At 38.0% G+C, this 288,358-nt stretch overlaps 5 protein-coding genes across 7 annotated transcripts; 4 read left to right on the forward strand and 1 right to left on the reverse strand.

Moving 5' to 3' along the window:
* The first annotated feature begins 3,743 nt into the window (after window positions 1-3,743).
* On the forward strand, window positions 3,744-9,151 carry bmp10 (bone morphogenetic protein 10). The gene is made up of 2 exons (XM_084114860.1): window positions 3,744-4,519; window positions 5,214-9,151. The coding sequence occupies exons 1-2, from the start codon at window positions 4,120-4,122 to the stop codon at window positions 6,293-6,295; spliced, it is 1,482 nt and encodes a 493-aa protein (XP_083970986.1). The 5' UTR covers window positions 3,744-4,119; the 3' UTR covers window positions 6,296-9,151.
* Window positions 9,152-19,391: 10,240 nt separating this feature from the next.
* On the forward strand, window positions 19,392-31,955 carry LOC311083077 (uncharacterized protein). The gene is made up of 12 exons (XM_084114329.1): window positions 19,392-19,702; window positions 20,169-20,312; window positions 22,384-23,172; window positions 23,777-23,780; window positions 23,944-25,130; window positions 25,273-25,446; window positions 25,958-26,125; window positions 26,322-26,495; window positions 26,782-26,955; window positions 27,128-27,301; window positions 29,725-29,771; window positions 29,909-31,955. The coding sequence occupies exons 1-12, from the start codon at window positions 19,473-19,475 to the stop codon at window positions 30,418-30,420; spliced, it is 3,777 nt and encodes a 1,258-aa protein (XP_083970455.1). The 5' UTR covers window positions 19,392-19,472; the 3' UTR covers window positions 30,421-31,955.
* Window positions 31,956-32,164: 209 nt separating this feature from the next.
* LOC311083308 (uncharacterized protein) lies at window positions 32,165-53,109 on the forward strand. Of its 2 annotated transcripts, none has more exons than XM_084114749.1 (21): window positions 32,165-32,304; window positions 35,714-36,052; window positions 36,186-36,217; window positions 37,567-37,591; window positions 42,178-42,209; window positions 42,578-42,605; window positions 42,737-42,786; window positions 43,210-43,234; window positions 43,421-43,479; window positions 43,570-43,597; window positions 43,917-43,969; window positions 44,107-44,125; window positions 44,219-44,548; window positions 45,006-45,094; window positions 47,505-47,532; window positions 47,775-47,827; window positions 48,103-48,130; window positions 48,230-48,556; window positions 48,779-48,858; window positions 51,006-51,066; window positions 51,973-53,109. In XM_084114749.1, the coding sequence occupies exons 1-21, from the start codon at window positions 32,286-32,288 to the stop codon at window positions 52,128-52,130; spliced, it is 1,863 nt and encodes a 620-aa protein (XP_083970875.1). In that variant the 5' UTR covers window positions 32,165-32,285; the 3' UTR covers window positions 52,131-53,109. The 2 variants fall into 2 exon arrangements, with proteins under 2 accessions (XP_083970875.1, XP_083970874.1); XM_084114748.1 differs by lacking the exon at window positions 42,737-42,786 and adding an exon at window positions 42,852-42,931.
* sh2d1aa (SH2 domain containing 1A duplicate a) lies at window positions 52,039-61,078 on the forward strand. The gene is made up of 4 exons (XM_084114751.1): window positions 52,039-52,170; window positions 53,628-53,824; window positions 59,387-59,450; window positions 60,204-61,078. The coding sequence occupies exons 2-4, from the start codon at window positions 53,688-53,690 to the stop codon at window positions 60,324-60,326; spliced, it is 324 nt and encodes a 107-aa protein (XP_083970877.1). The 5' UTR covers window positions 52,039-52,170; window positions 53,628-53,687; the 3' UTR covers window positions 60,327-61,078.
* tenm1 (teneurin transmembrane protein 1) lies at window positions 60,188-215,689 on the reverse strand. Of its 2 annotated transcripts, XR_014606269.1 has the most exons (33): window positions 215,441-215,689; window positions 181,464-181,726; window positions 175,063-175,326; window positions 152,119-152,356; window positions 146,219-146,457; window positions 130,063-130,212; window positions 125,509-125,717; window positions 120,406-120,616; window positions 120,094-120,195; window positions 119,634-119,828; window positions 118,090-118,290; window positions 115,148-115,333; window positions 113,480-113,509; window positions 113,225-113,371; window positions 111,855-112,071; window positions 110,021-110,140; window positions 109,454-109,715; window positions 108,199-108,466; window positions 105,909-106,052; window positions 100,440-100,689; window positions 99,863-99,883; window positions 95,790-96,022; window positions 87,839-87,993; window positions 82,774-83,140; window positions 80,909-81,419; window positions 75,719-75,891; window positions 75,296-75,555; window positions 70,209-70,499; window positions 69,191-69,581; window positions 66,843-68,063; window positions 64,390-64,532; window positions 61,835-63,983; window positions 60,188-60,315 (listed from the first exon to the last, which is right to left on the reverse strand). XR_014606269.1 is itself a non-coding variant. In XM_084114746.1 (32 exons), exons 2-32 carry the CDS (start codon window positions 181,669-181,671, stop codon window positions 63,222-63,224), a joined length of 8,169 nt encoding a protein of 2,722 aa, XP_083970872.1. In that variant the 5' UTR covers window positions 181,672-181,726; window positions 215,441-215,689; the 3' UTR covers window positions 61,135-63,221. The 2 variants fall into 2 exon arrangements, 1 of the variants encoding a protein (XP_083970872.1); XM_084114746.1 differs by lacking the exon at window positions 60,188-60,315 and having other exon boundaries at window positions 61,135-63,983.
* Between the last annotated feature and the right edge of the window lie 72,669 nt (window positions 215,690-288,358).

Here is a 288,358-nt window from a genome sequence, read left to right on the forward strand (position 1 = left end):
GACCAGATAGCATTGTGTCTGTCAGCTGTCATAATTAAATGATAGGGAAGGAATTTCCTATTTCCAACTGGATTATACTGACAATGTGCTGTTCAAAATCAACAAAATGCTGATTATATGAATATATGTTGTTAAGAGTCATTCATGTGGTAGATTCCAGTTTGTTCTGTGAGGGTTTTCAATGTTTTTCTTGTAAACTTGGGCCTACTGTAAATTGATCTCATCATGGCAGAACAATAGTTCAAAAGATAAACAACACTGTGATCAAGTGTATCTCCTACACAAGAAAGATTATCTTAAGAGGAAGAGAGTGAGGGTGAGCATTACAGTGACAACTGGTTACTGGGTCAACATTTCATGCACATAAACCTAATTTAGGTACGCTAACTTTTTTTTGTTCAAAATTAGCGAGTACATCATGAATCCATCCATCACTACTACGGTTACGGTACGCCTATAATAAGTGTTTATATTCAGACTATTTTAGATGGAGTGAGACACAAACCTCAGCGGAGTAGCCCAGTACCTGCATGAATCAAAGAGAAGTTGCTCCGGCTACAATGTTCTTCCGCAAGACGCATGCAGTTTTTGTTTATTCACCACAAAAGCACAAAAAGTAACATAGGGCTGCATCCGAAATCGCATGTTCCATAATATATAGCCTAGGCCTAGTAGGTGAAAAACAGTGACGACAGGATTTTTTTTTTTATAGAGAAATTGCCAAATTTCAATATTAAACTTAAGTATTGGGTTTCAACTTTCTCAAATATCTAATGATAGAAATGTAAAAATAAATAAAAAACGTTAAAGCAGTTCAAATTGTGACTTAGGCTACATCTTACTAAGATACGATTAGCCTATATAGTTTACTCTTTTTTATATGCAGAAATGGACCATGGTGAACATATTTAGACAGTTTGTGAACACTGTTTTGTTTTCAGACAGTTATATAACTTTCAAAAAAGTTTAGTAGCTACAAACGTTACTGTCACTCATCAACAGCAGCTGTCAGCTAAATGTTTGCTCACTCTAGCTTGGGTATTTCTGTTGTGCATGAGTTTACACACAAGGAAGCTTAATTTCAACCTTGAATTAAATTGACAAGTAAACAAGAACAAATAAACAAATTACAAGCAGAAGCAAAAATAAATACAATAAAATAAAAAATACAAATGCAAGTTTTCATGTAGGTCTAACAATATTCAGGTACAGGGATACTATGGGATACTAGGGATATTATGAATGAAAAGGCGTCAAAATGGATAAAATAGCTCGCTTCACATTTGTTCTTCTTTTTTTTAACCGTTGGTTTTGTTTTAAAAGAAAAGATACAGAAAGAGAAACACATTGTGTCTGTCTGCCACAAAAGTACTAAAATCGTTCCAAAGACAGCGGGCTGTCCGCCGAAGACAATTTTTGCGGAGGCAGCCAGAAATCATCTCTCTGCTTGCAGTGCGTCAATTCCGCTTTTCGTCAAGGTAAGTGTAGGCTATAGCCTACACACACGCACGCACCACATTATACGTCATCAATAGCGGTTCACTTCCGCGATTTGGTACGATTGCGTTCATATCAGCAGCGAACAAGCGGGAAGGAAGTCGACCGGAAGTTGAAGTCGGCCGGGTGCCGCCATCTTGAGCGGAACTTCACTTGCGTTAGCAATCCCATTGACTTCCATTCATTTTGGCGTCACTTTGACAGCGAATAACTTTACATCTGAGGCGTTTGAAGACTCCATTTGTCCATTTTTTATTTCTAAAGAAACACGACAATGTATAAAATGCTCCATTACCTTGTAGCTTATGTAATGGCCCCGTAGAAGCAGTTTTTGTAAAAGTATGCTAACGATTGCGTCATAATCACGCGACTCTCTGTCGCACACTAGAGAGATTACCGTATGGACGGGAGGAGAAGCTCGCGGGCAATCGGGGAGACGTGGAGGCAAAATGACAATATAATTAATCAGAATACCTGGCAAAAGTTGCTCCTGCTCCACGCTCATGGACAGCTCCTAATCACACTCTCCGTCTCTGCAAGATTCGGAAGGGAATGATTCAGATTTCTCTTAGCACAGCTACTAGAAGACAGACGGGTTGCTCACGTGGTCCGTGTAACGCTTTGCTCGGTTTGAGTCTGCGCGTCAGGAAAGGAAGTGCTAAAAAATCGCTGAAAACGGGCTTCACTTGTCTCAACTGAGTTCCAATGGGGTCGCTGTGTCCATTTCTTTTACTGTCTATGGCAGCGAACCGTACTGGAGTTCACATGAACCGTACCCCAGACCACCTTTTTTAAACGGACTCGAGTACGGTTTGCGGGTGCGCACCCGAGTTCGAAAGACAGCATTCACATCATCCAAACGAACCGAACTCTGACGTCATTCGAACCCGGGTGCGCACCAAAAGTGCTAGTGTGAAAGCGCCCTAAGAGCTGATGTACGGATTAATATATTGATACACTCAACTGTTTACGCTGATACGTTCATGTCAAGACCTCACCGACTGTGTTTATGTAGGCTACTCGCCGGCAAGTTTGGCATTTTAACAATTTTCGTTTCTGACCGTGCAATAATCTGTGAAAAAGGACTCAGTTTTGGTAATTCATCCTCTCATCTCTTTCCTTCTGAAAAAGCATTGTTCCTAGAATCTAATTTTAATAAGCTAAAACAACTAATTATCAAGATATTTTTTATTTTAATTCAACCTCTCAATAACTCTTTGGGGGCCTTGGAGTAAAAAAAGGGCCAGTTTAGAGGGATTAAAGCTTGGATCAGATAGGCTGAAACTGATCTTTGCGAAGTAATGGAAGTAGTTATTCTGACTGAAGCATTTCTGATAATTACCTCGTCAATACAGTTTTGTCGGTTAGGGAAATGCCCCTGTATGAAATCCCTCTATTGGGTACTTGACATCCTGAGCCTCTGGAGACGTGTTCCAATGGCTACAGAGCTGTGCCAGCCCCAGAGTACAAGTGATAAGGGCTTCCCTCCACTTCCGAATGAGTGGTTTGTTTTTGCCCGTGAGCGCAGAAGCTCCTCACCAGGCACCCTGCTGCACACCCTACAGATGATAAGATGCTCCAGAAGTCAGTGGAAATACAAACAAAACATATTCACATGCACAGAATCCTGTTTTTAGTGTTAGAAAAAGAGTTATAGTCGTCTGTCCACAGTTTGAACACCTTTTTTAATTTCCCATAAGGAAATATTTAATTTTCAAGTACTGCAAACTCATTTCATCGTAATTGATGCTTGTCAAGTGCTTAAAAACCTCTCTGAGAGACCCACCGATTCTCTGATAACAGCACTGTAGTGGCAAAAATTGGTTGGTTTCAGTCTATCCTGCAACCTCTTACACCTCATTTCATTTCAATTTCCGTCACCACAGATATTTATCCTCTCTTGTTCAAAGATACGGAGGCAAGTCTTCAGACGTTTGTCAAAAAGAAATGGTCAATGAACATGGGTCCCAACACTCATAGGAAATCATAGGAAAAACAAATAAACACTAGGTCCAAAATCTGGCCTGGCTCATCCACCCAAACAAAGGAAGGGCCTTCTGCACGTATCAGAGGAATGTTTACAAAATCCTCATTAAGGAAACGAAAGCAGATAACGGTTCACACACACACACACACACACACACACACACACACACACTGGGACACTATGAACACTAGAAATGCAGAGCTTCCTAGTTTGTAGATAAGGGACAGAGAGAGAAAGTAGGCAGAGCAAGAGTCAGAGAGAGAGAGAGAGAGAGAAAGAGAGGAAAAAACATTTGAAAAGAGATGCCACAGGGGGACATCTATTTCACGTAGTGAAACCACCCTCAAGCCCAAACTTTTCAGACATCAAAAGGTGAGAAGAAGAATAAATGCTCAGAGTTCAGGAATAGAGGCACTTTAATGCAGTGAACAGTGTGCAGCTACGTATAAAAACCAAAACTGCACAGGACGGCTCTACTTTCCTACATTCTGCAGTGCAGCGACAATTGACCTTCTATCCAGAAGGAAGAGTTGAGCACTTCAAATTAAGGGTATTTGTCTCTGGATCTGTAGATCCAGATTTCACTCCTGTGAAACTCTGCACATTGCTGATACACACACCATTTGCCTCACATCATGGCTGGCAGCAGGAATTACTTCTGGATTATGTGTTCATCCACCAAATCTGTTTCATTGGCCTTTTTCCTGATTTTCTGGGGGCCTTTCAGTGCACAAAGTAACCCTATTGGCTCTCCGGAGAGGCTTCGGATCGCTCCAGGGTTGGATGACGGACATGGAGGGGTCCTGGATCCTTCACTCCTGGAGCAAGACAGTGAGGTGGACATGCAGAGCTTGATGGAAACCCTGAAGGGACAGTTTCTACGTACCTTTAACCTGACACGTCCTGGTTCCCATGCGCAGCCAGGGGCCACTCGCGTACAGCCTCCTGAGTACATGCTGGAGCTCTACAACCGCTTTGCCAATGACCGAACAGCAATGCCTTCTGCAAACATAGTACGCAGTTTTAAAAATGAAGGTAAATGTGTATTTACTTTTCCATTGAGGGCTGTTAAACTGTTTTTATTTTGTATTTTTTTGTTTGTTTTTTTGTAAAAGCTGGTGATAGCTGTAAAAAAAAAATTCTACTGTGGGTACAACTATACAATAATGATACCTAAATATTTTCATAATATTATATTATAACAAAAGTATTTGGATAAAGCCATACAATTCTGGTAATGGGAAATTTTTCTGTAAGTTTTTTTTTTTTAAACTTTTTTTTTGGTTTGTTTGTGCACTTTTTAAAATAAATGCACATTGATTCAAATTGAACACTTGCGATGCTAATTATGAAGAAATATTAGAGAAATATTGTGTTTTTGATGTGCACCATTTTATTTGAAAGTTTATTAACCTACATGTTGTTTATAAATGCATGCAAAAAGTGTAAGTTTGACCTCAATTTCACCTAGTAACTTTCATATTAGCTAGACGGCCTTTCCCAAATACAGACATACAATATATATATATATATATATATATATATATATATATATATATATATATATATAAGTAGCAATATATATATATATATATATATATATATATATATAGCTACAATAAGTAGCAATAAGTATATATATATATATATTTATATATATATATATATATTAATCCATTATTGAAAACATGAGAATTTGAATCCCTAATTTTAGTGTTGTTCTTTTCAGACTCCTCCCCTTACAGCATGGGACCTGGTGGAGTGAGACTACACCCACTTCTCTTCAACGTGTCAATTCCACATCATGAGAGAGTCACTACAGCTGAGCTCCGACTGTACACTCTGGTCCAAACGGACCGCAATAAATACGCTGGTGTTGACAGAAAAGTGACCATATATGAGGTCAAACAGCATGAAACGAACAGCAGTCAGCAAATAAGAGGCGACAATATTGAGGAAGGAAATCAAACCAGGCAAGAGGGAGAAACGGAACTAGTGGAGTTGGCATCTCGGCAGGTTTATGGTACAGATAACGGGTGGGAATCCTTTGACATGACCGCTGCGGTGCACCTTTGGCGGAAATCAGACTATGGCACCACCCACAGGCTGGAGGTTCATATAGCCAGTTTGAACTCTCAGAGTGTGGTGGCATCTGAAGGTGGGAATGAAGGCAATGCCATAGGAGGGGACATGGACATTGACACAAGCCCTGAGGACAAACACAAACCCTTAATGATCGTGTTCTCTGATGACCAGAGTGGAGACCACCGTGGAGACAAACGAGAGCTGAATGAGCTGATCCAGCATGAGACGGCTGGGCCAGGCATTCAGGACAACTTTGAGCAGGAGTTGACAGGCCTTTGGGATGACCTAGGAATTATGGGACAAAAAAATGGGAATGAGGAAGAGGAGCAGAGCGAGGAAGCTCTACTACAGATGCGCTCCAACCTCATCTATGACACAGCGTCTAGAATTCGGCGCAATGCCAAAGGCAACCACTGTAAAAAGAGCTCCCTCTATGTAGACTTCAAAGACATTGGCTGGGACAGCTGGATCCTGGCACCCACCGGGTATGAAGCCTTCGAGTGTACAGGGATATGCACGTACCCTTTGACCAAACATGTGACACCTACAAAACATGCCATTGTACAAACTTTAGTCAGTCTGAAAAGTCCACAAAAAGTGTCCAGGGCTTGTTGCGTACCCACTGAACTAGAACCTATCTCCTTACTCTACCTAGATGATGCAGGAGTGGTAACATATCAGTATAAATTTGAAGGTATGGTGGTAGCAAAGTGTGGATGCAGATAGTATTTAATACACGGGGAAGTGGGGTGAAGCTGGGCCAAAAGCTTAGAGACTGGATTGAAAGGAGACTAAAAGACATTCACTGTCTACGACCTTAATGTCAAGTTTCTTCCAAACAGCAGTGGTTGAGCTCTTACTACCAACCTTAACAATGTTAGCAGGAGTCATGATATCAGTTGTGGAATCAGACAGTTCTGAAGCCATGTGACAAGGGGCCACAATGCAAGACTTAGTGGGAACGGTGACCATTTCATCCCCACTGAATAAGGATTGGGTGGAACATAAGACAATAATTGAACCACTGACACGCCTCAAGATGCTCTTATCAGTAAAGACTGAAGTTTAAGTCAGAGATTATATCAACTCCAACTCGTTACATACTTGCCCATATCATTTGCGTCAGCAGAGTCCTCGCTAAGTGGGTGTTTTGTAGAGATGGCAGTGAACTCAAGCACCACAGGGTCAGTCCAGTGACCCTACCAGAGACAAGAAGCCTGTGAAACGGTCTGTTTCCAGTTTCCACAAAGCTTAGTATCGTATCTGTCATGACAACGCCGAGTCAATACACAGTTTCCTGCCTAACAGAATGCATTTGATATGAACTGTCCAAGTTAAAGTGAAATTGTTATCAGAAGAGTCGTAGAGAAGGGGAAGGGGTAAAACAGATCAGAGCGGACCAGTCTGGACTTCCGAATGTGTCTGAGAACAACTCCAAATCTGGATATTCACAGTTAGCAGTCAGTATTGCAAAAACACAATCAGGACAATGGCTCTCATTCACTAAGCGTGCATAGACTGCGTACCCGCAAATTAATGAGTGAAATCTGCATACAATCTGCATAAACGCACAAATCATGATTTTCCAATAACTTTTGTACTAAAATATATTTTACATTTACAACTGAAACCACACATATATGCAAAAATCACATTCCGGGTGGAAGATGAAATTTTATACATTGATATTTCATATTAAATATATTTCATCATATACAGTGAAAGAGTAAGACAAGGTAGTTTCAAGGTAGCAATTTACGTTTATTTGTATAGCGCTTTTCACAATAGACTTTACAGAAAATGCTTGTTTTTTATGTTACAATTTATGATATTATGATGCTATCAGTTAGAGATGAGCGTTTCAAAGTAACGTCCATTAGAATACTTCAATTTCATTAATATTAGAATGGGGTTAAGAGCAAATTAAGAACAAATGTGCATACACACATGTGGTGAATTGGGCTGAACATTTTTTGTAAGAAGTTCTCCTGTGAGTATAAATTTGAAATAATCCACACAGTTATAAGTGAATGAGGCCCAATATTTTAGTTCAAAAACGAAACTATAAACCGAAGATCATAAAAGAGAGACATCGAAAAAGAACTATATGACCTTCTGAAATGTCTCAAACCATCTACAATTAAGCTGTTATGAAATTACATTTCCTCGGGCCACTTAATCCTGACTTTTTCCTTTCTTCGGTACCATATTTTCTACTGAAATCTTGTCTGCATTTGATCATGGAATTACCTCACAAATCAGCATGTCACTGCTGAAATATGAGAATGGGATGGTTGACAAAGGATGCATAGGTTGACAAAGGATGCAAAGGTCGTACAGCTTGGTCCGCCCGCTTTTTCGATTAGCGACAGACGGCATCATCACCTTCTCCTGCTCCAAATGCCGTGCAAGCTGCGCTCCCACCTCTAAGCATGGCTGTGATAAGAAGGTGTCAGGACTGAATTACTTGTGTGAGGACCAAAGACAATTCCAAGCTGCACGGAGGGTGGGAGACAGCTGTTAGGATTCCTGGGAATGAGAGGACAGTTGGCAGTTTTTATATCATATCAACTTTTTGACCCCAATCTACCCTAAAGTGAAGACATATCATTTACTCCCCATCACTCTTCTTAGTGTCATCCTTCTCCTCCTTTTGGACCCTTATCACCGTTAGGACAGGAGGATGAATGGAAACTGTCTTGTCGCAAGGTCATGCCACCCACAGATATCCTTCACAAGACATTTCAGTCTGATAATATTGGATTATTCCCATGCCTGACGCATACTTTGCATTTCTGACTGTATATTATTAACTTCATGTTCTTGAAATACAAGTTATGTTCTGCTGCTTCGATTTATTATAAAGCTTATTTATTGATTAATTTATTTGTTTTTATTATTATTTTGGTGACTTTGTATAGCAATACTGTACATGACTGCATACACTATACAGAGTACATGATATGATGTTGTGCAAAGAATATGGGTATACAAGCATATAAATTAATTTAAAATAAAATTATTAGTTGTAATAATTTATCCTTTTCTCATGTATGTGTTAAAATACTCAACGATGTTGTACATGCTTTAATCAATCACTTTTCAAGCACTGACGTCTTGTTAGGATTTGTATATATCTTTAAATAGTTTGTTGATCCTCTTGCCCCTTGCACCCAGATACTCCATAACTTCTTAACAAGATATATTTAGCCACAATCAGTCCAGAGCTCGCTGTTTAGACATTGGGTGTGGGAGCGATTCATAAATCTAACTTTCCATTGAAGACCAGCAGCTCAAAGGCCCATAGTTTACATGTGTCAAACAAATCCACGTCCATGGGAAGCTGACTGGAAACCAATGACCACACAGACTCATCTGCTCTGTGGCTTGAGACTGTGCAGATATATTTGTTTATTTTCTTTTTTGGGGGGTGGTTAGGGGTGGGGGGCTTAAGAAGTGTTTAACTTTGTTCACTATGTATTTAAGATGGTATTTAAATTTGGTAATTGCCAGTTGCCATTGTAAAACAATGTATTTTGCCATGTACAAACGCACAGAACGTGTAAATAAAATGATATTTTGAAGAAACTATTGACCCAAATATTTAGTATGTAAACATTTTCAGTGTTTTTTTGTTTTTAAATTTGTGGTAATTGGTAAAAAAGTATTTATTAACAAATTTTACTTTGACCAAACTTAATGTAGTCCTTGACCTTTGATGCTCAACAATCTGTTAATCTCCAATTGAAAACTTGATGGTCATTGTCTCTCATTTATCTTGCCACAAAAGCCATGACAGGAAAGTTAGACCAGGATGGGAAACAATGTAGACCCTCCAATGTGTTTATTGAGCTTGAATGATGACCGTTCAGGACCTTCTGACCAATTACTGAAGCATTTGTGTCTGGATATTGTCATCTAATTCCGGGTATTCATTTGTTGTGTTGACAGAGGAAGTTATTAGCATGTGCTTATGATAACATGCATGCCAATGTTAATAAAAACAACAAAAAATAAATTCTTCAGACATTCTAAGGGTATGAAAATCTTTTAAGGAATTGTATTGTTTCATGTGATTATAATGTCAGAATTCCGATGAAACAATATAAAGATGGCATAAAAACACATTACTAAACAGATTACTACCTATAAGATTTCCTACCTATAAGCTATGTTCTAGATCCAGTCATAGCTGATTGGCTGCATCAAAAGCAATGATTTAACTTCGATTGCAAATTGGGTAACACTTTATTTTAATGGTTCCTTTTGAACATTTAGTTGACTATGAGTAACTTTGCAACTACATGTCAACTAACTCTCATTAGAGTATTAGTAGACTTTCTGCTTAATATTTAGTAACTATTTATCATGATGGTTCTCCAACAGACATTCTATTTACTATAAGTATCTTTGCAACTACAAGTCAACTTATTCTAACCCTAACCCTACCAGTCTACTAATACTCTACTAATACTCTAATGATAGTTAATAGACATGTACTGTAGGTGCAACTTTACTTAGCAGAATGTGTTAAAGGGACCATCAAAATAAAGTGAAACCGCAAATTGTAAGCAGGCAATTTCACTCTCCACTTGGGTTAGAATCAGACCAAAACATTTGTACAGGTATCAAAATATAATCACATCATCTTTGATATTTAAAAAAAACATTTGCAAATGTTTATCATTTCATAAGAACAATAATAAAATCATACAGTATGTGAGGAAACATGTATATTTTACTACAGCCTTAACCCAAAGGTATAGTTCACCCCAAAAAAATTATTCTGTTATAATTTACTCACCGTCATGTCATTCCAAATCTGTATGACTTAATTTCTTCTGTGGAACACAAAATAAATTATTTTTGAAGAACACTGTTAACCAAACCCCGCGACCATACAGAGGATAAGATGTTTGAAAATGGATGGTAACCAAACAAATTTGGCTATCATGGTCTTCCATTGTATGGACACACACACAAAAAAAACCATTTCTAACATTTCTCAAAATATCTTCTTTAATTTTCCACAGAAGGAAGAAAGTCATGCAGTTTTGGAATGACAGAAATTTCATGGATGACAGAATAAAAATGTTTGGGTGAAAATCTCGATTAGTGTTGTAACCTTCGTTCCCTGATGGAGGCAACGAGACGTGGTGTCGAAGACTTGACACTAGGGGTTGCACCAATGAGAATTGGTGAGTGTAATTTGCATGCGCCACTCCCCCAGCAAGAGTGTGTCCCAGCCATCCAGCGTGTAATCCAGTGTTGTGGTAGGAGGGACACCAGGGAACAGCAGTAACCAAGACATTCTTTATCTGTCAGTCACTTTGACGTTGTGTCAAGGACTGACACTAGGAGTCCCTATGGAAAGCACCACACACTGCTGAAATGAATTACGAGGTTTTGGCGATGCAGATGTAGGCAAGACACTGTTTGCCGGGTAAGTGCACTCACATCATAACCTACAGTACCCAGCGCCCCACGTAAGCCACCTAGTCCTTCGTACCACTCGGGGACCGAAAGGACAGTACATACAATTGGAATAAGTCGCTTCAGCTGGACTTCCTTTTGACCTTTTCTGTTCTTTTTCTTCTTCTTTTTTTGGGGAAAAAAAAATCCACAACTGTGCAGACCGGAGCAGTGAAGAAGTGTTCTTTCTCCCTCTATTCTCGAGGCAGCACTTGCAAGTTCATCATTTAGGCCCTAAATAGGGTAGTGGGAACATTAGGCACATAGCCCAGCCAGGGTCTCAGGATTACGTGAGAGTATGCCGGACCGAACTCAAGGCATGTTTCGCTGACAGAGAACCCTCTTGATGGAAGTGAGCATGGACAGGAACGCCGTCTTCAATGAGAGGGCCCTAAGCTCGACTGACTCCAGGGCATATTTGTGCAGGCTCCAGGGCCAGCTGTGTGCCAGTGTGTCCGTACAGAGAGGGGCCTTAGTCAGGGAATACCACAGCGGGCATTGTGAGGATTCTTGGGAAATGAACAGGTCTATCTGTGCCTGTGCAGCTGTCCGGACCAACACATGCTTGCTCTGGATCAACGGCCGAAACCTCAACAGGGCCAACAACACTGCCAGCAACTCTAGGCAATTGGTATGCCAGCACAGTCGATGTCCTGTCCAGGAGCCTAAGACTGCATGCCCTTTGCATACAGCCAGCCTGAATTGGACGCATATGCTGTGACAACATCGTGCTTGGACGCTTGTTCTCGGGACTCAAGTCTGAAGCCAGTGCTGAAGCTGTCTCATATGCATCAACCTGAGCAGTGTTCCAGCTGCTGAGGATGCCCCAAGAGCCTCTGAAATTGTTTTAGTGTGACCACTGTTTTTCCCCTGAATGACTTCAGGTAATTCAGTATCAACTGGGCATGCTTATTTGTGAGACGTGCCGTCAGTGACTGAGTCTAACTCCCAAGAAAAGAGATGCTCTGCACTGGTGAGAGCTTGCTCTTTTCTCAGTTGATATGAAGCCCCAATCGGCTGAGGTGTCCGAGCACCAAGTCCCTGTGCACACACAATAGATCTTGAGAGCTAGCTAGAATCAGCCAGTCATTGATATGACTGAGAATGTAGATATCCACTTCCCTTAGTGGGGCAAGGGCAGCCTCTGCGACTTTTGTGAAGACGCGAGGAGATAGGGGCAGCCCAAAAGATAGGACCTTGTACTGATATGCCTGACACTCGAAGGCAAACTGAAGAAATGGTCTGTGTCAAGGCAAGATCGAGTCATGAAACTACAGATGTCAGAATGCGTTTTTGCGTCAACATCTTGAACGGGATCCTGTGCAGGGCCCGATTCGGAACTCGCAGATCTAGGATTAGTCGTAACCCACTGTCTTTCTTTGGTACGATGAAGCAAGAGCTGTAGAAACTCTGTAGGTGGCTCTGTCCAGACCACAATTTCTGCACACAGGACAGGGGCGAACTGAATTGTGTAGCCGAGTCTGACTGTCCTGATACGCCAGTGCGACGAGTTGGGAAGCACTAGCCAGGTTTCCAAACTCCACATGAGTGGCACCAGAGGAGCAATCATATTTAGCAAGACGTATATGACGCAGCAGAGAGTTGGCCGCCATGTTGGGAAGCTGTGCGTCCCGACCCCGTTGCTGTGGTAGGTGAAGAAGCTTTGCATCCTCTGAACACGCCATGCTGACCTGTGTGGGGGTTTGTGTGTGCTGTGGCCGGACATGAAGAGGCGAGGGGCTTGCGTCAATCATGTCCAGGCTGCAGACTGTGTGACCCAGGGAATGCAGATGAAGGCGGACACCCTGGGCGACAAGCAGACAACCTGCGTGACCTTGGCGGCCTGGTGGTATTGCGCTGAGACAAGATGTTTAATTTCCTTGGTCTGCTTCTTTACTGCTGAGAACTGTTGGACACAGTCCTCGACAGTGTTGCAGAAGAGGCCACCTTGTGAAGCACACTTCCCTTATCTCAGCAAGGATTAGACAGTGATGGTGTTCCTGGACCACTAACATGGACATCGCCTGGCTGAGAGCCTGCGCCGTGACTTTGGTCTCTCTGAGAGCCAAGTCAGTCGCAGAGCACAGTTCCTGCATCAATGGCAGCTCAGATTTACCCTCGTGCAGATCTCGGAGTGCCTGGATGGACCTGCAGGATAGCTGAAGAGCTTGTGAAGCGGTACTGAGCAGTAAAAGGTGCCCTCCACGACTTTGTGCGGTTGTAAGCCCGACTAAAGGTCCAATGGTGGTTTTCCAATAATATGGGTGAAGGTTTCTGCGTGTTACTGTTTTTCCTTTTACGCAACAAAACAAGATTAAATTAAATTCATTTTCTCCTATGTATTACCTCATTATTATATTGTCGCTCAGAGGTCCTCACGTTTTCTGTTTTTAATGCGGGTCTCACGATCACAATCTCGTCAGTTTTGATCATCAAACAGAGGTAATTGCTACAGTGAGGAAAATAAGTATTTGAACACCCTGCTATTTTGCAAGTTCTCCCACTTAGAAATCATGGAGGGGTCTGAAATTGTCATCGTAGGTGCATGTCCACTGTGAGAGACATAATCTAAAAAAAAAAAATCCAGAAATCACAATGTATGATTTTTTAACTATTTATTTGTATGATACAGCTGCAAATAAGTATTTGAACACCTGAGAAAATCAATGTTAATATTTGGTACAGTAGCCTTTGTTTGCAATTACAGAGGTCAAACGTTTCCTGTAGTTTTTCACCAGGTTTGCACACACTGCAGGAGGGATTTTGGCCCACTCCTCCACACAGATCTTCTCTAGATCAGTCAGGTTTCTGGGCTGTCGCTGAGAAACACGGAGTTTGAGCTCCCTCCAAAGATTCTCTATTGGGTTTAGGTCTGGAGACTGGCTAGGCCACGCCAGAACCTTGATATGCTTCTTACAGAGCCACTCCTTGGTTATCCTGGCTGTGTGCTTCGGGTCATTGTCATGTTGGAAGACCCAGCCTCGACCCATCTTCAATGCTCTAACTGAGGGAAGGAGGTTGTTCCCCAAAATCTTGCAATACATGGCCCCAGTCATCCTCTCCTTAATACAGTGCAGTCGCCCTGTCCCATGTGCAGAAAAACACCCCCAAAGCATGATGCTACCACCCCCATGCTTCACAGTATGGATGGTGTTCTTGGGATTGTACTCATTATTCTTCTTCCTCCAAACACGTTTAGTGGAATTATGACCAAAAAGTTCTATTTTGGTCTCATTTGACCACATGACTTTCTCCCATGACTCCTCTGGATCATCCAAATGGTCATTGGCAAACTTAAGATGGGCCTTGACATGTGCTGGTTTAAGCCGGGGAACCTTCCGTGCCATGCATGATTTCAAACCATGATGTCTTAGTGTATTACCAACAGTAACCTTGGAAACGGTGGTCCCAGCTCTTTTCAGGTCATTGACCAGCTCCTCCCGTGTAGTTCTGGGCTGATTTATCACCTTTCTTAGGATCATTGAGACCCCACGAGGTGAGATCTTGCATGGAGCCCCAGTCCGAGGGAGATTGACAGTCATGTTTAGCTTCTTCCATTTTCTAATGATTGCTCCAACAGTAGACCTTTTTTCACCAAGCTGCTTGGCAATTTCCCCGTAGCCCTTTCCAGCCTTGTGGAGGTGTACAATTTTGTCTCTAGTGTCTTTGGACAGCTCTTTGGTCTTGGCCATGTTAGTAGTTGGATTTTTACTGATTGTATGGGGTGGACAGGTGTCTTTATGCAGCTAACGACCTTAAACAGGTGCATCTAATTTAGGATAATAAATGGAGTGGAGGTGGACATTTTAAAGGCAGACTAACAGGTCTTTGAGGGTCAGAATTCTAGCTGATAGACAGGTGTTCAAATACTTATTTGCAGCTGTATCATACAAATAAATAGTTAAAAAATCATATATTGTGATTTCTGGATTTTTTTTTTTTAGATTATGTCTCTCACAGTGGACATGCACCTACGATGACAATTTCAGACCCCTCCATGATTTCCAAGTGGGAGAACTTGCAAAATAGCAGGGTGTTCAAATACTTATTTTCCTCACTGTAGCTGAGATTGGTCACATTCACATTTACACAATCAAAGATACTTTGGTATAGCCCCCATGGAATTGCATACACTTGAATTTAATTTAAACATTTATTTCAGTAGCGGTATGGCCACTATTACATATATAAGTTGACCAACATTACTTAATACACAACATTACTCTCATAATAGCTTTGGATTGGCCATGCAGTGGTTTCCCACGTACGTCTAAATTTAGATTGGTCAAGCAGCATTTGCTGTTCTAAACAGAAATTCACTTCTTGTCTTTGCAAACCAAGTACACTTGAATTGATGCCAAATATTAGTCATCACTAATCTGACGCAAAACTTGCGGGAGATACAAATCCGTTTAATCTACTTGGGAAAAAAATTGCAGTCAGAATAAAATCAAATGTAACAATTTATTATGTCAGGTAAATGTATCATGCCAATTTCATAATCAGTTCAAAGATAATAAATACAAAACATAAAATGCTCTGGAATAAAGAGAAAAGATGCAAACCTGACATTAGAAAATACATGATGCTGAGAGTCTCGGCCACTCTCAGCATCACGGGCCAATTTGAGCTACAAATCGCCACAAGCCTTCTTCAGCATCTCCCTAAATACTTAGACCAAGGCAGAAACCTATTTTCAAATGTAAACATGAGTTCACAGAGGGACTTTACATTAATCACCGTCCCAGACTTACTGGGGACAGAAGTTGATTTACATGGGGACACACCCACAGCAGTCAACAAGATATCTCTAAACTCTCCACACCTTATTACCTTTCTGGTTTACTTCTGTGGGAATGAGACCTTTGTACCAGTCGCACTGAGAAATTTCAAATGATACCAAACATGTATAATACTGAATGATAATTGTTCATATTAAACCTTATAGATTTTTGGGTGAATTCAGGTAGGGATGGGTGAAGGGAATGATGTGTAAATTGGGAGGTGATCAACTCAAGTGTGATCGTGTCTCGAATGGGGATGGTAATATAGCGGTAATATAGCAAGAGAGTTCAAATGTTAATTTCCTTTGTTTTCTCAGAGAGTAGCCCTCTCTTCCATTTCTTCCAGTTCCTCCAGTCTTACAAGGTATACTCAGACTGGTGGGAGTCTTCTGCATCAGAAGGCACTAGAGGCACACCTCCAGTGTTACTATCGACAGCTTATCCTCATCCGGAGCCCCTAACAAACCGCCTTACTTGTCCAAAAATTCCACCAGGTGCAACGTGCGTGATGAGGAACGGGAGGCCCGTGGGGATTGACTCGGCGGAAACACTCCCGTTGTTGCCCTCATATCACCCTCAGTGCAAACCGTCGAGGCCTTGTGCATTGTTTGGCTGTGCATGGCTGAGGTGACTCCTTCTTTAACCAGAAAAAAAAAAGAGTCGTGACCACAATGTTACCATGCTCATGCTCTTGCAGTGTGGATATGAGCAATCCACGAAAGCTTTTTCAGTGCGGGTACCACCCAAACACACAAGGCAGAGATTTTGGCCATCCGAGGATGATAGATATCGACTGCATTCTGAAACAAACAGGCAGAAAGGTTTCTCTGTCTGTGCTTTGCTTTTTTAGAGGGGAAACTGCTATTTTACACTGAAGCGCCCAGTGGAACTTTGCACTTATCTGTCTGTTGTGGGGGAGACTGCTGTGATGCACTGTATATCCAGCAACTAGCTTCTTCTCTTTCTTTTTGAGGTGAATGGCTGAAAAATTAACATAATACACTACTTGGCTCAGAGAACAAATCTGAATGAGTGGATGCATTCCATCTCCTTTTATACTCGTATGTCCGGGGGAATGGCACATGCAAATTCCACTCACCAATTCTTATTGACCTTTTTTGAACTATCAGAGGTGTTAGGGGCTCCCAAGTGTGACTCCAAGTGTCAGTTCTCAACACCACGTTAAAGTAACTTACAGATAGGCAACTATCCCTTTAACTGCTGCTAATATCACATTGATCAAATGAGCCAGTGGCAGCAAGCAACAAAGATTTGGAGCCACCTTGTGGTCATCAACCCACAATCTTAAAACAATTAACCCTTTCACGCATAGTGGTCGCTACAGTGGACAGCTATTAAAAAAGCATTTTCTTGAATTTGCACGGGTTTTTATGGCAAAGTTGCACATCAGCCTCTTCAGTGGATCCTGGTGCATCATCCTATAAATTGCAACCAAGTGGCAAGCCTTTGTGTTTCGATTTTTTCCCACCTCCAAACCAAGATGGCCAAGGGTCAGTCAGACATGCCAAGTTGCTCCGGAATATCCACCCATTCCTTCTATCCTAAGAGACTCTTGTAGGTAAAAAAAATATTGCAGCATCAAGCAATATCTAATGAGTCATATCACAGTAAATTTTTCCAAGTTTTGATTTTAGATTGAGTGAAAACTCTGATTAATCACATGTCCACTGTAGTGGACGTCATGCATCAATAGGTGGGTTTCAGTCACGTGGTTATGATGACGCGCGAAGGCGGGGCGATTTCAGATGGAGGGCAGGAAGTAAACACGGAGAATACATCTATGGAGAAAACCATTGCGGAGTGTCCGTATTTAGCCGATTTTTTGACCGTCCGTTTACACGTTTTTTCAACTCTGACCCATATCCGATTCATGTGTTTACACTTGCCATACTATCTGAAACATCGCGCATGCTTAAAGGGTTCAATTCTCTTGCACAGATTGACGAACGTGAAATATGCTTGATCCTAGCTCTGCGATGTATGCGAAGTTCGCCAAACATCACCATTATTATGAGGCGGAGGAGGACGAAAAGTGCCATCATTGCACATATGCTTAAGTTATTGTGTGTGAGAGAGATCTCGGGACTGGTGGGAGCATATTGTGTTTAAAATATTGGCTTTAACCGCGGAGACGTCGCCTAATGCCTCAGAAAATCCGATCAGCCTGTTTACATGACAGTCGCACTGGCACATATCCGATTTATTTCCACATATGAATGAGGCCTGAAACCGATCTCGAAATATCCGAATGCATGCATTTTTTTCCTGTTTACACTGTCATATAACACATCGGATCTGTGTCACATATGAGCAAAAAATTGGAATTGGGTCACGTTTCACTGACAGTAAATGAGTAAGTAAATGAGCATTTAACGACAACCTAATGCTATATAAACACAGACACAAAAAACATGTTGGCTAGCTAACATACCTCCGACGAAGTGATCGCTGCAGACACGGGCATTAACAGACTCTGCTCCTCCCGACCACAGACGTAACTTACGTTAAAAATCCACTTTTTACGCCGTTGTTCTGTGAGCTTTTTACATTTCTCACCTTTATGAGTGACAATCTTCAGTACTCTATAAAAACGCTTTCCCTTTTCTCGATTAGAACGATTGGAGCAGCCGTAAACTACACAAAACATTGGCATTTTTCAGACGGCAGATCCTCAGCTATTTCACTTCCTGCCCTCCATCTGAATTTCGCGCTCTCGCGATGCAGCAGCGTGACGTCACGTGAAGCCAACCTATTGCTATATTTCAGCTACAATTCATAATTATAATGTGAATATTGTTTTTGAAATTTAAAACTTAAAAACTTAATCTGCAGTGAATTTTTTTACTGTAAATAAATGTACTTGTATTATTAGAATGTAATTTTCATTGACATCGAAAAAAGTCATGTGATTACATAATGTATGACACTTGTAATGCATTACTTTACTTGTTAGATCAAAAAGTAATCTGATTTCGTAATGCATGTTATTGTAATGCGTTTCTTTACTCATAACATCAAAAAGTAATCTGATTATGTAATGTGCGTTATTGTAATGCATTTCTTTACTCATAACATCAAAAAGTAATATGATTATGTAATGCATGTTACTTGTAATGCGTGTCTTTACTCGTTACACCAAAAAGTAATCTGATGCACATTACTTGTAGTTAATTCCTTGTTAGATCAAAAAGTTCGTTTTCGTTTCGTTTTTTAAGTAGCCTATAATAAGTGTCGGATTACAAACACACATTGTTCGAAAGTTTAAAGGTAATTATTAACAGAGTTTGTCAATACTTTCACTTTAAGGTGAGAAGACTTTGATCCAAAAAAAATCATTTAAAATCAGTGGGATATCTATTACCATATTAAATCCACTATTTTCTGAAGGCTGATTTCGTAGGTCGTCTAATCTGCTGAAGCAGCGTGATAAAAACTGTATAAAGATATTTAAATATTCCTTCAGTGGTACAGTACCGTTAGTCAATATGATTAGTCAATATTATATAAGGAAAATGCGCAGTCAGGACTTTTATTTTGAACTGCTCTGAAGATATTTAGTGGTGTTCAATTGTGCTTTATGTTTACATACTTTGTGTTTTCACGGAGTTTGACATTCGTTGCTTATTATGGAGGAAGAAGAATCCATTCCGCCAAAGCCAAGTGTTTATCTGGAGAGAGAGGAAGGGAGTGCTACCTTTAAAATGGGTTTTTATGATGAGAGAAAAGAAGAGAGTGAAGTTCATCATCCGTTGCAAAGAGCAGCATCTCCAGTTCTAAACTATGTGTCTTTGAAGAGTGACAGATCCATGGCTGAGCCTCCTAAATTCAGTGATGAAGCAGAACACTTTCAACACAGGTAAGTCAGCTGAATATACACTTGTAAAAATAAAATTGTAATCGTGTGACCAAAAAGTTTTGAAAGATCATGGCCTGGTTTCACAGACAGGGCTTAACATGGTTCACCTTGAGCATGAAATATATACAGGCTTTTTAATTAATTTCCGCCTTTTCAGTCTTTCAGGGAAAAAGGAGGCCTGTGCTGTTCACCACCAGTTCCAGAAAGAAGCATCTCCACTAACTTACCAAGTTGTGTGTCTTTGAAGAGTGACAGATCCATGGCTGAGCCTCCTAAATTCAGTGATGAAGCAGAACACTTTCAACACAGGTAAGTCAGCTGAATATACACTTGTAAAAATAAAATTGTAATCGTGTGACCAAAAAGTTTTGAAAGATCATGGCCTGGTTTCACAGACAGGGCTTAACATGGTTCACCTTGAGCATGAAATATATACAGGCTTTTTAATTAATTTCCGCATTTTCAGTCTTTCAGGGAAAAAGGCCTGTGCTGTTCACCACCAGTTCCAGAAAGAAGCATCTCCACTACCAAGTTGTGTGTCTTTGAAGAGTGACAGATCCATGGCTGAGCCTCCTATATTCAGTGATAAAGTAGAACACTTCAAACACAGGTGTGTTTACACGTCCATTAACGCTCATTTAATTATCTTCAGGAATGGAATCATGTAACAAAGTGGAAATATTATTAAATATATATATATTACTGGAGATTTTAAGTCCCATTTGTTTTATTAATTTACATCCTTTATTTTATTTAAATACAAGTTTCTGAAACTAATTCTAATTTTAACATTTTGTATAATTCCAAATGTTTCTAGGTAAATGTGAATGTAAGATCTACAGTGGCTGCATTATGTATCTGTAGATGAGAGCATGCAGTTTATTTATAAGTTTATTTGTATATAAGTCCCTTTCAAGGAAAGTTTGTTCATAGGGAAATAGATTTTTAACAATAAATTATAAACCTATTATGCCTGCATTATATTCAACTTGGTTTTAAAATAATTGTTTAACATCAGAATCCATGGTAAAAAAATACATTACCCATAATGCTGTACAGAAGATTCCACCAATCAGAGAGTTGAAACAAGCAAAATGAACCAAAAGAGGCTTGTTTGAGATGAGCAAAATCTGCCCAGAACCGATTACCGGTGATCACCGTGAGATGCATGCCAGTTAGAAATGTGTCAGAGTGTGGTCCGACTTGCTCTGATATCTTTCTGCTCATATCAAAAAACTCTCGAGATGGTGAGGCGTCAGTGCCGGATTCTGCAGTCAGGCGCAATTGCTCTCCTCCAACTGCGCTGATCAAAAGCATGATGGGAAACCACATGCTGACAACACAGCTTAAAGGGGTGGTTGATTATGATTTCACTTTTCTAACTTTAGTTAGTATGTAATGTTGCTGTTTGAGCATAAACAACATCTGCAAAGTTACAATGCTCAAAGTTCAAAGCAAAGGAAGATATTTGTTTTTTAAGGACTACAACAAACGGCTGGTAGGGACTACACAACATTCCTCTCGGGTTAGTGACACCTAAAATTTACATAAACCCTGCTCCCGGGAACACGCAGTCCACGTTGAGAAGAGGAAGAGTTGTTGTAGTCGAGCACATTTGTGAGTCTGCTCAAGCTGTTGCTTCCGTCTTTTCACATGCAATACAGAACGTAACACAAATGCAATAGCATGTCACTCCATAGGCATCTTACAACAGTTCCCACACAAGCGATTTTATAGATTATCATGACAAAATATGCTAATCAAAGACTTGAAGATAGTTAACTCCACATCAGCAACATAAATTCATCAACTAACCATTCAGAAACATCTATTTACATTTACATCTATAACATTTATTTTCATATAAAAGTAACAGAACTTAAGATACATCACATTTATTAGCAACACAGCACTTGAGTGTGAATCACGCAACATCCACCATTGATTTCGGAGGTGTCTGATCCACTACGAGATGGGAAAACTATCCATCTTGGCTGCGCTTATTTCACTTCTCCCCTCACTGCAGCCACCTACTCTTGTCTAAATTTCAGGCAAGGTGAGGTGCATCTCAAATGAACCCTAATATCTCATTAGCTCCTTCCATGAATAACCCCAAATTACATAATCAAGTCAGTCTCCCTCCACTCTCAAAATATTTAAATATTTGAATATACAGTACATGCATATTTTTGCAATAAACTTAAAATATATTGTTTTTATGTATAATCAACATTTTTTAAATGAGTAATTTTATATTTCGCTATTGATTTTATTTGATAAAACTTAATGGGATTGTAGTTCTTTCTATCACTAAAGCTGTTAAGTACACAGACTTGTCCGATTTGTCTTTTTTGCTTCAAATCAAAGTTTGTAATGTTGTGCTTCACCTCATAGCTTATAACAGGGACTTATTCTGCCATTATTGTGGATTGCACTTTCTTCCTTTCATAAGTAATATTTAGTGCACCATCTTTGTATCTCTAAAGTCTCTGTTTATAATCCCTTTACATTTAATAGCTAAATTGGGAGTTATATTGAAGATAATGCTGTCTCAGAGTGTTCAATATATCCTATATTATTTACTCAATAGGAAGTCCTACAAATGACACCATGTCTTAATATTTTAATTGATTTCAGTCTACAAAAATGTTTTTGTATTTCTATTGTCTTTGTTTCTGCAGTGGGAAAAAGAAACAGATGGATCAAGATCAGTCTACGTACCTGTCTGGAGATGATGAAATTTTTCCCGATATACACCCACACATGAGAAGGTCCGGTCCTGCTGTAGAGCAGCTGAACTCTTACCAACCAGTAGATGGCATCCTGCAGCGTATCAAAAATAGTCACAAAACCAGCATGAAGAACAAGTATGAGAGTTTGTGTGAAGGAATCAATATACAAGAGAATAAAACCCTCCTGAACAAGATTTATACACAGCTTTATATAATAGAGGGAGAAAGTGAAGGAGTAAATGAAGAACATGAGGTTGTACAAATAGAGAAAGCCAAGACTGAACGCTTACAAGGTACTCCAATCAACTGCAATGACATTTTCCAGCCCATACCTGATCCAAGTTATGAGAGAAAAGACGAAAAAGAAAACATAAAGATCGTTCTTACCAAAGGCATTGCTGGAATTGGAAAAACGGTCTCTGTGCAAAAGTTCATTCTAGACTGGGCTGAGGGCAAAGCTAATCAGGATATTGATTTTCTCTTTGTTCTTCCATTTCGGGAACTCAACTTGGTTAAAGATGATCAGTACAGCCTTCACAGACTTCTGCTCGACTTCCACCCAGAACTTTCTGGGTTTGATACAAAGATATATGATTTGTGTAAAGTCTTATTCATCTTTGATGGTCTGGATGAAAGTAGAATTATGTTGACATTTTTACACTGTGAGAAAGTTTTTGATGCCTTTACAACATCATCAGTGGGCATGTTGATGTCAAATCTCATTAAAGGACAAATCAAGTGAAAAATGAACCTAGGGGTAATTAACACATGGTTACCGAGTCGATCGTTCCCTGGAATGTGTTTTCATGAAAATCGAATATAAAGTGTTTTATCTTTAAAAACAGATTAGCTCATAACAGCAGTATATGGGGCACAGAGTAAGTGAAATTAAATCGCTATTTAATACCACTAACAAGGCTCAGAATAGCCTCACACTAACACGGTAACATAATGAGGGTCCTTACATACAAACCGAAGCATTGAGAACTTTGTAAGTGTACAGACAGTTTAATAAGAAGATACTTTATAAAGACAGTACATTACGCGTTTACATGCAGGATCCATCTTGGAAAACAGTCTCGACTAATCGAGCGACGAACGCCATCGATAGGAGAGCTGGTCGATAGGAATTGCGTTTGTGAAATCTAACGTAGCACGGGGTTCGTGGCTCGATTAGTCAAGACTGTTTTCCAAGATGGATCCTGCATGTAAACGCGTAATGTACTGTCTTTATAAAGTATCTTCTTATTAAACTGTCTGTACACTTACAAAGTTCTCAATGCTTCGGTTTGTATGTAAGGACCCTCATTATGTTACCGTGTTAGTGTGAGGCTATTCTGAGCCTTGTTAGTGGTATTAAATAGCGATTTAATTTCACTTACTCTGTGCCCCATATACTGCTGTTATGAGCTAATCTGTTTTTAGAGATAAAACACTTTATATTCGATTTTCATGAAAACGCATTCCAGGGAACGATCGACTCGGTAACCATGTGTTAATTACCCCTAGGTTCATTTTTCACTTGATTTGTCCTTTAAAGGAGAGCTGCTGCCCTCTGCTCTCATCTGGATCACATCCAGACCTGCAGCAGGTAGTCAGATCCCCTCTCATTACATCAGCCGTGTGACAGGAGTACAGGGATTCAATGACCTTCAGAAGGAGGAATATTTCAGGAAGAGGATCAGAGATCAACATCAAGCCAGCAGAATCATCTCACACGTAAGAACAGCAGGAAGCCTTCACATCATGTGTCACATACCGGTCTTCTGCTGGATCTCGGCCACTGTGCTTCAGAACATCCTGAAACAAGATCACAGTACAGAAATCCCCAAAACACTAACTGAAATGTACATACATTTTCTGATCATTCAGACCGATATGAAGAGGCAGAAGTATGGTGAGAGAAATGGGAAAGATCCAAAGTTGCTACTGCAGTCAGAAAGAGATGTGATTTTGAAACTTGCTGAGCTGGCTTTCAAAGCTCTGATGAATGGTGATGTCCTGTTTTATGATGAGGACCTCAAAGAGTGTGGCATAGATGTCTACGAGGCCTTGGTGTATTCTGGGATTTGCACTGAGATCTTTAAGGAGGAATCTGTGATCCATTCAAGGAAGGTGTACTGCTTTATTCATCTGAGCTTTCAAGAGTTTTTTGCAACGTTGTTTTTGTTTTCCAACTATTTAAACAAGAACAGTGATGTTCTGAAAATGTTCCAGAAGAAGAAAGGGAGAGGAAAGTTTAAACCGCAGTCCAATGAAGTTTCACTTGATGTGTTTCTGAAGGGTGCAATTGATGAAGCACTGAAAAGGGACAACGGACATCTGGATCTTTTCCTTCGATTTCTTCATGGCATCTCATTGGAGTCAAATCAGAGACTTCTCCAAGGTCTGCTCACACACATTGAGGACAACCCTGAAAGCATGATGAAGAAAGTGATAAAAAACCTCAAACAAAGTCAAAAGCAGAATGTTAGACCAGAAAGATGGATTAATCTCTCACATTGCTTGATTGAAATGAAAGATACTTCTATTCTTGAATACATTCAGGCTTTCCTTAAAGCTGAAGGGAAAGGAAAAAGAAAAATATATCTGTCTTCTATCCACTGTTCAGCTTTGGCTAACATGCTTCTGATGGCAGAGGATGTGCTGGAAGAGCAAAACCTCAAGCAATACAACACAAAATCCATAGAGGTTAAAAATTATTCTTAAAATTGTATTATTTTATGTGGTGGTATGTTTATATAAAATGTAAAAATATTAGAGATCATTTCATTTCAATCGATCATTTTATTGTAATATTCAGCACAATAATATATTTGTAATATTTTTTCTTTATAGATTGAAATGCTGTAAACTCACCATACAGTCCTGTGAATCTGTGGCTTCAGCTCTGTTATCAGCAAATTCATGCCTGAGAGAGCTGAACCTCAGTAACAATGACCTGCAGAATTCGGGAGTGGAGCGGCTCGCTGCTGGATTGAAAAGTCCATACTGTAAACTGGAGTTATTGAGGTCAGCTTCATATCATTTTATACATTAGATTAGATACTGGGAAAGAATAGCACTGTTGTCTGTAAAGATAGAAAAGAATATAGTCAGAACACTAAAAAAAAAAAAAAATTTAGATTGCAGATTTTATGTCTAATCATCAAAAAAAAAAAAAAAAAAAGAGGTAATATTAAATGATAAACACCCAAAAAGACATTATTAGTAGTATTGAATAAAAGTTACACAAAGTGTTCCAAAGTATTCTTGTTTCTATATTATTTTTGAAGCAGTGTCAAAAAAAAATTTATGAACACACACAAACTTGGTAAGACTTTAAATAAATAAAAAATGTATGCCTTTAATTTGGAAATTGTATAAACATTAAATGGAAACATGAATAGACATTGGACTAAAGCAATAACTATGTAAAATATTATGCAAACACTATTTGAAGAACTGAATGTAAAACAAAACAAAAAACATAAGCACGTTTCCCAAGGCTGGTATTGGTGTAAAATATCCTTTTATTTTGTAGTTTGTCTGGCTCTAAACTCACCGACCAGTCCTGTAAAACTCTGGCCTCAGTGCTACAGTCAACTGACTCCTGCTTGAGAGAGTTGAACCTCAGTAATAACAACCTGCAGGATTCAGGGCTGGAGTTGCTCTCTGCTGGACTAAATAGCTGTAAACTGGAAAAACTAAGGTTTGTGAAGCAGTGTCTGAATGTGTACCTTTTAATCCTGACAGTATTAGACATGCATTAAAGCTTGATTTTGATCTTTGACCAGATATTTAAATATTTGGAATGGATTGTGTTGTTGTTAATATCATCAGGATGTTACATATTATTACCTTATGAAACATAATAGAATGTAATTAATTTGCTCTGTTTAGTTTAGATTGGACAGCTGTAGCCTCACTGGTCAGTCCTGTGAAGTGATTTCTGCAACTCTACAATCAGTAAACTGTCTTCTGAAGGAGCTGGACCTGAGTAACAATGACCTGCAGGATTTAGGAGTGGAGATTTTCTTAGCTGGGCTGAAAAGTTCACACTGTAAACTGGAGATACTGAGGTTTGTGTTTCAGATCAGTTTCATTGATATACTAGTAATATGACTGTCTATTAATATATTTTGAAATGTATGTTAATGCACAAGAGTATGTTCGCTTTGTACTTTCATGCTCAAAAATCAAAATATTTTGTTTAGCTGTCTGTGTTATATTTAAGAAAATTTCTGCAATATTGAGGTATACACATGAGTCAGTTCACCTGCTATGCATTTTAATCTTTTTTTCACCTGCTATGCATTTTAGTGTTTTATTATTATTATCATATTATTATTATTTTTGTTTGAACAGAATGTCCATTTGTAATCTCACTGATCGGTCCTGTGCAAATGTGGCCTTAGTTTTACAATCAGCGAACTGCCCCTTGAGAGAGCTGAACCTGAGCAAAAATTACATGCAGGACTCAGGAGTGGAGATGATCTCGGATGGACTGAAGAGTTCACACTGTAAACTGGAGATACTGAGGTGTTTCACAAGCTCACATTTCACTGTCAATGAAAGTTTACACTATATGATTTTAAACACACTATATAAAATATATTTTGAGAGAGAGAGAGAGAGAGAGAGAGAGAGAGAGAGAGATCGAGAGAGATCGAGATCTTATGTCTTCAACATCTTTAAATGTCTGCCTTTGTAGACTGTCCGGCTGCTTTATCACAGAGAAAGGCTGTTCTGTCCTGGCATCAGCTCTGACTTCAAACCCCTCACACCTGAGAGAGCTGGACCTCAGCTGCAATTATCCAGGAGAATTAGGTGGTCAGGTTCTCTTGGCTAGAGTGAATGATCCAACCTGCAAATTGGAGATACTCAAGAATGTTGTACAATAAGACTTTTTTTGTCATGCGTATTTAATTATATGCGTGTATTTAGTTATATGTGTATACTAAGTTTTTGTTTCAGATACTGAGACGCATCAAATCAGCATAGATTCTGACCATTTTGGCACCCTTGAGAACACAGTGAATCAAGTTTATTTTTCTTACCGCATTGGCAAATAGTTTTCTATTTTTACATAAATCTAACAAAATGCTGAAGATTTTACTTACAACTAGAAAAAAAAACATTTAGTAAGAAAAATAACTTCACATAATACATCTCAAATGAAGTCTATTTTTTAGTAAATTTAGATAAGTAAATTAGTTTATTTTAAGGATGTCTAGATGGTTTGTGGGAAATATATGGCTTTATTTAAGTGACATCACAGCCGTGAACAAGGATTTGCTACTTGTTATTGTTAACCAATTTACTAGACAGAAATTTGGAGACAGTACAAAAATAATTAATAAGGATTTAAAAACAAAACAAACAAACAAACAAACAAACAAACAACCAACCATAGAAAGCAAGCATGCACATCCAAAAATATCTTTTTTCATGGAATCTTCAAAATGATAGTGAAGTAACACCTATAGAAATGGCATGCAGTACAAATAAAAACAACACATAACAAATTTCTGTCATGACAACTTTCTGAGTGTTTTAATAGTTTTGAAACTATTAACTTTCTATTTGGCATAGTAATGGATATGACAATAGCTGCTTGTCCACCATCAGGCCAAAACTTTCTCCTTGCTAACCATTCCATTCCGTGCTGATCCGACCCATCCTGTACGGATATGGTTTAATTTTCCACTGTGGGGCTGATAACGGCTGCTCTTTGCAATGTTATACAAATGTGTCAATAGTTGCTTTGGTAATGCAAGAGTTTACAGACGATATGAGATGTAAATGGCGACATCACTACATGCGTTCTCCCAGCACGGTTGGCTAACCTTGCTGAGATTTCCGGGAACAGTTTGTAATCGTGCCATGCCGAACCAAGCTCAAGTGGAAACATAACTGGAACCTTTCCTTAACGTTCTTACAACCGTTTGGCCCGATGGTGAAAAATGTTGATGTGTTTGGCCTTGGCGGAATAGATCTGCTACTGCTGCTGTTGTTGCTGTTGGTTATTGCTGCTGCCAATACATACACAACTAGGGTGACCACCATCAAACAAACCAAATGTGGGACGATTACAAGTTTGTGTGGGACAAATATAATGTTATTATATAATGTTTATCTAACTTAATAAAAACATTTGTATTCTGCTTTTCAGCTGATAAAAATGCTTAGTTCTTTAGTCCCTTCCAGAAAACACCATTACATCACAATGTCTTTATTTTACATGTCATTTCAATTCAACATCACTGAGCCCAAAGGCTGCAGGCATTATGCAGATAACTATTTTTGAAACAGTTCTGACCAAGTCCAACTAAAATCCAATAAAATAAATAACGAACAAATAAAATATATATATATAATATACAACATGAAACCAAAAACTTTCATATTTTTTAGAAAGGATGTGAATTAAAACAACCACAGCAGGCAGCAAGTTGATCAATTCTGTTCAATTTAAATTTACCGAGTTATCCATTTATCCATCCAATTATCCATTCCAACACATGGAACGAATCACCGCTCCACATTTTGATTGACAGCCGTCACAACTTACTAGTGACCGTGTTTACTCCTTTCCTTTCAAGCACTGGATAGGATTTAAAAAACGGCTGTTGTATTTGTACTTCTGACAAAGCGCTGTTAAATATATATAAAAAAACTGAAACTGAAAAACTACGCCGCAAAAAGAATAAATAAAATACTTTCTTAAAAAGGCAAAAGAACGCATGCATGTTTTCTTAATATGATAACTGATGAAAATGCGGGACATTTTCTCAATATGCGACGTGCGGAGCAAGGGGTGAAAATGCTGTGCGGTACAACGGGTGGTCACCCTATACACCCGCTGCTGTGAGCAAGTAAGATATGCTGCTGCTGTACAATATAGCGTACATGAATTAGCAGATCTATACAGATAGAGCTGGGGTAGGTAGAGGTTTTCTGAAAGTGTGCTGCAAATGCTGACCAAGTATTTTGAATGTTGAGCAGTGAGCTCATTGGCTACTGATTTAACAGGATCCAATCAGCTGTGCCCTATAGAGAATGATGTGATTGCAAGCAGATTGAATTAAGGACCTATTAGCCTGTGCCGTCTAGAGTTTCATGACAGAACTTTGTATACATATATCTTTTGCTGACATAAAACATATGTACATCTGTAGTTAAGTAAATTTACTTCTTCCTGCAACAGATACGTTTAAAACTATAGGAAAAACACTAACAGATTTTAGATAATATCTTTACTGTGTTTGTGTTATAAATTGGCAGAAATTAACTTTTTTTTTTTCGCAGTCTGAACCATGAGGGCAAGTTTAGGATTACAGCTGGATTACGAAGATGTAGGTTTTCACACACACACACACACACACACACACACACACACACACACACACACACACACACACGTGAGACTTTTTTCTACATTTATTGTGTTGTCTATGATCATTCTCTGATCTCTATTCCTGTCTGAGTACAGATGCCTGTGAGCTCACACTGGACCCAAACACTACACACACACATCTGTGTCTGTCTGAGGGGAGCAGAACTGTGACACATGTAGAAGAGACACAGTCATATCCAGATCACCCTGAGAGATTCAAGTGCTATCCTCAGGTTCTGTGCAGAGAGAGTCTGTCTGGATGCTGTTACTGGGAGGTTGAGTGGAATGGGAAGAACGGAGTCTATGTTTCAGCGTCATATAAAGGTATCAGGAGGAAAGGAGAGAGTAATGACTGTGAGTTTGGATCCAATGAGAAGTCCTGGAGGCTCATCTGCTCTGATAACAGTTTCTCAGCCTGGCACAATAATGAGAGGACTAAAATGCATCTACCGTCATCCTCATCTCGCTCTAAAAGGGTAGGGGTGTATTTGGACTGGACAGCTGGCACTCTCTCCTTCTACAGCATCTCTGACACAAACAGAGTCATACACTTACACACATTCCACTCCACATTCCCAGAGCCTCTCTACGCAGGGTTTGGCCTTTAGGCGGCGCTCACATATCGCGCATAAAAACGCGTCGAAAACGCTAGGCGCGCTGCGTTCTCCTTTTTCCAAAGCGCTCGAGGGGGTTGCGCTTCGGAGGCGTCTGTCGTTGCTAAGCTTGGTTCTTGTCACGTGACCTGCGGTGCGCTTGCGGCATTCTGAAAAGTTGAGATGTTTTTATCTCGATGCGGCGCGGACGCGCTTGGAAAAAACGAGCGCGTCGCACCGCGACCGCGTCGCTTCCATTATGAGCGCGCATACCGCGCGGCTACATTTGAAATAACGAACTTGCGCGCGCAAAAGACGCGATATGTGAGCAGGCCCTTATTCTGGCTCCTCATTGTCTCTGTGTCAGATTGAGACGTCTCTTGTTGGATAGAACGCATTCCCACAGTTGTTTGAGTTCTATCCAACAAGAGACGTCTCAGGAGTAGTTATTTGATCTGCCTCAGATAGCAGGCCACCGACAGCCCACAGATTTACACAACCTTTAAAATCATGCAAATGGGGAATGCAATGATTTCTATCACACCGAAGTGATCAAATATGAAAGATTAAGTGGACATTTGAATGAAATGTTGTTGACCAATATTAAACAAGCATTTGATCATAACACCCTTTGCACATTCAGAGATTCTCTTCTGCAGACCTCAGTTGTAACCTTCTATTATTTGTCATTTTGTTACATCAATCATAACTTGAACTAGCTAGCTCTAAACATAAATGTTCTCATTTACGGTTTACATTTTTTTTGGGAAAAATATGAGCTGCTCAGCAAATAAGGCTGACAAACACAACACTATATTTGATAAACATATCCAAAAACTATGGTCATGAGCTGTGGGTCATGACCGAAAGGACAAGATCCCGGATACAGACGGCCGAAATGAGCTTTCTCCACAGGGTGGCTAGGCGATCCCTTAGAGTTAGGGTGAGAAGCTCGGTCACTCGGGAGGAGCTCAGAGTAGAGCCGCTGCTCCTCCACATCGAGAGGGGCCAGCTGAGGTGGCTCGGGCATCTGTTCCAGATGCCTCCTGGACGCCTTCCCGGGAAGGTGTTCCGGGCGCGTCCCACCGGGAGGAGACCCCGGGGAAGACCTTGGACACTCTGGAGAGACTATGTCTCCCGGCTGGCCTGGGAACGCCTCGGTGTCCCCCCGGAAGAGCTGGAGGAAGTGTCTAGGGAGAGGGAAGTCTGGGCATCTCTGCTGAAACTGCTGCCCCCGCGACCTGGCCCCGGATAAGCGGAAGAAGATGGATAGATGGATGGATATCCAAAAACTGTAATATTACAAAAAAGAGGGGGAAAAAACCCATGTCAATGGTCAAAAATTAGGTTCTTCATTAAGTTCAGTACTGTATACTATGAAAAACACAGCCCATATCTAAAGTAAATTAAAACTACACATGCCACTGTTTTGAGAACTAGTTTTACCTGTTTGAAAATGCTGCTTCATAGAGTGTTCTCACCCAGATCTCACAATGAAGAGAGCGAGAGAAAGATATTCAAAGCGTTTAGTGTTTTTGTGAACAAGGGGATTTTTCTTAACCAAAAATTATTTTAGAATCATTTATAATATATAGGGTAAATACAATAGCTATATATGTTTTTGAAGGTAATACATTGTAGTGTAATGCACTATATTGTAGTGGAGATCTTTAGCTGTTGTGAAGGTATTTGCATCTTATGTATTCACCATATTATCCTACACATATTTAAGCTCTCTATAGCTACAGGTATGTGAGAAAAGGGAAAGGTACAGTAGGTGAAATTCCGATCTTAATCATCCAAGAATGAAAGTAAAACAGACTTGTGTTGTTGTTTTCTCTCTTACTGGATGTGTTTTCTTCCTGTTTTAGAAAGGAAACATGGCAGCTAGAGGTGGCAGTAAGTTCTCTTCAAATTATTCTAAACTACTCTTGTTAACTGGTTTAACTATTAATCAACACATGGGGTGCTGGGGACTGGGGCTTTACAGTCATGGATTGTGATTGTTTTAAAAACGTTTTATGTTGTTATTGCAATGCATTAATTTAGGTCATTCCTACAGTTCAAACACACACATTAATATTATATTTATATGATATGATTTAGCCTTTATTGTGTAAGACTGTAAAGTTAGGAATTAGTAGAGTGGAAAAAGAATTCAGTGAGTATAATAGCTCTTTATGCGTTGCGAGTTTCTTACGGGTCTGACTACATGAATTTGACTTTATTTTAAATATGTGTTACTTGAGCGCTAACATTGTTATACATTTGATACGGGCACTACCTTTGATGGAGAAACTAACAGTCTAAAAACAAACAAAAGTAGTTCCCTATCAGTCAGTCACTCTCGACTTACGCCGGACCGACTAATAGGAATCTCGCTAGACAGGCCAATCTAGAGTGAAACTAAACGAGCCAATGCATATTGGTGTGCAATCATTTGCATCAGCTGCTCAGCCACGCAGCGCGGGTATATAATGAGCAGAAGGTGTGACTGCACTTCAGTCTTTTGCTTCGGAACCAAGCACTTCAATGCTCTATTCAAACTACAAAGAGATTGTGAAATCTACGAGCAAGTTTCTTTTTTGGACCTCTCCACTCTGGTGCGGGCATGACAACACAGCAGCACGACCAGCCTTTTCTCTCTCTTTTTCTCTCTTCCCTTCTCTGATGTTTTTACAGCTGGTAAGGTGCGCAGGTGAGAGCGCTCAAAAGCCGTTTTGACAGCTAGTAAGACCAGCGAGAGAGAGACAGCGCATTGAGAGGTGAGAGAGAGAGGTGCACATTCCTGTCTGTGTTCACGTGACTGTTCCCCTGCGTGTTTCAACACCAGTGAGAGCAGTCACTAAAAGAGCTTACACAGATAGAACGCGTCTTTACAAAGATGACATTCTATCTGTGTGTTTCTGGATGCGGTCATTACCTGGGATTGCGGGATACGATGAAGGTCACTGTGCGGTCAGTGGGTTGTGTGGTGGTCCAGGAATACCATCTCTGTCTGTGTCTGGCCGACATGAGGGAGACCGACAAGTTCCGGTTTCTCAACTCCCATGTCCCAGACCGTCCTCGTCAGCGACGCGGTCGAGAACTTCGCCCAGCAGTTCTCGGCTGTACAAAAGCTGTACTGCTCGTCGCCGGGGGCGGCCTTCTGCGTCTGCCCTTGCTCCCATGCCGCAGCAGCCTCAGTCTAAATGGCGCCATGGAACCTGTTCATCGAGTGGTGTTCTCGCCGAGAGGACCCACGAAGATGTTCGATAGGGTCCGTGCTTTCCTTCTTGCAGCAAGGGTTGGAGCGAAGGCTGTCTCCCTCCACCCTCAAAGTACATGCAGCCGCTATTTCAGCACATCACAAACACATATATGGCAAATCAGTAGGAAAGCACGACCTGGTCGTCAGGTTCCTTTGGGGGGCGAGACTGTTAAACCCTCCTCGACCCCTCTCCATACCATCCCAGCCTGGCTATGTGCCCAAGGTTCCTACCACTCCCTCCAGAGACCAGGTAGTGAACCTGCAAGCGCTGCCCCTGGAGGAGGCAGACCCAGCCCTGGCTTTGCTCTGTCCCGTTCCCACCCTGCATCTGTACGTGGACAGAGCTCAAAGTCTCAGGACCTCAAACCAGCTCTTTGTCTGTTACGGAGGCCAGCAGAAGGGAAAGGCTGTCTCCAAGCAGAGGATGGCCCACTGGATAGTGGATGCCATCGCCTTGGCGTTGCATCCTCCTTGGTGCTGGCACGTGGCACCTCGCTAACAGATATCTGTAGAGCTGCAGGCTGGGCTACACCTAACACGTTCGCTAGATTTTATAGCCTACGTGTAGAGCCGGTCTCCTCCTGTGTTCTGATCCTAAATGGGTAGAAGCACTGAGAGGCCAGGCTCTGTTAGCTTGCTGCACCATACTATGCTCGTTATTCTCCAGAGTGAAAAACCTGTGAGTCCTTCAACCCCCTCGGCCCGGACATGGTGGAGTGTCCGGTGCCAGGCCTTTATCCGTTGAATCCTTGAGAACCGGGTTTAGGCTGGGTTCCATATGTGTGACCCTACGGGGATCCCATATGTGTATCCTTCCACGGCTGCTCCTAATCGAAGCCCGTGTCTTTCCCTTGGGCTGAGTCACCCAATGTTCATATGCAGTACAACCTTCGGGCTAGTCCATATGTATTTTTTCCACATAACTTCTTCAAAGTATGTGGCTTCCACAGCGTTCCCCTTCCCATAGAGAGGGCACGCTTTCCCAGTGTTATAATAATTCATTACATTTATATAGCGCTTTTCTGGGTCCTCAAAGTGCTTCACATATGGAAGGGGGGAATCTCCTCAACCACCAGCAATGTGCAGCATCCACTTGGATGATGCGACGGCAGCCATATTGTGCCAGAACACCCACCACACACCAGCTTATTGGTGGAGAGGAGACAGAGTGATGAAGCCAATCAGTATATATGGGGATGATTAGGAGGCCATGATGGACAGAGGCCAATGGGCAAATTTGGCCAGGATGCCGGGGTTACACCCCTACTCTTTTTCGAAGGACATCCTGGGATTTTTAATGACCACAGAGAGTCAGGACCTCGGTTTAACATTTCATCCGAAGGACTGTGCTCTTTGACAGTATAGTGTCCTCGTCACTAAACTGGGGCGTTAGGACCCACACAGACCACAGGGTTATCCAATAATCTCACTGTATGGGTTATCACGGAACAACAGTGACAGATACACTGTGTAAGACCTCTCCTATCGTCCTTCGAGGCAAGAAGGGGTAGAGGCTTACACAGGGCGCTGGTTGGGGTGCCGCAGCTGTGGCGCTTTGATAGGGATTTATATTAGTTGGTCCGACGTACGCTGAGAGTGAACGACTGATAGGGAACGTCTTGGTTACATGTGGTAACCCTCGTTCCCTGAAGGAGGGGGAACAGAGACGTCCGTCCCGTCGCCACATCTGCTGTTGCCCGCCGGGGCGGCCAGCTTATCAGGCTTGGCTCCTCAGCAAAAAACTGAAGTGCAATAACACCTGCTGCTTATTATATACCCATGCTGTGTGTCTGAGCAGCTGATGCAAATTATTCCACGCTAATGTGCATTAGCTCATTTAGTTTCACTCGAAGTAGATTGGCCTTTCTAGCGAGATTCCTATTAGTCCGTCCGACGTACGTCTCCGTTCCCTCCTTCAGGGGACAAGGGTAACCTTATGTAACCAAGATGTTATACCTTAAAAGTACTAAAACACACTGAATTGTAGGAATGACCTGTTTGAACAAAATCACAGTACATGTGATATTTGAATCTCTCTCCATGTCTCTTCTCACACAGATGACTTTCAACTTGTTATCCCTGAAAGAGGTGAAAGAGTTAAGATTTGTTTGGGATCTACTCTCATTGTCTCATGTCACTTGTCTCCTGCAATCAGTGCTGTTGACATGGAGATTACTTGGTATGGTGGGACAGCATGTGTTTGCACCTATAAGACCAGAAAGATGACACAGGGTGCTGACTATGAGGACAGAGCCAGTCTGTTCATTCATGACCTGATAAAAGGGAATGTGTCCTTAAGAGTGAAAGATTTTAGAGAGTCTGATCTGGGAGTTTACATGTGCCAGGTCACCAGTGGAAATAAAACCCATCAGATAAAAGTAAATGTGGCAGAAGAAGGTAAGCACTTCATAAATCCACTCAAGATCAGGTATACTAGTAGTGTGCAATCACAAACATGCCTAGTAATTAATACGTTTCAATGAACAGCAATGCCTGTCCAATTAACACTTTTGTTTGTTGACATATGCAGTCTCTGCCAATTTGAAGGACGTCTTTACAGTGGTAAGACAGCACCGTTCTTATTGTAAATAACATATACAATAGTCAAGTCAGGTCACCTTTATTTATATCGGCCTAGCACTTTTTACAATACAGATTGTTTCAAAGCAGCTTTACAGTGATAACAGGAAAATAATGCAACAAAGTTGGTTTCGGCTGAACAGCAGATCTAGAAGAAAATAGTGTCATAGTCCAGCTTAAGTAAGTTCAGTGATGGTTCATTTCTGTTGTAAAAAGTTATTAATTTAGTTATTTATCTATATAGTTGCCCTGGAGAAAACAGATATGTCATCATCCAGCTCAGTTCAGTTCTCATATAATGGTGTCAATGCAGGCAGATCAGTAATATTGTTGAATATTAAGTGTCCCCAACTAAGCAAGCCAAAAGCCAAAGGCAACAGTGGCAAGGAACCAAAACTCAATCAGGTGACTGAAACCAGGCTCAGTCGGTGGGCCAGTTCTCCTCTGGCCAACAACATAGAGGCGATAAACAGTGATACCAAAAACAAGAATAATTAACATTTTCCAGTTCATATATTCAAGGGGGCAAATCTGCCTGGCCCATTCATTGTGTTAAATTCTTCAATAGTCATAAAATTGGATTGCATGTACATTGCATTTTATAAGAAATTTTGATTAATTACTTAAGAACAAAAAGCTAGATAAATAGCACATAGAACTAGAATCACTGGAAAAAGGAAATAAGGCTCAAACAAACTACAACTGCAATATTTGCCAAAGGAGACATAGACTTGTGTCGAAGCACACTAATTGGTAAACAAGACTCAGGTGGAGACAGTACATTTGCAAGTAGCCACAACAGGATACTAACAAAGTTAATTCAAATTTAGGGGCTGTTTACACAACACCGTTTTCAACTAAAACCGCAAAACCTTTTATGCGTTTTGACCGTTCGTTTACACGACAACAGCGTTTTGGGTGCCTGAGAACGCAAAGTTTTGAAAACGAGTTTCAAAGTGCAAGATTTTGAAAACGGTATCCGTGTAAACAACAAAAACGTGAATCTGTGAAAACAATGACGTCACGCACATGCGTAATGGGTGTTCAGTCTATATGTTTCATCGCCATCTAATGGCCTGGCAGCAGAATATTTCCTGTCAGTTTAAATATCAACCATTGTTGTGAAAATAGCCTTTTCTTTTTAAAATAAGTCTAGTAACATATACATTGTCTGTCAAATACATAAATGTCAGTGTGGCAAGGAATTTAGTAAGCTTTAACCACTTGTGTTGTGACTCATTGTAAGGAATCACCATGAATAAAACCTTGTTGTATAATGATATTATGTTTGTCCAGATAAGCTGAAATTATATAACCTTTTTCTCAATTAGGATTACAAAAGAGAATCAAGCAACGGTAAGTTCTTAAAACCTCAGAATCTTTGCCATCTTTAATGCATGGTGTTTCAGAAAGACAAAGAGTAGAACAACATCTATGTTGTGTTTTTAGTTCTGTCATGTTTGCCTGTTCATTTGACCCCGTTTCCCAGTGTGTCTAATTGTTATATTCCTATCACCCGTTGTTCTAATAATTAACTTGTTAGTCCCTGTATATTTAAGTTTGTGTTTTCCTCTGTTTCTTGTCTTGTCTCATCTATGGTTTCATATGGTTGTGTTTTCCTCAATTGGATTTATTATTAAAGACTGTTTCCTGATTTCTTCGTGCGCTACTTATTAAACACCCATTACACAAAGCAGAAGTGATGGGCACTTTTGAAAACGTTTTGTGAAGCTTCGAAACCTTTTCAGTTCGGAGCATGTATCAAACTGTCAAAGTCACATTGGTTTTAGTAAATGATTCTTAATTACATACATCATAACCGTTTCAAAATGTTTTGAAATTTCAATGCGATGATCTCTGTTAACCCATTAACCAGTGTCTGAACGGGTTTTACCTGATCTCGGATCAATTTTATAAATTTGTAAACATTAAACATTTAATGACATATGTATATAAAAAAGGAAGAGTTGTAGTTAAAAGTCTCTTGGTCTGTTTAACCAAGCTCTTCATAAAACCAACAAATCAAGCTGTAGTATTAGATGAATTGTTAACTGCATTTGATAGATAGGGGAGAGCGGGGCACAAAGTAATTCTTTTTGACTTTCTCAGTTTGTGTAAATCTACTTATGGTTCAGAGTATTTATTTTTTCCCACATTAATTCCCCACACGTCTAGTACAATTATGTGTTACATTGTAACATGTGAGGGGCACATTGTAACATAACATATGACAGCTTAAAATGTTATCTGATCTAATAAAAAAAAAATATACAAAACAAACTAAAATATTTTCTAAATAAAATACAATTAAAAAACTTTTTCATATAAAATAATGGCAATTTTTAATAATTAAATATAAACTCATTTTTGAGTTTTGACTACGAACACATGAAAACACAGCTATACAACATAGTTCAAAACAAATAAATAATTAGTAATTTCTGAACATTGACTCTCAGTCTTTATTCACCTTTTTCTCACGTTTTCTCAATAAAATTAATAAAACTATAGAATATAATAGCATATTTCTAATAGGGGCACATTGTAACGCAGTGTTACAACATGCCCCGCCTGCACAACTGGGATTTAAACCCTGCTAGTGTCTTCTGCTAGTTAGCGAAGCATTAAATAACTATCTCAACTGTTAAATAACATCTTGGAGATTAAAATAATATCAGATTTGTCTTATTTTAAATAAACACAAAAAATAGAGATGAAAAATTAACTTAAGTAAGAAATTTACTTTTGCTATGGTTTAATAAATGTCTATGGATATCTTCCAAAAAAATAAATAAAAAAAAATTGGCGCAATTTTTTCTCTATATAGTGTTGATATGGCAACTAGTAAATACACAAAGTTTCGTCATCCAAGCATGTGCGGAAGTATTTAAAACAAGCGTGTTACAACTAGCCCCGTGTTACGTTGTGCCCCGCGCTCCCCTACAATTGATTCAAAGTTTCGAAAAGAATATTTCTGCCATCACTGCAAGGCAGGCACAACAGAACTGAAAATAACACACGCATCCTTCCCTGAAGTAGGGTATGGAGATGCTATGTCGAAAGACTGACGTTGTGGGGGAATCACCAAGCCCAATCACTATTAGCGGTAACAAAATAAGTCAATGGACATTGACGAGCTAACTAAATCAGACGAGCGGTTGATTATCAGCATTCTGCCTATCTGCCTTCGACGTAACGTTGAACGTGACAGGCTGGTGGGGAATTCTGGGGTATAAATTCACAGAATAACAAGGAACAGGTGACCGTAATCAATCACTATGGAGACTAATAAACGTAACTATAGTAACAAAGTAAAACAGGAACTATACACAGGAAGTGAACACTGGGAACAATATATATAGAAAATATAGTCCTCGAACACAAGACAGGAAAATCTAAGCAAAATAGCAAAACAAATAAATATAAACTACTGTTCATAAGTTTGGGGTCAGTAAAATTTGTACTTTTATTCGGCAAGGACGCATTCAATTGATTAAGAGTGACAGTAAAGACATTTATAATGTTGCAAAAGATTTCTGTTTCAATTTTAAGATTTCTGTTCATTTGAAATTTATATCAAAGAATCTTAAAAAACTACTTCCACAAAAATATTAAGCAGTACAACTGTTTTCAACATTGAAAATAATAAGAAATGTTCCTTGAGCACCAAATGTTTCTTGAGCATATTAAAATGATTTGGTAACACTTTACAATACGGGTGCACTAATTAATTCATGCTTAACTAATGCACAGATAATCATGTGTTAATGTATGACTAATGAAGAACTAAACCATTAATTAATGATTACTGCATCAGTAACTAATACAAATTCTAAATGATTAATAGATTAAGTAATATATCAATTGTTATTAAAGGACAATTCCGGCGCAAAATGAACCTAGAGGTTAATAACACATGGGCACCGAGTCGACCGTTCTCTGGGATGTGTTTTCATGCTAATCGAATGTACCCAGTTTTAGCTCGAATCACTGATTAGCTTATAACGCTAGTATAGGGCATAGAGTAAGTAAAAAGAAATCGCTAGTTAATACCACCAACAAGGCTCAAAATAGCCCCACACTAACACGGCAGCATAATGAGGGTCCCTACATGCAAACCGAAGCATTGAGAACTTTGTAAGTGTACAGACAGTTTAATAAGAAGATACTTTATAAAGACAGTACACTTCGCGTATACAGGCAGGTGCAATCTTTGGAAAACAGTCTCGACCAGTCGAACCACGAAACAACGGACCATATGAGATTCCAAGTCACACAGTTCAGCTCACGTAGCACCGCGTTCGTGGTTCGACTGGTATGCATAGCATATGCCATTTTGGTGTTGACATCCACACTAAGCCATGGATTTCAATTTCCAACCATCTACAACCAAGATTTCACTGAGTCCGATGAACTACCGCATCCAGTACCTTGTTGTTCATGGCACAGTAATATGTCAGGTTAAAGCTACACTGTGTAGGATTCTCCCATCTAGCGGTGAAATTGTTTATGGCTACCAACTGAACATTACTTTCTAGCCCCTCCCATTCCGAAGGCGTTTTAACTCCTACGGTGGCCGTATTATTTCAAATCTGCCGGCAGTCGCGAGTAATCTCCCCCTCACATTCGTCACGGTGCCACTGAGTGTCAAAACGAGAAAGGCGAAGCTTGAATTTCCAGGTATGTCCCTCTTTGGCGAATGTATTTTCAAGATGGAGGCGCAACATGGCTTCCGCCATTCGAGCGACTCGCTCCTATGTATTCTAAATGGCAGATTCTACGCTTATGAGAATACTTGATTAGTTGGTGGAAGTAATTACACATTAATGAGCACATATCCTTTTGAAAGAACAAAGTGTTTTTTGCTAAGAATCAACTTAAAAAATTGAGGTCGTGGAACACTGAGAACATGCGGCCGAGCACTGCTATTTCATAACACTGTGTCTAGACTGGACAAAGACAATAGAACGTCCATTAAATTCAGTGATACTACACTGGATGTGGTGCGACGCTACACGACAAAACCCAAACAGTAAACTGATGCCACATTCTATTTCTGACGTACTCCGAGCTCTTGTGCTAGTTCTGTTACGAAGGACAAATGGACTTGCAATGGTCTGTCATGTCCAGTGTAGACAGCTAGTCTTGTCTAGTTTAAACACTGTGTAACAGCGGTCAGGAGTTCAGATTCTGGTGTGCTGATATTTATGTGCAGCCCAACTTACCCATCCTTCAAACACATTCTTTGACATTACATTCACTGCATGTGCAAACTGTCAAATCCCATAAATGGCATATTACTTAACAATTAGTTAATAGTCATGTGCCTCAACTAGTAAAGTCATAACATAATGATACATTTGCAAATCATTAGTTAATGATTAATTAAAGAAGACAACTGGAAGTTGAAGTACATTGCTTTGACCAATTGTGGTAATTAATTTACACTTTTAGTTAATAAAATATGTTATTAAGAAATTAATACATTATGACACATTTAATTAATACCAATTCATATATTACTTAATATATTAATCATATAGAATCTTTATTAGTTGCAGATGCAGTAATCATTAATTAATGGTTTAGTTCTTCATGAGTCATACATTAACACATGATTATCTGTGCATTAGTTAAACATGAATTAATGCATATTAGTGCACCTGTATTGTAAAGATACAATGAAAGATTACCAATGATGGCTGAGACTTGAGTAATGGCTTCTGAATATTCAGCTTTGTTATCGCAGGAATAAATTACATTTCAAAATAGATTAAATAGAAAACATTTATTTTAAATTGTAATAATATTTCACAATGTTATTGTTTTTACTCTATTTTTAATCAAATAAATACAGCTTTGGTGAGTATATAATAGACTTCTATTTCTCATAGCTCTTATTTGACAAGATGGTATTAATTTTCGTTTTCTTTTTTGTGTAGAGTATCATGGTGATTCAGATAATCAACTTGAGGTTTGTGTGCACATTTATATATGAACTAACACACACTGGTTTTAAATATCTTTATTTTACATAATTCATAAAATTCATTGCTAGATCGACACTCTTAATGTCAGTCAGCTTGCATCAACTTGCGGTATATTGTTTGTATATTGTTCTCTATTCTTGAATTTTAGATTACTTTGCCAAACAAAAATAACGTAACACAATTTACAGTATTACATTTCCCAGCTTTTTCTATAAAATGGTCTTTCACAACAGTTGACTTTAGTTTATCTTTGACCACTTTAGGATCACTATAAAGTGTTAAAGTGATCACACACTATAAAGTGTGTGGTGATGTTATGGCATAACATCCATTTTTTCCCCATCTCAATTAGGATTACAGTATGGGAGACGCAAGCTACGGTAAGTTGTTTTAGAACTGAATTACTATTGAGAAATATTTTACTTATTAACACCAGATTTTTTTTTTCCTTGTTTAAAGAGCAAAGTTATTTACAACAAACCATTTCACTGCTGTTTTGAACTTTTTGTAGAGTTATCAAACCAATTTGCATATCACGGTGATTCAGACAATCAGCTTGAGGTTTGTGTGCACATTAATATATGAACTAACACACACTGTGGTTTTAAATATCTTTCATTTATCAGTCCACTCTGGATTATCAATCTGCATTAAATTATCAATCCACTCTGCATATCGCAGAGCTTCAGGGAAGGATCAACATAAGGTGCGAACCCTGTGCAAACAACCTTGTTTGCAAATACTATTTTCACTAAATAGAGTGAAAATAGATAATGTTTCACCTTAGTACAAATAGCATGTTACTTCTGTTTAGATGCATAGCATCTACAGTATCACTAGATACAATATACTTGCACTTATTGTAAAGAAATTTGTGAGGATGTTATGTTTAGCCAAACAGGCCGAAGAAAAAAATATAACTTATTTATAAGAACTAAAAAAAAAATACTTGTAAAAATAGTTATTTATTTTGATTTCATGTAGGATTGCAAGGGAGAAACAGACAATGGTAAGTTCTGGAAATCATTGACTCTTTGCAATAATTAGTATTTGCATTGCATTTTTATTACTATATGTTGAAAAGCACTAATGTAACAGTTTGATACCTCACTGGAACAATGAAAACAGAATTTGTTGATCTTGCCTTTTAAGAGGTATTATTTGTTTATTATTTGTATTTCTCTCTTTATTATAGATTTTTCATCAAAGGACATCACATCTTATCTAAGCCATCCAGACAACAAGCAGTCTAGGGTATGTGCTCATTATTTTAATAACCTATTATTGTTTTTTTCATTCAACATGAGATAATACATTAAACTACATTGTTCTAATCTCAATTAGGATAACAGGATGGGAACCAAAAGCAAAAGTAAGCTGCCTTAAAATGATATACTTTTATTAGCATTTGAATGTGCATTGTTTATTAATAATTGTCAAACGAGTTTTGTGATTTGATGTTTCAAGTTAACTTTGAATGATACCAAATGATTCTATATACAGTAGATATTAAATATGTGAAATCACATTAAAAGCTACTCTCTATTACTCCATACATTACATTGCTCTATATATGCATTTGAAGATAGGGAGTTTTGAATTTATTTTCTCCTTTTACATGTATCTCTCATAATCTGTGTGATGTGTGAATCTTATTTGAGAAGAGCACTCAGTTTTTTCCTGTTTTATAGTACAATCAACCCAAGCTTCATATCACTATGAATCAAACAGGAGCCAACATGGGGTATGTGTACACATCCATGCATTATGTGGTTATTAAATTAAGCATAAATAATTTAAAGATTCCCCACTTTTAATATTTATTCCATTTAATATTAAACGTTGCTCTGTATTTGTTTTCATCTCGATTGGGATTCTAAGATGGAAGTCTTGTGCAACAGTAAGTTTAGGAATCATTCTTATTCCACCACAGAACATTACATTTTGAGTGTGTAAGCAAAAGTGAGTCCATCTTTCTCTCTTTTCTTCACAGAAAACTTTCAGCTTGTTGCTCCCAGTACAGCACACGATCCAGAGGTTTCTTTGGGGTCTGATTTCATTATTCCCTGTCACTTGTCTCCTGGAATCAGTGCTCTTGATATGGAGATTAGGTGGTCTAAGGATACAGCCAGTGTTTGCCTGTATAAGGACAGGCGGCTAACAGAAGGGGTTTTCTTCAAGGGCAGAGTGAGTCTGTTCATGACGCACAAGCTAAGAAAAGGAAATGTGTCATTACGTCTGAAAAACTTCATGATGTCAGATACTGGAAATTACCATTGTCAGGTCATCAGTAATGACAGAAGCGAGGAGATAACAGTAAGAGGTGAGCAGTCCTCAATGTCCTGTCAGAATCTGAACTTAAACAGAAATCTAGAGATCTACATACAATATGTGATCAGTAAACTGTTAGACTAGTGTGAACAAAATGTACTGTACTGCATATGGTCATGTTTCAGTCTTATCTGATCTACTTAAACAAGAATAAACCATTCATCAGAGGGAATGTATAAAAAACACTGACACTGATATGAAAACACAACATTTTAGATGATTAAATATGAATGTACAGTATAGACCCTTTTAAATACATTATGAAAATCTAGCTGATAGCTACAGCATAATGATTTCCAGCATGCTATAGGAAACTGAATGGGAAATGCAATCATGTAGTGTTGTGTTTGTGCCAGTTAGATGTCTATTTTTTTTCCAGATATCTAAGAACACAATTTCCATAAACATATTCACACTCAAGTAATGTTTTTATTTTAATTTTTTTTTAGTAAGGATTAATCCTGCTGTTAATCCATTAATCCAACCTGCGAGTCGGTCACCAATTCAAGATGGAAATGCTCAGTTATTGCTACATGAGGTCAGTAACTTTGTTTTAAAAAGGGAGGGGAGGGGGGGGGGTGATTGCTAATAGCTAATAGCCTACAATGCTAAATCAGATATGTAGGCCTACAATAACAATTAAAGGGGTCATGAACTGGATTGTTTTATTATTTTATAATGTTGTCTGGGGTGCCCTTATAATGTTAGTATGATTTTTACATCAAAAATTGTCATAATTTATAAATAAAAGCCATTTTTCCAAGCCTGATTTCAGCCTCAGATTTGAACGCTCTGTTTTAAGGGGCGTGTCTGCTGTGAGACTGCAGTGCAAACGCCCACTGCTGTGATTGGCTGACATGCTTGCATATGAAATAGCTAGTATTACATGAACTCTCTCGAAAACTTTTACTACGTTTTTACTATTACAGCTATCGAGATGAACAAATCGTGAAAAGTATGTTTAAAGCATTATATTTAAATCTATTCCATCACATGAAAGGTTGCAGCATGATGAGCACTGACTGAGCAGATGACAGACAGTCTGTTGATCGCGTGAATAAATATCTTATCATTGCAATGCAATTTTTGCACTCTCACAAATGCTTACACCAAATCACAATGCAAACACGATGTGAATACACAGTAAGAGCTTCGTTGTGTAGTGTAACAGTGTCATTATTTCATCACGAGTTTGGTAAGTGTCCAGATAAGCTCTCGCGGCTCGCGCTGTGCTGTTTGATTGACAGCTTGGGCGATTGGAAAGGGATCGTTCTTTGATCGCTTTCTGTATATAATTTAATAACAGTTTAAAAAAGATTATTTTCATAATACTACGAGAAATTATGTGAAGTTGATCGTTTAGTCACTGATGCATAAACAGTATTGAACGATTTTAAGAGAAAGATATCTGAACTTGAATAATTACACAGAAATCACTGATCGCAGATCAGGCATTAGAATACACATGGTTACTTGCATGTTGCTGGCAGATCCGTGTCGGGAAATTGTGATTGTCTGATTTAATAAAGTTTAACCATGCTGGAATCCGAAGGAAGCTTATGCAGACTGTCTTCTTCCACAACCAGGCACTGCACAATATTTAGTAAACAGCATGTTTATTGCTTGGAAGTAGCTCGATCCGGTTTAGCAATCATCATGTCGCATGTTATTTAGCATGTTTGGGCGAATCGGTGGGCGGGGCTAAACAGGCCGTGTTGAAGTAGGAGTTGATCTTCTTTTGTGGAGGCGGTGTTTTATCCTCTTTGACGTCATCAAGGGCGTAGATTTGGTTTGAACATTGGGGGGGTTGAAAATTTATTCTGCATATTTTTCATGTGATCATGGTATAAATATTGGGGGGGTTGTAATGCATAGATTTAAATATTGGGGGGGTTATCTCCCCCCTAACCCCCCCACAAACTACGCCCCTGGACGTCATAGTTCCCCACTTTGAAAAACGAGTCGTTTGCTGAGCCTGATGTCTATAAAAGCTTTTATTGGACTAACAATGTAGTTTTCAGTTCTGAAACTAACAGGATATTATTATAGTATGATGATCTCTTATATGTCAAAAGCTCAAGGAAAATTTCTCAGTTCATCACCCCTTTAAAAAAATAAAAAATAACACCACGACGTCCGTGTGAAGACTGTTCGCGAGGTGAGCCACAAAAAATAGCAGCGGCAACGAGCACTCAACTTCATTAAAAACACACACACACACACACACACACACACACACACACACACACACACACACACATTTCAGCACTATATCTGAAAATTAGCCCATGATTTACTCACCCTGAAGCCATCCTAGGTGTATATGACATTCTTCTTTCAGACGAATACAATCGGAGTTATATAAAAAAATGTCCTGGCTCTTCCAAGCTCTATAATGGGAGGCAATGTGTATATTTTTTTGGAAGTCTATCAAACCTTATCCATCCATGATAAAAGTGCTTGAAACGGCTCTGGGTGGTTAATAAAGACCTTCTGAAGTTAAGCTATGCATTCGTGTAAGAAAAATATCCATATATAAAACTTGATCGACTAAAATAACTAGCTTCCGGCAGACGGCCGTACACAAGTCGACTTATGCCAAAAGAGTAACCCTTAAAGGAAAGTCGATAAAGGTTCAAATATGGATATTTTTCTTACACGAACGCATCACTTCGCTTCAAAGGGCCTTTATTAACCCCCCAGAGCCATGTGGAGCACTTTTATGATGGATGGATAGGGTTTGATGGAAATATTCATTGACTCGCATTATAAAGCTTGGAAGAGCCAGGACATTTTTTAATATTACTCTGATTGTATTCGTCTGAAAGAAGAATGTCATATACACCTAGGATGGCTTCAGGGTGAGTAGGCTAAATCATGGACTAATTTAAATTTTTGGGTGAACTATCCTTTTAATTGTAAATACATTGTAACTGCATCTCATTTAGGATAAAACGACAAGAGAACCATCCAACAGTAAGTTGTCTTAAAATATCCTATCTATCTATCTATCTATCTATCTATCTATCTATCTATCTATCTATCTATCTATCTATCTATCTATCTATCTATCTATCTATCTATCTATTTGTCTATCTATCTGTCTATCTATCTGTCTGTCTGTCTGTCTCTTATCTGTCTGTCTGTCTATCTATCTATCTATCTATCTTAGTTGTGAAGAGCCTGTTTTTTTTAATTATTTTTTTTATTCATTATAGAATTATCAAGGCACACTTCACATCACAGTCGATCAGATAAGAAACAACATGGGGTATGTGTGCAGATTAAAACTGTCCATAAATATATTCACACTATTGTTTTACAGTCTACACCATACCATTCATTGATCAATAAATGAAGCATAAATTAATTAATTATGCATCAGAATTAATCCCACTTTGTTCTCATACTGCATTTTAAACTAGCCTCATCTTGTGACTCTCGTAAAGAATTACTGTAATATTAATGTTTGAATGTTATGTTGGATTAAAATCTTTAATAAATGTATATTTGTATATTATCTTTTTTAAATCTCATCCAAATTAGAATTACAGCATGGGTGTCTCAAGCAATGGTAAGTTTTCTTGAAGTCATTAACACATCATAATTTTTACTCATTCGAAGAATATTTATGGTTTGTTTGTGTCCATCTTTTTCACTCTTTTCCTCACAGATAATTTTCAACTTGTCATTCCACAAACAACTCAAGAATCAACAGTTTCTCTGGGGTCTGAATTCATTGTTCCTTGTTACTTGTCTCCTGAAATCTGTGCTACTGGCATGCAGATCAAATGGTTTAAGGAGACAGACTGTGTTTGTGTCTACAAGAACAGACACATGACTGAGAGGAGGGCTTACAAAGACAGAGTGAGTCTTATCACTCACGAACTGGAGATAGGAAATGTGTCCTTACATCTAAGTGACTTCAGTGTGTCAGATGTTGGAGATTATCATTGTCAGGTCGTCAGCAGAGACAGAGCAAAGGAGATTACAGTAGGAGGTGAGTATTTTGCAAGTCCATACTACATCAACCCAGTGCTCTAATTAACCATCTTTTGTCAGAATAAAGTAAAATGTAACCAGCATCAACGTAAGCTGTATTAATGCCACTTATGGAAGCCCAATCATAAATTAATTAGTTTGTAAGGAAATGTATTAGTTCGGTATCAAATAACACAAATATCTTACAAACCTATTCACACTTGAGTTATCGTGTTCTTAGTGAGGATGAAACCTGAAGTCCAACCTGTGAGCCAGTCACCAACTTCTCAAGATCGAAGTATTCAGCTAATGCTGTTTGAGGTAAGAAAACAGGTTCATTGATTTGAAACGACTGCATATTACCCCATGTCATTTGAGTTTAACCCTATAGGATCTGGGGTGTTTTTTGGGCTCATTTTCTTATTACACTATATTCAGCACAAAATTGGCTAGTATAATACTTGTGAGTTTAAGAAAGTTTCTCACTGGCATATTCCAAAAACAGTTGAATTGAATTTTATTACAAATAAATTTATTCAGTTTATTATTTTTGTTAATACTATAATGTCCAGTCAAGTCAACTTTATCCTCCTGTGACCCATGAATAGACTTTTGTCCTTTGTAGTGAACATTATATTTTAGTGAATTTCTCTGACACCATACATGTCACAGTTTTAAGTCTGGTAAAGTCCTGTAAAAAGCACATTCAGGGCTTTTCAGATACCAAATGTTTGGAGGTTTCACCATGAAAACAACTTTTCCTTGGTCTTTAAAAATGACTGACATTAATTTGACATTAGGAAATATGATCATATATTGTAATTATCATTTAAATCGGACTACTTTTCAATTTGTATTTCATAAACCAACATCTCAGGAAAACATTATGAGGTTTCAAATAAAAATATGACTTTCTGTTACAGAACAAGGCATTGATTTCATACATGTCCACTGTAGAGGACATCAGGACTTAAATCATGTTTATCAAGTATTTTGGGAGGCAGAAGTGAATAGGGAAAGAAATTATACAACAATATTCCTGTGAAATATTAGATATTATTATGAAAATGTTGCCAGTTATTACTCCCATTATTACACTTCTTTTTTCATTACATGTTGCCCCAAGAACACAATATGCAAATTAGATACAGTGTATAGATACATTGTATTGAATGGGAATATGAATTTATTGCCATTTTACCCACATATTGCATAAAGTAAAATGGTGTATCAATACATTCCATTATATCTTTCATAACATAGTTGAGCATCATTTTGGTTAAAAAAATCCTGAAACCCAAAAACTGATTGGTGAATAAAAAAAAATATTTAAAAAATCCCATTGTTTTTTCCTATACATGTAATTTCATTTATTTCAACTGAGTCCTGGTGTCCACTACAAATGACATACTGTAGCATAACATATGAATAAAATATTATTATTTATTTTTTTTTATTTTTTTACAATTTTACCATTTGCTTCTTATGTTCTAAACCATGTGATTACATGAATAAAATAATTAATTCAAAGAACTTTTTTTTCTGGGTCTCAGGATGTTATTGTCATTCTGCTGTATGTGGAGACATAGAAAGGAACAAAATGTTGTGCCTCACAGCACCACTGTGCTACATATAGGCTAGATATAAATGTACATATACCTAATCTACAGAAGTATCTAACTATACATATTTTAAGTACTTTACATAGACTATGGTTTACACATGTAACAACATGGTACAGAAATAAAAAACTGCAAAAATGAAAACAGTGCAAGGTGACATTAAGGGCACAAGGATGTAACAGACACCTTTATGTACACATAAATGTTTGTTTCCCAGGTGAACATGGGAGTGGGGATGTTAAAGAGTCCAGTGCACATACTGAGAGAGAGAGAGGAACATACACACAGTATTGCACATAAGAACCATAAAAAGTACTTGCAACAAAACAGTCCTTAGAGAAGAACAGGAGCAAGAGGTTAAGTGTACAATAGTGTGAGAATGGGGGTGTGTTGAAATGTTTCTGGTACAGGAGTGGAGGGCACACATAGCCTGGGGGAGAAGCTGTTGAGCAGTCTGGCAGAGCGGGCTCAGGTGCTGCGATACGGCCTTCTGGATGGCAGGAGCTGGAAGAGTCTGTGGGAAGGATGGGTGGGTCCTTCACGATGCTGCTGGCTTTGCTGGAGTGTCATGCAAAGAAAATATCCAAGATGGAGGGGAGAGGGAAACATGATTATTGCAGCTGTATTCACTTTTTGCTGTAGGGTCTTGCGTTCAGCAGCACTGCAGTTCCCATACCAGACAGTGATGCAGCTGGTCAGCTCACTCTCAGTGGGGTCGAGTGGAAGGAGACTTGATATTTTCAAAAGGGCGCAGGACGTGAAGTTAGTCGTTGATAGGCCCTCTTTGGAGAGTGATGTAAGTGTTGGTGGTCCGGGTTTGTATAACTAATGTCAGACATTTTGCAGATACACAAAATATGGACCGAAGAGGAGACGAACAAAATGGATGAATCTGCTCTAATGTCAGGTGAGAGTATAGTAAGAGGTCAGACTCAACAAACAGACTACTCTATCTAATACATGGACACTATTATAGTCTCTCATGTAGTCTATAATTGTATCCCTTAAAGGTGCTCTAAGCGATGTCACACGTTTTTTAGGCTGAAACATTTTTTGTCACATACAACAAACATCTCCTCACTATCCACTAGATGCCTGTCCCCTGAACACACTGTAAAAAAACGCGGTCTCTGTTGACAGCCCAGGCTCCACAAACGGCAACAAAAACAAACTGGCCCAGCCTGCACCACGAAACATAACAAACAGTGTTCCAGCCGACAAGAACGATTTGGGTGCGCGTGCACATGAAGGGGGGTGTGGGGAGTGGAGGAGAGAGAAGCATGAAGAGGGAGGTTAGCCAGAGGAGAGATGTCCCAGACAACGACAACGACTAACGTTAGAATTATATTCTCTTGAATTTTGATATGGCCGACACACGACCAACGAGACGACGTTCCGATGAACAAATAGCAAGAGGGGAAAAGGAGAAGGAACGCGCAAAGTCCCGAATTTACATTGGAAAAGCAGGGAAGGTAGGGATGAGGAGGAGGGAGTTTTGTTTGACAATACTCCGAACGTCAACAAGAAGTGACGTCACCCAACATCGCTTAGAGCACCTTTAAAACTCTAGTTTGTGACGTCAGAAACACCAAAGATTTCAAACTGTGTTTTGGTCAACTGTCTTTGGTTCACTGCAGGTTTAAGAAGAAAAAACTCAGCATTGGTGTTGACTTATGAATTTACACATGATTTGTCTTAAAACATATTAAAAACACCACATAGACATATAAACAACATTAAAAGCTTGATTTTCACCACAGGGGGACTTTAATACAATACTATTAACATGACATGATATTATTTCCATTTTCAGAGATGAAGGCGAACAATGTGCAGGAGCTTTACCAAATGTTGATTAGGGATTACACAGAAAGAGACAGAAAACTGGAAACAACTGAACAGGCCTTGAGAGAGACCAGAAGAAAGTTGGACAGAGTCTTAAGACTAAAACCCTCATCAGGTTTTGGATAAAGACAACCCAAATCCTTTTCAATAGCCCAAGAAATGCCAGGTTGATGTTTATCGATTTTTCTTAATTATATGAAACGTATTACAATATTTCAGATGTTTTTTTTTCTCTTCAGAAATGTGAAATTAAAATGAATAGCCAACTTAGCCTAATGCTTATGTATTCCATATAATAAAATGGTAACACTTTGCAATACGGTTCATTAGTTAATATTAATGTATTAACTAACATGAACTAACAATGAATAAAACATTTGTTACAGTATTTATTAATACTTGTTAATGTTAGTTAATAAAAATACAGCTGTTCATTGTTTGTTCATGTTAGTTCACAGTGCATGAACTAATGTTAACAAATACATTTGATTTTAATAATTTATTAGTAAATGTTGAAATTAATATTAACTAAGATTAATAAATGCTGTAGAAGTATTGTTCATTCTTAGTTCATGTTAAACTAAGGTAAACTAATGTTAAATAATGAACCTTATTGTAAAGTGTTACCAATAAAATAAAGCAGCACTTAATAAATGTTCATTCCTATTCATTAATGAACAATGTATAGTAGGATTTCCTTATATTAGCATTTTTTTATTTGCCAGCTGATTAGTGACATTCTTTTTGGCAAAATTAGCAGTAGGCTACTTGTCGAATGTCATATAACAATTAGCCTAATGTTCATGAGCAAAGTGTAATCAATTAATTGTATCTATATATAAATAATGCCAAAAGCAACCCTTCTCTTGCTTTTTTAAATGACATTTTTTTTGTATTTTGTTAAATGATTAAATGATCCATTACACCAACCTCTTTATTGTTGCAGCTGCTGCTTATAGTCCCTGTGTATTATGTATAGCCTACTATGTGTTATTAGATAGTTATTGTGTTCTTCACTTTAAAGACCTGAAAATGGGAGATTCAAGCTTTTTAACTCAAGAAAAAAAAAAAAAAAGTTTCAAATTGTCGTTACAACATTGCTACGGACCGGCAGTGCCCCCGCGTGGACACAGTAGTGTAATGCAGAAGAAGAAGAACACTTCATGAATCCCACACTTCATAGTTTAGTCACTCAGTAAACTTTCGGCCACATTATATCAAAAGATTACTCACGTGAAGAGTTTGAAATGCTCAGTTTCATGGGGTGATATTTTGGAACATAATTTTAAAATGTGAGAAAACCAAGTTATTAAAGTTGCTGCGAATGGTCGTGTTTTCTTGCAGCAGTAATAAGCATTTACATAACAGCACTAACGTGGTTAGGTTATAAAGCTCTTAATCCATGGAAAATAGGTGATTCGTCTATAGGCCTATGTATAAATTATCAGAAGTTAGAATAATAAAATTGCTCTTTCAGGAAATCTATTTCAAACCGATAGCAATTGCTGCATAAAGGTGAACAGTAAGTGTTTCTAAGAACAGTCCGAATGTGTCACATTGACATCTGCTGCAGCTGATCCTGTATCAGTTCCATTAACTCAAGCTTCTCTTGACTTCCTTTAGCGAGGTCAGCTCTTGTGGTGTCCAGTGTGCGTGTGTAATTGCTAAAGACAGTGAGATAGAATGGAGGATTTGGCAGAGTATCATGGAGCCATCAGTAAGAGCCAAGCAGAAGAGATCCTGAATGAAGCGGGCAGAGATGGCAGCTATCTGATCAGAGACAGCATGAGCTCCGCGGGGTCTTACTGCGTGTGTGTGCTGTGAGTAACATTACTGCGTGTGTGTGCTGTGAGTAACATTACTACGTGTGTGTGCTGTGAGTAACATTACTGCATCTATGTCTTGTGAGTAGCGTTATGTGCAGAAAGCCGTAACAGTGCCGTGGTTATCAACTATAGTGGTTTGGGACCAAAAATGTGTCACGGGTCTGTTCTAACTTTTGGTTTTGGGACAGCAGGGAAAATCAATGAGACAAACGAGAAACTGCATATTTCGCGTGACAACGCCTCCATTGCTGAGTTAGGGACAGCATACTAGCCTACTCTATTTCTGCCATAAAGATATGGTGAAAATTTAGACTAGACCTACGCAGTTCTGATTTTTGCCCCATTGGTGACAAGGATAGAGAAAATACACCTGCAGCAAAAATAAACATGGCTTGTCATTCAAAATGATCATTAACCATTTTTGTACCAATAAATAGTTGTGTTACTGTGTTGGTACGCCACTTCTGATGTAATGTTAGGTCTAAAACCACTTGAGAACTGTTGTGGCATCATCATATTTGTTGGCAACTTGCGAGTAACAAGATGTGTAAGTTAGTTCACATGCTGTGACTCTGGGCTTCTTCGTAAATGGATCACACTTAGCTTCCTCCCGGTCAAAAACGGACGAAAATTGTAAAATTTAAAGTTTTAAAACCTTAAAATGTAACTTTATTTTTTCCCAGGATAACCAATCAAATATATTTTTGTTCTATAATATTTTCTGATTATTATTTAGAATTTTTTGAGTTTTTTATGATACTTTGCATTAATTATATAATTTTTATGAGCTATTTTTTCCATTAGAATTAATATATATATATATATATTTATTTTATTTTTATTTTTTTCAATAAATGCAACATTTCACATCAAAATAGAGTGCAGGCCTAAAAAAAAAAAATTTTCAAGTGAGAAGAGCGCCATCTAGTGGCTTCAAAATATAAAAATATGTGTCATGTCCTATAACCGCCTATAGGCGGCCTATAGCTTTTTTATTTATTTATTTATTTTTATTCCCATTCGGAAAGAAAAAAATGAATTACTAAGCAACCACTGACTGGAACAACACAAATTATATATCATTTTAAAGCTTAGGATCTCAGCTTTTTAATGTAGTATACATTATAAACATTTATTAACTACTAACGAGTTCTGAGTAATCCCTCTAAAACCGAGTGTACCGCCAGCAGGCGCCACCTAGCTGCGAAAATATTCATTACCATATTATTCATTACCATATTTTTCAAAAATCTTGCCTTGATTAACACAAAGTTGATGTCATTTGAAAGCTTAGAGTCTGAACTTTACAGTGAATGTATCCACTTTGAAAAACTCTTAAGTATTGCTGAGTTATTTGCTGATAAATAGAATTTCTTTTTTTTCATAATCTATAAAATAATGTACTGCAATGTGTCAAAAACATCATACAGCTCATGAAACATTCACAGATCATTGAAAATGGCACTTCATTTTTTACAGAATATTATTACAATTAAAATGAGCCCAAAATTAACATAATCTATTGCTTTTATGACAAGATATTCTTCATGGAGAAAAAATTGCCCATGAGGGGGTGTCAAAGACTGTACAAAAAGGCTATCTCTTTTCCAAATGCTGTAACTTTTGATTCCTTTATCCAATTTTTTTTATTTTTTATCCAGATGCAGCTAACATGTAGGGGGACTTCACTAAAAAAGAATTTTCCTCCTACCTTATTTCCTTCCTGAGTTATTCCATGACAAATAAGAAAGATATGCAAAATCATAATAAAAATTATATATATATATATTTGTCTTTTATCAGCCGTTTCTCGTCAGGACAATGTCCAAATGTAATCTAATTTATATTTTCAAAAAATGTAAAAAGAGTTCTTTCAAATGATATCTACCTTTTGACTCTCCTTGCTACAGTTTTGGAGTTATGATTATATAGTTTTTATATAGTTTGGAGCATAATTTGTTGTGTGTGTGTGTGTGTGTGTGGTAGTTTGTACCACCAAAAGTTTCTCTGAGTTTTGGTATTTTTTCGTATTTCCCATTCATTTCCTATGTCGGTCAGGGAGGAAGCTAAGTGTGACTATTTTTTTTTACGAACCTTTAACATATCCGAATCATGTCCATGATTTTTTTGTGTGTTCACATAGGTAATACAACAAAAGTTACCAAGTGTCATCCCATTCCGATGAAGCAAAAAAAAAAAAAAATTTAAAAATGTAAAAGTTTTCGGTCATTTTTGACCGAAGAAGCCCACACTCGCATCATCATTAACTAAGGGATAATGTAGTCAGTCGTTATTATCGCAAATTATACTACAGGGCCGTTGAATGCTTGAATCTGATTGGTTTACGAACGTTCTAAGGTGTGCATTATTTTCAGGGAAACGTACGGCTAAAGTAGTTCCAGGCAGGTCTTGACCACATTACAGTTCCATATCACTTCGCGTAGTCAACTGTAATAACGGAAAATAGGATACAATTCATAACAAGAAAAAGCATTTAGCCCCATGTGCTTGATCTGCAATTTTCAATGTCTAGCTTCACAATCAATAGAAACATGCAGTTTAATTAATAAGTTAAGTATATAGTGTCCTATCTATAATCAATATAAAATTAAACTGAATATAGGCTAAATAAATGGATAGTCCTGCAGCACGGATTTTTATTGCAGATAATATAACAAATAAATAATTATTGATAGGCCTACTTGTTAAAAGGGCTTTGTGTTTCATTTATTTGGCTATAGTCTACTGTCATCTGTCAATAATGGGGAAAAAAAAAGAATGAACGAATTAATTAAAACGAATTGAATTAATAAATAAATAATAATATTGACGCACATGCTTTTCTGTGTCATTATTACAACGTCTCTCTCTAATAACTGCATTAATAACTGCATAATGAATGTAATTTGATACTTATGACTGATCATGCCCAAACGCGCGTCCAGCGCGTTCAGTCTGTGTTCAAAGTCGGTGTTTAAAATCTGCTGCAGTCGATGAAAACAGTTAGAGATTGTGTCAGCTAGTCGTGTGTCCCCAGCATTAGTCTGCTATCAGTGGCTCAAACCTCCGTTACTAACTCTAAAATTACGTTTTGTAATTAGCAACAGAGGCATGGGATTAGATGCGTAAGAAATTAGTCCTACATACAAGATCATTTTAATGACAAAAACTTTACAAGCGTCTTGAAATACATAATCTGAACAATGTTTCGAGGTGTGGTAACTGTAGTATGTAAGGAATAATTGACGACAGGCCGTTGAATTATTAGAAAAATAATGCACACCCGAGGTGGTAATGCGGTCATCGACAACTGCAACAAAACAACAGTAATATTAATACGGATCGAGGCACCTTGAGGTTATTTGTCACTACAATCGATTAGACTACTGAGACTCGAAATGGCGTAATTTGCGTTAATATGAGTGAAACAAGAGAGTGATTCGAGTTGTCATAAGTAATTGAGAGACAGACCGGTATCATTACCGTGACGAGCAGACGGGCGATGCAGGACTAGTTGTATAAGCATCCGAAATCGTATTTCGCATATTTCGTAATATATAGTATCCTAGGCGAAAAACAAGATGTATCAAAATAAGTATGTCCGGTCCGAATTCACAGTATTCACTCACAAAAGAGTTGGCAAAAAGTACCCGGATTACCTAACGTTACTTCTTCCGGCGCGATTTTGAAGTGTGTAATAATGGACACTTTCCCATACGGCCATGGCATGGGAGAGGATTTTTTTTATTTATTTTTTATTATGCCTTAAACAACATACAGAACAATACAACAGACAATACATGGGAGAGGATTTCTGAATAGCAGTGAAGACATAACTGACGCAGGTAGGTCACATGACAACATGGCGAATGTACGTCCAGGGCTGTGTCCAAAATCACATAATCTCCTGAGTAGGTAGGCTACTCATTATGAATAAGTAATTACTTCACAACCACTATAAAAAGTAGGATCTTATATTATATAGTATGAGTGTGTATGAATGTATCTGGACATACTACCCTAGTGAAAAATATACTAAAATGTAGGCTATTGAAAATACATTTATTTTATGATAAGTATACTACAAATAGGCTCATTTACATATTTATGTAATTTAATATAAATACCCTGCAATTGTACTTTTAGTATATTAAATTGGTATACTTTAAGTCTGCTAAATTGGAAAAACTAATTTTGTACTTAATGCACTTTAGTTATCCAGAAATAGTGCTGAGCCGGGTCCAACTAAAGATATACTTAAGTATATTTTATTGTACTAAAGTGGAACTACTGCAAGTATACTTTAGGTACACTTTCTATATCTTGCATTTAAAGACTGATATTATACAGAGATCATACTATCCTTACTAATAGTAATATTAAAACATTCTAGGCTTAATATTAAGAAATGTGCATTGTGCAAAAAAGAAGTAGCCTACTATGAATAAAGTTTAATTATAATATTCATATCAGTAAGTCTCGAGTGATACGTCAGTAAATATGTTAATGGATTTGTAGTATACTTAGTATGAAATAAATGTATTTTTAATTACATTTAGGTATAGATTTTTTTTCACTATAGGGACATTCATTCGTTGTCATTATCATCATGTACCAGGTATGTCATTCGCCATGACATACCAGCATCAGTTGTGTCCCTTCACTGCCATTCATAAATCCTCTCCTGTGGCCTCGTGGGATAGTAAAGTGTCCATCAAATGCACACTTCAGAATCTTGCCGGAAGTAGTAGGTCATCCGGGTACTTGCCCAATCTTTCATGACCACTGTGAATTCGGTCATACTTCTTTTGTCACATACTGTTTTTCACCTATATAGTAGGGAAGTATGTGATTTCGGATGCAGCCCAGAGAACATACTTTTTTTTTTTAATTCAAAATAAGTAGGCTAACTACTCAAGAGAGGATGCGATTTTGGACGCAGCCATTGCCTCTTAGACTAGTCTGACCAACTTTGCAATTAGGAAGGCTAATCAGTCTTACTTTTTGGATTCTAATGAAATCAATCCATCTTTAATATTTTTACTTAAAAAAATTATGATCAGTCTTGAAGGAAAAAATTATGTGCACTTGTAAGACTAGTCTTAGGGCAGTGGCTCAGTGGGTAGCACTGTCGCCTCACGGCAAGAGTCCGCGCCCTGGCTGAGCCAGGAGTGCTTTCTGTGTGGACTGTGGAGTTTGCATGTTTTCCCTGTGTCAGCGTGGGTTTCCTCCGGGTGCTCCGCTTTCCCCCACAGTTCAAACTCAAAGACATGCAGGTTAGGTGGATTGGATGCATGTAGGGGTGTGAGTGTGAATGTTTCAGGAAGGGCATCAGGTGTAAAAACCTGTGGCAAGTCAAATGTGTGTGAAGTGGACCCTGCAAATGAGCTGAATAAGGGAAGATGGATGGACTTGCAAGACTAGTCTTAGTAGTTTATGCAACCAGCTACAGACTTAAGCATTCTAGACAGGCGTGTAATGGCTACAATACTATTCTATACTATATCTATTATGCTGCAAATAATATCATAATAATAACTGTGTGTAAATCTCCAGGTGTGATGGATGGATTTACACCTACAGAGTTTTCAAACAAAAGGATGGCCTCTGGACAATAGAGGTACGAAGAGATTTAATAGAGCTTTGTATCTTTCCTCAAGTGAAACCTGGATATAGGCCTAGATCTAATTTTGTAAAAACAGATACTTCTGTCTTAACTTAAGTTGTGTGTGATGATGTGTGACCATTTCTGTAGCAAATTTAATGCCACTGTTAAAGTATTTTATAAACGAGAACTACACTATATACTGTTGACTGCAGAGTACACAGTGGAATTTTTTTTTTCTATTTGTGGTCAGTGTGTTGCATGTATTCATAGCTCACCACACAAATTAACAGCCAGAGAATTGCCGATGTGTATCTGTTGTTTCAGTATCACACACACAGCCCATTTCATATGCATTAAGGAAAGGCAAGATGTGCAAAAACCTCAAACACACTTTGAGATGCTGCTAAACATTTGCATTTTGGTTCACTGTGAAACCAAAAACAGTCCCTTATAACATTAAAACAGGCACTTTAAAATGAGCAACATATTAGGTGATGTTTTATCTCATATCTTTGTGCTTACTGTAACTGATCAGCATTAACCACCAGGCACACAAGCAAAATCCCACAAAGTTCTTTTAGTTTATTTATATTTTACACTTACTCAGAGAAATCTTTCTCTATGGATGGGTCATATGGTAGTACCACAAGTTTGTATATATTATTTCTTAGAATTACCATTTCTATTAAATTGTACAATAAAAAATTATGTATAAGGTATAGTACTTTCTATAATTTCTTTATTTTTATTTAATTATTTTTTCAGATGGCTCCTGGGATGAAGGAACGACTCTTTCGAAACGCCAGTAACCTCATAGCTGCGTTTAAGATCCCAGGCCAAGGCATCTCTGTTCCTCTTCTGTATCCGGTGAACAAACCTAAAAAATAACACACAAGTTGAAACAAACACCTCACTGTTTCTACCTGCTGTAAATGCATGCATGGGTATTTCTATGTCTGAGAAAATATCCTTGCATATAGAGGTGGGGGGCTCTTAAGCCAAGGGTAAATTGTAGAAAATTTGTAAAAATGCTGTAAATTGTAAAAAAAAATCAAAAATATTTAAGTGTATTAGATATATCAGGGGAGGAACCATTGAAATGCATTTAATGATTTCAATTTAAATACAATAATGGTTGTTACCTTTCAAGTCGATATCAATATCAAATATAAAAGTAATTGCATATACAATAATTGTAACAACAAATGCTCAGCTATAATATATATGAAATAACTGTCTAGTCCCTACTGTATGTTATATTGTACATCTCTGTACAATACTGTGTATTGTAAGTCTGCCAACTGTTTTCTTCAATGTTTTCAGAGGATTTTTTAAAATAAAGAACCACCTTAAATTAACTAGTTTCAACAATACTCACTTCAGACAGCATCAGCTAATACAGATAGCCATCTATAGATCACTACAGAGAAACCCATAAGCTAAATAGGCCTTGAACAAAGCCAGATGCTATTTTCAGTCTAGTAATGAGAGATTGTCATGTTTGATAACAAGTGTTTCTGGCTAACACTTCTTGCAACAATCTTTGAACTGATATAAAACTCAGTGTTTGAATGATCATTCCTCTTGAGAAACAAATGCAAGATATAAAGCTTACAAATGAAATAAATCACTCTGGAGTGAACAAGTGCTTCATCTGTTCTGTGCAAATACTCACACATACTCACAACACAGAAGAAAGGGTTAAATTTGCATTTTTATTTATAAAAAGGCCACTGCCCAAAGTACTTTGTTTTTAAATAGGCATGTTTAACAAACTGCATTAATCTGTGTACATAAAGGCCTATTTCAGCCAAATATACACCACAGGAACTTGTTTGGCCAAGGAGAGGACACTGAAGTTTTTTTTTGTACTTGACTTCTGAGAGAGGAAGATGATTTGATCATGAAAAAAATTACATATTCCTTTTTCACTTCAGCAATGATTGTGATAATGACAAAGATGCAAACTAAGATAAAAAGAAAAATATTTCTGCCACAATTTTTTTCCTCGTGCAAAGTAATCGTACTTCAATTGAAATGAACATCTGCAAAATATCGAAAACATAACGTGCCTTTAGAGCACCTCTCGCACAAATCTGTTAAATATTTGCACACTCTAAAAATTCAGTCTAATGCATTTATCTCCACCTTATATTCAGTGCAAATATATATCTCAGATTAAGATTACAAAGCTTGATGGTACAGCATATCCACAGAATTCACAAGAAAATACATTTACTCCTAATTCTTTTGAGTGTCATGTATAAATAGTCCAGTATCTATAAACAGTCTACAATAGTCCATTAATGATATACAAGTCCATATCAAGAGTCCTACACACAGAACGTCTACCCACAGTGCTGCAGACTTTAATAGTTTGGAAAAGACAAAAATACCGTTCTTTAGCAGGTGATTCTTTCATTTCCTTACACATCTTCCTCCTCAAGCCTCCTTCTAGTTTCGAGAGGGATCAGAAAAAAGGAAAATGACCAGTCAAAGTAATGGAAAAATCCAAAACGTTGGAGCTTTGACACTCATTTAGAAACCAAAATGACAGACACGTGAAGTGAGTTTCACATTTAGAGTGCAACAAAAGCAACAGAAAAACAGTGAAATCACGTGACAATAAATAAAAAAAGAGCAGCATATTAACTGTAAACTGGGACCACTGTGTGGCATAAATCCATAAATCCTGGGGTATGTTTACAAGAATTCACCTCACAGGCATTAGCATTCATGTTTTTGGCTCCTGCAAGCCAAATCCCAAATGTAAATAAATAAAAAACAAAAATAAAATAATAAAAAAATAAATAATTGCATATAACTAAGGCATGTGACAAATACTGAAGTTGATTATGTACAATATGTCTAAGCCCGTTTCATGTGATCGTTTCTAGCAGACCAGGAAGGCACAATTTCCACATACATATTTTTTTTTTTTTTTCTACTTTGGGGAAAAAAAAGAAAAGTAAACTGTACAGTTTTGGCAAAAAAAAGAAAAAAAGAACAAATTTGTCTTCCACAGCAGCGGTGTAATTCTCTCAGCTTCGTCAACACTGATTAAGCAGAAACAACACAAGATGGTGGTGAGCTCTTGCCAAGACTCCAAACACTGTGAATCTCTTGCTGCTAAGGGGTTAAGTTTTGTGACTTTTGAGTCAGATAATTCTCCAAGAATCCAGAATGCTGTTGTGAATTTGACAGTTCCAGATCTCTGTTTAAACGTCGGGTTTCTGGAAGGTCATTTTGAACTGCGAGGGCCCTGAAAGCCTTCTACGCAAATCCTGGAATGCAAATCGACTGAAAATTCGGAAACATTTAACAAAGCTCAATGAAATCACAAGGAAACCCCTCAGGTTTGCACGATTTAATGCCATAACCAGTTTGACTCGACAAGTCGAATGATTACTGTACACGCTCGAATGAGAGAATCAGCATGTGTAGAGATGAAGACTCCTTAATGTATGTCTAGAACAGTCACAGGTGAATCATTCTCTGTGCCTTCAGATTGGCAAGCAAGGCTTGTTCTTTAGTGAGAACGGTTAAGCCACTGTAAAACAGAAGGACAAGAAACAAACAAAACCAAAAAACAGGAATCTGAACTTGCCAAGAGTGCATCAACAAATGCAAAATCAATACCATCATTTGTCACATTTTAAAGGCAATAGAGTCTTTCTCACTTTGTTTGGTTGGGGGTTCTAAAAAAAAGTTGAAGAGATATGTGGTAGCTTGGAGTGTATAAAGGGGTGTGTAGGCGTGTAGAGGTGTGCTGAAGTGCCGCTGTTACCTGCGACCAGTTTCCACATGTCTGATCAGGTGAATGTTGAAGGGGCTGTCTGCGAGCTCAGGGTGTTGTTCAACAGGCAGAGCGTAGAACCCATCATACCCTGAGACACGGCCCTCTGCAATAAGCTCATCCTTTTCTTTATCAGTCCATGACAAACTTCCGCCCTCCCCCTCCAGGACCCTTTTCTGCTCCCGTAGCCATGCCCCTTGCACAGCTCGTATTCGTGCCGCCTCCAGCACACGTGTGCGTTCTTCCTCCGGCGATGCTCCGTAGCGAATGTTAAAGCTAAGCGCCCCCTGCTGGAGCACAATGTCAGCGAATCGCCGCATTTCCCCTCCAACCATAGCACTTATCTGGGAAACAGAGACGTTTACGCCGTTCTCCAACACTCTAACTCCGCCTCCGGCACCGCCCCCAGCCACTCCCAGATCTGCCTCAAGTGGGCCGGCCTTGGTGAAATAGTGTGTGTCACGCCCTTCCACTGTGAAATGGAGGCCACGCAGGTATAAAGCACCGTTCAGCACAGCCGCCACACGACGGCTGTCCTCGCTTGCCACGCCGATTATCTCAGTTGCCACCACTCCATCACGGACGGCAAATTTCACACCTTTGCCGAAAATTGAAGAAATGGCAGAGAAAATTGGCATGCGACCCTGCCGACCTCCAATTTTCCCATTGGCTGGCGTCATGGGGAGGCGATCCAATGAAATAAAGTTTTTCAAGTGCTTCTGAAGGTCACACTGGATGCCGAGTACAATCTGAGGTGAGATGTTATGAAATAGTTATCATAAGTCTTGTTTGATTGGTGCACAAAATTAACTCTTAAAGGAATAGTTTACCAAAAAATTAATCCACATGACCGGATTGAGTCGGTGAGTTGGATTGGACATTGCTGCCACTTTCATGAATGTGTCAAGGAGATATCTATCATATGACTTGCATAATGCTTTTAAGATTCTTTTATAGTGCTTTTTGGTCATATTGGAGTTTGGACCAACATTATTATCATTATTGTTCCAAAACTTGACAAATGATGATAACAAGAAAAAGTTAATAAAAAGAAAAGAAAATTAGTTTTTTTAGGTAAACCATTCATTTAAGACTAGACTAAATAGACTAATTATGTTGGCGATGAATGCTGTGCTATGGGAAACCTCAACTTACCTTGCTGGTGTCCCAGGTTTGTGTGCGGATCTGTGTGGCCATCATCTCATATGTTTGCTCTGTGTTCTCCACCTTTGGTTTGGGGAACCCTGGAACCACATTATGAAGCTGGAACCCAAAGAGCTGCAGCCAGCTACTAATATCTGTACAGAAACAGATGCAAAACACTGTAAAGCCGTTTAAGATTTTTGTTTAGCTTTTATAAAGAATGCCTTACAGTTTTACAACTTGCAACAGAAATTCTCATGTTTCTCAGAAATTCTCAGAAATTTAAGTGTAGACTACATAAGGAACTGTTCTGCTCATGTGAATGCAATATTACAGAAAATACTGAGCTACGTAAAAGACAAGTCAGCTACAAAAAATTGAATGCAGTGTGAATGCGTCCCTAGCCGTACCCACCATTGAGGCCCCCAAGGTCTGAACCTCTGTTTTTTTCACCTGAGGTATTATAATAAAAGTCACGAAATAATTGCTTAATAATAACTGTTCTTTGGTGCTGCACATATACTGTACAACGCTAAGATAACCGACTTTCTCATCTGAGCTGATCAGTGCTCTAACAGTGAAACTGAGACGTACAATCCAATAAAAAAGCGGGCATTACCATTACTTTTTTAAAAAGGCGAGCGTGAATTCCAGCAGAACACTTCACTTTTAATGGTCAAAAGTGAGATGTAAGATGTAAGTAGGTAGCTAAACTGTGAAGCGATAGAAATGTTAAACGACCGACAGCACTATCAAGGACTGTAAACAACTCAACCGGAGCAATTTTCAGCATATTAGGCATAAGATTAAGAATGAATGTACGTGCAAATTGTGAATTATTTTTTCTAGCATTTTAACTTTTCTTAAACTTCCAGTTTAGCCTTTCAGTAAATCCACTTATCCTCAAAACTACATAAAAATGTAGACAAGGTAAAATGTGTGGCTTTGACAAATGCGTAGGTTGTGGATAGGACAGTCATTTAGCCTATTGTAATGAAAAAATAATTAGCAATTTTATCTTTATTCATCACCTTCTTCCTTTAATTTTCTCTTTTTGGCAAGAAACCTGCAAGCATTTGCATCCTTTGTATTACTGTGCATTCACAACGCCACCGGCGATAGCGTCAAAGTGGCCGGAAGTCATTCATTTTCAATGTGAGCCAGTGGCGAGCTCCTGCGAGAAGCGGCGCGGCGCGTCTTGGGTGATGTGGGCGTCGAGGAGGGTTGAAGTCAGGTCAACTTTATGGTAATGAGCTATGACATGGTTAGGCGGCATCCAATCGTAATGCAGAAATCCTCCACTTGAGAGGATCCAGAGAACGCAGTCCTGTAAACTTTGGTTCCGACCACATTAGTTCCCAAGCAAAATGGAGGAGAGGTTGATCATGTGAATTTGATAAGAAGGTGCGCAACACTATTTACAGGCAACATTTTGCGTTAGAACACTTTTTTTTCAGCAGGAATGCAAATTAGACTAGCACTTATCCATGAACACAAAAGCCACACCACACAAATGGCTTTTGATTGGTTTATTTCGTTTATTGGATCAATTTCTTACTTTGACATTTAAAATATTCCATGAGGTTAACTTACACCCTACTTGTGGTCAGTCTGCACATATAACGATCATCATGCTTGTTTGCTTTGCGGCCCCTTTAAATAAAGTTTTAAAAAAGGCCAAGCATTCGATCTACGTCAGAGCGTCCACGAATCTTTCTACGGCGTTAGTGACAGGGCAGTCTGAGCAAATTTTGACGCTCTCACCGGCGGCGGTGTGAATGTACAGTATATATGCCCATTGCCCATGGCTGGTCAGTGCTCAAAATTTAAAGTGAGAGTTCTATTTCTAAAACCCTAGGTACAGCCAAGAGCATGACAAAAACATTTAGCATGAGTCAGAATTCCCCTGAATTCAGTGAGACATATGGGATTGATGTATTGAACACATTTACATACTGAACAAACCTTTTTGTTTTGCACATCCCTTTTGCAATCACTGAAACAGTAGAGCCTCTCTAAAATGGTGTTGACCCTGGGTTTATGAAGACCTTGTTCTAATGCCAAACTAGCCTCGAGCAAGACACTTGACCCTAGTTTGCTTGAGGGAGACTGTCCTAGTAATTAGTCTACAGCATGTTGCTTTAGCTATAACTAATGAATCTCAGCTCTGCCATGTGCTATTTATCAGCTGTTCATCTCCCCTTAGGGAAATGTCACTGGCATAAAAGCACAATCACAGCTCACAAAGCCAAACCAAAAGCATGACATTTATTTCACTTGACTGGCTATCGCCCCCTGCTTATAATTTCTACATAAAGTACAAGTGAATCTGATCATATTGGACTTTCCAAGTTGAAGTGCCTAGCCAGCTAGGGAAAAGATTCTCTGATAATTATATTTCTGTTTTATCTAACTTTAGCAAGTACAGTCAAAAAACTTAATTAGTCACAAAACGTTTTTCTTACCTGTTGTGAACTTGGTTACATCCTGTAAGTTTCCCAGAGGATAATTGTTCCTAAATGAATACAAATTAAATGGCTTGGGATTCACACTCAGCTCTGCCCACAATTCGTGATTGGGCGTCGTCCATCTTCCAGCTACCACGTCATAGTCGCGTCGACCGAGATGCACCAACCGTGTGAAAGAATCATAGAGACCACCCTGAAAGCCAAAGACGAGAGGAAAGGTGGGGTTGGAATCTCGGTAAACGTCTCCATACGGTGTGTACCGAATTTCCTTCACCACGTGGCCGCGGCTACTGAAAACTGCAAGAGGAGTTCCGGCATTGTCACATGCTATATAGAATTCTTCGCCGCTGCTCATCTCCATGGCGATGAGGTGTCCTTGAAGGTCATAATAGAGGGAAGTGATCTCAGCACTACTGTGGTTGTACAGGTGCGTCACCCGTGTCGGTTCCATCAGATCAGCGTAGAAGAACTGCAGCTGTGCTCCATCACTACTACGGCTGGCCACTCTCCTCCCAAGCCCATCGTAACGGTACCACATCCTCTGTCCGCTGTCCCGGTCGTAGGCGCCCAAAAGCAGTCCATTCGAACCGTAATCAAAGAGAAGATTGCCACGGAGACGCAAGAACCCGTCCTCATCGGTGCGGTACTGGATCTCTCCAAGGCGTGTGATGCGGTCACGGAGATCATAGCGTAGCGGTGTCAAACGTGCACTGTTACCGTGACTCAGTAAGTTGATGTTTCCGTTTAGGTCGTAGCTGTAACGCCACTGTGGGCGGTCATTTATGGCGACTGTCTGCAACTGCCCATCTGCGTCATACTCGTATGCATAGCGCGTGATGTTGCTGTCCACACCGATGCGAATATCACAATTTATGACACGTCCCATGCTGTCGTACTGCAGTGTCATCCAGTAGGCGATGGATTTCAGAATCTCATACTGAACCTCGATTACTTGCCCAGTTGGGTTGAAGATTTTAGTGTGCTTCATGGCATGTGTGGTGATGACCTGGTTCAGGTCGTAGTTGATAACGCTGAACTTCCCGAACTGCTCGATTCGTCCCGACACGTCCACGTAGCGGTAGAGGTCAATCGGAAGTGGTGTTTCGTTGATCATAGCTTGCATGCTGGTGACTCTGAAGTTGTTGTAGCTGTAGTCGAAGCGAGCATTAACCAATCCTTCTTCGCTGAAACGATATATTTGTCTACTCACCAGAGGACCTGAATCCAAGAAATAGAGAGAAAAAGAGAAAAGAAAAAAAATAAGATGAGAAGTTAGTAGAGAGCCACACAGAGGTTAGGTAAAACAAGAGTCAGCTTCGCCACAGTGTGAGATTGGATGAACTCCCCCACTGTCAGACGACTGATTGTGATTCAAAGCGCTTTTAGATCAGCCAAGCAGTAGGGGATTGAAAGCGAAGTGACAAAAGGAAGATTAAATGTCAGCCTGTATGTTTATTGGTGCAAGAGTACAACCTGTTTACCTGTCCAACTGCTCACACATCTTACTTGTCTCTCTGTCTCACGGGATTATCACCTCACCTGTTTATTTGTGCAAAGATGCCATGGTGATACCTGTCTCTTTGCTAATTTAAGTAAGCATTTCACCTGGTTACTGGCTACAGCAAAACTTGATAAATGTATGGAAAATCGTATTACATGGCTTTCTTTAAATTACAGCTGATTGGTATGGTATGACAGTACATAAAATGTGATGGCAGAAATGCCGCTTATACTACGGTAGATATATTTGCATAGCTAATAGAGTACAGTATGTGTCATTTTTAATATAATTAATTAGGAGTAATCAAAAAGGGCACCACATGGTTATTAAAAAAGAAACCACTTTATGGTGAATTTACAGCAATCATAATTAAAGCATGAATAAGAATTGGAATCGTAAAGAATTTAACTCTTTAATGTTTAGTTTAAGAAAGAAATATTTTGAAATGTAATTGTAATTCCATTAACCATATGATTAGATCATTTTAATCACAACTAAACAACCAGACAGTTTGATTCACTAAAATAGAATCAACACATAAGAATAATTTGTTTGGGAATCAAACTACACTGAGAGCACTGTGTTGTTGAGTCACTAAAAAGAATTGACTCAAAGGAGTCATTTGTTTGGGAATTGGGCTACACTCGTGTTTGTTTTTGATACACACACACACACAAAAAATAATAATATATATATATATATATATATATATATATATATATATATATATATATATATACCATAATGTAAAATTACTCGTACTGTGATATACGATTTTGGTCACACCAATCAGGCCTACTGTCAATGTGTCTGTCAGATAACAATGTTTTTGTGCTGCTCTTACCTGTCTGTCTGTAGCGGATGGTGCAAACGAATCCTTCATGCATCAGGTGGATGGTTTTAACAGCACCTGTTGCCTCGTCGTAGGTGAAGGTAATAAGTGTTGAATCATAGAGGATCTCAGCCAGCCGGGCCACTCGGCTGTATTTATAGATTACATGCCTGCCTGTGCCCAGGTACAGGCTCTGGAGCAGGCGCCCATCGTGGGCGTAGTCTTGCGTGAAGCAGGAGGTGGGTGAGTCGGGTGGGGTGTAGGTGTTTCGGTAGTAGCCCACAGATAGAGAGGTCTGCAGGCTGTGTCTCACCATGCTGGGGAGGGTGACTGACAGCAGACAGTCTGTCTGATCGTACTCAAATGTATAGCGCCGCTGACTGTGTAACAACAGCTGAACAGACTGAGAAGGAGTAGAACCAGAAAGAAATAGAGGACAGAGAGAGACTTAAACATGTGCAGTACCAGAATCTCATGAACATGTTGCATTTCACCCCCCAATAAAAAAAAGAAAATCAAATTTTATTTTGCTTAAAAAAATCCCAAATTCTTATATCCAGAAAGGATATAAGTTTTTTTCATTCCCATTAATCTCAATAGTTAGTATTTTTCTGTGCATTAAAAATTGTATAAATTGAAAAACAAATCTGAAAAAAAGAAAGAATTAAAAAAGAAACTTGTTAAATACTTTTTACAAATACATTTTACACATTTAAATAAATGTATATATTTTGTATTATTATAGTAAAGACAATGAGATATTTTGCATTATGGTAATGCTAATTGGGCTCTTGTCATAAATATAATGTTAGAATAATAAAAAAAAAAATGCAAAAGCTAATAAAACAGGCTTTTGTTTTTAAATAAAGTTATCAATAACAATTAATAATACTAATAAAAAAGTAGTAATTAAAAACAAAATAAAACAAGTTCTTTCTTCTCATTTTGGGGTCAAATACAACCTGGGCAGATTTTTTTTTTTAGATTCACACATGCATAGCCCCATCTCTGACACGCATACAGTACATACCTTTTCCAGAAAAGTGTAGCTCCAGATCTTCCCATTGGCCCAGGTCCGTGTGATGATGCGTCCGTTATCGTAGTCCCTACGCTCGGTCCAGTTGCCTCTCTGTATGCTGGTGACCAGACCTTCGCTCGAGTACGATACTCGCACTTGATTGTATTTACTGGGGGTCCAGAGCACAGGCCTGCCCTTGTCATCGTACTGAACACGCAGAGTGAACTTGCGATGGTCATCATAGATCTTCCCAACCCGACTCTCTTGACTATAGTCTATAGACAACACATTCCTGTTGTGAGCCTGAGCGAGAGAAGGGGGTGAGAAAGAAGGTAAAACTTATTATCTTATTACATCAGAGTACACAGAAAATTGGCAATAAAAGAAGAACATTTCTTTCTCAGGGGCACAGAGGGAGACAGGGTTGCAGTTATGGCCAACATTATTCAGCATATACATCAATGAATTGACAATTGAATTGAAGCTCCTGATTTCACTCTGTGGTTCCTAGATCAATTTCCAGCTCTTTGCAGATGATATGGTTTGGCCGTCTACCACTGTAAGGGGCTACCGCAGAGTCCGGACCTTCAAGAAGATTTTGCTCCCATAAAAAGATAATGTCCTGTAGAGATGCCTGTTAGAATTTGGCTAAATATATTAGAATCAGTAATTGAGCCGGCTGCCCTTTACAGCAGCGAGGTGTGGCGTCCACTAACAAATTAGAAATTAGGCAAATGGGGAAAACATCCAACTGAGACCTTGCATGCAATATTCAGTAAAAAATATCTTAAAAGTAAATGGGAACACCGCAAATAACGCATGCAGGGTGGAATTAGGCCAATAACATTAATTCAGTGATCCCTGTATCATTATAAAACCTTGCAATGAGAAGAGTTGAGTAAAGAAAACAGACCGCTCGCTGAGCTGGTCCTGAGTTTTACAATTAATTGTACTAACATACATGCCCCTTGTGACCAGAGTAATTCTGTGAGCATAATTAGAATGAACCAAATTACAAACACAAGCAAAATATGGTTATATCATATTTGGAAACCCAAAGTAAAATGCAATTCTGTTTGGACCTAATAATACTGCACAGTGGCATAGTACTGTGTAGTCAGATTTTCCAACTTGGAATCATCCACATTTGACTTTGAATGGAATGAAGCACTGTCCACAGTGTCAGATTGAAAAAAATCTCGGGTCAGGTTCAAGATGCGCTCTGCACTGGCAGCTCATTGTCACCGAATGAGTGACAGTGAGAAAGTGGCATTGTCTTCTTGTGCCTTTCTCAAAAATAAACCTACTTTTCAAATGTATTATTAATAGGGCCAGGCACGTGCACAGGTAGGGCTCAACCTGTGCAGAGCACATGCCCTTTTTTTTTGGTGGTTGTGTTTTTTTTCATCTTCAGTAAATCAATGCTATTGGTCACCCTTTACGTCTGTCTGTCTGTTTTACAAATATTTAGCAAATGAAAGTTCTTAAAAAGATCTTGTGTAAATCTTGTTCGATCCTCAAACTGTCAGTAACTCCTCCCCTCTAACTTTTGAATGAACTGAAGTTCCGCAGGAGCCACACAGCAGACAGCTGCTGAACGAAGTTTTGCAAGGGTAAACAAAGATCTTGTTTGAATAAGTACTAAACACTATGGGCCCTATCTTGCACCCCGCGCAATTGACTTTATACACCGACGCATGTATCATTTTCTGTTTTCTTTACTCAACATTCCATTCAGCGGACTTTTCCCTCCACAGACGCACGTCGGTAAATTGGGGAATGAACTTGCGCTCCCGGGGGCGCTTCAGAGGAGAAAGAGGAGGCGTGTTCCGGCGCAAACGTTCCCTGATGCTATTTTGCTGGTTTATAGAACAATTCTGCCACTGCCCAGGAATGCGCGTTGCGCATGTTATTCATATGCTATTTTAAGGGCGCATGCTTGGCCATAATGTAGCGTGTGCACAACGTGCATAAACTTTGATTCTCTCATCTACACAGAAGCAGCAGTTTTCATTTTTGCAAATCATACATTATTACAAGGAAAAATATTAACACATGAGGGAAATCATTGTTGTGTCCATGAAGATGTGAACAAATAGGCATAAATCTAGCTTACACATTTACCCAAATTATCATACGCCTGTTTAACCGAAGCTTATTTGGGTGGGTTTCTCCCATCCCCAATGTCACTTCTCTGTTTTTTACGGCCCTGACGAGAACGTCGGTCTCCTCGGCTGTGAACCGCTCCTGGTGTGCGCCTGGCAAATCCGCCGTTATAATAGCAATCTGCCATGGAACAAGCGCGCCTGCTCTTAAAGGGAATGTGAGATGACGCTCTGATTGGTTTATTTCACGTTACGCCCAAACCACACCTATGAATAATGAAGCTACTTCAGACCAACCCATTTTAGATTTGCGCTTGGTGCAAGAGTCATTTATCCCGCCAGTATAATAGCAACAGCGCCCAAGATCCGCCCACAAAGTTACTTGCGTTTTGCGTTTGATACTTGCGTTTCAGATCGTTAAAATAGGGCCCTATGTCTATAAAGGCTCTGTCTGACTGACATAATGTCTGACTGAGACATGTGGGACCTGAAAGAGAGGTCTAGCATTTCCCATCTAGTCATAGCCAACACAGCCTACACATATAAATAGCCTGTGCATAGTAGCATTTCATCTTTTATAAAATGAGATTTTGGCCAAATGTATTTTACAACAGGAAAAACTGAGCGCCCATATAGCTACAACAAACTAGTTTGTAACCTGTTGATGAAAATGTAATGTGATGCCGCTCGCGCCGTTTTAATGACAGACAAAATGCACATTTGCACACCTTCGCTGGTCAAAAACCCTGTAACTGCATTTGAGTTTGAATTTTGTAAAATGTTAACAATATATTGATAAGTAATACAACAACATATAATTTGTTTTACCATCCGAAAATCATTAGCACAGGTGCGCCCACTGCGCTGTTTCGTTCTGGAACTTACACAAAGCGACTGAGTGATCCTCGTCACCTAGGTAACATATATTTCTAAGAAATTTCTTCTTTGATTTATGATTGCTGATACACTTCATTTATTAAGATTTAATCATGTTAAGGTAATAATATTAAATTATGGTAAACTCAAAGCTGTTAATATGCACGTATTCGCTATCTAGCTAATTTTTGAATCTATAGTAGGGGAGAGCCGAGACAGTTGAAACACTTTTCAGATAGGCCTAAATGTTGTTTAAATGTTACCCAACCCAACTTAATATATTATTTACCATCTGAATCTAACCATGTCATGTCAACAAATGGAAAAGTCAACCAGCTATTTATTATGTTAATTATTGTGCCTTTCACCCCAACAGCAGGGGTGCCTTTTATCCTACTTACATATTCTTCCGTTATTGAAAAACTGTTGCTTTAAGTAGCTTGAACAAAACTGAAAATCATTAAGACCTTTGTCTCAAAATAATTTTAGCAATTCTCATTTGCTACTTAAATCTACAACATTTAAAAAATATAGGAACTTATACTTATAGTAAATCCTACTAAAAATGAGATTTACTGTATGACATTTTCTATTAACTTCTATTAATATTCATTTACAATTTTAATTTGTAGTGACTGTAAAGCACACTAAAACTGCAACCAAGAAGTGAAACTGAACAGTGAAAGACTGAATATTAGAGAGCATAAAATAGAGAAGAGAAAGATTTAAGGAGTTTATTTTAAGAGGAAGTTGGAACAGTGTGTGAAATGCAGGGTAAAAAAAAAAACTGTGCAGTGCCTGCTATATGGTATATAGAAAGTATATTAGAGAGAGCAGATGTGTAATGTAGTCTGTTTCTTCCATTTTTACCACACTAAAGTCCCCTTAAGGTCCCCTGCGGCCATCTTTGTAATGTCCTGGGCAGCTATTAGTAGTCAGGTAAGTACAGATTCTATGTAGATTACTGGAATGAGGAAAGACCGAAAGACAAAACTGTTTTCCAAGCTTACATTTCAATAACACATATCAAATCACTAACAAAATCAATACCAAGTGTTTTACTTCTGTCAGAGTTTCCTCCCACCTTTTAGGAAGACAATGAACATGTGAAATAAATAAATAAAGCTTTTAAAATCATGCAATTTAAGCTTAACGTACAATGCTGTTAATTAAAGCTAACTCTTATTAGAAATATGCATTGTGAGAGACAAGATTAGTACTTTTGATTTAGAACGACCCAGGTTCAATTCCAAAGCTGGAATAAATTAATTGAAATTAAATTAAAAAATGCAACTCTGTGGAAGTGGATGAACAACAGAAGCAGGATCTTTTTTGGTTCCATTTAGTAAGCAATTTCGCTGACTTGACCTCAATGATGAATGCTGCATTTGCGGTGACAGCTTCACTTGAAACTAATCATGCAATAAGTAGGCTCCTATTGTTAACATTAGCTAAAAATACCTGCTAGTAGTATGTTATAAACTCAACTGTTCAGCACAAACGTGAACACAAGATAATTATTGCATTTTATGTAAGTGTTTGAGCAATCATAAATGAACAAAGATTCGTAACTTTACTATCTCAGTCTGTAAACACCTCACAATAGACTTATTCAGAGCAGCACCATTACAGGTATGAAAGCGAGGCTGTGAGAGATAGACAATGGCATCTGCCGTAAAAAGTCTACTGTCTACTGAAATTCCTCAGAAAGATATTTTTGCAGTGTTTCTTCAGCAGAACAATCCAAAAACGCATTAAATAACAGTTCAACTCACTGAAGAGATGCTTGTCTAAACCTCACAGCCTCGCTTTCATTCCCCTTAAAAATCAAAGATGTCGCTGCACTGTAAAAAAAAAAAAAAGCCTTAAATTTGAAAGTACAATCAACTTGGATATTTAAGTAATTTCAACTTAAATTACATTAAACCGACTTAAAAAATGAGTTGAATCTTGTATAACTTAAAACAAAGTAAAAACATATATTGTCATAACTTATTGATCATCATTTTTTGCTGTGAATAAGGTCAATGTGTGGCACACATCTTGGAAAAACCCATTGTACCCCATGCACATAACATGCTATACCCTGGTCACCCTAGACAGAAAACACATTATTACCCTCAGTCTCCGTTCATATGCTGTGTAATTCCCTTTGGCCTGTTCACGTCTTTGTCTCCATTCTATCAGGCTGTGAGCTGGTTCCCCTGGCAACGTGATGTTGCACCTTCCGACTGTGGGATGGACGAGGCCTGCCGATGCCCCTGGCAACAACCCCGATGACACGGTTGGTTCAGTACTGAGAGTAACGTCCATCCCGCTGGCATATGTCACCCATAGAGAGCCGTCATCTCGAACACCGTACACACTAACAGAGTGAGCTGGACAGAGAGAAAGAGAATTACATTTATTACCCATAATTTCCATTTTGGGTGAACTATCCCTTTAAATGTGTGTTCAAATAATTTTTGGGGCCACTGTATTTGACAAAAAATTATTTGCAGATTCACACACACACACACACATACATATACACTCTCTCACCTTGTCGTAGTGTGTAGATGGTGTTATCCGCAGAGTGGTTTGTAATTATAATAAAGTTTTCTCTGTTCGAGGCAGTGGCTTCCACTCTGACAGCTTTCTCCATGTTTCCATGGAAACTGCTGACCTCTCCAGTCGGCAAGGTCATGTTGATGAGGTGTCCGTCAGAGTTATACCTGCTCATGAACACACTTTCTGTTAGTCTGAGTGTGTGTGTGTGTGTGTGTGTGTGTGAGAGAAAGACTGTATTAAAGTTTAAATTAGTTAGTGTAAATGCATGTGTATGTAAGAGAGTTTAAAGGGGTCATATCATGCATTTTTTCATTTTATTTTTCCCCAACGACATTTGAAACAGTTGTCAAGGCTTCGTGTGCCATAATTTAGTTGTTCATGACAATTTTCCATCCACTCTCTGACCTTTACAACAGCAGTAAACAGGCTGTTTTTTGCTGCCGTGCCTTTAAGACCTCTGTATAAACGCCCTCTTCGCATGCGAAATGAGAAAAGCTTTGCTTCACTTCCATACGGCTTGGGTTTGCTGCTGGGTCCAATATAGCCTAGTTCATGCTGCTGCATTCTTCAATAACGGCCTCTTTGCAAAGACTGAATTACATTGTGACAGGATCATAAAACAATCCACTGAAATGTGCTGATCTGTGAAGGTGGACCTTCAATGATCAGGGACCTTGTTAAAAATAAACTAGTGTGACATCCAGAAGGGTGTTTTCATTGTTAGTTAAACAAAACTTGGAATATCAGTATCTGTTTTTTAAAGGATAAAGTGTCACTTCAGCTTGTTCCTCGTTACCTTGCTGTGACAGTTGAAAAAATGGTCACACTTCAGATTAGGGTCCAATTCTCATTATTAACTATGACCTTTGCCTCAATAAACTCCTAATTACTGCTTATTGATAGTTAGTAATATATGGTCTTGCAGAATAATGAACAGCCAATATCCTAGTAATATGCATGCTAATAAGCAACTAGTTAGTAGTGACAATTGGACCCTAAAGTGTTACCACAAAAACAAAAAAACAAACATGTGCCACTGACATGTAAATGTGGCGGTCGTCTTAATTAATCTCATAATTCCAATAAATGGTTGTTTTGGCTGTGTAACCTGGCTTAACACTCTTCACAGTTAGTTCTGATATTAATGCACCAATGATCTGACATGTCTGCATAAATGGTACCTTTTAAAAATTTGTGTTTGTCCTTTTATTTTGCCTGGTTACTTCATTTTTAGAGTTAGTATTTTTAAAATCATTAAAGATAATGTAAAAAAACATTACATTTTTGATTATCTCACTGCTGTGACAATTCTTCAGCATCCCACCACCCCTGAACTCCACCTATGCTTCTATTCATTCATTACTAACCTCATTATTAAGTAGTCCAGGGGTTATTAAGAGCTTTAGTCGAGTCTCAAGCTGCAGTCCTGTCTTTGACAGCAAGCCAAATCTGTTTACCTTCATTATATGCAGGGATTAGGGAACTCATGAACACTGTGCCAAGCACAAAGGACACAGTTTTATTCAACCGTAGTTTCCCTTGAGGGACTTTTTTCAGTTTGTCTACGTTTTAAGAAAGTAAAAATTTAACTCATCTATATACACGGCAGCTTAAACAGCTAATTAAATAAACTAAATGTCTAAATGACAATTACCAAAAGGTTATAGGATAGAAAGCATCATTATCTCAGGATAAAAGTCAATGTGAAGTCCCTGAAAAGACAGAAAAACAAAGTGTGGGTGTAAGATACATTATAAAGATGAAAGTTAAAATCCGCTGATGCACCATAGAGGAACAGACGACTTGACATTTGAATCCGTGTGGCCGCTCATGGACGGTCGTGTGATATTATGAGAGGGTGAAGCACTTATGACATGTTTCATTTCTCTTTCTCCATTTCTAAATCCGTATTTAGAACTAAACAACTCGAGCTTATTCATCTTCTCTGTCCCTGTTTTATTTATGTCTAATCAATGTCAATGCCAAATTAAACCATATACTTGTGTCTTGCCACCCACACTTGTAAAAGAATAAAAGCTTTCATTTGAGCTTTCAAAGGCCTGCGGTTTAGATCAAGAGACATCAGCGGCTGTGTTCTCCTGTACTCAAAATGTTGTGTCTGCTTGAAATGCAGGTTTCTTCCTCATCTACTTCAACATCTTAGGGAGATTTCCTTTCCTTTCCTCGCTCACTGGGGGGTTATAAGCCACTATTTTTCCTTTCCTTTTATCTCCTTTATTTTTCTATTTTCTGTAAAGCTGCTCTGGAACATTGTGTATTGCAAAAAGCGCTATACAAATAAACCTGAATTGAAAAGGGACTAAATGGATTGACTGTGCAGGCATAAGCACCTAATCCACACGGTTTATGATACTGTATTCTCATTACAATTCTTCTGAAATCTTATTCTAAAACTTTTATTTCAACATTTTCAGATTTCTACATGTACAGGTCGTTGCTATGCGGTTGCTAAGGTGTTCTGAGCAGTAGGAGCCAACAGTAATAGTGATGCTCACCTTAGCAAGCACAACTAATACGGCTATGTGTCAAAACTTAATGAGCTGCCTACCTGACAGCATTTTTGGGCATCACAGTCACATTTGAACGTTAGAATCGATCATTTGAATGCCTTCGTCGTGCTTCACTGGTTGCCAGACACTCGCATCAAGACACAAATGCTTGCATATTGAGCAGCCTCTCACAAAATCACTTTCCCAAAATTTCACTAAATGATCGTCTCGACCCGAGCCTCTTGGCACCTTCAAAAAAAAAAATCTAAAGTGAGGGTCTCAAACTTGTAATGACTTGGGGACCACCAGCTAAGTGAAGGGCCAGTTGAAGTGTTTTTACAGCCAAGTATTTTGAGTTGACCGGCTCATCTGTCCCTCATACCTTGCATAACTCTGCACGTTTAGTTGACTAATGACGCCTGAGATTGTATTCCTGCAATTTTCTGTTTGCAGATCGGCCAGGTAGCCGGCAAATTAATAAACCAGAAACATCACAAGCTGGCTTTGATGTAACAATTGATTCAATACTGTTAATGCACTTATTCTTTCTAAAATTCTTTCTGTCTCCCTTACAGCTGTATTGTAACTTAAAAATTTCTGAGAAATTCTGGGACTCTAATGTGTACCGTTAGTAATGAATAACTTCTGTTGTATTCCTCATTCGTAACTAAGTCACTTTGAATAGAGGCAAAATGAAAAACTGCATAAGGTAAACTGCCTATTATTCCCCAAAATTACGTTTAGAAAGGCAGTTTACTAGGTTTTGAGCTTTTTCTGAGCACTTTCTAACGCAAGTCATTACTGCATGCAGATCAGATCTGAGAAATTCTCTGAACCAGAGGCGCTTGTTGACGAGTTTGGAACACCTACGTTGGCGCATATTCTGCTTTGAGGTATGTTTCTGAAATATTCAGTACTTACTACTTCTGGATGAAGGGAACTGATCAAAGTCAACACACCATCCTTCAGTGCTGTGTGCACAACAGAACGTAGCAATATAATTTAAATGAGCTTCCACAGTGTTGCAGAATAAGCTACAGGCATCTAGCCAGGATAAAAAGTTGCATATGAACCCATTTAAAATTGATAAACATATTAACTAAAATGGTAACACTCTAGAATAAAATTTAATTAATCAACATTAGTTTCACTTAGTTAACGGTATCACAAACTAACGACAGACAGTTCTTTTGACTCTATTAATTATTCTAGGTTAATGTTAATTTCTACGAATACTAATAATTTTCACTTTTTAATTATAATATTACATATTTCTTTATTTAATTTATTTATTTTGTGTATTTGTGTTTTGTTTCATTCCGCTTTTTTACAGACATTATACAAGAAAAATTATAATATAACTTGAAATGTATTTAAATAAATTAAAAACAACCAGAATTAATAAATGCTGCTAAAATTTGTTTATTGTTTGCTCACGATACCTATGCATTAACTAATGTTAACGAATAGCAATTGTAAAGTGTTACAACCCAAGAAATATTGCTTTCTGATATTATCATTTACAATTATTTCATAACAAAATTCAATTCATAAAACATAAGTTAATGCATTCATTTTAATGGGCAGTATTTTTTATATAATAATATTTAAATAAATTAACAATTATTAGGATTGATAAATGCTGTTAAAATGGTTACTGTTTATTGTTAGTTTATGATACCTAATGAATAAATGTTAATGTAAAGCAAGCATAAAGTGTTACCACTCACAAAAAAAGAAAAAAAGAGGCTGCTTTCTGTTTCTATTGTTTACAGATCGGCTTTTGGTTATTGTGCATAACAGGACATAAACTAAACTATGATTTTGGCACCTCTAGCCTGAACCATAAGGTGTCAGTTTAATGTTTGAATATGGTTTAGTAAGTGCCAGCAGGGGGCAGTGTCTCACAACAGACCGAACACAGGCATGTGATCCGCCTCAACACTACACCATGAGCTGCATGAGAACGTGTATGTGTGTGTATGTGTGTGTGTGTAAACACAGTGTGTGAAAGGTCACCGAGTTGATCAAACAAAAAGGAGAGAAAGAGAGAGAGGAAAAGAAGCCCCTGACATTTTCACACTAAATTAGAACTTGCAGCTCAGTCTCACAAATCCCTGAAAATGCCCATGCAAACAGTTTACACACATGCACACACACTCACAGGTACCCAGGCTCTTTCATAGTGAAATCAAAAGAGGATACAGAGTTCTTTTCTTTATTGGATAGATTAAGGCTGAGTGATTTTCATTGCAGCAGAAAAACACGCAGCTTGAGAAATCGAACTACTGCACTCTTTCAAACGATCTCGGGTAACACTGTCGATCAGACTCTATTAGATTATTTTCCTTCTGATAAATTCTAATAAAGCGTGATTAAATTAGGCGCAGGTAAAGATTAATCTATGCTGGAAGAATATTGTTTTATATACAGTAGAAACGTGCCACTATTCCTGCTGATAAAATGGCCTTAGACTATCAGAGTGTGCAAGTGAGGCTGTGTGGCATGACAGCAGCCGAAATAGACTCTAAGGGAAGCTACGACAGGATATGACACACGAAAACAAAGACAGATCGCGCTATCGTGCGCACCTATAAATCAAGCAATGCAGCGCACTCTCCTGATGAGAGAGAGATAGACAAAAGGAGGGTAAAAGAAGGGCATCACTTACTCGTAGACAGTAGTCCAGCCGTTCTCATTGCTGATGGTAGCGAGCAGCCCCGTGTTGCCGTAGTAACTGAGCTGTGCGAGGTCGTGCGCGAGAGCCGAGATGCGCTTCAGCATCCCGGCATTGCTGATGGTCAGCCAGTAAACCTGGCCGCCCGGGGCTACGAGCCACAGGGGCACGCCATTAGCATCCCGCCGCAACTGCGCTATCGTGCCCTCCCTGCTTGCTATGCTGCTCAGGTGGCCCTCGAGGGTATATGTGAAGTTGAGTAAGTAGTCCCCGGTTACCAGGCTGAGGGTGAACAGGTGAGTACCATTTGGACTGAACAGGTAGAGCTCTTGATCTGCCACCGAGGTGAGCTCGAACAGCCCCTCGGGAGTGAGCTGTGGATGGTTAGCGGCGAGCCGACGTATACGCACATTCCCGAGGTCAGCGATGTAGAGGGAGCCATTAGGAGAAACTGCCAGAGATGAGGGAGACTTCAGCTTGGCGTCGCGAGCGTAACCTCCATCACCTAGGGACAATTTCATGGAGAGAATGAGAAAGAGAAGGGAAAAAAAAGAGGAAGTCTAGTTCATTAGGCATTCAGTGTTGGGCTTAACGATTAAACCTCAGAGACCCACTGCAGTAAAAGTGCAACACTCTTCTACATCAGTTAAATAATAAAGTTTTTTTTGTACAAATTAAATCTGCATTCAACAGAGGCATCCAGGGCTATTAAATGTGTCACACCAACAAGTTTGGCAGGAAAATATTTACAAATTGAATCTCCCAGCATGCCAAAGTCAAACTACATAACTGCCCACTGTCACACTGCTGACGATTTAAAAAAAACATTGACCTGTATTATGTAATAATATGCAATATGCTGTGTTTTTACTTCAAAATTGAATGAATGAAAAAAAAAAGATAGAAATATTCTTCGGAAGCTTGGTGTCAGCAAGTTTTTTTTATGTTTTTTGACAGAAGCCTCTAATGCGCACCAATGCTGCATTTATTAGATCAAAAATACAGTTAAAACAGTAATATTGTGAAATAACTATTTTCTATTTTAATATATGTCATTTATTCCTGTGACGTCAAAACTGAATTTTCAGCTTCATTACTCCAGTCTTCAGTGTCACATGATCCTTCAGTAATCATAATATGCTGATTTGCTGCTCAAGAAACATTTCTTATTATGAGTATTGCACATCAGTGATGCTTCATTTTTTTGTGGAAACCATGATACATTGTTTTTCATGATTCTTTTATGAATAGAAAGTTAAAAATAACAATTTATTTCAAACATTATAAATGTCTTTGTTATCCTTTTTTGATCAATTTAATGCATCCTTGCTGAGTAAAAATATTAATTTCCCTAAAAAATATTTTGAACGGTAGTGTATATTGTCCCAAAGGGGAAATCTGTCTTGCAGTACATGTACACTAAACACTGTCATATAAATAGGGCTATAAATAATATATAACAATATTAAATAAATAAATCATGGATAAACTATTCTTGATGATTTTCAACATAGGCCAATAAAACATTAGCATGGGTAAGAGGGCCGCTCTCAGATGAACATACTCAAGTTTCAGGCATCTAGCTTACTGGAAAGGCTTTTATAGAAGTCAATGCAATTGCACTGTCTGCCTGTATGCATTTTGAAGTAATTCTTCCAGCATTATGACATTTTAAATTTTGCTATTTTTCAAGTCACATTGAAGACAAAATATGCATTAAAAACTTGTGATTTTTATAACCAGTGGCTTACAAAAAAAAAGGTTCAACATGGAAAAATAATACATCATCAGTATGAACAACCTCTCTGAGGGTTATAGTAAATCACTGTGTTTAGCACTGAAATGTATGTTTGTCTCACCTGAGAAACACTCGCAGTTGGGGTCAATCTTACAATCGCACTCACTGGTCGCACCCGCGATTACAACCATTTCTCCATTTGTAGACACTTCTTGTACCCGGCTATGCTTCCGGTCGTCGGTTTCGGCGATGTACAAAGCCCCTTGGTGGCTGACGGCAATAGCTTTTGCTCCCTCCAGCACAGACCGTACTGCTGTTTTCCCCAGAATCACCGGTTCAATACTGGCCATGGGGCAATGGATGGGTCGTCCGGCAACCACTCGCACCTGCTGGGACTCGCTCACCTGGAGCACAAGGTTATTATCAAGAACGTAGAGAGCGTTATCCAGCGGACTCACTGCCAGGTCTGTGGGCCACTCTAAACGCACCTGTGGATACACAAATGTATATTATTAACTGCTATGAAGCTGAAAAAGTGAACAGATTTCACAGCCACTCTCATCTGCTTATGGCCAATCAGATGTACTCTCAGCAGCTGACAGAAAAACAGACAATCTCATTTTGACTGTTATTATACTGATTTACATACAGTAATATCAGTGGACAGCACTGTTTTACATTATATACACAGGGAAGTCATGAATCATGGGAGAATGTAAAAAATACAGCGCGTGATGGGTCCCAAACAAGTTAAGATGAGGAATAGCTTGATATCACACTGTGACTTGTATTGTGTGGACATGGTTTGGATTTACATAAGAGAGCGAGCAGAAAACTATTCTCTGCAAACTGTCGCACGCCGGTCATCTGGAGGTGGAAACGCCAAAACTACTTTTCACCACTGGAGGTGGAAAAACCTCTTATACCAAAAAAAAAAGAAAAGAAAAAGAAGTCTGCTAAACTATGAGAGCCAAAAGATGTCCCTTGCACCCACTGATCCATTTAACAACGTTAAGTTTTGCTGCTTTCAGTCTTTTGTTTTGAACTCACGTGATACATAATGCAAAGTTGCTTTTGCACAGATGCCAGACATATTTATTAAAATATATATCCCTTTTATATATCCCTTTTTTATACTGAGCAAAAAAAATAATATTAAATAATAATAATTAAAAAAATTTATCTACTTGATATTTGCTCTTCTCCAATGTAGAAGTGAGTATAAAAACAAGATTTGTGCAAACTCATTATTTTTTTTGTTTTTATTTTTATGTCCACTACTTTGGGCATAACATATACGTTTAAACATATACAGTATGTGAATTAGCTTGGAAGATTTTGAAAAGAATACACATACTGTAATAATGAGCAATCCAATAAGAATGTAGAAAAAAGGTAAGATGATAAGATGAAGTCTTGTTTGATGCTTGCAATGGATGTATCTAAGTATGTGTGTATATGTCTGTGTGTTTGTGAGTACTTGCCGATTAATTTGAATATTATCAAACTGTGCATTGACGAATTAAGGCATCAGAGTGTGTGTTGCTGTGTATTCTCTCTCATATCACATTCACTGTTTCTGTCTCACTAAAACCAATGAAAAAAGGGACAGCTTATAGCCACTTTGAGGACAACTAAAATCATATTGTTAATAATAGTAAACATGAATGTTAATAAAACATTAAAATTAGAATTTCTGGCTCTGTATTTTAACTTTGAAATGCTTGTACAAATTTCCCAACATGGCACACAACTAAGTTGTGGGTTCCTGCTGATATATAACACCTGATGTCCATTGCGATGGACATTAAACTTTAAAAAATGCATGTGTTCTAAAACTCTGAAAGATCTTCTAATTAACTTTGAATATTATCACTTGATACTATTAATATTATAATAGGTGTAAGTTGATGAGGCTGGCATGAACATAAATTAGCATTTAAAGTTCCCCTGTAGTTAATAATTGAATCCTTTAAAACTCATCTTTGATCACATTTCCTGTGAAAAAAAATCATCATGCCTTAAAATAGATTGAATGTAACTCTACACCCTTGCTTCATTTAATATATACGTGGATCAATGAATATGCAAATTAGTCCCACCTCCACTTCACTCACACCAGCTCAGAGATCAACTCGGTCAACTTTAGTCAAGTTACTGTAGTAAATGCTGCCCAATGGTATCGCTCTTCACAATGTCAGACACATAAAGGTAATTAATATGATTACCCTTTTGCTTGACTACATCAAACAGCTAATAATGTGTTGCTAATGTTACACAAACCATGTTCCCATTCACCATCTCAGAGTCAGACAGCTGCCTTCTAAAAATCAACATCCTTAGAAAGGCTTTAAACAAATTAGATGTCAGTGAAGAAAGGCATATTGTTAATTATAACATTGTAATAAACATCATATACATAATTAAGCTGCTATACTGATACATATACCTGATTTCATCATATCAACAGAAAAATATACTGGGATAACCTGGCTTCTCTTGAGACTCCACTGCTTCAAAGAATAGTTAATGATATGCTAAAGCTGCCCTGCTCGACTGGTACAAGGTAGTTTGAGGCGTAATAAACACCAGAGATTTCAAACCTTGTTTTTGAGACGGTCTTTAAATCACTGCAGTTTTAGGGAGAAAATAATCAGCAATGGTGTTGACTTATGAATTTGCACATGGTTTGTCTTAAAGCATATTAAAAACACCACATAGAAATATAGACATATAGTCTTTTGTGATGCTTGAAGCTCAATCAGATTAAGTTAGGGGTCATATCTTCATTGTGACTGGTTGCTCAGGGATCAATCAGTAACCCCCTGTATAAATATACATATATATATATATAAAAATAACTATATTATGATATATACCATTACCGTGATAATATTTTAGTCATGCCACCCAGTCCTAATGTGCAGCTAGGTAAAGAAAAAAAAAAACACGTCCTGGTTGTGTGTGTGTCCGCGGCTGCCCGACAGTCGGACAGTATTGAGTGTGAAGTGTGTCATATCCCAGGCATGCTAGGAATTATGCAGATTTCAGTGCTTCTTTTACCCAGTGGCCTGCGGCACCTCATTTCCCCTTCTCTCTCTCTCTCTCTCTCCCTATCTCTCCTCACTGTCTGATTCTTATTCACACACAACACACCCCACCGGATGAACTGTGAAGAAGTGCAGCGTGTGTGTGTGTGTGTGTGTAGATGGGATCGAGAAAGAGAGAGAGAATGAAAGAGAAATCAAGGGACAGTCTGCCAAAAATTGATGCTATTCAGGAGCGGGAAGAATTGTGTCTGACTTTGAAGGGAGAGCGGGCCTGCAGATTTAATGAGGACACACTGAGTTAAACTGCAGGGGGAGAGAGAGACAGAACGAGAGTGTAAAATAGATTTTTAAGAGCACTTTAAGAGAAAGATGTGGAATTGCCTTATGTTTGAGAAAAGCTTTACGATTTTAGTGTTCGAAATGGATGGAGAAAGGCTGAAACCTCAAAGGAGGGAGAGAGAACGAGAGAGAGAGGAAGAGAGATAAAAGAAAAGTAAGGATGTTGCTGCAAGCTGTATAATGTAACTCTGTAGCACCAGAGAGACCTTCGGTATCAGCACTTTCTCACTCTAAAGGTGAACAGCGAAAAGTGTGTTTGAGTGAATCCTGTGGAGCTGAAGAAAAAGGTTGAAAGAAAGAGACAGAGAAGGAGAGAAAGAGAGGTTGGTCCGGACTCTCGCTGTGTGGGGTGTGTATGATGGGTTTCCTTCATCTTTCAGTTCTTCAGCGTCTGTGTGCTGTTATTCACTTCATTTATGTGAGCATGTGAGAAGACGGAGACAGATCATTTTTCTGATGTCTGCACACAAACAGAAAGTTAAAAGATTGTCTGCCTATAAGAAGTTAACCGCGGTAAAATAAACTGACAAGAGTTAGGTCATATCTAAGAAATATTTTGAGATATCTTGAAATATCTTATCAAAAAATGTACATTTATGAGTTTATAAAATGTATAGTGCTGGGTAAATGTACAGATTTTCCAACTAACCGTTAACTTAATTTGAACGATCCCAATATTGATTCTTAAATTCAACAAGTTCTACCTTTTTTCAGTGTATGTTTTAATTGTACAGCAGCGACCTAAAACATAGTTGTATTGCGTTCTGCTGAACTAATGCACTCAAATGCATAATTTAGGCCATTGTTACTTTTCAAAATGAGTATTTTTCTTGCAACGGTGTGTTTACGTACCACTTCTCAGCAGCAGTGTCGAATCTTTGCAGCACGGCAAAAGAAATCATGTCTTACCTGACTAATGAACATGAATGCACATGAATGCATTTTGAATGTGATGCAACAAAAACACTGTATAAATAACAGAAAGAAGCATCTTTCTACTGAGTTTTCCTTGTGTGTTTCATGCAAAGACAAGACAGTCAACACGATCACTGTAGCCCAATTCACAAACAAATGACGGTTCTTTTCAGTGAATCAACAATATTATAGTCTGTTTAACAAACGTCTCTAAAGAATGGGGACTTTTTTTGTCAATTAAAAACATACAGCACAACCAGCGTTACTCTGAAAATGAACAAATGACTCTTATGAGACGGTTCTTTTTAGTGAATCAAAACAAACAGCGTGACCAGCGTAGCCTGACTCTTTTGAGTTGGTTCTTTTACTCAGTTATGGTCGTAAAAAATTATCCGTTTTTAAAAGATGATGATACCTGTAATTTCACATGATGGTAAAATGGACATTGTAACTGAAAATATATATACCAAAACATATATGATTCTAGTCGACAGCTTGTGAATCAAAAACAAATCGGGGAATCTGCATTGATACTAGGCCCTAAAAATGTATAGTCAACATGAAAAAATGAACCCTATTTATTACCTTATTTATTTATTCGCCCTGGAGAAGCATGTATTTGAAATCTGCTATTTTGCTTCATACATTCACTATAAAATCACCTTGGGACCAGTTGATTAAAAGTAATTGCAAAAATATCAAAGAGAAATGAAGTTAGCTCTGAGAAAAGGTCAAGCATCACTTGTTTGCAGAAACCACTAGGCTTGATATTTTGTTTCTAATGCAGTGACATTCATACAAAATGTGTGATTTATTCTAAATACTTCTTTAGATCCACCGTATGTAAATTTGTAAGTGTGTAAGTGTGTGCGTTTTGTTTACCTGGCTGATGTCCATTCGAGAGTCGCAGCTGATTGGCTGGGAGGAGGTGAGTCCGTTTGACCCAATGACGGTTGTTATCACTCCTTTGTCATCAATCTTACGGATCGTTGATCCGTCAACAAAGTAAATGAACCCATGTTTGTCCACTGCGATACCTGCAGGACAACAGGATACACACACAGTCATTTCTCTCAGTCTCTTTCAGTTTTAATGTGCTTTATTGGCGTAACAAATAACATTACATTTGCATTGCCAATGCAGTTACAGCTTAACGGCAGATGATGAGGAATGGTGCACTGAAGAAAGACGAGCTTCTCTGTCTCAGGCAGTATATTCCTCTGTGTCTGATCATTCTGTTCACAGAATCTTAAAAATATGCAAATTATCTTATATATGCAGATTTATGCGAAATGACATCAGATATGCAAAAAATCTGGTATTTCTTTTCATTGTTCATCCAATTTCTCTTTTTCATTTGTCTTGTTCTATTCAAATGCTTGCAAATCACCTTGAGCTGTGCAAGGTAACTTGGTTTTACATTTAAATCGTGCTGTGCACAAACATGCATTGTTACAGTTTAATTAAAACTGATCTTCAGCACAAATACACCTCCAGGCCACTAACATCATGAAACAATCGCCACCTTCAGTCTGTCAAAGACTTTATTATTGTTTCTTTAGAGACGTCTGTTCCACGGATCTTTCATAGCATATGGTTTGTAAGGAGCAAACTATGCTCTGAATATATGTACTGAAAATAAAAGTGATTATTTTGCAATTGTAATCCAATTTTGTGTCTTAACATTTGGCAGCCTTATCAAATAATGAGTCAAGAAGAGAGCTATAGGGATTGAAAATCGACTTGACTATTACAAACCAATCAACATATTATCAAATTATATACTCTAAAATTTGGTGATTTGGTTTATTTCAAAATTGCACATGAGAAACAGGATTTTAAAAAATAAGGCAAGGACCAAAATAAATAATAGATGTACTGTATATCTGTCAAAAGGCAAAATTGTGAAGGGAATTATGAATGTGTATTTCAAATAAAAAAACAACAACATAGTGATAGACAAATATATAACTCAAAATTATTAATTTGTATATTAAATTTATGAAACAACTATTCATTTATAAAAGGTGTCATTTTCAGTTTTATACAGAGGTCTAAAGAAAATGTATCTTTTGTTTTTGTATCTTTTGTATAGATTACATTCTGTAAAGGAAGTGACCCTTTTTGAAAAAAGAGTCGGTAAAACTAAACTAAACTACATCTTTTTCAGTTAATATGTAAAAATATTATGTGTAATTATTATGGAATTGTGTAAGAGGATCGAAATAAAACATCTTGATCATGATGAAGAAACATGTTATAAGAATCACTGCTGATAATCTATCTAATTTACCACACTGAAACTGAAGGTCAAGTCTAGTGTATTGCACTGTGGGATACAGTATTCTGTGCAGTGTCCTCTGGTTGTATACTGCCCAGTTTGGTCACCATGAAGTAGTACAAGATGTAAGGTGGTACTGTTTGCTATTTGGAACACCTCCACACAAATAAGCACAGAGGTTATGAATTTTTTTTGCTGCATGTCGCTTACCGATATTTTTGTCCTCCAGGGGATTTCACTCTGAAGTGGGAAAAGGCTTATATAACCATCTCTCTAACACACATCAGAGTTTGTTATGGCAAATAGCACTGTGTGTATGTGTGTGTGTGTGCGCGTGTTTGCGGCTTTCCTTTCCCCTCTCTAATTTGCTCTCTTTATTCTCGGTCTCTCCCTCTAATGAGAATCACAGAGATAAGCAGACATATTGGTCTGTTCTCACCACGTTGATTTACTCTGGGAGAGATCAAGTCTCTCTCTCTCTCTCACACACTCACACACACGCACGCACGCACACACACACACACACACACACACACGCACACACACACATGCATGCAGTCATACATGCAGCCAATTAAGTGCTTTATTTGGATTCACAATTTAATCAGATAATACTAAGAGGATCCACATATTTTGGAGTAATTTTACAGCAATAAAATCTACCCACATGGTGAATTTCAACAGAGCTCCAGTAAAATGACAGCTCACACATATCAGTATGGATAGCGGTAACAGCGCCTTCTCCATATGAATAAACTGCCTATCATAGCTGACACAGAGCAGTACTTCACTAGTTGCATTGCCTGTTTCTTTCCTAGTTCACACTGTAAAAACTGAATATAAGCAGTTGCTCCCTTGAGGAGTTTATTTCTACATGCCATGAGCCTTAAACCTGACTTAAACTTAAACTAATGTAGTCGGGCTTACTCAATCATATTAAATAATATTTTGACTTATATTTCGGAGCAAATATAAGTAATTCCTTATCTGTACGTGATGTAAACCAATCTATTTTAATGCTATATAGGACAGACTATAGGACCGGCTAGTTGTCACAACACAAGTGCTAACTATTACATCAAAAGTAAAACAATTTTTTTTTCATAATTATGAATTTTTATCTCATATTTTTAACTTTCATTAACATGATTATGACATCTCAATTTGGACTATCATATATTTATCTTTTTATTTCATAATTATGCCTTAGTATATCATAATTTCACATTTTTATGTTATAATTAATATTTACCACATTTGTAAGAGTGTACTATAGTTGCCATGTGTTTGCTCTGTTGTATATTTAATTTATTAATTACTAATTATAGTTTTTGTTGGCCAAAATAATACTATGATATTTCTTTATGAATTATGTGCTGCATTATTGTTTTAAATGTTTAAATTTAGTTGATAAGCCATTAAAAAGTATGTAATGGCAGACTGCCACTATGAAAACTGATCTGTATCATTTTTCCTGGACAATAACAGTGGAAATGTTCAATTACTTTTTTTTTTTTTGGTGGCCAAGACTTTGATGTATGTCCCTATAGAGAAACTGACTTTCAAAATCAGTTCTGAGATATATTCACTTGAGTAAATACGCTTTATCCCCAGTTTCACCTTTTTTTGTTGACTATACTAAAATGGTGCACAGTTCTTTAGCCTAACTTTTTAATCTACTATTTGGTTATGATGAGCGGCTTTAAATGCTGAGTATCCGTTCAGACTCTCTCTCTTTTCTTGTGTGCAACAAACAATACAGATCATGTTGTGCTGTAAACCAGATGCAAATTCACACACACTCACATGCACTACCCTTGTTGCTGAAATTCCATCTGCCTCAATAAGCCTGTTTACAAATGCATCTTGTTATGGGTGCCAATTACGAGGAATATTACCCACTTAACGAGCATAACGAGCTTAATTATTTATTCTGCCTTCGGAGGGGTATACCTCCCTCTGCCCTTCAAAGGGTCCTGAAGACACACAGAGACCCACAGGTCCAGAAGCTCACTTTCTTACTCATCTTCTAAAACGCCAAATGCTGGTTAGATTGAAAATGATCAGAGGAGAAACTAATCGTCACACACACATACAGTATATTAAAATTCAAAAGCAGATCACAATAATTTAGACTTCAGGAGTGCTTCTCTCTAAACCTGCTGGACTCAGACTGAATGGAGCATATCTATCTGTTCGCTTCTCATCTTTCTTTCTCTCTATTTCTCTTAAACTTTCGGCTGGCATCAGACCAGACAGCGAGCGCCCTATCCCACAGGGAGCTATGAATTAATGTGCCCTTTTCTCCTTCTATCTCTTTCACTCTAAATCCAAGACTTTAGTGAATCAGAGTACTGCAAACGTACCACACACACACACACACACAAAGCTTGTAGAGCATATATACACAGAACACGTTGACACACAAACATATAATACAGACATTTAGGGGCTGTTTACACCTGGCCACTTCATGCATTTTTTCAGATCGGAAAGTTATCTAATTTAGCAAAACGATCCCATTTACACCTGGTCACATAAATGTTTTCGCAAAACGGATATAAATCCGATCTTCAATTCCTGCGTTAAATGCAGATTTCATGAAGTTCACGTCACCGAAAACAACAGATATGAGCTGGATTTTAATGATCATCAGCTAATTTCAAAATCAAAGAGCGCAATAAGAGAGAGCGGCAACAGCACTGGTAAGATCATTTCGTTTCTTTACATTTAATGAAGATGATTGCGTATTAAGCGTCTGCGACTTTGATTTGCGGTAGTTTGCACGTTGGCTTGATGAATAGATCGCTCAGCTGCTCATCTGCAGTGATGTGTGCTGCAGTAGCGCCATCATATCTGACTATAACATGACAAATAGCCTATAACATGTTTTCACACATTTATTTTTTAGCATTTTTGGGAGAAGTAAGATTTACATATGTGGTTTCAACAACCAGACGCATTTACACTTGCCACCTCCTGAAGTGGTTTGAGCGATCGTATTTAAAACCGTCTCAAATGCGTTTCGGAGGGCATTTACACCTGGTCTTTTCACGATCGGATAGCCATCCGATCACAGAAAACGCATGAAGTGGCCAGGTGTAAACAGCCCCTTCATATACAACAGAATCTCAGAGGAATTGCTCAGCGGTTGCTCTATTAGGAATCATACTTTAAGTAGTACAATGTCTTCTTATCTAATGTTTTTTACAATTGGATGGCTAATTAAGCCAAAAGGTACTGAAGATTACCTCTCTTACGAAAAGATTCGTAAAAAAACGTTGTTCTTAAAATATTTCGACTTTATTCTCGAAATATTTCGACTTTATTCTTGTAATTTCAGGGGGTTTTTTTTTTACGGATTTTCTTTTTTTTTTACGGATTTTCTTTTTTTCTTTTTTCTTGCAGTTCAGGGCTTCCGTAAAAAGGGTTAAAGGAAAATTAAAGGTGCTGTATGTAGTTTTCAGCGACCTCTAGCGGTGATGTTTCAGATTGCAACCAATAATTTTACAAGCGCGTGCTCTTGCGCGTGCTCGAATTTATGAGTGAGCACTGTGTGGGTACCTTCCAGACTGAGACGCAACACACCGGAGAAAGCATCACACAACATGCTGGAAACTAAGGTAAACTCCCACTGCAACGTTACAATAATAGGCTACTTTTATCAGCTTAACGTTGAACTAATGCTCCATGCTCGTACCATGATAAGTATGGAACCCTATCAACCGTGCCGAATTTTGCCACTGCAAGCACCACTTCACATTTTCTTCAGGAAATGTACATTCTAGGTTTGTAGATAAGGTTTCTCCATGATTCAAATGCCCTGCCGATGTTGAGTCGTGTTTTTTCACCCGAAGTTCATCCGATTCACGTCTGGCCTTACGAGCTTCAGCAGAAAAAACTTTTGTTTTTGTTTTTTATCAATATGTGGAGTTTGTGTTGGAGTCTGTGTTGTGCTGGGGAGCAGGTCGTTTCTTAGTGTTATCAGACATGTCATAAGTTGCATAAGTCATAAGTCCATGTCATAAATTGCAGTGTCGTCGCTGTTGAGTGCAAAGTCAGTAGGCTAGACGAGGCGAGAGGCTCGGGAGCGCGCGTGCAGGTCACGTCACTGGATTCCGCGGTAAATCCGACCCGGCACCTTCACATAAAAATAAGAATACTTGCTTTCCGAGGTAATAGCAAAACCCGCAAAGTGGATCATTTTAATGTGAGATTACAACCCCTTCACACACAGGCAATAAAAAAAGGATTAATTTTAGTAGAAAAGTTACATACAGCACCTTTAAATACATTATGTTAAATATTTCTATTTTGAAACAAAGCATATACACGTTAAAAAGTTATGAGTTTATTTTATGTTTCTGAAAGAAGTTACGCTCACTAAGTCTGCATTTATTTGATAAAAGTATAGTAAAAACAGAAATGTTGTGAAATATTACAAAATAAAAACACTTTTTCTATTTTAATATATTTTAAAATGGAAGTTATTCCCTTGATGGCAAAGCTGAATTTTCAGCATCATTACTCCAGTTTTGATCCTCCAGAAATAATTCAAAAATTCTGATTTGGTGCTCAAGAAACATTTCTTATGATTATCAATGTTGAAAACAGCTGTGCTGCTCTATTGGATTCACGTTCGATTCAAAATCCTTTGTCCGTTAATGTCCTTAAAGTGAGCTGTTAAAAAGTATGCCATACTGCTGTTATGAGCAATTCTTTTTACCTAAACACAGAAAAGCAGAGTAGAAAAATCTGAATATGACACCTTAGGGCAGTGGTTCTGAACCAGGGGGCCGGGGCACACTAGGTGGCGTCTTCCAAGGGGTCTCAAGATGGCTTAATATTATTTAAAATAAGACTAAATAAATGTATTTAAAATAACACATTGAAATAAACCTAAACAATTAAAAATCAAGATATTTCTCATTTTAATTCACACCCTCAACAAAAACTGGTTATATGAGGTAGCTTAATTTTTATTAGATTGATTTCTAGACTTGGAAAAGCCATATAAATGAATAAAATCTTATAAAACTCCTTGGACAGTTTTATAAAGATTTCAGTTTTATAATGCATTTACATGTTTCTAGTTATGCCAAGCTCTAAAATATTTGATCAGGTTGAAATTGCGAGTAAATCTTTATAAAAATATATTATCCTAAATCCTTATCCAGTAAATCACACAAAAAAAGGAAAAGTCTTCAGATATTGTTGTAAGCAATGGAGGGGGTTGGATTCAAAAAGGTTGAGAACCACTGCTTTAGTGTGATGCCCGAACCACAACTTGATCTTAGAGCAACAAATACAAAATCTGGGGTAAAATCTGTTTCGTTTTTTTTTGCAGTCTCAAAAATCATTATTTACAGATGCTGAAAATGTCAATCCTGCCAGTAAATTTTCCTGTAATTTTCCGTCAAATCTCTTAAAAATAAAATAATATTTTCAAAACAAACAGGGTATTTTATAAGCATAATTTTGATTTGATTTTAACTTGTTTACTGGCTCCCAGCATGAAGCTCTGGGCCTTTGGTTGTTGAAACTAGCCGAAGACTATCCGTTTTTACAGCACTAAAGAGATCATAGTCACGGAAGATGCTGCCATGGTGCAGAGATCAATACTGCATCACTCTGAGTTTCTATGTGTATAAAGAGATATTGATTATAAAAACATTCTGTATATTGAGATTAATTGAATCAACAGCAAGGCAAAGTCAAGCCACACACCACCATACAGAACTGTCAAGACTGGTATGTATAGTGACGCATATCAGCGATACGGGTCAGTTTAGCAGAATTAAACAGAGAAAAAAAATCGTGACACTGAATTGCTAACGCTTTGGTTGCAGTCTATTTGTGCGGACCCCCTCATGGCCTGAGAACATAGAAGGTCGGATTGCAGTTATTGAAGCTCTCAGCATTTTGGTCAGAGCCTGTTACAGATAATAGACTTCAGTAAAAAACACTTTAACAAAGGGGAAAATGGGTATTCTACCCCGAGACGCACAACGGAAGGCTTTTAAAGCGAGTGTAAAAAGGCTTAAATCAGTTTTAAATGTGATTTACAGTTTGATCTGAAACACAGTTCTTTTCAGAACAGTCCGAAATCAAAGTGAGCGCGCACACATACATAACATTCCTGCTCTGGGATTCTTTATGAATTCTATCCTCAGGGGCTTACAAGTAAGTGGAGGCTTTTAACTGCGACAGTTGAGTGAGCGAGTTACTGTGTGAGAGAGAGTGCACAATGAGGCTTGAAGGATAAGAGAACATACGTGCCCGTTAGCCACGCCCCTGTCTGTCCATCAGCCTGACTGACGGGTTTAAAGAGACAGTGGCAGTGATGGATAGGCGGGACTAATAGTCGCTCCACCTGATTTAACAAAGAAGGAAGGCATCTTTCATGTATCTTACTTTTTCAGTTTTCCCATTTCTCTCACTGAAATATGCCTATATTTTTCTCTCCCTTCTTTCAATTACCACTCTGCCTTGCTCACTCACTCTTTCTTTTTGAATTCAGAAGCGCAGCATGTGTGTGCGCTGGACTCTCACCCCTGGGGTTACTGAGCGCTGCTTCAGTGGCCTTGCCTCCATCGCCGCACTGGTTTGGGTGGAAGGGTGTGCACTGCTCCCCGCTGCCAGCCACCACCTCCACGTTCCTGCTGATATCTTTCGGTTCAGTCAGAGTCTTCAGGCGGTACAGCTTCCCGCTGCTTGTGTCCGACAGGTAGAGCGACTCGTGCACAGGGTCCATAGACAAGTAGTACTTATGAGCCGGACTGGAGCTGAAGGAAGAGAATTTAAACAAGGCTTTATGACAAAGCAGGGCTACACACATATTGGCAATGTACTTATGCTGAAACTATTTCAAAAGTCGAAATCCATACCGAAAAACAACCACATACAGAGTCATGCTCACACAAGGTTAAAGTAAAAAAACCCTCCAGGTCTCAGCGCCTTGCAGACATTTCAATCATACTGAACACAAGCCCTGATCAAAACTCTCAGCCCCTACAGTGCGTTGGACCCCTGCCAGCCTATAATCTTCCTTTCCTTTCCCTCCATCCGGTTCTGCCCTAAGAGCAAATCTACCTGCTGCCTCTTTATCATCTGTTCCTTGGGCAGAATGAAAGGGAGGAAATGAAAGAAAAAAAAAGAAGAAGATTTTCCTAAAGGAGCGAAACATTGTCCCCCACAAAAATTGATGAGGTCTTTTTTTCTTTTGATAACAGAAACATGTTATTTGGATTGTGCTCCCCATGACTTCCTCTGGCAAATCACCTGTGGCGTCTGAGTTGTGGTGAGTTTGGTACTTGTAGATTATGAGGCACTCTGCTGCTCTGACATTTAAGGGGAGTCGATTCACTCTTTTGGGTTTAAGGACAGCAGAGTGCTTAGAACTGTTTAGGGGCTATGAGGTCAGGGTAAAGGGGAATAGTTCCTGTTGCTAAGCCGCTAACAACTTAAAGGTCATGGGTTCAGTTTCTTGGGAATGCACATACCGATAAATTTTACACTTAAAGGGGTCCTATTATGCCCTTTTACAAAGTCTTGATTTAGATTTAGGGAGTACTAGAATATGCTTTCATGCCTGATTGTTCAAAATTCTTCCGAAATACGAAATGTGCCATATCTGTGCTCTACTCAGATGTAAATATTAAGGATGGCGTCAATTTCAAACCAATTCAAGCCTGATTCAAACTTAAGAATGTTAACAATCAAAGAGGATCATGCAGAATGGATTTCATGCATGGACAAGCATGGATTTCATAGGACGTTTCAGAGTGATGTTTTTTTATATATTTTTTTATTATTATACATTTTAGATACAATGTTATACACAATTTAATCATGATACTTGTCAGAAAACTATGGTAATACAAACAGTAATCGATTACAAAACCATGGTTAATTTTGCTAAGGGGCGGTGAACAGTCTTTCAAAAGCGAGAGGTTACAAAAACTACAGTAAACACAATATCAACACTAATGTTGGCTAGCAGGCAAGCAGAGGCAAAGCTTTGCCCTTTGTTTACATCGTAGCGACAACATAAAACTCATAATTGGACTTGTTATTAGAAAACGCAACTACAAATAATAATTAGACATACAAGTTGTGATCAACACAACAACAGTTTGTCCCTGACAAAGTAAGACCTGCTCCATTTCAGGAGAAGCTGCATTGTACTCTCTTAGGTTCTGAAAGCTGTACTACAAAAAATGTGCTGCACACAGATAAACGTTGGGGTTACAATGTTCAGGAACAGTGTTCAAAATTGATTTTAACCACTCTAAGTTCATCAGCCTTAGGAAGGTCAATGCAGCTCAACCAGGCCTTGTCCCCTTTTTTCAGTATTCCGTGGGCTGGGATTATTTAAATGAGTAACATTGTGACTTCACAAAGCCCGGAAAAAACATGCTGTAGTCCAAACGAGACGTTCAATGTAGTTCTTGGAAAGAGGATTCTGTTGAATAAAATATCTCCCTTTGGAGTGGACTTAGAGCTTTGTATCCTTGAGATCTTTTTTATGCTCAAACAGCAACATTACACACTAAGTAAAGTTGAAAAAGTGAAAAAGCATAATAAGACCCCTTTAAGACTGGAATACACGATATACACTTGCTGACTTTGTACATAGTTACAGAGGAAAAACTGGGCACCGTATACTAAACGACTGAGGATCACACACTACCAGACTTTCAAGTCATTAACAAACTCACACAGAAACACATACAGTACCTTGTTGCAAGGAGACACGTGACAAATGAAAACAATTTGTGTTCTAAAATCTTCTCAAAATATCAAACATGTTTGAGATCCTCCGACTGGATGGTAGTCTGTAATCATCATACACAACATGATTTTCTGTGAAATCTGTCGACTCAAATCTGCAGACTGGCTCTGACTTTTGGCAGCTTGTCCAGACTGTAAATCTGGGCAAAAGTCGTGTAGTGTATTCCAGCCTTTACTGTTGGTCACTTTCAAAAACATTTATGAATGTTAATAGTTACTTCACAAAGCCATTAACCAAATTTACATAAATACTGAAATGGTAAAAGACACTAATATGTCTTTCAAAGTTGCTTTTGTTAAAATAAAGGGTAAAAAAAATTCTGTAGCTAAAATGGCGTAGGTTAAATTCTCTGGGAATACACAGACTTCTAAAGTGAACACTTTTAATGCAGTGAGAGTAGCTTTTGATAATGATGATACAAATGTAAATAGTAATAAAATGTACATCAATATTGAAATGGTAAAAGAGATTCATATTTTTCTCCAAGCTGTTTTTGTTATGATAAAGGGCAAAAGCCACCCCCTCAAACTGTCTGTTTACTGACAGATTGATGAAATTGAAAATGGTAATACTATAAGGTTCTTTTGAGTCTTCGTGAGGTAGAATCAGACTCTGTTTTGATCAGAAGCGCTATCTCCAAAAGACGTCTGAAGGTAGGATTTCCCCCTTGCTGTGGGATGTAATACTGTGAGCAAACACACGCGCGCACGCAAAGATAAAGGATTACAGTTCGCTTGTCTGTGTTAGTCTGTGGGGCAGAGGTCTATCCCACACTCTAACTCCCTCTCTGTGGGGGGCGCCGTTTCTAAATTCACATGAAACGAGGAGGATCTAGACGATAAGCAGGAGACTGTGGTGTGATGCTGGCAGCGGTTTGCTGTGAAAAGCTGTTAGTGTTCAATCCATCGACCAGAAAAACGCCCCAGATGGATTCCTTACCACACACTGAAGATTACAAGCAACAGTAGCCACTGTGTGGCTTCATAACACACACGCCCACACAAAAACATGTCCGCAGTCACACAAATACACACACAAAAATATACTGAATACAATTACAAACATGCAAAAATGTAATAATAAAAGATGGCCTTCATTATAAGAAAATAAAAGATGATATGCTCCAAAGTAATTGAAAGGTAAACTTTAAATAAATAAAAATTAAAAAAGGGGAAAAGTGAAGAAAAGGGGAAAAAAGAAAAAAAGGGTGAAAAAAGAAAAAAGGGTGAAAAAAGGGAAAAACAAGGAAAAGGCTCTAGTCATTAAAGCTCAGGATTAATGTGATGTATTGACTGAAGTTTTCTGGGAGGGACGGTCAACTTCGGTCCTGGAGGGCCACTGCCCTGCAGAGTTTAGCTCCAACCCTTACAAAAACTCTTTTCTAGTAATCCTAAAATCATTTATTAGCTTGTTTAGGTGTGTATTATTAGGGTTAGATCACAATTCTTCAGGGCAGTGGCCATCAAGGACCTGAAGTTTTGGTGTTAATAGTATTTTTATAATTAGGAATATTTATGTTCAGAGCGGTGGGGTGCTATGACCTTGATGAGAAACAGCAATTTACTAAATATATTTACAACTTTATTTAACGACTTTTCATGGGACAAGACCCAATTCTGAGCATTTGATTCTGCTGACTTACTATATGGGCTGCTGCCTCTAAATCTGTTGTTCTGCATTTGAGACTTGAGTCACTTAACCTCTAGTTCCTCCAAGGTTGATGCATGGATGAATGGAGATTCAAAATAAAAATAATGAATTCAAGCACAAGTACAGTGTATTAATGACTGAAAGACTATATAGTGATAACTGTTCTGAAGAGAAAACATACCTGTGTCTAATGTCACGATTTCTGGACGCATAACATGGAAAGAAATGTCAATAATTAAAACTGAAGTCAACATTGAGAAAAGACATTCCTCAGATAATTTTTGTTTTTACAATTATGAAAACTTGTATAAGCTATAAAAAGCAGATACAATTTTTTACATAATCTAATCATTAAATAACTTTTATAAAACAGTTCAATTTAGATGTCACTATGCAAAGCTCATTTTGTAGGTTATTTGACAAAACATTTATTAGTGTTTTATTTGATGTAATTAAATATTTCAATAGCAGGAATCTTTTTATTAATAAACAAGAATAAAAATAACGGCTTAAATAAAACCTTACAAAATAAAAATCTAAAAAATAAATAAATACGAAATTAAATAAATAAAAAACAGAATCCCTATTAGTAAAATAATCAGTTATTAAACCCTTTACATTCATACATTACTAAATAAAACTATTAGTTTAAAACTATAGAGATTGCATACAACAGTTACTTATGCAAAAAAAAAGAAGAAGAAAAACATTTAAACACTTTTGAGAAATGATTAATTTGCTGATCTAAGATGGCAGACCTGAGCTCCAAGATGCTGATGGAGAATCCATTGGGCAGAATCCTGCGGATGTAGTTAAAATCACCTACATACACACTTCCATCCGAGCCGCAGGCCAGAGCGATGGGGGCAAACAGTTTCTGCTCCACAGCTGGGCCGTTGCAGTTTGGGCATGGGATGGCACGGACTGCCCCTGTCCCCATCACTGTGGAGATGACCAGAGGCTGCTGAGAAATAAAGACATTCTCTCCATTTCCTTTATGAAGGATACCTGAGAAAAGAAACAGAGATTATTAGATTGAAGGATGAAATGTATTGGTGATAAAAGACCCTGTAGAAACAAGCTAAAGAAAGGAATGATACAAACTGCCATCTAGGGAGCTCTCAGAAACTATGTGATGTGAATGAAGCCCACGGGAAGCAACAGTTCGACACATGCTAGTTCTCTAGCGAATGTGTATAGGTGTCGCCCAGCCCCCAACTCTATTCAACATCTGTTCAGCAAGGCACTGTATGCCAACGCCTAGGAGGAGCAGTACTCTCACTTAGGAGGAGCTCACCGCCCAGGTGGACACAAAGGCAACCACTTTGAAGTGGGCCAACCTCTGCTTGGAAACAGCCTTCCCTTCTGCTGTCCCATAACAGATAGAGCTGGTCTAAGGTCTAGGCTTTGCATTCTGATCACGTATAACCGCACTGAGGCGGATGGACAGAGAAAAGCCAGGGCTGGGTCTACCTCCTCCGGGGCAGCGCTTGCAGGCTCACCACCTGGTCCCATGGGAGAGGTAGGAACCTTGGGCACACATTCAGACCGGGGTCTCAACTTGTGAGAGTTAGCCGACCCGAATTCCAGGCACAACTTTTTGACCAAAAGCTAGCAAGTCCCTACCCTCTAGTGGAGACCATGCAGGAGAACTGTTTCTTAAAAAACTGAATTTTTTAACTCACTGCCTGCGATGGCGGCAGTCTCTGCAGTGCAGTAGCACCAGAGAAGAAGACCCAAGAGGGTAAGGAGGGAACACAAGGCGGATATATCTCCTTGCTCGCCTCAGGGACCTGACAATCAAATCGCACTCCGCTTGGATTTGAATCCACTGCCTCATGATGTGTGCCAATGTAGAAGCTACAACATTTTGAGGTGGAGGGGACAGCCCTCACTCCAACCACAAGCAGTTTTTAAAGGGAGCACTGAAGTGATCGAACACCTTCGGGATCTCCTCACGGAGAGAAGACTCGGTTCAACGAACAGGTTCGACTTAAATTAGAGGAGCAAGCGTCTTTCTAGAGGGTGCTCACAGAAGTGATGGTCTCTACTGCATAACAATTCTTGCGGTAGACCAGAACCTCCGCGTCCAGTTCTTACTAGAACCAGACCTGGAAGGTCTAGACGCGGGTGCCATCGTGCCCCATCCCTGAGAATGTGCTCAGAGGAAGGTGTCAGGAAGGTTGTCGAGAGGAGGTTGGTTGGCCAATGAGGGGCAACTGACAAAACCTGTTCCATCTCTTCCTGATTTTAGCACCATAGTGCAAGAAGGCTCACTGGGGAATGCATTTCTGCGGGCCCAGGGCCAGCTGTGGCCAGAGTCTTTGTCGAGGGATACTCAGACAAGAGAAGAAACAACTGGTGTAGGACGAGTCCGGAGGGGCAACAGACGTGGCTGTGCGGCCCCGAAGTGGTCCGAAACAGCTGGCCAGCTGGGGATGGAGTCTCCACTGTATCTGGACCGGAGGCTGTCGTGAGGCTTGTGAGCGGCACGATTGAGCAGGCCAGAAAAAATAGGTGGAATGAAGTGACCTTAGAAGCTTCTGACTCCAAGGAGGAGGTGGCGGGCGAGTTGCAACATGCAAGGGGAGCGCAGCTCGACGGTCGCAATGTTGTCAGAACAGTACAAGCTCGCTGAGCAGCGGTGTCTCGAAGCGAGGGACTGTAAGCAACTCGAGGCAATGAATGCCAATGCAGTCAGAGGGCGCCCAGAGCTCTGTTACTGCATGCCCTTTATACGTGGCCCCTCAGCCAACATTTGGAGGACACTTGTTCCAGGAGCCACTAGCCCGGGGAAACAAAGGTCTGCTTATGGGCTGAGGGTTTGGCGACAGGCCAGGGTGTTTGTTTTCTTACACGGAGCGTGTCGCTCTGCCACGGCCACCTCGGGACTCGGTCATCAAGCCAGTGCTAAAGCGGTCTCCATATGGAGGAAGCCGTGTGGCTGCGTCTGCCATATGCCCCAGGAGCCTCTGAAAGTTTCAGTGGAACCCTTTCTCACTTCTGAATAGCACTGAGCTGGCACACCTCACTTGAGAGATGCACTAGACCGAGACCACCTCCATACTAGAAAAGAGATACTCGGCATTAGGGCGAGATTACTCTTTCCCAGTTAACCTGAAGACCCAACTGGCTATGGAGCACTCGAAGGGTAGGACCATGTACTGATACTTCGTATCTTCGAACGCAAGAACACAGTAAACTTGTGGAGCGGAAGGATAGAGATCTGAAGTATACGTCTTTCAGGTCGAACGCTGCAGACCAAGCTTGGGGACGGGGCATTGAAAAATGTAGTTTTCACACGTCTAAGTTCGCAGATGCTGACGCTTCAATTCACCTCCATCCTCCCCACCACCACCAAGATGGGTCTTTCCCTCCATCCTCCCCAACACCACCAGGATGGTCTCTTCCCTCCATCCACCCCACAACCACCAGGATGGTCCCTTCCCATACCTCGCAGGGGGTCGGCTGCGCCCCTGCCTTCGTCTTCAGGCAGGATATGCAGATTCGGACCCTCGGATTGCAAGCTACGGACGGGGCCTACGTCAAAGAACTTGATTGCTTGTTGGGCTGTTAATAAATGTTTAATTGTCACAGTATTTATTCTCCCGAGTCTTTCTGGTAGAACTGCTGGGCAAAGCTCTCTACCGCGTCGCCGAACAATCCAATCTGCGATATGGGAGATTCCAGGAACCGAACCTTGTCTGCTTCTCTCATGTCCGCCAGGTTGAGCCAGAGATGGCGCTCCTGGACCACAAGTGTGGACATCGCCAGACCGACCGCGTGAGCTGCAACCTTCGTACCCCGGAGGGCAAGGTCGGTAGCAGTGTGGAGCTCACCCATGAGCTCACTGGCTGGACTACCCTTGTGCATGTTCATGAGCGCCTGGGCCTGATGGACCTGCAGAAGTGCCATGGCATGCAGAGAAGAAGCAGCTCGCCCACAGGATTTGAATGCCTTGCCCGTCAGAGCGGACGAGAACTTACAGGCCTTAGAGGGGAGACGAGGATTCCCCCTCCAAGAGGCAGCGGTCGCCATCACAGCTGCATCGCGACTGACCGCTCCACCGGAGGGATCACCTCATAACCCTTAGCCGCTCCTCCATCAAGGGTAGTGAGGGGGGAGGAGCTACTCAGGCGGTTTCTGGCAGAGAAAGGTGCCATCCATGCCTTCGTCAACTCCTCATGCACTTCAGGAAAGAATGGCACCGGAGCGGCGGGCTGAGAACCAGACTGGCCTGCTCCGATGAACCAATCATCCAAACGAGACGGCTTGGGACATGGTGGTTCGTTCCACACGAGCCCTACTGCCTCGGCGGCCTTTACTGGATCTCTGGATCCGGCTCGGGAAACGCTGGTCTCCCAGAGGGAGGCAGCACAGCCGAGTCGTCATCTCCAGAGCCCAGCTCCCCTTCCGATGCTGCGACAGACATCCTGTCCTCTGGAGGGGCACCGAAAGGTCTACTACAGAGGGACCAGCACGCTCATCGGAGGCCTCCACCGGCTGCGGCGTGATAGAGGAGGGAGGGATCCACGGTGCTTTGCCGGGCGGATTACCGTAATCCTCAGGTCACCCATTCCAGACGGCACTTGAGGCTTCCACTGGGAAGGTAACCCAAAAGCAACACTGGAGCGGGGTCTGGGGATGGGGACTGCACCTTCGCGAACGAAGGCGAGTCTCGACCTCAACGCCGAGATGGTCATATTCCCGCAATGGGAACATGAATCATCCACAAAAGCTGCCTCAGCGTGCTGTAAGCCCAGACACGTGATGCAGCTTTCATGACCGTCAGAGGGGGACAGAGCCTTACCACACCCAGAAACACACGGATGGAATGGCATCTTGAAAAAGACGCACTCACACCCGTGTTCCTCTTTTAGAAAATGGGACCCGTCACCAGTGCCGGAGCACACAGGGAATGACCGCGGCAACACAGTTTCAGTGAACTGAAACAGTGAAGCACTCACTTTTTCGCCCTCAACCAACCGACAACACAAACAAACAACAACTTTGTTGCTGTTAGAACAGCAGTTGAGAGCTCAAAGCTCGCGACCACCGCTGCACCGCGCTGTAGAAACCACCAGCACTGGGAGAGTCTTTTCCAGAAGAACACCGACACACTCGCTCGTTGAAACACTCAACACACTCTTCAGACATCATCGAACGGCTCCGGAGCAAAAAGCAACTAGTGCGTGCATCCACTTCCGTATTTATACCCGCTCCGCGGGGCGGAGTGTGTGATGCAAATCACGCACGCCAAATTTCATTTGCCTGTGCTCACATGCTCGAAGACGGTTGGCTCCCTAGCGTGATCCCATTTAGTCGACGTCGACTATGTCTGACGTTCTCGACTGAAAGGGAACTAAACATTTATTGGGGGAAAATTGCTTTTACACAAATTACGACTATTCCACAGTTGCATTGTCATTTCCACACATGACACGGCTAACAATCTTGCACATAACATTTTATCAAAAATTTGTGTATTTGGTTACAAATGAGACAACTGTGCAGGTGAAAAGCATAACTGAGATGAAATATTAGATGTGAACAATAAAATATTTTTATTGCGTATCATTTCGAATTAAGCTGTAATTTTGTTATACCAAAACTGAGGAAATATATGTATTTAGGATTTAATTATTTATTTATTTATTTATTTCAAGCAAATAGTGTGACAACAGAAAAAAATACATAATAATAATAAGAATAATAATAGTAAGAATAATAACTTAAACACTTATGCTTGAAATGGAGTGGGGAGAAGTAAAACTTATTGAACCCCACCCCAGTCTGTCAAAGAATACAAACAAAATAGCTGCTTCCTACTTCAACTATCTCAAAGAGAAAAGGAAAAATACAATTATTTATATATATAAAAAAAATAATAGTAATAATAATACCTCATTAAGAAACAGTATTACATACAAATCTAGCCAGAAAAGCCATTTTATTCTAAAAAGAATTAAAATTTCATTTTCTTCATTTCCACCACAAAATGAATGGTGATTTGAAATTTGTGACAGGTTTAGGGGCAAAAAACATAAATATGCTACAATTCTCCTGTGATACAATATATCCACTGTTACACATTTTAGCAGGCAAAGTAAATAAACTAATGATTTTGAAAAATTTGTTTAAATTTCTAAAAGTCTAAAGGTCCAAAAGCGTCCATAGTTGAAGAAAACACCCATGCGCATGAGTGTGTGCATGTGATAATCACTCACCACTCTCCAGGTTGAGGATGTGGTGATGGTTCAGTGTCCATCCGCCCAGGTTGGATGGCATCAACTCAAAGCCCTGCAGCTGAGCAACTCTCTTCTCCCAGAGCACAACGTCCAGACACGATTCATACTCGTACCCAACAGAGACTGTCATTAATTCACACACACACACACACACACACACACACACACACACACACACACACACACACACACACACACACACACGTAAGTGCCAGACAGTCCATTAAATATCACCAATCGATCACCATCATCAGAAGAAAAAAATTTACCTACTCACACACTTTCATTGGTAATTCTTCATTTTAAAGTGAAACTTCAGAATTTTAATGCATAAATTACCCAGTATAACCAATAATTAATACCATTTTACAAGATTAATTAGACTAATATGTGTTAATATATAAAATCGTGAAACTATTTATCATTTAGAGAGTATTAACGGAATAACATTTACATGTACCTTACTCTACATAAATGTCATATGTCTCTACATATATGTCATAACATCGAATTAAAATGTTTAAAGAGCTGAACCCATCCTCAGAGTTAAATAAGTGGAACATGTTATATTTGGTTCAGTTACAGTTGTGTTGCCATGGTGTTACATTGAACTTAATTAGACGGGCTCTTCAAAGTAGCAACGCTTGAGCTGTAGACAAAATAAACACAGTTGAGAGGATAAATAATAATTATTAACCAATAATTATATTTGCCTGTTTGCAGGGCAGAGATCCTGAGTCATGAGGATTTTTATATCTTTGTACCTTTTAATAATATGTTACTGGCAAAACGTTACAAGCACTACACGAATTCAAAGATATATTAATGTAGCGTCCTGTCATTTGTGTTTAAATAATCTCTATTGGTGATAGAAAAACCCCCCAGCCGTTTACACATTTGTTTATTATGACCATGAAATGTTTTCGCATAATTCTTTCTAATTACTACTTGAAAACAGAAGTTAATTTCCTCCATAATAGCCAGTAATTACTAATTTTTAGCCATTATTCAGTAGGTGCATTAGTGTGGCGTAAAACTGAACGCTCTTGTCAATGAGCAAAAGATGATGAATTCAGATCCTTTGCAGTGTCTGATTGCTGTCATTGTGATGCATCTCAAAATAATGGACAGGGAGAGAGCGAGAAAGAAGGGCTATGATCATACAACAGCAGGATACAGTCCTGCTAAATATGGTCCTGTTCATACACTATTTAGTTATGAAAGACAGTGACAACTGTATTCAAGTGTATCCTTACATTTTCAAGGGGCCACAACACAATTTTGAGAGCAAGTTCGATTGATACAGTAAGTGCTGTTTGAATGGATCCGCACTCAACAACTAGTTGTCTGTCACATCATTGATATAGCCAGGACATAAGTATGTGTGCTTTGTTGGTTATTTTCTTGCTGTCAATCACTAATATTAGCTATCTGTCAATCTCAGCTTATGAAAAATGGCAGGAAAAAGAGGTATTGTGAGATAAAATACAGTTGTCAGTCAGTTCTGTTTGGAGTCCTAGGTTCATTTGTTCATAAACAGTTCAATTATGAAAGAGACTAATCAGTTGCGCCTCTTGCATCTTATTAAGTACATACATTCAAGTTCCTTCATCTTTACACAACTCTATTTAGACATTTTATTTCATGTGTGATCATTTTATCTTACAATAGCATTCAAAAGTTTAGGGTCGGTAAGATTCTAATGTTTTTTTAAGACTTTTTAGCCATTATTCATCAACATCATTCATTCATCATTCATTGCTCATCAACAGTAATATTGTGAAATATAACTTTTCTATTTTAATATATTTTAAAATGTAATCCTGTGATTGCAAAGTTGCATTTTCAGCATCATTACATCATTACAGGCTGTAACATCATTACAGGCTTCAGTGTCACATGAAATAATTATAATATGCTGATTTGGTGCTCGAAAGACATTTCCTATTATTATCAATGTTGAAAACAGCTGTGCTGCTTAATATTTTGGAGTAAAACTATAAAAAAATATATATTCAGGATTCTTTGATAAATAGAAAGTTCAAAAGAACACCATTTATTTGAAATAGAAATTTGTCTTTACTGTCCATTTTGATCAAATGAATGCATCCTTGCTGAAAAAGTATTAATTTAAAAACTGACTTTTTGACCTGAACATATGAATGGTAGTGTAAAACGGAATGAAAGCTTATCTTTAAAGCAACAACAACAACAACAACAACAACAACAACAACAGAAAGTTAGCTCTCACAGACACAGAGACCCTCACCGTGTGCCTGCACCAGCCCCGTGACCTGCTGTCCATAGATGTCGGTTTTATTCCAAGAGAAAACATATATGAGGTTTGGAGTGGCAGGAAATGATTTCAGAAGCTGCCGACCCTGGACGGCCACAGACAGATGGACTTTGGCCAAGCCCGGCGGGAAGGTGGAGTGGGTCAGAACCACCCTCAGGAGAGACCGATAGCCTGGAGTTCTGGACGAGAGGTAGCTTAACTTCAGAATTGTAGCGGGGATAACCACTTCCTCTTGGACCGCCTACAAAGAGAGAGAGACAGAAGGAGACGTGCAGACGCAAAGAACAAGGATTTATTAGGCAGAGCGACAGTGAGAGAAATTAATTGTATTTCTATTTACTGTGTGCACTTTCCATACAGAACAAAAACCGTGCCAATGACCGTAATGCTGCCAAATAAATGTCCCATAAACACAGGTTGCAGTTCTTACAGCCTACAGACACACACAACTCTGTTCCAAAACTGAGTGAGCTGTCTCGCTGTCTACTGCCTACACAGGCTACTGCCCTCCAAAACAGCATCTTAACCAATATGAAATCTCATGAGGGACTGATTTGAAACACTCCACATAAGCAGAAGGGCTGAAAGAACATGACAAAAATCAATTGATTTCCCTTGATATTGCAATCACGATTATTAATAATAAGAGAATAAAAATACTTTTGTGTGGCCGACTGAATGTTATGTTGTTTCACATCAAAATTTAGCTGAGAAATGTGTTCCTGAATTACTTTTTTGCTGTTTTATTCATCAGTCAGCTTCAGAGAATGTGTTTACTTCCAATGTAGAGTAAATTATATACTCAAAGTGAGTAATGCATCAATATTAGAACGTTCTCATTACATTATAATCAACAAAGGTGTCAAGTTTACACAGTTTCACGCAACTGAGATTTGGACTCTTGCAAATGCTTACTTTATAATTTAAAAAAATGTCTACACTGCAGAAATCTCTTTTTCTACACTGTGTATATGCCTTGTTGATTATAATGGGAACATTCTTCTTTTTCTAGCACCACCAGGTTGCAGTGAATATCAGGTATTACACCCTCTATACTGCAAGCGAGCAGTTTCATGTGTCATATAAATAGCACCGAGGCATACAAGAGACCTGAGCGACATTCAAGTTGATTCCAGGATAGTCTGATGTTAACATTATTAATTTTTAACTAATAAAATGACATAATATAATGCACTCAGTGTTTTGTCAGAGCAAGCTTGTCTTATACCTGTAGCTCAGGTACGACTGTTCCTCTGTCCTCACAGTCGGCGGCGAATCGTGGGAGGGGGGCGGAGAGAACAACGGCGTGTGGACTGATCAGGTTTTTCAGGTCACAGACAGGTGGTTTGGATTCAGATCTTTCCATAAAAACTCGGTCCAGGACCATGAACTGGTTCCAAGGAAGCCAGACAGAACGAATCTGGGACAAAAATGGAGCTCGCTGGAACAATAGAGTAACAGAGATTCCGCCCACTGCCAGAAGATCAAAGCTAGCGGGAAAAACAAAAATACATAAAAAAAGGTTTATATATATTCCATACAGTAAATATGCTGTTAATGAAAATCTCTTATGCTCTTCATGCTGTATTTATGTGATTAAAAATACAGTAAAAAACGTAATATTGTGAAATATTACAATATAAAATAGCTGTTTGCTATTTTAATATATCTTTGAATGTAAAAGCTGATTTATTACCAATGTTGACAATATGGCTGTGCACTTGTTTCTGTAGCACATAAGGTTTATTATGTATTATATGTCTTTCTTTACAAAGAGTATAAGAGTGTGTTTTACCTGCCGTCCTGTCGGCTGAGTGTGTATCCATATTCAGGGTTATGCTGAAACGTGACATTCACGCCAACGAGAGGAGTTCCATCAGAGGCCAAAACCTGTCCTCGAATTACACACACTCGACTGCACAGAGAAAGAGAGCGAGAGAGAGAGAGAGAGAGAGAGAGAGAGAGAGAGAGAGAGAGAGAGAGAGAGAGAAGTCATTGCAAGAGAAACCAAAGGATCTGTCAGAAGAGATCGAAACTGAGAGAGGAGCACTCTCTTTTCAGTAATCAGAGAAAAATACAATAGATGCTTCAATCGATTCTAAACTTCCTCAAACTAGACGATGACACCAAAATCATTTTGGGAGATTATTTTTGGGGTGAGTCACACTGCTCATATGTGAAGAATGTAAGATTTTTTATGTTAAAATATATATTCTTAACCCAGTTTTTTGTTCATTGACTACTATTAGTAAGCCATTCATGGGGTTATCTCCCACAAAAGTGTAAACACTTTGTAATTTAAACTTTACAAAATAATTTAGACTGTTTTTAACAAGCCTCCAGCGATCTCCATTGCGATATTTTGCTCAAATCAAAGTGTAAAGTGTCTGTGCTCCTTCACATGGCTGTTTGTGCTGCTTGCTGCGACTAAGTCTGTGATCTAACCTTCTAAGTGATGAACTGTAATAAATCCAAACATGAATCTCGACTATATTGTTTTGCGATTGTGGTTTTTTTTTTTTTGTTTTTTTTTTTACTAGAAAAATATGAACATAATTTAGGACTACTAGAATTACTATTACCCTTAGCTTTTTAGAGAAGCTTTTGAGTTTTTATAAGTCTAATGTAGAGAGTGTATTAATTTATATATGAGATGACATTCTCTTGATTTGTGCTTAAACTGTAGGTGAAAGTGCAATAATTGTAATAAAATGAAGTTTCTCATATGACAACAATTATGCTCAGTAATCAGTATTACAATTTTGAGCAAAATAATTGCAATTATCAGTTCATAATTACTATGACTAAAATATGACTAAGTTTTTATTGTCTAAAACTAGACTAAAATTCCCAGACGTTTAGTCAACTAATACTTGACTAAACAAAAAACAGGACAGGTTGACTAAATATGATAAACTAAAAAGGACATTTAACACAGGACTAAGACAAACAAACAAAAAAATAGCAGACAAAATTAATACTAATGTGAAGACAGATTTTTAACTTTTAAAAAAATGCTGAACAATATATTTCTGTATGTGTGAAAGAGGATACAAATTTTATATGAAAAATACATCTCTCATTTAGCATTACCTTCAAGTTATGATCGTACTACCAAAATTACTTTGAAGAATGAACAGTCCATGACCTCTTTCTCCCAAGTGACTCCAGATACTCTGACCTTGTTTTTCCCCCGCTTTTCCAGCCAAAACATTGCCAACATTAGCACGCAACAGCATGCTTGGGTTTGTGCAGTCTCATTTCAATTTCGCATGTGAATGAGGATGTCACAGTGGATGCGGGCTGGTGGCTTAAACGGCCAGTCAATGCTGTCAGTCGTGACCAAAGTCTGAGCTAAGATGTTTATAGCACACTGAAAAAAAATGACAGTTGATGTCACACATCCTGCCTTTGCTTTTACCCAAAATCACAGTGGGATCGCACAACAATCATAAAAAAACGGATAGGAAAATGATGTCCATGTAAATACGGTCACAATCATACCATCAAATCTTTGAGTATCTGGGAGAGGTCATGATCAAGTTCTGTTTTACCTGTGATAAGATTATGTGTGCTTGTGTGTTGGCTAAGTGTATTTAAGCTAATATTTGGCAGTGTGTGTTTATCACCTGCTGTCAAATGGCAGGTCTCCTGGCAGTATGTGTGTGCTGTCCCGTCCAATGAGAAATCGCACACGGTCGTAAAACTGACGTGAAGGGCGTGTCTCGAAAGGGGCGTGGCTCTGCTGAATGATGTCACGTGGGTCAGGCGAGCCTTGGCACAGCGGGGCACTCACACACATCTGCTGACTACAACAGTCTGGGTCGACACAGTCCACGAGACCATCTGAAACACACATACACACTTTACATGCGGAGACATGTAGCCTTGATGCAGCTTGCCCTTGCTCTGCGTGTGTCTGCGTGCGCGTGATCTCATTTGTCAGCCCCATTAAAGGGGATCTGTGTTTTTAACCTCCCACAGGAGAAAGTCTCAGAGAGAATAACCCAGAAACCTCTCTCTCTCTCACAAACACACACACTGTATAGATACATTAAAGAGGACATATTATAGACTTCTGTTGTTTTTATATAAAGCTAATGGTTAACGACTACAGACTCAAACTAACGCGCTAAAAACTTGTTTGGTTATTATAAATAATTTTTTCCCATTGAGAATATCTCTACATTTTTTTGTCGTTTTTAAATGTTTTGTCAGATTTAGATTTCTACGGACAATTTAGTTTTTTACCCAAAAGCTAACTTAAAGGTGCTCTAAGCGATGTCACACGTTTTTTAGGCTGAAACATTTTTTGTCACATACAGCAAACATCTCCTGAATATCCATTAGAAGCCTGTCCCCTGAACACACTGTAAAAAAAAAAAGCGCGGTCTCTGTAGACAGCCCAGGCTCCACAAACGGCAACAAAAACAAACTGGGCCAACCTGCACCATGAAACATAACAAACAGTGTTCCAGCCAATAACCGTCAAGGATGAGACGGGGTCGGGTGGTTAGTGCGCGTGCACATGAAGGGGGGTGTGGGGAGTGGAGGAGAGAGAAGCATGAAGAGGGAGGTTAGCCAGAGGAGAGATGTCCTAGACAACGACAACGACTAACGTTAGAATTATATTCTCTTGAATTTTGATATGGCCGACATACGACCAAAGAGACAACGTTCCGATGAACAAATAGCAAAGAAGAGGGAAAAGCCTTCTAAAGGTGGCGAGAACTCCAGAGGAGGGAGGGGACAGGATGAGGAGGAGGGAGGGTCGAGCTAGCCTCCGTTTTGTTTGACAATACTCCGAACGTCAACAAGAAGTGGCGTCACCCAACATCGCTTAGAGCACCTTTAAACCCCTTTACACACAATCTAAAACATAAAAGAAACAGCATTTATCTGAAATAAAAATATTTTGTTTCCTTATATATGTGTAAATAGCATAATTTATCCTCTCTATATGTCATCCACAAAGCTCATGTCCTATAGGGGTCTTTACCGCTGTCATTATCTTTACTGTCATTGCACTCGGTTTCCATGACGACGTTACAGCCCGGGCCACTCCATCCCGACTGGCACACACAATGCCAACCGCTCTGCTCCAGTGTACAGCGTCCATTACCGTTACACAACCCAGGACATGCATCTAAGAGAGATAACAATGATATTCTTTCTTCAAAGATTGTTCATATAAAATACATCACAAAGTCATCTATTCATTTCTTCATTCATTCATCACACATATAATACTCACCTTTATCAAACAGATCCAGGTAATGTGCTGCTGAAAGAGTTACAAAATGAAAGACGGAGAGAACAAAGAGGAGAAATTACATTTGAGACATTCTTCAGAGAAGCTCTGTGTGTGCGTGTATGTGCATTTTTTTTTTTAAGTGTCCCTGTCGTTTGCTGCCTTAAGCGTATATTTGTCCCCTGAGTTTCACAGACTGTACTCATCATGAGCACCACAATTAAAGGAACTGTGGGTTGGAGGAAAAAAGAAGGAAAAAGAGGAAGAGAGAAACAGACAGGCAGAAAGAGAGAGACTGTTTAGTTTATACATCATCTACAAGGCAAAAACACGGCTCCATGTTGGTTCAGCGTCAGTTGATTTACATGTTTTATAAAAAATGCATGACGCTTCTCAAATAATCGGTTAAAATGGCAAATAATCATGAAGATATGATATTTACAAAATTTCTGGAGCATGATTCCAAAAGATTGCCAGTCAGAATGAAGATTGTTTTTATGCTAACGTGTTAATCAGATATGACACCCAGCTGTCAAAGGGTTGGCGAAATGTCAGGGAAATATCAAGACTGAAAAGAGAAGTTAAAAAAGGGTGTTAAGGCCCAAGAACGGCAAAAAAGGGAGCCCAAGAAAAAGCACTGTGAAACTATTTTACACACTAAAATTATTTTCACATAGTGCAAAGCAACTGATTTCACATACAACCTTACCATTTCTAATTCTTGTATAATGATTATACATGCAGTTTCTATGACCTCATTTTATTTGAGAGCCTACATGGGACATTTTATTATTTATAATGTATTATTATTTATATACTATTATTTTATAAAAAAAAATATAAATACATTATATATATATAAATGTATTTATTATGTATTGCAGGATTATTAAAGTGAATAGCAAAAAAATCAACAAACGTTAAACATATATATATATATATATATATATATATATATATATATATATATAACAAGGGATCAGAAAGAGGTTTGAAAGTTTTTTAAGAAATCTTATGCTCAACAAAGCTGCATTTATGACCAAAATACAGTTAAAATCTAATCGTAGCAGTTACTTTAACACAAACAAAATAACAAAAACGCAGGAGAACGGGATAAATGCAAGAGTTACACAACCAACATAACATAGACAAGAAAAGACAAAAAAGACAAATTCGCTTTCACAAATTTGCATATTTTTGTAGTTTACACAGAAACGATAAAGGTTTAGTTGAAAACAGTGTTATGTAAACAGCCCCTTCGTAAAGGGAAAAAACAAGGAACAGATGGGGTTAATCAATTAACAAATGAGTAACCATGGAAACAAATGAAAACATACCTCGAAACTTTAACAACAAATGAACAAAGGACAAAGGACACAAGAACTAACACAGGTAAAACAAAAACCACCTGTGACAAATTTTGTGAAATATTGTCAGAAATTTCAAATAACTGTTTTATATTATAATATATTTTAAAATGTACAGTATAGAAAGTTAAATATCTTTACTGTCACTTTTTATCAGTTTATTGCATCCTTGCTGTATATAAGTATTCATTTCTTATAAAAAAGAAAAAAAGGATCTTACTGATTCCAAACTTTTGAAGAGTATTATATATAATATTATCTAATAGTGTGATATAATATAATACAAACAGTCTTTTAGACATACCAATAGTGCAGTGCTCTCCCTCCCAACCAGGCTGACAGACACACTGTCCGTCCCTGCACTCTCCATGCTCTTCACAGGTTGGATGGCATGCCTGTTTGTCACAAGTGGTCCCTTCCCACCCCTCCTCACACTGGCAACGTCCAGCAACACACACACTATGGGTGCTGCAGGGAACAGGGCAAACCTCTGAAATGAGTCACAAAGCGACAGAGAGAAAATAAATTTGTTACCATTCATTATCATCGACTACATTTTTGTTCATGCTGCATCTTCTTCATCACAGGGGTCACCTATTGGATGCGTGAATTACCATGTTTACCAACTCTTGCAGCTTCACTTCAAAGCTGTTTCTCTTTTGTTTTGTGTCTTTTTGTCTTTCCTCCATTTCATTCTAAACATACAGTATATGGACATTCTTGAATTCAATCCTAATGATTTTCAGTGTTGTTGGAGGTTCATGCTGGTACACAGCTGACTGCTGCACTGTACCATGACTGGAAAGCTGAGAGCTCTCTTCCTGCTGTGCTTGTGTCTTGTGTGGTCATGTGTTGACACTCTGCACTTGACGTCCCAGTGTTTTGATCAGTGGCATGGCTGCTGCCGGTCGTCACGGTTTGTTTCATCGCTCCAGTAGGGACTGCTTGTTTGGACATTTTTTCCACTCATTCTGTTTGGACTGTCCGGTGCATTTCAAACAAGCTGAGCACGCCTTGAACACTGGCTGAAAGTACTATTTACAGTAAATGTATTATTCTTTATTATTGTTGTGTTATGTCAGCATGGCGGTGCTCATAAGGGGGTGACCCACTCCGTGTAGAGCAGGGATGGGGCAACTTCCCTGAGGAATTTTGATCCAACCCTAATCAAACATACCTGAAAAAGCTAATACATGTCTTCAGGGTTATTAGAAAGCTATAGGCAGGTGAGTTTTTATCAGGGTTGGAGCTAAACTGTGTAGAGTAAAACAGGCTCATCATCTGATGTGAGTTTAAACATTTTTTTTTAATCATATTTTGTACAACTTTTTTAATTAGTAAAAAAAAATATTCAGTGCACCTTCAGTTGTGAAGATCGAGCGTAAAGAGTGGAGAAATTCACACTTCTTCTACAGTCTGGTTTATCACACCAGCCTAAACTGTCCAAAAGTTACTGTGGTCCTGAATTCAAGACCACAGTTTTATGACAAAAACAATTTCCCTGAAACGGTAATATATCTCTGCTCTCTGGCCCTCAGACAGAATAGCTTTGTCTTGACGTGTACTTACAGGATTCGTGACGGGTCAAACGTAGATGACAGTTTTTCATATCTTAAAAGTCACTTAAAATCAGCTGCCAAATCCCTCCTCTGTAACTGCAGCACTGAGTGTTCAGTTTGGACAGCCTCTCCTCTGTCTTTCTCACTTATATCACCCTCTACCATTCAAAACAAATTATCCTTGCTGTTCTATAAAGCACATCGGACGAGAGTTCTTCCTCTCAATCACACGCGAGATATAAATGTCTGGCAATGACAGGAAGGGCATTAAACTGGAATGTTTATTAATACACACATTATCAATTTTACTGCTCTGCCGTGAAAACGGGCAGTTTCATGCTGTAATATTCATGCATTTTGATAAATATTTCATTTTGATAATATAATATTTAATAAATGCTTTCATTTTCTAGCCAGTGGCCAAAAGGCACTGAGTTACAAAATCCTGCCGATCTTCCAGAAAAGCAATCTCTCTGCAATAAAACAGTGTTCTTATTTAAATATCATGATTGTTAACCAGGAAATGATGAAACTGGTGGCATGTCCATGAATAGGGTACAAAATAGGACCTGAAATTCTTCCCTATTAACAAATAGTACAGTGAAAGGAGGCCTTTAACCTTCAAAACATATTGATAGACAGCCTCAGGAGAGGTCAGACTAAATATTACAAAATATTTTTTATTTTCTATACATTTTATGTGAGGTTTCCAATTTGTGCAACCTTGTAATGATCATTTATGGTGTTTAATACATCCAACTCAAATAAAAAAGTACAAATAAATAAATAAATAAAAATGGCAGAATGAGTAGCAGCTTATGTTATCACTCAGTTATAGCTAGATAGTTTATGGACTAAATGTTAGTTTGTAGTTATTAAAAAAGTTTTATGTACCATAAATGAAAGGAAAATGTTTATTTTAACATATTTTTTTAACACTGACTGAGAAAGTGAGGACATTATTTAGTTGTCCTCTTGTCCCACCTGTAGAAAGAGATACATTATGACAAATTATGTCACAATTCTGATGTTGTATGATTTCAGTTATAGGGTACTATTGCAAAAAAAAAAACCTTGGAGGTGAGATGGGCAAAATTCTTCACATTATATGCGTTTACAACTGGTTACTCTTCATGCTAGGTTCATTTTATATAAGATAATACTGTACTTCACCTGATATATCCAATAGTTCTCACAACCTAAAAATATGGAATTTGGGCCGCTAAAGCTTTTAAAATAGTAATGGGATACCAAAGTGTACCATATTCGTGGACAGTGCCTGGTATATATCATGCATTTAACTGCAATCCTCTCCCTCCATCTGTAAAACACAATGAAATTCTACAGTCCAGCAGGTTATTTTACGAGATGCAAAATCAATCAGACAATAAGAATGACTCTGTTTTCTCTCTATTAAAGAAAGTACATTCCCCTTTTACAATATATATCACATTACAATTAAGAGCCGATCCATACTCCTGCACATAGTGCCCTGCTTTACTCTGTTAGACAAGAGCAGAACTCGGAGTTCAATAGTAACCGAATCAAACCAAAATCAAAAACTTCTGAGTGAGAGACGCGTGACCAAATTATGAAAAAGCACTTTCAAGGCTGGAAATACAAATGATAAGATGGAGAAAGCCTTTGTACACATTTACTGTATATGAGTGCATTGATTGTAACTCACCCATGGTGCAGTCGTCGCCACTCCAGCCCGGCTCACACACACACACCCCTGTCTGGGCTTGGTACGTTCCATGACCTGAACATTGCTCTTTACAGGCAGGAAGTGCCGTCTCACAGCTCTCACCTCCCCAGCCTGCGGAACACACACACTCACCGCGCACACACACACCCCGACCTGAGCACAAGGGATCCACGCAATCGACTGTAGACACACAACCAAACACACAGAAATAGGAGATTTAGTACCCATGAACATTTAATTGCAGGTGCATGTAGGATATATGTGCGTATAAAGTTTTTCTTCACACAATTCGGGTAGAAATTGAGGTGCAAATTACCTCTGAGACATCTAATCCCATCCAGATAGGAAAGCATGTGATTGCAGTATATTACTGTTTTCGCAACACATCCCCTCATATATTTTGACCTGTGTCAAACACCATAATTACAGCTGAAATTCATGTGCTGTCTAGTGTATTTTCATTATAGATTTGGAAAATTAATTGTAGGTAAAACAAGATTTGAGTTTAGCATACCAGTTGTACTGGTAAGTGAGAGAGCTAAGCTGATAAATGTTGTAATTATGGCCAATAATAGTAAAAATTCCATCATTTTGTCCAAATAAATTAAAAATACAACACTAAAAATCAATCATTTTAAATGCTAGTGTATTTAGGGATCACAATATTATTATGTACAGTATGAAAAAAAAAATGTATTTTAAGATTAACATAAATTGTAATTATTAATGCTTTTTAACTGAGCGTAAGATAACGACCAAGATAATCTAAATGTAAAAATATTGTGTGTGTGTTTCTCATTTGTACTGTAAGTTGCGTCCGCAAAATGAATAAATGTAAATGTAGTAGAAAAGATTAAATCTTTTCCTTAATAATATACATTATAATTATATCATATAATCTCTATTCGGTCTGAATCAGAATATGAAATTATGGGCATCCTCTGTTAATAATTATAACTCAAACGTCGTTAAGAAAATGAATTATGTTTGAATAGTGTTTAAAACAGAGTCAGAGACAGCAAAACATAAAATCTCCACAGTTAGAGAGAGTGCATAACAAAAAAGAACAAGATACAAATACATGGAAATTCCAATTACAACAGCAACAATATGTTCACTTCCGTGTGTGTGTGTGTGTGTAGATGCGGAAGGTGTCTGATGGAAAAGCTAATTTGGTGGATGGATCTACATGGGATTAAATTGAGTCTCTCTCCTTAGCTCTCTCTGTCTCTCACTCTATCACTGAAATGGCAGCAATGAATTTTCAGCTTAATGGTTATGGGAGAAAGTGTGTTTAAAATCCAATTACAGGACATTCATCATAAACAAGCTGCGAAGACAGACTTGTAGCTCTATACGCACACATGCAATCACACTTGCACTGAGCATGATGGTCATGAAGCAGATGAGGCTTATTTGTGCTTCAAACTTAATCTTTCTATCTAAAAACGAATCTAGTCCATCAAAAGCTGAAAATGTTTTAATGAAAGATTTGAGTGTGTGTGTGTGTGTGTGAGCTGTACCTTGCTCACAGTTATCGCCCTTGAATGCAGGAGCACACACACAGATTCCGTTGACACATTCTCCATTGTTGGAACAGGTGGGATCGATACACTGGCCTTCCTCCACCTCACACTCCGCCCCCTTCCATCCAGTGTGACACACACACACACCTTTCTCGTAATCGCCATTACCACTACACAGCACTGGGCAAGAGTCTGAAATATACACAAAAGCATAAATAATTAAATGAATCAGATCTTTGTAACATTGTGTAACTGTCAGATTGTAATATTGTTTGAAAATAAAGCTTATTTAGTTTATAATTGCAATGATGTTTGATGGCATTCTTGTACAGATAAAATGTATATCATGTTAATTAAACAATGTATTTTTTTTGCATAATTATATCGTGTATCATTGGGTGATCATGATTATATTATGTATTATTGTGTGATGATGTGTTATTGTGTTGAGTTATACCTTTTGAACAATCTGGCCCCAGGAAGCCAGTAAAACAGTGACAGTGTCCGGCGACACACTCTCCGTTACCGTTACAGTTAGTGGAGCAACCGTCTATGGTTTCTGAACACACAAACACAATAAAAATTCACTATACAATTAAATTATTCTGAAGTTTTGTATCAATTTACCTATTTGTATCATAAGCACGCATTTTTACATCCAAAAATACAATCATGATGCAATAATTTAGCATATATTAAAAAGAAAATGATTAAAGAAAATAAGGAAATAGACAAAGACAATATTTGCATTTCCAGCGTGATCTCTCACCAATGGGTGTGCTGTACACTACCACCTGTTCCATCTTGCGACCATCATTATAGAAAGCCAGGTACCAGGTGCCTACATCAAGATATTCCACAAAACCTGTCTCCTGCAGGGCAGACATCAGCAGACTCCGTGGAGGAGCGTTCAGAGTTTTGACATTCCGGGAATCCTGCTTTATCAGCTGTCTCCCATCCAGCAACTTCACAAAGTCAAACTGGAGAAAAAGGACATTTAGTTAGTTATATGTGTATCTGATCTAAATTGTGCTAAAAGAACATAGCACAGATCTAAAGTTGAATTCATGGCCTTGGCACTGACCATCCATAACGTGGAGATATAACTTGGTGCTCTGAGTCTTAGCAGCCCCCTGTACTCTACCCTATGTCTTCTAGATGCTGACAGCCTTGGCGTACCCCCCGAAAAAAACAAGCTCCTATTTATAAGTCCAATACTTGCCAAAACATGCATCCCACAGAACTGTAAAAAATATATTAAGTATATCCACCCAACACTGGCAACAACTCATGCTACATTACATTCATCTAGAAAAACGGCAACACTTTACAATAAGGTTTCATTAGTCTGCATTTGTTAACTACTTCAGTAAACATGAAATAAGAATTAACAATACTTCTAAAGCATTTATTAATCTTAGTTACTGCTAATGTCAACATTTACTAATACGTTATTAAAATCAAAGGTTGTATTTGTTAACATTAGTTAATGCACTGTGAATTAACATGAACAGCTGGATTTGTATTAACTAATATTAACAAAGATTAATAACTACTGTAACAAATATATTGCTCATTGTTAGTTCATGTTAGTTAATGCATATACCTTATTGTAAAGTGTTACCAGAGAAACTGAGTGTGTCTGACAAACTCTCCGAATGCCTTGATGCCTGGGAATCTAGTTTCAGATGCATTAATATGAACCCATGATACCAAACATATTCATTATCTGCACCTGTAGGAAGTCTCCACTGGGTTAATGCATGGCATCATATATAACTTCCTGTTCATTTAATGAGAAAAAAAAAATACAAACAGATAATATGAACAAATAAAAAACAATATCAGTAGTGCAAAACAAAATAAAAATAAACTAAGGGAGTATCAATTAATAAATGTAAAGTAAAATACTGTACAATGTAAAATTAACTAAAACAACAGTGTGAACAAATAAAATTAAATACAGTGCAAAATAAAGTAAAAAGAAATGCCGTAACAGTGCAAAGCAAACTTATAAAGTAGCAATTAGCTTAATTAAATTTAAACAAAAGGAATGAATTAAACCATGTAAAATTAAGAATTAAGAAATAAAACGAAACATCAATAGGGCAAAAAAACAAATAGTATAGACAAATAAAATAAGATAAATAAATAAGCAAAATAAAATATAAATACAATAAACCAGGACAGCAACAGTCAATGAATGTAAGCAAAAAAGGATGGATGTAAAAATAAGGAAAAATTAGGTAAAACAACAGTGTGGAAAAGTTCTCTAAAAAATAAAACAAAAATATCTGTAGTGCAAAATAAAGCAGGTAAAGTAAACTGAAATATAGTAACAGTGCAATGTAAACTAAGAAAATAGCAATCAGCTTTATTAAAAAACAAAAGGAACATATGATATAAAAAAAGTAAATAAGTAATGTTAAGAAAGAAAATGAAACATCAGTAGTGCAATGTAATAGTGCAAAATGTAGTGCAACATTTTTATAAAATACAAATACAAAAAAAAAAACCTAAGAGAGTAACAAATAATAAAAAAGGATAGCAGTAAATAAGTAATATTCATTAGATAAGTAATTAAGAAAGTTAAAGGAACGGTTTCTGGAAAGAGCTGTTGAAAGTGGATCTGACCGAGCACCAAAACACATGTAGCCAATCAGCAGTAGGGGGCGTATACACTCATGATGGGGGAGGAGAGAGAGTGAGTAAGAGGGAGATTTGAAGAAAGACTGTAGAAAGAGAGATGACTGACACTGTGCCCGAAATTGAATACTTCCCTACTATATAGTATGCGAAAAACATTATGCCAACATTTTGCCAGCACGGGTCACATATGTTATTATTCACCTATCATTTCCCTCTGATTTTAAGGACAACTTATGAGTAGGTAGGGTTAGATTTAGGGGTAGGGATATGGTTAGGATTAAATTTTCGGACAGGAATGTTGTTCCAGGATCAACAAAATATGTTGACCAGGAACTTGTCTAACTCTGCAAAATCAGGACGTGTGGGCACACAGTGCCAGTAGCATTTCCAGGCATATTAATCATGATTATCTTCCACACTCCCATTTGCTCCCCATTGTATTTTTAGGGGCATAAACTAGGACTGATCTGTTCCCATGCTTCAACATCCATAAACATCAGAGAAACATGCCTGCATTTTGAGCAAACACGGCCAGACACGCCGACATGTACCCAGTCCAGATCAAGTCTGGAGTCGCTGCAAATACAGCTCACCATCTGTGCTCGTTTGACTCAGCCTGCGATCCGTGTATCTGTGTTCAGCGTCTGTCTCATCACCCTGCATTACAGTGTCACTTCCATCCTGTAAGTTGTATGAATCTATCTCCAAGGAAACTGGGAATGATACATGGCGCGTGTGTCTGTCTGTCTGTATTTGGGGGGGATTGCCAGTGTTTAGACAGAGCTGTTACAAACATCAGAAACATCAATGAGCGGCGTTCTCCGAGGCACTACAGAACCCTCTGGCTATAATGAGTCCCTCTCCTCCTCCGGAGTCACTCTGGAAGCAGTGGAGGCACTGAAGCCCTATCGACTGTAATGACTCTCACGCTGACAGGCAGGAGCCAGCAGGGCAGCAGTCGCACCAGAGCCCCACTGCTTTTAATGACAGCCAGAGAAACTGAGGAACGATCGTGGGAGCTGCAATGGAGTTGACAGTCTCAGTGCAGTAGCGATCTGTCAGGCCTCAGTGAACACACACATGCAGACTCGCACTCGCGCACACTGAAGTAGACTTGTGGAAGCTGCGGCAGTGTAAACATCTCTATTCTGACACACACACAAAAGAAGCCTTTTCATTAAGCAGGAACAATTAACCAGTCTTCTTGCTTTGCCTCCGCCTACATATGCAAGCCCGTATGCAAATGAGGTACAAATGAGAAGCCTTAAATTGAATTACACCGGGCTCTAATTTCTTGAGCAAAGTGAACAGTTAATCTCGGATGATATCCTGAATAATGAGATGTAATTAGCATGTTGGGGTCGTCTGAAGCACCTCGTTAGATACGCTCCTGATCCTCCTTGTTATCTGCCAGTCATAACAATATGCACTTAGACAACGTTTACCAACATGAGTTATCATGACAAAACCTGGGCACAGATACAAAAATTTGATAACACACACACACACACACACACACACACACACACACACACGCGCACACGTGCACACACACACACACACACACACACCGTCTTACACAAACACACACAAAACTCATAAATAATAAATATTTTATAATTATTTATAAAAACAATTGTCAATTTAAATGTTAATGTTAATTTAGGATGATTATACAGGTGATATAAAACTAATGCAATCAAAAGCAATTGCTGTGAAAAAGTATTTGCCCCTGTATGAATTTATGTGTTTGTGCACATTTTTTATATTATAGCACCAAAGAATAGATCAGAACACAGGTATCAAAACATGTTTTACAAAAGTTGAACAATTTTTACACTTGACACGGCTTATTGATCCGGAAATAAAACAATCAATATATTTAAAGACACTTTTCATAACTTCCACTTAAAGCTTTACTCATTTGCCACAATTTGTCTTTGAATCATTTTCATTTAGGTGTTTTTCTTTGCAAATATCAGCATGTGATTAAAGGAGAACTCCGGTCAATTTTAACATTGAGCTCATTTTTTGGTAAATTTGGAGTGCTGTCAGTACAGAGAACAACGACAAAAATCGGTGTTGCCTACACCGTGTTATCCTCTTTTTAAAATTTGCACCCTGTTGACTGCAATGGGGCCTCTTAACATCCTTGATGTGTCATTACAAGTGCACAGCCAATGTGAGTGATTCCTTCAGAGTGAACACGGTGAATCTGACTGCAGTAGATGTGAAAGATATGAATAAAAATTAAGTTAATTCGGCCAGCGCTCATACCTGTATTTACATCTTGTTTTCGGTCGAAGTCCACAGTAGTCGATTGTCGAGTTCTCCACTGTTGCTTAGTTACCTATGATCACGCACGTGAACTCGACAATCGTCTACTATGGACTTCGACCGAAAACAGGAAATAAATACAGGTATGTGCGCTGGCCGAATTAACTTCATTTTTATTCATATCTTTCACATCTACTGCAGTCAGATTCACCATGTTAACTCTGAAGGAATCACTCACATTGGCTGGGCACTTGTAATGACACATCAAGGATGTTAAGAGGCTAAAAGCAGGTTTAAAACTTGCCCCATTGAAGTCAACAGGGTGCAAATTTTAAAAAGAGGATAACACGGTGTAGGCAACACCGATTTTTGTCGTTGTTCTCTGTACTGACAGCACTCCAAATTTACAAAAAAATGAGCTCAATGTTAAAATTGACCGGAGTTCTCCTTTAATTCCGATTATAGTTTAATAGTTTCACATTTCTCAATACTTGGGTCACTTTTTCAAAACTCTTCACACTGTTCTCCTAACCAATAATTTCACATTTCACATGTGCTAATTTCACATTCAAAATGCACTAAAACTACCAAAACATCATTCATGTCTCAATTTTTTTTAACATTTTTTATATGGATTCAGAATATATTTAAATATTGAATTGAATGCATTCCACGATCCACAGTTTAGCCCACATAGACTGATGTTGTGAAGAGTTTTATATAATATTAAGTAATATTAAATAATATTAAGAAATGTGTTCTAGCGATTGTAAAAAAACAAAACAAAAAAAATGTTATTCACTGTACTGTAAATACTTTTACATTTTTAATACATTTACAGATATATTATACATATTTATACAATATAACATGAAATAATGTGCACAACTCACTTAATAAAAGAACTTGGGTTATATTTTCTATATTGGTGTTTGCATGTGATTACCTGTGTGTGAGTAGGTGGTATATTCCTCCTGCCGTAGATACCCAGCAGAGCATCTCGTGTGAGTGAGATGTTGAACTTGACATACTCAGGGTGGTGAACCATAATGTGAAACCTCCAGAAGAGTCCAGGAGGAATTGCTTGGACCAGCTGTGTCCCGACAGCCACCTCTCCCCTCTCTATCACCCTGCCTCGCTGAATCACCTCTTTATCTGTCAAGCCAAATGGAAAGTAACATACCTCCAATTTCCATGATTTATCCATAGACAAAAAAGTTGAATAAAATGATTGGACCAAGTGTTTGCCAAGTGTGCCTGCAACATAAGCTTTAAAGTATTAGTTCATGTCATTTATTCAAGTCGTTTCAAACCTGTATGACTTTCTTTCTTCCATGGAACACAAAAGGAGACATTTTCAATGATATTCTGGTCGCTCTTTTTAATGCAGTTACAATGATTGTGAATTGGAGCTTTCAGGATTCAAAAAGGACACAAAAGCACCATAAAATTCTCATCAAAGTATTCTATATGGCTCATGCAAAATAGTCTCCGTCTCATATTCCATATGATAGCTTTGTGTGAGAAATAGACTGAAATATTGTGCAGATGACTTTTATGGTGCTTTTTTTTGTAATTTTAAAGCTTGACAGGCCCAGTCCTCGATCACTTTCAGTATATGAAAATAAAAGAGTGGTCAGGATATTCTTCATACATTTACAGAAAGCCATATACTGTAGGTTTGGAACAATATGAAGGAGAATAAATAATGGCAGAAATATTTTGATTGAACTATTTAAAAAAAACAAAAAAACATTTCCTCTTAAATAAGGTAGATACCAAAAGCATACACTTAATTTAAGCTTAAGGATGATAGTTGTTAAAGATAAAAAAATAATGCAACTGAGCTCATGTTCTCTGATGGTCACATAAAGGCTGTAGATCTCCATAAAAAATGTGGAGAGAAAAAAAAGGCGCCCGAGGGCTTTTAAATGAATCCTGCCTCTGATGCTATCAACACATCTATCGCCACTATCTCCACATCTAAACGTCAAAAAGAATTATGTATTTTTCAGAGGTTTGGTTGATGTGAATCAAAAGTGATCATCTGCAGGACTCTTTGAAAAGCTCTGCCGTCTAGAGTCAAATTCAGGTGACGGCAAAGATGAAACGGCACCTGCTGTATCTAGACAGAGCTTTGGTAGTGGGACCGAAACCCTTATGGACTGTCGGGTGTGAGGTTATTTACATTACCTTTAATAGAACAAGCACACCTGTGCATTAATAAGTTCATACAGAGGGGGGTAGTGCAGCCTAGTGGTCAAAGATCTGGGTTAGAAAACCAAAAAAAAAATTGCAATTCTTGAACTATGATCAGTCTGTGCCCTTGTGCAAGACACTTAACACCTGAGGTAGGTTGCTACAGGGAGAACATCCTTGCATCATAACGTAAAGGCTATTGGAAGTTGCTGAAAAAAATATATAAAGGGCCCCTATCACAAAAATGGTATTCTCTCTCTCTTTCTCTCTCTCTCTCTCTCTCTCTCTCTTTCTCTCTCTCTCTCTCTCTATATATATATACTATTATCAGGGTTCCCACACCTTGGTTGACTTCAAATTCAAGGACCTTTCAAGGACTTTCCAGGTCCAATACCCTCAAATTCAAGGACTTAATGCGGGGACACATTTGTTGTGTCCAACAACAAACGATGAGGTACCATCGTAGTTTCATGCGCACGTGAACTTCATGGCAAGTACCTCATGCGGGAAACACTTAACATAACTCAGGGTTTTTCCTGGCTCAAAATGAGGCGGAGGTGGTAAAATCCTATTAATGTATTTTAATAATAAGATAAGAAAATTTTTTACATTTTAAAGATAAATTCATTAATGTGGTGCACTTTGAGTCACCCAAATCCACTGTTAAAAATAGATAATCCACCCGCAAACCGCCTATATTCTCTGATTTAGATATCTGCATCTGATCATCACATTACAATTATTCAGATTATCACTGTTAAGCATGATAGTATGGTAACATATCACACTGAAGTAGGCTGATTTAAAATGAACATTTATTTAAAATAAAAGTTCTTCTTTTGGCAAAATTACATAATTCCTTAATAGCCTAAACAGAGGCTTTACTCCCTTCAAACTTAAATTGTTTAATTTCATTGTTGTTTCAATCTTTCATTACATTACTGTTTGAATACACTACTTTTTTGTACCTTTTATAAAGGGCATTTTTCCCCTAATTTTATTAAGTGTATACTCCATCTTTCATTTCAAATTCTTAAATTTGATCAATATATTAAATTAAAATAATAAGACACTAGACTGTTACCAATTCAATTAAATAATTTACATTGAAAAATAATAACTGTATTAAATTAGATTCTTTTAAATATTTTTGAATATACAAATAAGGAATGTTGAAAAGAATGATACTTTGAAACTAAACCGCCAGTAGGAGGCGGCAGGCGACCGTCTTAATGAGCAAGTCATTGAGTTATTCATTCAAACGATTCGTTCAAACGGCTGATTTATTCAGAATGAGGCAGTTTATGAATGGGTAATTGAATCTTTGACTCAACCGATTCTTTCAAAACGCTGAATCATTCAGTAATGCAACAACTGTTGCATGCCATGCGCGATGGTTCTGTGGTGATCTTTGTTTGGAACTATTTTCGCTGCTGAAACAGAACAAAAACAGTCATTGCGTCTAAAATGTAAGTGACTTAATTTTAACTATTTGTTTATTGAACTGTTATGAAATCAGTCTCGGTTTCAATCTTGATGGCATTCAGGCAAACAGCACTCTGGTCGTGTGTAGCCTAGGCTATATATTGTTTCTTAAAGGGGCTATATGCTTTTTTCTGAAATTTAAACTCGCGACTGACACCTGTGGCCAAAAAACGGAACTGCTCTTCCTTTCTGCTCGCTCTCGTACGTGCACACTTCACAAGTCATCCGCTGCAAAGAAGTCAACATTATGTTTACAGAGGTAAGAACAGTCAAATACATATATTGTTTGAGAAACTAAGTTTGTTTGCTGACTAGCGGTGGTGGCAGAGTGATCTGAAACGTTTAACATGAACGCGCTTGACGTCACATCCGCAGACAGCGCGCGAAAAATCCGACCCGACAGAAAATAGGAAAAATAGGATACAGGCTTATAGGTGCACCCACTGTGAGCTGACAAGGTGTCAGTATGCTCATCAGGAGATGTTTGAGTCATACATGGTCAAATAAAAAGGCTATTGTTACGTTTATTTTGGGGAAACAGTTGCATATAGCCCCTTTAACTTCAATATGTTATAAATAACTGCGCGAGCCTCAACAGCGCTACATTGTTACCGTCAGTACATTAGGTAGGACTATATTATTATCAACCATAGGCTATCAATCACCACTTACTTTAAATGAAATAAAACAGAATCATCCTCACGTTTTCGGTGATTCCCTAGTTATTTTTTATTGTCGAGAGACGGAGGCGGCCGCCTCATAATTCTCTATGCAGGAAAAACCCTGGTAACGTAACGCGTAAATGCGCTTAACTAGTGCAAATCAAGCAAGCTAGTATGCAAAGGCCATGAAGTGTTGGCGAAATAACACATTAGGGGACTGGAGTGAATATGGAATTATTTCCAGAAAACTTCTTGCACAAAATAAATTCACGCACTTTCAAGCACCTGTCTCTATGTATGTTTATTTTCAAAAACTTTCCAGGGCCTTGAAAACATTTTTTCAGATTCACAAACTTTCAAGGATTTCAAGGACCCGTGGGAACCCTGTATTATACTATACCAAATGTATATATATATATATATATATATATATACACTTTCTATTTATCCTTAAAAAATAGTTACAGTTTCCACAAAAATCAGCACAATTGTTTAAAACATTGATAATAACAATAAATGTTTATTGAGTAACAAACCAGTGTTCAGAATGATTTCTGAAGGATCATGTGACACTGAAGACTGGAGTAATGATGCTGAAAAATTGAACAAATAAGTGCAGTATTGGTAAGCATAGACTAAAAAAATTATTATTATTAATCAACTAATTAAAAAATCTTACCGACCCCAAACATTTGAATGATAGACGTGTACATTCAGTATGTACTAAAAATAACCACTTCAGGATATTTCAGGACAATTATCTGTTTATGTAGTTACTTTTGGCACTTCTTAAACTTCTTAAATATGTGATGTACATCTTGGAGTTACAATGTAAGCATAGGCACATTTCCCATTTACCCTACCAATGGATCAGATAAAAATTCTATTTTATTCAATTAACATTGCAATACAAACTCTACTACTCAGGGGTTATCTGAGCTAAAATAATTTACTGTTGTTTACTGACATTAATTAAATGACAAATAAACTCTGAATGAACACACACACACACACAAACACACACCTCTATTATCTTTAGCTGTAGGCAAAGACTTGACATTTAGGCCCATTGTGTTAAATGACATAATATCATTAATATCAGACTTGTATAGAAATCATGTTAGAAGACTTAAGTAGCAGGCACACACACATACCTGGCTGTGTGGTGTTGAGTCCTGGCAGGTGGACAGGAGTGAAGGTGAAATCGGCTCCCGGCAGAGGCTGATCATCTTTACTCATACCGTTCTCATAGAGCTCTCCTTCCACTCGCTTCAGATGCCACGGCAACCCCAGCAAATGAACGACTGCAGACAGATAGAATGAAAAATACAACAATAGAACGATAGAGTTAAGTCAAGTCATCTTTTTTTATATGGCGCTTTTTACACTACATATTGTTTCAAAGCAACTTTACAGTAATAAACAGAAGAATAACGATTCAATGATGCAAACAGAATTCAATTATGATGTAAAGCAGCTCTAAATAGACAATAGTAAACAGTCTATTTATGATTATATAAATAAATAATTAAGATAGAACGATAGATAGATAGATACTGTAGATAGATAGATAGATAGATAGATACATACATACAGCAGGTAGACAGACAGACAAATCACAATGTAATATTGTCTAGAAGAATTTATTAAGATTTCGTATAAGTAAGATGAATGAAACGTTCACAGACAAATTTGCATGTTAATTGCACACTGAAAATGAGATCAGAATATTGTATTAAACCATTCTTCAATACATCCAATAACACTCGTCTCCAGCTATGTTTTTTGCGCACACATACGTTTAAGGTCTTCTCTTATCCCATCATCTCTTGAATGTGTGAGGAAGGCTGCAGAGGATTCTGGGAGTGGAATATAAATCGCTCAGGTGGCATTTTATGATCTCCCAGCAGTGAAAGGCCTTTGGCGCATGATAATGACCTCATCCTAATTACAGCCAATAAAAAGGACAAACTCTCATTCTGCTCACCTCAGGGCCCCCGATACCAGCTATCTCATCATGCAGTTTCCCTCTCTCTCTTTCTCCTGTGCGTGTGTGTGTGGGATTTCAGTCGATCAGGGAAATGAGGTGAGAAGATATACTGACGACGAGGTCTGGAACGGCGAGTGAAAATCAGGTTATTCACCCAGCTAGTTTCTCCCTCTCATTCCCTCCCGTTCCTCAGGCGCACAGGAGTCGCGTGTGGGTTTGCGCGCGTGTGCGCACATTGGGCTCTGCCGTGAGGAGGCGTCTTTACGAGCCATAAAGAGGGATTGGTGTCTCAGCAGGGAGCTGGATCTACATGATCCTCTCTTTTATCTCCCCCTATTCGCCCTCATCTCTCTCTCTCTCCCTCACACACACACACACAAAGTAGCTGCCATTGGCTAAATGACAGATCACCCCAAGCACTGCGGATCAGCTTTAACACAGAAATTAACAGGGTCTAGAGTTCAGTTCAAGAACGGACATAAGATACTTTTCTATTGTCCCATTCACACCTGAAATAAACGTGTTTTTGGTGATCGGATAGCACTTAATCAGACTGTGATTGATACCACTTTTAGAGGCTGTCAAGGACAAATTCTGACACAGCTAAACTAATACAGATGTTGCACAACAAATAATCATTATCTGTCACTTTGATGGCCTGGGATTTAAATTTTCTGTCTAGTGTTTCCCATCCATTGACATTGATAGAATAACTTCTCTAGTAAAAGCTCTTTTAGTCTTACCAAGAGCTGTATTAACTTTTTCCTTTTATACTTTTATTCCAAGACAACAGATATAGCACTCTTGTGACCTGCTCACCCAATTTAATAAACAATATTCCATGAATTATTTCTCTGAGCTACACCGAGAATCACTTGTTTCTCTCCCCAAACCCTCATATCTCTCTACTGGTTGCAGGGGCACTTAAACAAGTTTTTCGCCATCTTTATATTTTAATCATGAACAATAAAACATGGTAAAAAGTTTCCAATACAGTTAAAAAATAATAATAATTAAAAAAAAGTCTTGCATACAAGAAACATCAGCATCATACAAATTGATTTACCCAATTCGTTAAGTTTATATATCCGTTCAGTGTTGTGGAAATTACACCCCACCAAAAAAAGAAAACAAAAAAAGAAAATCACTGTTTAGATCATATTTTTCAACATGGAATAATATTTCTATTAATTTTCATAATTTAAGAATCTAAGTCTTGGACAAACGTAAAACAATAAAACATGGTAGAAGTTTCCAAGACATCTCATATGTGACATCCAAGACATAAATGATCTCCGTACCCAAAGTTAAAGAAAGTTTCATAAAAATGGATTAGTTACCCAATTTACCTGTCTGTTTAGAAAAAAATATGAACAGAGCTTTAGACAGGACAACAGAAAGAAGGTGGGTGAGATTGACAGAAGAGAAATTGATAGATGGGCAGATCGATGACATCACAAAGCTCTCTATAGGTGTGTGTGCGTAGGCGAGAGCTGTCCTGTGTGCATGTGTGTACAGGATCACAAAGCGCTGTAAAGGTGCGCATCTGGAAGGTCTCATAAATTCCACAGAGGCCACATTTCTCTCCCCTGCCGGACTCCGAGCCTTGAACAGCAAACATCGATCCCTTAAAACCTCTAACCTCTCCGCTAGTTCTCTCTTTACAACCGCTAATGAAGAGAAAAATCTCTCTCTCCCCTTCTTTCTCTCTGCCATTTTTCTCTCTGACCCTTCTCCCCCACTTTTCCGCTCTCTCTCTTTCGACAAGATGGACTACTGGGAAGGATTCAGCACTCTTGAAAGGGAGAGAGAAATAGAAAGTGAGAAGGACGCCATTCATCAAGGCTTTTGTTAAATCAACAGATTTTAACATGATTTGTAGAGCTAGAAACATACAACATTGAGTACGGGATCTGTCGCATACGTGTGCGTATGCACGAGAAAAAAGAGAGAGAGAGATAAAGAGAAAGACAAAGAGACGTGTTTCACAGGAGAGGACTGAGAGCTGCTCACTAAACAAAAGTCCCACATACATCAAAGCCGACTTTAACCTTGATGCTGAATAGCAGACTACCCTGAGACTGAGAAATGGTTAAGCTCTCTGAGTTTAATGTCACACTACAGTTTGTTAATATCCTCGGCTAGGAAGCTGGGCTAAAAGAAATGGATTCGTTTATTGTGTGTCCTGGCTATCGGTCAATGAGAACAATGAGCTTTTGTGGGCTGGCCATTGTGGAGGCGAGTCGATGTTGAAAAAGGCACAAGCTTCGCATCCGGGCAAAAACCCGATCCCCCTCAGGATGTCTAGAGAGAATGGTCTGGAAGATATTGAATTAAGGGATGTAACGGACAGGAGGCGGACGTTTTCACATCCAGCTGCTGTTTTGAAATGATGGAAATGTTGTTTAGATGAGGAATGCTGTAGACGGGCGGTACAGGTTAAATTAATAGAGCAGTTATGAGGCTGGGCGGACAGCTTCTGAGGGAGGGTCTTACAGCCAATGACAGGAGAGGAGAGTTTGTGTGAATTGATCATCGTTTGTTGAGATGTAAAAATGCTTCGCATGAATGTTCGCGAGGTCATATTTCCAGAGGACGCCACCGTCGTCTGACCTCGCCACTTTGCCCAACTGAGATAACTCCATGACTTTAAAATGAAGACAGAAGACAAATGTTTTAAGGAGAGATTAGGCCTTTCTCTTCAAGAGGAGTAGATAAACCCTCCCTTTTAGTGAGGAGAGAACAAAGACACCTCTTCCTTACAGAAAAAAACCCATCCTATCTTAGAGGACTGAGATGATTGGCAGCATAAATCTGTCATTTTCTTCTTGTTTATGGAAAACTTGCATGGAGGTGACTGAATGCAAAAAAAAAAAGAACAAAAAAAAAGGAGATTTTCATGGAAATGCTGTCAATCAAATTTTCACTGCTGTCAGACAATCAGATTTTAGCACTCTTCTGTGTCCTATGTAAGAAAACTTCACTAATCATTGAAACATATAAACATGCCAAAAAAATAATAATAATAATAATAATTTGTATATTAAAAAAAAGAACATTTCTTTTCAAATGAATCATAGTTATTTTAAAGAAATGTCTTGACTGAACTAACAGAATCATGTTGGCATGACTGCTATCTGCCATCATTGTAACATTTACAATTTATCAATTTAAGGAGTCCTAAGCAAATTGCTCCCTTTCTTGATGTGGTTTAAAATGATTCAATATTAAGAGCTTCATTGTTTTTTATAGGTAATATACCTGGAGAGCAAAGTACTTGTAATATTAAACTACAGACAACATCACATGAAGACTCATAAAATACCTAAAAAAGCCACACACAGATCTCAACACTTGAAACTCTGGAAAGATAACGCTCAATTAAATCCTCATTTTGAGTAGAGTAACTGAAACTCAAATCCGGAAGTCACAAAACAACAAGTTACCAAACATGATCCGAACACAATCAATAACAACGATGTAAATAAAGCTAGCAAACAAATGCAATTATATTAATTATGTATGCCCCAGTGCATGCTGGGAAGAGGGCAAATGGGCAAACCACAAAACCCTTTTCCCGTGTAAGCCCATTCTAGGATTTCAGTTTAGGAGGGGCTGAGCCCCCTACTTTATAATGAGCTGATCTGGCTCAGAACAAAACATCTCGTTTAACTGTGAGATGTCACGAGTCTGAACCTTTCTCACCTGACAACTTTTTAAAAATAAATAAATTAAAACTACATCTGAGTCAATTTATGTACAGTATATAAGCAACTGTGGCGCATCTTATTTTGTGGTTTCACAGTAGCGGAGAGCATTTGGATAGAGAAATGAAGAATGTCTGTGAGTATATGTGAGGCTGAACATCTTACTATGACACTTAGGATAGATAGGATAATACTGCAACTTTACATTTCAAATAAACTTCAACTTTTACTTTTTTTAATGACTGGTAAGGGGATGATTATAACAACTGACACTTGTTAACCGAACATTAACCATTAACCGACAAGATTATGGTAAATTTGAATGAAATGAAATTAGAAAAGACAACAACAACTGTATAAGAATGATGCGTCTGTTATAACAAGCACTCTTGACGCATTTGTCACCTTGCACAATCCTCATACGCGCGTGTTGGTGATGTTGCAAGTGTGGTAATGTGGTGATGTCGTTATGAATTTAGGCAAGGCAAATTAATTGTAGTTCCTAATATTAATTTAATAACAATACTAGCCTTATAATAATAATAATAATTTAATACATTAATGGGAAAACGAGCCAATTATCGTATTGATATCGTCAAAGGCAGCAGCCATCACCGATATCTCTGACTATCGTCGATACGCGATTACAGGTTTTGCCGATATATTAGTATCGATAGTTGATTGGTGGAACTAGTTTTTCCGGGTTGCGTCCGTTGCTGGAGTGGCTAGAAGGTGCGCTGTCATTGAACAGTACGAGAGCGCTGAGAAGAGACTGCTGGCATTATACAGAGCGAGAGCGGCCACTAGAGGCCAAATAACAAACTATCACTGGACGAGTTGCTTACGTTAACACATGAGGCTGCACACAGCACAGAGAGAACATGCTGAGCGCAGAGTGCTGACACTTCAGATACGCACATGTATATGAATACATAACATTAAAGTACATATTGCCATATCATTATAAAGTAATTAATTTGTTGACTAGATGCTGCATTAACAGAGAAAGAACAGCAGTATGTTTGCCGTCGAGACTGAAAGGACTAACATTAGTAGCGGCTACCTCAAGCGAACAATGTGACAAAAACACACGCAAACCTGACCCAAATGTTTTATGTCGCAACTGTTACCATCTATTTGCATTAGTTTATATCCAGTCACTTTTATGCATTCATTAGCCGGCGAAGTTGCATATTTAAAGCTACATGTAGTGACGTGATTGCTTTCTCAACATTGATATGTTCATGCAGCCAACAGAAACATAAACAAATCAGAAACGCATTCGATTTCAGTTCTTTTCTTTTTTTTATCAGTAAAAACATATATTGTATATTGCATAATGTATATAGTTCATGAAAGCTAGCTAATACATCCTTGTTAACAAATGGGACTTGCAAAGTGTTACCTATGAAATTTACATGTTTCTATGTTATAGCTAAAGAAACACATATTTGACCTGTAATATTTTAATGTTTAAATTATTTTCTGTAGAGTTTGTTCTGTAGAACTTCTCATTTTAATATATTCATGTTTATATATTTATTTCATTTAGCGCATTTCAGTTCAGCACTGTTTTACTTGGAGTGTTATGTTTGTTTTTAATCCAGTATCCATTTTAAAATATATTGGTTGAATAATCGGTTACCTAAATATCGGTAAAATCCACTATCGGTCGACCTCTATATTTATATATATGGAATAAATAAGCCTATACGCTAAATAAATTTCACTTAAACAATTAAAAGAATAACAAAACGATGCGCTCCACAAACAAGTTCACAGGAAGGAAAGTGCACCCTGTTTGTTTTCTTCTTCTTTTTTCAAAATCACAATGTTTTGTTTTTATTGTGAGTGTACCCAAATACAATACAAGGAACATTTTCAAGTAATCGCGCAGGCACCTCACGCATACACACAAATACAACTTTTTGTTTTTTATCTTAGCCGGAAACACAAACGTCTAAACCTAGGGTGGGTAAACCAAAGCACACGAGAGATCCTAAACTGTGTGATTCTTCAGCAGGATTGTTTGTGCACCCAAAACACTGTACATCACCCTGGTTCAAAGGAGCCAGCTAAATGACAAGTGACTGCTGCTGATAAAAGCTGACTGCAAACTGACGAATGCAAATTAAGTACAATTAACCTGAGAACGCAGAGACACATTTATGTCTACACACAATGTGCAGGAGCTGGCAGATAAAAGGAGAAAAATATATGAAATGGTGATGAGATGCTTGTCAAAAGGTGCAGCAAAAGATGATGTCATTTTTTTATGGTAAAACATTCTCACAATCTCATCTTGATGTACAGAATCAATAAATTACTAATAAAATATTTTTTTGCCATTTTGTTTAGTAATGCAGAATATACACACTTCAGCCTTAAGTAAAACTAAAAACTAAAATAAATAAAAAATTAGAAATGTATATATTTATATCTCCGAACTCCTTGCCAAAGCTCTGGACTGGACTCCTGTAATGCGCTTTTCAGCTCTGCAAATGAGCTAGAATGCGGCGGTGGTTTTTAACGAACCCAAGAGAGCGCATGTTACTGTATGTCTCTCTTTGTCTCACTCCACTAGCTGTCAGTTGCTGCCCGCATCAAGTTCAAGGCACTGATGCTTGTGTACAGAACACTCGGCGGATCTGCACCCTTACCTCCACTCACTACTCTAAATCAATGTAAGAAAACCTGAAGAAACCTGCAGTCAGAAACCTGCAGTCATGATACCAGCACAAAGAGGAGCAAAATAACTCTCTCAAACCTTCACATTCATTGTCCTTTGATGGTGGAATGATCTTCTCTATCTGACTGCATCAGAAAAGGTGAATCCCTCTCTACATTTGAAAAACAAGTAAAGACAACTCACAACTGGTAATGGAAAAATCTCTCCATTCTCTACCCTCTAACCTATATTTCTGTAATAGCTTGTACTTTGTACTATTCCGAGCAATTTTGGTACTTTTTATTGTGGCACTTTTCAATTACTGTACCACTAGAATGGTTTAAGAAGGTTTAAGTATTCCTCATTTGCGAATTGCTTTGGATAAAAGTGTCTGCTAAATGAATAAATGCAAATCTCAATTGTTTCTCCTAGACAGCAATTAGATTAAATGGAAAGCAAAATGAAAGAGAGAGACAGAGATCTTTCTTCTGAGAGAAAGTAAAAAAGTACCCTAGTAATCTCATACGTGTCTCTTCTAGAGATCTCCACAACATCTCGCTTGGGCTTCAGATTTGTCAAGATCTCAAAGTCTGCAATGAAAAGCATTTCTCATCTAATTCATCCAGACCAAATGTTCTGAGCTATGCAATTCAATATTTTTAGGTTTTGATGATAGATGATAGATGAAAAGCATAAAAAGGAAGCCGATAATTATTTTCATGTTACGTCTGATAACTTTATATGAAAGGCCAAGCGTAAAATTCTATAATAATTTAATTAAATAAATAAAAAACACTAAAAACAAAAATCAGTCATGTTCCAAGTGAATTTAGGCATCACAACATTATAATGTGCAGTTTGAAAAATGGATATTTAAAGATTTGGTAAAGGTTAAATTTAACAATGTTATTAAATTATTAGTGATTTTAAAGATGAACCTGAAGAAGTGAGCGTTGGATGGTCATCTAAATGAAAAAAATAGGGTAAATGGGCATACACAATTAAATATTAATTGTGCGTGCTTTTTGAACAATTAAATATTATGCATATCCTGTATAGTATGCATCCTAAGTAAATGGCAGAAAATATCTAACATTTAAGATGCAGAAACATTCCAAAGCAGAAAAAACACTGAAGCTGGGATAGAGCTTTATCTGATGAAACCCCTCTCATGAGGCAGACTAACATGTTAATAAAGTCATCCTATCACTCTGAATAGCTTCATCTATCAGCCTGTTTAATTGTCTCAAGTACAGGCTTTATAAATGGCAGTTTATTTCAATAGATATGTGATCATGGCATTTCACTCATAAAGGCAACCAAATATACAAAAGCAAGGGTATAGACCAGGGTTCACCAATCTCGGTCCTGGAGGGCCGCTGTCCTGCAGAGTTTAGCTCCAACCCCAATTAAACACACCTGAACCAGCTAATCAAGGTCTCACTAGGCATACTAAAAATTTTCAAACAGGTGTGTTGGAGCTGGTTGGAGCTAAACTCTGCAGGGACAGCGGCCCTCCAGGACCGAGATTGGTGAACCCTGGTATAGACCTTATGTAGCTCCACCGCTTTTCAGCACTGCACTCGTTGTGTTCTGTCTTCCGGTTTGTATTTCCATAGCATGAAGGTAAGATCTTATGGATTTATGAATGAGCCGCTCATTTTAAATTCTTCCCGATCTACTCACTTTTGTTATGACATCCGTTAACACATTACAATGCTCATGATAACTTTTCTTAACTCTAAAATAAGTCCACTTCACTGAGGCCATAAAAATATACAGAGCTACCACATAAACAGAAGTTCAAAGACAAAATTCTACAATTGGCTTTGCACGCGTTTATCTGGCGCATAAGGTTTATAGGTGTTCTCTGAACAACACGCCTTCCTATCCATCAGCCGAAACCCCCTATTGCTTAGCCTTAGGGTGTGTCTTTATCCTCTGGAAACAAACATGCAAACACACAGATACACAAAATTCAACTGTTTGATTTCTTCCCTTTTAAGGGAAATGGAAGAAAGCCACTCTGCTGAGTGGGGTCTTCTGGGATCTAGTGGGTTTTTTTAGTTGATCTAGTGTTTTGATCATAAAAAGACAAATTATGATTCATAAATGTGCATCCATTTTCAACTGCTGTTGAAGCAATGAAGTCCTTTTCACAACTTCAAATTAGTGAAAAAAAAAAAATTGTGAGTGTATGTGTGTGTAAAAACTATGGCTGTCACTTAATCTAATTATTTGTTTACATCTATATTTGCTGTGAAAATCTGCCACAGGAAGATGATTAAAAGACATTATTGTGAAAGATGAAAGCAATGAATTGCATTAAATCTTTCAATCAAGACTGACAACCCTAGTAAAAATGTGTATGTGTATATGCATATAGATCTCACATATGGCTGCTGTATTATGCATGTGTTAGGTAGAAAGAAACATCACGAACACCATGTGTGTATAAGTGAAAATGAATAATACAGCAGCGGATGCCAGATTCACCGGAGAGAAAACTACGCCCACGCTCATACACATATGTCTACTGCTTCCTGCTCCATGGCCTTTTGCACGTTTAATGTTGAATGGGTCTTCACCCAATCTCAGCTTGCCACACCCTCACAATGCCTCACCCATTTCAGCAGTCCTTATGTCCTACACCGCTCCATCTACTTCATTCCTGCATCACTCCATCATTTACCAGTGGATTCAGATTCAGTAAATCCACATTCAATAAAAAGATTTTCTGGAATGAATAAGGTTGTCCAGTTCATCTCTAAAGCCAATCATTTAGTCACATAAGCCTGGTGGTTTTCAAAGTTTTTGATGTCACGGATCCTGTATATTCTTCTAGCCAATCACAGCTCAACAGAGCCATTTACTAGAATCAGTAGAGAGAGCTCACTTTATTTTCTTCATTGTTTATTTGGTGAAGTAAGTTAAAGGAATCATATTTTGAGAGATCAAATTTTCCTTGATCTTTTGAAATAAGAGTTCAATGTACTATGATAAAATAATAAAGAAACTTTTAGAACACAAAAATCTTCCGACCCACCCAGTCCAAAAATATCATATATTGCAGTTCAGCTCATCCTGAAATGCTTGAATGTGATGGCAGAAACTCAAATTCATTAACATATAACTGCCCAACGTTAGTCAAAAATGCCCATTCAGTGTACAGTATACACCCTAAAAAATGCTGGGTTGTTTCAACCCATATTTGGGTCAAATATGGACAAACCCATATTTACAAAAATATAAGGTTGGGTTTGTCAATATTTGACCCAAACATGGGTTGAAACAACCCAGCATTTTTTTAGAGTGTATTAGGCCAAACAATCATTACAACAAGAAGATCTGATCATTTCAGTCTGTCCTGTCACAGTAAAATGTAGGCTTTGCTAAAAAAAAAAAAAATATATATATACAGTGAGGAAAATAAGTATTTGAACACCCTACTATTTTGCAAGTTCTCCCACTTAGAAATCATGGAGGGGTCTGAAATTGTCATCGTAGGTGCATGTCCACTGTGAGAGACATAATCTAAAAAAAAAATCCAGAAATCACAATGTATGATTTTTTAACTATTTATTTGTATGATACAGCTGCAAATAAGTATTTGAACACCTGAGATAATCAATGTTAATATTTGGTACAGTAGCCTTTGTTTGCAATTACAGAGGTCAAACGTTTCCTGTAGTTTTTCACCAGGTTTGCACACACTGCAGGAGGGATTTTGGCCCACTCCTCCACACAGATCTTCTCTAGATCAGTCAGGTTTCTGGGCTGTCGCTGAGAAACACGGAGTTTGAGCTCCCTCCAAAGATTCTCTATTGGGTTTAGGTCTGGAGACTGGCTAGGCCACGCCAGAACCTTGATATGATTCTTACAGAGCCACTCCTTGGTTATCCTGGCTGTGTGCTTCGGGTCATTGTCATGTTGGAAGACCCAGCCTCGACCCATCTTCAATGCTCTAACTGAGGGAAGGAGGTTGTTCCCCAAAATCTCGCAATACATGGCCCCGGTCATCCTCTCCTTAATACAGTGCAGTCGCCCTGTCCCATGTGCAGAAAAACACCCCCAAAGCATGATGCTACCACCCCCATGCTTCACAGTAGGGATGGTGTTCTTGGGACGGTACTCATCATTCTTCTTCCTCCAAACACGTTTAGTGGAATTATGACCAAAAAGTTCTATTTTGGTCTCATCTGACCACATGACTTTCTCCCATGACTCCTCTGGATCATCCAAATGGTCATTGGCAAACTTAAGACGGGCCTTGACATGTGCTGGTTTAAGCAGGGGAACCTTCCGTGCCATGCATGATTTCAAACCATGACGTCTTAGTGTATTACCAACAGTAACCTTGGAAACGGTGGTCCCAGCTCTTTTCAGGTCATTGACCAGCTCCTCCCGTGTAGTTCTGGGCTGATTTCTCACCTTTCTTAGGATCATTTAGACCCCACGAGGTGAGATCTTGCATGGAGCCCCAGTCCGAGGGAGATTGACAGTCATGTTTAGCTTCTTCCATTTTCTAATGATTGCTCCAACAGTGGACCTTTTTTCACCAAGCTGCTTGGCAATTTCCCCGTAGCCCTTTCCAGCCTTGTGGAGGTGTACAATTTTGTCTCTAGTGTCTTTGGACAGCTCTTTGGTCTTGGCCATGTTAGTAGTTGGATTCTTACTGATTGTATGGGGTGGACAGGTGTCTTTATGCAGCTAACGACCTCAAACAGGTGCATCTAATTTAGGATAATAAATGGAGTGGAGGTGGACATTTTAAAGGCAGACTAACAGGTCTTTGAGGGTCAGAATTCTAGCTGATAGACAGGTGTTCAAATACTTATTTGCAGCTGTATCATACAAATAAATAGTTAAAAAATCATATATTGTGATTTCTGGATTTTTTTTTTAGATTATGTCTCTCACAGTGACATGCACCTACGATGACAATTTCAGACCCCTCCATGATTTCCAAGTGGGAGAACTTGCAAAATAGCAGGGTGTTCAAATACTTATTTTCCTCACTGTATATATATATATATATATATATATATATATATATATATATATATATATATATATATATATATATATATATATATATATATATTGTACATTTTAACACATATAATGAAGTCAAATTTAAAAAAGTCTAATAGGTAATTTAGTTTCCTTTAACATTATCTTTGATTTCTGATATCTTCTGGCAGATTTTGAAGCCACTGTAGCTCCATAAATCAAGATAATTAAAACCTGGCTGATGTGCCTGGACATTTTAGCTTTTGTGCTGACATTTTTAGTTTGGATAGATGAAGGTTCATCTCACTGAAACCATCTTACTTAGTCCCCTGGATACTATCAGCTGCTATCTGGGTCATTGCACTCATACAAAAACACCTCCCATTTAACACAAACCTACAGAAACCTGCCTTTGACACACCCCCCCAAAAAAACTGGTATGTAATAAAATGTTTGCCACTCTACACTGTTATTATGGGGCAGCGTATCATAATGTAAAAAAATAAATAAATAAGTATAATAATGTCTAATGTCTAAAACCCTCTCACTCTAACACACACAGATTCACTCAGTGCCTTTGATACATTTTCATCAACAATTATTGATTGCCTCTCTCTCTCTGTCCCTGCAGGATCCTTGACTCAATTAGGACATAACAAACACACACACACACACACACACACACACACACACACACACACACACCCCACTTAATGTCTTCATCGTGTGTGCAAGTCTGGTAGCTAACGTGTGCTTGTTAAAGTAAAAATTGTGGTGAGGCCAGACGATACAGCCTCATTAAATTCATTCAATTCAATAAACACACAGACCAATTAAAACCCTTCTTTTAGGATAAACACTCTATTAAAACATCTGACCTTAATCTAAACTGTGAACCCAATACTGTCCCTTATTTTTTCCCTAATGATAATTATATACTCATACCTGAACAGAATTCAACAGAGAGCTCTTATGATTAACTTCATTACATTTCCTTTAAAGTCCATCATCCATAAAATTACACAAATCTCACCCTGTGTGTGTGTGTGTGTGTTTTTTTTATTTAAATTATATTATTTTATTATTATTTTTGGGCTAATGTGATCATGATTTCAGTTACCAGTACATTAGTCTCGGCTCCAATTAACAATTTCTACCATTTGTAAAGTAATATTCCAGATTAAATACAAGCACTACCATAGAGAACAGATTTTAAAAATGTATATTTTCTTTGAAAATAGTAATAATAATTATAACAACACTTTTTAAAACAAAATTGAAGAATGATATGGTAATCTTTTTTTTCCATTATTTTTTCCCCATTTCCATTTCACAGATTTTACAAAACAATCAGTGAAGAAAATGATTTGTGTGCCAACCGATAATCCACTGTTTTCCTGAAGAATTACATTGGCCTGATTCTAACATTAACCCAACCCTAACACTACCCTAAAAGACAATGAGATGTTTTAAATAGAATATTTACGATATGCCTATTGGCCAATTAAATTACACTTCAGCACCGGCACACAACAGTCACATTTCCAGTTACCATGTTTTATGGCTCCTTTTCTTCTCATCTGTGATGCTTTTACTCAACAGGACAAAAGTTTTTGTTCAGCGTGTGAAGATAATGCAGATTCATTTGTTCTTTATGTTCCTCTTTATCTTTATTCCTTTTATCCCTTTGCTTTCCTTCATTTGCACAGAAAATGAACTGAGAACACATTTAGATTGTTGGATAAGAATGAACGTTAAAAGACAAAGCAGACGGATTGCATCTGTTTAGACAGGGTGCCACTAATGATGGGGTGATAGACGACCATATGATCATTAACGGCACATCTCCAGAGCATGCACATGTGCGTGCGCACACACACACACACACGCACACACACACACACACACACACACACACACACACACATAAAACCATAAATAAAACAAACCAACCAACCAAAAAAAAAAAAAAAACAACGCAGAATTCTGCTGCATCTGTTGACCTGCAGAGCAAATTGTGTTCAGCATTCTTTAAAAATAAATTATATATATACACACACACACACACACACACACATTACCGATTACAGTAAGTGTTGATGAGTACGATTTTTTAATTAAATTGTTCAAAAGTGACAGTAAATGTAAATGCCCACTGAAAACTCAGCTTTGCCATCACAGGAATAAATTGAATTTTTAAATATATTAAAAATAGCAAACAGTTATTTTAAATTGTAATAATATTTGACAATATTATTATTTTTTTATTTTTTTACTGTATTTTTGATCAAATACATAGAGATTTTCATAAGAGAAAAATTCTTACCAACCCCTTAATGAATTCGCACAAATTATTATTCAGTTAACATTTACTTTATGAAAGCTTCACAGACCATATTACTACAACTGCCCGGTCCTGCAGATTTGCTTTATACAACATTAGGAAGATTAGACCCTTCCTATCAGAGCAGGCCACACAACTCCTTGTCCAAGGTCTTGTCCTCTCCAGACTGGATTATTGCACTGCTCTCTTAGCGGGCCTTCCGGCATGTACTATCAAGCCTTTCCAACTGATCCAGAATGCAGCAGCGAGGGTGGTCTTCAACGAGCCGAAGAAAGCCCACGTCACACCTCTCTTCATCAGTTTGCACTGGCTGCCAATAACCGCTCGCATCAAATTCAAGGCACTGATGTTTGCCTACAAGTCAACCACTGGCTCTGCACCAATATACCTAAACTCGCTAGTTCAGACTTAAGCGCCCTCCAGAAGCTCTGCAGAGTTCTGCAAGTGAACGGCTCCTCGTGGTGCCATCATCCCAAAGAGACACAACATCACTCTCACAGACCTTTACCTGGACTGATCCCTGCTGGTGGGATGACCTGCCTATCTCAACCCGAGCTGCTGAGTCTTTACACATCTTTTTCATCAGAACCTGACCAATTAATACTAGCACTTACCTTTTCTATTCTATTCTATTCTATTCTATTCTATTCTATTCTATTCTATTTGTTTGTTTTCTGATTTAAAAATATATATATATAAATAAAATCTTGCTATGTGTACTGTGCTAGACTAACTGACTTATTACAGCACTTGTATACTGTTGCCCTCTTGTTGGCCTGATTGCTTCTATTGTTCTCATCATTTGTAAGTCGCTTTGAATAAAAGTGTCTGCTAAATGATTAAATGTAAATGTAAATGAATGATCATAATAGTTTTAATTTCTGAAATTCTATTTGCTCCTGTAAGATCTCTGTTCTTGCATAAAGAAACGAGTTGTTCTGTGGAAAACCGTAATTCCAAATTGAATGTGTTCACAACAGATAAACACTGCACATAATTGTAGAAATGAACATCATGAATGTCAGATTCTCAAGAAATCATTATAACGTGTTTGGGAATTGCACAGGTCCTCATTTCTCTCCAAGGAAACACTCCAAGACACATGATTAGTGTTTAAGAGGCTGCCGTGTGAACTTCTGACCAGAAACTTTATTAACTGCAGCCTTTCAAGCGTTAATGGATGAAACCTTTTACCCTAATGTTTTTCTCTAAAACACACATCATTTTTTTAGTGAGATTTTCCATAGAAATGCCTGTGAAAGCAGAGAAAATTAAGTCAGTACACTGAGGTGCATAAGCACATCTCTCTCTTTCTCTCTCTCTCACACACACACACACGGTGACTTGGCTAAACAAAACTTTAACACCATTAACCTCTGAACGGCCTTGTGGGATATTTACTCTTTCATCTCTCGTTCTCCCTCATCCCTTGTTCATAAATATTCATCTCTCTAATAGAGTTTTTCACAGTGTGAGTTCTGCTAATTCCATATGACCCCAACCAGCATGACAGCAGCCATGGACGGAGAGAGAGAGAGAGAGAGGGAGAGAGAGACATACAGCAGAGGTGGAGAGATAAGACACTCACCGATGATGTACGTCAGCAGTAGAGCGAGAGTCAGCGTAATTGCGCTGGCGCTCAAAGCCGTACATTTCCAGTTACAGCAGCGATAGGGTTTACTGAATGAGAAGAGTGGTCTGGAGAGGGTGGTTCTGGGTAGAGGCCTCGGAGGCGGTGAATACACCGTGCTGGATGTCAGAGGGTAATTCTGATTGGCTGCGTTGAAAATGGCAGACGAACCCGAACCGTGCTTGAACAAGAAGTGCCTGTAAAGGAAAGGAATCACTGTGTTATGTTCGATTTGATTCGTCAATCAATTTGATCATGAAAATACATCCAAAAATAAATTACACCTGAAAGACAGAGTCAAAGAGAGAGGTGCAATCGGAGTGTGTGATTACTCTCACTTGCTTTGGTTACTAATTGGAGTCATTTTCTCTCACGTGCATTTAATTACAGATATTTAGCACCAGAGATTAATGAGCCTTAATTAACAGATAACATCCCTTAGATTAATTATGATATTAATTACACAGAGGAGTCCATTCTTACAGTAATTTAAAGGTGCCTACTTAAAAACAATTTACTCAGAGATACACAGTCCTTGTGTTGCCTTGCACTATGTTACAATGGTGGGCAGTTACCAAATAAATAAAAATTAGAATAATAAAAATAAGTACTAATTTTAGTACTGAGATTAAAGGTTTACATTTCTATGAATGTATAAGAGCAATATTTGTATATTTTAGGTGTACACTGAAATTTCTTTCGACTATTTTAATAATCTTTTAGCTTTTTTAAAAATTCACTAAAACTCACACACTTTTTTAAATTCACACTTTTGGTGTAAAAAACAAGGCATTTTAGAAAATGTAAGAAGTAATCTAGGCAGTCTTTTTTAATTAATATGTAGTCAAAAAATAGCACGCATAACAATTCTTTTAATTAGAAAAACAATGTAGCATAAAGTCATTTTAGATTAAGTATATCCAGTCACAATGCAGGACGTGTCAAGTCAACCCGACTTCTTAAAGCCCTATTGTAGTTATTCTTTCATTTTAAATCAAAGTTCCCTTCTTTTATCATGACATGCGGCTAGTTGTGCAACATAGGAGCAGATACATGGCTATTTAACCGTGTCATCATGATGACAGACAGATTGACAGATAGCCATGGGGAAATTGGTAACAGCTTTTAGGTTAAAAGCCCAAAGGCAACAGAAGAAAGATCTTCAAATTCCCAAGATACACATGGATTCTCAACAGCAATTGATCCCTTTGCAACATCAGCTAGTGATGGAACAGGGTAAACGTGTGCAACTCTTCCAAAGGCACAAAGGGTCAATCAATAAAAAGGACCAAAATCATTGAAAGGTAGATCAGTCTAAACACATTTACAAGTTAATATGCTGATGAGGCAAAAATGCATGATGACATCAATATGGATTGAAGATGATAGGGAAAAACTGAACACACACACACACACACACACACACACACACACAGTTTATATTATAGTAGAGACTTCCCATCTGTTGTTTAAATTAAGCTAATTACTACACCCAAAACAAAACCCTACCCCCTACACACAGCTTTTGGTAATTTTAGATTTTTATTGAAGCACTGTTTAGTCCATTTATGATGTTGCTTTCATTGTTGTGACTTCCCAAAGGTCCCCACAAAATAGGTCGTTTCAGATTTCACTATATTTCCAGGGACATATGGGCCCAAAAAATTTACACAAGGAGACTTGCAAAAGCACATAAAAATATTAAGGTTGACACATATAAACAATTTTAATCAAATTAATTGCATGATATGCAAATTACATTAATCACAATTAGTTTGATATATTATAATACAAAATATATTATTATGGTTGACAAGTAAATCACTGAATGGACATTGCAAAAAGCGACATTAGATATCAATATATTGTTTTCTCCCCATATCAAATTATTTAGAAAAATCCAGTTTGTCCATCTGTCCACTATATTTTGTAGCAAATCTTTTATACAAGTAATTGTAATTGTAACTGTTGCTCTGTCTCTTTTGATGTTCTGGCTCTCTTCTTCTCTGGGTCCCTTTCTTGGGGCTCTCTCTCTCTTTACCTCCTCCTTCCTCTTACTCTCTCTCTCTCTTTACCTCCTCCTTCCTCTTACTCTCTCTCTCTCTCTTTACCTCCTCCTTCCTCTTACTCTCTCTCTCTCTCTCTCTCTCTCTCTTTACCTCCTCCTTCCTCTTACTCTCTCTCTCTCTCTCTCTCAGGTAACATTTTTCATATATGCTGGGAACAATTAATAATATAAGTTATCATCAACTCATATATCTATTTTGTAACTATTTTAAGTGTAACCATAACCATATTTTGTCATTAAACCTTTTCAATTGCAAATAATGTGCTAACTAGTTTTGATTTGGTATTGACTTTGAAGTGCTACCTATTGCAATACAATATTGTCACTCTCTATAGCAATGCTCTCCCACATATTAAGCTATTGTAACTGCGCTTATTTCCGTCGTTGGTATAAGTGGCAGTGGGTGGAACAGACAAGAAATGTGCAGTTTTCTACCATCTTGCTAATAACGCTTCTTTAGTCATTTGGCAGTCTTGCAGCTTGAACCACTGCAGGAAATTCACCCTTACACAAGTCAAGTACTAAAGGCGAGTTGAGTCAATGAGAAAGCACCCAGCAGATACACACAAGCAAGTTTTGGTTATTTGTTTACAGTGTCTTACAGGGATGCCGAACAAAGCCCTGGAAGAAGCGTTTAAATGAGCATGCAATGGTAAAATGAGGCTTGAGACTGAGAGAAAAATTACAGTTTACCTCAGCCATTAAAAAAGGGAAAGTTAATTTCACACTTAGACACGCAGAACTAATCCTGTCTTTATTTATTGTAGAATAAATAAATAACAATTAACACTTAGAAAAACAAAGAAAAAGATTGACACAAAGGAAAAAGACAAAAAGAGAGAAAGAAAAGAGCAGGTGTGAACACATGAGATCACAGTTTTACAAATCAGAGCCTTCAATTCACATAGCAAGATGGGTATTGTTTTTAAACCAAACACTTTTGAAAAACTGTGAAATATGGCATGCATGCAGAAAACAATTTCAGATTGAAATAACACAGATATTTTATATAGAACACCTGAGTCACTAGGTGGCCAAATGCAAGAAAAGACATAAAACAAAATTTTAAGCCAGCAAGTGATCACCGTGCATTACCATTTTATGGAAAAGAGCAGCTTCAACTTGACTGATAAAATTGAGATATTTGAATAAATATTTTATATTATATATTAAAATATTTAATTATTCAATATTTAATTATATATTATATGAAACCTATTGAGATAGTAAATAAAAATAAATTTCAGTATATTTTTGTTGGGAAAATCTAAAATATGTCTGCACATCAAAAACCTAGTTGATATATATATATATATATATAGATAGAGAGAGAGAGAGAGAGAGAGAGAGAGAGAGAGAGAGAGAGAGAGAGAGAGAGAGAGAGAGAGAGAGAGAGAGAGAGAATTGGGCAACTATGTTTAGGGAAGTTACATTAAAAATCCACTTGGTAAAAAATATGATGGGAGACGTTTGCATGAGAATGGTGCTTCTTTGTATTAAAATCTCATATGATATCATTTACTGTATTCCATGCTGTATATACAGTACTGTACATATACAGTGAATGGCGACTGAATCAGCGAGTGTTCAGAATAATATGCTGATGGGAGAGATTCTCCTCTGTGCATTAATGTTGGTCTATTGATCCAGATTTAATTGAGAAAGTTCATTTGGGAGAGAGCAACATGTCAGCAGGTATAGACATCACCATGACGATGACACGTTCTCGATACAACGCCAATGTCATCGGCTGTTCGGCTCGGTTTGGCCAGAATCTTTCAAGCAACCCTTTAACCTGAGGACTTTTCTTGCAGCAGTTGGCAAGATTTTTCAAACCACTCTAGAAAATTGATAAATCTGCTTTTCTTTAACCCCCAAATCTCAAAGAAAACATCTGAATGGGTGGCATTCACTCTGTGCCATGTTACAAGCCAAAGTGTATGGCCATTTAAACTCCATAAGCAAGCGAGGTTACATTTCTTCACTTTTACTGTTGGCTTCTTTCAGACATTTCAATCTCCTGTAAAGAGAATAAAGTTATATTTAAAAAAACAGGACTGATGCTGCTGGAAAAATATGTAAATGGATAAATTACCCAGCATTCCTCTAACAGCCGCTAGCATAAACATTCCATTGCTGTCTGCTGCTTGTGGTGGGTTTAGAAAAGGTGCTGCAGTGCTTAGCATAGTTCAAAATACTTGAATTCTGTTATTAGCTATTGTTTGGAGATAGCTGGATTTGTATAATGGTGTCTTTATTTAATCACATGAACCCTACACGCTTGACCAATATGGCAAATCTTCATAAAACAATTAACATCTCTCCAGGCACATAACAGCTATCAGCAATTCAGTCAAAATAAGTTTGACCGCTACTGCCAAATTCACCTTGCTGGAAATCTAGAAAAGCCGGCATACATGCGCTCATATGTATTCACGCGCACGCAGCTTTCATTTTCATCAATATCTATGGGGTTTGTGTGCGTGTAAGACAATCAGTCCAGGAAGACAGCTTCATTTCCTCCCTCAAAGCAGACATATCTATCCTTCATCATTTATTTACTCTCCCATTTCTCTCTTTCAGAAGAGTAGGTCAACCCTCAATCTTCATCATCATCATCATCATCAACATCATCATCATATCTCTCTCCATCTGTCGTTCACAGACAAACACTCATGCATATTCTCTTTCGCTTGAAGACAAGATGATTTAGTCATTTCTATCTCTTTTCTACTACCCAGCTTTTACATTAAAAATTAAATTAAAGTTTAACTTGGTTTTTGTAATTGAACACATTTTGATTATAATGTGGGTGCCGATGAAGAACTAAAGAAAATGGCTTTATAAAACACTAAGGGCCCTATCTTACACCCGGTGCAATGCAGCGCCAAGTGCGATGCAAGTGTTTTTTGCTAGTTTCAGTCCGACGCAATTATCATTTTCACGTCCTGCGCCACGTTGTTTAAATAGAAAATGCATTTACGTGCTGATCTGATAACGAGGTGTGTTCGTGTGAGGTGTGAGACGTTGCTATTTTGAGGCAACAGAAATAGCCTGCACCACTGACCAACTGAAATCTGGTCTAAAGTCAATGGCACAATATATTATTTTTTTGTTATTTAAAGAGCGCGTTAGTAATGTGCGCCTATAGGCGTGTCCACAACGCGCGTACACTCTGCTTATTAAACACACAGGGTCACAGCAGCACACAAACATGCCAAATATTTAAAATAAAAGGATTACAATGTAAAAGATTATTATTGTGAACATAAAGATATGGTGGAATCTGGCTTGTCCCGTAGATGATCTGCTTGTGCACTTTTACCTCGTGCACGAGCAGTTCCATTTGCGCACTAAAATCTCATTTGTGCTCTGGAGACGGCTTCGGTCTTTCCACTATCAAATTCCATCATTGTAAATAGCGAATCTGTCATGGTGCGAGCGCAACTGGTTGGTTTAACGCACGTAAATCCCAAAACACACCCATTACTCATTAAGAGAATAGGGACAACCCTTTTAGACCATGCGCCTGCGCCTGGCGCGCCAACCATTTTTCCCGATTCGGACACGCCCTAAGTGAACTTGCGCCCTGCACTTTAGACCATGCGCTTAGATCATTAAAATAGGGGCCATCATGTCTGAATGAGAATGTAAGAATGCCGAAAGTTGCTGTTTAAGCGTAGGGTTAATGGACAGAAAACATCATTACCTCAGTATCAAACAATAGAATTCAATGGAAAGTCCCCAGACACAATAGAAAAACAAAAGTGTGTGTGTGTTCATATTTCACCTGGTCTCTAGTGGTATGTTGCTGTTCAGTGCCCAGGTATTGTGAGTCTGCCCGTTGTCATCCTGTCCAGCTTTATTCCCAGATTCCAGCGGTTGGCATCGGGCGGGAAGCGTGCTCCTCTGCACCACCTCTGGAAGGGGAGCCGGTGCTGGACGGGCACAGGTGCACGCGTGGGGCGGCGGAGGAGGAGGGGGCAGAGGTCGAAAGGTGAACTGAGCCACAGGGCTGGAAGGGAGATCTTGAAAGTGAAAGATAAGAAATAGAGAGAGAGAGAGAGAGAGAGAGAGAAAGCAAAAAAAAGAGAGAAGTAATTATAATATTTAATGATAGTCTTCCAAAGTGTCCATTTCCTGAGAGAGAAATGGATCCTTTTAAAAATCCCCCCACCCCCATTTCTTGTACAGCCTCTATTTGGTAACACTTCACTTGTAGCATGTACAGTGCTATGCATAAGTTTAGACACCCATGCTAAAGTTGACTAAAAAGAGGAATAAAAAATTATCTTTTGGAAATTGAACTTAATGCCTTAATTAAAAAAAATAGGAAAAATCCAACCTTTAAGGACACCAATTTTCTTTGTGAATGAATAATGTATCGTAAATAAATAAATGTTCTTCCTTAAAATACAGGGTGCATAAGTCTGGACACCCTTATGTTAAATTCCCATAGAGGCAGGCAGATTTTTATTTTTAAAGGCCAGTTACTTCATGGATCCAGGATACTATGCATCCTGATAAAGTTCCCTTGGCCTTTGGAATTAAAATAGCCCCACATCATCACATAGCCTTCACCATACCTAGAGATTGGCATGGAGTACTTTCCATAAGATCATCTCTCAATGCAAATCAAACCAGCTATTAGGCTAACTGAAATAAAACCATGCCAATCTCTAGGTATTTTAAGGAAGAACATTTATTTATTTACGATACATTATTCATTCACAAAGAAAATTGGTGTCCATAAAGGTTGGATTTTTCCTATTTTTTTTAATTAAGGCATTAAGTTCAATTTCCAAAGGATGATTTTTTATTCCTCTTTTTAGTCAACTTTAGCATGGGTGTCTAAACTTATGCATAGCACTGTATGTATAATGAATTAAAAGGCTATTCTTTATGCATTTTAACGTCCTAAAGTTTGTAATCATTTGTATGGCCTTGTGTATGATATATAAAAGCATAATGCATTAAAATACATCATCAGCATCCAATTTCCTGAGTTATACAGTATGCGTTATCATGTGCATTATACTGCTTTACTGATGCATCATAGTTATAACATAATCTGTTAAAATGATATTAAATTCATTGTTCAATTTATTCCATAAAATTGTCACACCCAGGAAGTTATATAATTTGGACCCTTTCTAAAACATAACAGGAAAAATAAATAAATAATCATTTCATTTTGTTAATTTTTACGCAAATATTAGCGCATTGAGCACATTAGCTGAGCTCAACCACTGAATCCTGTAACTAAATATGATTAAAATTACTCAAGCAAATACTTTTCTTTTATTCAAGGGAAATATAAGCTCATCAATAACTAAAAAACAATATTTAGTTCCCATCTAGCATTCAGTATGATTCTCTACTGAATCATAACTTAATTTAGCCTAAATCTGCAACTTTGTTACTTGAAACCCTATTACTCATCTTGGCCTTTTTTCTTTTCTTTTATTACAAACTTATATAAGTTTTATTATATTTATTTTAGGTTTATTTCTAGAAATAAAAAAAAAACTAAATCACATAAGTCAAGCTTTGGAAACAAAACTGCAAAAATAAATATTGTAAAACAAACAAAAAGTACATACTTTATCAGATACTTTGTAGCAACTCAAAAAATTTGCTATTGAATGTAGAACATGTTACAGGCAACTGTGGCAAGAGGTATTCGTTGAAAGTGTCAATACTACATTATAGCACTATAGACGTGGTTACAATTAAGACATAATAAAATATATAATAATTAATTATATAACTTACCTTTATAAAAAAAATATCTTTAGAATGCATTGTACACAAAGGCTTCAAGCGAAGTGTAACTAAACCTCTTTTCTCATTCAGGCTTCTTCAGTGGTCTCTTTATCTTTGTAAAACAACACATTCTACTTTAAGATACTTAGGCTTAAAGCTTCTACTTGAATTACAGCTAGCTGAAAGGTCTGTAAAAGCATCACAATAAGCATCCACAAGTGTCTGCATCAGTCTTCTCTGAGACAGTGCAAGATCACAGAAACTCTATGTGATGTTGCAGCACCTGCACACATGCTGTGTTTTTTCCATCAGTTTCTCTTTTCTCTCATTTAAAATAAAGCTTAGGGTCTTACACCTACTGCTAAACTCACCCTGCTGGAAAAAAGGATGATACACAAACGCACACACAAAAGCCTGATCCTTCCCTACTAATTCTATTAGGCTCTAATCGGGGTTATCTATCTGTTTTAGGTAGCTAGAGATTCTCTTTATTATTTTTGTCCTTCTATTTCTCTGTCCCTTCACTTCATGCCTTTCACCTAATCTCTTCTGAGAGCTAAAATTACTTCCTAATCTGAGAAGAATTCTTTCTATTTGGAGATTTGACAAAGACGCACACACAAAAGCACACACATTTGCACACAAAGCTCTAAATTTCAATCTCCATGAATGGACCCAGACACAAAGAGAGCAGCCGGACAAATTCAATTAGGAAACCTCACTCTTAAAGCTCTGGGATTTCATTACATAAGAGCTATTTTACTCTCTCCATCACCTCAGAAACTAGATAAAATCCACTCAAATTAACACTCTTTAAAATCTATTTAGCACTTTTTTAATGCAAAGCCACAATGGTAATAAAAGCCACAAGAAGCATATTGGTTGAAAATTAGGACAAACACACACACACACACACACCAAAAGTTTGCACTGGATTTAGGTTCACCCTGCAAACACCGCTCTCCTCTTGAAATCACTTCCCCATTATCTAATGCACTTAGAAATACATTGTATTTCACTTGGCTGTGGACTTGAGAGTGAACAGCATTGATTTAGATTGGATTTGCTGATTAAATTAGACTGTCTCTGATCTATGAGAATGTATGATGTTTTAGACAGTGTAAGGTTTGAATGGAAATCAACCTCTGAATATAATGTAATCAAACCACCATCCTTCATCGATCCAGCGGCTAATAAAACACAGAGACATTTACCTCTGATACACCAGCATCTATCTATCTATCTATCTATCTACAGTTGAGGTCAGAATCAATGACACCCCTGGTAAATATGATCAAAAATGGCTGTAAAAAATAAATCTGCATTGTTTATCCTTTTGATCTTTCATTCCCAAAATGTGCAAAAATCTTTTTTTTGGGGGGGGGGGGGGGGGGGGGGGGGGGGGTTCTCCAAAACACGTTGGCCACAATTATTGGCACCATTTTTTAGAAGTATACTCCCATTAATATTTACCCTTTTTTTAGCACACCAGGGTGACTAGAAACATGAAATTGTCTAGCTATGACTTCTTGTTTCACAGGGGTTTAAATATGAGTAAACACAAAGGCTAATTCCCTTAATTATCCATCATAATGAGTAAAAACAAAGAATATAGTTCTGATGTGCATCAAAAGATTTTTGAGCATCACAAAATAGAAAGTGGCTGTAAGAAAATAGCAAAATAATTGAAAATCCCCATTTTGACCATCAGGGCAATAATTAAGAAGTCCCAATCAACTAAAGATGTTATGAATCTGGAGAATCTTCAAGGATCACAGATGGAGAATTGCAGAAATTAGTTGAGTCTTGGGGTCAGAAGCCTACCAAAAATCAAATAAAAAAATCAAACAACCCCTACCTCCCCACATGTTGTTTGGGGGGGTTTCAAGAAAAATTCTCCTAGCTCATCCAAAAACAAACTCCAGCAATTTCAGTGGTCAGACACGACTGGAACTTCAAACAGCACAGGGTTCTGTGGTCAGATGAAACTAAAAAACAAGCTTTTTGGCAGCAAACATGCTAGATGGATTTAGTGCACACAAGGAAAAAAAGTACCCCATGTGTACAGTTTAATATACCATTGGATCTTTAATGTTATGGGCATATTTTTCTGCTGGAGGTCCTGAACATCTTGTTCAGATACATGGCATCATGGATTCTATCAAATATCAACAGATAAAAAATCAAAATTTGTGTCTTATAGTCTAAAATCTAAAATCTTATAGTGGGCCATGGTTGGATCTTCAATCAGGACAACGATCCAAAACAAACATCAAAATCAACACAAAAATGTGTTACGGAGCACAAAATGAAGCTTCTGCCATGACCGTCCCAGTTCCCTGACCTGATGAGTAGAGTGAACTGAAGAGAAGAAGCACCAACATAGAGCTGGGAATCTGAAGGATCTGGAGAGATTCTGTATGAAGGAATGGTCTCTGATCTCTTGTCAGGTGTTCTCCAAACTCATCAGGCATTATACACTGAACAAAATTATAAACGCAACACTTGTTTTTGCCCCCATTTTTCATGAGCTGAACACAAAGATCTAAAACTTTTTCTATGTACACAAAAGGCCTATTTCTCTCAAATATTGTTCACAAATCTGAGGCACACCTGTGCAATAATCATGCTGTCTAATTAGCATCTTGATATGCCACACCTGTGAAGTGGATGGATTATCTCGGCAAAGGAGAAGTGCTCACTAACACAGATTTAGACAAAAGTGTTGCGTTTATAATTTTGTTCAGTGTAGGAGAAGACTCAGAGCTGTTATCTTGGCAAAAGGAGATTGCAAAAAGTATTTAATAAAAGGGTGCCAATAATTGTGGCCAATGTGTTTTGGAGAAAAACATTCAATTCTTTTACTTCAGTGAAAGGTTTTTTTTTAATGAAAGATCAAAAGGATAAACAATGCAGATCTATTTTTTACAGCCATTTTTGATCATAATTACCAGAGGTGCCATTAATTCTGACCACAACTCTATCTATCTATCTATCTATCTATCTATCTATCTATCTATCTATCTAAAAAAAAAATGCTGCTCCTGTTAGAGAGTAGAGCTTTGAGAGATATAACCAATGGAATGATAAATTGGTTACTATACAAGACTGCATAGTACAAGAGTTTGTCTGTGTGGTCTGAAACAGATTTTGATAAGGCCTACAGTACTTTGTAGGAATATTAATGCACATACTGTGAACATTTGTAGTCCTGAGATTAAAACAGGAATAATATTTTACAAGTAGATCGAAACTAAATGGCATTATTTAGGACAAAATTTGAAAATCAACCCCTATGGCTAATTATTTATTGATTATGCATTTCACATTATCGTTGGTAAAGATTAAGTAAACTCCCTTCCTCCCAAATAATTAACTTAAACTGTTCATTTTTATGCATGAATGCATACAGCTGGCTCTGGTAACGTTGCATATACACAGTTGCTGTATGTTAGTCAATCCGACATGCTTCTTAAAGCATATCCAATTTCTTTGGAAAGTGTTTTTTAAAGGGTTAAATGTTTATCGTGATTTATAACCAACTGATATCAATAAAAAAAAAATGAAATGTATAAATAAGCAATAAGGTAACAATATATAATGCATCCACAATCCAAAAATTACACACGTCTTATACAATTAACTTTACAAGAATGAGAAATACTGAGACAAAATCAGTCTTGCAGAGGTGCAATGCTGATGTGAATGTGTGTGTGTGTGTGTGTGTGTGTGTGTGTGTGTGTGTGTGTGTGTGTGTGTGTGTGTCAGTGTTCTAGCTATTTCTTCAAATCAGTCTTTTGAGAAGCAGTGTCACGTACACAGCAACAGTAAAACTGCTGCACACACACACACACACACACACACACACACACACACAAACAGAGAATACACAGCATTCACATCCAACAAACACACATAACCACTAACACATGAGATCAAACACACACACGCTCATGAACGCGCACAGCAAAGGACCATTAACCTGGCTGGTCTCCATGGCAACAGAGCTTGGCCCTCATAATCCAGTGCAGAAACCTTTGACTGAAAGAGGCAAGCATGGAAACACACACACAAAATCTGTGTATGACACTGATTGCACTGAAGACGGCAGAATACATAGCTATCTAATTCATCCTCACTCTATAAGCGCTCTGTACCTTTCTCTTGAACTATCTAATCCTTTCCTTCTTGCTCTTATTATGCATTGCTCTCTCGGTACAGATACAAAAACCAAGAGAGGATCAACTTATCAAAAAATAATGCGTGGTAATGTGTGTGCACGCGCGAGAGATGGTGGAAACCTTATAGCCATAAACCCGTTATTAAATATCCCTCTTACTACTAAATTACTTTAAGAAAATCAATCTGTTTCACTTATGGAAATTTACAGTTCCATCTCACCCACAGCCGTCTCCTCGGATACATGACACCCCCCACCACCACCACCTTCACATCCTCAAATCTTCATCTGTCAGAGAAGACACCTTATTATGACACATGGTCAATAGACCTGAGGCAAATTCTGACAAACATTCCTCGTTTCACTTTACACGCCACAAGACGGATTGTACGCTTGAAATTATACCCCCATTTAAAACTCGAATCGATGGCTTGTTCCCAAGACTCAGCCGAATATTTTTAAGTAATATGTTACAAGACTTTCACATAAAAATTCTGAATATTTTGACTCCGCCACAATCACCTTCTGAAAGCAGAGCTTTAATTTTGTTTGTGTACTATAAAAATACAATGCAAATATCTCATCCTTGAAATGCAGTATGCATACAATGACTTTCGGTGGGGTTAATCTTTTTAAATAAATTCAAATATAACTTTCCAATATTGAGGTTTGTCTCACACAATTCAAATTGCATTTTGGGGAACTAGCACAGTAAGTCAAATGGCAACTATTTTAGTGATATACTCATATTAAAATCTGTAGTGAAGCAATAAATATTTGCAGCACTTGCCAATGTATTATCCAAGACTAATCATAATGGAAAATGTTCGAGCAGCCTATCGCTACTATTCTCAGTCTAATACTCAAAACTCTAATACTAAATTATAATTGTTCTGGTTACTGAAGCTTTTGAAAACATAATGTTTTGAAAATTGTAATGTAATAAGCTATACTAAAATTCTAGTAAAAAATAAATATATATATATATAAATTATTCATTTATTTTATTTTTTCAGTTTTAACAACTTTTGGGGGTTCAAGCCTTAAAAGAACAGTTCACCCCAAATTGAAAATTCTGTCATCATTTACTCAACCTCATGTCATCAAATAGAGAAGTGAAACCAGTACAGTTCTTTAAAAATTCTCTTTTTGTGTTTAACAGAACAAATAAATATGGATTTGGAATGACATGAGGGTAAGTAAGTGTTGACAAATTAAATTTTTGGGTGATTTATCCCTTTAATTAACCATTAGTGTTTGAAATTACCAAAAAAGAATTGTAAATTGAAAAAAAAGAAGACAAGAAGATAAATTATTTAGCATTCTGAGCACAAAGTTTCATGACGTGTAACATTCAGTTCACTCTTCCTCTCAGTAAGGCTCAACAGGGACACATTTCAAGGGCGCACCGCTGGCTTTAACTGAGCTTTCATCTTTGCTTACCCTTACCAGCTGGTCTTGTTCACACATCATAAAACACACACACACACATACAAACAAACACATGCCACACCCTCCAAATATAGCACTTTGTGGGGGATTTTTTTTTAAATTAAGTGCAAATTTACTCGCAATGACTTTTTTGTTTAATTATTTTCAGATTGATTGACACAGCCGATCTGCGTGCGCCACACAATTTTCACACTTGTGGCTCCAGCATATTAACAACTTGAAGAAAACTGCTAAACAAAGAAACATCTGCTGTGAATACCAGCGCAGAGCCTCCGCGATGGGTTTCGGTGCCACATCTGCTGCTGCTGCTGCTGTGACTCATGTGCTGATGCCTCCGCGATAGTCTTTGACTCTACCTTCGCTGCCGTGACTCATGCCGTGAAACCTTACGGATGTTCCCCCACTGCCGCCATGGTACCTCAGAGATAAGGTCTGCCTCAGTTTTATACGTGCTGATGTGTCACCTACCCACCTGCCTGTTGCATCATACTCTCTGCTCTTCATTTGGTGCTTAAGTTGCATCTGCTTTCATGCTCCTCTGCAGTCTAACAACCGGCCCCTGGAGCAGGAGGCCCCTGGAGGGCCCTTTGCTGTCCAAACTCTCCCACAATAAAACTTTACAACTGGACATCCCTACTATTTTATTTACATCAGCCCTCTTTTATTCCCTCACCTCGTATCTGTTTGCCCTTCCATTCTTTTCTCTATTTACTTTCTTTACTGCAGTTGTTTGTCCTTGCCTTATCCAAAAAGCACGTGCGCTCCAATTATAGACAGATCCCTCATTGAAAAACGATCCAAAGCGCAAGAGAGTAAATAAGCTAAATAAGTAAATAAGAACACATTGAAACAGGGACAATGTGTGTGTGTGTGTGTCTGTCTGTCTATAAATTTCTGGCTAGATTCATTGCTCTGTTTTATAGCCCTCTATTCATTGAGCTTATCGGATACGACACAGTCTATTTACAACAGACTTTATCACATGCGCGCACACATGCGCAAACGGCCGTACAGTAAATCTTCTGCCAGTTATTTGCTTCCCTGCCATATGTAGAACTTTAAACGTCTGCGGAAAAGAAATCTTGACAGTACAAGATCTTATACTCGCTGCCCCATGTCTTCCTTCTCCGTCCCTTCCTTTCTCATTAAATTCAGCATTCTCTAACAGCATTTCTCTCATCTTTGTATATGTGTGCGTGTGTGTGTATACGCCAGACCGGCCTTCAGTCCACAAGCTAATCCATTAAGGCATCAATCAAACACAAACACACATGCACACGTGGACAGACAAAAACACCCAGAGGGATGAAAAATGAGAGGTGAAAAATGTATGTGGGAACACGCAGATCAATTCGCAAGCTATTTACACATCTGCTTGAAAGCGAGTGTGTGTGTGTGTGTGTTTGCGCATTGTCCCGCAGTCATATTAAGTATTCCAAACAAACCATTTCAACCTCCTCCACTTCCACACATCCCCCCCCCCCCCCCCCCACTCCCGTGTTTCCCATAATGCTCCAGGGCAGGTGATGCCCCCCCCCCCCCCCCCCTTGCTGAAGGACAGAATGTTGAGTGTGTGTGTGAGAGAGAGGATGGATAAAGGGGAAGAATGGATGAGGTGATTAATTTCTCTTCTCTTTCTCGTCACACCCTTTGAGAGAGGCAAACAGATGCGAACGTACATCGTAAGGATACCTGCACTTGTTGTACGCGATTGCCCACCGATCCATAACATATGCGTGGTTACCTCGGTGACCTACATCTCGTTACCGAGGTAACATTTTTTCTGGGTTACTGTAGCTTATCCTAAATGTTGTGTATTTCATGGTGATTATAAAACAGCTGCTTGGTGGCAACTCGCAAACGTGACCTCAAGGAAATCTCAATGCGACTGATTCTCTATAAGTAGTGAGCACCGTTAGTGCCAGGAAATGAAGCCGACGGCGGTAACCGACTCTGAGCTGTCAGTTGTGCGACATACATATGCATCAGGTCTACTGCAGTGTCAAAAAACCTTATCACAATGACATCCAACAGGATGACCCAGAGGAGTATTGGAGAGAAATATGTGCGTATGTGTGTGTGGGGTAACGGCAGGTAAAGTGACACACTTTGATAACAGGACATTTAATGAGGTGATAGGAAAATGACATGTATTATAAAGACTCTGCTCTAACTGAGACAGGACGGGCGCTGACGTACACGCACCAACACACGCACACAAATGCGCATGGTTTTTCTGAACCTCAGGAGAGAACAAGACAATCAAGATTTGTCAAATAACCTTTTTACAAAAATTGACAGAAGATACAGTGTGCGATACGTGAAACAGTAGGTCTGGTTATTTTCTGTGATTTCCTTGTGACAATAATGACCTTTAATGGTTTAAAAGGAATGCATCATGTTAAATGGCAAAAAATGCACTTAAAAATAAATAAATAACATGAAATCACTTTGCAATCACTCAGGAAAACACATCTGCATCTTCGGTGACTAACTAAAATGGTTTTGATGGAAACCGGTGCCTGCAAAGATTACTTTCTTTTGGGCAAGTTATAAAAGCAAAAATTAAAGCGAATAATATTGCGTGGTTATGTCTTGCATATTTACAAAATTACGATGCAACTAAGTTCATAAGCTCTAAGGATGAGTCACTTGAGCTTGTTGAGCACCGGGAAAGGTTCTAATAGTGTGTTGTTTAACAGGAAAGTATGTAGGTAGTATTTTTAGCTAATCCATCCAACCACCATTCTTCAAATTGGCTCTTTAAAACCCAAGCTACACCGTTTCCTTTCACATTACCTTCAAAGTCCCTCTCTGACAAAACTGTCAAAACACACACACAACTGCACAACTGTTGTGAAATTATGACATTTAGTCCTTACTCGTTAACCAACAGACAAGAAAGACAGAGGTAAAGAAACACACACAGAGACATGTCTGAGAGTGTTAAACCTTATTAATAGCTGTGTAGTGTGAGCTAAATAATGCACTTGGCCTTTCACAGTCAGACTTAATTTATGATGTGAAGTGCAACCCCCTACCTGCCATATTCCAGTTTTTACACACATGCGTGCGCGCGCACACACGCACACTTTACATTTAAAATTTTACATGTAACATTTAAAAAATAATCCTAAATGATTGATAATAACTAACGATTTATTTTGGCACATACTAATAACCTACACAAATAAACTGTATGTAATGCAATTTTATTTACTACTAACTGAATGGTGATTTTGATATTATTATTATAACAATAAAACATAATTAAAGTAATACAAAATTAATCAAATGTATGATGTGAAGTGCAACTTACAAAAAAAAAACTGAATAAGTGAAATATGAAATTAAATGAAATATGAAAAGTTTCATAAAGTTTCACTTTGTTTTTTTAGGAAATAGTTTTTGCGGGCTTCACAGTCCATTTTGAGGATATACATTAACATGCAAAATAAAGGCAAACAGACACATATATACATAACGTATGTGCATAGACATATACATAAATACATACGTACGCACACACACACACACACACACACACACACACACACACACACATATATATACACATTGTTGTTTTTTACACACACACACACACACACACAGTATACACATACAAAAAGATTGTTCATATATATATATATATATATATATATATATATATATATATATTCCTATAAATAAATAAATAAATAAATACCACTCATATACATAAAAAAAACCTGACACACTGTGTGAGGTTGTTTCTCTCTGGCACAACGTGACAGCCAAATACTTGCCCCTGACATTCATTAATCAAACCATCAATCAATTAACACAATAGGATTAACAAGCCTTGGGAAGGGATTTACACATGAATATATAATGACTCTCTCTCCCTATTGCTGTATTTCTGTTGCATGCTGGGAGTGGGTGTGTTCAAGTCTGGCATGTGTGGGAGAGCTGTATGCTGGGCTTTCTGAGTCCCCTTTCATGCTACTGCACGATTTTTCTTATTTTTTCTGCCTTCTACTCATCGGATGCTAAATATTCATATGCTTTCATTTTTTTTTTTTTTTTTTTTCAGTTGAGTGGCACGCTGTGCCCTGTTATGTGCCTCAGAGGTTTTATGCGTGGCATCTGTCCCTGTGGGGGGGCACCTCTCCCTCCTAGTAACAAGTTCACGTTTGTGCTGCAGGCAAGTTCCACAGGAGGACGTGCCCTCAGCTGTCTGTTATCAGAACATGAATTTGGCATCAATTAAGAAAGAAAAAAAAATCTATTTTTTCTTTTATTAATCACTGGTTAGCCCACACAATGTGCCTATCACAATATCCAACACAGCAGCTTCTCATTGGGAAGCAAGCTGTAGTGAGAGCAGTATGATTTTGGAAAGAAAGAGCAGTCAAAATAATTCTAGGAGACTGTGAAAATGGAGCACCGTTGATGGTTTCTTTTTGGAGAAGGATTCTATATTTATCCGGACTGTTAATGTAACGCACTAATGCATGTGATTAATTAAATATGTTGAAAGCTCTTAATTCTTTTTAATGTCATTAAAGCATTTATTCAATTTGACATTATAACTTTTATTATATTCTACGTGATTTCTAAAAGCCTGATCAGAATCAATCCTGCAGGGCTGATTGGAACTGATGTGAGTGCGCACACAGACTAAAGTCCCTAGCGGAGCAATCGTTTACCAGTAAATGATGGAGACCATTTTTATGGTTAATTTATTTAGAAATCAAATCCAGACGGGACATTTAACAAAAATTTAGTAATTGTCACTATTCGCATCGTGTAATTTAATCATCATCAAGGCTCAACAAGTGAACCACCACCATTTGTAGTACAAGCCTAGTATTTTGTGTTCTTGGACAGACGAACAAATGGATGGATGGATGGATGAAATATTTAAGCATTCTCCTATATCGGCATATGTTGCCGTTGGTTGGGGCTTGTTTTCGGTGATTCAATATGTTGAATGTTAGGTCTTGGAATGTTTGAGAAGACGTCCTGTAATCTGGTGACTGTCGGTGCAGTGTCAATTAGCCTTCAGACTGCGTTACCGATGTGATTTTTTTAAAACACAGACTGTTCCTTCTGATGTGCCAGGTGTGTACATGTTAGGATCCTCTACCACATTAGCAGCTTGTTACACACTTAACCTTCAGAACCTGGAAGTATTGGCATATCCCTACCATAGCAATGTCTAACATAACTAAGCTTCCTCATGCATGCACACACACACACTGCCAATAATGACCTGAAGCCACGTTGAGTCATGTTTATTTATAAGGCACTTTGGGTCAGAAGTTGAACTCTCACAAAACCTAGAAGCAAATTTAAATCAAGTGTGATTTAAAACCAAGGAAGTGTGATCATGCTCGCTGGTTCTTTTACTTGAGCTGGGAACGCTAGAATACCATTAGCAGAATCTCTGATATCTCCTGTTGCATCATTAAAAATGGTGAGAAAGACAAAAAGAGGGAAGAAGCAGCAGTGATGATGCTGATATTTAGAATAATAGCTCCATTAGGGGATGCTCCGTTACATGCCACATGACACCCTCTGGCCACGTGTGCTAATGTTTCATGCTGATTATCGTCCAGACCACGGCGCAATGATATTAACACACATTTCATGAGATAAAAAAAGCCTTTAGGAAAGTGTTGCTGGAGTTAGTCTGACACACACACACATGGGCGGGTGTGCCTGTGTGTGTTCCAGAATGGACCACCTTGCCAAGCATCTGCTATGGAAGGAAGCCAGAGTAAAATCTGGGCCATGGTGCATCTCTCTCCCTCCCTCCTTCAAGTGTCAGCTGTACGGAGCAGACACCGAGCGTGTTTTCTGTGATCAAAACAATGGGGACACGTGTTCTGTCTCTCTCTCTGTGAAAGGAACGATTTTCTCCATCAAATGTCCCTTCCAAGTACGGTGACAGACGGATCAAGAAAGGAAAGGCTAAAGGAGAGAAGAAAGATGTTCTGACTGATAGGGAGGGAGAAAAACGAAAACCTTGAATAGCTAAAGTGACAACTTCTGAATTTTAAAACTTGCCAGTGATGTGTTTTTAAAGGGATAATGCATCCAAAAATGAAATCTCTTTTGCATAACACAAAATATAACATTTAGAGCAGAATGTCCAAGCTTCTATTTTCCATACTATAAAAGTGAATGGTCACCATGTCCGTCAAGCAAATGAATAACATGCACCGAAATTAATTTTGAGCTGAAATCGAAAATTCAGGATGCACTTGGCCAAAAATAGAAAATAATTAATTAATTAATTAATCAGACTTTAATAATCTGGAAACTGGAGTCAAAAAGGCTGAGAACCACTGTACTATACTTCATTTGTGTTCCTTCGAAAGAAACTTGTAAGTTTGGAACAACATGAGGGCGAGTAAATAATGACGTCTTTATAAAGTTAAGATTAGTCTTTATTTTTGTTTGTATTATTTTAAGAGTATAAAAAAGAAAGAAAATAAACTAAAACTGTGCTGTGTAATGAAAATGAAAGTATGGAAAGTTAGGAAATGAAAGTATGTTTGAAGAGAGATGAAGAGAGAAAGGGAATGAGGATAAGCTTCTGTCTTTCAAGAGTTTTGTGAGGGGAATTCGACACAGACCATTACACAGGAGATGCATTACGCTTCTCTCACACACACACACACACACACACACACACACACACACACACACACACACACACACACGCAGGAATGAACTGGGACTAAAAACAGCTCCATGTTGGCCTAACACAAATTGGAGCATATCATTTCTCACTATACTGTATTGTACATTGTCCTTACATACAATATAATACAGACTATTGCTTGCTTTATTATCTAATTATTCACTGTATATTTCAATGTACTTTCCTTACACATTTTATCAATGAAATCATAGGGATCAGAGTTTAAATCCCAGATTTTAATGCATTACTTTCCAATTCACTTAGTAGCAGGGATTTGATTGGATTTATTTTATCATTGTACTGAATTGATTAACTAGACCTGCACTGTATGGTGCTATATATAAAATCCAACCCCCACATGTTTGGACAGGCAGCAGAAGTGGGATGACACAGCCAAAATCCGAGAAATAAGTATAATATAGGGAGCTTCTCTTTATAAGCCCTGCAACCTGCAGAATTCACAACTTTAATGATGGCAGAACTTTTCTTCCTTTAAATCAAAGAGCTTCACAATTAATCCAAAAATATAACTGAGACTGCAATTATGGCTGCCATTAAGACTTTCGTGAAAAGTGTAAATTGCAGAATTCCATTTAAGTCTGCTCCTGTTGTGTCAAAATGTTTCATTTATGTGATTTTTTGCAGTTAAGCATTGCAACTAATTATAGACATGTCTGTTGTGCTCTTGAAAGCAGCAGTGAATCAGAGGTGCTTAAATTACTCTAAAGCCTGTGACACACCAAACTGACATCAAAGAACTAGTGGCCATGAAAGCTGACAATGTTGTTGCATCGCGGCGCAAACGTCTGGGCCGAAAAGTTGTGTTTGGGCAGAGGTGGGCTGAGCCCACCCAAACATCTGTCTTGCCCACCCAATCAGAATTTAGGCAAAGATAGTGTTAATCTTCTTTATACGATTATTGCATTGATTAAAAGCAATCTGCCCGCCGTGTGCTGAGAAGTTTGACGGAAGGGATGTAGAATGCCTCATCAAATAAAAAAACAAACAAAGTATTGGCTAAAAGTAACAGCGCATTATATACTCACGAGGTGGCTTTCAGTCTGTAGAGCAAAAGCAGAGGCTGACAATCACACAAGCGATAACGGGTAGAAATATTTGCGTCCTATCAAGGTGCGAATTACGAATTATATATATATATATATATATATATATATATATACACACACACACACACATATATATACACATATATATATATTTAATATATTAGTAGGGCAGTATAAAGTAAGTGTTTTGGAGATGTTGCCACAGTTCTTCTGGATTTAGTCTCAGTTTTTTTCTGTTTCTTCATGTAATCCCAGATGGATTTGTTGATGGTGAGATCGGATCTCTGTGTGGAGCACCGGCTGTTGTCAGACTCATTGTGCATACGTAAATCTCAATGGATTATTACAATTAATGGCAAAAGGAATGTTTGGAGATGTAAACTGATATTTCTTACAGACACACTACCAAAAAATATATAAATAACTGGCCACTTTTTGGTGAAAATACTAACGTGCCTAAGACTTTTGCACAGAAATTAAATCTCAACGAGCCCTCCTTGCACATATGAATGGACAATGGCATGCATATAGAGCAGGCACACAGTAAAGGATGAGACAGAAGAGACAGAAAGAGCTGAGAGGGGTCTCAAGAGCTGACAACTTGCCTAATGAAAGACTCCCACCTACCAGCTACCAGAGTTCTGCCTTCTGCCTGCCAGCATCTACGGTGAATAATCTGCCTCTTTATCTTGATTCAGATTCTTGATTCAGATTGATATGTATAACTCACATTTATTTAGTCATTATTGTTTATTAGATTAATATTATGTATATTTTTGTATTTATTCATTTATTCATTTTCACAGATTGCATCACATTTATTTACTATAGTTTTCATTTCCCATAATAATGCCTTGCATTGTACTTTATTGTAACTATTGTAGCTTTGGCAAAACAAACAAGCCATTATTTGTCATACCAATAAAACACATCATGATACTGAAAGAAAGGCAGAGAGAGAAAGCAGAAAGACAGAGAAAAGGAGCCGCAGGGAGAGTAAAAAATGCTAATGTAAAAAGTACAAACTGTACCAGTGGCAGATGCTGAGGGGGAAAGGATAGAAAAAGAGAAAGAGAAAGAGAAAGAGAAAGAGAAAGAGAAAGAGAAAGAGAGGGAGAGATAACTAAGCAGCGTCTAAATGGAAATGGACAGAATGCAGAGCAGAGGGACGATGCGGAGAGAAACACAGATAAACTGATTGTGTGAGCGAATAAAGAGACCATTTTTAAAACCGGTGTCTTAAAACACACACATATGTGTGACAGAGGGAGAGAGAAGAAAAAAAAAGAGAGAAAATCTCATCCCTTTTCTCCTCTCGATTTATTACATTTACTCCTCCTGAAATGACAGGAGTAATTTTAAAATGTCTCATCGTGCCACCCTTCAGCACACAGACACCCACACGCATGTGGAAGAGAGCAGTTCAAAAGGGATTGTTTCAGAGACTGTACTCGAGATTAAAACTGTGAAAACCTCATTAAAACTGACACTAAATGAGACTTCAAGCAGAAGCGTCGGCCGTGTAAACATCACCCAAATTACACAGGTACCAAAACCCTATTTCTAAAATAGTTCACAGCTGCATATCTCCTCTATAATAATAACGCTCGTCTCCACAGCAAATACGCTCGGCGTAAAAGTTTGAGCGGCAAGCACACTCAAAAAGATCATTACGGGTGCCGGATGATTAAAGGCGGCGTCATTAGGAAAGATATCATTAAAACAGAGAGGACGGGCCGCTAGAAACCACATGTGTTCAATTATTGGGCTGAAGAGGTGCAGTGCTGCAAACACACTCGCTGAAGGTTCAACTCAATCTTCTGTTTTTAATCATTAAAGCTTCGGTGAAGCTCAGACAGCCCTCCAGGCTGGAAAAACACCTATCAAACTTTCACAATTCCACTTTTTTCCTGAAGAAGGTAATAAAGTCTTGATGTATATGTGAGGGAAACTGCATTAACTGTGGCCCGGCACCCCGAAGCAAATAAATGCACGAGTATAACATGTTAGGACAGCTCGAAAGGCATCCGATTAGGCACGTTTGGTGTTGCGACTAAAAGCCGCTTTCTTCAGTCTCCTCCTTCATGTATAAATAAGCTTTCCTAAAGTGCAAGTCTCTGTAAACAAGAAAACTACTTAGCACCTTTATTATTGTACACTCTGTGTTTTTGCTTTATTAAATTGAGGCTAGTCTATAAAACTAAATGATAAAAAACAGAAATCTCCCTAACGTCAAAAACGGAAAAGCGGGGTAATCTGCTCTCATATGATGAGCCTTATGTAGGAAACAATGATGTTACCTCGAAAATTTGATTTTAGTCCATTTTCATTTTTAAATCATTCTGTTCTCTCTCTCTCTCTCTCTCTCTCTTTCTCTCTTTATTTTTATTAAACTCACTGGTAATTGTGTTACAAGCCCAGATGCTTAACTATAAGTATGCCGCCATCCGTTCTATTCGAAAATCCTTTTAATGGTTCTCAGAGTTTAGCCCTCTCATAAATCTCTGTGTGCCCAGGAGATTATTCTCCAATCTGGAGCGTTAGATTGTCTGCTGCAGGCCTCATCATCGCTTGGAGTTAACAGCCCAAAAAAAAAAAAAAAAAGCTCAGAGGAAAATTTGCATCCTTTATTAAGCATCTACAAGAATGAACTATGATCAATATGGCTGTAACGCACTTTATTAGCATTTTATTAAAGGGTCTTTGACTTTAGCCAGCGTGCACAAAGAGCTCTAACAGATTTCATGCAGTTGTGGTCGCTTGTAACCCACATCATCTCATCTGTTGCTTTTATGAGTGGTTCTGGGGCAAGTGACCCAGAATGTTCAGAAAGGGAAAAAAAATGATCCATTTCCTGTTCCTCTGAAGGGCATATAGATTAATAATGTCATGAGCATCAGATGGGGCCGCTCAGACTCTTTTCAGTTATAGAGAATAAATTCTCTCCGTTTTCATGCTCAACTTAGATTTCTGCTGCTCCGTAAAGAGCTACAGATGTTTTAAAAGCATCAAATAATACGTTCCAAATAACACAGCAACCGTTACCTCTTAAATACACGCACGTACTGAGAATCAAAAGAGAGTTTTATCGTCCATCTCTCAGAGGAGCGGGAAACCTCACATCTTCTTTGCAACCGTAAACTCTTGCTCCTCAAACACCCATCTCTCCCTCTCTCTCTCCCTGATGGTACGACAGCTCTGATGGCTGAACTTTAAATGACAGAGATGAAATTAATTCATAGGTGAAAATCCATCATTTCAGATCCGGAATATGTGCCACCTACAAGCATAAAGAATTAATAGAGTAATCTTACTGCGAGGCAGAGAGAGAGGGAGGGTGCGAGGAAGCGAGAGAGGGAGGAAGGAAGAGAGGTCATTTTATTCTAATTTGTACCTCTGACAATTTCCTGTCAGAGGATAAAGCAACACAAATAAATAAATAATCGAATATGAAAAAAATAAATACATTAAAGAACGGAACAAATAGAAGTGTATTTCTGTCTGAATGTGAAATGAAGGCTGGTTCCACTGCTATTAAATGAGAAGATGAAAAGAGAGAGAAAGAAAAAAGTGATTTTTTTCTATCTCCGTGTTTTCTGTATTCATGTCATTATGAGTCATAATTCAATACAGAGGGGAGGTGTCACTGTGGTGTGGGGGGCATGACTACGTGGACAGCATATAGATTTACATTCACTCTGCAAAAAAATGTGTGCGTGTGTGTGTGAGTGTGTGTGTGTGCATGTGTGTGTGTTGTAAAGTAAAGTCACTCTGGCAGAACAACTGCTCTGTTAGTATTGTATAGTGAAAAATAATTGATATTAAAGTTGCATATAACACACACACATCTGCGAGTGCTTTAGAGGTTCAGTGACTTGACACATACAGAGACACACACACACACACACACACACACACACACGTGTTGTGGAATGACGGTGTTGGTAAGACATTAGAGTGCCTGCTTTGAGACTTGAAAGCCCAATGCATTTACACACTGCCGTTTTAAGGATTGACTGTTACATGAGCTGTCACAAGAAACACACACTCACACACAAACACAAAAGTGCGGTGAACGACTGTTCCCTCATGCTCAATTTGAGCTGCAGACATATAGTTTTTCAATTCCTCCAGACATTCATTGAATTAATTGTATTATTGCTTGATAATTGTACATCCTGCTTTCACCGCCTCGTGTCTGTCTCAATTCCGTCACCTTTGACTTTCATTATAATCTCATTTTACCTTTTCAAGACTCTGTAAATTAAAAACCTTTAGCATGATAATGAATTTACTGCGACTGTGTAATCTGCAGTCTGCCGTCATTTGAAGATGAACAAACTGCGGCATTTATCAGCTACGGAGCCGTGACACAGGCTGAACTGTAAATGCGGGAGTCTGCGCTGAGACAAGGAACCTCGTGGCTCCCGACAGGAAAAGACTCTTTTAGCACCTGCGATGGCTGCTATTCTCAAGAGATTGGGAACCTGTGGTGCTGTGAGCTCTGAAAAAGCCGTCTCGAATCTATAAGGCAAACTGACGTGAGTGGATGGCATGAAATGCAGGCAGACTGCTGAGAAGCCATCGGGTGCTTATAGTATATTAGCATTAGTCTTACTGTGGTGTTCCTCTCAGGAAGCGGTTTGGAAAAAAGTGACAGTTGTAGTAGAGGAAAATCAGACAATCCAGCAGAATATAAAAATTTAAAAAAATATGTATGCATGGTTTTCTCGGTTATTATTTTTTAGAGAGGGGGAGCCTTTTTTTACTCTGCGTTCGCATGGTTATCTACACCGCATGAGAAACTGTGTAATTGGCTTCATGAGCTCTCGGTATGAACGGTTACGGCGCATTGCACTGACAGCGTCAATAGAGAAGCTTGATATTAAAAAAACTCTGAATTGACCCAGGATTTTGAGACGTTAGTTTCATTCTCCTACTTGATTGCACACACACCAATGTGGTCTGGCTTTAATGCGCCTGTCCAGCCTTTGTAATTAATTTTAATTTGCATCTATTGGATCAGGAGAAATTAATTAGATCTCTCTGAATGCAAAGATGGTAATCATACCACATCCATCTTTCAGTGTGAGAGCCAGAGAGCATGTTCGCTGTCCACTCAGAAGGAAGCCAAACATGATTCACTGAAAAGATTTTTTGAGGCCAATGTGAGTCTAGATGAAAAAAGTTTTGTGATGGTTCTTATAATTCAAATTGACAGTGCTTTCTTAAGGGGCCATATCATGTAGCATTTTTGTGCTTTTATAACATTAGTCAAGGTTTCCTTTTTCACTGCATTTAGTTTAGCAATTGCAAATCAGTTACAAATGGATAACCTCTTTATATGCAAAATCAGTAACTTGTGGGTTCCAGTTTTGCGGTCTGGTCTAATATAGTTGACACTGATCTATCCTTTAATAACAGCCTTTTTGGTTTAATAATAAACCAGTAGAAATTGGTAGAAAGTACTGAATGAGTACACTGTGCGCAAGAGCTGTGAAATAATCCCTCCCTTCCAGCAACCTGTCACTACCAAGATCGCAGCTATTAGCAAACCACAAAGATCTAATGATCCAATCAATTCTTGATGGGCAAAATCAAGTCCTACTCTACATTTTTTTTCTTTCATTTTAGAAATCTGTTTTTCCTGTCTTGAATAGGCTTGGTTACTTTTTGATAGGCTATTAATAGTATTCGTAACAACCTTATTTACAGCTAAAATAATATACTGTGATATATACTAAATAAATGTATTTGTGACGTGACATACGGTTTTGGCCATATCCTATCCCACAGCCCTACATGCAGAAATGTGCAGCTTAAATTATTAAACAGATAGTTCACCCAAAAATGAAAATTCTGTTACCTTGTATTCTGTTACCTGAAAATTACCTGATTTAACTCCAAATCTGTATCACTTTCCGGTAACACTTTATTTTACAGTGTCCTTATTACATATGTTACATGTACTTACTGTAATAATAACAGTAAATTATGCATAATAACATGCAACTAACCCTAAACCAAACTCTAACCCTAGCCCTAATTATAGTAAGTACATGCTGTTAATTAATATCACTGTATATTATATTACATTGTAACAAGGACACCTTACAAGCCAGTGTTGGCTAAATCTGGCACATTTTACGTATTGTTATTCATTATTAATGTGTACTGTCCCTGATTAAATATATAACAAACCAAAAAAAGAATAAAAATAAATAAATAAAGTGTAACCCACTTTCCTTTTTATGAGAAAAACAGCAGAAAATATTTGAAGAACGTTGGGCTCCAAAAACATTGGAATTTATTGACTTTCATTGTATATCTAATTTTTTTTAAATATCTTTTATGTTCCAGAGAAGAAAGTCAGTCATACGCACTCTGAAAAACAGTGTGTAATACAGCCCAATGTACTGTTAATATGAAGGAATTTTCTGTAAAGATTTTTCACGTGTTTTACCCATATTCTGAATTACGTTTTGCATTGTTTGTGTTTTAAGTTTGAAGGAAATCTCCGTAAATGTAACGGAAAAAGCTAGTTATATTAAGCTGGGACATTATGCTTTTTTTCCTGTGCAGGTTTAGAAACCTGAGTAAATGATGACAACTTTTAATTTTAGGTAAACTAAGATTAGTAATATAAAAGGAAACCATGTTAAACACAAACTTCAGTCACTCTTTCCTAACATTGGTAAAGATACACAGACTAATAAGAGTGTATCTGCACAGTAGGCTACATCAAACACTTTCATTTCAAAACATGTTTTCAATGATGTGACAATTATTTAGCACTTAACTAATTGATATAATGCTGTTTTAGTGTTATCATACTGTCGCCGCTCACATTTGAATTTATATTCTCGGCAGGCACTTTCTTATCAAAGCGACTTTGATAAGACAGTGCATACATTATGTGCATGGAAGAGAGATGCTAAGCAAAAAAAGCAGATAGCGGATCCAAGTCAAGTACTACAGTTGAAGACAAAACCACTACAAGCACCAACACGGGTGTAAGAGGATGTTCGTGGAGGAAGGAGTGTGGAGAAAGGAGCGGGAGCTCTTTATGTGGAGAGTAGAAAGCACTACACGACCAGATATACCAAATCATCACCAAGACGATGGTCTGCAATGGTACAGCAGGGGTCAATCAAATACAACCCTATGTAAGTGTGTTTAACAATAACATAACCTTAATGTGAGTGTGTGAGTACATGTGTGAGATTATGGAGTGTAGTTTACACACCAAAGTAGTTATTAGTGCGGCACATAAATATTGCATCACTGAATATCGTAGTGAAAGTGGTGTGTGTGTGTGTGTGTGTGTGTGTGCAGCAAGACTGGGAAGTCTGTTTAACTGCGTGTGTATCTCCCTCTGCGGCAGCTCTCATTAAAATTGTAAAGTCATACACTGATGAGGGCACTTTAGAGTAACCCACACACACACACACACACACACGCACACGCATAAGAATGAAATATTATTGAACATCATCATTATCACCACACCACAATCTGGTTGACCTACAAAAAAATATATAATAATACAATGTCTAATAATATAAAATAATCTTGTACCATTCTCTGGCTCAGACTTGCGCTCTTGTTCCGTATCAGTGAGGGACAGAACCGAGTTCGCTCGGCTCGACAGGCAGGAACTGTGCTCTGACTTCACTTCCTGCATCCACAACCGCAGGGCGTGGTCAGGGGAGGCGCCGCCCTCGGATTCAGGATCGGAGGGAACACTTGCAGACACGCCTCCCGGGTAAGCAAGCTCCTGATTGGCTGCGTGAAGCTCTGTCTGGAAATCAGGGAACACAGTCTGGGAGGGGTCCGAGAAATCTGGGAGAAACAAAAAAATAGAGAGTGAATGAATGTAATATATTTCACAAATCAAAGTTTTAGTACACGGACACACTCCCACAGGCTTGTGGATTAGAGTTCAGCGCTGGAGCTGTGTACTGACTGCTGAGATTTCTGGAGCCTGGCTCAGAAACAATTTTGTTCTCTTTTCAGAGATGGAGAATGGCTTATAAAACCCCAAATAAATATTTAACAGAAAAGAATTCTGCTTTTAACTGCACAAAATGTGAAAACCATTTAAATTCCCCCAAGAATGAGCATGTAAGAGACATATGGACTCACATATGCACACTCAGATACACACATGCACTCTCTTCCACAGAAACACTGCTTGTGTGTGTGTGTGTGTGTGTGTGTGTGTGTGTTTTTGTTTATATTACATTGTGGGAACCAAATGGCCCCACAAGGATAGTAAAACCTGAGATCACCTCCATTGTGGGGACCAGCCAGCGGTCCCCATGAGGGAAATGGGTTAATAAACATACTAAATGATATTTTTTTGAAAATGTAAAAATGCAGAAAGTTTTCTGTGATGGGTAGGTTTAGGGGTAGGGTTAGTGTAAGGGGACAGAATATACAGTTTGTACTGTATAAAAACCATTACGTCTATGGAGAGTCCCCACAAAGATATGTGCGCCTGTTTGTGTGTGTGTGTTTGTGTGTGTGTGTTCACGTGTGTGTGCGTACTAAGCACTACTTTTCTCTGTCATTTCTACTTTTACTTCAGCGCTGACAACTCATTTTAGAATACACACACACACACACACACACACACACACACCACACCACATTCTCTCAAGATTCAAGTAGATTTATTGGCATGGTAAAAAAAAAACTCAGTAAAAACAGCAATATTGTGAAAAATTATGGCTTAATATATTTAAACATTTATTTTCAACATCATTACTCCAGTCTTCAGTGTCACATGATCCTTCAGAAATCATTCTAATATGCTCAATTGGTGGAAACATTTTTTACAAGGAAAAATATATTGTCCAAGACCGTGTCTGATAATTAACAAATACTACAGGTTCTCCAGAAAGGGTGTAAAATGCAAACAGTTATTAATGGATCCATCCTCATGAAAGAACCTGATAAAATTCTACATCCAGGCACTCGCATAGATTTTAGTAAATATGATTAAAAAAATTCAGGATTATTTAATTAATAGAATGTTCCAAAGAACGCCATTTATTTAAAATAGAAATCCTTCGTAACATTATAAGTGTATAAGTGTTTACTGTCAGTTTTGATCAATTCAATGCATCTTTGCTGAACAAAAATATTAATTTATTTTAAAAAAACTTCCTGACCTCAAACTTTGTAACAGTAGTGTATATTCATACTAGGGATGTGTGTCACAACTAATTTCATTAAAGGGAAAGTTCACCCAAAAATCATAATCATTTACTCATCCTCATGTTGTTCCAAACCTGTATGAATTTCTTTCTTCTGTTGAACACAAAATAAGATATTTTGAACAGTGTTGGTAACCAGACAGTTGACGGCACCCATTGACTTCCATAGTATTTTTTTTTTCCTACTATGGAAGTCAATGGGTGCCGTCAACTGTCTGGTTACCAACACTGTTCAAAATTTCTTCTTTTGTGTTCAACAGAAGAAAGAAATTCCTACAGGTTTTGTAACAACTTTAGGGTAAGTAATGACCAAATTTTAATTTTTGGGTGAACTATCCCTTTAACGTTTAAACGGAAATTTTGAAAGGGTCTAACAAACCCACAGAGGGCGATTTTAAATAGTCTACTTAATATATGAATCAAACAGTCAAATCTAATTCTTAATGCAGCTAAAAGATATATACAATGTGCTTGCCTTGCATTATGATCATCGTACAATCAACTGAATTATCATTATCAACTGAATCAATAGGCAGTGAGGGACCAATAAGTACAAACTCAACAGCCTATTAAAACACAGAATTCCTCAAATTACAGTTAGCCAATATAAATCTGCACGCCAAGGTATTGTTCGTTACAACCCCTTGCACATCGGGTTTGAACATGCATCTTGTTTGTGAAAAGTACCTGTACACATGACAGGCAGCAAAATCCCAAGAAAAGCTTGACGTGTACTAGCAACTACATTATTTAAGGGTAGTATATTTATTAGGATATTGATTTAGGCTAAAGTAGGATCTGTAATTGTAAAGTTTTGATTCATGTTTCCCCTTTAAATCCATATAAAATTTTACATCAGGAGTCCTAATTGTTATATGCCAATTTGCAATATGACATGACACAGCCTGCACAAAAGCGTTTACTCAAAATACTCCCTTCACCTTGCTGTCTTCCAGGTGGTTGTTTCTCTCTGCCTGCCTGCAAGTGACATGGAGAAAACGAACGCATGCAAGATCTGGGATCAAATTAAATGATTTTGTTTTCCACTCCAGATATACAATACAAGAATGTGTTATTTTAAACTGTAACATTAACATGACAGTAATTTAGATTTAGCCTTTGTAAAAATACAGCAAAACATAAATGTGCAAAAAAAGATTTTATGTAAATAACTATTTCTGCAATATCAACTAGCAAATGTTGACTACCATTGACTGGTCTTTTTTAGAACTTTGCGTTGTGAGCAAGCATATCTACTGTACATAGCAGGCTACTGTCTCTTTCTCCAATATCTTTTCATCTCATGTTGCCTCTTCTTATTTAATTAAATCTATTTTCTTATTCCAACCTCGTCTTATCCCTTCTTCTCATCTCAACTCATCTCTTGCCCTCATATCTTCTCATCTCTCCTCTTCTCTTCATTTGTTGAAGTAAAGGTGATGGGCTCTTGATGGGCTTTCCCGGAAGTGTGTAGCACTAAGTGTGTGTGTGTGCAGAAGAAGTGTGATTTTTCAGACCTCTGTGTGTGTGTGTGTGTGTGTGTGTGTGTGTGTGTGTGTGTGTGTGTGTGATGAGCAAGATCTTTACTCAAGTGTCCTTAAGAATCCTCTCCTCTACCTCTCTGACTCCTGTCTCTGTGGCGACCCCTCTCACTGCTCTCCCTGCTCTAATCATCTCAGTACTAATTGCCCACGATGCAGTTCTCCGTCCTTCACTGAGAACATGACCCCCTGCTACTCAGCCTGACCCACACACACACACACACACTTGTCCACAAGCAGACATGGATGGAAAAAGCTAGGCTAAGAGGAGTGGGTGAAAGACCTCTCTTTACCTCTCTCTCTCCATTTCTCCCCCTTTCTCTCTCTCTGTCTCCATTTCCATCTCTCTTTATTTGTGAAGCTGTTTCCGTGGTAACTGGAACAGAATGTTTTGTTCTGCATGTAGCATTTGAATAATTTCATAGAGGAAGCAAAAAGCCTCACTGTAACCTGCTCAACCTCCAATGAAGATATCTATCTATCTATCTATCTATCTATCTATCTATCTATCTATCTATCTATCTATCTATCTATCTATCTATCTGTCTATCTGTCTGTCTGTCTGTCTATCTATCTATCTATCTATCTATCCTGTTGTTGATTCCATACAGGTGAGAAATAAAATTCAGCACTCAAGATAGATTTAAAAATGATGTTTGAAAAAGCTCAACACTCCTTGAATTACAGCTAAATGGTTGCTTGCTCTAACATTAGAGGTCTGGCACCGACCAAGGATTTTCCTAGTCGGCCGTTTAAGCCATTTAATGATTAGTTGAACGTTTTTGATATTAATTTAAATACTTAAATATATACTGGGCTAAGCGAATGGCCATGTAAAGTGGCTAACATTTCAAATGATAAGATGTTTGAGAATGATAGGCAAACATTTGGATTTCCTGCCCAACATAATTACCATAAAGGCCAGCAGTGTTAATGATCTGTCCTATGGAGATTTTTCTTTCTGCGACAAATACAAATTTGGTTGACCGGATTCTCAACTAATAGGGGGAAGCCCTAATTTGCAGCATTTCAACTATCCACATATCCGTAGATTTTTTTTTTTTTTTTTAAATATGGACATGAAGCTGTGAGAAATCTTCTGTGGAAAGTTGAGTTAATAATTTGTTATGCAAAAAGAAACCCACAGAGGCCATGTGTTATTATTTTTCTGTCTATTATTTATTTTTCGAGACAAAAAAAAGTAATATGAATGCCATCTAGATAACATCATTTATTATTAATTATTAATTATATATTATTCAATCATACATATTTAATGATTTATATAATACATATTTATGTATAAATATGTAATCATTCTTTTTTTCTTTTCTTTTTTATTAATGTAATTTTGATTTATAATATATATATATACTATATATATACACTCTACATGTTTCTGTTCAGGTGACCAAAAGGTCCAACCAAACTAAGTTCTACTCAGCAAGAATAAAAATGAAAGGGAACATTGCCTGTGTGTGTCTTAGTTATAGGGAATCCTTTAATTAATGGAAATAGTTCACCCTTGGGACTCAGACAAGCAAAAATGAATCCATGAATGTAGAATATCAAAGACAGAAGAATAACGGGTGAAATAAATTATATTATTAAAATTATTAAAAAATGTATATTGTATTCATTATTCAAAAGTAAAACACACATCCCATTATTATTTAATGACAATAGTGTTTGATGTTTGGTGTGTGTGTGTGTGTCTGTTGATGGCTCATTTCAATTTACAGTGAGTTTTCAAAGAATTCTGTTCCTTACTAAAGAATCATACCATATAATCACTTTCATTAACGCAACTATCAAAACAACAAACAAAACAGCTTGCCTATGATCTCCTTTAGAAAATGCAGCCTTTCATCCAATGTCAGATGTTTATGATAACAGCTCCAGTGTCCCGCTAAATGTAGAGGGATATTAATTATGTGTCATCATTTAAAGCTGTCTCTCTCTCTTGTGCAAACACATGCAGGCATGCACATATCCTTGTGGAAATTTCATTTGACATCCATTACTTGTTATATAAGTTGGTCATAATATATGAATGAATCTGCTGTGCATTTTAAATTAAACTATATACTGCAACAACTCTATCACTACTGGTTTTTAAAATCAAAACAAGACATTATTTAGTCTCTATTTTTATGTGTTATTGTGTGCATTATTTTGGTCTGGTTCTCAAGGGAGCACCTGGACATGCTGCTTGTTACTCACACTTTACACGGCACACTTATCCTACAAGCTGTCGTCATCATCAAACATGACGATGATGTTTTTATTTTATTTTATTAACATTAATGACACAGAAAACAGCAGGAATATTAGGCTGCGGTCATTTTAAGACCGAATGCACGGGCCGAATATACTGACACACATCCGGTTCCTTTCTCAACTGTTTACTTATGACATAACCGAGAGAATACTTGCCAAGACGGGTATTTTGTCATAATTTTGAGTGTGTGTCCATTCAAGCACAAGTAAATGCGAAAGATAAATCAATTCGATGTTCGAGCGCTTTCTGAAACACACCCCTCTCTCTCTCTCTCTCTCTCTCTCTCTCTGTGTCCGCACGCTTCGGGTGCGTGAGGCTGTGCGCACAGATAACTTGCGAGTCCCGATTTTCGCCTCTTCTTCCGCGTTTAAAATCGCTTGAATGTGTAAATTGGCAAGACAAAACATGTCCAAATGATAAACTCTATGATAAAATCTATGACGGTTAAACTTAGCAGTTAATCCGCAAATCAAATGCATGCCGAACCTGATAATAATAAGATATGTTTCTTGAGCACTAAATAAGCATATTAAAATGATTTCTGAAGGATAACGTGACACTGGAAATTGGAGTAATAGCTGCTGAGAGTTCAGCTTTGCTATGACAGAAATAAATTAAAATTTAAAATATATTAAAATATAAAAGTTATTTTAAATTGTAATATTTCATAATATTACTGTTTAGCTGTATTTTGATCACATAAATGCAACTTTGGTGAGCATAAGAGACTTCTTCCAAAAAAAAAATATTTTAAAAATCTTACCAACCCCAAACAGTAGTGCATATGAATTTCTTTAAATTTCAATTGATTTTCATTCTACTTTACACTCAAAATTGAATTGTAAAAGAGTTTACAATTTAATTTAAAAGGTATTCTATTCTGAATGGCACACAACCCTGATACACACACACACACACACAAACAGAAAGCCTCACCATTCTGGGGATGCTCCAAGGGTTTCCTGCGGACTTTGTGGCTGTTGTAGGTGAATCTGCGGTCAGGCTCATAATCGGGGCGGGTGTGCGCCTCTCTGTAGTGTTTGTGATGAAGGTTTGTACCATCCTCTTCATCAGATGAGCTGGAGTAACTGAGCTCCAGGCCGGGGTGGGGTCGGGCCAGAGATTGGTAAAGCTTCTCGTCCATCTCTGCTCTCACAATATCACACACTCAGAAATCTCAAAAACTCACTCAAAGCACCCTACACACACAAAGAAAAAAAACAAAGAAGAGAAGAGGCGATGAAACAGAAAACAAACAACAGCAGTTCAAATGTACTCTAAACTTTCATTTCACTGGTGCAATTTTTTGTAAAGCGACACATGATACAGCTTGAGAACAAACGGCTGCTCTGTAGAAATATATTTAAAGAGGCATGAAGGACAAAACAAAACAAACACTATCCAAAACCACCCCCATGTTTTAGCCAAACATTCATCGACCACCAAGAAAAGAGAGATGGTCTCAGAGGACAAATGAAAGAGAAGAGGGAGAGATAGATGGAGGGTGAGATGAAAAGATAAAGAGATGCTTAGATAGAGGAAAAGAGAGGAGATAAAAAGGGTGAAAGACTGGGGGGAAAAAGAAACAAACTCAAAACAAGAGAGAGTTATACAACTGCCCGGTAATGAAGGCAATTAAATCATGGAATTAACGTACCTCACTATACAGCACACCAGTCAATACTTCAAAATAATTCATTAGGATAAATTTATTTTGTGTTGTAGTTAACCGAATCAATCTTACATTCTAAATTAGCTCAAATTTAGCTCCAAGTAATATTGATAATCCAATATTGTAGAGCTGTAACAAACTACTGATATTGAAAATAATAATAATGTCATTAATAATAATAATTGATAATCAATAATGAAAATAACTGACGCTATTTAAACTGACACTATTTAACTGAAATTGTACATGTAACACAGCTAATTAATTATATGTTTTTATGAGAACAGTAATGGGATTCTAACATTACAATTTATAGGAAAATATGGCTGCATGATTCTGGGGAAAAAATATATAACTGCGATTACGATTGAAAAAAACTCTAGGTTTGTTGTGCTTGCTCGTAGGGCTCCACAATTTGGACAAAAATGTTGTGATTATAAAAAAAATATTAATAAGTTTAGATGGTTGGCGCATGTTTCGTTTTTAAATGCACGTCATAAACGATACAAACTCAGAGCAGATGCAGAGATGGAGTTTGTTTCCTCAATGTCAAAGAGCGCTGCATGTTTCAGAGTGAAATGTGGATTTCAATGTTTTGGAGCAGCTCTGTTCACAGTAAATGCAGCTCCAAAACATTGAAATCACTGGATCATCAGCTGCTCGCATCTGTGCCACATTTCACTCTGAAACATGCGGCGCTTAACTGTGGACAAACAGTCAGTATGTTACAGACCTCCTTTACCCTGACCCAAGAACACAGACAACAAAATGAAAAAAAATTGTTAAGTGCCTAGTATTAAACATGTTGAAGTTAACGTTAATTTTAAACACACATTTTTCTGACTGCATCCAACCCCAACTGCATCCGTAGATCTTCATGAGAAGGGATTAGTGGGAAACTAATATTGGAGTCAGACAAGATTGTGCTTGAATTGCCCTGCATATATCTTATTCAGTGCTCTAGCATTCTCAATGTGAGACACAATCTCTTTCTCTTTCTCTCTCACTCTCCAGAGAGTGTGGCTCCCTTTCAGCTTTCACTTCCCAAATCTAAACGCTGACCATGACCTTTCCATGACCTTTGAGCCTGAAAAGAACATTCAGCGTTCAACAGAGGAGCGCGCAGGTAGGGGAGGGCCACTGAAAAACAAGATGCAGTTAGACAGGGAGAAAGAGAAAGGAGAGGCACAGCTGAAAGGAGACAGATGAAAAGGAGAGGTGGAACGGATGAACACTGGATGAAAGAGAACCGATAGACCATATGGGGTAGAAGAGGAGTCAAACGAAGATGAAGACGGGGACAGGATAGGAACAGAAGCATGGCTGAAAAATGAAAGCGGGAAGGATGAGAATGGACAGATGAAGAAATGAAGAAGGATAGAAGGAGCTTGCAAAATGACCAGACAGGTTAAAGACTTTCTGGGAAGCATACAAGAGGGAGACAGACAGAGAAAGAAAGTCACTCTCATCCTGACATTGATGAAATAGAAGTTAAATATTACCATCAAATGCTCGTTAGTGTGTATACTCTGTATTGCTTTTGTAATGGGTTACTAATTGGCTGATGCGGAAATGCGCGGCATGACTAAGTGATGTGGGAGGGGTATGCGAGTTAAATCCCTGTCAGTCTCTGGCAGGCTGCCTGCTGATTGGATGTCGTGCCAGAGCGAGTGCCAATTGAAGGCGGCGGTGACTTTGTAGACTGGAGGCAGCATCTTTGCACGCAAACACAATTAATACTCTGTTAGTTAATAGTGGCTGTGGTGAAAGCTCCCTTTATCTGTCTCTCTCGCTCTGCTCTCATGAGACTGTAGCCAAGTAGCAGAGGAAGCCAATCAAACACTATTATTACCATTTTTGATCAAAACGGGACTCACTGTAACACGTAAAGTGGGTTAAAGGCCAAAAAAAAAAAAAAAAAGAGACGTAGACACACACGCACACTTGAAGCAGACAGATGGGGAGGGTTCTTATGGGAGTGCTGAATAAGTCTTTGTAATCAGATGATTATGATGATTACAGTGTTGGAGAACAAACTGCAGAGAGGGGACACAAACATGGGCACGAACCCAGGCATGTACACACAATGGACCACTTGCACTGAGCTTCGTGACGCACTTCCGTTTGGAAATAGTACGTCTCACTTATTTCCGGTTATGTTTACTTTCAATGTACTGTGGTCAATGAGTTGAACAAACGCCACTTAAAATGAGTGTCCGCAATAAGATTTAAAAATTTGGCAATTTTTACTGTGTGCAGAATTTTCCAAACTTATCGGAACATGAAGTTTTAATCCAACCCAAGCCGATCTGAGAAAGCAGCAGGTGTTAAAAATACGCCATTATTTCACCACAGGATGTCAGTGTTCGGCTAAACTAATGACCGCGACGCTGGAGCATATGAGAACAGATGAATAACATCAGTACGAACCACAAACATTTATTTATTTGGATTAAATATTTTAATCATTCTGTGTCATTTTTCACTATTTACATGTTTATGCCCAAAATGCTATAATATTCAAAGTAGTTGACTGTCATTCTCCTCTACGCTGTGTACGTTATTGATTAAATAGCCTATAGCCTATTTAACATCATTGCAGGCACCTCGCGAGCATTCAATCATTCAACTATTTTAAAAGACTGGAATAAACACCAGCGCACACAAGCAATCCTTTTAATAGTCAATTTCATTTAAAAATGGAAACCCAACAGGTATGAAATGTCAGAAAGAGAAAAAAAAAACTGATAATGAGAAGAAAAGCATATAGAACTGCTGCAGCTTAGTGGACAAATATATTTAGCCTATTTATTATTCAGAATGCACAGTTGGAAAGAAAATATTTATAGGAACATTTCAGCAGGCTCAAGATAATTAATACAGAGATCATTATTCATTGTTTTAATCAATTGGCAGCCATAAAACATAGTGATAATCTGCATTCTCATACATGTAGGTGTGCTGAACGCTCTAACCGGAAACTCCCGATTATGTACTAACTAGAACGCGGAAGTAGTGCAAGTAGTCCATTGTGTTCCTAATAGGTTGGTTTCACGTGACGTCACGCTGCTGCTTCGCGAGAGCGCGAAATTCAGATGGAGGGCAGGAAGTGAAATAGCTGAGGATCTTCCGTCTGAAAAATGCCCATGTTTTGTGTAGTTTACGGCTGCTCCAATCGTCCCAACCGGGAAAAGGGAAAGGGGTTTTATAGAGTACCAAATATTGTCATTCATAAAGGTGCCCTCCATCTAAAATCGCGCCGCCTTCGCGCGTCATCATAATCACGTGACTGAAACCCAGCTATTGGGTTTGTGCTCAAGACTACACTGCAAGCACTGAATCAGAATATTAGAATGATTTCTTAATGATCATGTGACACTGAAGACTGGAATAATGGCTGCTGAAAATTCAGCTTTGCCATGGCAATATATACCATCAGGAATAGTCTGGATCATGAAAAGTGGGTGGTCCGTACCTGAATGGAACCAAACCTGAATGAGAGTTTGCATTTCCTCTCTTAAAAACGCACCCAGACCCACTTGGACTGTGAAGGTTAAGTCCCATTGAACTGTCAAGAGCATATTTCATACTCTAATGGGGTATATTCTAATATTCTAATGGTAACACTATAAGTTTTCCTATGGCATCAGGCTTTAGTTCTTAGCTTGTGGTATAAATGCTTATATATTTGACACTCAGGGTGGCCAAAGTAACTCAGTCTGGATTGATTTTCATACTCCTGCTGTTGATACACAACCGCGCATCTCTGTATCACCCAGTCATTTTAGCCATGTAGTCAAGATCAGTTTATGTGTTGATGTTTCGACAGCTCAATGTAGAGATGGATCAATGTATGGACAGTATTAACACTCTGTGTCACTGAACTTTCCCAAACTAAACAAAGAGAAAATCAAAGGGCTCTTAGTCAGGGATAAAGGGCGGTGAGTGAAACTGTCTACAATGCGAAAATCCTCTCTTGAATACTAAGTCTCACGTTAAAATCCTCTATGTATCGTTGTGCACGAATTTGAATTTTAAGGTCCACATCAGGCAGTCCACTTAAACTGCTTTTTATCAGCTAAGAAACATAGTCCACGAGCAGATGCTGAGAGATTGATGCATGTCTGGACTGCTGCAATGCTTTCCCTGTCTGCTCTTCCCGAGAACGCCCGGCTAGACTACAAATTAATGCTGCAGCACGAGTGCTGACAGAGAGCAGAATGAAAGCACACATTACGCATGTCTTAAAGTCCCTTCATTGGCCTCTCGTAAATTTTAGGATTGATTTCAAATTTTCTGTTACCGGTGTACAGATCCCTTAATGGGTTTGCACCTAAATCCATTTCTAATAAGCTTGTGAGGATCGTTTCAAACGGGTCTCTTTGGTCTCCTAACACTGGCGTCCCAGCAGTCAGTAGTAAAACTCAATGCTCTCCAATGCCTGTTAAAAGAAATCGCACTCTTGATGAGTTTAAACAAAGCATTAATATTTTTAGCACATTTGATCACTTTTCATTATTCATATGGCAGATTTATTTATTTGTAAACTTTATTTTATGCATTTATTACATATGCTTTAATTGCTGTGCTATTTATTTATAATTTAATGTAATATTTTCTTTGATCTATGTGCATTGACTTTTTAAACTTTATTCTTTAACTGCACTATTAGTTGCATAATTTCCTGTGTTTAATTATGCACCAACCCTGCATTTAATCTTTCATGTTTGCCAACCGACACATTAATCTCCTTGTATTGCATAATTTACACAAAATATGGTTTACAACTAAAGTCTGAATTAAAGGTGATAATTTAGGGTTATGCACCATTCAAGTGCCATATGCATATGACACAGACACGCTAATATGAATGGTTTAAAAAAATATTTGCTTCTAAATATTGTCAACAATAACATTAGCATGATTTGACTGCTGGGAACCGTACAATATTACAGGCAGCCTGTAGAGACATATCATATTTTCTCTCTCACACACACAAACTGTATCTACACACAGTGGATAATATTCATTCATCCATCTTCAGATTATCAGTGCAGACTTCCTGCGCTGATTCTCTCTAAAATAGTCACACATACACACACACACACACAGCACGAGTTGACGTTCCCTCATCCATCTCTCTCTATTGCCAGAGTCACTTCCTGCACTGAACGATTCTCTCCCACACACACAAACACACGCAAATTCTTCTGAGGAGAATCAGATCTGCAGTAAGAGAAAGCTCTTGCCCTGAGCAACTGCACAAACGTGTCAAAGTCCTGATACTGCCTAAAATAAAAGCTGACAGCAAACACACACACACACACACACACACAGACATAAACACAGTCCGTAAACATGAAAGTCAAGCGCAGGTCAGCTAAGAATATTTCTTGCTGGTGGCATTTCTCTGCGCTCCCAAAAAGGTAAACACACACACAAACACACACTTTCTACATAAACCTGAAGCTAGTTAGACATCTTTGGGGGTCATATCTGACAAAGATCATCGCCATGGAGACCCAGGCTGGAGGAGGGGTTAAGGAAACCCCTTAACTGTTAAAAGGACAAAGACAAAGATATCGCTTTCCTCAGCGGACATTCAAAAAGACTGACCTGAAGAATATGAGCTAGTGGCAGGTAATGCACTCGCTTAGTCAACCTCTCTCTCTCATTATACGGTACTCTACTATCCATTATAAAATAAACTTCAATGAAACGACTCAACGTTCCTTCGTTGCTAGTTCTAAAGTCACGTTTTAGAATTAGTAACAGAGGTTTGGGCTCAACTGTTAAACTGTCAACTTGAGATTTGAGATTTGAATCCGTGGCAGAAGGAAGTAGTTCCGCACAGAAGAGTTTTTTTTAAGACACTCCGTTGTTGTTTCTCATTACACACTTGTGCTGTGGAACTGTTGTATAAACGCATTTTCACACTCGTAGCTGTGCGATATGGCTCTTTATCAGCATGGCTGTGATTGCCTGCAGAATAGTATTCGTGTGCTGTAAGACACAACTCTCTTGCTTCGAATGGGTGTGCACACAAATCTTCTCACACAGCGTACGAGTACTGAATTGAGTTCTCTTTCACGTGTTCTTGTGCTTGAATGTTTAAATTGGCAAGGCTTAAAAACATATGCAAAGGATAAACTTTCATGACGATGCAGCACTGGCCTGATCGAAACAGTGACAGTTTGTTAACTCTTTGCCATCGCACAGTCCTATGTTGTAGCTTGTTCATAGGGTATTGAATAGTTTGGAGAAATGTGATAAGATTTTATTTAAAGGTCCCATATTGTCAAAACTGAAATTTCCTGGCTTTTTTCATGATAACAGAGGTCTAGGGGCTATGTAACTACCATATAAGTTTCAAAACAGTCAATCCACAGACAAATGCACACAGCCTGCATAAAGTAGCTGTGCCTTTTCACGAGCCGTTGTGACTTCCGTAAAAATGTGACGTCAGAACTACTCAGTCACCACCCCGAGCACTGCCCCTCGGGGCACTGTCCCTCCCTCCTTTTGCTCAACCCCAGACAACATCGCATCCATGCCGTTGCTGATCAACAAAAACACGGACAATTGTCGAGAAAATGCTGTTCAGATGATGGATGTCAGGAAACTACATCATTGCACAGGCTTCCGAACAACATTAATATAAGAGACCAGTGGCAATTTATGTGGAAATACCACAGCAATTTAGTTTGACCTAAACCGTCTGTTCTGCACATTTCACAAGTGACTGCTTCGTCAATCACGCACAGTTCAATGCCGGTTTTAGTCTGAGTCCGGCTCGAACATATAAGGCCAGATAATGTTTCCCTCACCAATGTCCATCTTTCCGGGTGTTTTATTTACCTTACTTGTGAGCATCACCAAGCTACAGTAGGCTACAGCATACATGACCCTAGTTACCTTTGGTTGGGCTAGCCGTGCGTCACATTTACATTTACATTTATGCATTTGGCAGACGCTTTTATCCAAAGCGACTTACATTGCATTTCAAAGTACACATTTACATTATTTTTTCATTTACACATTTATCAGTTCTTGCTTTCCCTGGGAATCGAACCCATGACCTTGGCGTGCAAGCGCCAGCGCTCTACTGTTTGAGCTACAGGAAAGCCAGGAAAGTGTCACTCAGAAAACAACAGGCCAATCAGAAGAGAGGCTCATGAATATTATTTAGACAGGCCAAAATCGACCTGTTCTTAGCAGAGCTCCTGAGAAAGGAGCTGTAAAAATATATTGAGATGGTTTTTGGTACTTACTGTATACCATATATATATATAAATATATTTTTTCGCCTGGAAGGCTCTATAGAAGTCTGGCACCCTATTGAACGAAGTTAAACTAAGAGAGCGTGCCGTTCGCAGACATCAGAATGAACGAGTTCACAGTAACGTTCATCAGGCAGTATTACGGTACGTTCAGTTCACGTTCGCCCAAAATATGAACGAGTTCATGAACTATCGTTCATTGAACCCGTTCAGGCACAACAGTGGTTTACAGGACGACGTTCTCTGGAATCCTCTCAAGCGGAGGACTTCTACATTCCGATTGGATGCCGCCGAACCATGTCATAGCTCATTACCATAAAGTTGACCTGACTTCAACCCTCCTCGACGCCCACATCACCCAAGACCATCACCGGCGCCTCTTCTCGCCGGAGATCGCCACTGGCTCACATTGAAAATGAATGACTTCCGGCCACTTTGACGCTCTTGTCGGCGGCGGTGTGAACGCACAGTAATAGCATTGTTTGAGCACCAAATCAGCATATTAGAATGATTTCTGAAGAATCATGTGACAAATTCAGCTTTGCGCTCACAAGAATAAATTACATATTAAAATATAGAAAAATAGAAAAACTATTTTACATTTTAATAATATTTGACAACATGCAGCTTTGGTGAGCATACAAGACTTATTTCAAAAACATTAAAAAATATTTTTAACTGTATGAATTAGGAGAGGGTGAATGAGTATGTATCGTGTTTTATGGTCTTATGTTGTACTCTTCAGCAAATGAAAATGTGCTCACGAATACCAGGACAGAAGGGCCGAGGTGAAATCAAACGATTCTAATGTCAATAAAGACACCCTGGGCCCTATCTTACACCCGGCACAATGCAGCGCCAAGCGCGACGCAAGTGTTTTTTGCTAGTTTCAGTCCGACGCAGTTATCATTTTCATGTCCTGCGCCACGTTGTTTAAATAGCAAATGCATTTGCGCCCATTTGTGCGCCCATGGGCGTGCTGGTCTGAAAAAAAGGTGTGTTCAGGCGCATTGTTGGCGCGTTGCTATTTTGAGGCAACAGAAATAGACTGCACCATTGACCAACTGAAACCTGGTCTAAAGTCAATGATAGGGCTGTCACTTTACGTTCGAAAATCGATTGCACAGTCGATCGGACCAACCAACGCAAGTTTCGAAAACGAAAATAGGGAATCGATTTTAACGGTCTTTTCTCGGAGCGCGTCCAGCTCGTCACGATACGCCCGCAGCGAACGCGCGTCACACAGCAACTGCAGGCTCTGACAAACACGCATAACAGCAAATTATACTTCTGCATAATGTGTCTCTTTTTACAACAAAACTGTGAATTCTGCCTGTATGCAGACAGTCTCATGCATTCAGATACAGATTCGGGCTACAGTCTACAATCGCCTATGTAGGCGAAATTTGTTTGACATTTCTAATCGTAAACACAGCTATGTTGAAGCCTGCAGTAATGTTTTTCATTGATGTTATGGCAGTCCACTCTGCTTATTGTTTTTCGAGAATGTTGCACTCCTGTTTGTCATTGTGCACGAAACTTCACGCCAATAAATCATCAAGAATATTGCTGACTTGTGCGCGTCTCAAGCGCCCTCTTAACGTTTGTCCTAATGCCTGTTAGTTGTCCGTGGATTTGCCCATATTTGGCGTTTAAAATGGAAACGTCTTTAGACATGGAAAATCGATTTTACAATCAATTCAATGAACACTTATGTCTCAAAAATCGAACAGGATTTTTTCACAAAAGTGACAGCCCTAGTCAATGGCGCAACAATTTTTTTATGTGGCGGGTCCACAACGCGCATACACTCTGCTTATTAAACACACAGGGGACACAGCAGCACACAAACATGCCAAATATTTAGCATGTTTGGAGACGCGTTCGGTCTAAATAGCGAATCTGCCATGGCGCGAGCGCAACTGGCATTTCCCACATGGAAAGAACCTATATGAGGATATATGCGCATATATGAAACCTATATGCAGTTTATATGCACATATATGCTGCATATATACAGCATATATGCACATATATGATAATATATATGCTGCATATATGCGTATATATGCCACATATAGGCAAAATTGAGGTGCATATATGTGCATATACAGGCCATATAGGTCTCCTGTATTGCTTCTTTATATCCACATATAAGCCCTATATGTACATACAAGATATGTCTCCTATATAGCTCATGGCAGGATGTTCATAGCTCATATCTCACTTTGGCAACTGTCATATGATGCCTAGCTCAGATAGGCACATCTATCAATTCGAAGCTCACGAAGCTGAGAAGATCAAAAAGATAAATTGTTTTTTTTTTTCTGTTCAGTTTTTTGTCTTATTTTTGTTCTTTTACTATTTGATTGTTCTTAAGTAAATAAATAATGTAAATTTCTACATTTTGGGGTTTTATTTATGTTGCCTACACTGTAAAAAAAAGTGTACTTTTACAGGTAACGGTCTGTATTTTTTTACAGAATTTTACCGTTTTGTCATTATACAGTGAATGCCTGTTATTTTACAGATATTTGCTGTAATTTAAAGGTCCACTATTAAATCTACAGGTAATTGCTTGTATTTTGGTTTTACATCAATTTTACGTGTTTTAAAAGGAACTTGTCTGTATTTTTACAAAGTTATATTTTACAGATTTTTTCTGTGAAATTAGAAAACAAAGAAAAGAAGGTATAACTGCAGAAATCTGCATCTATTCAATATGTTGTCCTTACAGATTATTAAGCATTTGGGGGTTAAAGTGAGTTTTTAAGGTTAAATAATAGTATTTGTACATACAGTAGCCTACCCTACATAGGCTACAGTAGACCTGTATTGAATTCTTTTTTATTGCATAGGCTATAGTCTTTTAATCTTGTCTTGCAAATAGATGCTCATTTTGATCATTTCATTGTCTTATTCTCCCATAATTTCATGTATATTTTATTAATATTTTTCCAAATCTCCGTTGCTGCACATTCAGGGCTTTGTGTGTGTGTGTGTGTGTGCGCGCGATGACGCAGATTCAAATTCGCCGCCATTACGTTTCCACTGTTTAGTCCCGCCCACAACGGTTAGCTGATCAGTCGACTTTGGATCTGTATCAAGGGCAAGCAGGAGGTTTGAATTCAGTCTACTCTCGTGAAGTGGATTGTGAGATTAACAGGGGTTCAATTGTAAAGTCAATTCTGTATTTTCACGGTTTTTGCCTGTAATTTTGTGAAATGGTTATTTGCTGTAATTTAACAGAATCCGTCTGGAAACTTTGCTGCCAGAGATTTACCGTTTGTATACGGGATTTATTTTTTCTTTTTTTACAGTGTAGGCCTAGTAGCTATGGATTTGAATAATTTTACTAATATATAGGTAAACATATAGGTGAACATATAGGTGCATATATAGGTGAACATATAGGTGCATATATAGGTGCATATATAGGTGAACATATAGGTGCATATATGTGTATATATGTACATATAATATAGGAAAACGGCCAATTTTATATATGTCACATATATTAAAAACCTATATCAAAACCTATATTAAAACATATATGTTTATATAGGTTATTTCCATGTGGGTTAAAGGGAATGGGAAATGAGACTCTGATTGGTTTAACGCACGTAAATCCCAAAACACATCCATTACTCATTATGAGAATAGGGACAACCCTTTTAGACCACGTGCCTGGAGCGCCGACCATTTTTCCTGTCGTTAAACTAGCAAAAGTGGATTCGGACACGCCCTAAGTTAACTTGCGCCATGCGCTTTAGACCATGCGCTTAGATCGCTAAAATAGGGCCCCCTGTATTCATATGTTTACATTCATCACTTACCCATCTCTCTCTCTCTCTCTCTCTCTCTCTCTCTCTCACTCACTCTCTCTCTCTCTAATGGTATTCTATACTCTTGTGTATCTAAATGCTTTTTGTCACCTCACCACCCCATCTCTCTCGATCCTGTTAAAGTATCTGGGTGTGCTCATTCTGGAGGGCTTTTCTGAAGTGTTTCTAATTCTGGCCAGCGACTCAAGTGAAAACACTCCGTCTCACACACACACACACACACACACACACTGCAGTGGCTCACAGCCCCATTTAGCTGATGTGCGTGTGTGTGAGTGAGTGATATGAGAGCTAAAAGCTTGTCCTTCAAAAACTGTCAGCTCTGCTCAAGCTCAAAACAAATGTTTCTCTTTTTATTGTGAGTGTGTGTGTGTGTGTGTGTGTGTGTGTGTGAGAGTAAGAGTGAGAGTTTATCATGCAGTTTATCAAAACAGATTTCATTAATCCTATTTATACACAATAAACTGTTATTGCAACATGGTTATTTGGGCTAAAAACTACTCCAGTGTTCAAATGACATTACACCAATGTTCAATAAAGCCTGAACTAAAATAAAGTGATATCTAGTGGAGAGTGAGCTGAACCCATATGGAGTGTGTAGGTGTTTGAGTTTGCTGAGCATGAGGGTTAATCACTAACGTAGGGAGAGAAGGAGAGTGTGAGGCAGAGAGAGAGAGGGACAGAAGGCAGTGAGACAAATACAAAGAAAAGGTCCCTCCACAGTGAGTGATGCTCCTAACCGATATTATGAATTATGAATCCCATAACCTGACAAAAGCATCAAGTGAAAGCATACACATAGACACCACATAATGAGAGATGGAAGAGGAGAGTTAAAACATAAGTGTAAGAAGACAATACAGATTGTTTTGATATTTCAATCACAAAAGTTCAGTTTCACACAGTCCTTGGGACAATGTTCCCTCTAATATTTTTTTCTTACAGCGTATGCCTATTGGACAGTCACATAGACTAGAGGTATAATGGATGGCAGTTGATCCGTTATCCATACGGACCTCATTGAGTGAAAATGTATCATTTGCACATGATTTTAATTTACACACTTTAAATTACGATTTTAAACCATTCCAGCGCAAGAAGAGGCGAAAGATAACTCGATCGTGCACTGTTATCTGAGCGTACAGCCGCACACACCCGAAGCGCACACACACAGAGGTGCATTTCAGATACACAGAATTGATTCCTCTTTCCTCTTTATGGACACATACACAAAATGACGTAAAAAAAAACATATTCATCATAAACACATTCGGTTATGTCTTAAGTGATGTAAAACAGTTGAGAAAGAAATCAGATGTGTATCATTATATTGCATCCGTTCATCATGAGTAGGGTTGGGTATCGAGAGCCGGTTCCATTTTAGAACTGGTAACAAATTTCCAAAAACCGGGGATTCGATAAGACGCACGCATTTCGATTCCGCTTAACGATTCCTGACTTTCTCAGGCTATGTTTACACGGAAACGATCTGAAGAGAAAACGCAAAAGTGGCGTTGCGTTATCACTTTTTTATTCTGCGTTTAGACGAGCGTTATGGGGGGAAATCTGCGTGCATATGGTGACGCAAAAGTGTGTGAAATTCGATGTAGTATGCACTCCAGGCGGCTAGGTGGCAATGTGAGAGAGCCAACGTGAGCAGATCGGTGCCTTCACTGTCTAGCAGACTTTTGCGTTTTTACCCTTTAGACGGGAACGTGACGGTGGAGCGTTTTTAAGATTTCCACTCTGGAGGGTGGTTTCACTTTTTTGTGTTTTTAAGCCCCAAAAACGCTGTCGCCGTCTAAATGAAAGGCACATCTGATAAAATATTTTTACGTTTTCACCCGCGAGCGTTCTCGTGTAAACAGGGCCTCAGTCATTCTTGCGTGGTGCTGGTGAATAAAGCTGTATTGATCTGCCAGGACCAGGCTCCCACAGGGATAGGATTTCATTACGCATATGTGCTGTACGTCACATTCACCACGACTGACCGCAGCAAGCGTTTAAAAGTTTGGTTATGTTTTTCAAAAAACGACGATAATATAGAAAAATACAACACATGCAACAAGGAAATTTAATGCAAGTGAGGAAGCACATTAAATCTGATGAAGCATTAATTTAAAGGATGCACCGTGTTTGATTCGATGGAGTCTCCCAGCCGCAACAACACACCAGATAAAGCTAAAAGTAGCAACAGCAGCATCTCTCACTCGGGTACAAAACATACAGATGAGCCAACATTCGACTCCAATTTAGAATCTATTTGGTTTAAAATCGTTTTTGTTTTGTTTAAAATGGAGACCACGATTACATACATCAAACTACACAGAATAACATGTTCCAGTCTATTTAAAAAAATAAATAATAATTAAATAATTAATTCAGTGTATCATTAATAAATACCTGTTTAATTAATGGATGATTCACTGTTTTTGAATAAATCTCTCGAATCTTCTTGAATGAATAGGCTAATTCAATGAAAACAAAATTTAACAGTCGATTGTTGCCACCTACTGGAGTAATCAACACAATCTTTATTTGAAGAGACTCCTTTCACTTTAGCCATGACGGGGAAGATGAGCAAAGTAAAACTGGATGAATGCTACAGGGCGGTGACAAGATTTGTGGTGAAAGTTGGCAGTTTATTGGTTATAGCTAAAAAGTGGCAAGAAATATTTATTCTTCAAGTATTTTATTTCTGAATCGGAAACAAGAATCGATAAGAACCGTATTCGATAAGGAGAATCGGAACCGGAATCGCTAAAATTGAAACGATACCCAACTCTATTCATGAGGTCTTAAAGTGACAGGAGCCTATAAATATAACACTATAGCGTTTTTACATTTAATTATTACATTTTTTTCTACTGCTAGACCTTACTTTATTTGTAACTTACATTGTATTTATCTATGGTTGCAATTTGTGTATTTGTTCTTATTTTATTACTGACTGTTCATTTGTCTTTAATAATGTTTAATTATTAAAAGCTAGATTTTTGCTGTGGTATCGAAGTACTTAAAGTGGGCTTTAAGGAATGAAAAGCAAAGTTACATTAACCCCCCCTCCACACACACTTTTTTTTTTTTTGCTGATCCAATCCATGACTCAAAAAATATAAAATGATCCGAAACGTGAGGTTATTGTTGTTATTGTTACAACATAGACCAAGACCAACATCTTTGTATATGTACACATTTAAATACATTTTAATTATACAATAAAAAAAATAAAAATAATAATTAATAAATGAATATCTCTATTAACACACACACACACACACACACACACACATATACTATATATATATATAAACATACACATCTGGCACATCTGTTTATTTGGCTACTGTTAAATCACTGAATTATCTAACACACATTCGCACGCATGCACACACACAAAGACACACTCATATATATACACACACCCCCTACAGGATTAATCCTGTAAACAAAGAATTCAGCATTCATCACCAGCCAAATATCCATGATCAGAACTAGGCCAACACATGATATGTGTGTGTGCTTTGCAGCCTATACTATATGCTGCCATCATTATTTTTTGAATTTGAATAAATAATGAGGGGGGAACACATTTTATACTGCGAGTGCGTGCGCTTGTTTCAGCAGCAGGGGAGAGCACAGAAAGAGAAAAAATATGTCTGAAAGTTATGTAAATTTTTATGCGTGTATGTTTGGAGGGCAGCCTTCAATGATGTTGTACAATCTCTTTCATTTCTGGTCAGCTCCATTTGTGTCACATTCCCCTTCAATCACCGGACGTCGGTCTCTGATCATTCAGATGGCAGTCACGCCGACTCACAGATGAAAGGGATGTAATGTGTGTCATGCACACGCGCACACACACACACACACACACACAAACACACATACGTATAGAGTCCCCTGATGAGCAACAGACAAATAGGATTTTTTGCTTCCAATTGTGAAATTGCTGACGAGGTAAAAACGTAGGAGTCTATGCTCAAACACACACACACACAAACAAACACACACGCACACACACACACACACACACACAAACACAGTGCTTGGTTTAGGCATAAATATAAAGGAAACATCTAAAGAATGCAAATTTGTTAGGGCTAACAAAATAAAGCCACAGAGAGAGATGAAGTGACAGAGAGTGTGTGTGTGTTGATGCGTGCGAGTCATTCACACTGGAGACAGTCGCACACTTTTTGATCACTAAGAGACTTAATTAGACTCTATTCTTGCTGTCTGTCTCTCTGTGGGCTGAACGTAACACTTCACTGCTGATAAGGAGCATGAAGAGAAAATCATTCTCTTCCCCATCTCGTTTTTTCTTTCTCTTCCTCAGTGGGAATGAACTAAGAGAGTTTGCAGGTGTCGCTACTAATGACATAAATACGTAAACCTTTGCAATAATAAAAAGGCAATTTCCTTCATTGGTCCGCTGATAATGTTCGAGAGTAAATAAGCGCAAAAACATACAAATCTCATTTCCACCAGAGAAATAATAGCATTGCTTGTGCCAATCTGATACCATGCAGTATACAAATAGCTATCGCAACCCAGATCTAGAATTATTGGAGCACTCCAGACTAATGAAACATTGCTTTATTCCACCCATGTCTGCATGGGAGCGGCCTTATATTTATAAGGCATGTGGGGACGCACACCTGCGGTCAGAGAATGCTGGGAGGAAACTCTCCTGCTCCCTGGGGCTGACTTTTGCACATTATTATTAGATGTCGCTGGGGTGTGATCTCTATCTTTACACTCTCATCCAGCAGGTGTGTATGTCAACAGAGTGATTTAGTAGACAACACGGCTTACAGGAAACAGAGCCCGTTTCCTGAGCGCTCTGACTGGATAGAAAAATGAACAGTCACAGAAATCCCACAAAATGACATGATACTATACTAAACACAATAAAAATCAATTAAACAAACTAACTAGAATTATACACAACTCAATAAAAATGTCATACTCTACCAGAAGCCTGAGTATAAAGGTGTTCATAATGCCTCATAATGTCGTCACAAAATAACAAATAATTGTAATACATCATCATACTTGCCTATATTCATGGTTAAACTTTGAAAAGGTATAAAGCACATGATAGCATTATATTATATTTTTTCTGCACTATGCTATTTAAAAAGCATTAAAATGTAGGCTATCTATAGTAGTTATAGTTATTAATGATAAAATAAAACTGAAGATGGTGAATCCAAGTTGGATGCTTTATATTTAGAGCTGGGCAATAAGTTAAGATTTTATATTTAAAATGTTGACAAAATGTAAATAAGTTATATAATATATACATTTAGTTAATTGTTAATTGCACCATTGACTTCCATAGTATTTTTCTTTCCTACTATGGAAGTCAGAGTCAAGGGTGAGTAAATGATAACAGAATTGTCAAGTGTGTAAAATGCCACACGGACATCAGACGCAGATTCATTCATACAGAGAGCTCAAAATCACTTTCATTTTTACAACAGATGTTTAAATCAAAGATATTAATAAAATATATCCATCCTGATGCTCTTACACTGATTAACATCGAGAACTGGATGTGAAACAAAAACACTGACGTTGCCTTTAGGAATTTAAATGGTCATTAAATAAGAAGCACATTAATCATTGCGATATGTATGATGCTGGTGTCACAACTGGGTTGTATAAATCACAGGAAGATAAGGTTTATGGTCAAAAGGCTTTACAATTCCACACAGAAAGTAATCCAAACAAGGAAGGCCAACAAACACAACCGCTATGCATTGATGTAGCCAGACAAATGAGAACTGAAAAGACTGCAACTACAAGGCAAATGAGGGCAATTAATGACAAACACCTGAGATGATTCAATGAATCTCAATGACAACTCATTAGTGGCAGGAAACTAAACAAAGGACAATAGGAACTAAAGAATACAAACTAAAAGCCCATGAAAGTGTAACTAAGAAAAAGATAACGGAATGTCTGTGACAGCTGGTATGGTCAAAAGTTTGGAAACATAACTATTTTTAATGTCTCTTTATGCTCATCAAGCCTGCATTTATTTGATCAACAATACAGAGAAAAAAAAAAAAAAACAGTAAGATTGTGAAATATTATTACAATTTAAAATAATGATTTTTTATTTTAATATACTTTAAAAAATATAATTTATTTCTGATGCAAAGCAAAAATTTATCAGCCATTACTCCAGTCTTCAGTGTCACATGATACTTCAGAAATCATTCTAATATGCTGATTTATTATCAGTGTTGGAAACGGTTGTGCTGCTTGATTATTATTATTTTTCAGGATTATTTGATGAATAAAAGATAAAGAAGAACAGCATTTATTTAAAATAAGAATCTTTTGTAACGATATACACTGCTATTCAAAAGTTTGAGATCAGTATTTATTTTTTTAAAGAAATTAATACTTTTATTCAGCAAGGATGTGTTAAACTGATAAAAAGTGATAGTAAAGATATTGTTGGAAAAGATTTCTATTTTGAATAAATGATGTTCTTTTTAACTATTTAATCATCAATGAATCCTAAAAATTTTTTTAACAGGTTCCAAAATATTTATTTATTGCCCAGGCCTAATTAAAATGCATAAATAACATGGAGCCTAAAATACAATTGTTACTAAAAGATCAGATCAGATTAAATAGGTTTTGAACAGGCATGCTTGTTTCAAACAGTTTTGTGTTTTGACCCAGTGCCAAATCCTTCTCTTCCTCTGTTTTTTCAGTGTCTCTGTGCACTAAGTTCCTCTCCCTCGCTTGAGTGAGCTCAAGACATGGCCATAATCGGCAACCATAACAACCCACGAACACTGGAAAACGGTCAGAATCTGTATGTGTGCTGAGAAAGATTGACCTGTGGCCCGTGTGTTTTGCCCTTAAACTTTCTTTCATACCTGTTTTCACTGGGAGCTTTCAAGACAATAGAGCGACTAAAGTCACACACCTGACCCGTGATGATGAATATCAGCCCCAACACCACACACACATACACACACACACACACACACACACACACACATCTCTCTAGGGTTTGGATTCTATCATTATCTCTCACCTTGTCACGGTCAACCTGAAAAGCTTTCTCTCTCTCCCTATGACACTCTCTCTTTCTCTCCAATCATCTGTTCTTGCCATTTCTGTGCCAATGCCTTTTTATGTCTTTCTCAATTGTTCTTTCATTACTTGTTTTGAATTGACTCTCACCAAGACTAGAACAGAGGAGTGCAGCAATAATGTCTTTGTCTTTGCTGACTAATTAAAGGACGGGGTGACATATACATCACATCTCCCTCTCTTTTCTCTGCTTCAGATATTTCTCAGGAAAACCATCCTTCAAACTTGAGTTTCCTTCATGAGATGAGAAATCTGAGGTGACCGTTATGCTTGGGGACAGACTGGGACAGCCTCTTTCAGTCTGGCATTTATTCAGCTATGAACTCCTGCTCTGCGCTCTGAAATACTCAATCAATCGTCCTAATGAAACCCCGCCCCCAAACCGTTATACCATTCGAAAAACCCAATAAAACGCACATCTGAAACACTCTGGCACAAAGCAGTGTTTTTTTTTAAAACCAGGGTAAACAAAACAAACTACTGTGGAGTGATGCTTTTCTAAAACTTTCAATGCATCAGGAAAAAAAAAAGCAACACATAACAAGGTCTCTGTGGTGTATGAAAGTCACTCTCATTACCAGATGTCTCCATTTTACTGATCTCAGACCAGCGTTTATCTCCTCTCCCCGAGAAGCCATTTCTCCCTCCTACGCACCCACTCTGACAGAACGAAAGAACGAGTGAGAGAATGAATTAGCATTTCAGAAAGAGAGAGAGAGAGAGAGAGAGAGAGAGAGAGAGAGAGAGACAGCGAAAGACGGGAGAGAGAAGAGATCAAGTTATTCTCAGGAGATTGGTTCAGATGAGCAAAAACAGTAAGGGGTTGCGTATACCTACACAAACAATAACAACCACCAAATGTACAAACGACATTGACACGAGAATGCAAACGTACAAAATTACGTTTTTAGTGGAGAACGCAGAACACAGGAAGTGCATACCGCCTACAGGTTCACTGAGGATAAAACAATCCAATACAGCAACCCCCTTCACCCCCGCCCAACGCACATCGCACAGTTTTAACTGAGAAGCTGGCTTTCACCGTTGTTTTGTTCAATCATGCATCTAAGATATTCCCCAGCTCCTCACCCAGAGTCGGATTCTCAGTTTCGAGCCACTTACATTGCTCATGTCAGACCATCTACCTGGATCATTAACTAGAGGTTTTTTATCCAAAGTGACAGTACACTAATTGCAGGGACAGTGCCTCTGGGGTATCCTGGAGTTCAGTGTCCAGCTCAAGGGCTCGATGGTAATAGAGCAACACTGTGATCTCAGTAACTCTCCAGTTCATGGATCACAATCACCTGGGACCGAACCTCCATTCGCCAACTAACTGGTGCAGATCGGTACCCGCAAAGCTGATCGGCAGCCCGATCATGCCGTACCTGCATACTAATGTCGCAACCAGAGCACTTCCTCCGAGCGCGGTATCTCTATGAGCTGGTGGACAGGAATAAATAAACTCGGCATGCAGCTGAGTCCGTTTATCTGAACGCAACAGCATTCCTGCGAACTAATGGAATGTTTAGAATCCAGAGCCCGTGGGGACGTTCCGATTCAAATTCCAAATGCGTTTATTAATTCCGCTCATAAATGAAGTTCCCCTCCTCGCGGCATATCGCAAATGAGATCCCTTTCCATAATTTGTCTTTGTTGAGTTTCACAGTTCTGCATTGATCTAAAAGACCCTGCGACAAACGACACTGACAGAAGCAGGAAGATGAGGGACCTCATATTTCTAATGCGTAAATCATCTTTGAAAATGCTCCTATTTGACACCTTGGACGTTCTCAAATGTTTGAATACAAGCTGCATTTACCACCGCCTGCAGCAAATGGCACTTTTTTTTCTTCACATGTACTTCTACTCGTATAATGGACTGGAAAGTATCTACAACCTCTACAAATCACAGACTTAGACATTTCGCTCTAGAAGTCTGGCAGTAAACGCTTTCATAAATTCAGCCATTCGTGTGTTGCTGAGATGCTGGAGGCTTTTGAATGAGGGCAGTTCAAGTTTAAGAGTTTTTAACCCTCTAAACATTTATAAGCAATGGACACCAACTCATACTGTTTCGCATTTACAAGTAACTTCTTTGTGCATGTAGCATAATACAGCTGAATTTCCCATAATGAGCCAATTCAATTAAGATTGAATTTCAGATCTAACTTACAGTACTGTCCTCTCTGCTTGATCTCACGAGCTTTGGAATAAATACATCAATAATTTCATAAGCTAGAGAGAGTTTATGATGCAATTGTGCTTGGAGTCATTTTGGAGAAATATAATTTCCATTGCTGTTTTTATCCCATTGGGCACTTTGGAAAAATATCTCAATGTAAAATAATATGATGAAACACATTTAGAACTAAATGCTGTAGACAGTTTCATTTGTATAAAAAGCTCATGTCAGCCTAAAAAGCTCTTCCATTGTGAGACTGAATTTGCTTTCTCTCTCTTTCTCTCTTTAACATTCTCCCATATTAAATAAATAAGATGAACGTTTTTATTTGTAAACTCATTATTTCTAGGGAAGCACTAATATTAATTAAATGCTGACAGATAAGCTACTAATTTTTTCATGTTATTGCGAATAACTGTCTGATATCAAAAGTATGTACCATTTTGTCTAAAATTAAAAACCACACTAAAACCAATTAATTTAAAAAGCTACTAGTGAATTTAGGCATCACTACATTGTATTGTACAATATGAAAAATGGATATTCCTTTTGGGATTTGCTAAAGATTATATTTAACAGTGTTGTTGATTTATTGGAGTTTTTAAAGATTAAGTGTGTGGGGTAGATGGCAGCAGATGTAATAAAATTGTTAAAATATGGGAAATTATCAAGTAGAATTAAATATTTAATAACATCCAATTCAGTACTTGATCAAAAGTTTGGGATCAGTATGATTTTTTAAATGTTTTTAAAAGGCTCTTATCGCTCTAATGCTCACCAAGGCTGTACTTACTTGATCAAAAACACAGTAAAACAGTATTATTGTGAAACTTTGTATTGTAAATACTATTAGAATTTAAAAAATTACTTTTCGATTGTTAAATGTAATTTATTCCTGTGATGGCAAAGCTGAATTACTCCATTCTTCAGTGTCATTTGATCCTCTAATATGCTAAAATCATTCTAATATGCTGATTTTCTGCTCAAGTAACTGTCACATGTATGATCTGTTTTGCTTGAATTCTTGTCTGTGTATTTTGGTTTGACATAGTTTTCTTTCTTATCCGTTTTCCCAGCACTTGTTTGTTACTATGGTTACTGATTAGTCCTCACCTGTTCATTGTTCTGTTGATTACCATTCCGGTGTATTTAAGCCCTTAGTTTCTTCAGTCCTTTGTCTTGTGTTGATGTTGATATGGTAAGCTAGTGTGTTACTCCATTTGCTTTAATTTCCATAGTCTTTTGGATTATATACACAGCAAGTGTGACAGTAACATTTCTTTTTATTATCAATGTTGAAAGCAGTTGTGCTGCTTAATATTTTTTCAGCATTGTTTGATTAATAGACTGTTCAGAAGAACAGCATTTATTTTTGAATATAAATCTTCTGTAAATCTTTACTGTTATTTTTAAACAATTTAATGTATCCTTTCTGAATAAAAATATTGTTTTTTAAAACAAAAAATGATTGACTTTGAATATATATTTTGGAACCAAACTTTGAACTGTAGTGTACATTAAAAAAAATCAACTAATAACTGATATGGTTCATGTCTAGTTGTTGTTTCATCAGTTGCAAGAGCTGCTTACTCACTCAGGCCAGATGTCCTGAGTGAGTCTCCTCAGGTCTCCTGTGCACCAATCCAGTGCACACACTCCATTAGCACCTTGGACAGAACCACAACACTCAGCTGAAGACTGGAAACGTGGCATAGCTGGAGTCGATTCATGCTCGCCAGGCTAAGGCTACACAAGACGACAAGTAATGCTCCTCTCTACCTCTTTTTCAATCTAACAGAAACAGATGAGGTTTATGCTGAAGCAACCAAATAGACAGTCTCTCCAAGACACTCCGAATTCATGTTCCGCCTCCTCAACCCCCATCTCCTGGAGAACTCCCGACGAGTGCACAGACACACAAGGAGCTCCAGTAGAGCACTATCAGTGCACTCTAGCATGACAGAAACTGACCCATCGGCTACTCCAAAACCTCTTCAGTCTGATCGGCCTCTTAATACTAAATAAACACCTCTCCGAAGCATTTCCACCATGACCCTGACGTGCTTCTCTTCATTCCCGGCACACATCCGTAATAATCTCTACAACAACAAAAACACTTAATGTCAAGCATGCAAACGGTGGCTCTGATAAAAATTCATAGGCTAATACAATTTCGCAATGTGATATTTCAACACTGCCACATTTCTCCAAAATAATCATGCTGTATGAAGATAAAAAGAGCCCTGCTTCATTAATTATGCAGCAGAATGTGAATTTATATCTATTAAATACTATAAAATATTAAATTTAAATGAACAGCTTTATGAGGTCCCTGACAATAACAAGTGAACAATGATTCAGCGAGATGTTTTATATTTTCTCTTTCAAGAATCCTAATTTTTCATGTTGTCCCCCAGATGAAAAACACTTTTCAATGGCGACCCCTTTGATTCGGTGTGGTGAGATGACTTGTTAAATTATTCAGCTGTTTGCATTTTCTCAGCTTGATCGGTGTGACATCGCTACTAATGTCATTGTCATAGAAACTGAGGGTGTAATTTTTTGTGATGTCATATCAACTGTAGTGAAATACAGTGGATACGACCTCAAATACAGGCTTTGCATTAAGCATGCAATAGTATGCAAATCAGTGAGGAGGAATACAAATATTGTATATTTGTAAGTGTATTGGAAAAACAGACCTTAGCTCGAGGAAATGAACCAAATTAAATGAGAAGTGTAACAAAATATTTATTATGGTCCAGAAGGCTTTATTTCAGGTCTAGGGCTATGCTTTCTTAACAGAATCCATGTCAGAAGCATTGGAGGGAAACAGTACAGCAGTGGAATCAGATCAGGTCTACAGGGCTTTGAATCTCACACCCAAATCAGTCAGAGATCTTTGGCTAAGCAGTTACAGGTGATTAGGTGAGGGCTTTACAAGCTTAAGGCTTCTTTAAACACACACACACACACACTTACACTTACAATTATCCCTAATCATTCCACAACAGGTGGCCGGTTGGAGTCGGGTCTTGAGGTGAACCGTTGAAGTGCCCTTATTACAGGTTAACAAAGCACCTGCAGTGGCACAGATGAGAGCCTGACAAGGCCCATTTTAAAGGCTGTCTCACTGATAGCAAACTCTTTCCTAAACGCCTAATCATCTCAACGCACTAAAATCCAATCATACTTAAATTACAGCGTGGCTCAAGAACTTCAGATTGGAGGACTGTGTTGTGACAAAACTCATGCCCATGTGCTTGATTAATCACTCGATGGGCTTCATCAATGAAGCCAGAGAGCCTTCTTTAAGAAATGGTTGTTACAGCAAATGCTTTGCATAAGAGAATTTAAGTGTGAGCATCAGCTAAGAGAATCATCAAGCATTTTAATATTTATGATCACAGTGATAAAATACTGCAATATCACCTAAGTTATGCACACTAATCCATATTTTAAAAGCGCATATGGTACCATAACGTGTTTACATATATGATGCGTACATTGTGAGGCCAGTATAATAATGATTGAGTCATATACTTTTAGATTACATTTTAATTTAACATTTTATAATGAGCACCAGAGTGAAACATATTCAGCTTCTTAAATTAAGCTGTTTAACTTAAAAGGGATAGTTTTTTATTATTATTATTATAATTATTATTCACCCTCATGTAGTTCCAAATCTACAGGCTTGCCTTTCTTTGGAACACAGAAAATATATTATTGTGCATACAATGAAAGTCAGCAGGGTGCAAAACAACACTGGACCACATCAACTGTCATTGTATGGTCAAAACAAGAATGTATGAAGTAATACGAGATTTGGAAATGTTTAATTTTTTTGCTGAACTATTCCCTTTTTTTTTCTTTTTTTTTTATTAGTATGGGACAAAACAATAATTGGCAGACCCCTTGTAGAACCACCAAGGACCCCCTAGCTGTTATAACTGTTAACAATCTGGACTGATTGTCAGAGATATTACCTGAAGTCTGTGTTAATTCCAAATACAATCCACCCACTTCCTATGATTTCCTGTCACCTCTCCACTGTCCTGGACAACCTGGACGGGTTACTGTACGTAGGTTTCAGGTTCACACCTCAGCAAAGGACAGCTACTGTGGAAAGTTACTGAGAACCATCGTCAATGTGGTGCCCTTGAGCAAGATAGTACCTGATCCCAGGTCGCTCCTGAAATTAGTGCACTGTGCGTTGCTTTGGATAAAAGCATCTGCTAAATGACAAGTAACCAACCCCGGCACCCTGCTGTATGATGTTTCTTACTTTGCAAATGAGTCTGCTGATTACAATAAGAATATATTCCAAAATGTCTCATCAGTATGTTAATTACTCTAAACCTGCAATGTAAGATGTGTCATTAAATCAAGCTGTACGGCCATGTCTACTGGGCACTGTTATGGGTGCTCGAGCTGGACAATGCGTCGTTTTCACCTATTGTGTTGAAAGGCAGCATAACCTTTTTAAAATGGATGGAAATGTGTGGCCTGACCTATAGAGTGAGGACGCTATAGGACCCCCCTCCAACATATTATGCATTTTCAGTTCTTTTGAAATGTGTAATTTAACAGAGGTAGATAGAGAGATACATTACTGTTTCCAATTTACCTACTATCAAAAAGAGTTCGCAATACAAAACGCAATAAATTCACACAGTAAGGTTAAAACGCACAGAAGGTTAAACCAATAAAAAAAAAGCATTTTTACAGTCTGCTGTGACATATGCTAAATATCATTCACACATAATATGTTTGTGCTGGAGGATAGCGCGGCGTAGACAGAGAATATTTGCTTTCCATCACGTAAAATAAAATGTGTTGTGGTTTTTCATGCATTTCAAATATCTAGGAGTGAAAAATCTAAAAACATGAATATAATCATTCAGCTGAGTGCAGCCGCTCGGTCAATCTGGTCATCGCTGAGACATGTTCTACATGCTCAATCTTATTCACATTATTCACAAATTGGAGGAAGACAATGAGAATGATGAGGGTCCATGCTTCTCAAACACACATATCTGAGACTTAATGAGTGTGTCTTAGAAACCCCATTTATCACACACTTCTAGAGCTTATTTTTAGAGGAAGACAGTTCCTATAGTGAATTAGTTTCATTGAACAATAAATGTAATGTTCATTTTTAATAAATTAATAAATATAAAAAAAACTATTGTTTCTAAGATTTGTTTTCTGGAGTTTTGAGAATCCTGCATTTACAATGACATCAGTCTTCTCAAAATTCTCTGGAACTACAATATGTTCAATGCTCCCTACACACTCAGTCAGGGATATCTGTAGAGTTCCATTAGCTTTCTTAAAATTAATAACACTTTATTTTACAGTGTCCTTGTTACATATGTTACATGTATTTACCACAGTAATAACAGTGCTTTATGCATAATTACATGCCACTAACCCTCAACCAAATCCGAATCCTACCCTAACCCTAAAGTAAGTACATGTCGTTAATTACTATTACTCGGTACTTAATAAATATATTATTACACTGTAACAATGACACCTTAGTGTAACCCAAATTCCTTCACTTAAAAAGACCTGAATTAGTACAGAAGTTTAATAATGAAAAGTAAAAATAAAGTATTGCATAGTCTTCACTGTACGAACTAAATATATAAATGTGTTCTTATTAAAGCTAAAAAAAAGTGATTAATTAAAAGAGCAGTAAGTTATTTTCTCTTTTGTTTGATTCACATTAATGACACAGAGCAGCAGGTAGGTATATTAAGCTGCTGCCACTTTAAGACCAAACGCACAGATACTGATACATATCCGGTTTACACCCAACTGTTTACTTTGCTTGAGACATAACCGGCTGTGTATGAATACTCTACACGATGGGCATTCACCTTCTGAGAGAGGACCGCACAGAGTTCCTTTTCAGGATATACTGCGCTTATAACTCTTTCTAACATCAAGCACGTCCCGCTCTTTATATTCGCAATATACACAATTTAGAAAAATCTCTAACGATAGACATTTATACATGGTAATGATCATCATACTGCCCAGCCCTACAGCAATGTTAATAATTCTGCTGCAAATCCAAATGCTTTCTCACTGGATCTCCCAGCGCTGTGTAGTACTGTGTCACGTTTTTGAGATCGGCTCGCGAGTAAACCTGTTCTGAGCTCGTCCTGCGCTGTCTATTATTAGTCCAGGCTGATAAACGGTCCGTGCGGCTAGACCCAAACCAAGTGTGGGTATCTGCAAGTTGGAGTAATGGGCGTGGAGAAAGGTAGGAGGCATGGAGAAAGGTCTGTATCATTGGTCTCGAAAGCTGTCTGTCAGGGTGTGGGGTAAGGGGTTCGTTTCTGTTCAATACACCTTTCAGCACGCCCATTACTCCGACCTGAAGCTATCCCCGTCTCACTCAAACGAGTAGCACAGTTTCGTTCCGCTTTCATTTCATTTATCGTTTGGTGTTTCTTATATGCAACAGAAATGGCAGCACTTATCAGTTGGGCAAAGTTGTGGCTAACGACTAAATGGCTTAAATAAAATGATATCCTTTTATCTAAATGAATAAATAAATAATTTCGGCTAAACAAATTTAAAAATAAACTGTTTTAAATTATAAAAGTGAATTTAGACATCACAACATTATAATATACATATTGAAAAATATAAATTTTGGAAATTGCTGAAGATTTTACATTTAACAGCGTTATTACATTGCTAATGCTTTCAAAGATTAGCTTAACTGACAGCAAAGGTAATCCAAATGTAAAAATAGTGGTAATAGATACTGTTAGAGTACATTGTGTTTTCTTAATGTTTATGTTTATCATGCTGTAGCTGTCACCAATCTGGTGTGCTTTATACACAGGCATAACTGCTAGTTAAACCAATCTTGAGGTCAAATAATCATTGAGTGGTACAAAGGTGATGCATAGGAAGGAACTGATGGGTAAATATCATGAAGTCATATATCAAGGTACACATCTTCTATTTATAAACTCGTCATTTGAACTGAACATGTACAACAGAATCTCACTTAAGATGTTAAGATTAACACCCTGTGTAATCCAGTTCACAGGGCACTACAGTGTGATTGTAACATACCCTGTGATTAACAATCACCACAAAGCCAAGCTAAGCTACAAAACTGAATGATAAAACGCTGCATCTATTTTGACATCACAGTCCTCTAGAATCTCAGGGATCATTTTTAAACTTGTTCATTTTGCAATTATTTATTTATCTTCTCAAGGAGAAGAAAGGGGGCAGGAAACAGAGATGGAAGAGTCATATGAAGAAACAGAAAGAATAAGGTTAATATGGAGAGATGTGTAAGGACTTTTAGCTCACCGTTATTGAATTGGAGTGAGTTTGGGGGTGGGTCAAGACTGTGAAAACTACCACCTTCCTTAGAAAGACTACAATCTATCTGAATGGCATAAAAGCCAGGGGGCTTACAAAATAAAGAGGGTAAGAGAGGAAGAGAGGGGAAGTAAAGGAGGAGTGAGATTCACACTGGGGGTCTGATAAGAGGATACGAAAAGAGGAATGGGGGGAAAGAAATATAATTAACCACGAGCACAGCTCAGAGTCCCAGCACGCTTCTGTATTAATGGAAGTGCTATTGTAGATAATGTGCTGCTGCATTTTCTAGCAACTGTAAATAGTACTTTCTTGTGGATAATGGTTGAGCTATACCTTCTTCATTTTTACACATATATACATATATATAGGCTATATATACATATATATATATATATGTGTGTGTGTGTGTGTGTATATATATATATATATAATTTGAACACGCAAAAAAACATAAGCCCTAAACCTACAATATTATCATTAATATTAATAATAATTAATATTATCATTTTATCCTACATTTACAAGTAAATAAACATCCTGCTGTAGTGAATTCCTCTTAAAAAGAGCTATTAGTGTAATAATATGTTTCAGCATATTATTAACTAAAGATTTTGCTCCACTATGCTGAATACATTGCCTTTTCTAACCTTAATAATGCCCAAATAACCTTGAAGTATTTAGATGTATGCAGCAAAACAAAACACTGGTGATTGGTCCCCTGGTTATTGCTCATCAGCGCTTTAAACTTCACAGAAGTATTAAGCAAAAGACACTGTGCTGGTATAATTAACGGCTGTGTGACTGGCAGATCTGGGTTGGGTAACTGCAGCTTAATCCCCTGTTTCCAGTACAGTATTAATCCAGACATGAGGGAGTAGTGCTAACATGCTAATGTCAAAGCTGAGGCCAGTTGACAGCGGTGGCTAATCTGTAATGAAGTCCAATATATTCCCCCTTGTGACACCAAACTGTTTGATAAACCCTTATATGGGTTTGGGTTTCATATGGTTGATCTGCCATAATTACAGTTGCAGCTTTGCAAACAAATTAATAACTAGGTTTTTTGATGGCCGATGCCAATATTTTATAGAAAATTGTGGCCGATGCAAAGCCTATATAACACAAGCACACCTGCTGCAAATAAATTAAATTTACATATTTTTGCTAAAATACTGAAATTGGAAATATTTGTTTGTGTGGTTTATAAAATGTATTCATCTGAATTTTCTGATTACTTGCATTAAAAAGTATTACACAAAAGTATCTATTATTAGATAGAACTGTTGAACAAAGATGGTAAACTAATGCAGACAAAGAATGGGCGTCTGCACATTGGTCAATATATCAGTCAACCACTAATATCCACACCTCACTGCAAGCGTTTGTTAAAATATGCATCCAGCATTGTAATTTTCAACTGGAAATTATTTGATTACTATTGCAACAATTTTTTTCTAAAAATGTCGGTTAATAAATGTTAAACGTCGAACAATAGTACCCCTGGGCTGCACTAGCTGCACGCCTATGATGTATTAGCTTCTCAAGCCGGTGGAGCCTGTCAGAAAGCTAAGAACTCTCAGTATTCGCTCTCTCCCAGTGAGTATGGCGTTAATGAAAGCTGAACGCAGTACTGTAGCATTTGCTGAGAGTGGGAGAGAGCAGGCAGGAACCCCTCCGGGTCTTTACCTCTATTGTTAAGAGAGGGTGAGGCATAGCAGGGGGTTAATGCCAGAGTGGGTAGCTACCGTCCCTGCTAAATCTTGACATCATAAGGAGAAAGAGACAAAGACAGGGACAGACGAAAGGGGAAAAGAAAGGTGTACTGTAGCATATATTTTTAGAAATACATGAGAATATGAGTAACACAAACATCTCTAATGTCAAATATGGCACTCCATTAAACGTACAGTATGGAATTTTTCGCCACTAGGGGTCGCTAACCTCTTTACAATAACAAAGGCGTAGTTTGATGACGCAACACATGCTAAGAATTATGGATGTTGTCGTCAACGTCAAGCCGGCCGATCTAATAATGTTTATGGATGACTGAATACATCGATGCTTTTATCATGACTGTGATATGAAGCAGTTCGGGATTGCTAAGAGACAGCTATCAGCTCCACACGCGACGCGAGTCCCGCGGATATAAAAGGAATACGGACATTTCATTCTATTGAACTACACGCAGAATTACTACTCACAGGTCAGTTTATTAGACAAATTAAACTTGTGAGGTAACGCAGCGCTGTTTCACCTAGTCTAACATTACATTAGCACACTAAACTGCATTTGAATGTGTTGAAAAGTATGTGTTAGTTTGTCTGTATGAGACTAGCAGTAAGCTAGATCAACATTAGAATAACATACAGATCATATTCTAACATTTTATCATTGTTGAACTATATAACATTGATTAGTTTTATGTAAATGTGCTCACCTGTTTAATAAGTACATGTAGGAGCGGTTGAAGTCTCGGACGTGGAGCTCTTGTTTATATACTGTCTATGGGAGCTCTCGGCATCTCGAAAACACCGCGCTGATATTGATTCTCGTTTTAGTTCTCCTTTTTTATCCAAAGTCTGCTTGCCATGGTCCGTAATGTTTGAACAAAACAACAACAGCGTGCAAATAGACATTGCGAACTCCACAGTTGTATGCGTCTGTCGCTTTGGTTAATCAGAGGGCTCTGCTCATAGCTCTGGTTACCATGGCAGTACAAGCGGAAACCAGGGACAACGCGGATATGACGCCATTGACTGCGACAAAACGGAAATAAAGAAACGTGCCGTGTCTAAAAATTAAATTAAAATTTCTCCTGGTTTGAAAGTTGTTGGAAACAGTCGGGATAATGTAAGTACACAACAAAAAAAATATATAACGTAGATATAGTGATTTTTGCTCATTTTAAAGCAAAAAAGTTACATATTGTGCCTTTAAGGTCTAATAATCTAATGTTGATCATCTAACGTATTGGATTTATGTTCCCAATCCCAACAATCCACACAAGATGAAGAAATTAGCTGCCAGTACAGAATGCAAGGCCTTGCTTCGATTCAGAGGACTACGGCGCCAGACTGACAAACTTTAATATCCCTGGTAATAGAAATTTCTTAAATATGGGCAGCCTTACATATAAATCAAAAGGTCAGGAGAAAAAATTGCAAAAATAATAAGGCATTTTACATTTAATTTAGTGGCATTTTCTAATAAAGTAGGCAGTGTGAGGTTTTGCATTTCAGAGATATTTCAGCATAATTACAAGATTCTAGAAGTCACAACAAATTCAGACTAATTCACCTACGGCAGACTGACATATCAACAAACACACCATTTTCTAGCACAAAAATACTGCATGCTCATACGTGCCATTTAGCACTTGCTTTTCACAACTTACTGTTAACCACTTGCTGAGATAATGTGCCTGGAGCAAACTGAGTCTTACATGAGGGCACGTTAATGATAGAGCAAGGCTGCGATTTAACCCAAACTTGGATTTGTGTTGTAATATAAAAAAAGTATTAAACTAATGCACCATCACCATGCTAAAAAATACATATTATAGCACCATTACACACAAAAATGTACACATTTTATATTAGTCAGTGTTCAACGTGGGCCATAACACGGCAATGCGGATACCGACAATACTGTACCAGAAACTCTCATCAAATGCTGGTACTTTCTTTGTAAATGCTCGACTATATAGCGTACCCTGTTGCTCTCACTAGACAAAGACTGTTAGTATCACAAACCAAAGTTTTGACCATCAGCATTACATTTGGTGTATACCGTAGCTTAAAGAACCCTCAATTCAGAAATGAATGGGCCGTTTGACCGACATATTAAAACACCAATCACACTTTGCCTGATTTTATGTAATGTTGAGGGATGGGCAATAGTAGCAAACATATCTTCTTTACTTACAACTATCTGCAGCCAAACAAAATTCTTAAAAATCTGTCAAATATTCATTCTCATAAGTATACCTAGAAAATCCAGAGCCATATAGGCTACATTAAGTAGTCAAATTAAACTAATTAAACTCATGTTTTTTGGAGATCATCTGTGTAAATGTAATTTATGCTGCAGTCTGCTTCAATATATTCCCTTTAATATTGTGGGTTTTAACACATGCAATTGCTGTTTTAAAGAAAGACATAAAATTATGTTAAACTACTGAGTTGTTTAAATATGCAAATAAATCTATTATTTGCGTGTGTGCGGTTTCTGTATCGTGAAAATGTACGTGGGACACATTTCTGAGTAAAATATTGAAAAGAGGGTCCTGAGGAGGTAAAATAAGATTTTTCCTTGCATAGGGATACAAATGCTAAAATTTAAAACAAAAGCAGTAGACCTAGTATTATTAGTATAATTAAATCCAATCAATATTACAATTATTTGTTAATCATTTTAAGATTAATAAATAATGATCCTGATGAGCCTATACACACACACACACACACACACACATGCAAAGAAGTGGAGTGCCCTGGTATTTTTTGCCTATAATACTATAAATTCTTTATTTAGTGTTGAATTATATGACACACAAAATCTTGTGCCCCACCTTCTCATCTGGTATAATCATAAAAATTAAATCAAAAGCATGGCCACTTAAACTCCCGACCAACTCTATTAATGTTAGCAGCGGTTTCTCTCTAAGGGAAACTGAGTGAATAATGCACAGATGTGTCGCAGACCACTCATACACACTAACGGGGAAGCGAATAACAACACAGGAAAAACACAGGATTCGAGCAGCTGGTGGGGTGGTATGTATTCGCTGCTAAAACGGAGAAAATCCCGTGAAATTTTAATATTTACCAGTACAATTGCCGCGACGTGCAGGTGACCCGGTCGTGCGCGAGACCGTGCTCATATTTCTCCATGAAATCTCCTCACACTGATTTAGACCCGTCTGCTGTATTCTCGCACATAACTCGTGGAAATATATATCACAATTAAAGAGTAAAAGACCGTAAAGGTCGCATTCAGTCAGTCAAGTTCACAAGCAGCGGGTAATTGGTGTCTCGTGCCCAGTCGATACTGTCAAGAATGATATGCGCGCGGTGACGGCGGGAAAGCTCGCCTCTAAAAACGAGAAAGTCTCACGGTGTAGGCTATGGATGGGAACCGAAGCCGTTTTAACGGCTGCATGGTTGTGGATGTCTGAGCTGGGAGAGCCTCGGATCAGTTACACAGATGTGCTGCGCAGGTTGAAAAAAATGACCGAGCTTCTTCTCAATAACGGTTTCTCTATTTCTTATCGGATAAGGAAAATAGAAGTGTTTACTTTATTAGAAAACGGACAGCTATGGACTGCAGTCATTCGTTTGAGAAACCGGATTCACGTCTGTATTCAGCGTATACGAGCAAACACCCACAAACACACGCAGTTATGGAGAACCGGTTATGTTTACCGGGGTTCTGCTCCTTACCTTCGTCAACGCTGAGCATGATTCAGTGTAAAATCCCCGGATAGATCATTTAATCTCTGGTAGATATGTGGGAAAAGGGTCTGGCACCGAATCCTGGCGTTTATCCTTCAGAAAGCAGAGCTCCTCGGTCGGAGATGCGGTGACTCCGGTGAGACGGCAGAAGCGCGGTGCTCGGTTACTGGGAAATGCGCGAGAGCGGATGCTGAGTGAAACGGGATGCGGGTAACGTTACTCATATACACAAGCACACTCGCACGCGGAGGGAGCGTCGTATTCTGAATGGTTAGGATTTAAATTCAAGTCTTCACGGATTTTTTACTGTCTGACACGTTCGGCATCACCGGGACGTACCATTCAGTTGCTCGTGAGAAAGGGGGTGTGGCAGTAGGAGCGGGGAGCGGGTTGCGCGTTTACCGGCGCGAGCGGCCGACACAGCGAGCACAATCTCAGTCCGACCAGTGCGCGCGCCGAGGAAACATCCACAGAGTGTGACTGATTTTCTAATAACACCGCTGCTGCACTGGATAAACACTGCCAATAATCGTTTAGGAATATGTTTTGCGGCCTAGTTAGATAAACATCTACAATAAAACACATGTTATTGGAAAAGTACCTCTAGTTATTTCAAAAACATTACTGTTACTGAGAGTTTGTGCTGTTAGTAGCCTATAAGGGCCCTTGCTTTTCTCAGCATGTGGGCCAGGCACCAAGTGTAGACTAAACCCCAAATCACCTCCATTGTGGGTACCAGACAGTGGTCCCCACACCAAAAAAAAATAAACATACTAAATAATGTATTAATAAAAATGTAAAACTGCAGAAAGGTTTGAGGTATAGGGTTAGGGGATAAAAAAAAAAAAATTAGCCTGGTATAAAAAACAAAGTCAATAGAAAATCTCCAAGAAAGTCTCCACCAAGAAACAAATACTTGTGTATGTAGCCTATGTATATGTATGTGTATAGCTAGCCTCTTTCTCTCTCTCTCTCTCTCTCTCTCTCTCTCTCTCTCTCTCTCTCTCTCTCTCTCTCTCTCTCTCTCTCTCTCTGTGTGTGTGTGTGTGTGTGTGTGTGTACTTGGGATCAATATGCTCAAAGACTTAATGGAAACAAATCTGTTGTGTTTGGACATCAATACATATATCAATGACTCAATGGAAACATATCTGTGATCAGCCAAGGTCATAGTAAATCATATATATATAAACATTTAATGCATTTTCCATTGTGTTGCATCTTTCTTAAGGTGACCTGAGCTCATGTTCAATAAAAGCTGGCTATTTCGCTGTTTAAAACTGATTTGCTTTTTAAACAGAATAACATGCTCATTATCAACACCTAGGAGTAGGAACGTTCACCACTAGAAACCAACCATGGCTGGTGACATGTGGCAACAAAGTTTCTGGTGGTGTGAATAGGACTTTATACTGACATGCTGTGTTACACATTAATAACAGACCTAGCAGATCTAGAGCCAGAGCCGTTTCTGACCATTTTGGTGCCATAGGCAAGATTCCAGAGTTATTTTGCAGACACATCATGCATGTAAAACTATACAATTCCAATATACCCTACACTAAAGATTTGTATTTCTGATCACTGTATATCTGATAACATTTGGAGAGCTAACATTCAGCCACTTAAATGTTATGGAGTCAAATCCATGCCACAGATATTTGTATTGCAAAAGAAAAGTATTGAGCCAAAAAAATATGCAAACAAAAATGAAGAATTGCAAAAGAAAGATCAAAAAAGAAAAGAAAAAAAAAACATTTTAGAGAGAGAAAAAATAAGTTTTGCAAAGAATAATAATAGAAAAAATTAAATAAAAAAGTATATAGATATAATTAACTCTTTCTCCACCAGCATTTTTTTTTAAAGTTGCCAGCCATCGCCAGCATTTTTGATCATTTTCACAAAAGTTTCATGGCCCCCAGAATATTTTTTTGTATGAATATCTGAACATGCAATATACTGTATCAGAAGAAAGAACAGAGCCTCTGCTTTAAAAAAACAAAAACAAAAAAAGACCTTTTATATAGCTTAATGCATTCTTTTTTATCAACACTTGAATGTGGGTAAGTTTCATTAAAAAAAAGCAACATTTTGAGCAAAAAGCTGAGAAAATTGCGTTCTTGTCAAAAAATACATCCGGATCGGATTCAGAACGATGATCAAAACAGAGACTGAGTAGATCGAGTCCTTCAACACCCCTAATGCTTGCACAGTCCTATAGCTCTTCCTGGGTCAACATTTCATTCGGTAACATGGTGCCGTTTTGATTTATATCCGGTTTAATGTTAATGATCATGTTATTTTACATATGCACCTGCTTACAAATGCTATGCGCTCTATGCACAAACGTATTTCCGGTAGAATCTCAGCCAGCGTCTTTACTTCCATATAGTGCGTTCTATAGCGAAGTGTACCAGTGGCAAAACTTTCATCAAATTCATTTTATCAGAAACGGAGACAACGATTTTAGAAACCGATTCGCTAGTCGGATTTCGCATCATATGAGAGAATACTCACCCTCAAAGTTGTTGATGTAACTTGAAATATATAATTTAAAGCCCTTCTCTTTCTTACTCTAAAGTGTGACAGCTAACTGCCTCACTATATTGTTAACATCATTCACGTTAACCGCTGGAAGTTCTTGTAAACAGTGAGTGTAATTTACCATTATCTCCACCGAATGCAAAAACGGCTTCCGATGCAGCACCGGATGTAACTGGGCGGGCTGAGACAAAACGCGGAAGCGGTCGTGCATAGAGCCTATTGCTTGTTTCTGCTTCTTCTTCGCATGTCTTAGGAGATTCAGTACTCTTTCAGAGGATGCCCAATAGTGCCCCCTACCGTATAACCGTGAAAACACAGAAAGCCGGAAATTTCCATCAATGGCGGGGAAGCATTCCCTGTGTCCTAATGTCCATTCTATCCATCCTAAATATTTGAGATTACAATAAGTGTATCCCAAAGCATAGTATGTTGAAAAGAGTATGTCAAAAGTCCCCGGATGGTCTACTATTTCCGGTAGAGTTTCGAAGTGTGGATCTGTGCACACTATGGCCCTGTCCCAAATGGCACACATCATATGCACTTCCAGTCTTGTGGACTTACAATGGCTGCCACGTGCTGGTGTCCATTAAGTCCATGTAGGGTGTCCCCTTTGTCATTTAAGGTTTCAGAAGGGTGCTCGCGAGCGCCACCTTTGCAGTCGACATGCGCCCTCGATGTCACACTGATGCGAGCTCCACAGCAGACTTCTTCCTGATAGTCAAAGCAGCGTCACGTCACAAAAGTGCGCACTCGTAGGAAGATTGCGAGTGTTTAGAGTGTCATTTGGGTCAGGGTCTACAAAGGCTAATATTGCCCACAACCCATTGCGCTTTGGAGGATTCGGTTCATAACAACAAACACGAGTAAAAAGTGTTAAAAAAAAACCCCTACAAAACATGGTGAATATGCGTGACCGACAGTGAGAGGTTTAGATAAAGGTTTGAGTGATTAATAATCAAAGTAAATAAAAAAATATTTATTTAAATGTTATCCGTGTTATATTTCATCTGCAATAACAATGTGGACTGAGTGAGCTCACGTAGTGCAACAGCGCAGCGCTTCTGGGTTGTACGTCAGAACGTAGGCTCACTATTGGCCAGCATCACACGCATGACCAGAGTTAGCCAATAGTGAGCCTACGTTCTGACGTACAACACAGAAACGCTGTGCTGTTACACTACGTGAACTCACTCAGAGGCCCAAGGAAATGAATAGTTGAATAAAGTCGTTATTTTTGTTTGTTTTTTGCTTATAAAAAGTATTCTCGTCGCTTGATAAACTTATGGTTGAGCCACTGTAGTCACTTGGACTATTTTAAACATTGTCTTTACTAACTTTCTGAGCGGGCAAGTTTCAGTTACAGAGAAGATTATATGAAGGAGTGAGCCAGCTCTCAGATTTAATCAAAAATATCTTAATTTGTGTTCCGAAGATGAAAGAAAGTCTTACAGGGTTGGAACAACATGAGGGTGAGCGAACTTGATCATAGAAGTAAAAAAAATAAGTTTGATTCTTAGACCTTTTAAATGATGTATGATTTGTCAAGTTAATTACATTCTTTTACATCAAAACTAGCAGTAATTTTGAATTAAGATAAACAATTACTTCAGTGCGCTGGCATCCTCCCGCAGGTTAACAGGTTTTAAGCAAACGCTGTTAATACACATTTAGATAACAAAACGAAACCATAAACATTTTAATGCTATACAAATGTGCACATTGAGAGAAATAAACAGCAGAAGCTGCTATTTCAGACAGCTCACGCTAGTGAGTAGCCTAAGGCTAATAATCAACACCACTTTAACTGATCTCTAACTTCTTTAACTTAGGCAAACACTAAGTGAAATGCACAGAAAAGTGGAGCGCAAAGGGAAAACGAAATTGTGAGCTCACACCTGACTGAAATTCAAAATAAAAGGAGTGTTGCAAATGAATAAGTTGGTATGGGCAAAGGTTTTTTTTTTTTTTTTTTTGCTTTTTGCTAAAAATCTATTGCAGAGATAAAATAGGATCAAACTAGTGTCTTTTACAGCCCTCATTTATCTTTGCCATTAATTATATATATATATTTTGCTCTATTTTATTTTTATTTTGCAATTCTTTATTTTTCTTTACAAAACTTATTTTTCCTCTCTCAATACTTTGTTTTTCTTTTTCAATTATTTTTGTTTGCATTTTTTTAATTTAATAATTTATTTTTCTTTTGCAATACTTTATTGTTTTGCAAATATGTGTGCACTTTCAATCTCATAATGCCTGCCCATCACATTTGCATGGTTTTACTAGTATGTTGTACTTGTTGCTGGTCACTTGTTGACAGTGTAAGGTAAATGCTGTTCAAAGCAATCAAACTGGGAACCATGTAAAAAAAAAAAAAAAAAAAAAAAAATTTCCAGAAACCATCAGAGGCACTTGCTGCAATTTTCAGGTTGTTAGCAGTGTGTGGTGCCTCTTATTTGTGACTGGATGCCTTTGACCACATTTGAAGGATTCGGGGGGTAATTTTATGCAGACGAGGCCATTTCATGGATAGGATAGAGTGCTTAAACATGGGTTTAATGCATTTAGCAGTAACGCACACTTTCTGAGGTGAAAGTGTGTATGTGCGAGACTGTGTTGTAAGATGTTTTTCCAGTGTAGTTTATTGTGTTTTTTTCTAATGTGTGTGTATGTGTGTCTGTGCTGACTAAATCGTCAGGGGGAATAAGTTAACATTAGCATCTAAAAGAGTGAATCTGTGACTCGCTGAACACTTAGATCCATTATTTATGACAGGAAAATAACAGATGATTAGACTTCAGCCTGAAGATTAGAAGGTTGTGTGTGTGTGTGTGTGTGTGTGTGTTGGCTTGTACTCTGACAACATGCAGTTGCTCTCTTAACTGATTGTATAGATCTCCCAGCATGCACCTGTTCCACTCTGATCTGTCAGTTGGTTTCTTGGGAGTGTTTATCTGTGTGTGGCTTGACTGTGTGCAAGTGTCCATATAATGAGAAAGACATCTACTTTTGGTTCTGGCCCTGAGTCTCATCTGTGTTAGTATCTCTGCAGCAGTAAACAGCCATAATGATCCAATAAGCCATTACAGATGTATGCACTGTCTACAGATATGCTCAAAATGGCATTACTACTATATACAAAGTGAGTATGCTAAATACTCTCCCAATCTTCTATTTTCCAAATGCATGTTACTGATCTTATTGTGAATGACCATCAATTTTATTTATTTTATTTTTGTACCTTGTAATTTTTATTTAAAATGTCATAATTCAATCTTCTGGTAAAACACCAGACTTCTCTATGTGATGTACGCCAGACTTCTCAATCACAAAGTAACACAATACAGTTTTCAGTCCTGTATTTGAGTGCTTAATACATTTACGTTCACACAAAGTTCAGTTATTTACGGGAGTGACAATTGCATTCTATAACCGAACTCACACCTGTAAAATTTCAGGACTCGCAACCATATTCTCGGAAAACCTGCATTGTGTCCTGCGTCTGTCACGTCATACAGTGCGAGAAAGCCGATCTGCGCTGCACAAATGCATGTCTACCGTGTGTTTTATTCTGTGGTTTCACTTTCTGTAAATTACAGCGATGGAGATATGAGCTGTTTGTCATCTGAAGGTTTGAGATCCAGTCACTGTTCTCCACTGGAGCTGCTCCCGTCAGTTTTGTGTTCTAAGCTTAACTCAAATGCTCCGCTCCCCACCCAGATATAAAAGCTGCTGTCGGTTAATGAAGATTTGGCGGATGAACTTGCTGCTCGATTGAACTCTTGTCGTATTTATAGTGATACGCATTTACAGTTTTATGGATGTCGCCATCTTTACATTGGTCACTGTCTCTATTGGTATTAGAATACAGGCATGATTCCCGTTGCATGTTCATACAAAATTGACAGTTTGAACCGAGCCTTTGTCTGTATAAAACCTGCTCTTTTCTTGCAATCGGCCTCCATCCAATCAACAACCAATGAAGTACCCACCCTACTTTTTTCTTTTCGATAAACCATTTCACTTTGATGTATGTCACAGTGCAGAAAAAAACTAAATTCTACCTCTGTTACATTGCAACTTTTAAGCAGATTTTAAACCGATAAATTAACCCTGCATTTCAGGTCCTGTATACCCTAGTGGAATGCGCTCAACTTCCATTTCACTACAAACAAGACAAAGGAGGCAACATTTGATCCAATGAACAACTGTTTTGCTGTTACGTTGTCAACATAACATGCCAATTCAAAATAAATTGGCAGTAATGCATTTCTCTGGCATCTAGCTTCATATAAGGAGCACTAAATAGGAGAAGGCTGCCCTTCAACCTTTAAAGTTCACACTTCAAGTGCTCTGCTCTCTGAGTAAGACTGGCATAGTAATGATCAGATTGAGAAAAATCTGAATGAAATTTGCTGCTGTGCAGTATACAACCCAAGTGTACTTGGTTTTAAATTTTAAATAATTAATAGTTTATTTTAATTTACATTTTAATGTCATTTAATTCAAACTAAACTTTAACTACACGTCATATGAACAAAAAGTCAGGAATGATACGAAACACTTGACCTTAACTACAACCACCAATCAAAAGCACTTTCTATATATATATATAACCTATCTTTTTTTTTTCTCTCTACTTTTATGCCTGCTATTTTTAACTAATTTAGATTTTTAACTTATTTCTGCTAATTTAAGTATTTTTAACTCATATGTTGCATTGCTTTTGATGTTCCTCATCTGTAAGTCGCTTTGGTGCATCTGTAAAACCGTCTCCTAAATGATTAACTGAAATGTAGGTTATAAAAACCTTAAAAGCTGAATGGGTGCATGATGATGCTGTATGGTATTGAAGAGTCCACTGTAGCGGGTTGCATCACAATGTCCCATTCGCTTTGATGTGTTCATGACCCGCTTAATCTCTGAAGGTCTAAATGCAGCGAATTTTGGCTTGCACTTCTGTAACCGAAGCTGAAATTCTTTTCCCGTGTAATGCATTAGTCATGATCCCACACCGGCTAAACTCCCTCTGGCTCCTCCTGCTACAGTAGCCATGTCCCAAACTCTCGCTATAGTTTGAGCTGGAAAAAGATTGACGGATCTGAGAGGACTGCTCTCAATGTTTAGATGCCTGGGGGGCTCAATGTTTACACTTCTGGGGGAGATAAACCCATGAATGGCATATGAATAGTAGTCAATGAGAGAATGTATTATAACATAAAAAAAATTACATAATTTCACATTTAAATACACAAAACCCTACTTCATTTAGAGTCAGATATGACAAAAAAAGATCAGATGTTAATTCAGTAATTCTGATGGAATCATTGTGCATTCAGCGAAGGGTTCAACAGACTCATTCAAATTTAAAATGAGCCTTTTTTATGTGACTAGCCTAAATAAAAGAAAAGGCTCATGAGTAGGCAAATTTTTTGTGAATCAGACTATACTAATCATGCTGGATGTTTTTGGATTTGAATGCAGCCTTTAGAGACAACACAATTATAAGACATATTTTCTTGGCATTATTTCAGAGTACACACTCCCATCCAATTCAATTCAGACCACAAGTTCATAACTCAAGTACAATAAAATTTCTTTGGCCATTGTTGTAGATTTCAAAGTGGCGGGGCGCTGTGTTGTTGAATACTGGAGCAGGAAACACTGCATACATTGTATTTTTAAAGTTAAAGAGTGTAATTTCTTCAGTAATAAAACACTTGCTACTATCCCAGTTTAAATGTGCAGAGACACAAGTTATTCAGAGGTCGACTTTCCCAATAATGTGTGTAAATATTATCTCTGTGGGGCACTTCCAACTGTGGGAAGCCTATTAAAACGGTTAAAATGATTTTTGCAATTGATGTCACTTGTTAAAATCACTTAACCTTTAAAGAAAAAAAGAACACAAATATAAATAAACAAAATCTAAATAATAAAAAATGGATAAACAGCTTGAATTGTCACTGCATTCTTTAGTTCAATAGTTTGATGAGAGAGATATAACTTTACAATAAAAACTTCCGTACGACTGTAGCAGCGGATGACTTTCAATCTGTTCCACTGAACTGAGGAGGAACTTATGGTAAACCAATAGGTGGAAAAGGGTGTTTCATGCTTAAATATTTAATCTGTTTATCCTTTTTCTACCCCTGAACCTAAAATAAGGCAAAACATTTTTTTTTAAAAAGAAAAAAAGTTGCCCTTTTTTTTTTATACAGATCATACACAGTTAATACTGCATTGCATGCATTAGGAATGTTAACATTCTGACCCAAAAAAATGTACAAAGCATGTGTGTATCAGTGGTTGAAACAGAGCTGATCTGGTGTCATATATTGCCACCTGAATCTGAACTCTGTAAGTGCATTAGTGCAGAAGAGTTGATCCACGTTCAGATATTCCCCCTGAGTCTGAACTCTATAAGTGCATTAGAGCAGCAGAGCTGATCAGGGGTCACATGCTCCCTCTCCACTCACATGTATGCTCAAACATGTTTGTAACGCTGGTATGACTCTCCAGTACAAAGATGTTCCATGGATACAGATCATAGACTTAAAGGACAACACAAACACACAGCTGTGCATTCGTCCTGTGCTGAGACAGACGGTATGAGAGTATAAAAGGAGCATTCTTAGCAAAGCATGTTCGTAGGTCAAAAACAGATCATCGTCCTCTGAAAGCTGGCCTGTTCCTCACCTATGAACTTTATTTGTATAAATTTGAAACGCATACAAAGAAGGCTTAGATGAGCCTGCAGTGAACAATTGCAGTGAGAGGAAATATTCTTGTCCTATTCTGCAGCTTGTTAAGAATGAATGACACCTTGTCTCACTGACACTTACTCTGTCTGTGTGTGTGTGTGTGTGTGTGTGTGTGTGTGTGTGTGTGTGTGTGTGTGTGTGTGTGTGTTTGGGTCTGACATCACGCCCCACTACCTCTGAAATGAGGGGCTGCATTTTCTGATCCAATGAAGCTTGTGATTAGAATGAAACTTTATGACAACGAGAATCTCTTTTACCTATCACAGAGCTCTCTCTCTCTCTCTCTCTCTCTCTCTCTCTCTCTCTCTCTCTCTCTCTCTCTCTCTCTCTCTCTCTCTCTCACTCACTCACTCAATCTCAATAAACGAAACAAAGTTTTAGGATTGAAGACAGTGATTCTCTTTAGTGGTATCCGAATTTAATGGACCCAGTAAGATCATGTTGGCCACATTGTTAAGCACTGCTCAACGACTTGAGTGTCAATTACAGATATTTAACATTAATCTTTGTGTACATGATTTCAGTGATTGGCTTTTGTTTACACAGCTCTCTGGATCTGTGTCAATGACAGTATGATTTAGAAATAGACTATAAATCGTTATATGCAGTTTTTTAGGGCTGTCAATTTAACAAGTTATCTAAAAAATTCACGAAAAAATTAACAATTTATCTCGACTATCCATAATAAAGATATTTCCTACCGTCAGAGCAATTTGACCTTGCAGTACCACCTTCAGGTTTTTGTGAGTTGGGAGTAACTGCAGCCCACCTGCTACTACAGGACACAAGCCTCACCAAACCTCACTTAGCCTACTGAGATCAGGAAGCACAGAATGAGTAAAAAGACATTCCCATCAGCATTCAATAGTGGCTGGATGGAAATAGAACATTAAAAAAACAAAACAAAAACAAAACAAATGCAGGGGTCTCGAGAGGAATTTATCCAAGTTAAATTACTTTTAACTTGACATCATAAAATGTCCCACTGATGGTGCGAGACTCTGACGGGATCGTAAAATGAATTGCTTTTGACTGCAGGCCAGAAAAATAAAACAAACAATATATTGGTTTCTATACCCCTTTTTGCAGTCTATATTCAATGATTTACTTATCTACCAAAATACAGTAATTTAATGTCTTTGAATTGCCTTGATTTAGGAATTTTCTCAGATATGAATTGATTTGTTTGATTAATTTCACATAACAACACAACCACAATAACATGATAAGAACTAGTTTTTTAATTGATACAGCACCTTAACACCATGGGGCTGAAAAAGCTTTTCACTCAAAACAAATATAAACACAAAATGATGACATAAAATGGCATAAAATCGAGTCTAATCAAATATAATTTAGACTATAAGATATAATATGAATATGAAAAAAGATTAAATATATATATGATTGAAGGCCCCAACGTTATGCAGTGCTGTTATATTGTAAACAAAAACTCATAATTGAAAGTGTGTTAATTGAAATAAAGCTAAAATAAAATAAAACATAATTATTAGATTATAAATTAGAATTAAAATCTTGTCAACTAACTGTAATAAAATAAGTTGTAGTGACTGAAATGGAGTAAAATAGAAAAAAAACTAATACAACTAATAAAATGACAAAAGAACACAAATTAAAATGAAAACACTCAATCTAAAAATAAAAGCTAATTCAAAACATTAATAAATACTGTAATAGTATTTACTAAAACAACACGTAAAATACAAAAATAACGCATTACCAGTTTCTAATAAGTAAAATACTAAAGAGTCCAATGTAGATGTCTAACTATAGGGCATTATAGTATATATAGTAAATATATAGTATAAATATAGAATGCTTGGCCAAACTTGGTTTATGGAATCAAAAAACTGTCCATCTTATAATCTTAACATCAAAGTTAGTAACGCGTGACTGCTAAGCAAAAACCTAAATAACCCCAAAATTTTATTCCTGCTATTCTTGAAACAATTAATTACATATTCTGTGCGTATTACAGCTCATTTTAGACCAAGAAAAAAGTTAATTCATAAGAGTTAATTAAAATAGAGTTCTGAATAATACATTAGCACGTAGAAAAACTCAGATCTAGCTCCTCTTCTATAGCAGCTTATGTAAGAAAACCTTATTTTATTTTTTTGGTAATTCTACATACACTCATAAAAAATTATGTGACAGAACTAAAGAAAAAGAGTTTACTGTTGAAAACATGTAGTATGTAATAACAGTGCTATGACCGCTCTTACGTCTGTGTGTGTGTGTGTGTGTGTGTGTGTCATGTATACACGTGTGCTTCATCGCAAACAGTCCCTATTATGTAGCCAGGAGGGATGTTCAATGCCAGCTACCACTGTGTGTGTGTGTGTGTGTGTGTGTGTGTGTGTGTGTATGTGTGTGTGTGTGTGTGTGTGTGTGTAAGTGTTGATCTAAGCATGATCCCAAGAGAATATCAGGCAGAGAGTGTTTGTTAATCTCAATTCAAAGACATGCTCGTGTTTATGCGGGACCAGAATTCTCAGCTCCAGAAAGGCTCCTCTGCTCCGGAGAGACTTCCTGCATGAGAACCTGCGCACTTAAAGATGACTCTCTTTGCTTTGCAATGTTCTATTGATGTGAGCAAGGCGCTCTGAGAGAATGTGTACAGCGTATGTATGTGTGTGTCTTTTGTAAGAGATAGCATTTCTCAACAATAGCACAGTGCCCTTGAAGGTGCAGAGTGCATTCTTTCAAAAGAACATGAGCCCGGCAGCAGATAAAGACAGACCTCACTTTCAGATCTTTTTCTCTCTCATTCCGACTTTAATTTTCCAAAGTCTCTTTCCTATGCATTACTATGTGAGGGATTGTAAAAAGGTAAGATCAGTCTAAACATCAAAGCATTCAGATTATGTTCCTGTTTCCTCACCGGCTGTCTAATACACACACACACACACACACACAATGCAGAATCCATCATAAATCAGCTCCCAAATCTCTCAAATGTTCTTTCAGCCTTTCATTTTAAAATTGTCTCTTTCTCTTCTTCCTGTGCATGACAGTGTTAGATTGTAGAGTAAACATCAAAGAATATATAGATTATGTTTGTTTCATCTCTAGCTGTCAAACACACACGTATACCAGTGGTGTTTTCGCTGTTCTCTGTTTCCCTATGGAGGCAATTCAAAAAATGTTTATAATGTTCACAATCATTTAATTAAACTAAGCCTGAATGGGTCAAACTGGTGAAAAAGGACAAACTAATTACACTCAGACATCACGTTCGGTCAAACGGTGTCAGTGTTTAACCAGCACTCAGCTTGGTTAAATTAAAGCATCACCTCCATGTCTATGATCATCATGACACCTGCTGTGTTCACAGAGGATTTGATAACTAATGGTCTGAAATGAAGGTGAATTTTAACAATAATGTTAGCTAGAAACAGTTGAAAGACATAAAAGACATTATTTTTGCATTATTATGAGTTAATTATTTTTTGCATTATTATTAGTTCATTATTTTGAAGCAGGGGGGGGGGGGGGGGGGGGATTGATGAGACATTAGGTGGATTTCCATCCACATATTTTTATGCAAATATTGGGATATCAATTAAAAACATTTTTGATGATAAATAATTTTATACCGATCATTTTTTATTCGGTAAGAAGACGTGTACATAAATTATGATAGAAACAAATTTATCTCAATTGTTTCCTGTAATTTAATTTGAGTGAAAAATCTGAAAAACCATATAAAAGCATACCATGCAACAACAAAATGTAATCTATTTTCTGATTTTCACGCAAATTCAATTTACAGCTATAAACATGGCTTTTGATGAAATTATAATAATAGTATATTTATATTACCATACAACATTTTTTTTAGTTACTTAAGAGTATGCAATGCTGTTCATTAAACCTGTAGCTACATTTAACATTTGGCAGATGCATGCTTTTATAAACGCTCGACTGTTTGAACTAAAGGAATGTGCAGTGCAACAAATTTGGTGTATAAACAATTTTCACTCAGAAATTGCTAGCAAGTTTCACAAACAATTACAAAGAAATGGCAAGTAACAATTACACATGAAATTTTGAAGTCGGAAAACTGAAATATTATTTTCTTTCTCCAATAATCGTTGATTTATTTACTTCTTTGAAAAATTACTTTTTACAGTGTATATAAGCATCAAGTGAAATTTGACAAAATTGTACATTGGACCGAAAAGGCCAAAAGCCGAGGGAAACGTGCCTCCTCATGTCACAAACTCACCACAAGCCACTGACACTGATATATATATATATACACACACACACAGCATCATAAAAGAGTTCCCAAATGTCAAAGACACATGAGTGTTTTACCCCTGTCTCATTCCTGTCTTTTCTACCTCTCACTCTCCCGTCTTCATTTCATTCTTTTCCTGAGGTGCGTTTCATTGAATTTCAAACAGCAGCTTGTCACTGCACCATATCGGAGTCAAAGGAACAGGTGCGTATGTGCGTATGACTAAAATTTCAATTGCTTTTTTTCATTTTGTTTGTTTTTCACCCCACTGCGATGCTGTGTTTGAATAGCCACATGCAGCACATTGCTCAGGTTTGTAGCCTTTAGAGAGCCAGTGCCTCTGCTCTGCTCTGTATTCCACCGCTGCCGTCCTCTGCTCTCCTCATGCTCCGAGAGAGATGGATCATTAAGGTCTGGCTGAGGAAAATCTCATTTATGAGAAGACACGGTTTCTTTGATCTGAGTGTGCACGTGTGAGTGCGCGGAGCTCAGAACTCATGGGTGGATGCATACATGTTTATCATGTTTTCTTCTTTTGTTTTTAAAAGTCTCACATCAGTTCCCAGTATTCCTGTTAAAAAAAACAACAACTCAAAGCCACCATGTTACCCTGATATCAACCCTTATTTTAAGGAATCAACCAAATATGATAGTCTGCTCATTTTCAGAACCTCATGTCGTTCCAAAGTCTTTCTTTCTTCTGTGGAACATTAAATCAGATATTTGCAAGCATGTCCAAGCTGTTTTTTTCCTGTACAAAAAAAAGCATAGCATGGCCAGTTGCTGTTCAGCTAATTTGTGTATGTCCCTTTCAAACTTCCAGCCCGCTTACGAGACAAATTAAAATCTTGCCTCTTTGAATATGCACTTATATTTGAATATACCTTTTTTAGTCAACAACTCAAATAGTCTAAACTGTCTATTACTCAAGAGTTCTCTAGTTCTCAAGAGTTCAGAAGACTTAGTACTTTGCTGTTACTTTTTTTGTCATTCAATTTCTTTATATAAGAAAGAGTGATGTAAAAAGTAAAAAAAAAAATTGTGTTCCATGCAGTGCTGGGTAGATTACTTACAAATTGTAGTCAGTTACTGATTTAAAATGATATGACCAAAATTGTAATTATAATGTGATCTATTATGTGACACATTCTAGGTAATATAATTTGATTACTTTTTAATTACTTTTGAACTAACTGATTTATCATATTGATTTAAATACAAGGATAGTTTTGTACCATTTTTATTTAAAAGGATGAACTTAGCCTAATAGAATGATAAACAATGGTATATTTATTCATAAGCCCATTTACATGAAACACCGCAAGTCATCCTTTGTCAATTTTAACAGTGGTAACTCCAAGTACTTAAAGTCCCCCTGTAGTCAATCATTTTATCCCTTAAAACTCACCTTTGATCACCAAAATTACATATTTAAATATTTTTTCCTTGAAGAAAAATTCTTCATGCCTTAAAATAACTTGAATGTAACTCTACACCCTTGCCTAATTTAGTATATGCAGTTCTATGAATGTGCAAATTAGCCCCGCCTCCACTCACTCACACCAGCTCAGAGATCCACTCGCTGATGATCACACGTTGACGTGATTGGTTACAAGGTAGTTTGTGACGTCAGAAACACCAGCGATTTCAAACCGTGTTTTGGTCAACTGTCTTTGGTTCACTGCAGGTTTAAGAAGAAAATACTCAGCATTGGTGTTGATTTATGAATTTGCACATGGTTTGTCTTAAAGCATATTAAAAACACCACATGTAAGGGATAATGTAGATCAGGAATCAGCCTGAAGGGGTTGTATTCGCTATAACAACCGCCTCGCTCTACATTATCCCGCTTATTACATGGCTACCTACCAAATAAATCAATAACTTGACACAAAATATTGATTTAAAAAGGAGTTTATTGATTTAAAAACTATTGTATTGCTTCCGCTAAAGAAAATAGAATAGAATTCTACGTTAGAATTCAACCAAGCCATGTAATAAAGACATATAAACAACATTAAAAGCTTGATTTTCACCACAGGGGGACTTTACAATTTATTTGCCACAACCAAGACGGATAAAGCATATTTAATACGCATGTTTTACATTGTTGGCAAATGTTTCAGCTATGTTACAAGGTATTTTTCAACAATGTAAGTTTTCAAAACAATTCCACACGTGTAATGGCGGGCATGTTGAAAATCATTAGAATATGCAAACTGTTTGACAATCATAGCAGTGGCCATTTACATCCAAATCTTGAATGTGGCACGCCTCAAAATTAGGTGTTAGGGGAAAAAACAGCATGTAAAAAAGCTTATTTCTTCTAAATTAGGATGTTTTTGGATGTAAACATTTTTGATAACATTACAAGTGGACCTGTAAAAAAAAAAAAAAACGTTCATGACCCATTTAAAGTGACAACAGCCTAATAAACCTGTTGCTGTCTGTCATAACTGTTAATCAAAGAAAAAAAGACAAAGTTAAAATCACTCACTGTTTTTTGACTGAATAACTTTTGTAGCTTTAATAAGGATTACTCTATATTAAATTTATAATTTAAGCAGTGAAGACTGTGCAGTGTTTGATTATTCAATTTCAGTATATTTACCTTGTTTTGTGAATTTTAGCAGGGCAGGTAAAAGCGTTTTAGCGTTAAGCCCTGATATGTTAAAGGCACAGTTAAATGTGACATTTACTGCAATTGATTTATGTGTAGATTGTTTTAAGTTTTTAAAGCCTATTAAAATGTTAAAACTGATAGCTTTCAATTGTAATGCTGAATGGCTATAATTAATGGCTAAACATTTAATAGAGACATTAGTATCAGTAAGGTATCGGTGATACTGGCCTTCATATAGTGCTTAAAAGATGCAATTAAACAAATATTTAAAATATACCATCTTTATGTTGTTCCTACATTATTTTGGAGATTCAATGTGAAAGTATTGCAATATAAAAATATATTAAACATTTTAATGTTACGTGCGATTATTTGTGATTAATTACAGAAACATTTGCGATTAATTAGTGCCTTTTTTAATTGATTGACAGCACTAAAATATATTAATTCAAAGTGTTTCTACTGACAGAAAAATTGTAGAATGCCTGCATTACATGTAAATACGAAATGACAATTTTTGCTTTTAATGTGTTTGAAAGACAAAAGCCTTCCAAAGACATACAGTAGTAATGCATTGCTATATGACTCACTTAGTGATAATTAAAAGATTTGAAATTTGTTGATTAGATTTGCAGTGTGGAGAAACTTTTCCTGTGGTCAAATGCTATGTGGCTCTCCATTTTACATGTAATTATAGTTACATGTAATTATAGTCACCTGACTACAGGCTGTTCTGTGTGTGCAAAGCCACATCACCTATAAATGTGGTATGCTTTTTTTTGAGAGAAATTTGTAAAAGATTAATTGGAGATAATAAATTATGAACAACGTACCGCTATTTTGTGAATAATATGTCATCATGTAATTAATAAAAACGTAACTGTAATCTGATTATGAGCATTTTAAAACATAATATAATCTAATTACAAGTACTTAATTATGTGATTATGTAATCCAGATTGCATATAATCAGTTACTACCCAGCACTGGTTCCATGGAGGAAAAAAAATGCATATGGATTTGGAACAACATGAGAGTAAATGATGACATTATCTTCCTGATGGTGACAAAGAGATAGTGAAAACCCATCTAATGAAGGGGATTGCCATAGGATATTTCTGATGACTGCATGTTGGTGTCTACAGTGTGTTGTGTTAGAGTGTGATTTGGTGTGTTTGGGACTTTGAAATGGTCAAACATACTGTAATAAAAATGATTAGCCATTAGTTTTGTGAATGTGTGTGTGTTTCATAATTATTGAGCTTGGGATAATGGATAAAAGTGCTAAAAGCATATTTTAGATAAGGAGAGAAACAGAAAAACAGTTGCAGAATGTGAGCCGAGCTCTGGGCTCATTTTAACACAAAATGACAGTTAAAACAGAGGGACTATTAGATCCAATAGTGGCAGAATATTTGGAGAGAGCAGCACACTGTAAATAATGAAGGTCGGCAAGTTTATCTCAGTTTTGTTTAGCTTGAAACTTGGTTTGCCATAACTTAGAGAATGGGGAGGTTTTGTGGCATAGAAAAGAGTGACATTACAGTGTCACAATTCTCATGTGTGGAAGACTGCTGCTCCTCATCCATCTCTCTCTCTCTCTACCTCTTTCTTTTTCACCCTTCGTGTCAACACAATTTCCTCTCACGCAATCCTCCTTCAGGCTTTCCTCTCTTCGAGAGAATGGGCAATCGCTCCTCTTCCCTCTTAATGATTATCTCACAGTAATTTTAAACTTAATAGTTAGAATAAAGAGAATGTCAGAATAAAGAGAATGCATGACTTTTAACCATAACAAGATACAGGTTCTGTCATGATTATTCAAAAAAACTACCCATCCCATTTTTCATTTGCATTTCAGATTGGCTCTGAGATTCAGGAATGCATCAGAGGCAATTTTTACAGCTGATTAGCTATTTATAGTCCATTTGTCCTGCATCTATTTAAATACATAGATGTATGCTGGGTCTATATTGATTTAAGAACAGCACTTTCCACAGAATCACTCCCTACCTTTCAAATACGCCACATATTCTGGTGATCCTCCTATTTATTGATCCATCCATCTGTCAATCCTCTTGGTGGATATTATACAATTGTTTTAAATGCTACAAGTGAATTTAGGAAGCACAACAATATAAATGTAGAGTATAAACAATGGATAATAATTTTGAGATTTGCTAAATATTGCATTTAACACTGATAAATCATTAAATTATTAGTTTTTTTAAAGATTACCTTTAAGAGAATGTTAGATGACAGGTGATCTAAATGTAAAATTAGGGTAAATAAGCATGCACAATTAAATCTCTAATATCAGCCAGTATTGGGAAAAAAAGTCAATAACCAATATTGTGGCAATATATAATATAACACTTTCTCTTCATACACAGCTCACATGCAAACATTACCAACCATAATTAAACATGAATTAATGAAACATGAGTGATACTACAATCCAGCTATAAGTTTATGCAGTAAGATTGTGTATTCTTCCATACCATTGTTTTTGAAGAACACAGAACAACTTAGCATTTAGTGTTAAAGGAGTAGTTTCTTTTTTTTTTAATTCAAAAAAATAAAAAAATCATCATCTCACTCTCACTCACTGAAGCTATCAAACTTTAAAAATGATGCAAAAGTGAACAGTATCATAAGAGTAGTCCATGCAGAATTTCCATTGTTTGGCAACTGGCGAAAGCTTGTTCTACGGTTAAAAACGCAGAATCTTTTTTCACATGAAACCGGCACCATTGGAGAGAACATATCTTCATGGCTGTCACAAAGACTCTTGCAATATTCATTATTTATTGAATCTAAATCTAAATCCTGATAAACACAACCACAATTATGAAACAAAATCTCATATGTTTCCTAACCTCTTGACACATAAAAAAAACTTGACAAGCACGCACTGTTCTCCTACAATGTCAAGCGTGTAATCTCAAACTCCTCCATCTAATTAAAGACCATTAAGGCTGCAGCAGTTTGTGTTTCAGCTGATATACACACATACACACACTCACTCACTCAGAACTAATGATAATGATGTGTGTGTGTGTGTGTGTGTGTGTGTGTGTGTGTGTGTGTGTGTGTGTGTGTGTGTCTGTGTGTGTGTGTGTGGATATTACAAGTGTTGTTCAAAAGTAGCAGTAGGATAAGGTTTAAATGGATATATGTGTGTGTGTGTGTGTGTGTGTGTGTGTGTGTGTGTGTGTGTGTGTGTGTGTGTGTGTGTGTGTGCGTGTGTGCGTGTTTGCTTGCTATGGTATAATTTTGATAGAGTTATTAAACTGGAACCCTGTCTGTGCTTTTTACATTTGAACCACTGAAGAAATTCAACATCTCATCTTAAATGTCAGAACACGTTTAAATCATCTTCTGTGGCAGAACAGAAGAGGGCGAGAATCTAAAGATATTAAAGAAAGAGAGGAGAGATATTAAATTTACCCTAGTCAGAAGCTGAAAGCACATGCCATGGCATATAACTAGAAAGGCTTAAGCGATCTGATAAGAAAAATGAGAAAAAGATGGCAAGAGAGGCATGCAACAACATGTCAGTAGTGGGAAGAGTAAAAAAAAATACTTTGATAAATGTCCAGTAATGCAAAAATAGTTTGAACATCAAATATTGACTTTACACAGGCAATGCACAGATATTTAAATGCACAGCACTGCCAAACCTGTTTTTAATGTTAGTACAGCCAACTTACCACAAAATATCATATTTCACGTATAAAAGGTATATATATATATATATATATATATATATATATATATATATATATATATGTGATAATGTATATATATGTTTAAAGGCTTCCTACAATGCTGTAGTTTTAAACTTTATTTCATTTATCAATTTATTTTTATTGTTATTATATTTTCATATTATTTATATTTTATTTATTGGCATCACTTTACAATAAGGTTCAATTAATTAACACTAGTTAATGCATTTAGGTATCATAAAAACATTTTACATTTAGTAGTTTAGGTTATATGTTAATTTACAAATGTACTATTGGTCATGGTCAACTATTTGTTCACAACACAATGTTAAACTTGAACTGTTAATAGTATAAATGTACAAATTAACATAAACCAACATTAATAAATGCTGTAAAAGTATACAGTTAGTCCATGTTAGCTACTGCTAACTAATGTAAACATATAGAACCTTGTTTTTCAAGAAATGCTAAGTAATAAAACAAGTAAATCATTGGGTGTGTCTCAATCAGCTCCCTTGCTTCCTAGGCCGTGAATCAGTATATTGTGTACACAAATTCGGGCACTGGTAAGGATCCTGGCTCACTACACATTGGGACACTGGTAGCTTTATTTTGAGTGACATGACAACAACCTCATTGTACAACATTAGCACTGGTAATTATGAACAACTTATTTATTTCTTGTTACATATACATGCAACATTTTAGCTGTAAATAAATTATAAATGTTAGCTAGATTATGTTCATTACCTATATATAATATAGTATAAATATAATTAAATAATGTTTACAAAAAACATCTATCGCATGTCATTAGTGAGTTGGCTGACGTGAATTATGTTTCACGCTCCAGAACTTCCATTAAGGTAAATTGTGTTACTTTTTAGGGAGTGAGCATTTCAGTGCACTGGAAGGATTTTGCGATTGAAACAGCACTTTAAATGGCCGACTCTCTGATCACTGCCCTGACTATTGAACTATAGAGAGCTGATTGAGACACACCCCTTTTGTCATGGCTGTGATTTACTGTAAATGCTGAGGCAGTTATCATGTTCACTTGAAAAAAAAAAAAAATTATTGTGCGATCACAATCGAATTCTGACAATATGGCCCAAAAAAAATTGTGATAGGTTATATAATGTTCATGTCTCAAATAATAGCGTACCACAGATTTTACACCACGACACATTCTGTGGATCTACTTAGAAGCCTGCCAAAGGTGAGGATGCTGCAAGCAAAATCCCACAGCAATTCTCTTCGGAATAAGTACCTGGTTTTTGATGGCTTGCCTGACAAGTTTTACAGTAATTTCTGGATAACAACAAGGCCTGACCTATACAAGGGTTTAATGTTTTATGTAAGCTTGGAAGTGCCACACAACAGATGCACTCAAACAATGACTGCAAAAGGAATGGTTTTTGATGGCTTGCCTAACAAGTTTTACAGTAGCCTAATTTCTGGATAACAACAAGGCCTGACCTATAATTAAATTAAATGTTTCAAAGTTAAAAATGTTGATATTGGAAAATAGTATTTGAACTCCTTGATTTTACATTAATGCTGTGATATTATTTCAATATCTGTTATTAAAAAGTGTGTGTGTGTGTGTGTGTGTTCATGTGTTCATTTATCCTATTTTTGTTAATTACCAGAGGGGAGAGTGAAGTGTGGTCCAATAAAAAAATGCATTAAACATGAAACCTGTCTTCCATGCTGTTTTATTTTCAGTTTATCTTGCATAAATAACGGCTGCTCAGCGCAATTTTAGTATTAACCTGACATGAATGGAAATCAATAAAGTTTAAATAAGCCTAAACAAGGAACGGGATTGGAGGGGAGCTTTACATCCTCTCACTCGGGGTTCCGCAATCGGGCCGCGTTAAAACCGAGCGCTCGCAGAACAAGCGGACCTAGATTCATGCCGAGGATCGGCCGAGTGTTTTAGCCTTAATCTTAAAAAAACCTAATCTAAAACTTTCGGCCCGCACAATTTTTGCTAGCTGGGTACAAGGGTTTAATGTTTTATGTAAGCTTGGAAGTGCCACACAACAGATGCACTCAAACAATGACTGCAAAAGGAATTACAATCTTGAGCACCTGAAGAACTGGAGGTCAGTGGCTTTACTCTACCTTGATTATAAAATACTTTCAGCATCTCTTCAATACACTGCAACCATCTATGAATACTCACAAAGAAACAGAGTTTCAGTCAGTGGTAAAGCTACAGAAATCAAGGATACAAACTGTCTAGACAACTATAGAGTTAGACTATCTAGAGCTTCTATTATGTGGGAGGTTTGATTGATCTGTACAGCCAGGTCAAGGCTTTCTGATTACTGTCTGCTCAGCAAAGGATAAGACAGTGACAGTCTGTGCCTTCCTAAGAATTTTGGCTATGAAGAACATTTGTTCGTGTTGAAGATCAATGAGATAATTATCTGCCTATACAGTGGGGAGAACAAGTATTTGATGCACTGCCGATTTTGCAGGTTTTCCCACTTACAAAGCATATACAAGTCTATAATTTTTATCATAGGTACTCTTCAACTGTGAGTGACGGAATCTAAAACAAAAATCCAGAAAATCACATTGTATGATTTTTAAGTAATTAATTTGCATTTTATTGCATGACATAAGTTTTTGATACATCAGAAAAGCAGAACTTAATATTAGGTATAGAAATCTTTGTTTGCAATTATAGAGATCATACGTTTCCTGTAGTTCTTGACCAGGTTTGCACACACTGCAGCAGGGATTTTGGCCCACTCCTCCATACAGACCTTCTCCAGATCCTTCAGGTTTCGGGGCTGTCGCTGGGCAATACGGACTTTCAGCTCCCTCCAAAGATTTTCTATTGGGTTCAGGTCTGGAGACTGGCTAGGCCACTCCAGGACCTTGAGATGCTTCTTACGGAGCCACTCCTTAGTTGCCCTGGCTGTGTGTTTCGGGTCGTTGTCATGCTGGAAGACCCAGCCACGACCCATCTTCAATGCTCTTACTGAGGGAAGGAGGTTGTTGGCCAAGATCTCGTGATACATGGCCCCATCCATCCTCCCCTCAATACGGTGCAGTCGTCCTGTCCCCTTTGCAGAAAACCATCCCCAAAGAATGATGTTTCCACCTCCATGCTTCACGTTTGGGATGGTGTTCTTGGGGTTGTACTCATCCTTCTTCTTCCTCCAAACACGGCGAGTGGAGTTTAGACCAAAAAGCTCTATTTTTGTCTCATCAGACCACATGACCTTCTCCCATTCCTCCTCTGGATCATCCAGATGGTCATTGGCAAACTTCAGACGGGCCTGGACATGCTCTGCTTGAGCAGGGGGACCTTGCGTGCGCTGCAGGATTTTAACCCATGACGGCGTAGTGTGTTACTAATGGTTTTCTTTGAGACTGTGGTCCCAGCTCTCTTCAGGTCATTGACCAGGTCCTGCCGTGTAGTTCTGGGCTGATCCCTCACCTTCCTCATGATCATTGATGCCCCACGAGGTGAGATCTTGCATGGTGCCCCAGACCGAGGGAGATTGACCGTCATCTTGAACTTCTTCCATTTTCTAATAATTGCACCAACAGTTGTTGCCTTCTCACCAAGCTGCTTGCCTATTGTCCTGTAGCCCATCCCAGCCTTGTGCAGGTCTACAATTTTATACCTGATGTCCTTACACAGCTCTCTGGTCTTGGCCATTGTGGAGAGGTTGGAGTCTGTTTGATTAAGTGTGTGGACAGGTGTCTTTTATACAGGTAACGAGTTCAAACAGGTGCAGTTAATACAGGTAATGAGTGGAGAACAGGAGGGCTTCTTAAAGAAAAACTAACAGGTCTGTGAGAGCCGGAATTCTATGGTTGGTAGGTGATCAAATACTTATGTCATGCAATAAAATGCAAATTAATTCTTTAAAAATCATACAATGTGATTTTCTGGATTTTTGTTTTAGAGTCCGTCTATCACAGTTGAAGAGTACCTATGATAAAAATTACAGACTTCTACATGCTTTGTAAGTGGGAAAACTTGCAAAATCTGCAGTGTATCAAATACTCTCCCCACTGTATCTCAGTTGATAAAATAAAGCGGTATGCACACTGTTCCTTTGGAATACTACAACTTATGAATTGTATTAATGCATAAAAAAAACAGTGCATGCATTACTGTGAACCCACAGAAATCAGTCTCAATGGACTGAGGAATAAGTTCCGGCATAAAACGCTTATTAAAACAGATACAGCCATTTCCATTATAGTATCATTCATTACTTTGGAAATGTGGATCTGTGGATTCTTGATCATATTAGAATCAACCAAATCCATTTAATCTGTGGTTTAGGCTAAAGATGAGATGCCATTTTTACAGACATAAAGTACAAAATCTGAGTAGGAGACATACCCGTCCTTCGGATGAGACGTCCGTCCTTCGGATGAGATGTTAAACCAAGGTCCTGACTCTCTGTGGTCATTAAAAATCCCAGGATATCCTTCGAAAAAGAGTAGGGGTGTAACCCCGGCATCCTGGCCAAATTTGCCCCTTGGCCTCTGTCCATCATGGCCTCCTAATCATCCCCATATACTGATTGGCTTCATCACTGTCTCCTCTCCACCAGTAAGCTGGTGTGTGGTGGGCGTTCTGGCGCAATATGGCTGCCGTCGCATCATCCAGGTGGATGCTGCACATTGGTGGTGGTTGAGGAGATTCCCCCTTCGATGTAAAAGTGCTTTGAGTACCTAGAAAAGTGCTTTATAAATGTAATGAATTATTATTATTATTATTAAATTGAATTATACTGTTGGAGGAAAAGTATATAAACCCTTGGATTTTCCAAGGATTTTTGCTTAAAATTTGATCTGATCTTCAATTTAGAGAAAACATTAGAGAAATTATACATTTTCTTCACTGAACACAGCATGTGCAGGGTGGAAAAATACAGTGAATCTCCAGGCTAATGACTTGTCCAAAAGCTAATTGGTGTCAAGAGCCAGCTAACCTGAGTATAATCAAGACTGAAGATTTTAGTTAGAGTCACCCAACCCCATTCAAAAAAAAAAAAAAAAAAATACAATATTGTACTGCCTGATGTAAACCATCTCAGATAGAAATTCCCTGAAATTAGGCAGAATTTTCATAACAATATTCAGTTGACATTTATTTGTATAGCGCATTTGACAATACATATCGTTTCAAAGCAGCTTTACAGAAAACGCAGATGTCTACATTACAATTTAGAGTGATATGTTATCAGAGGTCACTGTTTCCAAGTAGATATACAAATCACACAGTTAGCTAACAATGTATTAATTCAGATGTCAATAATTATTTTCAAGCTATGCCAAGAAAACCAATGAATGGCAAATATAAAAGCTGTATGCTATTTTGTCAAAATAAAAATAAAAATATTACACTATTAGGTATTACAAACTTATAATACCCAGTATGAAAAATGGACATTCATTTTGAAATTTGCAAAAGATTACATTTAACAGTATTATTAGCAAATGAATGCGAGCTACATTAAACATTATGAGCAAGAAAAAATAATTTAAAAATGTAATATATAAATCATTCACAATTATATCTATATCACGCATTTACAAAATATAAAGGGTGAATTTTCATAGCATAGTTTGAACATTGGAATAGTTGATTGCCATTGAAGTCCATTCTGTGTAGAAAAATCCTGGAATGTTTTCCTCAAAAACCTTAATTTCTTTTCGACTGAAGAAAGAAAGACATGGATATCTTGAATGACATCGGGGTGAGTAAATTATCAACAATTTTTTTTTGAAAGTTACCTAATCCTTTAAAGGGATAGTTCACCCAAAAATTTTAAATTCTGTCATCATTTACTCACCCTCAAGTTGTTCCAAACATGTATGAATTTCTTTGTGCTGCTGAACATAAAAGAAGATATTTTGAAGTATGTGGGTAACCTGAGAGTTGATGAGCCCCATTGACTTCCATAGTATTAAAAATATATATATATACTATGAAAGTCAATGGGTCCCATCAACTGGTTGGTTACTGACATTCTTCAAAATATCTTCTTTTGTGTTCAGCAGAACAAAGAAATTCATACATGTTTGGAACAACTTGAGGGTGAGTAAATGATGACAGAATTTTAAATTTTGGGTGAACTATCCCTTTAATTGAAGTTTTTTTTAAGTGTTGAAAACATTAAAAACAAATTATAGTTACAGGAAAATGTGATCTGATCACAACTATAGACAAAAACAGTCTGCTGAAATAACACTATAAATGAGACATTTTCATGTTTTATTGAACATACCATGTAAAGCTTTACAGTGGAAAACTTAAAACCTTAAGTAGTTGACCCTCCCATGGCAGCAGTAACCTTTTCCAGAATTTGTGTAACGTGGCAGGCTGGAACATAGAAGGAAGCAGGATCCAAATGGAGCAGTAGTAGTACTTTTATTAAATAAACTAAAGACTAGACAGACTCAAAATCTCAGGCATAGGAAACAGAACGGCACAACCAACATCTAACAACATCATGAACCCACAAACACTGTAACAAGACACATGGTTTAAATACAGAGACTAACAAGCTAAACAAGATAACAAGAGGGCGTGGTTAATCAGAAACACCTGGGGATACTAATAGACTAGAAAAACTACAAAGGACTACAAAACATGACACAGAACAGGAAATAACTAAAGTCCACACAAGACAAGGGAAACACCAGACAGGAATCATTACATAGCCCCCCACTTAAGGAGCGGATTCCAGACGCTCCTCAGAAAACAATAGTCCAGGAGGGTGGTGGGTCGGAGGCGGATCTGGGGGTGGGATGGAGGGCCAGGTCCGTGGAACGGAAGAGGGCCTGGAGACTGCGACAGGACGAGAGGCCAGGGCGGAGCAGGCTGTGCAGGCGACCAGGGTGGAGACGACCCTTCAGGTGGCCAGGGCGGAGCAGACAACCCTTCAGGCGGCCAGGGCAGAGGAGACGACCCTTCCGGCGGCCAGGGCAGAGGAGACAACCCTTCAGGCGGCCAGGGAGGAGGCGACCCTTCGGCCGACCATGGCAGGGCCTTATTGCCCCCCCAAAAAATTTCCTTGGGGGCGTCCATGGGATCATGGGCAGGAACAGACACTGGCTCAGGAACAGAAACCGGCTCAGGAACAGACTCCGGCTCAGGAACAGACTCCGGCTCAGGAACAGCCATCTTGTCCGGAGACACTGGCTGGGCGGCGGCCATCTTGTCCGAAGACACAGGCTCGGCGGTGGCCCTCTTGTCCGAAGACACTGGCTTGGCGGAGACCATCTTGTCCTGAGACACTGGTTCGGCGGCGGCGGCCATCTTGTCCGGAGACACTGGCTCGACTGCGGCCATCTTGTTCGGAGACACTGGCTCGGCGTGCGTGACCTGAACAGTCTCTGGATCGGCAGAAGTGACGTGAACAGTCTCTGGATCGGCAGACGTGACGTGAACAGTCTCTGGATCGGCAGACGTGACGTGAACAGTCTCTGGATCGGCAGACGTGACATGAACAGTCTCTGGATCGGCAGACGTGACGTGAACAGTCTCTGGATCGGCAGACGTGACGTGAACAGTCTCTGGATCGGCAGACGTGACTTGAACAGTCTCTGGATCGGCAGACGTGACGTGAACAGTCTCTGGATCGGTGACGTGAACAGTCTCTGGATCGGCAGACGTGACGTGAACAGTCTCTGGATCAGCAGACGTGGCGTGAACAGTCTCTGGATCGGTAGAAGTGACGTGACAAGTCTGCGGAATGAGGGCTAATGTGGGAGTACCACGTTTCTCTTCCGTGATCCCCACAGCATATCCCGAATCACTCAGTTGCAGGGCCAAGCCAATATAAAATCCTAAAGTGCCATGGGGAGGGTGCAGTGGCATGGTTGACCAAAGTGGCTCTGATAATCCCCCTCTAAAAAATATCATGAGGCACAGGGGGTCAATAGGAGTAACATTTGCCAGATCGATAAAATTCTGTACATACTCCTCAATGGGCCGGTCTCCCTGACAGAGACACATAATCCGTGCTACTGGATTCCTGGAGGTCATTGCTGCTGGATCCATGTTAGTGGTGGGTTCATCTGTAACATGGCAGGCTGGAACATAGAAGGAAGCAGGATCCAAATGCAGCAGTAGTAGTACTTTTATTAAATAAACTAAAGACTAGACAGACTCAAAATCTCAGGCATAGGAAACAGAACGGCACAACCAACATCTAACAACATCATGAACCCACAAACACTGTAACAAGACACATGGTTTAAATACAGAGACTAACAAGCTAAACAAGATAACAAGAGGGCGTGGTTAATCAGAAACACCTGGGGATACTAATAAACTAGAAAAACTACAAAGGACTACAAAACATGACACCGAACAGGAAATAACTAAAGTCCAAGACAAGGGAAACACCAGACAGGAATCATTACAATTTGGCTCCATTCCTCTTTATACATTTTTTTCTTTTCAATAATATTCTTGGGGTGTCTGATGTAAATCGCTCTTTTGAGGTCATCCCAAAGCATCTCAATCAGGTGGAGGTCAGGGCTCTGACTGGGCATCAACAAGAAGGCATGTTTACTTATGTCGAAGCAATTCTGTTGTTGATTTACTCCTGTGCTGTGAGTCTTTGTCTCATTGCATCACTAAACATCTGTTGAGCTTCAATTGGTGGACAGATGGCCTTATATTCTCCTGTAAAATGCCCAGATAAACTTGGGAATTATTTTTTCTGTCGATGATAGCAAGATGTCACTTTTTTTGGACAGCAGTGGCTTGCTCCATGAACTGTTCTTGTTTTAACTTTTGCATCCCACTGAGTGCCTGGACCTGGATTTTTTTCCAATTCTTTTTTTATGTTCTGGTTTAGTGATTTACATTTCGTAAACTTGTCAAAAGAGAGCATGTACTGGAGATTTCTTGAAGTCTTTGATTGACACTTAAGGATTCTTCTTAAAGGGTTAGTTCACCCAAAAATGAAAATTCTGCCAGTAATTACTCACCCTCATGTTGTTCCAACCGCGTAAGACCTTCGTTCATCTTCGGAACATAAATTAAGATATTTTTGATGAAATCTGAGTGCTGGATCACTTGTCCATAGGCTGCTAGGTGACCGAAACTTGCTGGCCCAGAAAAGTTATTAAAGAGATCGTTAATATAGTCCAAGTGACTACAGTGGCTCAATCTTAAGTATATCAAGCGACGAAAATACTTTTTGTGCGCAAAAACAAACAAAAATAACGACTTTATTCCACTATTAATTTCCTTCTCTCTGGGCCTCTAGTTGGTTCACGTAGTGTTTTTGCGCTGCGCGTCTGTGTTACACGTCACCACGTAGGCTCACTATTGGCCGACGCTGGTCATGTATGTGATGTGTGATGACGTGTAACACAGACGCGCTGCGCAAAAACACTACGAGGCCCAGAGAGAAGGAAATGAATAGTGGAATAAAGTCGTTATTTTTGTTTGTTTGTGCGCACAAAAAGTATTCTCGTCGCTTGATATACTTAAGATTAAGCCACTGTAGTCACTTGGATTATATTAACGATCTCTTTAATAACTTTTCTGGGCCAGCAAGTTTCGGTCACCTAGCAGCCTATGGACAAGTGATCCAGCACTCAGATTTCATCAAAAATATCTTAATTTATGTTCCGAAGATGAACGAAGGTCTTACGCGGTTGGAACAACATGAGGTTGAGTAATTACTGACAGAATTTTCAGATTGCTTATAGATTGCTTATAGCAATGAGAAGTGTTTTCTATGAAAGAAGTGACACTGTAGACATCTTTTACACTCCATATTGAGAATGATCAAAAATGATAGCTGATGTGTTAATAATAATCATATAATGCAGCATGATCTATAAGTATTGGCGCATATGAGCAAAAGTGGGAAAGAGAGGGGGGACAAGCAAGAGACAGACAGAGATGAATGGGCCAAGTGGCCATTAAGGTCCCTGACACATAATTAGCTCTATTATCACAACTGCTTGGCCTGTTTTTGACTGTGTGCGTGCATGACGTCTTTTCAGAGAAGTCAGTGTTCCTCCTGCCTTTCGCCCTGTTATGGTCTTCAACTTGATTATAATGATGGTTCTGTCATGTAGGATCTCATTAACAAATTGTGAGACTCAATGTTCCCGGTGTTTGCCATCCCATTAAAGCACTTTCTTCTTGTACAATGTGGCAAGAATCATTCTTATCACCCACAGTCAAACAATCCTTCTCCTCAAAACTCATTTCTTCTCCCGGTAAAACGAAAATGTTATATATTTTTTAAATCATAGGAGCAGTCTGTTTCTTCCTTAGGTTTTTTTTTTTTCTATGTTAATCAAAAGATTTCACTGTTGCTATGGCTAACAAAATGACCATTTTCATTTTTGCATTATCAAAACTGCACGGTTTAATAATGTAGTGTTAAAATCAAACCTGACAATATCTAATGTGGCTAATATTTCTACATTATCTTTAGATTAGGTAGACCTTTAGATTTAAAATACCTTAAAAGTCATAAAACTCTCACTTTAAAGTAATTTTTTTAAATTGAATAACACTATTAAATTTAGTCTTTAACAAATCCAAAACAAATATCCATTTTCATATTGTACACTTAAAATGATTAATTTTTAATGTTTTAAAGGAGTCCTTATTAAAGTTTCCTTCTTTATAATATAAATTTAATGTTCATTATTGAAGAATAACGAATACATTATTAAACACGTGAGAGCTTAATATTTCTAGGTTTGCTCTTGTGTTATATTCCTTCTAAAGGGCACTGGTGTGAAAATGTCATGTTCATCTCCTGCCAATAACGAATAGTAAGATGCATGATTCTCCACTAGATGCTTGCTTATCTGCCTACGTCTGGAATGAACTTCAATAAAATGCAAAGAAATGAAATTCAGAGACGCACACTGTTCATATATTCAAAGAACATTCAAACCCATTAGTCTAGGCAAGAAGATATCAGCTTCCTCAGAGACACCGTGGCCTCAACAGACCAGCCATTGATCTTTGCTTTTCTCGACAGCCTACAGCCAACTTTGCTTGCCCATACAGAAACTTTTAAGCAGTACATCTATTTTATTTCTAATGAACTTGTATTTGGGCCCATAAATAAATCACACTAATGTAAAAACATCACACAGTCCCAATCCACACCACGCATTTAACAACTGAAGCAGGGGCTGTAGTCTGCCACATTCAAAAATAGACGGACAAATGGGGGGGGGGGGGGGGGGGGGATCTGCCATCTACAACATTGCTTTGATTATTGTTGGTGGTAAATAAGACAATATCGTATTCCTTTTTTACTCCATGTGTTACATAAAGATGACTAAAATATACTGAGCCTGGCTATAATAACCATATACCAACCCTTCATATTCATAAAAAGAGGTACTTTAGTGAGGCCTGGCCTACTCCCTTGAAACTCTTCCCAAACCCATAAATGCATCAAAAAGCAAATACCCTCATGGTATTATGAGGGACACCAGGGCTCAATAATAAGGATGATCCACTGACCCGGGACCATTGTAAGGAAGTTTTGGACCAGTAAACAAAACTGTCACTTGGCGTTTAAGGCCAATGCTGCACATCATTCTAACATAGCTGAGGTTTTTGTCAAATTTGCTAAAATGACTTATAATAGACTTCTTATTAGAAGTATCACTATGAATGCTTTGAAATGTTTTGCATCTTATGCCATTGTTTCCAAGCAAACATTTTTTTTAATGAATTTATGGAGTTACTGTTACGGAACAGAGGACCCGGAGACAGAAGGACAAGTGATAGGGTTTATTTTTGCAGCAATGGGTAGACATACAGGAAAATGGCCAACACAAGGGAGAGGAGAGCACAGGACACAGGCGCTGGAGAGGATCGCTGGAGAAGAACGTAGGAGATGATCGCTGGAAGTACATGGGAGATAAAGGTCTTAAAGGTTTCACACACATAGGTAAAACGAGACTAGACAATGAGGGAACACAAGGAGAATGGCTTTATAGTGAAGTTAATGAGGGAGATCGCTGACAGGTGCAGGTGATCGTGAAGGAGGTGCAGGTGTGGGCCAAGGAGGATGCTGGGAAATGTAGTGGTGACCATGACAGTACTCCCCCCCTCTTGGTAGGCGCGTCCTCACACCGTAGATGGTGCAACCGGGGAGGGGGGGGCGGGTGTCCTGTGCCGGCAGCTTGGGAGACCAGGACGGAGCAGGCTGTGCAGGCGGCCAGGGCAGAGACGACTGTGCAGGCGGCCATGGTGGAGACGACCCTTGAGGCGGCCATGGCGGATCGGCTTTCGTGGTCTTTCCTTGGGAGCCCGACCTGGCCACTATGGCCGAGGACCTATAGCCTGAACTGACTCAGGTGCAGGGGCCATCTCGTCCGAAGACACAGGCACGGCTGACCTGGCATGAACAGTCTCTGGCTTGGCAGGCATGAAGTGAAAAGTCTCTGGCTCGGCAGGCATGACGTGAACAGTCTCAGGCTCGGCAGGCATGACGTGAACAGTCTCAGACTCGGCAGGCATGACGTGAACGGTCTCAGGCTCAGCAGGCATGACGTGAACAGTCTCAGGCTCGGCAGGCATGACGTGAACAGTCTCAGGCTTTGCAGGACTGACGTGCAGCTCAGGCTCGGCAGGACTGACGTGAAGAAGCTCAGGCTCGGCAGACATGACGTGAAGACATATGTCTCAACAGGTAGACCACTTTCAATAAAAGGTTGCTATATGTTATGAGTAAGCATTTGAGTAAGCTAGCACAAACGTATAACAAACCCAAGCATCTCTGAATTTGGCGTGCACTTCTGTAACCGAAGCTGAATTTATTTTCCCATGTAGCCTAACGCATTAGCCATGGTCCCATAGTGGCTAAACTCTAAGGTTGGGTATCGTTTGGTTTTTTTACGATACCAGTGCCAAATCAATACTTTTAAAACGGTACCGGTGCCTAAACGGTGCCTGAACCAATACTTGAAAAAAAAAAAGAGCCTCAAAACGATGGTGAATGACATTAAAGAACTAGCCTGGATGCCAGCTGAACTTAGCCCCGCCCACAACATTTTTAGGTCGGGAAGTTCAGTCTGGACTTGATCCGTTGTGGAGCTATTATGCCCGAACCAAAGCTGTTCGGACCAATCAAATTGTCAGGGCGGACTTTATACGATGATGGACAGATGATCAACAGTAACGTAATCATCCACGTCACCAACAAGCGCTTGGGTTGAATTCGTTTACAACAAAGATGACTGCCGCTGGAGAATTGAGATTTCACACTTACAAATAAGTCAGATAGAATAAATGCATATTTGGCGTACTGTCCGAGGAGAGGGCTCCGGGATTGGTATTCGGCCCGAACCCAAAGTACTCCCCCCGTATTCCAGGCTGTGGAAGAACAGGCGGAGTGGAGGGATGCTGAAAACTGTCAAGGAATGTTAGGTGAGTTGACAGAGGGAATAAATATATGCTTCCTCTCATGCTGATATGGTAGACATGGTAATTGTCTGATGACAAGTTGATTGGATTGATTATTTGAACGTGCTCCTCCCGAACTTTGTTTATGAAACATCATGTGTAGATTCCGCCATTGCGTCTGTTATAGAAGATATCGACAGCGCATTCATTTTAAAAGAGGAACAGAGAACCGCGATCAAAGCATTTGTCGATCGGAAAGATGAATGAAAAACATACGTTACTTACTCCGTTGCTCTGATTGATTGTAGGTCTATCCAACTGAGTGCAGAGGCATTTTCCTTCCTGGTTCGGTTGAAACACGCCCCATAATCACAGCCCAATGGAGCAGCATCAGACTCATATTCTGACTAGAATCTGAGTATGACGACGTCAGGCTATTAAAGAACGGCTTTTTTATTGAAAATAATAAAATGTAAAAACAATTTAATTGAATATATTAATATTTTGAATAAAAATAAAAATAAGTACTAGTCTAAATATAAAACACAACAAATTTACATAAATTCACAATAAAACCTAAGCCACCTAACCCAAATACAATAATTTAACACTAAATAACAGCAAAGTAGTCTGTATTCTTGGTATTGTTATGTTGGGACTGTTTTAGTTATTCAACAAGTTCAATTTCACACCAGAGCTTGATAACCTCTGATACTCTATTGTGTCACTCTCACAACGCATGCGCACACTGAACCCATCTAACCTTGGTTACCCTGGAAACCTTGAGTTAGGTTACCCCCCATAAAGAACTACAAAAATTGTGTTTTAACTTAAACTATAGTTGAGGAGAGATAGGTAAACATACGTGAAAGTCTGTGAAAAAAGTTCTTCAGGTATGCAGGACGAGCCCTTGCTCGAACCGGTCGACTCTCCAATGCCACAATTAGACCAAAACAATGCCATTTTGCTGCTACGGTGGGGTCTACGGACCCGAACCCAGTCCAGTACCGTTATCTTATTCTCCTTGACCTTGTGCCTCTTGTCGAAGCTGTCCTTCATTCGCCTCTGGTTTGAAGTTACCGCTGCTTTGGCTGCTACCCAGGTGCCATTCGCTGCTGCTGACAAGTCTCGTGCTCTGAGTCTGTCCAATGGTAATTCCATCTCCTGGCCGAGCATTAACAAAGCAGGAGAGGCCTGAATGGTGGTGTGCTGGCTAGCTCTGTAATGCATCTAAGTTAGGTTGAGTGCTGTTTGGAATGTGTTCCCCTGGACCAGATGTGCATGAATGCCGTTCTTAAGGCTCTGATTGAACCTTTCGACCCCACCGTTCATTTGGGTGTGGTAGAGTGCAGCCCGGATATGCTTAATTCCCTTATTGCAAAGGAAAGTGGAGAAGTCTGCAGAGGTGAACTGCGGTCCATTGTCTGTAGTGATGGCATGCCCCAGCGGGCAAACAGGCTGTCCAGTATCTGTGTGATGGTCTGTGATGTGACTGTTCCGGCTGGTATTACCTCAGGCCATTTAGAATGGAGATCGTACACGACCACCAGAAAGAGTTGATGATGAGGAACTCTATGGTCAAGAATTTCCCCACAAATGTCCATGGAACATGGCCATGGAACAGGTTGAAGAGGGGTTGAAGCTGGTAGTCCAGTCTTCCCACTGAGGAGACAAGGTTCACAGTCCCTGACCAGCCCTTCAATGTCTTGGTCAATGCCTGGCCACCAGGTTTGAGCATCTTTGTTTGAGCTTAACGATGAACAAGTGGCCCTCATGTGCCAATGATAGGACACGTGCATGCAGACTGCCCGGCACCACTGTACAGAGGCCCCTGGAGACACAAACATCACCCCAGCAGGACAGTTAATTTCTTACTTTAGCAAAAGGTGTTAACTCCTCAGGCATCCGTGCTGGCCACCCCGAGCGTATATATGTGTGGAGTGTTGTCAGTGTGTGGTAACACTTGGACTCCCTCTGCAGCTCCTCCAGGGAGACAGACGCTTTCAGAGGTGCATGGAGCATCTGGATGAGTTCTGGCTCCATGTTCCAACGTGCAAACACAGATTTGAATTTAGAAGTTGATGATCAAGCGATCTGAACGTTCTAATCACACTAATGTGAACTATGGTACGCGTCAAAGGGTTAACCAGCAATAACATGCGGTGATGATGCTTCTTACGTCTGGTTCGGAGAACCAGAGGGCAAATATTTAAACCGACAGCTGAGGAATTTAAAGGGATAGTTCTATCTGAACTACTTATTCCATTCACTTCCACCCCCTCCATTCTGGGCTCCTTCCAAAGCCACACCCCCAAAACACATGAACGCGTGATGCCGACCGCTCAGCTGGAGGCAGCTCAGCTGCCAGCACAGAGCGGAGAGGAGCGCAGTGCATGTAGTGACATCATGTCAGAATCACATGTAATAAAATACCTAACTTTATCATTATGAATATAAACAACTAACATGGCTGTTAGTACTCACTATCAAGCTCGATACTGGTAAAGTTTAAAATATACTGAGTTTGATTCGGTAACGAGCTAGTAACATAAGGCAAACCAAAAAAGAGGTTGCATTGATACACGTTTTCCCATTAGTTATCAGTTACCATCAGTTACACTGTGATGAAGGTGAGTTTCGTGTAAGATTCATAACATATACAGTGTTTTGCATGTAAAAAAACTCCTCGAGTCAAACTGGTGCGCGCATGTGGGCAGCTCCTGTAGCAGCAGGGGTGGTAGCCATGGTAGCGAGGGAGAGTGACAGTCGCCCAGCCAATCATTTCATTCGTTCCAAATGAAAATAAGTAGCTGTGTTTATTGCAGCCCTGACAGGACTACAGACACTCGATTTTTATACTAGACTTTTAGTAGCCTATATAGACTTTTTCAGAGTACTTACATTTTAATTATGTATTGGTATATAAAGATAGTTTAAACAAATTTGGGAAAAAGTTTTTTTTAGAAAAAACCTACCTACCCTGCCTGTGGCACCGAAATCAGGCACCGAAATCTGCGTTTTGATTCAGTCCGGTGACTTAGGTACCGGTTCCATATCAGTGCCCAACCCTACTAAACTCCCTCTGGCTCCACCTGCTGAAGTGGCCACGCCCCAAACTTTCGCTATAGTTTGAGCTGGAAAGAGATTGACGGATCTGAGAGAACCACTCTCAATGTTTAGATGGCGCCTGGGGGGCTCAATGTTAACATAAACATAAAGACCAATAAAGAAAATATCTGCCTCTACTCTCAGAAATTGCATAAAACCAGCCAATCAGATTAGATCTTACTAGATCAAGAAAGTGATTTCCAGTTTGTGTGCAATATGCATCAGTTAGTGGGCAGTCGGCGAGTGTGCTGTCTGAGACTACTGAGACCCCAGTAAAGGGTCTTGTACCCATCACACAGTAAGACACAAGATCTTATTTAGATAGACATGGCCAACACAGAACAAGATATTCATTCAAACAGTCTTTACTGATTATGTTTAGGAAATGTTTATTACATTCAAGGCAAACCCATCAAGGCCTGAGGCCTGCTACAGACATTCTATCATTGCTTTTTAGAGTTTAACTTCAGCGATTTTTTGAGAGGTTGTGGAACAGTTCAGCTCCATACAGCGTGTCTGATTCATCAACAGTATTCAGGTCAGAATAATATTCAACAGTGAGTGTGTGCATAGCAGATGGAGATGACAATGCCTTCATTATTCTTCAGGCACAGCATCTGCTTCTCCTGACTAGTCTCGCATTCCAAATTAAAGAAAAATGTTGTTGGCCCTATCAATGTCTCTAACGTGGGTGAAGCATGCCCTAACTACGACCCGCATCACTATATCTTCCAGTACAAGCTTAGCTGATGCTTCCGATCAACAAGAGCAGTCTGAAAAACAAGCCTGCTCCACAACAGCTTTTTGCCCTTGACTAGAAAAACATAACTCCCATGACTCTTTATATTCATTCTGATACTTCTTGTTTAACGAGATGAATACTGGAGACAAAACACCCATATCTGAGCCTTTTCACTGTCATAGCTTATGTTGCTCTGTAGGAATTTTGCAATAAAATGCCAAAAGGAGGTTTTATTGCACCACATAATGCATTATCAACGGCGATCTTCTTATGATCCAAGAGAGGATCAGGAGTTATAGCAGCGCTACACACTTTATTTCTTCTGCTACAGTATATGGGGTATAAAATCTGACCAGCCTCGCAACTCCGCCCTCTGAGAATTTCACCCAGGTGGACTGCTTAACTGATTGGTTTTATCCCTTCAAAAATCTAGAAATGCAATAATGTTGGACAAAACAGATGTTGTCTTTTTTCCCTATCAGCAGCAGTAGTACAATAACAGTCAGCTCTCATTAGCGTAATGTCCTCTGATCGAAAGGTTCTTCAAACGTGGGCCAGCTTAGTAAATATCTAGACACTAAAATAAAGTGAACATGGCAGTGCCGGCGCCCACAATGCTGGTAAACACCTTGGTTCAAATCATTCTTGGACACAATTTTCACACTCAAAGCAGTGCAAAACAACAACACTGCACCTGTACTAATATAAGAGCCCTGACGGAGAATGTAGCCCCCATCTCACCACAATCCCCAGTAAACCTCATTACTCTGATCACTGTGGGTTTCTTGCAGAAAAACTACTCCAACTTGCAGGAAAAGTATTCCATTTTAAATTAATGAGCTCTGAAACCAGAGCTCATTTGCTTCTGTCTCTGAGCCCATTTACGATTGCAGATCCTCTAAGTAAAACCGCCATGAGAAAGGGAATTGGTGGTATAAGAACAAAAGGAAAGAAACAGAGGACAAAAATAAGGAAATAATTATAAATAATTAACTTATAATGCAAACAGATATACAAATCATCTTCAATAGCATGTCGCACTATGATTTGCCCATTGTGACATTTGCCTGCTACTATATGTAAAGAAAGATTATTTATTATTAATTCAGCAAAATTAATCTCTAATTGTTTACATAAACAAATAAAGACCATATTTAATATCATTTCATTTCATTTAACACTTTGTGTAACACACATATAGGTAATTTGTATACGGTTATAAAAAAAATATATAGAAAGAAAAGATCTATATCAGGTCACAGGTGTGTTCAATTAAAGTTCCAAGAGGTTCAGTCTCTATGTTTCCTTCTTTCTGGGTAGTTCACATGTTCATTTCTATCTGGGTAGCAGTAGTACTTTGTAAAAGTCATATAAAAGTGAAATAGTCATCAAAGATGAGCCAAAGCAGTGGTGTAAGAGCTAATTTAAAGAATTTTCACCAAAAAAAATACAAATTAATCAGTTGAGCCCAATTGGAAATGAATGTTAAAAAGTAAGATTGGATGTTTTATCAGGCTATTAGAATTTTTTACTATGAATGGCAGAAGGCCATGTGACAGAAAATATACTGTATGGGGGTTTAGGGTTTTACTCTTGAAGTCTGGACTAAAATAATTGTTTTGAACTTCAAACTGTAGAAATGGGAAAATTGTACTACCGCTGTCATTATGTGCCACGGACCGTGGCCCGCTGTTTGAGGACACTTGGGTTTAACTAAGAAAAGCAACAGACACAGTCACAGAGAAAAATCTGACACATCAGTCTACATTTGTCATCCTTTCATCAGGCACCTTTTACATCTTGTTATCAACACCTGCTTCTGCGAACACATTCCTATCATTCTTACCAGACTATACTTCATCCAATAAATTGAGAACTGCATTTGTACTCACCTTTTCCTGACAGGTTTTTTTCCTTTCCGTCAAGTGGGCATCCCGTCTCATGTTTCGGACTGTCGCTGTCACTGTAACCACAGACTCCCATTCCCCATTGTCCTCTAAATCCTTGTTTGCTGCTTTGCTTGGACATCTTCATGGTGAGAAAACACGTCTGTTTTTTTATTATTATTTCTGAGAAATAGAGATATAAATAGAAACATAAAACACCATTGCACACAAGAGAGAACATGTTTAAGTGCTAAATATTTAGTGATTTTTGTTGTTTGTTTGTTTGTTTTTACACACTGAGATATGACTCAAAATGATTTTCTGTGGTAATCGACAGCATGCCACAGATGCTGTTGATAGAGCTTAAGTCGTATTTAACCCGGAGCCATTCTTCAGCGGTTTGCGTGGCACATTACAGCACAGATTGTTTTGTGAACCTGACACATTGTAGGCTTTACACAGAGGCTGTTATTTAAGGATTGGTCAGAGCACTGCAAACTATATTTGATTCAACAAGAAACCAACAGGCTGTGTGAGAGGAAAAGCTCTATTAAACCTGAGAAATCTATATACGCAACCAGGAGGCTAGAAACATTACAAAATCAACTTTTACGAAAGCATACGAACGCAGACACGAGTACTTGGTCAATTAATGGTTTTGGTGAACATACTCAAAGTTGCCATGAAATTGTGATAGAATTTTTTTTTTCTTTTGTGACGTATGTATATGAGTGAAACAGATTACCGAATGAGAAAAACAAAAAAACATTGGGACTTAATTTTGTCCATCAGGAATTGACTGGATCATATCGTTAGCCCTTCACACGTTTAAATAAATAATGTGCATGGATAAATAATATTTATAATAAATTGCATTTCTGAATGCAATGAACGTACAAAATCAAGTTTGCTTAGCTAGAAATGTCTAGGTTCACGTACTTGTGTAGATCATGTTTTAAACTGCAAAAACATCTTGACATTTTGGTGGTTTAAAAAAATTTTTTTTTGAATGGCCACCAACTGAAAAAAAATGCACAGCATCTACCAGCAGGGGTTAACTACTGAAGCTAATCAACCATGACTCATGGTGTGAGTGTAACAAAGCATTGTTGCTCATTTGACATATGATGAGTGCATTTGCATATGCAGTGCCCTCTAAAGTTTTGAAATGATCGAGGCAAAGTGGAGTTTTGGACAATGGCAGCATAAATCCTTATTTTTTTAAGCCTATCCTTCATTGGCTATCAATGAGTGAAGCTATAAAAGTGTGTTGACCCAATAATATTAAAATAATAATAATAATGTGAATAAAACAATTGGGCCAAAGGTGCATGTCTGACTTTAATGTGTACATATTTCCATTATCAGGTAATCCAAAAGAAAATAATTACTGCTTTATATTTTATTCTGTGTCAAATACATAAGGGATAATGTAAAAAGCCACCCTGTCGGGGGTTTATTCTGAGATAACAACCGGCTGGATGTACATTATCCTGCTTATTACACGGCTACTTGCCACATAAGTAAATAACTAGACACGAAATATTGATCTATTGAAATAGATCTATTGAAATATTTGATTAGGTCTTTAAACACAAAACTTCCGCGAAGAAAGCAGTTGCTAGCGCAGCAAGTAAACTAGATGGACATTTAAGAGATACGGTAAACAGTCATACCACTTATTACACAGCATTTCATCACATAAATAATAATGGAGATAAGAGATAATGATTTCAGATTAAACTTCTGCTGACTTCAGTAACCCGGATGAGCCTGTGTTATCTGTTTTCAGCGGTTGTTATCTGGGAATAACATACTGCTGGATGGTGCGATTGACCAATCAGAATCAAGTATTCCACAGAGCCATGTAATAAAGTGTGATAACTGCAACTTACTACAGTACTTTAATTATTAGAGTTATTACTATAATTACTATAAGTATTATAAATAATAATCCAAAATCCCATTTTACCCTGGATGCTTCCAAACTTGTAGACTTTTAGCAAAAATTAGGCACTTTTAATTTTAAGAGAAAGGGCATGGGGGACAAATAAATTGTGCCCATTTTGATAACAAAGAAAAAACAACAGCAATAGCAATAATGTATTATTTGACCACAGTAGGTTGTAAGAACCAAACTTCCATCCTATCCCAATAGTTAAAGAGGGAAAAATGTCTCATTTTCACAATATGTGCGGACAGCATCCTCAAATACCACTCATCAAATTAACCAAATTGTCACGAAAAGTCAATTATGAAAAAGTGCAGGCCAAGCGGGAACAAAAGAGTCGAAAATCCCAGACCCCAGCAGGTAGAAAGCTCTTACACACCCACTCCCAGCGTGAGCTCCATCAGTAAAGAGAGAGAGTCGCTCCGTGGACACTCAGCAGGGTGGAACGATAACAAAGTTCATTTTTAATGACCGTCTTATCTCCTAATCAATTAATGTCTTTAATTAATGTGTTTACAACAGTGAGGAAAATCTAAGAGGAGGCGATGTCCCGGCAGCTGGATGGAGAAAGAATGCCAATCTGTGTCTGCTTGTGTGTGTGTGCAGAATGTGTGTGTGTGTGTGTGTGACGTTTTTGATAGCAGGTGTTTGTGACTGTGTCTGTTTGAAGGAGAGAGAAAGAGAGAGAAAGAAAGAAAGAAAGAAAGAGAGAGAGAGAGAGAGAGAAGCAAAATTAGAAGAAAAAAAATGAAATCACTCCCAAATTCTCTCCTGCTGTTCCTCTTTTCATCATTTGATTCTTTATGAAGAGAAAATGTTTTTAATGGAGCCGAGAGTGACAGTAAGACTCTTTTAGAACATAACATGCAAACCCATTAAAACTTCCTCTAAGCAAAAATCATTCTCTCTCTTTCTCTCTCTATTCCTTGCTCTTTGAAGTTCCGTTTTATTCAGTTCAATTCTATTGAATTATATAGAGCTGTTCTAGTGTGAATACCATAATCACTTTTTTTCTGTGAGACACACAGTATTAAGTCAAGTACATCCTCATCTTTAAAAAGCCAGAGAAACAGATGAGCCTGTCCACATCAAATCCGCTAACTATGGCTAGGTTGAGTGCCGAGGGGGTTAAATGTCGTTTTGGAGGGTATGGATGCAGTCATCCAGCGTTTGTAAGCAGAGATCATGCTTTGTGCTTTTAGAGGATCGAAACTCTGCATTTCCACCTGCAGCCGGCACAGCTGCTCCAAAACCTGACACAGAAATAAATAAGCCACCGCCTCCGTCACGCTGCACAAGATTTAGGACAAACCATTGGTTGTTTTTATAAAACCTTGCAGTGTGCTATACAATATCGTTTGTTCATATTAAAACTGGCCCTTTAGTTTATATAGAGCAGTCTACTTCTACATAGTGTGCATGAACTTTAAAACATAAACCACGCTTTAAAAAGTAAAAAAAACAAAAAACACTATTATGTTTTAAGTGTTGAAATGATGCTGGTACTCTACCCATTTACAATATTACCATCATTAATTAATGCCAAAGCTTCTCTCTCTTTCCAGCCCAGGAGAGATAAATGAACATTGAACATCATTAAATTCCTTCTTTTTTTTTCTCTCTCTTCAGAATTAGGCCATATGTAAATGACCACTCTCTGAGTGAGTGAGAGAGAAAGAGAGCATGTAAGAAAGAAAGGAAAGGTCAGATCTTAAGAGTTTAACTAGAATAAATATCTGTATTCAAGATTCAGGAAAACAGACGTGTTGTAAACATATATCAGCTGTAAACACATATCAAATGCACATGTTGTGTGTGTGTGTGTGTGTGTGTGTGTGTGTGTGTGTGTGTGTGTGTGTGTGTGTGTGTGTGTGTGTGTGTGTGTGTGTGTGTGGGAGTAGGAGAGACAGAGAGCTACATGTCCTTATTGATCATGTATTGGTTTACATTGACCACAGAGCTCTGTGGGACAGACACTCCAGTGGCCACAGGACTTCAGACAGAGATATGAGACAGGAGTGTACAAATAAAGAGGAGACACGAGACGAGATGAGGAGAAAGAGAAAGACATAAGACGAGAAAGAGGAGAGACGAGACAAGGAGAAAGAGACAAGATAACAAAGAGAAAAGAAAAGATCAGAGATGAGACAAGGTGAGAAGAGACAATAAGAGAGGTAAGACAAGATGAGAAGAGAAGCAAGAAGAAGAGAAAAGACAGACGAGAAGCCACAAAAAATATATAAAAGAGGAAAAGGGAGAAGAAAATATAAAATAAAAGAGAAGAGAAGCACATGTATGAAATTACAGTGTAGTGGTTTTAATGTGTTTTTGTCTTTGTGAAATGTAAAGATTGTATCCACTAAAAAGCAAGTATTACAACTGCACCTTACTTTCAATGTAATTTATTCAAAAAAAAAATCCATAATATACTACTGTTTCCTGTCTGCAATATTACTTTTCTACCTCCCCGCAAATTGTAAACATGATATTGTCAAACAGGCTTATTGCAGTTAAGGTATATTTGCTGCAAATTGTATACAGTACAGTGAGAGCAAACAGCAATAAAAGCCACAGAGTTCCGACTACATTATGCAGAAAAAAAGAAAGAAAAAACTCGAGAAACTGTGGACTACACTAAAAGCCCGTCACCAAATGAAATATGACAAGACCAGCCTCTATTCAGCTCAAATGGATGTTAGATGTTAAACTGAAAACATTAGAATATTTAACTGATGTAGAGTTCATCTGCGCAGTTTAATGATTTTTTTTCTTAACATTTTCATTGTATTTTCTCTCTTTTTTATTTCTTTTGCCTATTGGGGCTCAGTGAAACAGAGCCAAGGAAGTCTGGCCTCAGTGGCTAACAAGAAAGGAACATTTCCCATCTCTCTTCTCTCTCACTTATTCACCCATACGAATATTTTCAGAATTCATCAACTATTTATTTTAACAATCTCTTGCTCTTTCTCAGTCTACATGTTTGCCAAAACCTGGAGCAAAACCCCCAACCATAAAAAAAGCAGCTAAAAAACCTGGAAACCTTCTTTGTTTGGCTGTTTCATGTCTGATGCTGAATTTGGACAGGTTTTTCCCATCTCGTTATCTTTCCCATGCCTCTATTGTAAGATTCCATCTAGTTAGGTTTTTTCTCCCTTATTGTGAGCTAAAGTACCTACTGCAAAGCAATTACTGCAGAGATCTGGGGCAGCGTTCAGTGGGTAACAGTAAAAAGTGTGGCCCACAGCACTGACATAAACATCTCAGCATGTTGGAGGAAGCATCCCTTCCACTAAATAGAGCTGACGCAAGCTAAAGACAGAAAAACACATCAGGAAAACAGCTAGAACCATGTAATAATGAGACATCTTTTCTGTGCATTACAGACGCGTGGCAAAAATTCAATTTTAGACCAGTAATTTTGACTTGTCATACAAAATATCATACATGAACTTTGTCTTTTTCCACTAAATGAGTGTTGTGCTTAAAACAAGAGAACAAACTCCATCAACAAGACAAAATACCGTTATATTCAAGAAACTGAAACGGAAAATCTCTGAAAAGTCTCTTCTTTTTTTTTTTTGGCAATTTAGATTTTCAGGAAACGCATCTTGTAATATATGTTTAGTAATTTGTAATTCAGAAATAACTATGCTATGATCAAAAGGCTATGATTGGAATAGCTTGTCTATATGTCAAATGTTTGAATGGAATGTTATGACATACTACATTTGTCAAAATGTGCAGCATTTAACAGAGCATATTGCATGAAATGCAAGAGGCCTAATAACTGATAGCTCAGTTACACTAATAACTGAATTCAATTTGGGAATTTATGTGCACAAAAAAAAAAATGTTCATGCAGGTTCCTACACACATAAATTTGTTCTTACCTTCATTGCATGTCAATGAATCTGGGTTATTTTTAATTGAGGGAGGGCGTGCCTAAAATATGCTTTTATTTGCGTAAAACACACCTAAACTATCTCAATTTAACGGCTTTCACACAACCTCGCCTCTTCTTACTTCTTACATGCTCAAAAAACATAACAAGCCAGTTAAAAACAAAAAATATAGCCCTAGACTATAAACATATATAGCCCTAGACTATAAAAACTGAGCTTTGAACCTGTATCAGGCTGTATATTATGCATCACATATCCAAGATCAAGCTAAAAGCAAATAATTTTTACTGTGTAATATTTAATAATTCTAAAAAAAATATATAGTGAAGTTATGAATAAATGAATAAAAAGTAATTGTTTTAAGGTTCTTGTTTTAACACTTAAATCATGATAACTGCGTGACAGCATTAACTAACAGGTTTTATACACAAACACTTGCATATGCATGGTTAGTGAATGAGGGCAATGTGTTCACCTTCCATTTCCTCTGTAACAAATGAACCCAAAAGCAATATCAGCCACGTCTTTATTCACAAATTATTTAATTGTTTGCAAAGGGTTAAGAGGGTCATTCCTGTTATGCAACACCTTCTGAACTCTGTAACTTTTAAACGAATATATACTTGTGTAATTTAGGAATACTAAACACCACACCTTAAGTTTTGAAATGCATATTGTTGCATATTGGATGATGAATATTGTTTCAAGCACTAGTAGTAGCTGCCATGTCAGCAGCTGAGGCTATTTTCATGGCAAGAGCTAAGTTACAAATTATACAAGTGTTACATAAGTACAAAATACACTGATTAAGAATCGGATTTTTTGAATAATAAAAAATTATTCATGCCTTAAAATAGCTTGAATGTAACTCTACACCCTTGCCTCATTTCACATACGCAGTTCTATGAATATGCAAATTAGCCCCGCCTCCACTCACTCACACCAGGGCTGCGTTCAGCACCGACAAAACGTTGCACAACGTTTTTTAAACAGAAACGGTGATGCGTTGAACACACTGTTCTGATGACGCAAGAGTTGCAACTATGGCAGCTGAGAAGGCCATTCTTTGTGTTCTTTGTGAAGAATTTTCGGAGCCTGATGAAGTCGGTATAAATATGTGTTTAATTCTACAAAATATGCCTGATGTTACAGTTACTGCACTTGCCGCCCAGAACAAAAGAGAACATCCCAATCGAGTGAAGGAATTGCTGAAACTGAAATGGAAGCACACATCTTACCTAATTCAGACTAAAACACATCTATTTAGCCTCACATACTGACTTTATTTGTAGTTCATACTGTTTTAATACCCTGCATTTTCTTTCTCATTTTTAGGAAAAGCACTTAATTACCATTGTTTATTTCTATACCAAATGTCATACACTTGCAATGAAGCTAAAAATATAAACAATTACATCATTATGTTGATATCCTATATTTTTACAATAAAACTTACGACAAACATGTCTTCTAATATACTCAGTTTTTGCGTATACCGAGCTGCATCGAACACATTTGTAAATTACTTTCCTTGAACCCATTGTGCAAGTTCACTTTAATACTGCGTGCTTTATATACATGTTGCTGCTGATTGGACTGCAGTTCTGACACACCCACCAAACAAGAGAAAACGTATCTCAAACCCCGTTGCACACCGGTGCACGCCGTTTCCAGGAAACATGACGTTCAACCCGGAAACCGTAGCAAAACGTTGCGCACCGTTTTGAACTTGAACGTGCCCCAGCTCAGAGATCCACTCGTTGATGATCACACGTTGACGTGATTGGTTACAAGGTAGTTTGTGACGTCAGAAACACCAGCGATTTCAAAACGCGATTTTGAGACTGTCTTTGGTTCATTGCAGTTTTAAGGAGAAAATACTCAGCAATGTTGTTGACTTATGAATTAAAGGGGTGGTTGATTATCATTTCACTTTTCTAACTTTAGTCAGTGTGTAATGTTGCTGTTGGAGCATAAACAACATCTGCAAAGTTACAATGCTCAAAGTTCAAAGCAAAGGGAGATATTTTCTTTTAAATAAATTGTTTTTTAAGGACTACAACAAACGGCTGGTAGGGACTACACGACATTCCTCCCGGGTAGTGACATCACTAACCCTAAAATTCACATAAACCCCACCCCCGGAACACGATTTATAGATTATCAAGACAGAACATGCTAATCAATAACTAGAAGATAACTACACATAAGCAGGGGTATGTACTCACGTTACTGTAATTAAGTAGTTTTTTTCAGAAATTGTACTTTTTTGAGTAGTTTAAAAATGATGTATCGGTACTTTTACTCCGCTATTTTCCTTCTGTTTGTGGTCGTTACTTGTTACATGCTTGTTTTAATTTTATTTTTATCCATCAACGTGATTGGATCGAGTAATCGGTCTCGTGACTGTCATCAAATCAAATTAAGCATAGAAAACTTTAACCGCCTATTCCTGCTGTTACTCGTGACTGCTGTGGAAGTGCATTCTTCAAGCATCAATTCAATCGAGATTATCAGCGTCTTCCTCTAATTATGCTAAGGTACATTTCACATTTCTGCTTAATATGATATTTATATAGGCTGGCCTGTCTACAGGGCCTAACATTTGGTGTGAGGTTGGGGGTATTGCGTGACGAGTTCATAATGCGGTGAATTCCCGCCCATTTACTTCACAATCACATTATAGAGAGACGCGCGTCACTATCTGTACACTGCCCAGTAGGTCTATAGTAGGCTAAAATTAGGAAACATTACTTGTGAAAACGCTTACTTGCTTTAACTCTGTTACTTATACACATTCATCAATGAGGTGTCCAGCCACATTGAGCGATTTCTGTAATGGATATGGTAAGAAAAACGTGTAATTAAACGCGTTGTGTTCATATTCTGGGCTCATCTGATAGTATGGTTTATAAATGTGTACTGAGTTTGGTCTTTTAATATCACTGTCTTAGTACAGTAAGCCACGTTAAGTGCTTTTCACGTTAAGCGTTTTAGAATGTCCCGCGTCTCGCGCTCGCCATGCTGCCAGATTCAGTATGCAGTGCACCTTATGAACCATGGCATTAACTTGAACTGCATTTCTGTCAGTGCGTGAATACAGCACGTTAATAAACAAAGTTTTTTAATTGATCCATTTCATACAATCCGTCTACATTTGGCAAGTGCACTTGTGCAAAAACATTTTTCATGTTCAACTTTTATTTTTTTGTGTGTGGATGCTGCTGATAAAACAGCTTCGCCGAGACTACAAAGAGACATGCATTTGTGTGTGTGTGTGTTTGTTTCTTTTGTAAAAGTTTCCCGGATATAACTTCCCTATTTAATGCACAATTTTCCTTACAAATTATATTATCAGCATTACAATGTGAGTAAATGTAAGGGATAAGTAAGGGATGATGCCACCCTTCTAGAACAATGTGCATTTACGTTTAAATTGTAACATATTTAATAGCATGGAATTACAGTGTAATTAGTGTTAGCCTACTATCTTAGCCTTTTTCAGTGCATTAGGTGAGGTAATCTGATAATATTAGTGATTCTCATTTATCAAAACACTAAAATTGGTACCGTTTTGGTACCAATTGGGTATTTTTTTAATCTCTCTATTTAACCCATCTCATGGTGTGTGATGCTGAAATATCATATGAGTTTCTAAAGGTTTTTGAATTCTTTGCACAGTTATGAATATTGATATTTTATGTGCAACAATAGCATACTCAGGCTCAGTGGCCTTTCGCCTAATTTTAAATGCTTTTTTTTTTTCAAATAATATGATTTAAATGGTGATGAGTGTACTGATTTGATGCATTTTAAAAAGATGGATGAGACTGGCCCACTATATGATCATAAACACCACCCATCTTTGCACGCCCTTAAATATATGCATACCATCTCCTATTCCTTAAAACCACTAATGCCAGGTAATGAGTGAGTATAGGAACAAGTGAGAGTTAACAGATGAAATAAGTAAAAATTTGACATTTATTAATACAGTTGAACTATACTTCACAGTGGTGAATCCTAAAACAAGCTATAAGCTGCATTGGCATAGCAATACAAGTGTTTCTTACAGGATTTTTGGTAAAACTGTGGTGGGTGGACCTCGGTCCTTCTAGGGGGGTTTGGGGCATGCCCCCCCGTAAGAAAATGTTGTGCATTTTAATGTTAAATTCATCAATCTGGTGCACTTTGAGAGTTCAAAATTAAAAGCTCCAACCCATATTCAGTGTGCAAATTAAACAAAGAAAAATTGAAACCTCTTTTAGTTACAGTGTCTATTTACATTACACTACATAATAATAGTTATAATAACATTAATCATATAACAGTAATAGCCATATTTTGTAAAACAAATGCACTAAAAAATAAAGGAAACTTTAATAATTAGTTTTGTACCAATTTCTATACTTGAAAGAGATGAGCACATGATCTTTTATTTTGACACAAACTGCATCAACCTTTTATTTTGGCGGAAAACAAACGGTTTACAAACGCCTCTCATTAAATTTATAGTGAATTGCGGTAATCGTCAACTATGCAGATGTGGAAATAATCTGTAACTCGGTTATGGGTTCCTACATTCATGACATGGCCTAAGTGTTTTGAAAGTACTTCTGCTTACCGCGGACTCTACACTCTCTCATCTCTCTCCTGATCCTCCTATCATCTTCTGCCACAGGAGCTGATGAAGGTCAGAAAACATATATTTTGACACATAAAGTGTCTGCTAAGCTTTAAGGGACTGTTTCTATTTTTTCACGCTATTTCTCTGCACATTCTTTGCGTTTCTTCTCCATCTCGCTGACTATTTTGACAGATACACACTGACACTGCTGCACGCTGGCTCACTCATTTAAAGTTGTGATTGGGCCAGCCCAGTGTCAATCAAGAAAAGAACCAATGGGCCGCTGATCTACGTGTTTCATGGGCCGGTCTGTCAGAAAACAAACTAACGCTGACTTTTGTTGACCAATGCATTACACCGGCACAAACCCAGCGCCACGAATTAAGCAAAACAAAACAAAACGAATGGGCCGCCGATGTACACATTTTATGGGCCGTAAAAAAATAAATAAAAATAATAATAATAATAAAAATTATGTATGAGTATGAGATGTATCGGCCCAAAAAGCACGTCGGCCCACCGGGAAAATGCCCGGTATGCCCGATGGCCAGTCCAGCCCTGTTGTCACTTCTTCCTGAGTCTCTCCATCATTGTCTGAATCCAGTTTGAACATAAAAGGCTAAAAAAAAAATGAAATTTTCAGTGCATGTCTGTGTGAGTGCAAGCTGTTGAAGCTCCGCCCTCTGTGCCGGGAGCAGCAGCTCATTTGCATTTAAAGGAACAGACACAAAACTGTGCGTTTTTGCTCACCCTCAAAAATTGACCATTTTAACATGCTATATAAAAATATCTGTGGGGTATTTTGAGCTAAAACTTCACACACACACTCTGGGGACATGGTAACACATGGTTTGACTTAAACATATTAAAAACACCACATAGATGTATAAACAGCATTAAAAGCTTGATTTTCACCACAGGGGGTCTTAAACTTCCCCTCAAAAATAATAAAAAAATAAGAATTGTCCATTTTGATTTCATCATGACATTAACCACGATAGCTGAAGATGTTCGATGTAGCATAAATAGCTCTGTGGTCTCGCTTCGCACAGGATTAGGGATGTAGTTATTCCCAGTTAGGATTCCAGCTGTCAAGAGGAAAGACATGAGGAGAATCCCACTCAAAGCAAATCAACCAAAAGACTGATCAGGGAACGTTCCACTGGAGCCACTCTGCTGGTACGTGACTAATTCAGCTTATCCACAGAATAACCCGTATATAAACTCCCCAGATTCTTCCGTATGCAGCGCCTTAAATACATATGACAAAAAAAGAGGGAGAGAGTGCACGTTTGAAAGAGAGATGGGGCTAGAAAGACTTCCTTTATAGTGTAGTGTGTGTGTAAATTGTTTGTTTAGAGTTGAGGATTAGAAGAGCTCTTGATATAAAAGATGACCCACAAATGGCACACGCTTGCACGTGTATTTCTGAGAGGAAGACAGTCTGTCATTTGCTGTAATTCAGAAGTGATGAGCAGCAGCAGAAAGACACTACAAATGCATTAGTGCTCCTCAAATATACATGAAAGAAAAAAGAGAGAGAAGTCTGCCGTATAGTTCTAAATACATTTAACCCCCAAAAAAACATTTATTAGAAGCCACAATGTGTGCGTATGACCTGAATTTTAAGTCAGAGAGTATCATATGTTATACCCCATGGGGAGGATGTGTGTATATACACACACACAAAAAGCCAATGATGAGCCTGTATTCCTAGTAACGCTGTAGCTATGCAATATTCATTACACATATTAAATATGTATAGTATCTTTTGCAACCTAAACTAGAAGACTGGGAGTTAATTCATACAAACACACTTGTTCAAGGATATCCATTGCTGGTAATCACTGCCACAATATTGTTGTCTGCATATGAATCCGTTCTGCCAATGCTCTGTCTGTGACCTCTGACCTGGCCCTGGTTCTGAAATTGAATGTTCCTATAGAGCTATGCACCATGTTAGACTCAGATAAGGAAAACAGGTAGCTATACATTTGAAAATACTGCTGCATGCATATATTAAATGGCAGAGAAATTAAGTTATAAAAAATGAGTTATAAAAAAATGGCAGAGAAATTAAAATAAACTAGGAATATTATATATATATTATAATAAATAATATTTTATATATTAAATATTCATATACCAATAATACCATATCTAATATATGACAAAATTAGAGATCTTTTATATATGCTGTACCGTTAAAAAGTGTGGGATCAGTAAGATTTTTTTTTAATGTTTTTCAAATGCTCTTATTGTTCACCAAGGACACATTTATTTGATCTAAAATACTGTAAAATATTATTAACAATTATATGAATTAAATTCAATTAAACTCATATTATTTTTTTAAACAATTGTTTTCTACTGTGATGGCAAAGCTGAATTTTCAGTGTCTTCAGTGTAACATGATACAAAAATGATTTAGTGCTCAAGAAACGTTTCTTTTTATCATCAATGTTAAAAACAATTGTGCTGCTTAAATATTTATGTAGAAGCTGTGATTTTTTTTTAAAGGAATAGTCGAGGAATAGAAAGTTCAAAAGAACAGCATTTATTTGAAATAGAAAATATAAATGCCTTTACTGTTACTTTTGATTAAGTTAATACATCCTTGCCTAATAAAACTACTAATTTCAAAAAAAAAAAAAAATCTTATTGACCCCAAACTTTTGAACGGTTGTGTATCAGCCTATATGAAATATTTAATTGTGCATACTCATTTCCCCTATTTTTACATTTAATTACCTTTGCAATCACGTAGCATAATTATAATAATAATTATAGATAATGTTATACTGTTAAATTTAATCTTTAGTAAATCTCAAAATTAATTTATTTTTCATACAGCACATTAATGTGCCTAAATTCACTTGAAGCATCTGATTAAATAACTGATTATAGTTAGTGTTTTACTTCAAATGTATTTAGTTATTATGTAAATAGCCATAACATACAAATAATTATCAGCTTTTTGGTATCGGCCAGATTTTTAATATCAGTGCATCCTTAAAATAAACATTCAATTCTTAAAAGCACAATCTAAAAGTTCTGCTATTTAACATTCAAGGCTATCAAAGGGGACTGACGTGGTTTAGACTCTTTCTGATATCTGCCTGCTGTTGTACGTATAAAATAATTTGAGTCACACCTATCAGTAAATAAAGTTGTCAATCAGTGTAAACAATAGAATAGAGTAGAATAGAACATGTACATATCGCCACCAACCTTCCCCCCCAGTAGGATAATGAAAGATCTCATTGACCTCTGAAAGATATGCAATGCACATTGAAGAAACAGGTGTGTGTGTGTGTGTGTGTGTGTGTGTGTGTGTGTGTGTGTGTGTTATTCCCCCCATCCGTGTGTAAAGAGATGATCTGAGGCTCTCAGGATGAAATTTTTAATGATCTGAGTCATTCACGCTTCAGCACGTCTGCTATGGCGGCAAGTGTAGTCTGTTTCGTGTGTGTGTGTGTGCGATTCACGCCTTAGTAGACTGAATCTGCATTACCGACCGAATGTAAGGAATCCAATAATGCGTATATAAGAATACGTATATGAAAGAGAAAGAAAGAGAGCCAATGTCTAAGAGTGAGTCACAGCGTTTCTAAATGTGGCCACATATGCATATTGAAGGAAGTTTTTAAGCCCTGCTAGAATGCCTTATGTTGTCTCGTGGGAGTGAGCATGAGCTAACTCATACATGCATTTAGATCGAACTAAAGACTCTCTTTTTTTTTCAGTTTTTTTTTTACAAGACTTCGGAAAATCTTTGTGTTTTGTTTATCAAAATACTCCATTACATTTTTTATTGCATTATCAGAGGAGAGACTTGTTGCTGCAAGCATGAATAATTGATTATAGCTTGCGTGAACACAAGCCTTCTGTGTACCAATAGCCGTCACAGTGCTTCTTACGACGCATGGATTTTAGCACCTCAGACGGGGCGAAACACAGGCACGTGGGCAGCAGGTGACGTGGGGGAAAAAAAACATCTGACACTGATCTGAGTTCATCAGCAAAAAATATGCTGGTGCCCCAGTTTTGTGAGGAAACCTCTCAAGTCTCTCTCTTTCTCTCCCCAGACATTAGCTAAGCAGACACGGGCCACACAGCAACCCTCGACCGACACCGACTTCTGCTCCACACCCTCAGCGTGAGATAACCTCAAAGAGCCTCTCCCCTCTTCCACCTCCATGATCACAAACCACCTTTTCCTCCCTCCCTTCAGTCAGGAGTGTGCCATCAATTATGGGCACCAGAGTGCTGCCACAATAGTAGCTGCCAGGTAGCTGCTGTTTTTCCAAGAGCTGAAAGAAACGGTTCGTTTGTTGTTGTGTTTGAGAAATTCAGTGTTCCCTCACTTTGAAACACATTCACAGATTTCACATTCACAATATGTTTCCCAAGGTCAGCTTGTTGCCGTTCTGATCCTGTGAGCACACCTCAGCTGCCGCCAAGCAAGCTCTCATTGAAAGCATATCACTTGCATTCTACCATGTGTCAAACTTAACCAGTCGACCAGACCGACCAATTGGCTCACAGGGAAGGTGTATGAGGAGCCCCGGGCTAGTGGCCATTTCAAATTAAAGATGTTGGTGTGTAAAAAAGGGGTTATGACCTTAGGCGTATTGATTCCGTTAATGTTATCTTTCTAGCTAGCTAGGGAAAGTTGGAAAGGCAGATATGAGATTGTTTGCATCTTGTGAGCTCATTGGTGGGTATCTATGGAAGACAGATGTGCAAGGTACTATATATGATGATGATGTTATTTGTGAGCTTCATAAAAAGAAAAAAATGCAGTCTGTCACAGTGTTTTAAGGAATGCTGCAGGTTCAAACAACAGCCTCTATCAGAAACATCTGTGATGCTGGTTATTACCACAGACAATCATATTGACTTGGTAAAACTGGGTCGTTTTGTGTGTGACAATGTATGATTATGATGCCTCCAAAAACTTGATTATTAAAAAGTGGCTTTGTTTTGTAAAAACAAGCAAAAATTGTATAATGGTCTTTCAGTACAATGGAAGTCATGGGGAAAAGCATTCTGGAAAGCTTAAAAGCAGAAAAGTGCAGCATATATTTTTATTAAAGCTCTTATATGAATTCATCTGTACAAAAAATGTGTGCTATTTGTGCTGTAATATTGCCCAAATCATTTTAGTAGTGTCATCATCATTCTAGGCGGGTGAACTTCTGTTGTGCATAACCAATATAATTCCTGTGGGTGTATTTGTCTGTGAACAAGTCCCTTTCCTTGTATATTATGCAAAAGTTACAGAGTTTATTGGCTTTACATGTTGAAAATTTGGATATAACTTTGCACAGACTAGGTTGGCAAGTGATCTGGTCATGCTAGTCATGTTAGCAAGCCAAGTACAATGTGCCCTATAAACTTCCATTAAAAGTGAGATACTATACATTTTTACACACTCTCAAAATTACTTTGTGCAGTAATCAACAGCATTTTTTGCAATAAACCCTAGAAATAATACATAACATGACATAAATGCTATTTGAAAAAACTTTGATTGTCTTTTATGCAAATTGCCGTCATTTCATCCGCCACGTGGATAAATTAAAGTCACAAATTAAAGTTAAATTATGACATAAACATACTTGCACAGACTACTATGTTTGTTCGCAATTACCTGTCACACTCATTTAAATAAAATACTTCATCATTAAGAAATTCATCAAAACCACGTTTACAGTCAAGAAAAAACAAGAGATATTCTAACGGGCGACTGCCTCTCACTTGAAGTGTGGGCAGCAGTGCTTTCAGCTAACATCTGTTCTCATCTACAAGACATTTAACTATTTTTACACCAAAAATACTCCAGAAATGGCCAGTTTACAGATCCACAAGTACAGACCAGATGAAGAGATGTGCATTACTGCATTAAAAAAAGATTATAGAACTTATGTTTTAATTTTTGTTGAACTCTCCAGTCATTTATCACTGGTTTTTGTTTGTCTAACCAATCACGACACACCAAACTCAAATATGCATATGTTCAAATCCCACAAATGACATTTGATAGATTCAGCGGAAAGCAGAACATTTTCAATGTCTTATTTTGCATTCTACAGAGGAAAGAACGTTATACAGGTTTGGAATGACATGAGCGTGAGTAAATGATGACAATTTTAGAGTAAACTATCATTTTCCATTTGTGCAGAAGGAAGAACTCATCAGACATACTGTAAAAAGTAAATCACCCTGCCCCTACATAAACACATCTTGCATGTATACTCACACATGCACAGATATAGGGTATGACCTGCTGACATAAACTGTCATACACCCTCACCTTTATATAAGCTCCTAACACACACACTCATAATAGAAATCCACAGCAGGGGTTCAAGACTACAAGTTGTCAATCAATCTGCAGAGTTAGCTGCCAAACAGACATGGCAGCTGTGCAGTTAAAAATGACAGATCTGGACCAAACAGAGAAAAAATATCAACATCTTACGGCCAAATGCTTTAGAAAACAACCTCAATTTAAACTTGATGTTTTCGTGATAAACAAGCAAAGATATCACTTGGTTGTTTATGTCATGATATGATTCTTTCACAGATGTTGTTCTATTCTATAACACAAGTGAAAATGTTAAAGGGGTGATTGAATGTGATTTCACTTTTCTAACTTTAGTCAGTGTGTAATGTTGCTGTTTGAGCATAAACAACATCTGCAAAGTTACAATGCTCAAAGTTCAAAGCAAAGGGAGATATTTTCTTTTAAATAAATTGTTTTTTAAGGACTACAACAAACGGCTGGTAGGGACTACACGACATTCCTCCCGGGTTAGTGACATCACCAACCCTAACATTTACATAAACCCCGCCCCCGGAACACGATTTATAAATTATAATGACAGAATATGCTAATCAATAACTAGAGGATAACTACACATAAGCTACATGAATTCATCAATTAACCATTCAGAAATGTCCTGTCCTGTTGTCACTTCTTCTTGAGTCTCTCAATCTTTCTGACATAAAAATTTTTGAACATAAAAGACAAACATTTTTTGAAATTTCCAGTGCATGTTGGTGTGAGGTATAAGGAAGCTCTTGAAGCTCCGCCCCTGTGCCGGGAGCAGCAGCTCATCTGCATTTAAAGGAACAGACACAAAAACGGTGTCTAACCCTAAGGCCGTGTGTCCACCAAAGCGTTTTTTTTCACGCGGCTGGCGTGTTTTTTCAATTGTTTTCAATGGGAACGGCGTGTTTTTAAAACGCCATGAGCATAGCGAGGCGCTGAGCGTTTTTTTCACACTGAAGCGCTGAGCGCTCGGCGTTTTTTACAGGTCGCCGAGAGTTGAAGAATGTTCAACTTTGGGTAAAACGCTGCGCTCATCACTGTCACTTTTTACCCAACCGACCAATCACAGTGGAGAAGGGGCGGGACTAATACCACACCGACCAACCACCACATTCTGCTTGTACAACGTCAACAGATGACAACAACAAGCATAATAACGGAACAAAATAATTTAAAACAAGAGCGAGAGAAAATGCGTTACATTGTATCGACATTTTAATATAGAATCAACACAGAAACAAAATATGTGTGAAATGAGATACTAGTAACACTTTCGCAGATATTCTGTATCATAACAAGCAAAGTGTCTCAACTGAAAACGCAACACTGGCAAAACACTCTCAAGCGCACACAGCTAGACGTTTTCAGCAGAGCGCCTAGCATTTTCAGCTGGCTAAAAACGCTTTGGTGGACACACGGCCTAACCCTCAAAAAGTGACAAATTTAACAAAAATATCTGTGGGGTATTTTGAGCTAAAACTTCACATACACACTCTGGGGACATCAAAGACTTATTTTACATCTTGTGAAAGGTCATTATACTACCCCTTTAAAGGAAAAGTTCATACAAAAGTAAAAAGTCTGTCATAATTTACTAACCCTCATGTCATTCCAAAGCTGCTTTGTGGAACACAAAAAAAGATTTTAGACAGAATGACAGCCATCAGTCAGCATTCAGTTGTACTGAGGAAATAAAGTCAAACCAGTGAAAGGACATGAGGGCAAGTGAACAATTACAGAAATGATTATATTTTATGTTTTACCTACTGTATCTCTTGTGTAGTTTTTAACCACTGTAGACTATTATGGCTGTTAAATGAGCAGATGTTAATAATATAGGCCTACATGTGTATGTGTTCAGCAAGGCCACATTAATGCATGGGCTTACCTGGGCTGAAGCCCAGGGGCCTCCCAAGTTCAGGGGCCTCCCATGTTCAGGTTCATGATGAGCTGAAAAGGTCATATTGTTTTGTAACTTGTCAGATTTTGTTGCTGTATGTCGCTAGTCTCTAAACTGTGAAGTCGCTTGTGGGCGTTGGTAGTGCTGTCGCTCTAATGTTATTGGTAGACTGCTCGTCTGGCCACATCTATACAAAACACCATCACAAGTGATACAACTATATTGTTTTAATTTGACTAGGAATTAGGCTCAAAAGAAACAGTATGCTGTTGGGAGAGTGTTTTTATATTACCACACAGCAGTGTTCAGTGGATTAAATAATTTACTAGATTAACGATCGATCTACAAATTAAACTCACTCATACTGTCATAAATTACTAAAACGTCATCCGAATTTGACAAATAATTAATTTTCTTGTCCCTAATAGTCAACATAATGCAGGGGAAACTGTAAAATGAACTGCAGCAGTGCTAAACTTGCATCATAAAACTACAACACTCAAACTATAAATGTATGAATTAAACTCACTGAGACTGTCGACAGTTTCTTTTCCATGCATCATTTTATTATATCCATGTTTGTGGTTAGTTACAGTCAAATCATATAAAACAGTGAAATCGCCCTTGAACTCTTCTGTCTTGCCTGCACTGCACTCGAGACGGTGACGGGAGCTGAGCTCCACTGAAAGGCTTCTTTCCTATTGGTTGTCGCTCGCGAAAATCGCTTCTCCTTTGCATAAAGTTGAAATTGAGTTGCTGTGTGTGGTTGTTAAATAAAGTGTCTTGAGTTTATGCTCAAGTGGGCTCAGTGATAAGTTAATAACAATATTAAAATTAAAAACAATATTAAAAAACTCACTGTTGTAGGCCTCGAAAGAAATTAATGCATTTTGTGATGTAGATTACCTAGATATTACACTTTTTTTAAATGAGACTCTATAAATCAAGGGGATGGGGGGCCTACAAAACCTCTCAGCCCCGGGGCCTAACATTAGGTTAAGGCGGCTCTGGTGTTCAGCTTTTTTAAGTACGCCATATTTATTACATTTTTGGTTGGTGTTGTATTTGTGTTGTTTATGAATGTTTAACAAGTGTGTATTATATTTGTGTGTACCTGTTTTCCATCAGCAAAAGCAGTAGAATGTCTCACACCGCAGAATGTCTCACACTCACAGTATTTTTGTGGCTCAGTCAACAACTTCAAAAAACGAGACATGTGTCCCAATACAGCAATATTAATTAATCTGAAAAGTACAAAGGAAATAACTTTTAGCCTAGATTAACAACATTTCATAATTGCGAGTTGATAGCGTAGCTATTTTTTAAATCACGTGATTAAAAGTAAAAAAGAAAAGAAAGCTATTTTATGAAGTAGTATAGGCTACAGTTGATCAAATGTCCAGCCTTACCTTACATTTTCCTAACAGCCCGCGTTTTAAAATAGGTGGTTCCGGTTTGATGAACTGCCACTCAAAAGGACTGAAAAAGTAATTTCAAACAATAAGGTTGAGCTACAAATAACCCTTATCCGTCTGTTTGACCAAATGAGCATTTGTCTTCAGTTTGACCAAATGAGCATTTGTCTTTGGATTGTGGGGGAAACTGGAGCACTGAGGGAACCCACGCCAACAAGGAACAAGCTACTGTTATTGAATCACTGATTCAACCGATTCGTTCAAAATCTTCAAAGACTTGAAAAGAAGTAGCCTTGGCTACATTGTAGGCTACCAGTACAAAAATCTTTGTTTTGTTTGTTTGTTTGTTTGTTTGTTTGTTTGTTTGTTTAGAGGGTGAGATTGAGAAATGTAATGTAACTTGAAAAGTGTAACTAAAGCAATTGGTTGCTTTTCTTACAATTTAATTTTATAAATATGGAACTCAGCCACATAACTGATGACTTGCACAGAGACGATCGAATATACATATTTTCACTGTAAAAAAAAAAAAAAATCAATATTTTTCTTAATAACTTTATTTATTTATTTATTTATACCGAACTGCATGACATCAGGGACTATGTCTTATTTTTATTTTAAATAAAAAAGATAGTTTTTTTCTACCAGCCAATGATAATTCTGAAATATAGGCTAACATTACTCCCATAATTCGCGCAAAACGTCATGAAGCGTATGAAAAATGTGTAGCCTATATTTCAGCAATGGCGGCGTTGTCATGGCAAGTGAGTGAGCCGATTCGCAAATGAACAACTCTTTTGACACTCTTCTTTGCAATGAATCAGCACACTGAATCCTTGAATCATTTTCTGCTCATTCATTAGTTTGAAGCGGTTTCTTACTCCGTAAAACGAGATAATTTAACAAACATAGCGCTGGATTATGTGGATCTTTTCCTACAGTCTATTGAAACCGAACATGCAAATTCATCCGATCGTTTGGCAGTGAGATTGAAGGTTTTCATCGAGTTCAACACCTGCATCTGCACGTCAAACGGTCCTCTTCCGCAGGTAAAGACATTTCCGAACCAAAAAAAGAATCAATTTCCGAACCAAAAAAAGAATACATTTCCAAACCAAAAGAGAATCGAAACACTAACACTTTGCCAACACGAAAACCCTTAAAGTAAAATGGCATTACCATTGTTTTTGTAAATGTCCCTTGGTATTCCTTTAAATACTTTGAAGTACCACATACCTAATTTTATTTTCAGGTAGTGAGGACCACTTCCCTCCAATGTTGTCACAAGTGGGCCTTCAGCATGTATTATTATATTTGTGAGGACAGTTGTAGTTTTTTTGCCCCCACAAGTAGGCAAACATGTGCACACGCTTACAATAACTGCCAATATGGAGTTGTTGTTTTGATAAATAGCCACTAAGCATGTACAGTATTTGATTAAATGGGAAATATTCAATATTTAGAATACTTAAATCTTAAATATAATTAGCTGCTCTTTATAAGTAAGTTTCTGCTGGGCTTTTGTGTTGTTGGTACTTTTGATTTTTTGAGTATGTTGCCCAGCCCAACATTGGGTAATAGTGTGTATATGTCATTTTTGAAAACAATAGTGTGTCCTTGTGTCTTGTAACACTAAGCATTGTCTTCTAAAACAATGTCTTACAAGCTTTCAGCTGTTAAACAAACTTTTTCATTTTTCTTCTCTCACACACAAACACCATCTCTTTTTCTCTGTCTTTTTCTCATAGGAATACATCCATTTTTTTTAAATCTTAGCCAGTTTTGTTGTTGCAAAACTGCAAAACATGTTTTATCCTAGGCAGTTTTGTTATTGCACCATTAGAGTAATGATTATTGAAAGACAGAGAGAGAGAGAGAGAGAGAGAGAGAGAGGGGTTCAACAACATTCTGTTCTTCTCTGTACTTCTAGATGTGTGTCGCTTCGTGAGCTTAACAAATTCTCAACCCTCAGCACAGGCACACTCTCTCATGAAGAGAGAATGTCATGCTGCACTCAGCCCCTCACTGAGATCCTATTCAATGAAGTCTCTAAACGCATGTTTCATAAGCAGGGATTTTATACAGACAGTTATATAAGACTTGCACACATTCACACTCGCTCTCTCATGCTATTATAACAATAGGCATTGAGACTGTTTCCCATAGCAACGTGGCACAGACGTGAGAATAGTCTGAACTCTTTAGGGACTGACATACTCTACCTCGCACACACTCGTACATTAACCAGCAAATATGTGCATGCTATCTGGATTAGCTTTATATACACACTCTTTCACACAATAACTCGCTTTGTCTGTCTCTTTCTCATTCTGTCCTTTACTGTCTGCCTCTGGTTTTCTCTCTCTGCCCTTCTCTCTCTCCCTCGGTCTCGCTGTGGCCATGTTCACACTGCAGCTTAAAACGGTTGTCACTTCTCTTCAGAGTGCTTAATCTGCTTCCGTTCATGCAGAACGTAGCAACGTCCTATGTACTTCCTCTTCTCTTATATTGAAATTCTTTAACATTTTTCTTTAAAACTTCTCGTTTTAGACTTCTAATTCGTGACCAGCGTTTTGTTTTGCTCTATCCTCTGCATTTCTGCGTCTGTCAGTTAATAACAGTTCAATAAACAAATAGTTAAAATTAAGTCACAGACGCAATGACTGTTTTTGTTCTGTTTCAGCAGCAAAAATAGTTCCAAACAAAGATCACAGCAGAACCATAGCGCATCTCACAGCAACACTCAGCCATGTTTCATTACTGAATGATTCAGCGTTTTGAACGAATCGGTTGAGTCAAAGATTCAATTACCCATTCATAAACTGCCTCATTCTGAATAAATCAGCCGTTTGAACGAATCGTTTGAATGAATGACTCAATGACTCGCTCATTAAGACGGTCGCCTGCCGCCTCCAACTGGCGGTTTAGTTTCAAAGTATCATTCTTTTCAACATTCTTTATTTGTATATTAAAAAATATTTAAAATAATCTCATTTAATAATTTTTCAATGTAAATTATTTAATTTGATTGGTAACAGCCTAGTGTCTTATTATTTTAATTGAATATATTGATCAAATTTAAGAATTTGAAATGAAAGATGGAGCATACATTTAATAAAATTAGGGGTAAAATGCCCTTTATAAAGGTACAAAAAATTATTCTTAATGTTTTCAAGCAGTGATGTAATGAAACATTGACAATTTAAGTTTGAAGGGAGTAAAGCCTCTGTTTAGGCTATTAAGGAAATGTAATTTTGCCAAAAGAAGAACTTTTATTTTAAATAATTTATTTTAATTTATTAATTTATTTTAAATCAGCCTACTTCAGTGTGATATGTTACCATATTATCATACTTAACACTGAGAATTTGAATAATTGAAATGTGATGATCAGATGCAGATATCTAAATCAAAGAATATAGGCGGTTTGCGGGTGGATTATTTATTTTTAACAGTGGATTTGGGTGACTCAAAGTGCACCAGATTAATGAATTTATCTTTAAAATGTACAAAATTTTCTTACGGGGGGGCATGCCCCCGGACCGCCCTAGACGTACCAAGCTCCACCCACAAAAATAATGTGGGAAAAATATTAGGCTATATGATGATCTACAAAAAATACTAATTTAATTACCTTATTATTAAAATACATGATTAGGATTTTTACCACCTCCGCCTCATTTTGAGCCAGGAAAAACCCTGAGTTAGCTAGAAAAAGTAACTATTTGAGTTGGGGAAATATCTAAAACTGATGTCAAGACAGTTTCAATAACACATTAATGAAAAACCTGATAACAGTGGCATAAATTGTGCTTCTTTAGCTTAAATCATAATAAAAACTTTTAAATAGGTGCTGTAACCTAAACGTCAAAACTTTCATTACTAGTACAGCTGCCATATTGAGCATTACGATTTCAGTCTCCTCCCCCTTATGCAGTCTCTCTAAATATACAGTATATTACACCAAGGCTTTTTTTGATTAAAAAAGCATGGGCCGCTCCCCTGCTGTTAGGGCAGTCTCAGAGACAGATGTGATTTCTCACGACACCCATCTCAGTGATATCTGTCAGGTAGTTGGGACGTGAGTGTATGTGGTGATCCAAACAAATATCACTTACAGCACCTTTAATTATCATTGAAGCTCAACTAGTTTGAAATATCACTACAAGCAAAACACAATGTCGATTGTATAAACATGGATGAGAAGGGCTTCAGAGAATTGCAGTAGCAAAGACATTTTTGTTACACTTTAAGAACATAAATTGTGGGTTAAAAAAAAATCAAAAGGTTGCTATATAATTGTCAGTGCTTCTGGAGTAACTAAGTAATCTGTGCAAACATAATAATTTAAGAGAGTTTAACATAATTTTACTTATGACTAAAAGTTTTAAATAGGCAACAGTTTGAAGGTCTTTCATGATTCAAATATTCATGAAAGTTATTCGGGCAAGAGCAGTGAGTGATTCTCTCTTTTTCTTTAGTTGTTTGATTAACTCTTTCCCCGCCATTGACTGCATTTTCTGGATTTCCGTATTTTCACTGTTATACGGTTGTGGGTGCTATTACGCATCTCTGTATCAAAACACAGGCAATAAAAAGGAGCAGAAATTCTCAGCTTTTCTTATGAAACTATTTTTTTTTTTTATAAAGCAGAGGCCCTATATCTTTCTTTTGATATATTACATGTTTAGTAGGGGTGTGACGAGACGCTTACTCCACGAGACGAGACGAGACACGAGATTGGGTTCACGAGAACGAGACAAGACGAGATTTTTACACAATTTTTAAGAAATCCTCAATGATGAAATATATGAATGGAAAATAGTCTTTTATTCAACTGAAAATCACAAAATGCAAAACAATTTATGTGCATTTTGAAATCAACTTGTACTGAATGTTATTTTACTTCTATTTTAATGAATTCTATGCAGTAAAGGACATGCAAACACTGCAAAATGTTTTGCTATAAACTCTACTTCTCCCTGTACGATTTCACATGAGAAATCTAACTCCTTTCCACAAATCGAACATAAAAAAATAAAACAGTATAAATAAAATAAATATAAATAACTGAAATAACACTTTAAGTGCAAACAGTAAGTGTGTATCCATAATCAAAGTACTGCTCTCTCAAAACTACAAGTTCAAACAGAAACAATTTTTTTCTTCAAGCATGAAAAAGAGATAAATTAACTAAGATAAGCCTAAGATTATGGTCATGTTCTTTTTCAAGAATATAAGCATGTCGACGATTTCTGGCAGCAGTTGAGACCTTTGGGCAGTAACTAGGGCTGCACGATATGAGGAAAAGCTGCGATGTGCGATAACATTGTTTAATATTGCGATGTCGATATGACTTTAAGCTATAGGCCCTACTGTTCCCATGTATTAGTGCTTTAATAGGTTCTTTGCGCGATAGGTCAAATGTTTATTACCTGCCTGGTTCAGATTACACTATTTTAGCGCGATTTTGGCACGATCCGTTTCGTGGAGACTCGTAAAGGACAACGGGCGTCGGGACGCAAGATTCGATCGTTTCATTTCGTATAGTGTGTCATAGTGGGCGACAACGCGTCTGTGATGCTTCACGACATCACGACAGAAAGACTAGCATGTTTAATTTTAACGGTCCTCCACGACGGGTTGAGTGTGAGCGAGAGTGAGTGAGAGTGCGGTTACAGTGAGTGTGCGTGCGAGTGAGCGTGTGTGTGTGTGCGCGCGAGTGAGTGAGTGAGCGAGGGACAGTGAGTGTGTGTGTGTGCGGAGTGTGTGTGTGATTGGCCCGGCACACAAATGATTTAAAAGTGGCAGGGGCATCTTCAATACAAATTTCACCCTCACGCTCCATCACGCTTACATCACAACAACTCACGAGACAAAGTTTTTTTTTTTTTTTTTTTTTTTTTTTTACTCACGAGACAAAGTTTCACCTCGACGAGAAATCTCGTCGCGTTTTAATCTCGCGAGATCTCGTAACACGAGATCTCGTCACACCCCTAATGTTTAGATATTCATACAACAAAATATTTTAGGAGCATGAAATTTGTGAAAATGATCAAAAACGCTTTTGATGCTGAAAAAAAAATGCTGGCAGGGAAGGAGTTAACAATAAAGGTATAGTTCACCAAAAAAAATGATAATTCTGCCATAATTTTCTCACCCTCCTGTCATCCCAAACCTACAGGACTTTCTTTCGTCTGCAGAACTTAAAAAAAAAAAAAAACATTTTTAAGAACGTAGGTAACCAAATCGTTTTGGTGACCATTGACGTTCATGTGGATAAAAAACACTTGGCCATTTCTTAAATTATATTTCTTTATTTTCCAGATTTGGAATGAAATGAAGGTGAGTAAATGATCACAGATTTTGACAGATGACAGAGTGTCTCCTACAGTAGTGGCCAAAAGTGATGGAGGGGATATTTGCCAGCCCAGGCTCATTGGAAAAACGTACCTGTGACTATATTTCTGCACAACGATATTATGTTGCGTTGTGCATGTTTCGCGACAGTTTAAAAGTGAAATGTCCAGTGATTGGTGTCAAAAGCGTGTTTAGTTTTATCTGAAACTGAAATTTTATTAGGTTAGTTTTTGTATGTATAACCGCAGTTCTGAATTGAAATGTCCGGTGAGTGGTGCTAAATGGTTAATGTTCTATCGTGTTTTAAAATAACATACACCTACAGTACACTAAACACTAAACCTACCCAATAGTGTTAACAAAAGCAAGCGTGACATGAAAACGCAATTGCTGAAGCAACTATGCCATTTTAGCTTGTTTCAAGTCTTTGAGCTCTTTTGTCGTAACTCGTGTTTCACGGGACTTGTACCCGAGCGCTCCATATCACAATACAATTCTGTACCAGCTGAGCTAGTGTGTCAGAAAAGCCAAACATATGGAGCTGATTATGTGATGGAAACTCCAAAATGTATTCGTTTACAAATCATGCACTATGGGGAAAAGTGTTTTGAGGTCATAATATAATATTTTGCATGGAATAGCGTGAAAAGTCTAACCCTGTAATTTAGTTTGAAAAGGATTAAAAGTGCTTTTTACTAGTGTTCATTTCTGTTGAAAACTGCAGTGATACAGTATGCCACAGGTATGTTTTTACAATGAGCCTGTGTTGATATTTGCAGAATATTTTCTTTTAATCATACTTCAGCTTCTATTAAGCAATCAAAATATGAGGAGTATGTTATATTGCAAAGAAGATACACTAAACATGGTTAATTAATGGTTATTAAAATGACAACATTATTTGGGATGAAAGGCAAACTCCAGCATATAATTAAATATGGGATTTATTTTATTACTATGCAAAAAAAGCATAGAAAAACAAAAAGCTCACATGAAATAAAGCATACATTGACTACGATGTAATCAGTTATTGTTGGTTCTCCCTTGTTTTTTATTACAGCAGCCATTCTCCTGTGCTTTGTCTCTGTGCATAACTTATAAGCATGTGTCATGCTTAACTTCTTTCCAATCCTCCCCAAGTTCTTCTCAAAGTTGAGCTTCATTGGAAGACCTGCATGACTTATCACAATTCAGGTTTATAATTTCCCAAAGGTTTTCAATGGCTTTAAAGGGTTAGTTCACCCAAAAATGAAAATTTTGTCAATGTCGTAGTGTAACAGCGCAGCACTTCTGGGTTGTACGTCAGAACGTAGGCTCACTATTGGCCGACGCTGGTCATGTGTGTGATGCGTGTGATGCTGGCCAATAGTGAGCCTACGTTCTGACGTACAACAACCCAGAAGCGCTGCGCTGCTCTGTTCATCACAGAAGAAAATTAATAGTTGAATAAAGTCATTATTTTGGGGGGGTTTTGCGCACAAAAAGTATTCTCGTTGCTTGATAAACTTATGGTTGAACCACTGTAGTCACTTGGACTATTTTAAACATTGTCTTTTAACTTTCTGGGCCGGCAAGTTTCAATTACAGAGAAGCCTATGGAGGAGAAGCCTATGGAGACATCTCTCAGATTTAATCAGAAATATCTTAATTTGTGTTTCGAAGATGAACGAAAGTCCATCTTTGATCTCCAAACATATCCTCCATACTTGGCTACATTGTGTTCAGCAGGATTGCCAAGTATTGGTCCATTTTCAAAGTGCCAGCAACTTTGTAGATCCTTTCAGCACCTGCTGCAGACATGCGTCCCCAACACCATTATGTTTCCCTCGTTGTGCTTAATGGCGCCATGCACGCATCTGGTATTAAAACACTCCTTGAAAAGGTTGTTAAATTTTGACTTGTTGGACTGCAGAACACGGCTCTAATCGTCCACACAGTCCTTATTTTCTTTGGCAAATGCAAGGTGATATTTGCAGTAGATAAAACTATAAATGGTTTCTTTACTGGTACACAACCTCTCAACCCAGTCTCTATAGCCGTTGGCTTAGAGTTCAAGATGAAATTGGAGGTTGTTTAGAAGCAGTTTTGAGGAGGTCCCACATTCAGGTGATTTTAATTCTCCTGTCACCAATGCTCACCACTCTTCCTTGACAAACCACAGCACATTGTCCATGGTAGTGGTCTCACTGTGCTTTTAAATAATTCTGTGGACATTGCTACCATTCACATCCAGCACATAAGCAATATCCAAAACCAACTGACCAGATTTAGCTATTTTAATAATATCCTTTTTGGTTGCAGAGGACAGCTCCTTCCATCTGGCCATTTTCACAATTCTTTAAAATAACATCTAATAATACAGCTAAGGCTTGCCACATATGGTCATTTGTTAAATTTTAGACTGGGAATAATGAGTGCAAGCTTGGTATAACCATTTAGCCAAAAAATGACATCCACACAATTCGCTATGTTTCATTGTGTCAATGGCAAATGATTCAATTGAAACGTGGAAAGCATAAATTAATTTTACACTTCAGGCACAACTTCACTACATGCATATTAAATATTTAATAAAAAGTTTGAATAAAGTGTGAAGAAGCCAATTTTCCTAGGTCAGACATAACTTTTGGTCACTACTGTATATTCAGTGCTACAGATTTTTTTTGTTAAATTCTGGAATCTTGATCAAGATGGATGTTCAGATGTAGTTCCCATTTGATGTTGACATTACAGTAACCCTGATCTCACTCTCCACTGCCAATTTTTATATTGTCAAATACTGTGTTAATTATGAATCCAATGTGACAGCCATCTTATAAAGATTATTCACAATTCAATGCCGAAGTGAGATTTACCTAGATTTGAAGTTATTGTAACTTTTTTGAATTTGTGACTATTTAACTCAACAAATGATAAAATCTTGATCAAGAGATCTTTATTTTATTTGTCATTAAAATGTCAGTTTTGTAAGAATATTTCTACCTGCTATAAAAAATGCCAAATATTGTTAATTATGGGTCCAATGCGTCACCCATCTAACAGTTTTACTCATTAAAATTGGACCTCACTATGCTAAACAATGTCCAATAATATTGTTTTTGTAAAATATTTGATTTTTTTTTTTGAATACCAATTATTATTGCATCTTTGTTGTGATGTGAATACATTTATTTATTTATTTGCAACCATATTAGTAACAGTCTGGATTTCTGTACAGTATATTCTGTGTACACATGGAACAATCATTTAAGAGATTCACGTATGCATTTAAATGTAGTTGTCACTCCCAAAAGTTTGCAAGTTTGTATGAGCCCTTCATGTCTGGAGTGAAAGTAGTCTGTGTCTTTTTGCTGTTCCTTCTGTGAGACCAAACTGTGTGTGTGTAAGAGAGACAGAGTGTCAGATTCTATCTGCATCAGTCTGGGCATGTTAACATAAAACAGCACATCTCTAACTCAAATGAAAGAGGGGAACCCTCCATCCCTCCTTCCGACGAGAGGGGTGTAGATAAAGGCGAAGGACAGATGAAAGAATTCAGCTGACAGAAGGGATCAGAGAGGACGAGGAACGGTGGAAGGAGAAGAATGGGGCGGGGGTGCGTGGGCCATTAAAAGGAAGGACAGACAGATTGAGGTATTTTGTGGAAGAGTTTCTGTGCAGGTGAGAGAGAGAGAGAGAGAGATACAAGACTAGAGAAAAGAAAAATCTCTCTAGTGAAAGAAATCATTGCAAAAGTGGAGAGAATTCCCAAGGCGGAGGGCAGAAAGAGAGGAGGTATGTTGTGAAATAAAGATGAGTAATTTAAAGAAAGATAGATGGATTCATTCAAGGCATAAGAGGATCCTCTCGGGTAAACAGTCTCCATTACTGTGGTTAATATGAGACACACACCCATATAACTACAAATGCTGATCATTTGTGGATTAAAAAGTGATAAACATTAGCTCTTATTGAATCATTCCTACAAACACACACACACACAATTATAGACACTAATCACTCAGAAACACACACGAGAAGCTAGCCAAAACCTGCATTTAACTGCCAGCGCTCCTGTATTAAGTCTGTAACCACAGTAACCCGAGCATATGTTTGGCCACACCTGTGCTGTGTTTGCTGTTTACTGTTTATGTGTTTGTGTTGTTCCGCGCCATTGCAGGTGAAACTGATCTCTGTCCAAATGGAAGGCAAAATACACACATTTACACACGGCAGGGTGTGCTGCATAGACACACACTAATAGACATGCGTTGGCTCACAGATCACTGGAGCATGTCCAGCGTGGCCCTCATTATGACAGGTGTTTCAGAGTCACTGGAGCGCGGCCACTTGAGTGGGACACGCTAACTTTTCTGCATTCCCTCTCTCTCTCTGTCTAAAAATCGGACTAAAAGGCTGTAGCAGCTGTTAGCAGAGAGCAACCACATGTGGTTTTCTATGAGAGACAAAGAATAACACAGTGGCTGCATCCCAATTGGCACTACTTATGCTAGGTGCCACTTTCCCTTTGTGTGATATTAAAATGTGTACTACCTCTGATAGCTAACACTAAAAGGATATTTCTGATGATCAAGAAAACCCTTGGCAAATGTGAGCAAAACAGGCCATGGAAAAGTGTCTTTGGTGTTTATCCTCTTTGTCGGTCATTCAAAATATTCACAAAAATGTATTCAACAATTACACCCCTTCAGGTAATACTTTCTTCAACCCCTTTTGCCAAAATGAGTTGTCTCCTATGATGTGTAATAAGGTTGATAAACGTATGAAAAGAGATCTGAGCCCAATGTTTTGGATTTTTATTCATTAAAACTTGTAGGTGACGGCATGCCAATCATTGTTGCATAAATATTTTAGAGAAAAACACATTTGTTTAATTTGTTCCACTTTTTTTCCCGAATACTTTGGCATATACATATCTTTTTCTTCAGGTAAAGCTTAGATATTTGAAAGGAAAAGGTACAAACTATTTGTTTAGCTCATATTTACCAAGGTTGCCAATATTATATATACAATACTAAATAATTTATTACTAGATACTCACTATCTGGATGAATTGCATGTTATTTATAGTAACAATGTCTAAGTAAATGTAAAACTGGCTGGATATTGTATCTCAATGACAAGACAGCATGAAAATTTTATGGCTCATGAATATTAATTTAACATGAAAGAATACATAGCAATGTCGCTGCAAGCTAATTCATATTCATGAGACCAGTCTTCTTCATATAGTAACGTAAGCACCCCATACTCTAAAACTTGTTACGATGCCTCTGCTAAAATGATTTACTTCGCTGGTGAAGGTAAAGTGCGTACATTTGAGCGTTTAATACAATCATAAAATTTCATCTTGGCTTCAAAGAACCTCATCACATAAGTGTTTGCAGCTAACTAAATTAATTATGTGAAAATTCAAGTAAACTTACCTTTTAGGTTCTTTTTAAGAACTGATTTGGCCGTCGGCGCCGATGGCCTCGTGGTCAGCGCACCGATATGTAGCGCCGTTGCGCTCGGGCGGCCCGAGTTCGAGTCCCAGCTCGTGGACCGTCCTCCGTCTCTCTTCCACCTCGCTTCCTGTCCACTCTATACTGTCCTGTCAAAATAAAAAGGGGGGAAAAAAAATCACCAAAAAAACAATATACAGAAAAAAAAAAAAAAAAGCATTTCTCTGCATTGTTCTTTAACTAGAAAAGTTGAATTCATTCAGTAAGTAGGCTACTTGCATGACTAAAAAATCACTACCTGGTGCAGTTGCCAGAATAGCCGCTGACTGGACTGACCTTTGATATTAGCCAACATAGCATGCACATATGCATACTTTGAAGAATTATTTTATCTTACATTGAGATACAACAATTCTTATCATAGAGTATTTAGGATCAAAATCCATGTGAATTGGAATACAGCCTAGGGCATATCAATGCAAGTGCGCAGCTCAACCTGTGTTTCTTACTCTAGACATGGAGTGAGAATAAAAAGAATTATACTTTTTCACAAACTGAAGCTTGATAAAGACCCTTACTTTGTATGCAAAGATCAGCTCCTCACAAAGGTATAGTAACCAGTTTAATTACCCTAATGACTTGAACGATCTCATGGGTGAGCGAGGTCAGAAAGACCTGTTTAACGGAGCAGATATAGTGCTGATCAGGCGCTGTTATAAAAACCCTAATCAGAGCGGCTCTTTAAGAAGTGAAATAAAACGTGATATTACAGATCTTATGAAAACTTTGTGTTGGTTAATAATTCGTAGCGTTGTGCTTGTGTAGGTTTGCACTGCTTTCTGTAATGTCAAAGCAATATAAAGACGCTCTACATTCAGCATGAAAGATGCATTAAATTGATCAAAAGTAACAGTAAAGACATTTATAATGTTACTAAAGATTTCTATTTCAAATAAACGCTGTTCTTACCAACGTTCTGTTAATCAAAGAAAAAAAAAGTTTATCACAATTTCCACAAAAATATTAAACAGCACAACTGTTTTCAACATTGATAATAACAAGAATTGATTCCTGAAAACAAAATCAGCATATTAGAATGATTTCTGATGGATCATAGGACACTGACGACTAGAGTAATGTTTTCAAAATGTTAAAGGTTTAGTTCACCCTAATTCTGTCATCATTTACTCACCCTCGTGTTGTCCCAAACCCCCAAGACTTTCGTTAATCTTCAGAACACAAATGAAGATCTTTTTGATGAAATCTGAGAGCTTTCTGCCCTTCCATTGACAGCTACGCAACTAACACTTTGATGCTTCAAAAAGTTCATAAAGAGATCGTAAAACTAATTTATGTGAATTGAGTGGTTTAGTCCAAATTTTCTAAAGAGACTCAATCGCTTTATATGACGAACAGATTTAATTTAGGCTTTTTAATTTAGTTTTCTTTTTAAACAGCTTTTAAATGGTAGTGTATAGGCCTACTATTTTTTATACATTATATAATCATTTATAACTTAAGTGCATATACAGAAATTGACTTTCAGAAACTGAAGTAAATGTGTGTCAACTACAGTAGCCCCAGAATTCCCTATTCCACTTTGCTGCGTTTAAATCAGGCCAGTGACAAAACGCTTTTCAGATTAATTCACTCGTTAGAACTGCACTTTCGAAAGGAGTGTCAGCTCATCAAATGAAAAGGAGAAGAGGGAATCACTTTCAGTTGATTTTGCTTCTCTTTTTTCCCTCCTCCTCTTCTTTCCTGTTTTTCTTTTCTGCCGGTGAGGTCATAATGGCAGTGTTTCCTCTAGTTATGTCATCACAGCAGGTCTAACTCTCTTTCATTCACACATTACTTCCATTCGTCTATCCATCCATCTTCCTCCTTCACTCGCAATACT

Source organism: Abramis brama (genome assembly GCF_963993115.1).
Source record: "Abramis brama genome assembly, chromosome: 5".
Taxonomy (NCBI): domain Eukaryota; kingdom Metazoa; phylum Chordata; class Actinopteri; order Cypriniformes; family Leuciscidae; genus Abramis; species Abramis brama.

Coding starts and splice junctions, on each gene's coding strand:
- tenm1 (XM_084114746.1), bottom strand. CDS start 181,671: ATGGACGAGAAGCTTTACCAATCTCTGGCCCGACCCCACCCCGGCCTG. Junction 120,617..125,508: donor TACCACCTACTCACACACAG/GTAATCACATGC, acceptor CTTTTTCTCCAG/TTTGACTTTGTGAAGTTGCT. Junction 108,467..109,453: donor CAGTCGTACCTGAGCTACAG/GTATAAGACAAG, acceptor CTCTCTTTGTAG/GCGGTCCAAGAGGAAGTGGT.
- LOC311083077 (XM_084114329.1), top strand. CDS start 19,473: ATGGAGGAAGAAGAATCCATTCCGCCAAAGCCAAGTGTTTATCTGGAG. Junction 20,313..22,383: donor GTAGAACACTTCAAACACAG/GTGTGTTTACAC, acceptor TTGTTTCTGCAG/TGGGAAAAAGAAACAGATGG. Junction 25,131..25,272: donor ACAAAATCCATAGAGGTTAA/AAATTATTCTTA, acceptor TTTTCTTTATAG/ATTGAAATGCTGTAAACTCA.
- sh2d1aa (XM_084114751.1), top strand. CDS start 53,688: ATGGAGGATTTGGCAGAGTATCATGGAGCCATCAGTAAGAGCCAAGCA. Junction 53,825..59,386: donor TCTTACTGCGTGTGTGTGCT/GTGAGTAACATT, acceptor GTAAATCTCCAG/GTGTGATGGATGGATTTACA. Junction 59,451..60,203: donor ATGGCCTCTGGACAATAGAG/GTACGAAGAGAT, acceptor TTATTTTTTCAG/ATGGCTCCTGGGATGAAGGA.
- LOC311083308 (XM_084114748.1), top strand. Junction 43,235..43,420: donor CAAGGGAGAAACAGACAATG/GTAAGTTCTGGA, acceptor TCTTTATTATAG/ATTTTTCATCAAAGGACATC. Junction 44,549..45,005: donor CGAGGAGATAACAGTAAGAG/GTGAGCAGTCCT, acceptor ATTTTTTTTTAG/TAAGGATTAATCCTGCTGTT.
- bmp10 (XM_084114860.1), top strand. CDS start 4,120: ATGGCTGGCAGCAGGAATTACTTCTGGATTATGTGTTCATCCACCAAA. Junction 4,520..5,213: donor ACGCAGTTTTAAAAATGAAG/GTAAATGTGTAT, acceptor TGTTCTTTTCAG/ACTCCTCCCCTTACAGCATG.